Source organism: Giraffa tippelskirchi, chromosome 4 (assembly GCF_054371585.1).
Source record: "Giraffa tippelskirchi isolate mGirTip1 chromosome 4, T2T-mGirTip1v1.2.pri, whole genome shotgun sequence".
In the NCBI taxonomy this organism is placed as follows: Eukaryota; Metazoa; Chordata; class Mammalia; order Artiodactyla; family Giraffidae; genus Giraffa; species Giraffa tippelskirchi.
The window spans coordinates 87,327,428-87,601,510 of NC_137278.1; the positions used below are offsets into that span (position 1 = coordinate 87,327,428).

General features: G+C 43.5%; 3 protein-coding genes and 1 long non-coding RNA gene across 11 annotated transcripts; 2 read left to right on the forward strand and 2 right to left on the reverse strand.

Moving 5' to 3' along the window:
* The first annotated feature begins 23,090 nt into the window (after positions 1-23,090).
* Positions 23,091-93,367, forward strand: XDH (xanthine dehydrogenase). Of its 7 annotated transcripts, none has more exons than XM_081590337.1 (36): positions 23,091-23,525; positions 37,231-37,288; positions 40,174-40,270; positions 41,889-41,997; positions 45,043-45,169; positions 46,117-46,178; positions 49,889-49,957; positions 50,261-50,347; positions 51,432-51,573; positions 54,672-54,764; positions 55,359-55,510; positions 56,764-56,857; positions 58,220-58,329; positions 60,257-60,441; positions 62,059-62,233; positions 63,607-63,690; positions 65,502-65,671; positions 67,051-67,174; positions 68,913-69,032; positions 69,511-69,607; positions 70,511-70,635; positions 71,365-71,498; positions 71,870-71,957; positions 72,921-73,007; positions 76,308-76,499; positions 76,675-76,820; positions 77,952-78,033; positions 78,757-78,852; positions 79,486-79,614; positions 80,241-80,315; positions 83,237-83,289; positions 86,816-86,930; positions 87,571-87,636; positions 89,255-89,443; positions 90,973-91,149; positions 92,767-93,367. In XM_081590337.1, exons 1-36 carry the CDS (start codon positions 23,484-23,486, stop codon positions 92,815-92,817), a joined length of 4,002 nt encoding a protein of 1,333 aa, XP_081446463.1. In that variant the 5' UTR covers positions 23,091-23,483; the 3' UTR covers positions 92,818-93,367. The 7 variants fall into 7 exon arrangements, with proteins under 7 accessions (XP_081446463.1, XP_081446461.1, XP_081446465.1 ...); XM_081590335.1 differs by having other exon boundaries at positions 23,303-23,525; positions 50,258-50,347; XM_081590339.1 differs by having other exon boundaries at positions 23,303-23,525; positions 50,258-50,347; positions 63,610-63,690.
* A 9,550-nt stretch (positions 93,368-102,917) lies between these two features.
* TIMCC (TIM double twin CX3C motif chaperone) lies at positions 102,918-107,387 on the reverse strand. Of its 2 annotated transcripts, none has more exons than XM_081590359.1 (3): positions 107,242-107,387; positions 106,214-106,354; positions 102,918-104,427 (listed from the first exon to the last, which is right to left on the reverse strand). In XM_081590359.1, the coding sequence occupies exons 1-3, from the start codon at positions 107,365-107,367 to the stop codon at positions 104,239-104,241; spliced, it is 456 nt and encodes a 151-aa protein (XP_081446485.1). In that variant the 5' UTR covers positions 107,368-107,387; the 3' UTR covers positions 102,918-104,238. The 2 variants fall into 2 exon arrangements, with proteins under 2 accessions (XP_081446485.1, XP_081446484.1); XM_081590358.1 differs by having other exon boundaries at positions 107,053-107,387.
* On the forward strand, positions 106,687-207,910 carry LOC145545564 (uncharacterized). The gene is made up of 3 exons (XR_014082152.1): positions 106,687-108,973; positions 110,334-110,416; positions 207,744-207,910. It is a non-coding gene; the product is annotated as an uncharacterized LOC145545564 (long non-coding RNA).
* On the reverse strand, positions 191,450-191,689 carry LOC145544632 (large ribosomal subunit protein eL39-like). Its single transcript, XM_081587500.1, has one exon. It carries the CDS (start codon positions 191,673-191,675, stop codon positions 191,520-191,522), a length of 156 nt encoding a protein of 51 aa, XP_081443626.1. The 5' UTR covers positions 191,676-191,689; the 3' UTR covers positions 191,450-191,519.
* Positions 207,911-274,083: the final 66,173 nt, after the last annotated feature.

The window sequence follows — 274,083 nt, forward strand, 5'->3', positions numbered from 1 at the left end:
CCTAACTCTTCCTGATTTGTCTAACTCCATTGTTGATGAGATCTCTGCCCTGGCCAGTTACCAAGGTCTGCATGAGCTTCTCAGTCACGAGAACAGTGGGGGTGTTCAAGTCATAATCTCAAGGATCAAGTCTAGAGGAAAGAGCATTGAATCTGGGATTAAAACCTGGGGTTCAGGTTCACTCTGCTGCTCACTCACTCTCAGGCCTATGTCTATAGATGAAAATGGGATTATAATACCATGTATTACTTGTGAGGATACCATGAGTTGACTTATATAAAAGAACTGTTGTTGTTGTTGTTTAGTTGCTAAGTAACATATGAATCTTTTGCAATCTCATGGATTGTAGCCTGCCAGGCTCCTTTGTCCGTGGAATTTTCCAGGCAAGAGTACTGGAGTGGATTGCCATTTCCTTCTCCTGGGGTCTTCCTGACCCAGGAATTGAACCTGAGTTTCCTGCATTGCAGGCAGATTCTTTACCACTGAGCCACCAGGGAAGCCCATGAAAGAGCTGTAGTGCTATAGAAACCAAAGTGTGTGGTGACAATTAAGGGGAAGCATCATGATAAAAATAAACATGAGATTAAGATGACTTTCTCTTTGGGTGGGAGGGAAGCAGACTTAGGTAAGCTGTATAAGAAGAATTAGTGCCTTTTCCTCAGCTGTCTATAGCTGAGCAGAGGTCACTAAGCAGGTATTTATTGAGCTGGACCATAAGGAAGACAGAGCATCGAAGAATTGATTTCTTCCAACTGTGGCACTGGTGAAGACTCCTGAGAGTTCCGTGGACAGTAAGGAGATCAAACCAGTTAATCTTAAGGGAAACCAACCCTTGGAAGGACTGATGCTGATCATACCTGGTCTCTGTGTTCTGTAATAGAGGTAGATATAAAGTGCAATGGAAATAGATGAGAGATCAATGAATTTTCCTTCGTGTGGTTGTGTGCAGAAGTCTGAAGCTATGGGCTGATTGCATTTAAACTGAGCTTTTAAGGATTTCATTAGGGGGAGAAATGGGGAAAAGGAGTTCTAAGCTGAGGGAGTGTCCTGAGGAAACATCTTGAGACTTGGTGGTGAGTTCAGGGATTGGGGAATAGGCTTATTCCCCACATAGCCGAAAGATGGGTTGTATGAGTGAGCAAGCTGAAAATGAGACTAGAAGGTGGGTGGGGTCCAGATGGTCCTGATAGCACAGCCCTGTATGCAGAGGTAAAGTGATTTGTGCTGGACATAATACCCTAGAATGTCAGAGCTGGAAGAATACGTGGAGTTTCACAGATAGGAAAGGGTCTTGCCATAAGTGTCAAGGAGGAACAGATCCTTAGCTATCACCTGAGTCTCTTGTCCTCTAGACTGGGACTTTTTCCATGGCCTCATCTCATCTCAGTATTTGGTTGCCAAAATTCTCTAGATCAGTTGAATGAGGGCTCTGTTTCATAACAAGGAAATGAGAGGCTGGAAAATTTTGCGTTGGGAACAATATATATATATATATATATATATTTTTTTTTTTTTTTTGAAACAAGTTCACAAACTCTGCTCATAGACCCACCATTGAAGCACCCTGATTTAGCCTTCTGAAAGGTGCTTCACGCATTTCCTGGGAGCTGCTACTTTCCTGGCACCCAGACATGGCTACTGGGCTGTGTAATTCATTCAGAAGATCCTTGTCACCCTAGTTCCTACTTCCATATGATTTTCTCAGAATAATAGTGATAATTAGATAGAGGTGATGAATAGGGGGCGTTTAATGTAGAAAAAACACTGATAGTGATCAAGACTGAAAAATTGTAGCTACTGGGTCACTGAGGACTATTAAATATTCTGGGCTGGCTACTCACCTGGTTCTGGAAGACACCCAAGAATCACAGGGGTAGGAAATTTGACTAAGAGGCCATGCAGTGGTCCCAGAGGTAACTTCAGGTGCCATTCAATGTTCATCATCCTTGGGAACCACTCTTTTATTGCTCCCTTTGGATATTCTGTCTTCTTTCTTGCATGCTTATGTCCTAAATCTATCAATACTCTGCTCAGGCCCAAAGGTGTCCTCTCTGGGGGGTTAAAACTTTTCCCTTCCAGGTTCATGTTCCCTTCATGTGCCAGGAAGCTACCAATCCACTCACAGACACTGCTTTCCAGAAGATTCTTATTTCTCCCAGGAAAAAAAGGGACTGAGTCCAAATGTTGAGTAGACCCTGTAAGAATATTCCCTCCTTTGTCCTTCTCTGCACATCCTGGACTGGAATTCTAGAGGAGTGGTGGTAGTCATCACACATTCTGCTTCATTTATTTCTCCTGGTAGAGTGAGCCTGGGACCTGGCACCTTTATTCTTGGTCCCTGGGAGTCAGTTGTCAGATAGGTAACCGCTAAGATGGCACTGACTACCCACTGTCTGTTTTTTCTCTCTTTCTGGAACTTTTTAACACTTTACATTTCTTTTGGGAATATAGAATTTCTTAAGATTCTTGGAGTCTGACACCCAGTTTCCGTTCTCTGGGTGATCCCTGTCTATGAAGCATGTTATGGGGACTAAACTATCTCTGTGTGTTTTTTTCAGAAGACAGGCCTGCAGGGCTTCAAGCCTGCTTCTGCCACACTGCACAACATTCTCCCTACTGTTTCATGCTCTGCTCTGCTCCTCTGGTTCTCTCAAAATCACAGTTTTTCACTGCTGACACCTCTTCAGTGTTAAGTGAGACCTTTATCAATGAAGCAGTTTCTCCTCTGTCTCTAGCCCTTATAATTGGTAGTGTTACACTAGGAAAGCCTAGTCTTTGCTCCCTATTGCTTTCAGAAGAGTCTAGAATCAGAGCAACTTGGATTCAAATCCTAGTTCTCCCTTACCAGCCGTGTGAATTACTAAACCTCTCTGAATGCAGACAGCTTTTTCATATTGAAAATAAGAAATAGTATCTATCTTATAGGGATATTGTAGAAAGTAAATGAGATCTACATAAAATGCCTAACTTAGGACTTGGCACATAATAGCAGCTTCATAAATCTGTGTCCTGTTCATATAGTCTCCCACTTGGGAGGTTATTTAACTTTGGCCAGTAGACTAACCTTGGGACTGGAGGCCTTCCATTGGGGCATTTATAGCAAGAACTATAAGATGCTCCTAAAAGAGCTTAAGGTTACTTGCTAGATCAGTGGGGAGATATGGATGTCTTAATTTCTCCAGTCATCACAAAATGCACTAAAACAAAGCTGACAGTATAAGAAATCTCCTTAAATTCCTCAGTGAGAATAGCTCACCATTCTGTGACGTGGATGCAGCATTATAGCTCATGAGTTTAAAATTTATGCTTCAGAAAAATAGTAAATATGTCATGAACTCTGGGATTACTCACAAATGGCTAAAATCTCAAATGTGCATGTGTGTGCACTCCTCCAAGGACTGTAGCTTGCCAGACTTCTCTGTCCATTGGTTTTTCCAGGCAAGAATACTGGAGTGGGTTGCCATGCCCTCCTCCAGGGGATCTTCCCTATTCAGAGATCAAACCCTCATCTCCTGCATTGGCAGGCAGATTCTTTACCACTGAACCAACCAGGAAGCTCCCAAATCTCCAATGTTATCCCACAAATTCCAAGAATCAACTATCCTTCAAGACACTGGAGAGAAGCGTAAATTGTTTCCAAAAGTACAACAGAGGATGGAAGGAAAGATCCAATCAGTAGAAGATAGTATCAGCCAGGCATGAATAAGACCACCAGGAGGGACTCATGCAGAAGGGCAGACTATGTAGAAAGTCCTTTCAGCTTCCTTTTCTCTCTCCTTGAGCATCAGGAAAACTAACTTAGTCTACAGAGAAGTCTGAGGTGGCCAGCTTGCCTTCTGTCCCTGATTGCTTTGAGGACTCTGTCCCCTTTTTTGGGCTGTATGCTCTGGGATGTAAACAGTAGTTTAATGGATTTTTTTTAAAGCAGGAGAGACAGTGTTCCTTCCTTTTTAGAAGAAAGACAAAGCAAATAACATAATTAACAACACTATGTTCCTGTAGACAGTTCTGGTTCAAGGACAAGTTTAGAATGGGAACAGCAGGTGATCTTCCTATACACTCTTGCACCCTGAATTGACTTCCCAGAGGTCACTGTAATAAAACTAAGGAGGCAGCCCTGGGAGGTCTGAAGGAAACTCTTAAGTTCTCCGATGATAACATAGATAAGCCTGAAATCTGCAGCTTTGCTTTGGGTAGTGGTGATATTTAAGAGGGACGATAGTGTTATATGTTCAATTTCTGCAACGCTGGCCCAGAAATCAGAGATTGTCTATAAAATACAATGAGGGTGTTCTTCAAGCCTCTTTGACCCTACCAATGCCCATCATGTCTGAGACAGGGCTGAGTCCTAGTAAAGTTGATAAATGAATGGGTGTGTGAATGTTGACTTATGTAGAAGTTGCTCTGAAGCCCACTCTCAAAACAGTGTGAGGAGGGGAACACTAAAGGCCAAGGATGTCGGAAGTAAACAAAATTGTCTTTGGCTCAGAAGCCCACAATCCTTGGTGGCCATGATTTATACCTGCAGCTTTGCACATGGGTCAAGCCAGACCTCTGAGACATGCATGCTCCTTGCCTTTAACTAAAACCAGGTCCTCGTATTGTGTCATTCACTCATTCATTCATTCAGTATTCTAAGAAGTTTCTTTCTAATTGATTATTCCATTTATGTGAGAGAGGCAGATATGAGCTTATTTATAGAGAATTTGATCATTCTTAAGACTAATGAAAGACTCTATAGAGAAAATTTTACAGTATTTCTTGACTAAATATTGCTTACCCTGCCCAGGAAGTGTTTTGCATGAGCATCTCTGTCTTTGGGGAACTTAATGTATGGGATTGGCCAAAAGTTTTGTTCAAGTTTTCCTGTAAAATAGCGTGGAAAAACCCAAATGAACTTTCTGGCCAACCCAGTATTAGTGAATGTGATCCTAGGTGCTAAAACAGACAACTCAGAAATCTCAGTGAGTAAACACAAGCTGATTTCCTGCTCCTTGGAGAAGGCAATGGTACCCCACTCCAGTACTCTTGCCTGGAAAATCCCATGGACAGAGGAGCCTGGTAGGCTACAGTCCATGGGGTCGCTAAGAGTCGGACACGACTGAGCGACTTCACTTTCACTTTTCCCTTTCATGCACTGGAGAAGGAAATGGTGACCCACTCCAGTATTCTTGCCTGGAGAATCCCAGGGACTTCGGAGCCTGGTGGGCTGCCGTCTACGGGGTCGCACAGAGTCGGACACGACTGAAGCGACTTAGCAGCAGCAGCAGCAGCAGCAGCAGAAAGTCAAATAAGCAATAAGGTAGAGGAGAGGAATGCTCAGGTCATTGTATTTATTTAAGAACTTTGGCTTGAAGCTCTGTTATGTTCATGGTGAGGTTTCCATGATTACCCTGGGCATTGACATTAGTGATCAGACAATGGAAGAAAAGATGGCAATCAGGACATTGTGAACATCACTTCCATCCATATTACATTAATCAGAACTCAATAATAAAGCTTTATCCACATGTAAGGGGGCTGGGAAGTGTTATTTCTGGCTGGCAACAGTTTCACAGCAGAAACTCTCTATCAGAGAAGGAGGGCATGAATATTTAGTGGGGAGGTAGAATGCCTGCCACACTTACCTTCTATTAGGTGTAGGGAGATAGACAATAACATGTAATTGAGCATATTATGTAGTATTTCAGGTGATAAAAAGAAAATAAGTTAGGAGGGAAGAAAAGGGCTGCAAACAATTGTGAAAATAACTTTCCCCAGTGGTACACATTTGGCCATATTTTCTACAGAGCATATGTGAGTTGGCCCTTTAAAAGTAAGAACTTTCCTTTCTAAATTGTTCTGGAGCAGCTCAGACTGGAAAGAGAGACCCTACTTGGTATCCAGACAAACCCACGTTGTCATCATCACAATGGTGATGAGGTTAAAGAGTTTATTGATAGGCACTATCAAAAAAACATAGTAGATAAAGTAAGTTTAAATTTACTTCTGGATCTTTTCTATTCTTTGAGCTTTTTGTTGGCAATATTGACCCAGGCTAAAGTTTAGAGGCCTTTAGTTTTGACTATGTATCCACTTGTAGATAATACCACTTTGTTGATTCTAAAAGGTATCTACTTCCCAGATGTACATTGAAAATCAAGGGTTGACCAATTCTGTGAATCTCTGAGGGTGTTCTGGGTACCGGAGAACACTTCAGGAACAGGATACTGCCCAGATCTCTCTCTCCCCTCTTGATTCCTCCCTTTCTACTCATGCTCACCTCTGTTACCTTCCTCCCCCCTCTCTATGTATCTCTGTGAATCACTCTGAGGGTTCCAAACTGTGGAAAGCACAGAGGGAAGTGCTTACTGGCTAGATTGCTCTCTCCACATTTGAATTCCCCTCTTCCCCTCCTGGTCACCTCAACCCACCCCCCCCACCTCATCTCTCCATGTAACTCAGTGAACCTTTCTGGGTATCCCTCACTGTGGAGAATCTTTTCACCATTAACCTAAAAGTTTTATTATTGAGGCTGTATGGAAGGAGAAGTCTTGAGGCTACTGCAAGAATAAGACTGAAAGCCAGGGGAAACATTAATTAATAAGAGACCATCCAATAGCCTCCATAAATTCACTGAAACCAAGCTCCACCCAAGAGACAATAAGTTCCAGAGCAAGACATACCACGCAAATTCTCCAGCAACGCAGGAACATAGACCTGAGCATCAATATACAGGCTGCCCAGAGGCACACCAAATCCATAGACATCTCAAAAATTAATACTGGTCACTCCATTACACTCTAGAGAGCAGAAATCCAGCTCCACCCACCAGAACACCGACACAAGCTCCCCCAACCAGGAAGCCTTGACAAGCCACCTGTCCAACCCCAACCGCAGTGAGGAACCTCCACAACAAAGAGGAACTTCATACTACCAGAATACAGAAGGGCCACGCCTAACACAGCAATCTAAACAAGATGAAAAGACAGAAATACTCAGCAAGTAAAGGACAATGAGAAATGCCCACAAAGCCAAACAAAAGAGGAGGAGATAGGGAATCTATCTGAAAAAGAATTTAGAATAAGGATAATAAAAATGATCCAAAATCTTGAAAGCAAAATGGAGTTACAGATAAATAGCCTGGAGACAAAGATTGAGAAGATGCAAGAAATGTTTATCAAGGACTTAGAAGAAATAAAAAGGAATCAATATAGAATGAATAATGAAATAAAGGAGATAAAAGACACTCTGGAGGGAACCAACAGTAGAATAACGGAGGCAGAAGATAGGATAAGTGAGGTAGAAGATAGAATGATGGAAATAAACGAAGCAGAGAGGAAAAAAGAAAAAAGAATCAAAAGAAATGAGGAAAACCTCCGGGACCTCTGGGACAATATGAAACGCCCCAACATTCGAATCATAGGAGTCCCAGAAGAAGAAGATAAAAGGAAAGGCCATGAAAAAATACTCGAGGAGATAATAGTTGAGAATTTCCCTAAATTGAGGAAAGAAATAGTCACAGAAGTCCAAGAAACCCAGAGAGTTCCAAACAGGATAAACCCAAGGCGAAACACCCCAAGACACATATTAATCAAATTAACAAAGATCAAACACAAAGAACAAATATTAAAAGCAGCAAGGGAAAAACAACAAATAACACACAAGGGGATCCCCATAAGGATAACAGCTGATCTTTCAATAGAAACCCGTCAGGCTAGAAGGGAATGGCAGGACATACTTAAAGTAATGAAAGAGAATAATCTACAACCCAGATTACTGTACCCAGCAAGGATTTCATTCAGATATGAAGGAGAATTCAAAAGCTTTACAGACAAGCAAGAGCTGAGGGAATTCAGCACCACCAAACCAGCTCTCCAGCAAATGCTAAAGGATCTTCTCTAAACAGGAAACACAGAAAGGATGTTTCAACACGAAGTCAAAACAACAAAGTAAATGGCAACGGGATCATACTTATCAATAATTACCTTAAATGTAAATGGGTTGAATGCCCCAACGAAAAGACAAAGGGTTGCTGAATGGATACAAAAACAAGACCCCTATATATGCTGTCTACAAGAGACCCACCTCAAAACTAGAGACACACACAGGCTGAAAGTGAAAGGATGGAAAAACATATTCCATGCAAACGGAGACCAAAAGAAAGCAGGAGTCGCAATACTCATTTCAGATAAAATAGACTTTAAAATAAAGGATGTGAAAAGGGACAAAGAAGGACACTACATAAAGATCAAAGGATCAATTCAAGAAGAAGACGTAACAATCATAAATATATATGCACCCAACATAGGAGCACCACAATATATAAGGCAAATACTAACAAGTATGAAAGGGGAAATTAACAATAACACAATAATAGTGGGAGACTTTAATACTCAACTCACGCATATGGATAGATCAACTAAACAGAAAATTAACAAGGAAACACAAACTTTAAATGATACAATAGACAAATTAGATATAATTGATATTTACAGGAGTTTCCACCCCAAAATAATCAATTTTACCTTTTTCTCAAGTGCACATGGAACTTTCTCCAGGATAGATCACATCCTGGGCCATAAATCTAGCCTTGGTAAATTCAAAAAAATTGAAATCATCCCAGCCATCTTCTCTGACCACAATGCAGTAAGATTAGACCTCAATTACAGGAAAAAAACTATTAAAAGTTCCAACATATGGAGGCTAAACAACACGCTTCTGAATAACCAACAAATCACAGAAGAAATCAAAAAAGAAATAAAATTATGCATGGAAACGAATGAAAATGAAAACACAACAACCCAAAACCTATGGGACACTGTAAAAGCAATACTAAGGGGAAGGTTCATAGCAATACAGGCGTACCTCAAGAAACAAGAAAAAAATCAAATAAATCAACTAACTCTACACCTAAAGCAACTAGAGAAGGAAGAAATGAAAAACCCCAGGGTCAGTAGAAGGAAAGAAATCTTAAAAATTAGGGCAGAAATAAATGCAAAAGAAACAAAAGAGACCATAGCAAAAATCAACAAAACTAAAAGCTGGTTTTTCGAGAAGATAAACAAAATTGATAAGCCATTAGCCAGACTCATCAAGAAACAAAGGGAGAAGAATCAGATCAACAAAATTAGAAATGAAAATGGAGAGATCACAACAGACTCCACAGAAATACAAAGGATCATAAGAGACTACTACCAACAGCTATATGCCAATAAAATGGACAACTTGGAAGAAATGGACAAATTCTTAGAAAAGTATAACTTTCCAAAACTGAACCATGAAGAAATAGAAGATCTTAACAGACCCATCACAAGCACGGAAATCGAAACTGTAATCAGAAATCTTCCAGCAAACACAAGCCCAGGACCAGACGGCTTCACAGCGGAATTCTACCAAAAATTTAGAGAAGAGCTAACACCTATCCTACTCAAACTCTTCCAGAAAATTGCAGAAGATGGTAAACTTCCAAACTCATTCTATGAGGCCACCATCACCCTAATTCCAAAACCAGACAAAGATGTCACAAAAAAGGAAAACTACAGGCCAATATCACTGATGAACATAGATGCAAAAATCCTTAATAAAATTCTAGCAAACAGAATCCAACATCATATTAAAAAGATCATACATCATGACCAAGTGGGCTTTATCCCAGGAATGCAAGGTTTTTTTAACATCCGCAAGTCAATCAATGTAATACACCACATTAACAAATTGAAAGAAAAAAACCATATGGTTATCTCAATAGATGCAGAAAAAGCCTTTGACAAAATTCAGCATCCATTTATGATAAAAACCCTCCAGAAAGCAGGAATAGAAGGAACATATCTCAACATAATAAAAGCTATATATGACAAACCCACAGCAAACATTATCCTCAATGGTGAAAAATTGAAAGCATTTCCCCTAAAGTCAGGAACAAGGCAAGGATGCCCACTTTCACCACTACTATTCAACATAGTTTTGGAAGTTTTGGCCACAGCAATCAGAGCTGAAAAAGAAATAAAAGGAATACAGATAGGAAAAGAAGAAGTAAAACTCTCACTGTTTGCAGACGACATGATTCTCTACGTAGAAAACCCTAAAGACTCTACTAGAAAATTACTAGAGTTGATCAATGAATATAGTAAAGTTGCAGGATATAAAATTAACACACAGAAATCCCTTGCATTCCTATACTCCAATAATGAGAAAACAGAAAGAGAAATTAAGGAAACAATACCATTCACCACTGCATCAAAAAGAATAAAATACTTAGGAATATATCTACCTAAAGAAACAAAAGACTTACATATAGAAAACTATAAAACACTGATGAAAGAAATCAAAGAGGACACAAACAGATGGAGAAATATACCGTGTTCATGGATTGGAAGAATTAATATAGTGAAAATGAGTATACTACCCAAAGCAATCTATAGATTCAATGCAATCCCTATCAAGCTACCAATGGTATTTTTCACAGAACTAGAACAAATCATCTCACAATTTGTATGGAAATATAAGAAACCTCGAATAGCCAAAGCAATCTTGAGGAAGAAGAATGGAACTGGAGGAATCAACCTGCCTGACTTCAGGCTCTACTACAAAGCCACAGTCATCAAGACAGTATGGTACTGGCACAAAGATAGAAATATAGATCAATGGAACAAAATAGCCCAGAGATAAACCCACGCACCTATGGACACCTTATCTTCGACAAAGGAGGCAAGAATATTCAATGGAGAAAAGACAATCTCTTTAACAAGTGGTGCTGGGAAAACTGGTCAACCACTTGTAAAAGAATGAAACTAGAACATTTCCTAACACCGTACACAAAAATAAACTCAAAATGGATTAAAGATCTAAATGTAAGACCAGAAACAACAAAACTCCTAGAGGAAAACATAGGCAAAACACTCTCCGACATAAATCACAGCAGGATCCTCCATGACCCACCTCCTAGAATATTGGAAATAAAAGCAAAAATAAACAAATGGGACCTAATTAAAATTAAAAGCTTTTGCACAACAAAGGAAACTATAAGCAAGGTGAAAAGACAGCCTTCAGAATGGGAGAAAATAATAGCAAATGAAGCAACAGACAAACAATTAATATCAAAAATATACAAGCAACTTCTGCAGCTGAATTCCCGAAAAATAAACGACCCAATCAAAAAATGGGCCAAAGAACTAAACAGACATTTCTCCAAAGAAGACATACAGATGGCTAACAAACACATGAAAAGATGCTCAACATCACTCATTATTAGAGAAATGCAAATCAAAACCACAATGAGGTATCATTTCACACCAGTCAGAATGGCTGCTATCCAAAAGTCTACAAGCAATAAATGCTAGAGAGGGTGTGGAGAAAAGGGAACCCTCTTACACTGTTGGTGGGAATGCAAACTAGTCCAGCCACTATGGAGAACAGTGTGGAGATTCCTTAAAAAACTGGGAATAGAACTGCCATATGACCCAGCAATCCCACTGCTGGGCATATACACTGAGGAAACCAGAATTGAAAGAGACGCGTGTACCCCAATGTTCATCGCAGCACTGTTTACAATAGCCAGGACATGGAAGCAACCTAGATGTCCATCAGCAGACGAATGGATAAGGAAGCTGTGGTACATATACACAATGGAATATTACTCAGCCATTAAAAAAAATACATTTGAATCGGTTCTACTGAGATGGATGAAACTGGAGCCCATTATACAGAGTGAAGTAAGCCAGAAAGAAAAACAACAATACAGTATACTAATGCGTATATATGGAATTTGAAAGATGGTAACGATAACCCTATATGCGAGACAGAATAAGAGACACAGATGCATGGAACAATTTTATGGACTCTGAGGGAGAAGGTGAGGGTGGGACGTTCTGGGAGAATAGCATTGAAACATGTATATTATCATATGTGAAACAGAACACCATTCCATGTTCGATGCATGAGACAAGGGCTCAGGGCCGGGGCAATGGGATGATCCAGAAGGATGGGATGGGGAGGGAGGTGGGTGGGGGGTCCAGGAGGGGGAACACATGTAAACCCATGGCTGATTCATGTCAATGTATGGCAAAAACTATTGCAATGTTGTGAAGTGATTGGCCCCCAACTAAAATAAATAAATTTATAAAAAATAAATAAATAAAATAAAAAATAAAAAAAAAAAAGAAAATCAAGGGTTGATTCTCTGGATAGTAAGAGAGAAATGCGACCCTATGCTGAGGAATACTAGCTGGTTACCTAATATCAACAACAGAATGTTAGTTGGAAAGAAGCTGGTGAGGGACTTTAAATGGTTCTAACAATGTTTAGAGTGATGGGGGAAAGTTCCATGTTTGGCAAAAGATAGAGCCTTATACATTTCTGAAACCTCAGTTCATTCCTTGCATTGTGGGCTTAATTCAATGAGCATTTATTGGTCCTTTTTATATTCCTGACCCTATGCTCGGCACCAACAATGTAGTAGTAAATGGTTCTGCTTCTGATCTCAGGAGCTCACCATTTAGGCATGAGAAACTTCACCAATCAGGAGGCTGGATTTCAGCTGGACAGAGAGGACCCATGAGTGTTGTGCTAAGTTTTGAGCTTTATGTTTCCTAGTTAGTGAAGAACCATCAGAGAGGATTTCTCTGCTGGGTCATGGGTGATAGGTGCTGAAACCAGTACTTGCTTACTATGAGACAGCTGGCAACTCAACTTCTGTTTTCTTTGTCTGGAAAGGGAAGATAATAACTTCCTTGTTCTTCTTGGAGGACTTTTATAAGGATCTAAAGAAATCACATTATGGGAAAGAAATGCTATTCTGGTGAAATATTATTAGGACTGATTAATAATCTAGACATCTGGGAGAACAAGGGAGGACTTGAGTGTTGGGCGATGATGCTGTGAGAATATAGCAAAATCTTTCATCTAGAATGGACATATGTAGGAGGGAAATCAGTCTTAGTAAAAACACGCACACACACATAATGCACAACAACTTAGTAAAAAATAATATAAACAATGGAACCGATTTTTTTTCAAGTAAAATTTGTTGTAAGTGAAGAAAGTGAACAGGGATCTTGGTTGGATTCAAAGAGAGGGAGTGAGCAGACCAGAGGCCCTGCTGCAGAGACAGGTTAAGGGCTGGAAGTGAGACATCTCCAGGGATCTGAGGATCTGACAGCGCACAAGCTACCAGAGAATCAACTCAAAAACAACAAAACTCTACAGCTGTTGACCCAACCAAGACCAAGCCTTCAGAGAACATGGGAACACCTGGCCCCAAGGGAGCTCATGCTTCCCAAAATAATGATTTAGCTCTTGGCAGTATTTTCTCTCTTATGATTTCCTGGAATTGTTCCAAGAGGAAGAGGCTTGTGTCCAGGAGGCCTCAGAGTTTATGTGCCTTTTCTGTGGGCTTTGGGACCTCACATGCCAATGCAATGCATATTATAAATCAAGAAGTTCTTAGAAGGGTCTTCCTCAATGGCTCAGTGATAAAGAATCTGCCTGCAGTGCAGAAGACGCAGGAGACATGGGTTCAATCTCTGGGTCGGAAAGATCCTCTGGAGGAGAAAATGGCAACTCATTCCAGTATTCTTGCCTGGAGAATCCCATGGACAGGAGGGCTATAGTCCATAGGGTCACAAAGAATCAGACATGACTGAGTGCCTGAACACACAGCCAGGAAAATGGAGGGAATTAATATAAGTTATAGTTGGCCTATTTCAAGACCATGAAATCCCATAATTCAGCCCAAATGTGAGAATTCATCCCCAAGTTGAAAGCATAAACAGAAGGTCTTTGGCTTGTGGAACAAATGCTTATTTTAGACTGTTTCCCCCTTATTTATAGCATCTTGAAAAGCTGCAGAGAAAGATATGGTCACAAATGTATTTTTTTAATTAAAAGTAATCACCCTAAGTCAAAGTATGTGAAAGTTTTGTTAAATCTTAGTCTTATAGAAGCTAGTTATTATAGAAATAAAATCTGAATGACAATCTGGTAAGCCTTTTTTGAAAATCATATTCAGAGTTTCATAACAGTGGAATTTTATCTCTAGATAAGAAAAGGAGGCTAACAATTGGCTGAGTGGGAAGTGACCAAGACCTATATAAAACTGTGCTGAAAACATGCTTCTTTCAATCAGTTCCTCACACAATCTTAGAAGCTGCCTTCCAGACTATAGTCCTCAGTTTGGCTTGAATAGAACTTTTCTATTCATATTGTAGGTTGACTATTGATGACTTCCTTTGACATCACTTTGTGTAATCAGCACAATATCAGAAAAACCCACCTGAGGTTATCTGGAGCCTACTTGGACTAGCACTCCGTATCAAGCACAGACCCCTTGAGCCCCCACCACCCCAGCTTCACCCTAGCATTTTTCTGATACTTTGGTGAGTTCTTCCTGATATATGGACCTCCTTATCTTAAGTTTGATGTTTCTGTGACTTTTATTCAAGTTGTCATCTTAAATATTGGACTTTTATTGTGGTATCAGTACATTTCCTAAGTAAGAAAGACCAGGGAGGAACTGTTAGGCAGGAAAAGACTAGAAGAAATTTTTGTTATATTTCCTAGGTGAAAAGAACTTGAGGGGAATTTTCAAGCAATAAAAGCCTAAGGACATCCCTGGTGATCTAGTGTTTGAGACGCCACACTTCTAATGTCAGGAGGCATGGGTTTGATCCCCGGTCGGGGAACTAGGATCTCACATGCCATATGTGGGATTTAATTAACTAATTATCAATTAATTTATTAAAAATAAATAAATATAATAAAATTACTTAAAGCTTCCCTGGTGGCTCAGATGGTAAAGAATCTGCCTATAATGCAGGAGATCCTTGTTTGATCCCTGGGTCGGGAAGTTCCCCTGGAGAAGGAAATGGCAACCCACTCTGATATTCTTGCCTGAAGAATTTCATGGACATAGGAGCCTGGTGGGCTACAGTCCACGGGATTTCAAAGAGTTGGATATGACTGAGTGACTAACAAACAAGAAGAAACTTTGGAGTGCTTTCCTAGGTGGGGAATTAGAGGTGATTTCTTACTCAGTGACCTAGTCCTAGACAGGAAAACTTTAGAGTGAAATGTGTTGACTGACCTCTTTTTCCAATTTGGCTTAAATTGGCAAGATTGGTATGCATATATTTTTAAGAAGCTATTTGAGATTGAGTTCATTTGGGCTCTGAAAAGAAAGCATACTAGTTCCTTTAAGCCCAGAGGCATACTTAGGCCACTGATAACCTAGAGAAAGTGTCTGAGAATTGATCATCATAAGGGGTAGTGGTACCATAGGGAACTCCATCATGACACTTCATTTGATTTATGGTTCTCCTGGGAACACGTACATAAGAATTTGTCAGTAAGTGCTTTGAGCCCCCATAGAGGTTTTAGACAGCTGGCAGAAGGAACTGAAATACAAAAGAGCTGAACTGACTCGAGGGTAACACCTTGATGAGCTAAGCTCACACGCAGCACACTTCCGGTCCACTACACTGTCTTTAAAAATTGTTCAAACCTTTGAAATAAAATGAAAGTAAAAGGGAAACAGTACTTCCAAAGTCTACCATCTGCCAGATGGGCACCCACTAGAACTCTGTCTAAGCTCATGTACAGTTGGTCCTGAACCATTACTATCAAGTACTTATCTGGCCCTAAAATGACAAGGATGGGAATTCTTCTGACATTCTGAAACTAGTTTTTACATACGTAGCTAGAAAATAAAGCTGGTTTGATAAAACATCTTTGCAAGATTCTGACCTGGAGGGAACAAAATTATTTCTAGGAGAAAGCTTGAAGTTACTTTTTACCATGCCCTTGAAATGTAAGCATAGCCTACATCTCCTGAGACTATGGCCTAGGTTTAATCAGTAGAACCTAAAACTTTAAACAAAAAAATAGAAAAGAGGCCCTTTCAAACTCCAGCAGAAAAGCTATGAGATCTCTCTGTATCTGGATGTAGGTATGTCTGTGTGTATGTTATAGACATGATATGTCCCTACCTTCAGATGGTATTATCAAAGTTAAATTATAAAAGTTCTGTATTTAAATAGCTTAAACAAGTAAGTTTTTATATAAATTCTCAGAAATAAAACAGAAATTTACTAAAAGGAATTTTGGGTTCATGTGATGTGGGAAATATTCAGTATTAAATTAATATTCAGTATTAAAGCTAGCTTCAGTTATTGGTATAATTAATATAGACATGTCTTTATAATAGAATAATACTTTAATAATAATACTCAACAATAGAATAATACTTTAATTGTACCTGGGTTTATGAAAGTCAATAAATTCATGTTATCTCTGTTAGAAAAATTTTCAACAAGAAAATTAACTTGGAAGATGATACTTTCATAAGTAATAAAACAGATAGAGATAAATGGATTTTAGGTAGATTCTTTAAGACTAATTATGTTTTATGGTAAGTTTGCTTAAAAATAGTTTATCCAAAAAAAATAGTTTCTCCAGATTTTTGTTGAAATCTTTACTTGAAACTAGGGTTTTGCTAAATTAAGGATGGGAATTCATTTAATGTCTATATTGTTTTTAATAAATGCTGAAACATTAATTGCTAAGCAAGGCTATGTTTACCTACTTTTGTCTTTTATTAGAGAAAAACTAAAAATGTTTGGTTTGTTAAAAAGACATCTTATACCACATTGAGAGAAATTATGTTGTGAAAATATGTATGTTTCTAGAAGTTATGGAATATGTATGTAAGCACGCCAACCAGGAAATGCTAATAAAACAGACAGGTTGCAATGATTGGTTCTTGGTTTTTGCTAGAGATTAAGGTTCTTAAGGGTTAAAAATAGTAATATATATATGTATATATATATATATATATATATATATATATATACACATATATATAATTAAACCTACTGGAAACAATAAGAAAAATATTTCACTATTCAAGGAAAATAGGATGTGATTCCAATAAAAGAAGATATGAGGAATGGAAATGCATTTTGTTAAGGTAAAAAGAAAATGATTTTGTCCTGAATCTGGATATTTCTAAATGAGAAAGAAGATAGACAAATTTGGATATGGTAAGTTGTGGAAGGTTTGTGGAAGAGGTGACCTGAGAAAAGGTAGTGGTCAGGACTAGAATTTGGTTTGGTTTTCTCTGTTAGGAGGACAAAGTTTTCTCAGAATATAGATTGGTGTTGGTAATGGATTGTAAAAGGTCTTTTTTTTTTTTTTAATACATTTTAAGCAATCTGTTGTCTTTCTGTATTTGCCTTTGAAATATTTTATTGTCACTTTGGTTAAGTTCATGATTAATATTTTTTCACAGTGACTTATTTGACTAAATGTTTTAAAAAACCTTTTTGATATTTTGAAAAAATTTCCCATGTTTAAATTCTAAATGAAGTCTTTTGTTTTAGAACTAACTTTGAGATATTTTTCTCTCCTTATGGAAAGAGACTTATGAAACTAATCTGGCGTGTTGTCATGGGAAGCATTGTCAAATAAAAAGTAACATTCAGCCTTCTTTATGTAGTTACTATGGGAAACAGTGGAAACAGTGTCAGACTTTATTTTTTTGGACTCCAAAATCACTGCTGATGGTGATTGCAACCATGAAATTAAAAGACGCTTACTCCTTGGAAGGAAGGTTATGGCCAACCTAGATAGCATATTTAAAAGCAGAGACATTACTTTGCCAACAAAAGTCCATCTAGTCAAGACTATGGTTTTTCCAGTGGTGATGTGTGGATGTGAGAGTTGGACGGTGAAGCACCACAGAATTGATGCTTTTGAACTGTAGTGTTGGAGAAGACTCTTGAGAGTCCCTTGGACTGCAAGAAGATCCAATCAATCCATCCTAAAGGAGATCAATCCTGGGTATTCATTGGAAGGACTGATGTTGAAGCTGAAACTCCAATACTTTGGCCACGTCATGCGAAGAGTTGACTCATTGGAAAAGACCCTAATGCTGGGTAGGATTGGAGGCAGGAGGAGAAGGGGACGACAGAGGATGAGATGGTTGGATGGCATCACTGACTCGATGGACATGGGTTTGGGTAGACTCCGGGAGTTGGTGATGGACAGAGAGGCCTAGCGTGCTGCAATTCATGGGGTCGCAAAGAGTCGGACACGACTAAGCGACTGAACTGAGCTGAACTGATCCATATAAATATGCAAAATAAGTGTCCCAGAAATTTTTATGTGAAATTCCTGGAAGTCTTATATGTCCTGACATAAAATGTTATCTGTCATCAAAATTGAGTCTGCACTAAATAAGGAAATGGAAACCCACTCCAGTGTTCTTTCCTGGAGAACCCCATGGACAGAGGAGCCTGACCGAAGTCATGACTGAAGCGACTTTCATTTTCACAAAGAGACTGAACTGAAGCATCAGGGAAATGCCCAGTTTGCTCACATGTGAAGGCAACAGCAAAAGAATCTGTAAAGATTATGTTATATATAGATAAAGTCCGTGCTACTGCTGCAAAAATTAACCCCTCATTGTCAGACTTTTGCCATCCTGATATCCTTGTAACATGGCAACAGTCTGCTCCTAAATCAGAGGAATTAAGATGAGTCAGGAAGAGCTGGAAATTAAATAGTTGGGCCTTGGGAAACTCAAGTTGACTGCCTGGCCCTTCCTGGATTCCTGGCAAACTCCACTTTTCTTTTGATGGGTTAGAGCTTTCCCTTACAGCAAGGCTGATGCCCTCACAATGACAAAGGAACTGCTGGAAAATAAATGTGTTTTTTACTTGGGGTATATCTTCCACACTCTCCCTGGGCAAATTATATGAGCCTTAACAAAAACCTTGCAAACTTCTTGAGAAGATCACTGACATTATCACCTTCCAATATCAGGCAAGAGTAATAAAACTAAAGGAAAAATTGGGTTTAAGCAAAACAAGAATTAGTTACATGGGTTGAATGAACTGATAAATATAATAATAATTTTCGTGATTTTTTGATCTGAAATATTAGTGGCTTTTTACCTTTCTTTTTCAGATATGAGGAAACATTTCCCCTAAGCTAATTATGAAAGTGAAAGTTGCTCAGTCATGTCCGACTCTTTGTGACCCCATGGACTATACAATCCATGGAATTCTCCAGGCCAGAATACTGGAGTGGGTAGCGTTTCCCTTCTCCAGGGGATCATCCCAACCCAGGGATCGAACCCCAGTCTCCCACATTGCAAGTGCATTCTTTACCAGCTGAACCACAAGGGAAGCCCAAGGATAATGGAGTGGGTAGCCTATCCCTTCTCCGGCGGATCTTCCTGACTCAGGAATGGAACTGGGGTCTCCTACATTGCAGGCGGATTCTTTACCAACTGAACTATCAGGGAAGCCCAAGCTAATTATGACTTACACCAGTTTGGTAAATTAAACCTTCGTGATCAGAATGAAAACTTTTGTCTTTCCTCTCTGCCTGTTTCCACCAGAATTTGGAGTATTCTTAAGTTCATGGTAATAGTTATTGGCATGAGTTTAATAAGAATTTTTTCTCCTTATATTGATTGTTGTTCTTTAGTCTCCACGTCTGACTCTCTGCGAACCCATGGACGGCAGCATGCCAGCCTTCCCTGTCCTTCACTATCTCATGGAGTTTGCTTGAAATCATGTCCATTGAGTCAGTGATGCCATCCAACCATCTCATTCTCTGTCACCCTCTTCTCCTCTTGCCTTCAGTCTTTCCCAGCATCAGGCTCTTTCCCAATGAATTGGCTGTTTGCATCAGGTGGCCAAAGTATTGGAGTTACAGCTTCAGCACCAGTCCTTCCAATGAATATTCAGGGTTGATTTCCTTTAGGATTGACTGGTTTGATCTCCTTGCTGTCCAAGGGACTCTCAAGCATCTTCTCCAGCACCATAGTTCAAAAGCATCAGTGCTTCCGCACTCAAGCCTTCTTTATGGTCCAGCTCTCACATTTGTACATGACTACTGGAAAAACCATAGCTTTGACTATATGGATCTTTGTTGGTAAAGTGATGTCTCTGCTTTCTAATACTCTGTCTAGATTTGTCATAGCTTTCCTTCCAAGGAGTAAGTGTCTTTTAATTTCATGGCTGCAGTCACCATCCACAGTGATTTTGGAGTCCAAGAAAATAAAATTTGTCACTGTTTACACTTTTCCCCCATCTATTTTCTATGAAGTTATGGGAGTGGATGCCATGATCTTTGTTTTTTGAATGTTAAGTTTTAACCCAGCTTTTTCATTCTCCCCTTTCATTTTCATCAAGAGGCTCTTTAGCTCCTCTTTGCTTTCTGCTATTAAAGTGGTATCATCTGCATATCTGAAGTTGTTGATATTATATTAATAGCAAGACACAATTGGAAACATTGGTGATATTACCATGGTTTTGACAGAAATGTCATATTTGGGAATATACGTGAAATAAAGTATGCCTTAATTAACAAACATCTTAAAGAGAATAGCGTGTGTATATTATGCCAGCTACTCTCAAATATTAAAGGCCATACAGATAACTTTTGGAAAACCTGCAAAAAAAAAAAAATCCATGCTTTAATACTGTGTTAAGAAAACTTCCTGTTAACAAAGATGTCAGTGAGATTGCTTGAGCTCCCTGAAGTTTTATCTTTGCATGTGGCATTAGAAGTGACCCACCTTCTCAGAGATGGGCACATAAATGTCTTTATGGTAAATAAAATAATTATGTTGACTGGTACATAATGCTACCCCATCGTCTCTGTAGAAGGCAATAGATGAACCTTCTTTCTCTTTTCATTGTGGAGTCAAGAGATCCATTTTAGCAGAATACCAAGATACCTGGTGGCAAAGTCTTTGGGGAATCTTGATTCTTAGTGCAGGAGTATAGATAAACAGAGAGATGATTAGAAATCTATCAGTCACTCTTGGTCAAATGGCAGAAGACAGTGCAAACAGCATTAGAGCACAACAGACATCCGTCTACCGCTTAGTCCAAGTGGTATTGGGTAACAGGGCTGCCTTAGATTTTTTTGCTGGCTGAACAAAGAGATATTTGTGCCATTGCTCACATTTCTTGTTGCACTCATATCAACACCTGAGGAAAAGTGGGTTATACACTTAGAAAAAAATTGCAAAACAGCTAAAAGATGTAAGGGAAACAGACCCTTTAAATAATCTGGTTAGAGTCCATCAGTAATAGGCACTTTTTTTCAGCTTGCTTTACAGAAGGTTATCATCATCATAGTATGCGTTATTATTCTTTTCCTAGATGTCAAGGTACACATGATATGTATTGCTCTTTGCTCTAAGCTGGCTGCTAAAAGCACACGTACAATGTTGGAGCAACAATTTGAAATAATTCATAATATAGCTTATAAAATGTTTACCCATCATCATATACCTCCGTGTTTACTTTGTTCCATTAGTTAATTACCTCCCCCATAATGAGAATAACTGGGTTTCCCTGGTGTCTCAGACGGTAAAGAATCCACCTGCAATGCGGGAGACCTAGGTTCGATCCCTGGGTTGGGAAGATCCCCTGGAGAAGGAAATGTCTACCTACTCCAGTATTCTGGCCTGGAGAATTCCCTGGACAGAGGAGCCTGGCAGGCTGCATGGAGTTGCAGACATGACTGAGAGACTTTCACTTTCACTTTCAATGAGAATAATTAGGCAACTCTTTTCCTACAAAAAATAAAAAGAGAGGGAGCCCTAGCACTGAGAGACTTGTGGGTGGGGAGCAACCACTCTGGCATCAAGGGACAAAGATTTTGGTCATCACTGCTTTCTTTTCAAAGACTTTGTTTGATCAGAAAAGGGAAACGATGGTGGAAATAGTCACATATTGAGGCATAAGGAAGTCATTCTGGCTTATCCATGAATTAACTTAAACTTTATCCTAACTAGGAAAGCCTGTTTGTGACCTATTAAACATATGTTGTACATCTGCTTTAACAATAAAGAAAAAACTGGTCTGCATTGACCGGAGTGAAACTGTTCATTTTAAAGATAAATGCCTCCCTTCCTAGGACACCAGCGCTGGTGCTCCTTGGATGATAAGCCTCCTTTTGCAGGTACCAGGGCTTTCCTGACTCCCTGTGGATGTGCTGACCTGTCTTTTTTGAAACTATGAAGAGATGTAGTCTTGTCATGTTAGAGGTTTTTTTTTTTTTTTTTTTCTGACAAGATATAAAACTTCCCAAAACCATGCTTTTCTGGAACGGTTTTTCAGAACTATAAGAGAGACTGCCTCCTGAACTGTAGTCCTCAGTTTGGCTCAAATAAAACTCTCTTTTATTATTATTATTGTTGTCATTATTATTATAGATTGATTATTGATGATATCTGTCACCAAGACATAGCCCCAGGCATTGCCATAATGCTCCTGGGACGGGCATCATCTCTTCCCGCGTAAGAACTACTGTTTTATGTTGACCAATCATCCTAGTTTGCCCTGGACTGAGATATGTCAAGGCTTTAGGGCTAAAATCAAGACATCTGGAGGCAAACTGGGATGATCAGCCACCCAACAGGTGGAATTTCATCTCCTGCTTGAATGGAGGCTGTTGTGAGAGGGGCGTTGCTTGTCCTGCCAGTCTTCGGTTTCTCTAAGTCATTTCTGTACCAAGCGCATCTGCTTTTCTCCCTCCTTGTATCCTTCAAGGGGTATAGGGAAAGTGACCTACTTCAGAGAGGCTAGCTGAGTAGAAGACTAGAGAGAATGCTGGTGTGTGTGTGTGTTTGTGTGTCAGAGAGACAGGGAAACAGAGAGCTGGGAGGGGCACTGGGCTGCTGGACTTTAGAACCCGTTGGTGATATCAGGTAGGTGATATGCATGTGTGTTTATACCAGGAGTTAATGGAGACTGGCTGGGGAAGGTTTTCAGCTCTGTATTAACTAGGCCTATGACTATGAGATAGGCACATTTAATTTCATGCAGTATTTTAAAATATGTGTATGAGTTATTCTGACAGTTTAATGAATGGTGTTTCACTGAGAGAAAAAAAAGGAAAACCTCAAAAATGGTTTGCTATGAGGATTATTTTTATTGTGCCATTGAGAATACATTTGCAACAGAAAATAAATTAGGCTGTTTACCAATTTACAAAGCACTTCCCAAATACATCATCTACCCTCAGCCTTTTGCTCTTGAGTTTCATTTGCCCATTTACAGATGAAAATCAATGAGTTCTGAAAGTGAGATGAGACCTGCTGGAGTCAAATGCCAGAGTTTGCATCTGAAGCACTGGACTCTGCCTCTTGTGACTCCAAACTCCTCCAGGCTTTGGGAGAATGAGTCCTGCATGTTAAGTGCTGAGTCTGGGTCTCTATATCTAAATGGTGAGATGACCTGTGTGGACTTGGAGCATGTGACTCATTTCTATTGCTATTTCCTTGATTATGTAAACTGGTGGCTTGTGCCAACAACTCTGTACTCGGAAGCTCTAAGCTTGGTCCCCCCATTGGCTGGCTTCGTTTCTTTTTGGGAGAGGAGTTTTTATCAACTTGCAGAGCAGTGCCTCTCTAGCAGTGCCTCTCTGGCAGTGCCTCTCGGGTGTGAAGTAGCTGGAGTTCGAGTTCCCCCAACCCATTGACAATGACAGCAGATGAATTGGTTTTCTTTGTGAATGGCAAAAAGGTAAGCAGAAGCTGATTTTTCTTCTGGTTTCCCTGCTCCCTGGAAGGGATGTTTGTCCTCTTTATTTTGGGTTCTCACTCACTCGTTTGCCTTCTCTCTCTTCAAAGCTATTCCTGAATTTGGGGTATCATTGGGGAGAGAAAACCTTCTCAGGTCTAGAACCCAGTCAAGATCTTCATGGGGCAGAGGAGCAATGGGGAGGGAAGAGAGAAGGGTATAAGTGAGCACTCCCCTCGCCCGTGCTCCCAGCCTGTAGAGATGCTGGCACCAAACCGAGAAAGGTGGACAGAGTTCTCGGTGAGATTGGAGGTCACCCACCCCACCTCTGTTTCGGTGTTTAATCAAATGTATCCTAAGGCTTTTGTTGCTCTCCTTACTGAGAAAGGGAACAGGAATGTGTTTTCTTGCTAATCTTAGTGTATAACGTGTACACAGCTTTGATTCTGAAATTTCATCCATATCAATGTAACAGCTAACTTGCGTGAGGACATATATTGACATATTGTGGCAAGTCACAATTCTTGTTTCCTAAAGGGCATGGGTCCCCCCACCCCACTCTTGGTTATATGTATAAATATTGCAAACCTCTTACTTTGATAAAAATTGCCCACTTGGATCAACTTCACTGGTGTGCATAGGAACCTAGGAAAAGTGGGGATGGAATGGGGCAGAGGAGAGTCTTATGACATGGGTACCAGTCCTTGCAACACCAGAAGGGTAAGAATCTTTGCAGACTTTAATGCAGATGAGGGAGAGAGCTGTAAGCACATCACATTGTCTCCATTGTCGTCCACTTGCCCTCCCTCCCTCCACTGGTGCTGAGGTGCTCGCTTCAGCTCCTTGATTGTGAATGAAATGGACAGTAAAAGGGTAGCTGTGGTTGCACACTGTGAATGGCCATGTGGATTTTATGAGAGAGGATCAAGCCCAGGAGTCAGAGCAATTTTGTTTTGCAATATTGGCAATTCTAAGTTGAGAAGCTAGGTGACTTTGAAGGCAGTTTTCAAGAATTAAAATGCAACTAGTGCTTAAATTGTCAGGGTGTGTTTGGGTGACTAGCAGGGGAACGCTGTGAGCTGTTGCAATGTAAGGGGCTTCCAAGGCGGTTGGATTCAGTTTCAGTGGTTTCAGCGGGTGGCCCTGGGGAAGGAGGCCACCCGTGCTCTTCCTGGTGCAGAGTGGTTTCTCTGTGTTGACTTCCTTTCAGGGTTGGCTTCTGAGAGCAAACTAAGAGGTCGGGCAAAGCTTCCACATTGATGGTTGTAAGATTCCTGCAGCCAAGAATTCCAATAATACTGTCACAGGCAGCAGTTACATTGGAGAGATTTAAGAAACAGTTGCCGAATAGGTTTTCTTCACATATTACTTACACAGAGGCATCTTCCGTGGCATTTTTCTAAGTGATTTTTTTAATAGGTGAGCAGCTGGGTTCAGTGACTTAACTCAAAGGTTTGATTGTTTATGAATCCATCAATTCATGTGGGACAGTGCAAGGTTCTTTCTTTGCGGACGGTAGTGTATACATGTCAGTGTTACTGTCTCAATTTGTCCCACCCTCTCCTTCCTCCGCTGTGTCCACAAGTCCATTCTCTGTGTCTGCATCTCTGCTCCTGGCGGTCAGGGTTGGGTGAGGTGGGGTGGGGTGCGCTGGATTCTTGTCATTCAAACAGTCCCTCTCTGGTTAGTGGAGATGTTGACCCCTGGAGAAGTCTAGAAAGCTCTGCATGGAGGGTACAGCTGAAAGTGTCCAGGAGTGATCCCCATGAGAAGCAGCAGTCAGTGATAAGTCAACACCCAGTCACTTACCCACCTATCCCCATGTTATCAACATTTACAAGCTCCTCCCAGGCCTGAGCCTATGGAACACACATGCATGAGAGGAACACAATCTCCAAGACCAGGCATTTACCATTTGGGAGCTAATGAACGGGTTGGCAAAGTGGATTGTGATCAGGTAAATTATCATATTCCAAAACGTATTTCACAGACAAGTATCCCCACAAGATGCTCTTCTTAGATATTCTTAGACCATTTTGTTGGCACATAGTAGGTGCTCAATTAATGTGGAAAGGATGAATAGATGGATATCAAAACCCTGAGAAATCCTGTGCTAAAAAAATTTATTTTTCAAACTTTGAACTTTAAAAGTTAAACTTAAAAAAAAGTTAAACTTATAAGGAAGTTGCAAGAAGAATACAAAGAAATGCTTGCTAAATGAATGCTGACAAAATGATATATAGGTACATAGATATATAGATCTATAAGTACATAATGTTATATGTTTAAATATGTAATTAATTGAAATGAACATAAAAAGTATAAAATTTTCTTTTTGTACCATTGAGGATAAATTTCAGATATCATACTCCTTTCTCCCTTAAACTAAGAATAAGGGTATTCTTACATAACCACAATCTATTTATCAGTTCCGTTCAGTTGCTCAGTCGTGTCCGACTCTTTGCGAACTCATGAATTGCAGCACACCAGGCCTCTCTGTCCATCACCAACTCCCGGAGTCTACCCAAACCCATGTCCATCGAGTCGGTGATGCCATCCAACCATCTCATCCTCTGTCGTCCCCTTCTCCTCCTGCCCCCAATCCTACCCAGCATTAGGGTCTTTTTCAATGAGTGAACCCTTCGCATGAGGTGGAGTTTCAGCTTCAACATCAGACCTTCCAATGAACACCCAGGATTGATCTCTTTTAGGATGGATTGATTGGATCTCCTTGCAGTCCAAGGGACTCTCAAGAGTCTTCTCCAACACCACAGTTCAAAAGCATCAATTCTGCGGCGCTCAGCTTTCTTCACCGTCAAACTCTCACATCCATACATGACCACTGGAAAAACCATAGCCTTGACTAGACGGACTTTTGTTGGCAAAGTAATGTCTCTGCTTTTAAATATGCTATCTAGGTTGGCCATAACCTTCCTTCCAAGGAGGAAGCGTCTTTTAATTTCATGGCTGCAGTCACCATCAGCAGTGATTCTGGAGCCCAAAAAAATAAAATCTGACACTGTTTCCACTGTTTCCCCATCTATTTCCCATGGAGTGATGGGACCAGATGCCATGATCTTAGTTTTCTGAACGTTGAGCTTTAAGCCAACTTTTTCACTCTCCTTTTTCACTTTCATCAAGAGGCTCTTTAGTTCTTCTTCACTTTCTGCCATAAGGGGGGTGTCATCCGCATATCTGAGGTTATTGATATTTCTCCTGGCAATCTTGATTCCAGCTTGTGTTTCTTCCAGCCCAGCATTTCTCATGATGTACTCTGCATATAAGTTAAATAAGCAGGGTGACAATATACAGCCTTGACGTACTCCTTTTCCTATTTGGAACCAGTCTGTTGTTCCATGTCCAGTTCTAACTGTTGCTTCCTGACCTGCATACAGGTTTCTCAAGAGACAGGTCAGATGGTCTGGTATTCCCATCTCTTTCAGAATTTTCCACAGTTTATTGTGATCCACACAGTCAAAGGCTTTGGCATAGTCAATAAAGCAGAAACAGATGTTTTTTCTGGAACTCTCTTGCTTTTTCGATGATCCAGCGGATATTGGGAATTTGATCTATGGTTCCTCTGCCTTTTCTAAAACCAGCTTGAACATCTGGAAGTTCACGGTTCACATATTGCTGAAGCCTGGCTTGGAGAATTTTGAGCATTACTTTACTAGCGTGTGAGATGAGTGCAATTGTGCGGTAGTTTGAGCATTGTTTGGCATTGCCTTTCTTTGGGATTGGAACAAAAACTGACCTTTTCCAGTCCTGCGGCCACTGCTGAGTTTTCCAAATTTGCTGGCATATCGAGTGCAGCACTTTCACAGCATCACCTTTGAGGATTTGAAATAGCTCAATTGGAATTCGGAGGCCTTACAGATAGCTGGGAAGAGAAGAGAAGCGAAAAGCAAAGGAGAAAAGGAAAGATACTCCCATCTGAATGCAGAGTTCCAAAGAATAGCAAGGAGAGATAAGAAAGCCTTCCTCAGCGATCAGTGCAAAGAAATAGAGGAAAACAACAGATTGGGAAAGACTAGAGATCTCTTCAAGAAAATTAGAGATACCAAAGGAACATTTCATGCAAAGATAGGCTCAATAAAGGACAGAAATGGTATGGACCTAACAGAAGCAGAAGAGATTAAGAAGAGGTGGCAAGAATACACAGAAGAACTGTACAAAAAAGATCTTCATGACCCAGATAATCACAATGATGTGATCACTCACCTAGAGCCAGACATCCTGGAATGTGAAGTCAAGTGGGCCTTAGAAAGCATCGCTACAATCTATTTATAAAAATCAGGAAATCTAGTGTTACTATATCATTATTATCAAATCTACAGACTTTACGCAGCATTATTCCAATTTTCCTAAAAATGTAATTTATAGCTTTCTCTCCACAACCCCAGGACCCAGGATCATGCCTTGCACTTAGTTCTCAAGTCTGTTTTTGTTGTTGTTGTTGTTCAGTCACTAACTCACCTCCGACTCTTTGTAACCTTATGGACTGCAGCATGCCAGGTTCCTCTGTTCACCACTATGTCCCAGAGTTTGCTCAGGTTCATGTCCATTGAGTTGATGATGCCATCCAACGACTGTCTCCTCTTCTGTTGCCCCCTTCTCCTCATGCCCGCAATCTTTCCCAGCATCAGGGTCTTTTCCAATGAGTTGGCTCTTTGCATCAGGTGGCCAAAGTATTGGAGTTCCAGCTTCAGCACCAGTCCTTCCAATGAATATTCAGGGTTGATTTCCTTTAGGATTGACTGGTTTGATCTCCTTGCTGTCCAAGGGACTCTCAAGAGTCTTCTCCAGCACCATAGTTCAAAAGCGTCAGTTCTTCCACACTCAAGTCTTCTTTATGGTCCAGCTCTCACATTTGTACATGACTACTGGAAAAACCATAGCTTTGACTATATGGATCTTTGTTGGTAAAGTGATGTCTCTGCTTTCTAATACTCTGTCTAGATTTGTCATAGCTTTCCTTCCAAGGAGTAAGTGTCTTTTAATTTCATGGCTGCAGTCACCATCCACAGTGATTTTGGAGTCCAAGAAAATAAAATTTGTCACTGTTTACACTTTTCCCCCATCTATTTTCTGTGAAGTTATGGGAGTAGATGCCATGATCTTTGTTTTTTGAATGTTAAGTTTTAACCCAGCTTTTTCATTCTCCTCTTTCATTTTCATCAAGAGGCTCTTTAGCTCCTCTTTGCTTTCTGCTATTAAAGTGGTATCATCTGCATATCTGAAGTTGTTGATATTATATTAATAGCAAGACACAATTGGAAACATTGGCGATATTACCATGGTTTTGACAGAAATGTCATATTTGGGAATATACGTGAAATAAAGTAAGCCTTAATTAACAAATATCTTAAAGAGAATAACATGTGTATTTTATGCCAGCTACTCTCAAATATTAAAGGCCATACAGATAACTTTTGGAAAACCTGCAAAAAAAAAAAAATCCATGCTTTAATACTGTGTTAAGAAAACTTCCTGTTAACAAAGCTGTCAGTGAGATTGCTTGAGCTCCCTGAAGTTTTATCTTTGCATGTGGCATTAGAAGTGACCCACCTTCTCAGAGATGGGCACATAAATGTCTTTATGGTAAATAAAATAATTATGTTGACTGGTACATAATGCTACCCCATCGTCTCTGTAAAAGACAATAGATGAACCTTCTTTCTCTTTTCATTGTGGAGTCAAGAGATCCATTTTAGCAGAATACCAAGATACCTGGTGGCAAAGTCTTTGGGGAATCTTGATTCTTAGTGCAGGAGTATAGATAAACAGAGAGATGATTAGAAATCTATCAGTCACTCTTGGTCAAATGGCAGAAGACAGTGCAAACAGCGTTAGAGCACAACAGACATCCGTCTACCGCTTAGTCCAAGTGGTATTGGGTAACAGGGCTGCCTTAGATTTTTTTGCTGGCTGAACAAAGAGATATTTGTGCCATTGCTCACATTTCTTGTTGCACTCATATCAACACCTGAGGAAAAGTGGGTTATACACTTAGAAAAAAATTGCAAAACAGCTAAAAGATGTAAGGGAAACAGACCCTTTAAATAATCTGGTTAGAGTCCATCAGTAATAGGCACTTTTTTTCAGCTTGCTATACAGAGGGTTATCATCATCATAGTATGCATTATTATTCTTTTCCTAGATGTCAAGGTACATGTGATATGTATTGCTCTTTGCTCTAAGCTGACTGCTAAAAGCACATGTACAATGTTGGAGCAACCATTTGATATAATTCATAATATAGCTTATAAAATGTTTACCCATCATCATATACTTCTGTGTTTACTTTGTTCCATTAGTTAATTACCTCCCCCATAATGAGAATAACTGGGTTTTCCTGGTGGCTCAGACGGTAAAGAATCCACCTGCAATGCGGGAGACCTAGGTTCAAACCCTGGGTTGGGAAGGTCCCCTGGAGAAGGAAATGACTACCTACTCCAGTATTCTGGCCTGGAGAATTCCCTGGACAGAGGAGCCTGGCAGGCTGCATGGAGTTGCAGACATGACTGAGAGACTTTCACTTTCACTTTCAATGAGAATAATTAGGCAACTCTTTTCCTACAAAAAATAAAAAGAGAGGGAGCCCTAGCACTGAGAGACTTGTGGGTGGGGAGCAACCACTCTGGCATCAAGGGACAAAGATTTTGGTCATCACTGCTTTCTTTTCAAAGACTTTGTTTGATCAGAAAAGGGAAACGATGGTGGAAATAGTCACATATTGAGGCATAAGGAAGTCATTCTGGCTTATCCATGAATTAACTTAAACTTTATCCTAACTAGGAAAGCCTGTTTGTGACCTATTAAACATATGTTGTACATCTGCTTTAACAATAAAGAAAAAACTGGTCTGCATTGACCGGAGTGAAACTGTCCATTTTAAAGATAAAATGCCTCCCTTCCAAGAACACCAGCGCTGGTGCTCCTTGGATGATAAGCCTCCTTTTGCAGGTACCAAGGCTTTCCTGACTCCCTGTGGATGTGCTGACCTGTCTTTTTTGAAACTATGAAGAGATGTAGTCTTGTCATGTTAGAGGTTTTTTTTTTTTTTTTTTTTCTGACAAGATATAAAGCTTCCCAAAACCATGCTTTTCTGGAACGGTTTTTCAGAACTATAAGAGAGACTGCCTCCTGAACTGTAGTCCTCAGTTTGGCTCAAATAAAACTCTCTTTTATTATTATTATTGTTGTCATTATTATTATAGATTGATTATTGATGATATCTGTCACCAAGACATATCCTCAGGCATTGGCAAAAGGCTCCTGGGACAGGCATCATCTCTTCCCGCGTAAGAACTACTGTTTTATGTTGACCAATCATCCTAGTTTGCCCTGGACTGAGATATGTCAAGGCTTTAGGGCTAAAATCAAGACATCTGGAGGCAAACTGGGATGATCAGCCACCCAACAGGTGGAATTTCATCTCCTGCTTGAATGGAGGCTGTTGTGAGAGGGGCGTTGCTTGTCCTGCCAGTCTTCGGTTTCTCTAAGTCATTTCTGTACCAAGCGCATCTGCTTTTCTCCCTCCTTGTATCCTTCAAGGGGTATAGGGAAAGTGACCTACTTCAGAGAGGCTAGCTGAGTAGAAGACTAGAGAGAATGCTGGTGTGTGTGTGTGTTTGTGTGTCAGAGAGACAGGGAAACAGAGAGCTGGGAGGGGCACTGGGCTGCTGGACTTTAGAACCCGTTGGTGATATCAGGTAGGTGATATGCATGTGTGTTTATACCAGGAGTTAATGGAGACTGGCTGGGGAAGTTTTCAGCTCTGTATTAACTAGGCCTATGACTATGAGATAGGCACATTTAATTTCATGCAGTATTTTAAAATATGTGTATGAGTTATTCTGACAGTTTAATGAATGGTGTTTCACTGAGAGAAAAAAAAGGAAAACCTCAAAAATGGTTTGCTATGAGGATTATTTTTATTGTGCCATTGAGAATACATTTGCAACAGAAAAAAAAAATTAGGCTGTTTACCAATTTGCAAAGCACTTCCCAAATACATCATCTACCCTCAGCCTTTTCTCTTGATGTTTCATTTGCCCATTTACAGATGAAAATCAATGAGTTCTGAAAGTGAGATGAGACCTGCTGGAGTCAAATGCCAGAGTTTGCATCTGAAGCACTGGACTCTGCCTCTTGTGACTCCAAACTCCTCCAGGCTTTGGGAGAATGAGTCCTGCATGTTAAGTGCTGAGTCTGGGTCTCTATATCTAAATGGTGAGATGACCTGTGTGGACTTGGAGAATGTGACTCATTTCTATTGCTATTTCCTTGATTATGTAAACTGGTGGCTTGTGCCAAGAACTCTCTGTACTTGGAAGCTCTAAGCTTGGCCCCTCCCACTGGCTGACTTCATTTCTTTTTGGGAGAGTTGTTTTTGTCAACTTGCAGGGCAGTGCCTCTCTGGCAGTGCCTCTCGGGTGTGAGGTACCCGGAGTTCGAGGACCCCCAACCCGTTCACAATGACAGCAGATGAATTGGTTTTCTTTGTGAATGGCAAAAAGGTAAGCAAAAGCGATTTTTCCTCTGGTTTCCCTGCTCCCTGGAAGGGGTGTTTGTCCTCTTTATTTTGGGTTCTCACTCACTTGTTTGCCTTCTCTCTTTCTTCAAAGCGATTCCTGAATTTGGGGTATCATTGGGGAGAGTAAACCTTCTCAGGTCTAGAACCCAGTCAAGATCTTCATGGGGCAGAGGAGCAATGGACTCCTCTGGGAAGTCTGGGAGGGAAGAGAGAAGGGTATAAGTGAGCACTCCCCTCGCCCGTGCTCCCAGCCTGTAGAGATGCTGGCACCAAACCGAGAAAGGTGGACAGAGTTCTCGGTGAGATTGGAGGTCACCCACCCCACCTCTGTTTCGGTGTTTAATCAAATGTATCCTAAGGCTTTTGTTGCTCTCCTTACTGAGAAAGGGAACAGGAATGTGTTTTCTTGCTAATCTTAGTGTATAACGTGTACACAGCTTTGATTCTGAAATTTCATCCATATCAATGTAACAGCTAACTTGCGTGAGGACATATATTGACATATTGTGGCAAGTCACAATTCTTGTTTCCTAAAGGGCATGGGTCCCCCCACCCCACTCTTGGTTATATGTATAAATATTGCAAACCTCTTACTTTGATAAAAATTGCCCACTTGGATCAACTTCACTGGTGTGCATAGGAACCTAGGAAAAGTGGGGATGGAATGGGGCAGAGGAGAGTCTTATGACATGGGTACCAGTCCTTGCAACACCAGAAGGGTAAGAATCTTTGCAGACTTTAATGCAGATGAGGGAGAGAGCTGTAAGCACATCACATTGTCTCCATTGTCGTCCACTTGCCCTCCCTCCCTCCACTGGTGCTGAGGTGCTCGCTTCAGCTCCTTGATTGTGAATGAAATGGACAGTAAAAGGGTAGCTGTGGTTGCACACTGTGAATGGCCATGTGGATTTTATGAGAGAGGATCAAGCCCAGGAGTCAGAGCAATTTTGTTTTGCAATATTGGCAATTCTAAGTTGAGAAGCTAGGTGACTTTGAAGGCAGTTTTCAAGAATTAAAATGCAACTAGTGCTTAAATTGTCAGGGTGTGTTTGGGTGACTAGCAGGGGAACGCTGTGAGCTGTTGCAATGTAAGGGGCTTCCAAGGCGGTTGGATTCAGTTTCAGTGGTTTCAGCGGGTGGCCCTGGGGAAGGAGGCCACCCGTGCTCTTCCTGGTGCAGAGTGGTTTCTCTGTGTTGACTTCCTTTCAGGGTTGGCTTCTGAGAGCAAACTAAGAGGTCGGGCAAAGCTTCCACATTGATGGTTGTAAGATTCCTGCAGCCAAGAATTCCAATAATACTGTCACAGGCAGCAGTTACATTGGAGAGATTTAAGAAACAGTTGCCGAATAGGTTTTCTTCACATATTACTTACACAGAGACATCTTCCGTGGCATTTTTCTAAGTGATTTTTTTAATAGGTGAGCAGCTGGGTTCAGTGACTTAACTCAAAGGTTTGATTGTTTATGAATCCATCAATTCATGTGGGACAGTGCAAGGTTCTTTCTTTGCGGACGGTAGTGTATACATGTCAGTGTTACTGTCTCAATTTGTCCCACCCTCTCCTTCCTCCGCTGTGTCCACAAGTCCATTCTCTGTGTCTGCATCTCTGCTCCTGGCGGTCAGGGTTGGGTGAGGTGGGGTGGGGTGCGCTGGATTCTTGTCATTCAAACAGTCCCTCTCTGGTTAGTGGAGATGTTGACCCCTGGAGAAGTCTAGAAAGCTCTGCATGGAGGGTACAGCTGAAAGTGTCCAGGAGTGATCCCCATGAGAAGCAGCAGTCAGTGATAAGTCAACACCCAGTCACTTACCCACCTATCCCCATGTTATCAACATTTACAAGCTCCTCCCAGGCCTGAGCCTATGGAACACACATGCATGAGAGGAACACAATCTCCAAGACCAGGCATTTACCATTTGGGAGCTAATGAACGGGTTGGCAAAGTGGATTGTGATCAGGTAAATTATCATATTCCAAAACGTATTTCACAGACAAGTATCCCCACAAGATGCTCTTCTTAGATATTCTTAGACCATTTTGTTGGCACATAGTAGGTGCTCAATTAATGTGGAAAGGATGAATGGATGGATATCAAAACCCTGAGAAATCCTGTGCTAAAAAAATTTATTTTTCAAACTTTGAACTTTAAAAGTTAAACTTAAAAAAAAGTTAAACTTCTAAGGAAGTTGCAAGAAGAATACAAAGAAATGCTTGCTAAATGAATGCTGACAAAATGATATATAGGTACATAGATATATAGATCTATAAGTACATAATGTTATATGTTTAAATATGTAATTAATTGAAATGAACATATAAAGTATAAAATTTTCTTTTTGTACCATTGAGGATAAATTTCAGATATCATACTCCTTTCCCCCCTTAAACTAAAAATAAGGGTATTCTTACATAACCACAATCTATTTATAAAAATCAGGAAATCTAGTGTTCAGTTCAGTTCAGTCGCTCAGTCATGTCCGACTCTTTGCGACCCCAGGAATTGCAGCACCCCAGGCCTCTCTGTCCATCACCAACTCCCGGAGTCTACCCAAACCCATGTCCATCGAGTCGGTGATGCCATCCAACCATCTCATCCTCTGTCGTCCCCTTCTCCTCCTGCCCCCAATCCTACCCAGCATTAGGGTCTTTTCCAATGAGTCAACTCTTCACATGAGATGGCCAAAGTATTGGAGCAGCTTCAACATCAGACCTTCCAATGAACACCCAGGATTGATCTCCTTTAGGACGGATTGATTGGATCTTCTTGCAGTCCAAGGGACTCTCAAGGGTCTTCTCCAACACCACAGTTCAAATCATCAATTTTGCGGCGCTCAGCTTTCTTCACCGTCAAACTCTCACATCCATACATGACCACTGGAAAAACCATAGCCTTGACTAGACGGACTTTTTTGGCAAAGTAATGTCTCTGCTTTTAAATATGCTATCCAGGTTGGCCATAACCATCCTTCCAAGGAGTAAGCGTCTTTTAATTTCATGGCTGCAGTCACCATCAGCAGTGATTCTGGAGCCCAAAAAAATAAAGTCTGACACTGTTTCCACTGTTTCCCCATCTATTTCCCATGAAGTGATGGGACCAGATGCCATGATCTTAGTTTTCTGAACATTGAGCTTTAAGCCAACTTTTTCACTCTCCTCTTTCACTTTCATCAAGAAGCTCTTTAGTTCTTCTTCACTTTCTGCCATAAAGGTGGTGTCATCTGCATATCTGAGGTTATTGATATTTCTCCTGGCAATCTTGATTCCAGCTTGTGTTTCTTCCAGCCCAGCATTTCTCATGATGTACTCTGCATATAAGTTAAATAAGCAGGGTGACAATATACAGCCTTGACGTACTCCTTTTCCTATTTGGAACCAGTCTGTTGTTCCATGTCCAGTTCTAACTGTTGCTTCCTGACCTGCATACAGGTTTCTCAAGAGACAGGTCAGATGGTCTGGTATTCCCATCTCTTTCAGAATTTTCCACAGTTTATTGTGATCCACACAGTCAAAGTTTACTATATCATTATTATCAAATCTACAGACTTTATGCAGCATTATTCCAATTTTCCTAAAAATGTAATTTATAGCTTTCTCTCCACAACCCCAGGACCCAGGATCATGCCTTGCACTTAGTTCTCAAGTCTGTTTTTGTTGTTGTTATTGTTCGGTCACTAACTCACCTCCGACTCTTTGTGACCTTATGGACTGCAGCATGCCAGGTTCCTCTGTTCACCACTATGTCCCAGAGTTTGCTCAGGTTCATGTCCATTGAGTTGATGATGCCATCCAACGACTGTCTCCTCTTCTGTTGCCCCCTTCTCCTCATGCCCGCAATCTTTCCCAGCATCAGGGTCTTTTCCAGTGAGTTGGCTCTTTGTATCAGGTGGCCAAAGTATTGCAGCTTCAGCTTCAGCATCAGTCCTGCCAATGATTATTCAGGGTTGGTTTCCTTTAGACTTGACTGGTTGGATCTTCTTGCAGTCCAAGGAACTCTCAAGAGTCTGCTCCAACACCACAGTTCAAAAGCATCAATTCTTTGGCACTCAGCCTCCTTTATGGTCCCACTCTCACATTTATACATGACTACTGGAAAAACTATAGCTTTGACTGTATGGACCTTTGTCGGCAAAGTGATGTCTCTGTTTTTTTAATGCTCAGTCTAGGTTTATCATAGCTTTTCTTCCCAGGAGCAAGCGTTGTTTAACTTCAGATACCTTCTCCTCCTAATCAAGGAATATGTGGGACTCCTAGTACTGGTTTCTCTAAAGAAACTCTCATCACACGTCTGTGTGTGTCCGTATGTATGCCAAGTTGCTTCAGTCGTGTCTGACTCTTTGTGACCCTATCAACTGTAGCATGCCAAGCTCCTCTGTCCATGGGATTTTCCAAGCAAGAATACTAGAGTGGGTTGCCATGCCCTCCTCCAGGGGATCTTCCTGACCCAGGGATCGAACCCTCATCTCTTATGTCTCCTGCATTGGCAGGCAGGTTCTTTACCACTAGCGCCACCTGGGAAGCCCCTTATGACACATGCTCTCCCCTTAATCACCCCAATCATCCAAACCCTATTGTGCTTGATGATTCAAGAGGAGAAGTGAAACAGATTTTTACAGATTTCCTTCGATGATTTCCATCAGGACCTGGCACTGCACTTTATAAGACAAGCTTTCCATCTTATTGAACATTCTGTTCATGGGCCTTTGATTTGAGACTCTTCGTCCATTTCTAACCTGTGTTAGTGTTGTTGATTGTGATAACCCAACTTAGACAATACTTTGCTATGATCACAGACCGACTGACTGGCCATCTACTGCCTAAGAGTCTACTCTCCAGGAGGCAAAGCCAGAGGTCTGTCCCTGGTGTACACAGATGTTATCCAGCAGCTGAAAATGAAATGACATGCTTAATTTAAAGGGGACTTTGCCTTGATCAGCCCAGCACAGCAGGTGCCACACTCTGTCATGGGTCTGAATGCAGAATTTTAGAATTGCAGGGTGTCAGCTTGCACACAATTTGGCATGCAGCTAATACATTCATCTTATGGAATGGTCAAGAAAAGTACCTTCATTATCATGATATGTTTAACACACCTCCATTAACTGTGCAAATTCTTGGATGAGACAATGGCCAAGTTTGTTTGATATAGTTTTCTTTTATGTTTGTTTTTATAGGTGGTGGAGAAAAATGCAGATCCAGAAACGACCCTTTTGGCCTACCTGAGAAGAAAGTGTATCCTGACTTTAGAGTGCGGATGAGGGAGAGGGGCCACGGGGGACTCATTCTCTGGGCCTTCTGCCATTTGCTAGTAACTGGTCTGGAGTCCATGGAGTACACAGAAAAGAGCACTGGATAGGGCTCTGGATCTCTGCATTTTACCTGCAACTCTGTCACTTGGCAGCTGTCTGACCCCAGGAAGTCATTTGAACTCTGTGGGTCTGAAATTCTCAGCTGCCAAGTAAGAATGTTGTCCTTGATACTTTTCAAGGTCTCTTGCATTTAAGACTCCAGTAACACTGGGGTTTAATACTGGGCGTATAAAACAAACAGCTCCAAAAGGCCCTCCTTAGCCCTGACCAGCTTCATGGCCTTCCCCCTCCCCACCAGGAAGAATGGGTGTGGGGTGGGGGCCTGCCTCAGCAGACCTTGGTTATTACAGGAATGGGCTTCCCATGAAGTCTTTCAAGCTCCGCAAAGGGAAAGGGAAAGTCAGAGGAGGGGGTGTTCTGGGGGAAAGGGATGCCTGAGGTGGGCATCATGCAGAGGCACCATCTACTGAGGGAATGGCAGGTGCTGGGAAGCATGGGGTGGGGGACTCCTGGGGGGTGGGGTGTTGCTCTGCCCCCAGTGTGGGGAGGGCTTCTGTAAGATCCCACATCCCTTTTGTTCTTTCATAGTAGGAAAGGATTCTGAGACCCTGGCACAAAAACAACAGTAAAGACAATAGGAGCTAACATCTAATGGACACTGACCATGTATAAGCAGAGTTCAGATTTGTGTAAGCTATCTCGCTGACTCCACAGCGATCCCTTTGACAGAGGAGGAAGTGAGGCTGGATGTGTTCAGGCACCTGCCTCTCCCACGTCAGGTATTCTGCACACATGCTGGGAGACCTGGACTGAAGCCCAGAGCCATGCTCTGAACCTCCCACCCACCACTGGAAACTTTCTAGGGGTCTGCTGTAGAGTGATGCCCATCCCGACCTCTGTCAACAAACCCCTGTGGCTCCCAGAGGTGGGGATATCTCATGGCTCTTTCCAGTGACATATTTTGAAACAGCAAAAAGGTGTCTCTGCACCCACGGAAGCAAGCCCGATATCCATGACTTTCCTTCTTGCTCTTTCACCTCCTATCAGAGAGTAGCTGGCTCTAGTGTACTTTGTCCTGGATTTTTGACCTGGAGCAGGCAGGTCTGGAGGTTCACAGCACATGGACCTGATAGTGTTTTTGTAGAGGTAGAGTCACTCAGTAGGATCAGGGAACTGCATGAAACTCCATTTCCAGCCCATCTACCTGGGTAGCCTGGGAAGAGAGGCTCATTCTTAGATTGCTGGAGTCAATTTTAGTTTTCTAATAAGGTTGTGAAGACACAGCAGGCTCAGAAGTTCCTGATCACAGCATTGGTTGGTTTAAATGCCAAATCTCAAATAAAATCCAAACCTGAAAGATGACTTCATGTAAATATGAAATCCTTGTGGCTTGTTGCTGCTTGTGTTGAGAGTTTATTTGTCAGAGTTCCAGGCAAGAGAGAAGACTCTAACCTTGACTTCTACCTTGGCTTCCAGAAAGATCCCCAGGCTAGCAGAAGACCTCTAGACTACTTTGGGCTGCTTCCTTTCATCCTCATGAGCCCCTAGAGTGATCTCAACTGCTGATCTCATAGATCCAGACTAGAGAAAGGAAAAACTCTAGATCTAGAGAGCCCTCTTCAGCTGTACCTTAAAAGAGGCAGCAGCGCGGTGAAGGAGGAGGCCCCAAATCTGGAATCAAAGGACTGTGTTTGGGCCTGTTCTAACATTCAAAGTAATTGATTGTTACCTTGCAGGGCGCACATTACGTCTTGGCTTTCAGTCTCTCCTCCTTCTTTCCTTCCTTCCCTCCCTCCCTCCTTTCTTTCTTTCTCTCTCCCTCCTTTTTTTCTTTCTTTCTTTCACTTCACTGTTTCTTGTAGCAGTTCCTGCCCTACCTGCTAACCAAATTATTGTGAACATTAAACATGGGTATGGGTGTTTTCTAAGTAGAAGATGCTCTATCATTGTTAGTTATTAACTTTACCTTAAAATTAGGGAAATAACCAGGAGATAAGAGACTCAGCTCTCTCCATCTTCAACAGGAAGCTGAAAGGCTTAGAGGCCTGGGGCCCTGGGGGAGAAGCAGCAGTGGAGCTTGTGTGTCCCATGGGAAAGAGGCCACCATAATTGCTGTTCTCCAAAGCAGCCTATTAGTTAGGCACTTTTCAAACTTCAAAAAGTATCAGAGTCTTAATTTCTCCCAGAATGTAAGAGATGTCTCCAATATTGGCTTTTGACCTCAAAAATATCCTCATTTTAATTTCCTTTCACATATCCTATGGGATGGATATTCAGAAGCCCTTAATCCAGCTCTAATTTTGGTGCCCGGACTTTATCAGTCCAAGAGGTTTGGAGAGGAAATGAGGGAAGCTGAACTCAGCAAGTCCCATGCTGGTCTGAGTGGCTTCATTGCATGCCCAGCTTGGGTGATGTGAGGATTGCCCCACATGCTCCATCTTTGAGGCACCTGATTCACCTGCCCAGTGAGTTCCCCAGTTTGGGGGCCTGTTAAGACCACACCTAGAAGACTGTGATCCCAAGAAGATCTCCAGGTCTAGAGAGCAGTGGAGCTCCAGTCCCAGGGGATGACACATGGGTGCCAGGGCCTTTCCTCCTCTGCAAGTGGAGCTGGCCCCATCCCTGCTGCCCCGGGTTGCAGGGCAGCCTCTCTGAGTGGGAGGCCGTTTGGGCCTGCTGCCTCCCGGGCTGAGGGGCCTGAGCCTGTGTGTGGATGGATGGCTCTTGCAGCTCAGCCCAGGCATTTCCCAGCAACCCAACAATGACTTTTTCCTTTGATTTCATATTCCTTAACCCTTGACCTTCCAGTGGGGCTGAAAGGAACCAAGCTGGGCTGTGGAGAAGGGGGCTGTGGGGCTTGTACAGTGATGCTCTCCAAGTATGATCGTCTCCAAGACAAGATCATGTATCCTTTGCATGCTGGCTGATTGCCTTTGGGGACTAGGATGCAGGGGTCAGCTTTTGAGTGACGGTGTGTCTGTGTGTATCTGTGTGCATGTGTGTGTCTGTATGTGTGTGTATACACACATGTGGGTAAACCCCTGTGTTCCTGAATAGGCTTTGATCATGACCAGGGATATAATAGAATGATGTCTTAGGGAGCATCTTCCTGGCTTTTAAATATGGATAAGATTCTCCACTGCTGATAAAATGAGCTTTCTAAACTTCAGACTCATTTCATATCCCATCAAATCCTTCAATACGCCTCCATTGCCCCCAGTCTAAGTCTAATTTTTTTGCTCAACATGTGAGGTCTTTCAATTTGCCCCACCTTTCCTCTCCATTTTTCTTTCTCTCCATGGGTCCAGCACTCCGCTCATGCAGAAACAGTTATGAACTACCAGTGCTCCATGTCCACTCATTTCTTGGTCTCTGCACAAGCTGCTTCTCATCTTGAATGTCTTTTTTCAAGGACTTCTCTACCTGACTAACTCTTATTAACACCTTAGGACTGGGCAAAATATCACCTCCTCCAGGAAGGCTTCCTTGACCTCCTAAGATTGAGTTAGGAGCCCTTTGTGCTGGTTCTTTGGTGCCACATGCATAGCCCTCCTGCAACTCTTATCATAAGATATTTAAACTGTATCTTCACACTGGTTTCTGCTTTCCTGAGTTGAAGGCAAGCTATTAAAGGACAGAAATTTTGTCTGATTCACCTGTATTTCCTCAGCCCTCAGCAGGGTGTCTGGTATAAGGTTGGCCTTCAGTAACTTATGTTGGTTGCATGAGTGAGTGAGAGATGAGTAAAAGGATGGAGGTGGGGAAGCTCTAAGGGCTGTTCACCTGGGGGTTTTGCCTCCCTCTCCACACAGATGAATGGGAGAAATGGAGGTGAGTGAAAGCAGAGAAGCAAAAGTGACAGGAGGTTCTGAAATTGAAGTGGCTAAGGGCTTCCCTGGTAGCTCAGCTGGTAAAGAATCTTCCTGCAATGCAGTTTGATTCCTGGATTGGGAAGATCCCCTGGAGAAGGGATAGGCTACCCATTGTAGTATTCTTAGGCTTCCCTGGTGGCTCAGACAGTAAAGAATCTGCCTGCGTGCAGGAGACTTGGGTTCGATCCCTGGGTTGGGAAGATTCCCTAGAGGAGGGTATGGCAGCCCACTCCAGTATTCTTGCCTGGAGAATCCCCATGGACAGCGGAGCCTGGTGGGCTACAGTCCATGGGATCACATGACTGAGCGACTAAACACATAGAGAAAAGGGGATGCTTTAGACTTGGGACCTCCCAGAGGCTTCCTCTGAACTCAGCCTCCAGGATCTACCTGAGTAAGAGGCAGCTGAAAGGGCCCCTGACTTCCATGCTCCAGCCCAGAAGCCTAGGGTGCACCAGTGTATGACCCCACAGGACACTGGAGGGGCTCGGGCCCTGGCCTGGGTGGAGAGATGAGGATACCTGTGGAAAAGAGAACATAATGTAGAGTGAGGAGAAGTGACACAAGCATCACGAATCTCCCAGACCCTGCACACAGGTCCACTCCGATGGCCTAAATGGTCAATGGGATGACCTTAATCTGGGCTTCCAGCCACTTTTCTGCCATTGCCTGCCTGGCCCCCATCTGCTCCTTGCACCATGTTGCTGTGACGACTGTGGAAGGAATTGGAAGCACCAAAACGAGGCTGCATCCTGTACAGGTAACCAGAGGCTCTAACCAAGGCTGCAGACTCGTTCTGGATTGTTGGGATGAGGGTTACAGTCTGAGCCAAGGAGGTATTCTGGCTGGCCACCCCCCTCAATTCCTTGTGCAGGCCAGGGGCTAGCTGTGAGGTGGAGGAGGAGACACCCGTGCCTGAAGCTCCCTCCTGTGTTTGAGTGGTTGGTGACATTGCATGGCCCCGTGGGAACAAAGTGATCAACTGGATCCAGTGGCTGGAGGACTAGCTGTACCAGAGCTGGGGGGAGGAGGGGCAGAGGACCTTCCTCTCTGTGCCCAAGTGTGCTTGGGAAGCCCCCTGCCTTCTCGGATTGAAGATTCCAAATGCTGTGTGCCTTGGATCAAAAGTCCACCTACTCCCCACTCCCTCCCGCAGTAATTCCATTGCACCTCTCACCTCCCACCGACAGATCACCCAGACACAGGCTTGTTAAAATGGTGGTTAGCAAGTGCTGAGTCAGAGACACGTGGGTGTCTGACCAAGGCTTTCTCCCTGATGGTATCAGGCACCTGATGATGGGTTGAGACTGGGAACTCTTTGGGCAAGAGTGGGCAGTAGTCAGGGTTCTGTGGAGTGAGAAACGATGTTTGAAGACTAGGTGGAAGAGGGTCCATGTGGGAGCAGAGAACAGTGGAAGGAAAGGCCGCTGTTCCCAGTACTCACGTTAAACTGAGGCAGGACGTCTTTGGGAGGGTGTAATCACAGAAGGTGTCTGAGCCAGACCCTTTTCTTAATATTCCTTGTACCATATCACTTGAATCTTGCCTTCCTCGGGTCCCTGACATGAATCCTGGAGCCAGGGCTGCCAGTTGAGCAAGCTAATTATACCCCCAGAGGGAGCATCTTGGACCAGTCATGTGGGGTCCGAGTTGGGTGAAGTGGTATTACGTTATCTGTGTGGCTTCGCTTCCTAGGCAGGAAAGTGGCAGGTTACTAAACTTGTCCAACCTGCAGCAGGTGTGAGAAGGTTAATGAGGGCTTGTAGTTTACTTTGAAACAGACAAAAGAAAGAATGAACTGTTTAAACACAGGGATCACATCCGTAGAATCAGGGGAAAGCCCTCCCTTTCCAATGGTACAGAGCCTTATTCCCGATGCACTTCTTTTGTCTCCAGATAAGCTTAGATTCCACTTTCCCTTGTCTGTTTACGTTTTCCTCTGGAATTCTATGACACCACATTCCGCCCCCACCCTCCATGCTGGAACCATGTGCAGCTCCTCCTCAGCTCAGTCCCTAATTGCTGCAACGCCTTGGGCTCTGGCCTGGGCCCAGTCCCTTCTCCACCTTCACACTTTCCTGACATGAGTTTAAGGCCATCTCCATATCTTCAGCTTTGACCTCTCCTCAGAGATCAGACTCCGATTTCCAGCTGCCTACTTGAATCACTAGATGGATGTCTGATCTCAAACTTAACAAAAACTCTATTTCCCCCTAACTTCATTCTCCCCTGGCCTTCCTCCATCTGAGTCAATGGCAAAGCATCTACCCAATTACTCACGACAAAAATCTAGGAGTCCCCTGTGATATTTTCATTCCCCACACCCAGTCCATCCAGAAGTAATAGCTACTCCACCTCCAGACTTTACAATGAAATCTTCACTTGTTTCTCTGTCTCCCCTACTACTGTTTCGTCCAAATCACATCCCCTCCCGCCTAGGCCACATCAGTGTCATGATCCCCTGTGTCTTGTCTTGCCCCCACAACCATTCTCTATTCAACAGCTAGAATGATTCTTTAAAAACACAAATTTGATCGTATCAAGCCCTGCTGAAATTCCCCTAAAGGCTTCCCATCATCACACCCAGAATCACAATCAGAATCCCTAATCCTGGCTGTGAAGAGCTGCAGGCTCTGGCTGCTTCCTGTTCCCCCGGCTGACATCTCTCGTCCCAGGGTTCCACTTGTCCCGGCCTTTCAGCAGATTTTCACACTGTCTGTGCTCAGAGCCTTTTTACTCACTGTTCCTTCTGCCTGGGTTACTCTCTATCTTGTTCCAAATCATGTCATCAAGTTCACCTTAAAGGTCGCTTTATCAGAATGGCCTTTCTGACCACTCCAAATAACCACTAGTCACTCTGGGTCATGTCATCTTCCACCTCGAATTTTCTCCTCTGTTTTTGTCAGTATTTCCCCCAGTAGGATGTGAGCTTCGTGAGACCAGGGACCTCATCTCTCTTCTACATGTTCCATCCCCAGGGCCTATACTATACCTGGCACATAATAGATTCTCAGTAAATATTTCTCAAATGAATGACTATCCGTGCTAAGTGCTGGTGATACAACATTCTAGCAATTTTACTTGACGTAAGTTCCAAGAGAAATTCCCAAGAGATTAAAAAATAATGTAGATGAGAATTTCTTTGTAATAAAGATCTGGCAGGTCTGAATGAAAATTCTGTGACGTTCAATGCTTTTGGTGAATTCTATAGCACACATTCCCCAATTCTTAAGTCTCCATCCATTGGACTTCAAGAACTGCCTTCACTTAAGAATACAGTGGCATTCTAATTTGGAATAAAATGCATTCATTTGGTTGATTTTGGATTGTGGGGTAGTGTAGTTAAAAGAACCTGACACAGTTCTTGCATTCACCACATGTGATCTTACACACGTCCCTTGAATCTCTTAAATCTTCCTCCTCTGTCTTTAGTGAATGATTCTAACTGTTGCTGTTCTTTGAGGGGGGTGTCCTATTAATAACTGCCATCGGTTGACTCCCTACTCTATGCCAGGTGTGATGGCTAAGAGTTTTACATAAATGATCTCACTGAATTCTCAGCGCAGCTCTGGAGATAAGTGTTAGGGTAGTGCTAAACAAACAGGCAAGGTTTAGGGAGGCTTGGTGACCTGGCTGAGGTCACAGCTGGTAAGTGGGGACACTAGGATTTGACTTTGTACAGTGACTTTGTGCAGTGCAGACTGTCATTGTGGGCTGTCTTCAGTTGAGTCACGTAGGGAGCCTGGCAAGGGTTCTGCCTACACAGAACTGTTGCGTGTGTGTCTATGTCATCTGCCCCTGTTAGGAGAGAATCGCCAAAAGTCACGGCTCTCAGTGCGGGTTCTGCACCCCCGGCATCGTCATGAGCATGTACACGCTGCTTCGGAATCAGCCCGAGCCCACTGTTGAAGAAATTGAGGATGCTTTCCAAGGTATGGGCCTTGTGCAGGGCCCAGGAGGCAAAGGGGCAAGTGGGTTTCTGAGGAGGGCAGGGCAGGGGCAGAGTGGAAGCCAGGAGTGAACTAGGAGTTCCAGGCACTTTTGAGGGAAAGGCTCAGGCTATCCCATCATGGTAGCTAAGATTTACTGGGAGATTGGCCCTTTCTTAATTTGAAGAACACTTGGTTGGTTTGAAGACCTTCTGGGTTCTCCTGCCTTAGTGTCCATCTTCCTGCCCTGTCTTCCTGACCCCACTCCGTGCTGGGAAGGGTGACCTTGAGTGGGTGGCATGGGAGGAGATCATCTGGGAAATTGCACAAAAGCCAATGACATGGCATCTGCCCTACAGCTTCCCCAGAGCAGGGTTCCATGGGGCAAAGGACATGTCTGAGGAAGGTGGCCCTGATTCTGAGTCTTGGGCAGGGACTGGCTCCCCACTTTGCCTTCTGTGAATGGGCCCAGGTGGTTGGACCTGATATCTCTTCCTCTGAATTAAGTAGAGAAGGCTTCCCATCCATTAAACTTCTTTCAGTGCATCATTTATTCCAGTCGGTTATATGATGTCCAGTCATATGTCAGGCACTAGACAGGGTACAAGGACACAGGAATGGAAGATAGTCCCTCTTCTCATGGAGTCCATGTTCTGAAGGGGAAGAAAGATTGTAATGTAGTTTGATAAGCTCACTGATAAAGCTTTGACTAGGAGTCACCATGGGAGGACTTAGGGGAGCACTTAATTCAGTCTAAGCATTCTAGGAAGGCTTCCTGGAAGAAGTGGTAGATGTTTGGAAGTCAGGGGTACAAGTAAGAGGAGGATCATTCCAAGTAAAGAAAATAGAATATGTAAAGAGAGCATTTAACTGAGCTGGAAGCAAAGCCACAAATCCCTTAGCTGCCCTGGGGCCAGTGCTGACATTGCAGGTTTTTCCTTGGCCCACAGGAAACTTATGCCGCTGTACAGGCTACAGACCCATCCTCCAGGGCTACCGGACCTTTGCCAAGGTAAGTGGGGGCTCTGGGACAGCAGTGGCCCAGTTCCTGAAGCAGCAACACTCAGGAATCACAGTTGGGAGGGATGCCAAGGGCCTCTGGGTTACAGAGAAAAAAGATAAGATGGCCAACTGGCAGGAACTTCTGCTGTAGGTACCTGGCAAGGGCGCTGGGCTCTGCCATTCTTATTTGGAGTGTGGGGGGAAAGTGGTGGTTCTCGTCAATAGCACTGAGACTTCCTTCTAGGAAAGGCCTGGAGAGCTCATTCCTGAAAGAGACATGCCACCTAAGAGCTAACTTCTTCCAGGGCATTCAGGCTTGACATCCTGCCTTGGTGTCTGGCATGCTCAGCCCATGGTGCAGTTGCTGAATGTGACAGTTAGTAATAATCAGCATGACTCAGCACTCACGTCCCTCCTCCCTTGCCATCCAGGCTGCTTTCTGCAGCTGGCACTCTGCCGGGTTTATGAAACTGCTAATTAGATCTCTAGACAGTGTGTGAAGTCCTGCAGTATTCATATAACTCTGAGTGAGAAACCACAGCTGGGATGAACAGGCACGGATTACATAAATACAGACACACACCTGCCATATGGCAAGGAGGACAGAGAGCTGGCTTCCCCTTTCTTTGCTAAATCTTCCCAAATTTTACCTGATTCCCCAAATGGGTCAAGTTGATCTTAACTCCTATCAAACTGTCTCATCTCAATTTGATTCTGGGTTGAGGGGAGAGTCACAGACTCCTGTGTCTTTCACTAACCTTAGAGTTGGTATAGTGCAAAAAAAGGAGTATTGTGTCCAAATAGTCCAAAAGGGTGGAGGTAGGACCTCTGAGGATGGGAAACAGGACACCCTGGTGAATGCTGTTGATATTGAGGAACCAGGAAGTATGAATTTAAATGAAAGTGATTGAAAGCTTAGATTCAGTCTGCAGACCTGGGTTCAAATCCCATTCCATCACTTAATTGATACATATATTGGACAAATTTCCTGATTTCTAAAATGGGGATTAAAATAATACCTACCTTAAAGTGCTTGTGGAAAGAACTCCTTGTAAAGCTCTTAGAACAGTGCCTGGCACATCCTACATTTTCAGTAAATGGCAACATAAATTATGATGCTGGTACATTTTTTCCCATTACCCAATATTTAATCTTCATGTGCTGCTTAAGCTTCCCTGAGAACCATGGATTGTTAATCTTGTCCGTGTATTTATTTCATAGGAGGCTTTTCAAAGAAAGATAATCTGACCAGCCCTCCTAGTTTCTCAAAAGAGAAGGACTTTTGAGTGTAGCTGGAAAGTATTCTCCTTCTGAGAGTCAGAGTTTTATCATTGTTGAAATGGTTCCTAAGCCCACTCTATAGCCATACCTCCCTCAATCCTGCTGCCTGGCAGCGTAGAACAGAGTCAAGTAGAGCTGGTTGCTATAAGTAGCCCAAGTGACTGGCACACAGAGTATGCTCAGAAGCTCATGCATGTTACTCACTGGAGCCCCCAAGGCCCTCTTCAGAGCCTTTTAACTCTTATTTTACACACAGTTCTAACAAACTCAGTTATCTAGTTTACATGGCCACACTGGAAAAGAGTGAGGAGGGTATGCCATAGGAAGGCAGCCTGTTCACAGCAAGAAATGATAACATCCATCCAGCAGCAAAGAAGGAAATGAGGAATCATAAAAACAATCTTGAGCCTAATCATTTTAGCCTGGGCTTCCCAGGTGGCGCAGTTGTAAAGAATCTGCCTGCCAATGCAGGAGATGCAAGAGATGCAGGTTTGATCTCTGGGTTGGCAAGATCCCCTGGAGGAAGAAATGGCAACATATTCCAGTATTCTTGTCTGGAAAAGTCCGTGGATAGAGGAATCTGATGGGTTACAGTCCATAGGGTTGCAAAGAGTCAGACATGACTGAGCGACAGAGCATACACACACCCAGAAAGAGAAAATCTCTCTGGGGAAAAACTCTTATTTTATTCAACCTCAGCAGACCTTGAGGGCAGTGACACATCATCATACATCACAACAATTTATGTCATAAACACATCAGTGAGTTATTAAGAAAAAAGATCTAAGTAAGAATGTGCTGGTACTTTAATTATTTGTGAAACATACTTTTGTGAAATACATCCTTCCCCACACGGACCAGGTAAGCGAGGCTGTTGTCTTACTATATGCAGGGCCTAGTATTCTCCTACATTACTTCTTCTCCAAAAAGAGAGATGAGAAGAGACCCTCTTCTTTCTGTCCAAATAGAGGGGAAAGGCAAAGTGTTGTTGTTTAGTCACTAAGTCATGTCCGACTCTTTGTGACCCCATGGACTGCAGCACACCAGGCTTCCCTGTCCTTCACTATCTCCTGGAGTTTGCTCAGACTCATGTCCATTGAGTCACTGATGCCATCCAACCATCTCATTCTCTGTCACTCCCTTTTCCTCTTGCCCTCAATCTTTCCCAGCATCAGGTCTTTTCCAGTGAGTCGGCTCTTCATGTCAAATGTCCAAAGTAATGGAGCTTCAGCATCAGTCCTTTTAATAAATGTTCAGGGTTGATTTCCTTTAGGATTGACTGGTTTGATCTCCTTGCAGTCCAAGGGACTGTCAAGAGTAATGGGGAGGTAGAAAATAGACAGCCCTGAGATCCAGTGGTAAAGTAGTGACTACAGGAGGGGTCTGCAAGCAGGGTGGCTGAGGCAAGTCTGAGAATGCTTGCAGTTTCTCAAAGGACCTTTAGCCTCCTTGGCCCTCTGAGAACTTCTTCGGGGACACTGATGAGCTGTGACTCATCCTTTAGTAAATGTTGGCATGAACGCTGTCTTCCACGATTCATGTAGAGAAGGGCTCCTCCCAGGTACTCCCGTAGGAGCTGGCTGCTCTGGAAATGTGTCTAGGACTGAGCCTGGGAGTTTTCCCCACTCTCGTAGAACTCCACAATTCTGTAGTGTCTTCTGGGGCCCTGAGCTGAGACTTCTGCCTTCTTAGGGCAGATCAGTCAGGTAAACACTCCCTTTCCCATCTTTAGTGTGTTGGTTTTGAGATGTAGCAATCTGGGCTCTAGTCTGTGCTCCGTCATTGACACCTTAAGAGGTCTTGAGCAAGTCCTCTGTCCATAGGTGTTGGGTCAGCAGACCTGTACATAACCTCCCGAACAGGTCCATGGTGAGGAACAAAGAGTGTGAACTTTCTGGCAAGAAGTGCCTGATAAGGAGTGGGAGACTGTCAGGCACATCTCTGGCCCAGTTCTGGTCCTAGACATCTTTGGCAGGAGCCCCACAAAGACTCCAGCCTGGGAGGTGCCAAGGACTTGATGGTTTAGAAATAAAGGCGTGAGTGCTCTGTGAACCAGTGGGAATTTCTCTCAGGGAGGCTTCCTCAGGAAGCAGTACTGAAGTGGGAAAGTGAGCACAAAAAGAAGTTTTGATAAAATAGGACCTAGTTTTTATAGAGAAATTTTCTTAAAATTAAATTTCTCTGTTACTTCCAGGAGAGATCCTGTTTATATATCCTCAAGTTATTTAATCTATATTTATCAAGAGAGAGAAAATAGCTAAAGCTATGGGCAGAGGCAAGTGGGAAAGGGGGGGGGCAGGTACAGTATCTGCTGCTCCTCTAGATGCTGGGGTGGATTTCAAACCCAGGTTTCATTTGACAGTAATAATCTAGGTTCTTTAGCTTCTGTGAAAACTCTTTGCAAATATCTTTGTGTGTTATTTGTGGTCATCTCTCTAGAATGGTGGATGCTGTGGAGGAAATGGGAACAATCCAAACTGCTGCATGAACCAGCAGAAAGACCACGGGGTAAGTGAGTCAGGTCAAAGGAGCCAGTGGGCTATCTCCACACCCTGGGCTGCGGCAGTTGGAAGAGGAAACCATTATGTTCAAACTGTGAAGTCGGTGAATGTACACCTTAGCCCTGGTTCCTCTGGCAAAACCTCTTTGTCCCTGCTTCCTGGGAGTTACCTCTCCCCCAACCCAACCCCCACCCCAACCAGCCTGCTGGGGGCTGTGGATGAGCTCGCTTGGACAGGGGGCTGGGCCAGCCCTATGGGGCATTTTAATGCAGGAGACAGTGTATCCCTTATCTTCTCCCCTTTCCAGCAGGTTACTCTCTCACCATCTTTATTCAACCCAGAGGAGTTCATGCCCCTGGATCCCACCCAGGAACCCATCTTCCCCCCAGAGTTGCTGGTAGGTGATGCCCCATGAGCCCCTGGAGACCTGCTAAGTCCCACTAGTACCCACTGGGGTCTTTGTGTCCTCTTTTTCCTGTGGGTTTCAGCCTGAATTTCCCTTTGTTTCTCTTACTCCAAGTCCCCGTGCCGCATATTCCCACAGGGACCCACACTTCTCCTTTTCACACATGTTGCTCACATGTGAGGAGTGGATCTGTCTGGCATGCTGTGCGCAGTAATAGGAGCTCCAGAAGTGTTTGCTGACATCCTGGCTAAATCTCTTGTCTAAGCCCCGAAGCAATGCATTCTCCTTTCTGTAAGCAGTCCATTTATTTACAAAACAAACAAACAAAAAAAGCTGTGTTCGAAGGACACAATCCATGATCTGCAGCCCTGTCTTAAGGACACCTCTCATGCCCATTTCCTCACCTTGATGACCTTGCTCCCCATACCAACATTTATGGCAAACAGGCAAAAATCAAGCCACTCTGAAAGTTTGTCAAGTGCAGACTTCTCTAAGGGTGGTAAGCATATGAAGATGACTTTAAGAGTTCATTGAGCCAGAAAGAATGGCTTTGCAGCAGACCACCAGAATATCTTTCTCTGGATTATGAAATCTTTAAAAAACCATCAGTTTGATTTGGGGATTTTCCCTCCTAGCTCTGCATTGCCCCTCATGCACTAGAACCGGCTCTCCATTACATTCCCTTCTGATACCCCTGCTTCTGCCACCCTGTCCCCTCTCTCACCTCCTGAAGGCAGTGTGGGACAGTGTGGGTCACCTTGTGGCGGCGACCTTCAGCAGGTCCCATAACCTTGATCCTCAAGTTTCTCCTTTACCTGCAAAAGAAGAGACTAACAGTGCCTTCTTCCCCGAGCTCTTCTAAAGACTAAATGAAATAACGTATGTAAAAGAGCCGCAATCCAAGTCCTGCCTCAGTACCAAGTGTTTTCCCTGGCTTCTTCCCTGACATGCACTTTCCCTCTGAATTCACTGCTAAGCAAATCCATACTGGATCCTCTTGCAAACTGAAAGCAATGGCCCTGGGAATCACAATGGGGAAGAGGAGGCCACATGGTAAGAAAATGGCATTTTCCAGAGGCTGAAAGACATTCCACTGAAGCAGCTGCGTTTTGAAGGGGAGCGTGTGACCTGGATCCAATGCTCCACCTTGAAGGAGTTGCTGGACCTCAAAGCTCAGCATCCCGAGGCCAAGCTGGTGGTGGGGAACACAGAAATCGGTAAGGGTGTGGGACAGCTCTGGGTCAGCCTGTCCAGTTCAGCCCCTTGTGGCCACGTGTCCTCTGTGTGTCCTACTCTGCCTTCATTTCCCCATTTCATATGTGGAGGTAATAATGCCTCCTCTAATGGGCTTTCCTGGTGGCTCAGACAGTAAAGAATCTGCCTGCAGTGTGGGAGACCTGGGTTTGATCTCTGGGTCAGGAAGATCCCCTGGAGAAGGGAATGGTTTCCCACTCCAGTATTCTTGCTTTTAGAATTCCATGGACAGAGGTGCCTTGTGGGCCACAGTCCATGGGGTCACAAAGAGGTGGACATGCCTGAGTGACTAACACTCACTTTTCAAGGGTTGTTCTGAGTATTAACTGAGATCTTTGCTGATTATTCTCCATAAACATTGACAGAGACCTGGCCCTATGCCAGGTATTCTGGGGGAATCAGGGGTACCCAGATCACCTAGACCAGACTCCTTCCCTTGAGGGTCTCCCAGTCTGAGGAGGAGGAAGCAACATGGGTCAAGTGTCTGGGCCAGTACCTGACAGACACTAGGGGTTCCATAAATGTCACTCTCCTGCCCGCTTTTTCTGGGGGTGATGTGGTAAGGCAAGGAAGAGGAAATGTCCAAGTGTGGCTGTGCTGTGTTGCCCATGACTATGGCCACCTGCCCTGTGGTGCCAACCCCCAGACGTGAGCCCTACAATATGTAAACAGGCCAAGGAGGCCCCAGAGGTGCCGCTCTCAGCCCCAGTGCTTGAAGACTCAGCTGCAGAGATGCCCCGGCCCCTGCTAGGCTCCATCCATTCCTACACCCAGCGTGGCCTGTTTCCCCTTGGCTGGGCCCCAAGCCCAGTGAGGATCCGGGGAGAGGATGGAGGCACAGGCCAGGGCGGTCTCAGAGCAGCCCATTCTATCCTGTCGGGTCTCCTATCTCTGGCTCTGGAAGAACCCCCCAAGCCCTGCGTTCTGGTTGGTTCTGCAGCTGCAGAGAGGAGGGCCCGGCTCAGGTGTGTGCTGGCGAAGTGCAGAACTGAGCCACCCTTGTGAGCACACATGCCATATGGAGTGCCCTGCTGCAGTAATGGGACCCACTGGATGGCAGGGTGAGACGTGCTCCCAGTGATATGATCATGACGGCCTGTGTGGCCATGACTCGAGGGCCCAGGGTCACATGAGCTAAGGTGGAGAATGACCGGCTGGAAGAATCTTTGGGGCCCTTGGATATATGGCATATTCCTTACCAAGAGTCACACAATGTCTTGGACTCAGTTAGATTCTAAGAGAAAAGGAATTCACAAAGGTATTACAAGCTCCAAATTAGAAATAATTGCCCAAGATCACTCCACAGCTCCACCCCTCCGCCCTCACACACTCTACCCCCCTCAGTGTAACCATCACACACTCTAACCTCCCTTAGTGTAACCATCACACACCCTAACCCCCTCAGTGTAACCATCACACACCCTACCCCCCTCAGTGTAACCATCACACACCCTACCCCCCTCAGTGTAACCATCACACACCCTACCCCCCTCAATGTAACCATCACACACTCTACCCCCCCTCAGTGTAACCATCACACACCCTACCCCCCTCAGTGTAACCATCACACACCCTACCCCCCTCAGTGTAACCATCACACACTCTACCCCCCCTCAGTGTAACCATCACACACACTCTACCCCCTCTCAGTGTAACCATTACACACCCTACCCCCCTCAGTGTAACCATCACACACTCTACCCTCCTCAGTGTAACCATCACACACACTCTACCCCCTCAGTGTAACCATCTCACACCCTACCCCCGCACCCCCCCAGTGTAACCATCTACTGCCATGATGTTGGGGGAAGCTTGGCATAGAGAAAACCTTATCAAGATGACCCACGTACCGCCTCCCTCTCCCTTCTTTATTCTATGAGCTGATTTTCAAACAGACCAGGCTTCTCAAAGCCTGCTCCACCCTTCAGAGGCCCTCTGCAGCAAGTGAGAAGATAGGGGACGTTGCACAGATGTTTCCTTTTTAACCTTTTCTGTTTACAACCCTGTGGGCGGGGCTGGGAGGGGTGCTGCGCTGACTGGGTCTGAGGAACAGAGGCAGGTCTGTTCAGAGTAGTTTCTTACTTGGTTCACTGGAAGGATAGAAATCAGACACAGACATTCGGTCCCGCCAAGCCCTGCACGGTAAGAACTCAGACAGATATTGGCAATTAGGAGTTGATTTGAATTTTTCTCTCAGTCATTTTTCCTTTTTGTCTGGATGTTAGACTTACATATTATATTACTGCTGCTGCTGCTAAGTCACGTCAGTCGTGTCCGACTCTGTGCGACCCCATAGACTGCAGCCCACCAGGCTCCTCCGTCCCTGGGATTCTCCAGGCAAGAGTACTGGAGCGGGGTGCCATTGCCTTCTCCGATTATATTACTATTTTATCCCAACTCTAATAATTGCCCTGGTACTGAAATGTACCCATTCTTAGCTGTACAATTTAAGAGAAAAACTTAACCTCCCTGTGCTCCAGTTTCCCGTCTATTGTTGTTGTTTAGTGGCTCAGTCGTGTCTGACTCTTGACGACCCCATGGACAGTAGCCCACCAGGCTGCTCTGTCCATGGGGTTTTCCAGACAAGAATACTAGAGTGAGTTGACATTTCCTTCTCCAAGGGATCTTCCCACCCCAGGGACCAAACCCGTTCTCCTGAACTGCAGGCAGATTCTTTACCATTGAGCCACCAGGAAAATCCTTCTTATCTATGAACAGAGAAAATCACAGTATTTCATAGGGTTATTGTGAGGATTAAATGAGTTAAAATATGTAAGGTGTTTAGAAGGGTTTCCAATTTATTTTCATGCCCTTTTTCTAATATTGTGAATAAACACACATGCACATACACACATACATGAAGTCAAGTTCATCTTATTTGAGTTCCAATGGGTTGAGAGAGAGAAAGCCATAGGTTCCTGGCTTTTCATGTGGAAACTGCGCTTTATCCCATGTCTTGTCCATTGCCCCTCCAAGTCCCGAGACACCCACAGAGCATGTGAAATCCATGCTGTCTGCAAGGTGGGAGCCCTGCAACTTGAGGCTTTTCATTTCTTTCGAGGCATTGAGATGAAGTTTAAGAATCAGCTGTTCCCTGTGATCATCTGCCCAGCCTGGATCCCCGAGCTGAATTCAGTGGAACATGGACCTGAGGGTAAGGGGCGCCTGCTTGAGCCCACAGAAGGGCTGGGATCCTGGAAGCAGGTTGTGCAGAGGATGGTGGCGATCAGGAAAGCCTCTCCTTTGGCTCCTGCTGCACCTGCTTTTTCAAGAGCCACCCTGTACGGGGGAAGCGGACACCCTCACTGCTCTCCTCCACTGAGCATCCGTGGTCGGGTACCAATGGGCTCGGGGCTTGATATTTTCAATAATCATTCTCAATCCTGGCTGCACACAGACTCATTCATGGGAATAGCGGGTAGGTGGGGAGGGGGGTTGGGGTGCTTTTTAAAAAAAGAAATGCCAAGAGTTCATCCTCAGAGATCTGATTTTATTGAGTTGAGAATCACTGGTTTAGAGAAAAAAGCACTCTGGTTTTAGGCCTAGGGTTGAGTCCTGGCTCTTTTATTAACTGTGTGGCATTGGGCAGGTCACCAGACCTCTCTGGCCCTTAATTTCTTCATCCATATAAGGACATGCATCCTGGTTCATCCTTACTCAGTTGCTGTGAAGCTTCCTAGGAGCTGTGTATGGAAGTGCTTCTTGAGCTATGAGGTGGATGGCTGTCATTCCAAGCATGTGTTCCCAGGGATCTGCTTTGGAGCTGCTTGTACCCTGAGCTCTGTGGAAAAGACCCTGCTCGAGGCAGTTGCAAAGCTTCCAACCCAGAAAACGGAGGTGTTCAGAGGAGTCCTGGAGCAGCTGCGCTGGTTCGGCGGGAAGCAGGTCAAGGCTGTGGCGGTGAGTTCCTATTTAGGGGCCCAGGATGGGCACTTTCCCCACAAGGTGAGGGGGCCAGTCTGGGTTCTATTACAGCCCGAATAGGCCTAAAACTTGTGTTTAGAATTTCCTGGGGACTTCTTGAAAATGCAGATTGCTGGACCCTGCTCTCAGAGAACCTGACAGCAGATCTGGGTTGCAGCCCAGGGGTCAGGCTTTAATAAGCCCCACAGGTGCTTCTGATGTGACCTGAGGGCCACCCTGGGGAGCGCTCATGCTGTGACTCCATCTTCACCCCTGAGGTTGGAGAGATGGAGCCGCCTGCCCATCTCTTTCTGAACTTAGCCGAGGCTGCCAGCGGGTGGATGAGAGATAAGTTAGAGAGAAGCCAAAACAGGAAGGCGGACTGCCTTTCAGATCAGGGGGAGAACCAGGTGTAGAGCCCCTTGAGAGGAGAGAGAGGCCCATGTGTTGACTGCAATCAGCCTTCAGACGAACTCCCAAATCCAGGGTTTGCAGATGGCTTTCTCACACTCGGCGCCATTTGAGCCTCACAATTGTTAATGGGGCTGAGAGGAAAGCTGACCCTTCCATTCTACTGTTGTAGCAGTTGTTTTAAATTAGGACAAAAAACAAAGCAAAACAACAACAACCTACTCCCATTCCCCTCACCCTACCTCAAGTACCTCTTCCAATTATAGATAAGGAGACGCAAACCCAGAAAACTCTACTAAGTTCCCCAATTCAGGTGAAATCTACTTGTGGGAAGGATTTTTTTTTTTCCTGGAGCAACTGGTTTTCTTCCCCTTTTCTAATAATGGGAACTCTGTGTCTGATTCTCCTTATATTCTTTGCCAAAGAAGCTCAGTTAGAACACATTGTTCATCCTCAAGGCTTCCCATTCTTTTTCCTTGATCTTTTGTCTTTTATTTCTCTTTCACTAACTCTCTACAGCCTCAGTGATAAACCGTCTCTGCTGTTTCAGAAAAAGGTTGGGTGAAATCAATCACACAAACAAATTTAAAGGAGCTGATCCTGGTTTACATATAGGTAAACTTCAGAGCTGGGACCCAACCCCAGGCGTTGGAATCTCAAGTTTTGCATGTTGCCTGAACGTCCGGGTTCTTACTGTGCTGGTCTGGTGTCTACAGTGGGTGGAGGACCTCAGAGCTCTCCCTTCAGCAGACGTCCCCCGCCTTTCACATTCGGGAGCCAGATGTGTGAGCTGGACTTTCCTGGGGTGGGCTCTCACACGTTTTCCCTGCTTGTCCTAGTCCATTGGAGGGAACATCATCACAGCCAGCCCCATCTCCGACCTCAACCCTGTGTTCATGGCCAGCGGGACCAAGCTGACCATCGTGTCCAGAGGTGAGCCGCCTCATGCAGAGGTCAGAAAACAAGGCCAAGGCTGGAGTGGAGTCTCACAGGATAAGTCACTTTCTGCAGAAGCAGAACCCAAAGTTCAATAATGCAGCTTTCCTAAAGCTTGGATCCCTGGAAACTACAAAAGGAGATGCACCCAGGTTGGGGGCCAGGAGGGCTGGACCATCACTTTATTTGGAATTCACAATAGGACCTGTCACCCAGATGCAATGCTCAAGAGGTGTGTGCTGGGGCCAGAGTATGCCACTCAGCATAGCTGATGGCTGGGTTTTCAGGGAGTCTGAGCATTTGTTAAACATGGCCATTATTAAACATTTAACTATATACCCTCACAATGAAATAAATTATATTAAAAACAAAGGTAATAAATACTCAAAATTCACCATTTCCTCATTATTTTCCTTCATTTTATAGCTGTCTATATCTTTGAGGTAATTTCCATTTATTCCATTTGTAGACTGGAAATGCTGTGTAAAAGTTCACTCCTGTGCCTCTTTCCTTGCTCAAGGGTTTCTGCAAGACCACCTCTAGGTTTAATGACTTTCAGGAGGACAAGGAAGACTCACAGGACTCAGTGTTGAGTCCACTCACGGCTATGCCTTATTACAGCAGGAGAATAGAGAGCAAAATCAGCAAAGGGAAAAGAGGCATGGGACAGAGGAAACCAGGCACAAGCTTCCAGGGCCTCCTCCAAGGGAAGTCACACAGGACACGCTCATTCTCCCCAGGAATAAGTTGAGCCATGACAACACACGTGAAGGATTGTTTCCTGGGGACGCTCGTTAGAGCCTCAGCACCCAGGGCTTTTAGTGGGGCTGGTCACGTAGCTCTGCCTGGCACGTACCAGAAGTCCAGACTCCCAGAAGGAAAGTCAGGTGTTGAGCATAAACCATATGATTTATACAAACATTTTAGGCATTGTGAGCTGTTCTTATGAGGGAATGGTGGGAACTCTCCTGAAACCGAAGGTCCCAGAGGACAGCCAGTGGCCAGCCTTGTAAGCAGACCTCTCAGAGGATGGCAGGCCAACTGTGTCAACTCTTCGCTACCCTCTTTTCAACCTCACACTGAGCTATGCTGCTCTGATAGCTTGACATTGGCCATTGTAGAAGTATTTATACCACAGAAGCTTGTGAAGGCTATGAGTCAGGGCTTTTTCTTAAAGAACTGATTGTTGAACAGTCACCAGCACACCAATGCTTAAGGGTTTCAGATGGAGCACCTGGGTCCCTGTCGTGCCAGCCACTCCCTCTGACTGTGGGTATCGGGGGCCAGGAAGGAGAATTCCCCTGGTGATCTGTCCTATGCTTTCTCACATTGGTCCCTCTCTGTCTTGCTTCTGTACAGGCACCAGAAGAACAGTTTCAATGGACCACACCTTCTTCCCCAGCTACAGAAAGACCCTGCTGGGTCCAGAGGAGATACTGCTCTCCATTGAGATCCCCTACAGCAGGGAGGTGAGATGCTGTCAGAAACAACCGAAATCACCCCTGCTCCTGCCATGCTCCAGACGAAGAGACCAAAGTCTGCCTCAGGGACCACGCTTAGCATCTCTCCACTTTAACACTGATGTTCTTGTCTCTGAGCCTGGCCTTTATTAAAAAACCGTATTCCTTTCTGGACAATGAGGAGTTTCAGGGGATTGGGCACAGGGCATAGACAAGGAAATAGGACAGGTAGATGTGTGGTTCTGAACAAGTCATTCATCTTTCTGAGCCCCAAATCCTCATCTGTAAAATGGGCCCATGTTTACTGACTGTGCAGATTATTGCAAGGACCAGAAAGAAAGAATTCATAAGGTTTCTGGCAGGTGTCTGGGAGCTGGTGGGGATCAGCAGCTGGTGCTAGCGACACAATGCCAAGAATATACCCAGCTGTGGTATATCTCTGCCCCAGTTTTCATATGATGAGGCATGCAATGTGCATGCCAGGTGGAGAAGCTACCTGTGAGTCAGGTCCTCATCTGCTGAACTTGGGCTCGACCAGGTGCTTTTTCACCGATCATGCCCTGGGTTTGCTTGGATGGGTTTCTGCTTCATGGGAGGGTTTTCTGGCCTGGTAGGGCAGGTCTGGGCTCCTCTGGCCGCCTTGCTTATGTTCCTTGGGGCCTGTGGTGTCCTGACCTGGCGTGGTCTTGTCCTATACATTCCATGGGCCTTTAGAAGAGTGATCTGGGAGAGGCCAGGCACCAGCAGTAAAGGAGAGTATTAAGGGTTTACAGAGCTGGTGCTCTAGTTTGCTGATTTTGACCTCCTTAATGAGAATGCTGATTAAATTAAAGCAGTTATGTCCCCTGGGGTGGTTTCTTAATGATTTTCCAGCTTGTCTTTATAGGCTCTTTTGAACAGTGATTCCCAGAGTTTTTGTATTTCACAGATCAATAGATTTTTTAAAAAATTTATGAGATGGGGAAAGAAGAAGGAAACGGTCCAGTTTGTATTCTCCCAGGTAGAGACGTAAACAAAAACCATTTCATAAATGAAAGATTTTCATACCCAGAATTTGGAAGTCTTTCTTAAGAAAGAACAGCTGATGGCCTGACCCTGACCCTGCATGAACCCTGGGGAAAATGTTGCTGCGGGCCGGCACAGTCCTGGAAGTGGTTGGAACCTCAGTTCCAGAACCAAGTTCAAGCTCTGGGCTCATAGCCCCAGTGCTATGTTAGACGTCAGAAATCTCATCAGGAGAGCCCTCCTTGGCTTCTTCAACAAAAGCCTGGGGTCATTTTGAACCTCAACAGTGTGTTTCTCCAATACACCTTCCCTTAAATCTCCCACCACTGACGTTCATCAGAACTTGGTGCCAGGGACAGTTCAAACCTTGTGCAGAACCTGACACAGATGGGTCTTTACCTGGAAACTGACTCACGCTTTCCTCCCATCTCCAAAGACAGAGCCTGGCTTGGACCCCGGGGAAATGTATGCTCAAAGCACAAAGAAAGCTACTGTTTCATAGTGTGAGTCTTCCTTTCAGGAAAAGAGAATTCTAACTGAAGCCAGTAGACTGGTGAGAGAGACAAGTCAGGGAGAGCATATGGAGGCCCCAAGCTGACACTGGGTTTCAACACCCTTTGGCATCTCATTGTATCTGCTTGAGAGGCTGTCATGTTGATAGAGGCTTTGGCATGGCCCCTGGCTGTGTCCCTGGACTGCCTGTTTTACTGACTGATAGGCAGAAATCCTGACCCTTTCCCAGTTTCTGGGAATGTTACCGGAAATCCTCCTGAAAAGGCGGTAGTTATGTCCTCATCTTTGACCCCTACCACCAGCTCCTGGCTGCTCTGTGATGGTCTTCTGTGTTCACCCCACCCTTCCTGCTTCAGACTCATTGTTTGCAGTCTTTGCAAAGCAAGGTGGGAAAGAGGTATTTTTCTGTTATTTTTAGGATGAGTTTTTCTCAGCATTCAAGCAGGCCTCCCGGAGAGAAGATGACATAGCCAAGGTGACCTGTGGCATGAGAGTCCTGTTCCAGCCAGGAAGCACGCAGGTAAAGGAGCTAGCCCTCTGCTATGGTGGAATGGCAGACAGAACCATCTCAGCCCTCAAGACCACGCGGAGTCAGCTGTCGAAGTAAGAGCTGGGAATGGAATAAAGTTACTGCTGCTCCTGCTACTATGATTACCGGTAGTGCTACCATTGCTGCAACAACTGCTGTTACTACTGCTCCTACTGCTATGATTACAGCTGCCTCTACTGGTATTACTATTAGTAGTGTTGCTGCTGCTGTACTACTATTAGCATTACTACTACTGCTGCTACTGTTGGTACTATTACGACTTATTTCTACAGCTACAACTACTATTACTACTGTCGCTGCTGCTTTTATTACTCCAATTACCACTGTTAGTGCTACTCATCTCATTTCTTCTACTACTGTTACTGTTGTTCTACTGTTACCATTACTGCCATTCCTACTGCTATCACTACTATGACTAATACTACTATTGTGGCTACTGCTACTATTACAGTTGCTACTACTATGCTGTCTCTTCTACTGCTAATACTATTATTGTTGCTACTCCTAGTGTTACTGCTACTGATGTTTCTGTTACAGAAGCTATTATTAATGCTATGACTACTACTTTACTGCTACAATGACTATTACTATTGCAACTAGCACTGCTGCTGCCACTATTACTGCTAATAGAAGTATCACTATTGCTGTTGCTGTTGCTTCTCCTACTAGTAGTATTGCTTGTACTGTTGCTATTACTACTGGTGCTTCTCTTATTTCTACTATTACTTCTGCTTCTACTGCTATTACTATTGCTTCCACTCCTACTATTAATGCTTCTGTCACTGCTAGCATTACTATTACTAGTATTGCTGCTACTACTATTGCTGTTGCTACTACTACTGTTACTGCTGCTACACTATTAGTACAGCAACTACTATTACTAAGGCTACCACATGGCAGCAGTTGTACCAAGCACTTTGCTGGCACTGTTCTATGTAATCTTTACAATAACCATATGGCTAGATAAATCTTGACTTTGGAGTTAGGCTCCTTGGTTCCAATTCCTGGCTTGAACACTTAATAGATGAGTAATATAAATCAAGTTACTTAATTCTCCCATATCTCAGTTTTCTCATGGTAAATTGAGTATAAAAATTTTCCCTATTATACCTTTTAATTTACATTAAAAGTAATGTTTCATATGAAGCACTTAGGACATTGCTTAGTGTGTTGTAGGAACTCAATAGATTTAACTATTATTTTTTTGTGTGGTCTTCTAAAAATTGTATTTATTCTTAAAGAAGAGGAAATTGAGCCTTAAGGAGGTTAAGTAACTTGTGTGAAGTGAAAGTGAAAGTTGCTCAGTCATGTCTGACTCTTTGCGACTCCGTGGACTGTAGCCCTCCAGGCTCCCCTGTCCATGGAATTTTCCAGACAAGAATACTGGAGTGGGTTGCCATTTCCTACTCCAGGGGATCTTCCTGGATCAGATCAGATCCAGGGATCCAGGGATCAGATCCAGGTCTCTGCACTGCAGACAGATTCTTTACTATCTGAAGCACTAGGTAAAGTCACATAACTATAAGTATATGAGTCACATTTTTGAGCTTTTAAGTCACATAACTATAAGTATATGAGTCACATTTTTGAGCTGAGGTTCATGACTCCACTCACACAAGTGATTCTGAGAGCTGGTTGGGAACACTCTCCCATGATCTGCTCTCTGACAGGTTCTGGGATGAGAAGCTGCTACAGGATGTGTGTGCAGGTCTGGCGGAAGAACTGTCCTTATCCCCAGACGCCCCTGGAGGCATGATTGAGTTCCGACGCACCCTCACCCTCAGCTTCTTCTTCAAGTTCTACCTGACAGTACTGAAGAAACTGGGCAAAGAGGACTCGGAAGATGTGAGTGTGGAGCCTGGCAAGGCAGAGCACTTGTGTGCTCCTGTAACACTTGTGTTTCGGGATCTGGGAAGCTGGGTGAGGTAGGAGAGGGCTATGGACCAGGTGGTAAACGCCCCTCTCCTCTGGATGTCTAAGGACAGAGGAGTAGGGACCAGGGACACAGCCTAGAGAGTCACATGGGGATGGGAGCCAACTTGGTGGTTGAGAGACAGGGCACTGGGCTGGGAGTCAGGGATGTGGGTTCTTGTCCTGGCTGTTTCATTACCTCAGATGAGAACTTGAATAGGTCACCACTCTTTCTAAGCATTAGCTGTAAAATCTGGGGGTGGGTAGAACTGATGATCCTTCTGCAGTGTAACTGATACAACTGTGATTATGGACTTTGAATGGGAATGTAGTGTGATAAGAATGTGAGGTGGGGCTGCTGCAGCCAGGGTGGGTGGGGGTGTGCATTCAGGAGAGGGTGCTAGTTGAAGTGGAGCCCAGCTCCTGAGGTGGGCTTGCCAGCAAGCATTTATTTTATACTTTTTATGTCATAAGATTGTACTGCACATGGTGGGCGGCCTAGCATGGGAGAGAATAGGATCAATAAAGGCCAGCCTGGTGTGACTACTGAGGAGATGGAGCTGGGAGTGGGGAGCACAAAGGAGAAAAGGCTTCACATCTGTGGGGACAGCAGAGTGAGATACCTCTTTTATAAACGTTTATAATAATTTTTCTGATTACAGAAGTAAAAAACTTGTGGAAAACTTTAGAAATACAAAAATGTATAAAGAAAAAATTAAAATTACTCTCAGATCTTAGATAAAACCACTGCTAGTATTTTTGCTTATTCTTCTGATCTTTTTCCCATGTTTATCTGTCCAATCTGTGTGTGATCCTTTTGGTCTGCCCCATCTCTCTCTTTCTGTCTCCCTTCCATCTGTCTACCTATAAACCTATCATCTTCCTGTCTTTTGATCTGGATATATTATTTTCTAAAAAGATTTGGTATCATGCTGCACACAGAGCTTCACATGCCACTTAATTTTGTTGAGATTATATTAATATTATGCATAATTCCCACAAAATTGAGGGGAGAAATAATGACTTTTCCAGGAAGACTGGGGGAGAAGGATACTCCCAGCAGAGAAGCACACATCAACACAGGAGGGAGGGAAACCTTGGCTGGGTTAGTCAGAGGAAGTAGGGTGCAGGGATGGGAGAAGAGAAGCTGACAGAGCCCATGTTAAAATGTCGAGAAAGATCCAGCCAGTATCAGACGGAGTGCGGTTGAGGAGGTGAGAAAGTTGTTACTTTTACCACTTGGGGACAACCAAGGTTGGGACCAGTGATAGAAATAGTCATGATCACCTGTTATCTTGTCTCCACAGAAGTGTGGTAAACTGGACCCCACCTATACCAGCGCCACTTTACTCTTTCAGAAAGACCCTCCAGCCAACATCCAGCTCTTCCAAGTGAGTACATACCTTATGTGGCTATTATCAGGGGCCTTTGCAGGCCACCTCAGATGATGCTGACCATTGGTGAATGACTGATTCACATTGTATGTCAGTGCTTAAAGCTCCTTACCACTGCGCATAAATGTCTAGTGAAGGAAACAGGAATTATATTAATGTGAATGAAGCTATTTCCCCTCATGCTCACCTCATTTTTCTCTTGGGCTTACTCTCACCTTCACCTGCTCCTTAAATTCTTTTTTTTTTCCATTTTGTTTTTTTCTGGTTCCTCTATGGGCTAATGTGCAAAGCCAGGCATCCTCTTGAGCATGCCAAGTAAACAAAACTTTAAAAAATTTTTCTATTAACATTAATTTTTTGAGAGGCACTAGATAAAGGATCAACTTTTCGGGTTTTGTGGGCCACGTAGTTTCTGCTACGATTCCTCAACTTCGTCATTGTAGCTCAAAAGGTGCCAGAGGCAATACATAAATGAATGTGTGTGACTGTGCACCACTGAAGCTTTATTTATAAAAGCAGAGAGTGGGCCAGATTTGGCCGTTGTCCACAATTTGTAGACCTCTGCTCTCAAGTGTAACAATCCAAAGCATGAACTCTGGGCCTGACTGCCAGGACTTGAATCCAAACTCTGCCATCACGTAACTGTGTACACTTGGACAAGTGACTTTCTCTCTGTGCCTCTTGGGCAAGATGATTATACCCAGCTGCAGATGTGGGTAAGGTGGGTCCCTGTTTCACAGCACAGTTTTGAGGATTCGATTTGTTAATAAAAGTAAATAACTTAGATAATTCCAGTATATAGTAAACTCTAAATAAATACTAGCCATCATTATCATTACTTTGAAAAAACACATAAAACAGAATTTTATTTTAAACTGAATACACTTTAGAACATTTTGAAAAATATAGAAAAACATAAAGAAGAGAATAGAAATCACACCACACCTTACCTGCAAGAGAAAATTATTATTATGTTTGTGTGAGACAGTGAGAGAGTTAGTTGCTCAGTTGTGTCCAGCTCTTTGCGACCCCGTGGACTGTAGTCCAGCAGGCTCCTCTGTCCATGGGATTCTCTGGGCAAGAATACTGGAGTGGGTTGCCATTTTCTTCTCTAGAGGATCTTCCTGACCCAGGGATCAAATACGAGTCTCCTATATCGCAGGCAGATTCTTTACCACCTGAACTATCAAGGAAGCCCATATGTCTGTGTACTTCTCTCCATTTTTTTCCTATGCATATATGGACATATTTGCATTTTATAGTGTTTTTCCCACAGAATTTGAATCATTACATGTACACATACAATAGTGTATGTCCTGTTTTTACACTTAACATGAGCATTTCCTTCTAATTCAAATGCTTGAAAAATATCTCTTAGCAATTGTATATTATTCCGTCCTGTGAGCATAGCATTGTTTATTAACCCAACCTTCAACAAATGAACCTGTAGGCTCCTTATTTTGTTTGTTCCTGTATACAGTTAGCCCTCATCTGTGTATGTGGAATCCATGGATACAGAGGGGCAACTGTTCTGCACCACTTTATAGAAGGGACTTGAGCACCTGTAGATTTGTTCTCCAGGGGGTGTCCTGGACCCAGTGCCCCATAGATACTGATGATGACTTTACAGTGATACTGTGACCACTCTTCTCAGTGACTTCTTACCTGCCTACTGTTTCCTTCCCCCTGTGCCCTTCTGCCTCCTCCATTCTCATTCCTCACATTTGCTTTGGCCGGAAGCTCTCCACGGTTCCCCAGGGCCTATAAAGGAACAGTGTCCTCTGAAACTGGTGACCATGTTGTTCCAGGAGGTGCCCAAGGGTCAGTCCGAGGAGGACACAGTGGGCCGGCCCCTGCCCCACCTGGCCGCGGCCATGCAAGCCTCTGGGGAGGCCGTATACTGTGACGACATCCCTTGCTACGAGAGTGAGCTGTTCCTCCGGCTGGTCACCAGCACCCGGGCCCACGCCAAGATCATGTGCGTGCAGTGAAAACACTTGGGGAGGAGGGCGCCGGGAGCACCCGCCAGGCACTGGAGATGCCACGACAATGAGCCTTCTCCAGGGCCTCCTGGTCCAGAGAGGAACATAGTGACTTGTGTTAAACCCAGACAGGAGAGGAGCAAGAGGGGCTCAGTGGTGCCTGGGAGGATGGAGTGATGATAACGGAGACATCAGGGCCGAGATCAGGAAAGCCTTAGGGCTGCTGACCAGGGATGTTACACTTGGCCCAAAAAGTGATGAGGAGCTGCTGAAAGACCTTTCTTAGATCTGCACTGTGGATACTGGGCCAAACTTCAGTACAAATCTTCAGGAAAACTTGCATCAGCACTAAAGCGAAGAAGAAGGCCTTAGCATGGCTGGCATTGACTTTTTGTTCCAGTGCCTAGCAAATTGACCTTGGCCTTGTGCTTAAGCTCTCATTTTCCCCATGTATAATAGCATATTTGAAACGATAGTGGCCACAAAGGACCCAGTAGAGAGCAGTCACTTGTACTTGTTTATTAAACTTTGAAAGCCCAAACGGCAAGAATTGCCACCTCTAAGATGATGATGATAATAATAAGAATACTCATATCACACTTAATGTTTGCTGCAGCCTGGTTTAAGCATTTTATACATAATGCTTTATCTATTCCTTTCCACAGCCCTATAAGCAGGTCCTATTATTATCCCCATGTTCCAAGTAAGGAAACTGAGTGGTATAGCAAGAGCCCTGATGTGCTGATTCTGGATGGTTATTAACTATGATGTGGGTGTTAGTTGGAGCTCTCCAGAGTAAATGCTGTTTGGTTCCCTTGTACATGGAGACCAGAATAGGGCCTGTACAGGGCATGAAGACAGACTTGTCCTATTCATCTTATATGCCCCCTAGTGTTCAGCTCATGGCCCCAACATGGTAAGTATTTAAACAGCATTTGCCGAATAGGATAGGATAGGAGGGAGAAAGGGGAAGAATTAGGGTGAAGGAAAGCCTGTCGAAAAGAAGATAAGGTTATCTGATTGGTTAATGGGTCATCCTTTTTTTTAAGAGGAAAATGTTTTCCCATTTAAGTTCGTGGATCCTTGAATTCTATCAATGGACCCTTCGAGGATATAGATCTCTCTTCTAGATGATAGTATCTGTTCTTCCTGCAAAGGGATGGATGGTATTGGATGGGGAACTACAAGGAGCAAGATTTATAAGGTATCAAAATACAGTTGAAGGTATTTCAGAGATTTTCTCTACTATACAACCTTTTGGGAAAAAATGACTGATACACAAGGTTGAGGTGAGGCACAGTTCGGCATTTTCTCAGGTGACAGTTCTTCCACTTCAGTTTTCCTTCCTGACTCCTCACACTTCTCCTTCTTGCAGGTCCATTGATGTTTCAGAAGCTCAGAAAGTGCCAGGGTTTGTTTGCTTTCTCTCTGCTGATGATATTCCTGGGAGTAATGAAACTGGACTTTTTAATGATGAGACAGTCTTTGCAAAGGATGAGGTATATCTTGGATTTTTTAAAAAAAATATGAAGTCAGTGGAATGAGTATTTAAGCTTTAATTTGTGTTCATTTCTTCAGATCCCTAATCTTGAAAAATTATGCATTTGCACATATTGTGGCCATCATCCAGTTGGGCAGTATTTGGGACAATCAGAAAAGGGAGAAATATGCCTAGTAGTACTTTTAACTTAAGGTGTACTTACTTATTTAATTGATGGCTGCTGCTTTTAGTATCAGACATGGTAGGATGACTCCATGCCAGAGTGGCATTTAAAAAAAAGGCTGGTGACTGTATTTTAACTAAAAATCAGGTTCTTAGGGTACAATATTAAGTTCCCTTATTAAAAGGAAATAAAAATACATTAAGCAGAATGTATTGTATACATTAATGTATACATTAAGCAAAAGTAAACAGAATAAAAATTACAACTATACTACCACTACTATGTGAACTGATAATTCACTTACATGAGAGTTTATCTATTGATTTCAAACATATATGGAGTTCTGCCAAAAAAAAAAACTTTAAGCTTTCAAGGCAGGTGCTACAAAAACCTATATACTTATAGGATAGTTCTCAGATAATCATTTTATAATTCCAGTACAGATCAAATATTGCAAGTTGATGGTGAGTAGGTGTTGCTTAAGGACAAATTCAACTTATTACTGAGGTAAATATGAAGGAAAGAATTCAAAACTACAACCCTGAGTCATTAGGACTAAAGGAGAGCATTTGATAGAAGATAAATTGCTTTACAAACTTCAAGAGCCTCTAAGACCATAATTATGGTTAGTGAGAGTCATCCAGGTTCAATATCCTCTATGCTAACCAGCTAAGTCAAGAGTTTAATTGAGTCTTAAAGAGGTAATTATGAGAAACAGACATGTTAAATATTGGTTCCTATCGTCAAGAAATATTATATTCCAAAGTGATGAGCTGGACAATTTTTTGTTGTTAATTTTTGGGACAATGTTGGAAAACATCCCTGAAGGAGATACATCAAGTTTTTTAAATAGAAACTGAGTTCATTCAATGAAAATAAAACAATAATTATTAATTAGTTTACAAATCTAACAACCAAAAAAACTGGTTTATAGACTATCATGAGTAAGAACCAGTATTTGAGAACTACTGCTTTGGGGCATCTAGATGAACTATGGGACATGACTGCTGCCTTTGAGAAACTTTTGGTATAAATCTGAGAAAGAGAAGATTACAAAAGAGTGGAGTGGTAGAAAGAAAATAATACTACAAGTCAGAGACTAAGATTTAGTTATGGTCCAGTAATGAGCCAATTTAGATCTTGCTGTCTTGGTTTCCACCTCTTCATACGAAGAACAAGGGTGTTGTGTGGATCTGAGTGGACAGATACACTTCATGGTGCCATGCTTTCCTTTCTGCCGCTCATGGCAAACATCACTAATCAATCACCACGCTTTATTCTGAGCAGCTTCTCAACAGGTTGCACTCAGAATTGGCCCTGGAGATGAATCAAGTTTGCCATCCTGAAACTAGTTATCTCCAAGTCCTATTCCAATTCTACTGATTCTAAACACTTAGGAAGAAGCACATAGCCCCCAGTAGTAGGATAAGAACATGAAACGGTCCCAGAACATTCCTTAAATGTACCTTAGAAAACTATGGGGTGGGACTTCCTTTGCTGTTTTGAACAATCCAAAATAATTTGCTTCATGAGGAATGTGTTATGTTCTTTAACGGTCTGACTCTGCTCCTAGGTGACTTGTGTTGGGCACATCATTGGTGCTGTAGTCGCTGACACCCCAGAACATGCACAGAGAGCTGCCTGTGGGGTGAAAGTCACCTACGAGGATCTTCCTGCCATTATCACGATTGCGGTAACTGGGGGATGGGCTGGCTGGAGAGAGGAACGCTTCCTGTTCCTGGAGGCACCTTTATTAAGATCCTCTAGAGGAGATGTGAGGTGCAGGTGGGATTTTCCCAGATAGGCTTTGAAATCTCCTCCAGTCTGTGACTATGTGATCCTGTGAATCGTCCCCCATCGTGATCCTAGACTCAGTCCACTAATGGCCAAATTGAGTTCTTTCTTTCCAATTTCAATTTCAACTGGTTTCTTGAGAGGTCCTTTGCTTTTCCCCAAGAACCAGGGTTGTGTGTCTATATCTGAGGAGACAGAGAAACAGGACACCCTGGGCTACAACTGAGCTTACTTTTAGTCTGCATAAAATACTCATAGAGATGCCTGCGTGATTTACGTAAGGAGAAAGAAGTAATCATTCAAGAGCTTCTTTGTCCCAGCCCCTTAAACTCACCTTCCATCCTTTAAAGTAATTGAAACTTCTTTTTAATCCTCAGGATGCTATAAAAAATAATTCCTTTTATGGATCTATGCTGAAGATTGAGAAAGGAGACCTCACGAAGGGGTTTTCAGAAGCAGATAATGTGGTTTCAGGTACAGCTGCACCGTGCAACGGAGGGAATGGGGCGGCTCTGGTTTCTGAGTCAAATTTAAGAGATGTACCTGAGCCCTGCAGCCAGGAAGTGATTTCCTGACATTTCTTAACAGAAGAGTCTCTCTGATGTTTATAAAAATATACCAGACAGGTGGCTGGGAAAGAAGGAACGTCAGCATCTTAGTCTCCACTCCCCTGTCTCTAGACCGGACATACCTAAGTGATTCTGGAGAGATTATGGCATGCTGGATTTGGAAGACTGTCTAGAGAAGATAAGGGTCACAGACGTCTGGCCAGCCTTGGGTCCGCCAGGCTTCCAGCTACACAGAATCCTCGTCCTCTCCATCTGCATGAAGGCAGTCCTCACCCATTGACAGCTAGTGCTCTCTCCTCTTCCCACCTCCCTCCTCCCTCACCGTGTAATTAGGTCCAGAGCTCACATCCTAGGGCAAGGCTACTGATCAGACCTCTTTGGGGTTTGTTTTTTACATCGGTTTCTGTGCATTGCTGTAACTAGTAAGCCAACTCTCCAATTGGCCTGACAGCCTCAGCTCTGGAAGATGCAGTTTATTTTCAGCTTCTCAATCACATTCATTAACTCTTTTTCTATTTTTTTAAAAGGTTTACAATGATAGTTTAAAAATCTTTGATTTCCACTGGCTGCAGTGAGATGAAAGCTTCACACCTGATGTATTTCAGTGTTGTCCTGGTTTCTTTGTTGGGGTTTGGCTGCCAGACAGCTAAGACTTTGAGACTCTTGCCCATCCTAGTTAGGGAACTGAAAGGTTACCTGTGGACCATTGGTACTGCCCAGGGCCCTGGACAAGTACATTCTTTCCTTAAGCAAATTCACTACCTCTGCAGCACTGGGTTCACGGTGGGGAGTGTTGTTGCTTCCCCAGGTGAGCTGTACGTTGGTGGCCAAGAGCACTTCTACCTGGAGACTCACTGCACCATCGCTGTCCCGAAAGGAGAGGCAGGGGAGATGGAGATCTTTGCATCCACACAGAATGCCATGAAAACCCAGGTAGGAGTCCAGCAGATCAACAAGAGGCCAGGAGAGAGGGAGACGTGGGCTGGTCCAGGAAGGGACATGAGGGTGGTAGTCTGTAGCCAGGCCCTGTCTCCAACAAGCTACTATGGCTGAACTTGTTGTATAACCTTTCTCATCTATAAAATAGGGCCTGGCATGGATGTTGTAATGGTTGGATGAGTTTTAAAACTTGGATAGAGCCTAGAAAGTGTTAGCTTTTGTCATTCCAGTGCTGTATTGCTCTGGTCAGATCATATCTGACCTCAGTTTCCTCATCTGTTAAATGAAGGAGTTGAGCTTAATGAGAGCCACGGGGACCACGAGATGATCTGCGAGGGCTCAGCTAGTCCTCATTTCTCTATTGTGTGTAACATGACAGTGGTTGCCAGTGTTTTTGGCAACTGGTCTTACCCTCATGATCCACCTGTTCTTGGCTAAATGGAATGAGTTTTGACTCTGAAAGTATGCTGTGAACAACTGCTCACCCCTCTGATTAAAACAAGTAAACAAGTATGTGAACTCAGCGTGCAGTAACTGATGTGTGCTGGACCCTGGCACCACTACCCAAGGGGTGTCCTGGGACAGGAAGGGGATTCTTGAATCAAGGAATTTCAGAATTCACAGCAATAATTAGACTTCTGTGTGTCAGGTAGGCTCTGGGTCAAGCATGAAGAAAGTCCTGGTGATGCATTCACTGGGCGTATTTTGTTCTTTTGCCCACAGTCCTTTGTTGCAAAAATGTTGGGGGTTCCAGTAAACCGGATTTTGGTCCGAGTGAAGAGAATGGGAGGAGGCTTTGGAGGGAAGGAGACCCGGAGCACCGTGGTGACTGTGGCTGTGGCCCTGGCTGCATACAAGTGAGTTCTGATGGGCTCTGGGGAGAAAAATAAGGCTGCCTCTGCTGGGAAGACTTCCTAGGTTTCCTTTGTTGGGAAGTAGATACCTTTTGCTTAGAATATGCACAGCCCTCTGTTTATAGAACTCTTGAGTACAGGGGTGAAGGCAATATCACCTGGCTCATTGTGTCCATGTCTTATCTCCTCTATCTGGCTGTGAGGACCCTGATGGCAAGGACATACCCCACACCCCATAACCCACACCCGTATACCTCTACCTTGTCCAGCACAGTGTCCTGGTGGAGAAAGAAGGCTTCCTTGCAGTTTTTACCCCTGAGTCTCACTGGGCTCGGTGGTTGTAGAGATTTCTCACCCTCTGGTGTCTCCCCCAGGACCGGACACCCTGTGCGCTGCATGCTGGATCGTGATGAGGACATGCTGATAACTGGCGGCAGACACCCCTTCTTGGCCAGATACAAGGTTCTAGATGTCAGGGGTTGTGCCGGGTGGGCAGTGTCATCTGCTTAGGAAACAGCGGATGAAGAGTCAGGGATCCTGGGATATACTCTGACTTCTGTCATGATAATCTATAGAAGTTCAAAGAAGAGATAGCAAGGAGAGAAATTCAAATCAGCCAACAGCAACATAGGAGGGTAATGCAGGCCAGCTCCCAGGAGATGCCCCAGGTTGCTATGCATGACTTCTGTGAAATTGCTGTGGTCCAAATCTTGTCTTTTTCCACTCAGGCTCAAACACGATTTATCAGCAGATGTCGGGTAAATCCATTCTGCAAAGTGGTCTAATGTTACTGTGCTATAATCCTGGGAGCCCTCTGTCTGCACAAGCTGGCTTTGAAGAGCTCCTCTTTGGCCCCTTCTGACTTCATTCCATGACTTAACTCACCAAAAGAAACTGTTTTTCTCATTCTCAAATTCTCATGGGCTCCAAGCAAGTAACTTGGTCTTTGGAGGTTTCGGGTTCCTTGCTCATGAAATGGCCTGTCTGGATTTGTTTGGCTAGTTCACACGAGGTTGGGGATGTGAAAGCATGTTCATGCTTGTGCAAAGTGTAATTTTGCTGTCTGCTGCCCAAAAACTATGAGGGGGGTCTCTGGTAGTTTCTCTCCTAGTTTCTCTTCCCAACATTCCCCTCCCTGACCTGTCATGACCAATGGTCTCTGTTCTACCTCCTCACTTCTGCTGGTAGAACAGAAGCCAGGAGTAGAGAGGAAGAAGGAAGAGTGCAGGGAGAAGGGTCCATCAGTGGAAGATGTTAGTTCCTTTCTTCTTTACCTGTGAAGTCTGCGGATCTCTTAAGTTCTCCTTTATTTCATGGTGTGATGTCTTATTCTTACTTTTATTTCCAGGTAGCTAAAGTGGGAGGAGATGGTTAGAGACAGACAAAGGGAGGGAACTATTGAGAGCTCACTCTCCTTTTTACCAGGTTGGCTTCATGAAGACAGGGAAGATTGTGGCTCTGGAGGTGGATCACTACAGCAATGCCGGGAACACCATGGACCTCTCTCACAGTGTATGTCAGTCCTGCCCCTGCATCCTGGGGTGACTGGGAGGTCCAAGTTATAGCATGGATCATTCCTTCATTCCTTTTTATTGATGAGGACTATTCCATTGTATGAAAGGACCATATTTTGTTTCCCATTCACCACTAGGTGGACAATTGGGCTGTTTCCACTCTTTAGTTTTTATGGACAATGCTGCTTTGAATTCTTCTCATATGACACAGATTTTTGTCATTTTGAAAATTAACAAAGTAACCTTGATGGTGCTATCTTTAAGATTTTTAAATCTTAACTTTATGACTATATTAGTTATATATGTATAGATTCCTGTAAAAAAGAAATTTCAGAAAAACAGAAGTTCTCTATTGTTCTCACTTTGGACATGCTAAGGGCTTCTCTAATTGGCTCAATTTGGAAGCTTTATACTTCAGATCTAGGGTAAGAAACTGTTCAGAAAATAAAACATTTCTAGTAGTCTTACTAACTATAAAACTTGCTTCTTGATGTTATAGGAGAATCAGGTTGAGAAAGATATAGGACTTATCCCCAAAGATTTTACAAGTGTTAAAATTCAATCCAGCAAATATTTATTGAACCCCTAGGGTGGTGACATAAAGAACATTACATTGTTTCCACCCTCAAGAAGGTCACAATATGGTGGAGACAGATAATAAAAGACAAAATGAAATAGAAGTACAATTGACAAAGTACTAAAGGAAAGCAAAAAATGGCATTGAGACACATAAAAATCATCTAGGATGACTAAGACTGAAAAGCAACCTGTGGGAAAGAGACTATAAATGGGGAAGTAAACTAAAGCCAAAATGAAACAAACAAATAAAAACTATCATTTAGCTCATCAAAGAGATGAGTCATTACACTTTAAAGAAAGAATAGGATGCTATAAAAATGGAGCAGTCCAAGAATAAAAGTGAAGTCTTGTGAATTAAAACTGTGAAAGCAGCAGGGTTGCAAGAAACTAAAGACACTCTCTTAAAAAGGAGGAAACAATGGGGAAAATAGTAGAGAAAATACAAGAAAATCTGAGGACCCATCCAGGAGATCCAAATAATAGAAGCTTCAGAAAGAAAGAATAGAAAAAAGAGCAAAGAGGAAAACTGTTAAGAGGGACTTCAAGAAATTTCCCCAAACTGGTGGGCATACATTTTGAGATTAAGAGAGCCCATCCAGGGACCAGCACAATAAAGGAAAATAGACTTATGGTAGTTCTATTCCTAGTTTTTTAAGGAATCTTCATACTGTTCTCCATATTGGTTGCATCAGTTTGGCCAATTCATGTTGATGTATGGCAAAAACCATCACAATATTATAAAGTAATTATCCTCCAATAAAGTAAATAAATTTTTAAAATATTTTTTAAAAGAAAAAAAGAAAATAGACTTATGCTAATTTACATTATTGTGAAATTTTAAAATGCTGGGGACAAAGGAGATTTCACAATTTTCAGGGAGGACAAAACCAGGACTTATTCCAAGAATTGGAAAGGTATTGATTAGATTTCTCAATACTGGCAAGCTAGAAAGCATTGGTAAATGCTTTCAAAATGCTGAGGGTAAATGAGAAATTTATTTCCAACCTGGAATTCTATATACAGCCAAATCATGAATTAAAGGTGAGAGCAGAATAAAGACATTTCAGACACGCAAGTTCTCAAAAATGCACCTCTCTATATACTCATTTTCGGAGAAGGCAATGGCACCCCACTCCAGTACTCTTGCCTGGAAAATCCCATGGACAGAGGAGCCTGGTAGGCTGCAGTCCATGGGGTCGCACAGAGTCAGACATGACTGAAGCGACTTAGCAGCAGCAGCAGCAGCATATACTCATTTTGGAAAGATATTGAAGGGTATACTCCAATAATATGAAGGTGTAAAACTAAGAAAGGGGAAGACATGGAATCTAGAAAGAGGAAATGCGATGTGGAGAGAGGCAGAGGGAATCATTGGGATGAATGTGAGGGGAAAACCCGTGAGTGACAGCTGAACAGGCGCGTCAGACTGTAGCTCGCCAAGCTCTTCTGTCCATGGAGTTCTCAAGGCAAGAATACTGGAGTGGGTTGCCATTTCCTTCTCCAGGGGATTTGCCCAACCCAGGGATCGAACCCTGGCCTCCTGCATTGCAGGCAGACCCTTTACCATCTGAGCCACCAGGGAAGCACCACCACAGACGCCTGGGGCAGCCAGTCTAAATGAAAGTTGGTCAGAAGGCTCCAGAAACAATATCTTCAAAAAGATGAGACTGATAGAAAATCAAATATGTTTGAACACATTGAAAACAGTTTTTTAGAAATACGTGCATAGAAAACAAAGCCAATGTAAAAAGTAAAGATAATTATTAGCTCCAAGGGGGAAATATTGTCAATAAAGAGAGAAGTAATTCTAGCATAACTCCAGGGTTCAACTGTAAGTGATGTTTACAGAATTATTAAATGGATTGTTAATCAGATCAATATATAACTATATAGAGATGGTGGGAGACAGGAGGCCGGTGTGTACAATGAGAAAGAGGGCTGGGGCGGGGGTGGGGGATGGAGGACTAAATCCTCCTATTCCATGATGGGAAAACAGTGTAAAAGTCTAAAACTGAACAAGTCAAGAAATGGAAATGTAAACACATTATTTAGAGACGTGGAAGACAATGTAAACAATTGACAGAGTAAGTGGTTGCTTCTGGGGAGTGGAAGGAGGAGGGTGGAGGGGCTGCTGGTTTGCATTGTATGACTTATGGAAGTATTAGATTCTTAGAACTATTTGTAGCACAAGTTTAAAGGGAATAAAATCACCAACTTTTTAAAAGAGGCAAATGATCAATTCCAACTAGAGAATCTGGGAAGGGCTTCCTCATGTGGGAGCCGAATGGGGATTTTAGCAGGTGGATGTGGTGGGGAGGGGCGTAAGGTGAGAGTAACAGGCTATCAGAAAAGAGGATAAAAGATATACTGGGGAAAGGTCAGAAAGAGTCCTGAATTCCACACTTAAAGATATACAGACCTTACTCTGCTGGTAACAAGTAGCACTTTGAAGCAAGTGCTTGACTTGCTATGATCTTACATTTTAGTATGAAGCATAGATTAGAGGGAAGAGGTGCAGGCCAGGAGTACACTAAGGAGTGATATCACTGTTGCGATATCACACGAAAAAAATAGTGGGGGCCCAAAGAAGAGCAGTTGACTGTGGGGCTGGCAAAGGCAGGGATGGGTGCAGCCCTTGAAAGCCCGCCTCCTTTTTTTGAGGAGCCAATGAGATCCATGCACTGTTCTCTCCCAATTTGGTTTCTTGTGTGTGCTTCAGATAATGGAACGAGCTCTATTCCACATGGACAACTGCTATAAAATCCCCAACATCCGGGGCACTGGGCGGCTGTGCAAGACCAATCTGCCCTCCAACACGGCCTTCCGGGGCTTTGGGGGGCCCCAGGCCCTGTTCATTGCCGAGAACTGGATGAGCGAAGTCATAGTGACCTGCGGGCTGCCTGCAGAGGAAGTAAGCTGGGAATTTGCAGGAACAAGTCAGGGGGCTTGCATACTTTGGATTTTGGACATCTCTGTCGGGGTAGAGGATGGGCAGGCGCTGGGGCGGGGCAGGAAGCTCCACTTCCGGTTACGCCCCCCTGGTCTCTTGCCACGGCCGCGGCCTCAGCGTTTCTCTGCTTGGGAAGGTGCGGCGGCAGAACCTGTACAAAGAAGGGGACCTGACCCACTTCAACCAGCGGCTTGAGGGGTTCACCGTGCCCAGGTGCTGGGATGAGTGCCTGAAGAGCTCTCAGTATCACGCTCGGAAGAGTGAGGTCGACAAGTTCAACAAGTAAGCGCCGCGGGGGAGGAGCCTGACGTTCTGGGGTTCTCTAGGGTTTCAGATTTTATAGCCTTTTCGCTGAACTCAAAATAAGAATAATAACTTACTAGATAACGGAGAAGGCAATGGCACCCCACTCCAGTACTCTTGCCTGGAAAATCCCATGGACGGAGGAACCTGGTAGGCTACAGTCCATGGGGTCACTAAGAGTCGGACACGACTGAGTGACTTCACTTTCACTTTTCCCTTTCATGCACTGGAGAAGGAAATGGCAACCCACTCCAGTATTCTTGCCTGGAGAACCCCAGGGACGGCGGAGCCTGGTGGGCTGCCGTCTATGAGGTCGCACAGAGTCGGACACGACTGAAGCGACTTAGCAGCAGCAGCAGCAGGGTTTCAGATTTTATAGCCTTTTCGCTGAACTCAAAATAAGAATAATAACTTACTAGATAACTGAGAAGGCTGCTGCGTTTGCTGACTCATCCATAGCCATCTCTTTGAGATCCTGAAAAGTTCTGCAGCCCAGGGGCCCCCGGGTCACAGCACTCAGGATCATAGCAGTGTGGTCCATCTTCGCACTTTTGTATGCCTTCTGGGCGGACGATGCTTTGGCTCAGGACTAAGAACACCATAGTTATGTGCCTGCCTCTGACACCAATCTATAAATGTGACCTTGGTAGTCACTCCATCTCCTTGGGTCTCAGCTTCATCATCTGCAGAGTGGGGATAATTTTGCTGGCCTCCTCTCTCACAGAGTTATTTGGATAAGCAAATATACAGCACAGAGGAAGTATTATCAGCAACAAGCCACAGTTCTCCCCTGGCGCCGTCACAGTCCAAGACCACCAGAGCGCTCTGACCCAATCCTGATCCCTCTCAGGGAAGCAGAGTGATGACTCTTTAAGGTTGAGACTTTCAAGGGTAGGCCCTGTTCCAACTCCACTGGAGGATCCAGAACCCAGATGCCCACTGTTCTCACTTTGTCTGCCCAATCGAAGCACAACTCAGTTAAGACCAAGACTGAGTGGGCACTTCCAAGGACGCCTTGTTCCAATTTTATAAAGATATTGCATAAAACATGTCCAATCTGACATGAATATGGTGGAGAAGTTACTATGAGATTTTTTTTCTTTCCTCTAGGGAGAATTGTTGGAAAAAGAGAGGATTGTGCATAATTCCTACCAAATTTGGAATAAGCTTCACAGTTCCTTTTCTAAATCAGGTAATTGCTTTGTATAATTTTGTCCATCTTCACTGCCCTGGGGTCCCATTCCCCTCTGTTTGCACTGTTGCAAGACTTCCCAAGTGGCACAGTGGTAATGAATCTGCCTACCAATACAGGAGACACAAGCAATGTGGATTAGATCCCTGGATCGGGGAAGATCCCCTGTAATAGGAAATGGCAACCCACTCCAGTGTTCTTGTCTGGAAGATTCCATGGACAGAGGAGCCTGGCAGGCTACAGTCCATGGGGTTGCAAAGAGTCGGATGTGACTGAACACAACACAATAAGAACACATTGTCATGGGAGCAGGGCCGACCAGAGGAACTCTCTGCTGTTTAAATGAAATTGAATTTGTACATCCCTATTTGACCTGGGGTCAATGCCTAGTTATTATCTTCCTGAGTATTGGACTATGGACAGCTGCTCTGCCTTTCTGATCCCATCTCTTTGTCTAGAGAAGTGGGACAAACATATATGACTGCCCTCCCTCTGAGGACGGGTGACAGAGAGATATATTTTTTAAAAGTTTTACAAACTATTGAAGGTCTATATTATTAAATCATGAGATGTATACTACTTTGATTTTTTTTTGTCTGAGGTTTCTATTCAAAATGCTACTGCTGGTTTTGTTTTTCCTGGGCTCCAGAACTTTTGGTCCCAGGCCTTAAACTGAGTTAGGATTTGCTGAATTTTGTGTTTGGCATTCTTCTCTTCCCTTAGGCAGGAGCCCTGATCCACGTATACACAGATGGCTCCGTGCTGGTGAGCCACGGGGGCACAGAGATGGGCCAAGGCCTTCACACCAAGATGGTCCAGGTGAGCAGTCTGGAGACAATGTGCATCCTCCCCAGCACTGTGATGTCTGGGTGAGGTTAGATGCTGTGAAAAAGTGAGCAGTGCCAAATACCAGCAGCAGAGGCAGGCCCAGGTTCTGGCCCTTGCCCAACTGCTTGTTTACATGTGACCTTGGGCAAGCCTGCTCCTCCTCTTGGCCTCAGTTTCCCCATCTATGCAAAGGTGTTGGTGATAATTCAGGCCACTTCCATCACCAGCACTCAAGGGCTCTGTGCCTGTGTGTAAGGTGTGTGTTAAAGGTAACAGGCTTCTCTCACACATGTGAGACTCCTCTCAGTAGAGCTGGATTAGAGTTGTCACACCTGCTTGGCTTGTGGGCACTGGCCAAACTGAATCTTTTTTAAAGCCAGGGTTAGTTTTAAAAAGGCATTGTTCATCACCATCAGGTTTATGAATATTTTGAATCCAACCAAACCACTCCATAAAGTGTACTTCAGATTCAGATTGATGTCAGAACATCCCTGTCTCAGTAGAATTGTGGTTTATGAAATATTTTCTTAACTGTCAAGAGTGAATCTGAATCCCACCTTGGGGATAAGGCAGCCAAGCCCTGCCAGGCCCTTCCTGGGAAGGTAGTGTCTTCTCTGTTTGCAGGTGGCCAGCAGAGCTCTGAAGATCCCCACCTCTAAGATCTTTATCAGCGAGACAAGCACTAACACGGTGCCCAACTCCTCTCCCACGGCCGCCTCCGTCAGTACCGACATCTATGGACAGGCCGTCTATGTAAGGAGCCTCGGGAGCCGCCGAGCTGAGGGCCAGCCCAAGGCAGGGAGCTGGGAGAGTCCCCGGGTAGGAGCTGCAATGGCTCCCTTGTGGGCTTTTGGCAGTGGCCGTGCCTCTGCTTCTGTTCACCAGGAGGACACCAAGCTAAAAGAGGGGCCCAGGAACCATTACCGCTTCCATCAAGGCCTGGAAGAATGAGCGTGGAGGGGGAGGGGAGTTGGAGGAATGCAGGGGATTTTGAGAGGACACACACCCTGGTGGTAGAACTGAACAGGAGACAGTGGATTGAAATTGAACTTTGATTGGGGGTCAGCCAGGTCAGACCCCGTGCTTCCCCCCACCCCAAAGTGGATAATGTCATCAAACAAAGGAGTTTGAAGGGAGAAGGCACCTCCTTAAGGGTTCTTCAGCATTTACTCCTCTTGTCAACTTCAGGACTGAGTCATGAAGTGCTCTCCACGCAAGGGCCAGTGGCTCCTACCCTGGGCCTGGGACATTTCTGAGAGGGTGGTATGGCTGTCTGAGCGGCACTCTGGTCCCAGCACTGCTTAGAGAACCTTAGGGTTTTGCTTGAGTTGGGGAATGCAGAGGACTGATGTGTCTGCCACGTGGACTGTCTTCTTTAGGAAGCTTGCCAGACCATCCTGAAAAGGTTGGAACCCTTCAAGAAAAAGAATCCTGATGGCCGCTGGGAAGACTGGGTAAGTTTGCAGACAAAAGAGAAATTAAGACCAGGGCTGTGTCCCCGACCCTGGGCAGGAAGAGGAGGTCAGGATCTAGTCACACAGGCAAAGAGAAGTTGAGGTGTCTGTATGCTTTCACAGGAGAAACAAATGTTCAGTCTTGCTGGCCCCCTTCTCTACAAGATTCATAGTTGCGGGAAGTCACTTGAGAATTTTTGATCCAAGATCTTGACAGCCCTGAGGGAATTGGGGGTTCACTTGCCCTGAGCATCAGAAGATGGGGGTGACTGCTACTCTTGCCTCACTGAGAGTTCTTCCCTCAGAGCTCATCCCACATCCCATTCGTCTGCAGTCTTGAAGAGTCTCATTTTCTTCAAACCTCCATTTCTGAGAGGGCTGCCCCAGGAGCCTCCCCCATTACCCAGCTCTGGAGTCTGGATCCACAGAGAGTCTTGTCTGTGAGGGAACAGGAAAAAAGACATTGTGTCCATGCTCAGCCACTTCAGTTGTGTCTGACTCTTTGCAACCCCATGGACTGTAGCCCACCAGGCTCCTCTGTCCACGGTATTTCCCAGGCGAGACTACTGGAGTGCATTGCCACGCCCTCCTCCAAGGGATCTTCCTGACCCAGGGATCGAACTCATGCCTCCTGCTTGGCAGGAAGATTCTTTACCACTGAGCTACCTGGGAAACTCCAAAAGACATTACCCACAAATTTATATCATCCCTGTGATTTTAGGAGTGATACAAGCACTCATGAGAGGAATGAGCCCGGTTCTCTGACTTCTGGTTTAGAAGCCTACAGGTCAGAAACCCTCAGAGGGAAGCTGTAAGGAAGTGTCTCTCAGGTGGGAGACTCAGCTCTGCCCACAAGCAAACATGCAATGGTGGCTCCACTTGACCTTCCCCTCATGTTGCAATGAAAGGACTGGATGTAATAATAACCCATAAAATGTGACCACACATGAACCAACTCAGATTGTACAAGTCTCCCTCAAAAGAGTCAAAGAAAATAAGTTGTTTCTCCTAGACCTACTCATCTTATTGTGCCTCACACAACCTGTCCTTCCCTGTCCACATTCACAGACACCACATGAATGTGGGTTGATTTTGGTAGTGTGGATTTTAGCATGGATTTGTTAGGCAATGTAAATGTTTTCAATGACAGTCTCTACAATCTGTTGACCTGGGCAGTCTTCATCTACTGGCCATGTAGTCCAGTGTTTCTTATAAGCAGGTAACCCTCCAAAATGGTTTTATCAGAAGAGTGTGATTGGGACATGACAGACATCAAAGCTCTTTAGTGTCTGTACTGTATTGAAAAAGGCAAGCTATTATTGCCACCACTACTATCTATTTATATATTTGATGTCATATAGTAAAGAGCCTAGAGAAATTATTTCTGTAAACTTTAGTTTTCTCATCTGTAAAATGAATATAATAATAGTACTGATCTTATAGGGTTGTACTGAACATTAAGTAAGGCAGTGTCTGCAAAGGACTCAGTAGCATCTTTTATATAGTAAAGTGCTTGGTAGTTGACAGTGATCATGATGCAAGCTACATCAACAACAAATTAAATTTAGAGCTGTGAATATTGAAAGAGAGAGAAGGAAGAAACAAAGAAAGGAAGGAAGAAAAAAATAAAAATTTATTATGTAGTTGTTGTTCAGTCGCTAAGTCATGTCTGACTCTTTGCAACCCCATGAACTGCAGCACACCAGGCTTCCCTGTCCTTCACCATCTCCTGAAGTTTGCTCAAACTCATGTCCATTGAGTCAGTGATGCCATCCAACTATCTCATCCTCTATTATCCCCTTCTCCTCCTGCCTTCAATCTCTCCCAGCATCAGGGTCTTTTCCAATGAGTCAGCTCTTTACATCAAGTGGCCAAAGTATTGGAGTTTCAGCTTCAACATCAGTCCTTCCAATGAATATTCAGGATTGAATTCCTTTAGGACTGACTGGTTTGAGCTCCTTGCAGTCCAAGGAACTCTTGGTGATAGTCTTCTCCAGCACACAGTTCAAAAGCATCAATTCTTCAATGCTCAGCCTTCTTTATGGTCTAACTCTCACATCCGTACACGACTACTAGAAAAACCATAGCTTTGAATATACAGACCTTTGTCAGCAGAGTGATGTCTCTGCTTTTTAATACACTGTCTAGGTTTGTCATAGCTTTCTTCCAAGGAGCGAGCATCTTTTAATTTCATGGCTGAAGTCACTGTCTGCAGTGACTAAAGAGATATAATGGATGGAGAGGTGGACAACTTTATTAATAGAACACAAGGCTAATATGTTAAGTAAGGAATGAGCATTGTACAGAGTTGCTGTTGTAATGGCCAGAGTAGGGAGTCTTCACAGGAGAGGTGGATGAAGAGGCAAGCTTGAGCTGATTGTTGAGGGAAGAAAGGGATTTGGACAGATACAGCAGAGGAAGCACATAAATGAAGGTGCAGAAGTGTAGGGATGAGAAGGATTGGGAGAGAGTTAACCCTGGAGTTTTGATTGAAGTAGCAACGATGTGTGTGTTACTGAAAGCCAGAGAGGACTGGAATCCTTACTGTCAGGGGTTTGCTCAGTGGCTGTGTACACAATGTGGAATCATGGAAAGCTCTAGAGTAGGTGAGTGACAAGGACTGTGTGGTATTTTAAGATGATCCCTCTGACTGGACTGGGCTACATGGCAGGGAGGGAGGTGTCTTGAGCCTGGAAGACCAGTTAAGAGACTACTGTGGTGATCCAGGCTTCAGATGACCAGGGCCTAGTGCAGGGGGTGGTGGTGAAGAGCAGGAGGTGCCATGTGGAAGCGAGAGTCACTATTGAAAAAAAGCCAATCAGCTTCCAGGTGAGGAAGAGGAGCTCATGAAAGCTTAGTGCCGGGCCGGGGTTTCTGGAAGCCATGCTTCCCCCTTCCTGATGGCCGTTCCCTCTCCTCAGGTCATGGCTGCCTACCAGAATAGTGTGAGCTTGTCTACCACTGGGTTTTACAGGTAAGTAAGGTGCTGACCTTGCCCTCTCACAATGTGTTGTCATCCTAACTTCTGCAGGCCCCTCCAGCACTGCGCTCTGTCAGCCTTTGGTCAGGAGAGAGCAGATCCACCAAAATGCTTCTCTCTCCAATGGACTTCTACTAACTTCAGTGTATTGAAGATGCCCTGATGAAATACATGAGCTTACCAAACTATGTGCCAAAAGCATGAGCTGTCATATCAAAAGACCTCTGTTCTAGTTCTGGTTTTAAAGTGTACTATTCCACTTGAGAAGTCACTGGTCCCTCTCTGAACCTGACTCCTCTTTTATGACATAATGAGTCCATCACCAGCCATGCCCCTCAACATTCTCCTGTAAGAACCAGGGGCGTCTGGTTTTCTAAGGGTTACCCATGTGTGTTACTTTGTGCTATGCGTCAGATTGCTTTAAGCAGGCTCTCCTGCAAAAGAATGAGAGGAGGATCTAGAGCACGTACGTGGTCTTGTTACAAAATGTAGCGTGGAAATTAAAATGAGATTTAGAAAAAAGCACGTGTCTTCTACAACTTGAAAATTCAGTGAGACCTTGTTTCAACAAAGACTCTGCCTGTCTGATCTAGAAGCTGTGAAAAGAAATGATCATATTTACTGTTAGCCATAATGTTTTAGCTTTCTCTGGGAAATCTAACTAGGATCTTTTCTTTCACGGATCAGTGGACATGGAAAGTAGTTCAATGTTTGCTTTAAAAGGTCTTTTGTGAAAATTTATAAATATATAGAATATATATGTAATGTAAATACATACATGTATTTTTTAGGGCAAAGCAATGTTTTGCCAGTGCCCCCTGGTTATGTAATATTTGACCTACACAAACAGAAGCTAATGAAGATTTTCTCATAAGTTCCTATTTCATTGTTAGAGTTTATAGAACTGGAGTTTTATCAGGGAACACTCAGATGAACTTGATGAGGTTAGAGGTCAAAGAACGTGGCCATCTCTTGGGAGAAGCCTTTTCCCTCATCCCTGTATTGGTTTTGTTTTCATGCAAATTCTTATCACATCAGCTCACATTATTATTTCTGTGTAAGGTATAGAATAGCTGAAGTACAGAGTGCTGTAAACAGAGAATGCACACACACAACCAATGTAACTCATGCAAAATTGGAATCATAGTATAAGGTATTCAGGATTGAAGAAAAATGTCATGTTGATATTTGGCAGAAAACAACAAAATTCTGTAAAGCAATTATCCTTCAATTAAAATAAACAAATTAAAAAAAAGAAATGAACCAAGTCTAAAATCTAACACCAAATGTTAGGATAAACTTACTAATAAACTTTTAAAAAGGAACAGAAAAAAAAGAAAAAGAATGTAAAAAAGAACATCTGCTTTTTTTAACAACTGTTTGCTCAAATCATCTGTTGAAACTTAGGAGGGGTCCATAGACAAAAAAGATCTTCAGGACCCAGATAATCACAATGGTGTGATCACTCACCTAGAGCCAGACATCCTGGAATGTGAAGTCAAGTGGGCCTTAGAAAGCATCACTACGAACAAAGCTAGTGGAGGTGATGGAATTCCAGTTGAGCTATTTCAAATCCTTAAAGGTGTTGCTGTGAAAGTGCTGCACTCGATATGCCAGCAAATTTGGAAAACTCAGCAGTGGCCACAGGACTGGAAAAGGTCAGTTTTCGTTCCAATCCCAAAGAAAGGCAATGCCAAACAATGCTCAAACTACCGCACAATTGCACTCATCTCACATGCTAGTAAAGTAATGCTCAAAATTCTCCAAGCCAGGCTTCAGCAATACGTGAACCGTGAACTTCCAGATGTTCAAGCTGGTTTTAGAAAAGGCAGAGGAACCAGAGATCAAATTGCCAATATCCGCTGGATCATCAAAAAAGCAAGAGAGTTCCAGAAAAACATCTATTCTGCTTTATTGACTATGCCAAAGCCTTTGACTGTGTGGATCACAATACACTGTGGAAAATTCTTCAAGAGATGGGAATACCAGACCATCTGACCTGTCTCTTGAGAAACCTGTATGCAGGTCAGGAAGCAACAGTTAGAACTGGACATGGAACAACAGACTGGTTCCAAATAGGAAAAGGAGTACGTCAAGGCTGTATATTGTCCCCCTGCTTATTTAACTTCTATGCAGAGTACATCATGAGAAACGCTGGGCTGGAAGAAACACAAGCTGGAATCAAGATTGCCGGGAGAAATATCAATAACCTCAGATATGCGGATGACACCACCCTTATGGCAGAAAGTGAAGAAGAACTAAAGAGCCTCTTGATGAAGGTGAAGGAGGAGAGTGAAAAAGTTGGCTTAAAGCTCAACGTTCAGAAAACTAAGATCATGGCATCTGGTCCCATCACTCCATGGGAAATAGATGGGGAAACAGTGGAAACAGTGTCAGACTTTATTTTTTTGGGCTCCAGAATCACTGCTGATGGTGACTGCAGCCATGAAATTAAAAGACGCTTACTCCTTGGAAGGAAGGTTATGGCCAACCTAGATAGCATACTTAAAAGCAGAGACATTACTTTGCCAACAAAAGTCCGTCTAGTCAAGGCTATGGTTTTTCCAGTGGTCATGTATGGATGTGAGAGCTGGACGGTGAAGAAAGCTGAGCGCCGCAGAATTGATGCTTTTGAACTGTGGTGTTGGAGAAGACTCTTGAGAGTCCCTTGGACTGCAAGGAGATCCAATCAATCCATCCTAAAAGAGATCATCCTGGGTATTCATTGGAAGGTCTGATGTTGAAGCTGAAGCTCCAATACTTTGGCCACCTCATGCGAAGAGTTGACTCATTGGAAAAGACCCTAATGCTGGGTAGGATTGGGGGCGGGAGGAGAAGGGGACGACAGAGGATGAGATGGTTGGATGGCATCACCGACTCGATGGACATGGGTTTGGGTAGACTCCGGGAGTTGGTGATGGACAGGGAGGCCTGGCGTGCTGCAATTCATGGGGTCGCAGAGAGTCGGACACGACTGAACTGAACTGAACTGATAGATGAAGAGTAATACCAGGTGGCTGCACCCATGTTGGCACGGGTTACTGATCTTGTTACCTTTCACCTTGAGAAAGGTGAGCAGCCCCAGATGAGCTTGTATGAACAGCCCAGGAGCCAACCTAGAAGGAACCTTTGGTTCTGAGATCTTGAATTCTAATTCAGTAGATCCTTTGGAGTGTGACTTGCACGTCCTTCATGAGCTCAGGCAAACCTGTCACCTCTGTTTCTGTCACATAAAGGCTGGCATGCTGGGACCCTGCACCACTCGGCTCTGCAGAATGATTCATATGAAGGCCATTGGCAAAATGGAGCAGAGACACGGGGCAAGATGCTCGGGCATGCAGGGGTTTCACGGACAGGTTCAAAGTGTTCAGAACTCATGGACTTTTTAAAGAACAGCTGAATAAAAAGATAAAGCCTTTAGGGTCTTAAGATTTTATGGGACAAGCTGTTTGTATGTGTATGAGTTGGCAGGGGGGACATGTCCATCTTATTCATATGTGACATTTTCTCTTCTCCCCAGCACACCCAACCTTGGCTACAGCTTTGAGACCAACTCAGGGAATGCCTTCCACTACTTCACCTATGGGGTGGCTTGCTCAGAAGTGGAAATTGACTGTTTGACAGGGGATCATAAGGTGAGAAATTTGCAAAACTTTAGTATGAAAGGGTAAAAGAGAAACATCTAAAACTGTAATACAAAGAGCAGAGGAGTGAACTTTCTGGTTGTGAAAATAATGTGCTAAATCATGGCTTGGCAAACTTCCTGTAAAAAACCAGAAAGTAAATATTTTAGATTTTCTGGGCCACAGAGACTCTTCTTCAGTTATTCCACTCTATCTTGTAGTGTGAAAACAGATATGAATGTATGCAAAGAAATGAGCGTGAATGTGTTCCCACAATATGTAATTTATGCACCTGGAATGTGAATTTCATATTGTTTTCATGTCACAACATATTCTTCTTATTTTTGTCAGTCATTTAAAAACATGAAAACCATTATTAGCTCACAAGTTCCACAAAAGCAGAGGATGGGCTTGGTTCAGCCCATGGAATGTAAGCCTTCCTTACATGATCGATCTGGACTCAGATTCAAAGCCCCAGGAACCTGGGGGCCTGCGCTTCCTACTCACACTGCTGCCTGAGGGTGCCTGGAGCCCTCTGCTTGGGAAAGAACTATTCAGGTTGCTCTTAATGACCTAAGGGTTGCCACGACCCATCTATCATTCCATACATCCCTTTCTTCTCAAACTGCTTTTGTTTTGCTATCCATTCTAGAACCTCCGCACAGACATTGTCATGGATGTTGGCTCCAGTCTGAACCCTGCCATCGATATTGGACAGGTAAGACTCCTGGGGGATCAGGGTGGTGAGGGACTTGGCCACTAATGTGCCCCACTGCTCCTAGGATCCCTGGCCACAGTGTCTCACCCGCTGTTATTTTTAAGGAAGTCTGAGCATGGTGCCAGGTGAGTCCCCTGAGAGTGGGATTTAGTGGATGAGAGTCCACCCAATTCCTGAGGCAGAAGACAAATCCACATGGATAAACTTGAAAAAGGCATTCACACGGCAGAAAGCAAAATGATGGGCAGTGGGAATACTGAATGTTCGAACACACATATGTGCATGCACACACATATGCACACATGCATAGTTTGAGAGGGAGCATGGAGGGGGAGTGAAGATTGAGTTTGGGTTCAATGTGCAGGCAGTGGGGTCTCAGGCCAGAGTCATTTTCTCCCTCTTTATTCCTCTTCCACTGAGGATGGTTGTTATACTCTAGAAAGTAAATGCTACCAAGCCTGGGGTGGTGGAGGGTCTTGGGAGCAAAAGACACAGATTCTAGCAAGAGGAATAAAGTGATGGCTGGAAGAAAATCACTTTGGGAAAATATGTGAGTATTGAGCAGAGCAGGTAGAACAGAGTCAGAGGGAGGAATCAAGAACCGATGTATTGAACATGTGGTAGAAAAGGTTCGTTGTATTTCCCAAAACTGGATAATCACTGAGTATATAGAAACTTAGTCATAAATCTGTTTATTAAGTCATTGAACAACGGTGTGGGGACCCCCTCCTATGGGCAGGCACTGAGCTTGGCATAGCAGACACAGAGATGCTCAGCGTCTGGTCTCCCTCTGAACACACTTGTTTAACTGTGATGGTGCCATATACCATGATTCTGAGCAGTGAGTCTGGGAGAGCAGACACGTGGGCCAGCAGAGCGTGGCATGTGCCCTTCAAGAGATCTGTGAGCTACAGCAGGGGCCATCTTCTCCCAGAGGGCAGGCAGGACTGGGAGTTCAAAAAGCCTGGAATCTACTAACCAAGAAAGTCCTGTCTTGTGCCGTGTACTTAGTTGCTCAGTCATGTCCCACTCTTTGCAATCCCGTGGACTGTGGCCTTCCAGGCTCCTCTGTCCATGGGGATTCTCCAGACAAGAATACTGGAGTGAATTGACATGCCCTCCTCCAGGGGATCTTCGCAATCCAGGGGTTGAACCTGTCTTGTGGGGCTGCCACAAAGTGCATGGTCCCTCTCAGTACACAGCGGGTAGTGGTCCCCTGAGGAACACCCTCAGCCACCATTACCCCACAAGCTCACTTCTCAGCTCGGGGGTGCCGTTTCTCCTGTGGCATCACGGAAGGAACATCTGCATCGGCCCCAAAGTAGGTTTCATAGGAAATTATGCCTACCACCGCATATCCCCTCCTGGAGCCACTGACAAGTTCTGAAACTGATTTCAGTGTCCGTGCGTTTGCTCTGCCTACACCAATGCTGGCAAAGGCCCAGATCAGTTATCCCAGGCTGGGGCAGGAGCCAGGGAAGGAAGCAGTAGGGGGCTGTTTTCAGCTTCTCTCCAGTTCCCTGGGCAGGTGGGGCTTGGAGCCTGCTGTAGGAAGAAGCACCTGTCTTTGGGTCGGCGGCGGGAGGCAAGGTAGCCATAGTTTCTGTCTGTCCTGCAGGTGGAAGGGGCATTTGTCCAGGGCATGGGCCTCTTCACCATGGAGGAGCTACACTACTCCCCTGAGGGGAGCCTGCACACCCGTGGCCCCAGCACCTACAAGATCCCCACATTTGGGAGCATCCCCACGGAGTTCAGGGTGTCCCTGCTTCGCGACTGCCCCAACAAGAAGGCCATCTATGCCTCCAAGGTACCGTTGCCCTGGGTCTGTGCTGCCTTCCAGTCTGCACTGTGGGAAACCACCTGCCATGTGGGTCTGCAGGGAGCTTGCATGGAAGAGAGAGGGAGGGGCCTGACAGGAGCCTAGGGGCGACGATGAGCAGGGGGCCAGGGGTGGGGTGGTAGGGTGGAGCAGACCTGCCTGGGAGCATAGGGCACTGGGTTGAGGATGACACCACCTGCTTGTCATTTAAGCCAGATTTTGAGGTGCACTCACAGGGATTCCTTAGTTCAGTCTTATAGGTCAAGTCCTGACCTACACCCACATCTCAGGTGTGCATCCCTGAGGCTTGGTCCCAGAGATGCTCTCGCTGGTCCTGCACCCCTGTCGTCTCATGAGAATCAGCCCATTCCCCGGTGCACACATTTTCACCTCCCTCAGTGACCGCCACTAGACCTTAAGGCTTGATCAGCATGCCTGGATGGTTATAACTACCCTCTGTTTCCTCCATGTCCCCAATAAGTATGAAAAACAGTTAATTAAAATTCATTAAACTGATTGATACAGTTGTTGGTCGAAGAAGGAAGACAGATAATTACTTGTAATCAATAAGACACATCTCAGCTTACTTTCCTGTGGGAGGGCCTGGGACACTCGTGGTCCTTGCCATCTGCTCTCACACTTTAGCATGCGTCAGGTCACTGGGGGCCCAGGATAAAAAGGTAGCTCCATGGGACTCACCCTTAGAAATTTTGATTTGGTAGGTCTAGGGTAGGGTCCTGAAACCTGCATTTAAAAATATATATATTTATTTATATTTGGCTGCCTTGTGTCTTTGTTTCTGAGGCCCCGAACTCAAGCTTTCTCTCATTGCAGAGAGTGGGGGCTGCTCTGCCTGCAGTGCCTGGGCTCTAGAGGGCAGGCTCAGTGACTGTGTTGCATGGGCTTAGTTGCCCCACAGCATATGTGATCTTCCCAGACCAGGGATGGAACCCGTGTTCCCTGCACTGGTGGGGGATTCTTAACCACTGGACCACCAGGGAAGCCCAGGCCTGCATTTTTAACAAGTTTCCCTGCTGACTCTGATATGGGCAGTAGAGACTGTGCTTTGGGGGATGAAACCACCTTTGCTAGAAAATAGTTTCCATCCTGTTGGTCATGATGCCTCTTTTTCAGCAACTTGTAAGCATAATTATGGTGACTGTAGATATTGGTGACAGAGTTGCAGGTAGATTATACCCTGAGGTTTATTGCTCTGAAGAAAGGGTCAGATTTTTTTTTTTGGTCTGTAAAATATAATGCTCTATATAACTTTTAATGGTCCATTATATTTGCATGATGTCATCAGAGAAAATCACACAGTGAAATTTAAAAGACATGTGCTCACAAGGAGGAATCATTTATTAGACTGCTTGTTCTCAGCCCCTGTTTAATTTTGAGCCCTTGCCTTGCTCTGTGTGGCCTAGTGCGGGTTGGGGTCACCAGGGCCTCCAGCCCTGCAGTTGTGGAGGCTGGGCCCCCCCCGATCCCCTGCCTGTGCTCTGCTCTTGTCCACTCAGGCGATCGGGGAGCCACCCCTCTTCCTGGGCGCCTCCACCTACTTTGCCATCAAGGATGCCATCCGTGCGGCTCGAGCTCAGCACACAGATAATAACACGAAGGAGCTCTTCCGGCTAGATAGCCCTGCCACCCCGGAGAAGATCCGCAATGCCTGCGTGGACAAGTTCACCACCCTGGTACGAGGGCCCCGCAGTCCAGGGAGGTGGGGCCACAGGCCGGGGAAAGTTCTGCTGCAGAGGGAGGGCTGAGATGTTAGGCTGTCTCTCAGCCTTCCTGTATGTTAGGCTGGGAAGCCATGGGTTCATACTGCCTTCTGCCATGAGGCACCTCCTCCAACTTACAGGAAGATAACAAGAATCTCCTTAAAGCTACAGCTTGGGCTGGGCCTCCTGAGAGGAAGGAGGGCTGTGTGATGCAGTTATCACCCACTGATTTCATTATTTCCATAAAGATGAGGGTAATGGATAAAACTTCAGAAGAGCCTGATCTTTAGTGTCCACCGCTGGCGTTTTTGAGACCCTTCTTTGTTAAAGACAGTGTGTGAGGTACTAAGGAGACAGAGAGGGAAAAAAATGAATTTGTGAGATGGAGCACATTTGTTCTGTGATGCCCCTGTGCCATGCTGATACCGGGGATGCCTAGGTGCCCTGGAAGACATTGCAGCGTTTTAGGACACCAGCTGATTGCCCTGTGTGGTGACTGGTTACTGCCTTGGAGGTATGTGTAGCAGGGAACTCCATGGTCACTGAAATCATTTGGGGAAGTCCCTGTGTGATACTTGTGGGGGACAATGCCTGGTGAAAGGAGACTGTGCCAGGACAGATTTGCCCACTGTCAGAGCCTCAGAAGCAGCCCAGTCTCTGAGTTGGGCTGAGTGGGCTTTGCACTCACTCTCCAATGGCTTTTGCAGCCTCTGTTGAGTTAGCAGAACTAGATTCTTCCTGATACCCAAGTTGGATCTCCTCCTGGGTATTTGATAGGAAATTTGATAGACATTTTGGGTTTCAGAGGGGGAAGGTACAGGAGAGTCCCTGGGGACAGGCAGATCTACAGTCAGCACAGAGGGTGAGGGAGGCGGATGGGTCTCCAGTCAGGCAGCCCTTCAGGTTTTGCAATAGCTTTAGCTTCAGGGTGAGACACACACATACCATGTGCAGGGCTCCCAGGCAGTAAGGATGCCTACAACTGTGCAGCAACCTCACTGTAGCCCAGAACCTTCCCACCATGGCCTCGGGGCTGACAGTAACCCAAACCCACCTTCTCTGAGAGCAGAGCTGCTGCATGACTCCCAGTAAGCTCACAGAGATTGCAAAGTTAGCTCCTTGCAAACCATCTGATGCAGAAGTCAGTGATCTGATGCAGAAGTCCGTGATCTGATGAGCCCCTCCCTCTGAGGCCCTGGACTCAAGCAAAGATTCTAACCCAAGTACCTTGGCTATGCTGCAACACAGCAGTGATTTAAAATCCCTGCTATGGATTTTCATGAGCAGCTGATCCATGAGCCAATTGGGCTTTTGAAGGACTGTTGAGTGCCATGTGAGAAAGGACCACTTCTGTATCTGGTCATCCCTGTATCTCCAGAGTCTGCCACAGTGCTTGACACATGAAACACGTACAGTGAAAATTAGTGAATGATCAGGATATTATGGGGTCCTGCCCTGGAGGCATTCCCCACAGCCAGGACTGCAGAGCGGTGTTTGGTCTTGGCGTGGTGGTTGGCAGTGATGGGATGTGGCACAGTGTCCTGAGCTGTAGGAAGACCCTTCAATCAGTTCTCCATTGTTCCTTCCTAGTGTGTCACTTCTGTACCAGAAAACTGTAAACCCTGGTCTCTGAGGGTCTGAAGAAGAAGCCCCATAGGAGTCTTCTTATGCTACCCTGGGGATTCCATGGAAGATGGAACCTGCCCTGCAGAAAATGAATCTGTGAAAGTTTCAGGATGACAGAGGTGTTATTCCTCAGGATGGTGGTTGGAAGAACACTGAATGGATCAGAAGATTTTGATAAAAATATGATTTATAATCATGATGATAAGCAAATTCAAAACTACTAGGCATAAATGGCTAATAGGCAATTTAGCATCACTTCATGTCTGTTTTAATCACGTATTTGAAATAAGTGTAGGAAGGATTTGTGCTGTGTCCCAACTCCATGGATAGCTTGTATACGCTTAAGTGTTAACAGCATCTTTCCTTCAAAGAATATTCTCACATGCCTGCAGAAGCCTAAAACAAAAACTCTAAGTCTGTGTGTCTTCCTCAAAAAGCCTTTCCTTTGATTCAATAAACATCATATTATAACCTCAGATCCATACTCAGATTTGCAGTGGGACAGTGGGCTGCAATTCAAACCTCTGACCACTTCATTGGAAAGAATAAAGAGAGAAATTCATTATTTGAATTGTCTTCTTTAAAAACATTTTTTTAATTTACTTATTTGGTGCTCCGAGCCTTGGTTGTGATACACAGGATCTTTTAGTTGCTGCATGTGGGACCTAGTCCCCTGATCAGGGATCGAACCCAGGTTCCCTGCATTGAGAGTGCAGTCTTAGCCACTGGACCACCAGGAAAGTCCCATGAATTTAATCTTCTTAAGTTGCATAAAGTAAGATTAATCTATAAAAGCAAAAGCCAACCAACCCAATTATTCAGCACCTGCAATGTGCCAGTTTCTTTCTCTTCCTCTGCATTAAGAAAAGATCGGGCTTAAAAATCTTCAATTGAAGCCAGTAGTTCCCATCTAGAAATGAGGCTGCTCAAATTAAGGTCAGCTGGAGAAAAAACAGCCAAGGAACCTGAGTTCTCATGCCAGCTGTTTCTCTGTCTTTGTGACCTTAAGGCTGTCACTTCCCTTTTCTGTGCTTCATTTTACTGCAAAATGAAAGGACTGGACTGGAATACTCTCTTCAAGTCTTCAGATCTAAAAGTCTATAAATATATGACCTGAAAACTCCAGTTATTTAAGAGATCTGCAGGGGCTCAGAGACATGACTCCTTTACTATGATGTGCTGCCTGGGTTTAGATTCCCCCAAGTTCCTAAGGTTGAAAAGAGAACAGGAGAAAGGCAGGTATTCCTGCTGCTGGCTCTGACGGGTGATTTCATCACTATCTCGTGCTGATGGACAGTGTCGCCAGGTCATGTGCCTTCACTGTGTAAATATCCAATGTTCTACTGGATGGGGTCCACGGTTCTGGCCTGGAAGGACTGTGGAAACCATGCAGTTGAGCCCAGTTCTTGATGTTACTAATAAATGAAACTGTCAGCTAGTTGGCACGTGAGAAATGCTTATTAATCATCATAATAAGAACAAATGCTGACATCTGCCATATATTAACCAGTCTGCATTGCTAGGGAATGCACACACCAAACTCACACGTGCACACACATACACACATGCACTTCCCTACAAAATTCCTTTCCTCAGAATATTCTGGATTGTTCACAGCATGGTTAAAACTGAAGCGCTTTAGAATAACACCAGTATTTGCATTGAGATCTGCACAGATCTGTTTCATTGATTTTCTGGAATATTCTATTAGGGTATGGTTAGGATATAGGACATGGCCTGAAACTGAGACAGGTCAGCTGTTAATCGTGAGGCTCTCAGGGCTGAACAACGACGGTGAATTCCCTTCTGAGCTTAGGAACAGAGGCAAGGCAGGGTGGTCGTGAAAAGCAAACAGGCAAGTGCTCTGTGAGCTCTACTAAGTCACTGTGCAGTTCCAAGCTGTTGCCCTCCTCAGACACCTGGCCTTGCCTTGCTGTCTTCCTCTGTAAACTGCTTCAACTTGAGGGTCCTTGAGCTTGGGATGCCAGCATTGCCTGCAGTATCACACTGCAGCCGGCAGAGGGCGGTGGAAGACCAGACGTGAGACCATCCTCTCCAGCGGGCCCAGCAGCATGGCCATCTGCTATGGGTTAGATTCTAGGCAGCTTATTTAGTGTCTCAGAGTAGACCTGACACCTCCAAAGTTCTCTTCAAGAGCCGGATTTGAAGCTGACTTAGGGTTTCAGACTGACAAAAATCTCAAAGGAGCTCAGAAGATGGGGCTCAGCTATGGGAGTCTGAGCTTCAGGTAAACAGCTGGCGGGGGAAGGCAGGTCTTACTTTCTTAGTATCTGCAACTTGTCAGGTGCCAGTTTTCACATTTTACTTGTACGTGTGTGCTCAGTCGTGTCTGATTCTTTGCGACCCCATGGACTGTAACCCACCAGGCTCCTCTGTGCGTGGGATTTTCCAGGCAAGAATACGGGAGTGGGTTGCCATTTCCTCTTCCAGGGGATCATCTGAACCCAGGGATTGAACCTGAGTCTCCTGCATCTCCTAAATTGGTAGGTGGATTCTTTACCTCTGAACCACCTGGGAAGCCCTTTTACTTATGAAATCTCATTTAATCATCCCAGCGGCCTTAGGAGGTAGCACTTTAATCTCTATAACAACATGAAAAAGAAATTCTACACACAGCTGTGCAGAGGGATTACTCATGGGCATTGACTCCTGGAAAACAGGCTGCGACTGGGCCATGCGACTGGGGAAACCTGGCATATACTGGGCGTCGATCTGCCTGTCAGAGTGGACCCATGCTACCCTGGCTCCCAGAGGTTGGTGGAGGCCCCTGAGTGCCTATCTATTCGCCTGTGCTTTGGGCAGTTTAGGACTCTTGTGATGACTTGGCCAAGTTGTGGACTGTTGTCAGAGGCAGCTGATAACTTCCTTCTACTCCAGTTAAGATGGCTGGGAAGCCAGGACAAGAGGACAGGATGGATGGAGGTTGAGGAGGAACTCCGGGCAAGGGATAAGGGCAGAAATCGTCCTAGCTGATTGATTTACAACTGGGAACATCCCTGAGCCCATGATATTTTTATCTTTAGCGAAGGGGGAGCCTGGACCATTCCTGCCGCTGCCTGTTTTAGGTCCTGGGACAAAACTCTTTGGAACACACAGCTTCCTTGATCTGCTGAGGCTTGAAGTCACTCTGGGGCCCCCAGGCTCAGTGACTTGTCCTTGTCTCTGTTCTGGACTGGGGGAGAGCATGATTCCAAGACAGGAGACAGATCCTGGGACATTCTTGTCACCTGATACAAAGCAGCCCACCAGAGGGAATGGAAATGTCAGGAACTACCCAGAGGGTTTGGGCATCGTCTCTGTCCTAGAACGGGCCTGGGCCTGACCTTGCACAATCCTCTAGACTGATTCACATCCTAGAACTGGAAAGGCCCTGGGAACCATCAGACTCAAGCTTTTTGTTTAAGAGCCGAGAATCATAAACCCTGAGAGGATAACTAACTTGTCTAGGGTCCCACAGCCCTTTAGTGGGAGAGACAGGCTAATATGACAAGACTGCCTGAATCCTGGTCCAGGTGCTTTAAACTAAATCGTACACCCACTAGTGGAGTGAGCCCTCTCTTAGGCAACCTCAGATTGTGGGAGACATGCTAGAAATCTAGTCATGTGGGTGGGAAGAAGATATGGAGAGCTTGGAGCCCAGGAATACCTCGCTCATCTGTGCTCTAGGATAGGATGCTGCAATGGGAATCCTTCTGAAGCTCTCCAAGTGGGACCAAACAGTAAGTGTGAAACATCCCCTTGTTCCAAATGAGGGGCTAAGTCACGTATGCGAGACTTGCAGAAGGGATGGCTGAAACTGACTTTGCCGCTTTTAGCTCATGACCTACTTCAGGGAATAAAGAAATGAAATACAGAGTTTGAGAGACTGGAGGGAGAGGATGTCTGAAGCTCTTTGAAGAGGGCAAGATGTATGTCCTGTCTGTTAAAGAGAAGGGAAGGAGCGGGGGAAGAGGGTAGGGAGAGAAAGAGAGAGGAAGATTGTGTATGAGGCAGGGTTTCCCCTCATTAGGCCAGGAGAGGGGGAGCTTCACGGGGGTGCACTCAGAGACCCAATCCTGAGAGCTGCTTGAGTGGCTGTGATTGGATCAGCCCGAGGCACAGAGCTGCAAGAAGAAGGGGGTGAGAGCGAGTTACACATCCTCCAGTGTTCGGGCAAGGATACCAGTTGTGGCCACACTGGAGGGAGCCACCCACGAGGACTGCCTGGAGGGGGAGATGGAATCCCAACAGAGGGAGGGGCCGTTTTATGCCCAGGATCAACTTGCTCCAGTGGCTATGAGAAATGCCACATATCCCTGCCTGCCTTCTCTGTTCCAACCTGATCTCCACTACCACACTCCTTACTCCCAACGCAGATCTTTCACCAGGGAGGAAGGTAGCAGGGCTCTCCACTGTGCCTCTGTGATGGCTGGTGCCTGATACCTGGAATCTCTCACTCAGAAATCTTCCCTGAGAGACAGCCCTGGGAGGAGGCTTAGGGGCAGCAGTGCCCAGGCTTCTCCGCTTACTCTGATGTGCTCAGAACATCAGTCTAGGAGCACAGAGTGTGTTTCTGAGAATCCGGGCAGCTTGTGGCTTGCTGCCCTCTCCCCCTGCCTCCCCATCTCCATCAGAGCCTAGCTGGAGTGGAGCCCAGGGCCCTTCCTCTGTGCAGCCAGTTGTCCTAATCATCAAGTGTTGAACTGACCCATGCGTGTGCCCTGTGTTCTTCCCATGAGATGGGTATTCCCTGGGGTCCTCCTGGCCGTGTGCCGTGCTGGGGGGGAGGCTGGACTGAGCACCTGTCCTGGGCAGTGGCACCAACATGCCTCAGGCAGCACTTGGCTGTTTAGGAACTGAGGGTGGGCGGGCCAGTTAGCTCCTCTGAACCTTCATCTTTTCATCTGTAAAATAAACTTGGATAATCATACCACTCCTGCAAGAAATTATTGTTTCCAAATGGACACCCATGAGGAATCTATCTCAGCATGGGAAATTGCCCTTCCTGCAATAAAATTATAAAGGTACTCAACTTTAATACCTGCTTCCAGTTCTTTATCAAACCAATATAATTATTTCATGCTATAGTTTCTTAAAGCATCTGTATGTATTGAGACAATTACACAAAAGTGTATCTGATTATAAACACAACCCTTGAAACATGACTAATAGACCAGACCAAGGTATCATCCTATGATTCTGTGAGAAAAACACAGATATGTCCAAAACACTTTTCATGAAATAGCTCTTCCTTTCCATGACTGCAACCAGAACTAAATACTGTGTATAGAAATTACTTGTGGTGATTAAAGCATCTGAGAATCTAGACTGATCATTACCATCGTACCGAGACAAACTCTATATGTAAACTCTGTGAAAATAAGTTCCTATGATGGGCTGATGGAAACCTCTAGGAGGGCTTTGTCTGTTACTCATCCACCCCGTTTCATCCACTCATTTAGCCATTCATTTGTTCCTTTATTCAAGAAGAATAAGATGATTTCTATTTAAAATAAGTATTTGGTTATCTATCTGCCTGTGACATTCTTTTCCTATAACAGATATTTGAAATTTAAGATGGTTCTCTTATTTTATTTAAATATAGATATTTCCGTTACTTTATATTTGTTCCAGTTATTAAGCAACTCCTTCAGCTCCACAATAACTCTTCTATCTGCTCAATAGAGCTGGGGCGAAACTGTGTAAACCACATTCTTGCTCTGTCTGCGCCTTCTGCTACAGTCTGCCAGCAGAGGGCAGTAGAGGGCGACTGTGGGGCTGGAGGAGGCGATGGAAGTGTGCTCCATTCTATTAATATTTGCTTCTTTTTAAAAAATTAAATTTATTTCTAAATGAAACAAAGATGAATATTTTTAATGATAAAAGGTACAAGTCACAAAGAAGACAGACATCATAAAACCATTTGACACCTAACAAAGAAACAGAGATACATAAAGCAATAATCAGAAGAAATATAGGGAAGAGAAAAAAATACAATCATAATGAGACATATTAACATTTCTCTGAGGATATTTTATCAAGTGTATAAAAAATAAATGAATAGGAGCATCTTGAATGATGCATTAATAATTTAAATTAATAGATTTCTACTTATATTAATTTATATTAATCTTACATCTTACATAAATATATTTAAAGTTTTGTATCTCATACGTTGTTATCAGATGTCCATAGGACATTTAGAAAAACTGGAAATAATATAAACATTACTAAATTTCAAAAAATAGAATTGTTTTGTGTGATTCAGTTATACATATACCATCTATCATTTTTGAAATTAAATTTCATATGTCACTACAAGACATTGACTATGGCTCCCTGTGCTACACAGTAAACCTTTGTTACTTGTTCCATATCTTTCTTTTTAAATTAGAAATCTAGCATCCTATTCACACTAAGTCAAACAACTGGAATCAAAATGTCATAAATTATTTAGTTAAGCAAAAAGTTATGTTTTCTAAAATATATATATTATACATATCATTTACATATATGTATACAAGAGCTTTTCTACTATGCTTGGTAAAGACATGAGAAAGAACATCAAAAAAAAAAAGAAGAGATGTAGAAATTGGAAAACATAAACTAAGTGAAATGGGAGCACTGAATATGAGATAGAAGAAGTGACGCAAACTAGATAAAGGTAAAAGATCCTCATGTAGTGCAGTTGTTTTTAAACATGGCTGCTCATTAGAAACATATCTGGAGCCCGGTGAAAAAAGCAATACCTGGGCATCTAATTTCAAGATAATTCTGATATGCATTTGGTTTTTAAAAAGTGATTACAGGTTTTTCTATTAAATGGTAGTTTTGGCGATATAGAATTCTATTATTTTTCTGTTGACCAATCATGATACAATGGTTTTAAGTGAGTAATAGTTATATAATCACAATAGTAAAAGATGTTTATCAGTTTTCACAATCAATAGCCAGACAAAAAATAAAAGATAATTATAGTTGCAAGCCATAGTAGGAACATGATTATCCTAACAATATAAAATAATTACACACAATTTGGGGGGTCAAGCAGACTGATGTGGTAAGTACAAGTGCATACATGCACACGTTTTCATCTGCTCAGCCAGTCTATGTCTTTCGGTTGGTGCATTTAATCCATTTACATTTAAGGTAATTATCGATATATATGATCCTATTACTGTTTTCTAAATTGTTCTGGATTTATTTTCTGTAGGTAGCTCTTTTCCTTCTCGTTTCCTGCCTAGAGAAGTTCCTATAGCATTTGTTGTAAAGCTGGTTTGGTGGTGCTGAATTCTCTTAACTTTAGCTTGTCTGGAAAGCTTTTGATTTCTCCATCAAATCTGAAGGAGAGTCTTGCTGGGTAGAGAATTCTTGGTTGTAGATTCTTCCCTTTCATCACTTTAAATATATCATGCCATTCCCTTCTGGCTTGTAGAGTTTTTGTTGAGAAATCAGCTGATAGCCTGATGGGAATTCCCTTGTATAGTGTCATTTTTCCCTTGTTGCTTTTAATATTTTATTTCTGTCTTTAATTTTTGTCAGTTTAATTACTATGTGTCTCCGTGTGTTCCTCCTTGGGTTTATTCTGCCTGGGACTCTCTCTGCTTCCTGGACTTGGTTGACTATTTCCTTTTCCAGTTAGCGAAGTTTACAGCTATTATCTCTTCAAATATTTTCTCAGGTCCTTTCTCTCCTCTCCTTCTGGGACCCCTATAATGCAAATGTTGATGCATTTAATGATGTCCCAGAGGTCTCTTAGGTTGTCTTCATTTCTTTTCCTTTTTTTTTTTTGTCTATATTCTGTTCTGTGGCAGTGATTTCCACCATTCTATTCTCCAGGTCATTTATCCGTTCTTCTGCCTCAGTTATTCTGCTATTGATTCCTGCTAGTGTATCTCTGTTTGTTCTTTAGTTCTTCGAGGACTTTGGTGAACATTTCTTGCATCTTCTCAATCTTTGCCTCCATTCTTTTTCCAAGATCCTGAATCATCTTTACTATCAGTATTCTGAATTCCTTTTCTAGAAGGTTGCCTATCTCCACTTCATTTAGTTGTTTTTCTGGGGCTTTGTCTTGTCCCTTCATCAGTGACATAACTTTCTGCTTGTTCATGCTGATTCAGTTCAGTTCAGTCACTCAGTCGTGTCTGACTCTTTGCGACCCCGTGGAATGCAGCATGCCAGGCCTCCCTGTCCATCACCAACTCCCAGAGTTTACTGAAAGTCATGTCCATTGAGTCGGTGATGCCATCCAACCATCTCCTCCTCTGTTGTCCCCATCTCCAGATTCGTCTACCTGACTATCATCCCTTCTCATTTTCTTATGCTGTCAGTATCCATCATCAATCAGCTCTCCCTTTCCATAGTCACAAATATTTCTAGGTCCATTTTTCAATTCTTCATTGTCACAGCAATTCATCTTATTAAACAATAACCAGCCATACAAGCTGTGAAACATCCTTCCAAGACTATTTTAGCAGTCTACATATATGTGCTACACCCAGGAAGGAAAATAAAAGATGAAAAAGCCTCAGATGCTGCCCTGAGTGGGCTTCCTAGGTGGCACACTGGTGGTAAAGAACCCACTTGCCAATGCAGGAGACGTAAGAGATATGGGTTTGATCCCTGGGTTGGGAAGATCCCCTGGAGGAAGGCATGGCAACCCACTCCAGTATTCTTGCCTGGAGAATCCCATGGGCAGAACCTGGTGGGGTAGTCCATAGAGTCACGAGTCAGACAGGACTGAAGTGACTGCCCTGAATATCATATCATCTAGTAGGAGAAATATGATATATGTCAATAACCGTAATTATATAACCCTGGTGGACCATGGCAATGGCTGAAGAGGCTCCGGGGCAGAATGCTTTGACACTTAACAGGGGACACACACTTATAGATGGAGGAACCAGAGAAGGCTTCATGGAAGTGGTATTTGTACTGAATGATAGTGCTAAAGGATGGTATGTTAGTTTCCTGTTGCTTCCATAACAAATTACCACAGATTTAGTGCATTAAAACTACACTTGGTAATGTACAGCACAGTGACAATCGTTAATCATACTGTACTACACACTGGAAAGTTGCCGAGAGTTATTATCACACAGTTCTGTAGGTCAGATATGTGTGGCGCTGCAGTGTCCTTTGCTTAGTTGCACAGGGTCACAATGAAGGTGTTGGCAGGGCTGTGTTCCTTTCTGGAGGCTCTTTAGATGCATCTGCTTCCAAGTTCGTTCAAGTTGTCAGCTGGATTCAGCTCCTTGTTGTGGCAGGACTGAGGTCCTGATTCCTTGCCGGCTGTCAGCTGGGGGTCTGTCTGCTCCTAGCAGCCACTCCCATCCCTCCTCCCACTTTCCATGTGCCCCATATCCACCCCCCAGCAGTGAGGGTTGAATCCTCTCATGCTTTGAAACTAACTTCTACCTCATCTCTCCTGATCTCAGCTAGGGAAATGGATTAGATCAGGCCCAGGCTAATCAACCCATTTTCAGGTCTGTAACCTAATTAACATCTGCGAAGTCCCTTGTGCCTTGCAAGGCAGTATATTTACAGGATCCAGGATTAGGGTGAGCACATCTTTGGAGAGCCCTTATCCTGCTTGCCTCTGATGGGTAGAAGTTACATATCCTAGGCCTTGCCAGAGGGCTCTTCAGGCAGAGGAAATGGAAAGGATGAACCTTGGAGGCCAGAGACCTCCTGCAAGGAGCAGTGAGAACAGCCAGACTTTCTCCTGGGGTGTAACCTTGTCTTCTGAACGGCAGGATATGTGTGTGAGCTCTTGGGTAGAGTAACAGCCTCTGAATGAGAAAAAGGCAAACACAGACAACTGACCAAGGGGTGTGGGAAGTGCAGGGCCACCTGCCTAGTTCCATGGTGGAAGCTAGAGACCTGATGTGGATATTAATTCTTCAGCGTTCCAGTTTGTCTTTTTACATTAACCGACTTACATTTGCAGTGTTCTGGTATGTCCTCAAAGTTCTCATTGATAAGCACCCGGACTATAACACGTAACTACTTTTCATTCCCTGGGACATCTTAAATTTATTTCACACATTACAAAGAGAAGTATCCTGACAAAGTTATGTATTCATTGTGCAGATATAAGGGAAAAAACACAATAGTGGAAGAAAATTAAGTCTTATTTATTTTGAAAACCAAACCACTAGGAAAATATATCACAGTCTTGAAACAGCATAGAGACAATATTATCATTTCAAGTAGTAAGTTGGTAAAAAGACAAGGTCTTTATCAAAATGATAAGGGGCCAGAACTGGAACAAGAACAACGCATGTAACAAAGGCCCTGGCAAAAGTGGTATTTGGTAACGGAGGGCAGTCCCTTTATCGCTCTGAAGGAGCCACAGTTCATCCCTGAGTTGCTTACTTTTCCTCTCGAGTTTTTTTGTTGTCAGCGGATTGTCTCAACAAAGCTCTGTTATTTCAGGGGGCAAAGTAAGCAACACTGGGTTTAGGCTTTCATTCTGTCTCATGAAAAACAGATTTTTCCAAAGCCCGTACTTCATAACCCTCTTATTTAAGTAGCTAACAGTTTCTCTTTCACTGTTCATTCCTGAATATGAGCACATAATACTGCCAAAATCCCATTTCCCTTCAAGGCTGAGTGTCACTGTTAAGATTGTCTTGTCGCTTGGCTGACTCTGCTGCAGGCGGCCTCAAGGCCCACCATGGCTGCCAGTGAGAGGGATCACTTGCTTCCCTTACCAGTGTGATAGCACTTCTTACATTTTTGCAGGGTCTCCAGGCTGAATGATGTAATGTGTGAGAATTTTAAGAAACACACATCCACATCTTGATGGTCAGAAATGAGTACCACCTGCAGGTGGTACTTTTCAAAGATTTTATTCAAACTGCCTCCCCCAACTTTACATCTTAACGTCATGCCCTTGTCTTAAAGAAAAACAAGCAAAACAAACCCCCTAGAAGCCCCCTGCCCCTTTCTACATTAGTGACTGCATGGATTTTATTAGTTTGTGGAAAATGTTGTAGTGATCCTTCTGGTAAACAGCAGGTGGGCAACAAATAGAAACACCTCTTTTCATACTCCACTAGACCATTAGCAGGTTACATGAACCTGCCAGCCTCTTGGTATCTGTGCAGTAAGAAAATCTGGTACCTCGGAGGGCCCTGGTTTGGTACAAGGGAGACTCCCTATTGGCAGGAGACGTACTTGCCACATGAAGTTCAGGCTCATAACAAACCTCCTGTGCTATCTGTGACCCAAATTTTAGCACCGTTTTTCTTCCATTTCACGTTCTAGGATTGAAACACAAAGGAACCAGCGTCCAGAGGAAAGAAACACAGGCCTTAGACTTGCTGCCATCCTTAATTTCCTCATTCATCAACTTTCCTTAAAAGACCCAAATCCCCATTCCTCTTTTTAAATCGCTTCCTGCCCTCAGCCCTGATGGTCATGAGTAGACAGCTATTTCCCCATGGAAGAGAGAGACTCCTTCATCTTCCTGGCCATGGTTGGGATGAGGTTCATGTGGTCATCCACACACTTGGTCACGCAGGCCTCCAGCTGCCGCTTCACGTGAAGCTCCTTACTCCCTGCATCTATTGAATCTTTGGCCTTGTCACTGCAGTACATAGTGCACCGGGCCAGGCGGTCCTGTGGCAAGAAGGAAAAGGGCAGAAAAACTGAAAGGGTGACCTTCATCTACCAAGTGCTTATCGTATGCCACGTTCTATACTACATGTTTTGGCTTGAAGTGTTATTATCTTGATCAATTAAAGGGACGCTATAGTGGAACTGACCAAGACTGTCCTGATTAAAACAGAGGGTGGCACCATGAGGGCCCAGACAAAGCATTTCTAGAAAGCAGCTGAATGACCGAATAAAATGTAAGAAGTCCCTTCTAGGAAGTAAGAAGGAACTAGAGGCTACTGTTACTCAACTACAGACTTTCAAACACCTTGATTTTATAAGGTCTGTCACTGCTACAGAAAAATACTCAATTCAACAAATATTTATTGGGCTTCTACTATGTGCTAGGGACTCTGCTGTTGGGGAATACAGCAATGAGTAAAACAGATAAAGCTCTTTCTTTCACTGAACTGATACTCCAGTGGAGGGAGATGGACAAATAAGTGAAGATGTTGGGGAAACAGCTGGATATACGAATCTGGATAAGGAGTGAAGCTGGTCTAAAGATATGAATGCAGTATTTGTCAGCATACAGATATTTGCTATGAGACTACAGAACTAGACTGAGATCCAAGCATAACCCTGGGTACTCCAGGGCTCTTCAGAGGTTGGAGAGAGTAAAAAAGACAGTAAATGAGAACAAGAAAGGAGCGGGGGGCGGTGGGGTGGGGGGGACGACCAGGAGAGTGAGCTATCCTATCCTGGTGGCCAAATGAATAAAGATTTTTAATGTGTCAATGATGCAGGTAGACTCAGTAAGATGAGGAATGAGAAATGACCTTTGGATTCAGCCCCATGGAGGGGAGTGGCAAGAGTGGTTCTGGTGCAATGGAAAAGTAAGTCTGATTGCAGGACTGAACAGTGAATGGAAGAGAAAGTTGTACAGTAATTCAAGAAGCAAGCTATGAAAGACTTGTAAAATAAAGTGTCAAACACAAAGAAACCCTTTGGAGTTTCATGATCTTGGAGAAGTTATCCTTTTACAGTGCCAGTCATTTTGAAGAATTTTATATAGAATATAAAAATGTTTCACATTGGATATAAATTTGTCCACATGAACAGAATCCCAGGCTATGAAATACTGATTCAGAAGTGGGCCCTCTTCCACCCAAGTTTCAGGAAAGTTTACCCAGAGGAAGGGAGTAAAAGGAAGCTGGGGACACCCTTTGCTGCTCCAGAGAGAAATATGGGGCAGGGTGGGGTGAGAGGAGGCTCTTAGTGACCTCAGAGAGGCTTGCGAGTCAGGCATCAAGGAGTCAACAAAAATAATGCTTCATGTAAATGACTGCTCTTTAGTGACATAGGAGCGTCCCTCTGGGTACAGCAAGTAGGAGCATCCTGGGTGGGAAAACCCACAAAATGATGGTAGGATGTTGCTCTAATCTGTACCTTTTAAAGACTGGCTTATTCCACTTTCCTGGGGATTCTGCTATTGTAAGAATGAACTAACATCTTTTACAAAGCTTTATACTGTACAGTATACATATATTTGATGTCTATGAAAAAAAAAAGCATAAGGCTCTTGGTCATGAACTCCCTTTTGCATTGTTTCTATGGGAAATTCTTACAGCACTCAACCTCTAGGACTTTTTCCAAAATTTTACACCCTGCAAAGACCAGCCGGACATAGGACTGTCACAGATATTAACACAGAAACAAGACACTAAAGCCAAGAATTCTGAACCAGCGCTTGTCATCTGCAAAAGAGCAACACCTAGGGCTAGAGTGGTCTGGCTGGGGTATTCCTCACCTGGAACTTCTCCAACTCGCTGGTCACCAGGGCCTGGGCTTGAGCCAGAGGTGCATGGCAGCGCTCAATGCACTGGTGCACTTGCTGCATGGACGCCTGGCTGTCCTCACAACAGCCGGCGCTGCACCGGAACATGAGGCCCTGTGGGGGGAGGGCAGAGACGGGTGAGGCAGGAAAGCCTTCGGGCAGAGATGACCACCACCGAGTCCAGCAGAGGCTGGGGGGTGCGTCACATCTGCACCTCTCCTTAGAATAGACACCAAGAGCTTCAAACCACGAATGGAAACACTATCCTCGGTGCCTAGCAGAGTGTTTCATTGTCGCTAGCTCACTGACAGTTGTTGAACCGAAGCTGGGTGGACGGGGAGGGTGGTGGAGGATGAGATGGAGCCAAGTTCTGAAAACCAGGTGCCCAAACCACAGGGTTCAGAGGCCAGCGATCTAGTAACCATCCACCAGGGGGGAACTGGTCCACTGACTCCAGGGGCACCTTTACAAGCGAAACCCACAATCGGGTTAGGGAAGTGGGATCAACAGCCGCACAACATTCAGGGGATCAGGCGGAACAGCATATAAGGCAGCGTGTGAGCCGAGCACGGCCAGGCCATTGAGGAGGCCGAGCACTGTCGCCTTTCCGGTCTTTCACCTTGGCGGTGCTCTTAGGGCGGGCTCCGGCTGCTCACTGCGAAGCGGCCGCGCAAGACGGGAAGCTGGGAGAGGCTGAACACCTTACTCCAGGGGGCTTCTCAACCCTGGCGAGGGGACACCCCCTCCCCAGCCTGGCCTGGAGGGCAAATGGCCTTGCGCGTGGCGAGGACGCACAGATTTCATCCGCTCACCCGAAGCTCCAGTTCCAAGAGTGAGCAGTGCTTCCAAAGACGCAGCCACGACCCCAGGGACACCCCGGCCCGGGTCTGCAGGCTGGGAGGCAGTGGTGCGTAAGGATCCTGAGGCGGCTGCGGGAAGGGGCAGGAAACCCCGGACTGTACTCGCTCCCCACAACCCCGGGTCGGCTCCTGCCCCGCTACCTGCATCTTCCGGATATTCTCCCTCTCCAGACTCTTCACCATGGAGTCCACCGCCTCCTGCACCCGGAGCTGCTGCGGCTCCGCCATGGCGACCCGCACGGTTCCCGGCTGCGCCGGCGCCCACATGGATTCCCGCGCATGGGCCCGCCCCCTCGCCGCCACTTCCCGGGTCACCGCGGCGCGCCCTCCCCCGGCCACGCCGCCCCTAGCGTCCGAGAGGAGTAACTGCACTCCCGGCGGCCCGCTCCCGCCGCGCTCCGGGGTCCCGCCCCCGGCGGCCCCGCCCACCCCGCGGGATTCTTTACCAGGTCTGCGCACCTCTGCTAGTGGCAAATGGTTGTTTCTCTCCTTACCTGTCTGGGTCCCTGGTCCCCTCTCTTACTTAAAGTTCATTAAATTCATTTTTGTTTATTTTAAAAAAACTGAAGTAAAGTAATGCTCAAAATTCTCCAAGCCAGGCTTCAACAGTAGTGAACCGTGAACTTCCAGATGTTCAAGCTGGATTTAGAAAAGGCAGAGGAACCAGAGATCAAATTGCCAACATCCGCTGGATCATAGAAAAAGCCAAAAAATTCCAGAAAAACATCTACTTCTGCTTTATTGACTTCGCCAAAGTCTTTGACTATGTGGACCACAACAGACTGAAAAATTCTTAAAGAGAAGGGAATACCAGACTACCTGACCTGCCTCCTGAGAAATCTGTATGCAGGTCAAGAAGCAACAGTTATAACTGTACATAGAACAACAGACTGGTTCCAAATCAGGAAAGGTGTACTGTATATTGGAGTATAAAGGAGTATTGTCGAGGCTGTATATTGTCACCCCGCTTATTTAACTTATATGCACAGTACATCATGAGAAATGCTGGGCTGGATGAAGCACAAGCTGGAATCAAAATTGCTGGGAAAAATATCAATAACCTCAGATATGCAGATGACACCACCCTTATGACAGAAAGCAAAGAAGAACTAAAGAGCCTCTTGATGAAAGTTAAAGAGGAGGGTGAAAAACTTGGCTTAAAACTCAACATTCAGAAAACTAAGATCATGGCATCTGGTCCTATCCCTTCATGGCAAATAGTTGGGAAACAATGGAAACAGTGACAATATTTTCTTGGGCTCCAAAATCACTGCAGATGGTGGGTGGCTGCAGCCTTGAAACTTAAAAGAGGCTTGCTCCTTGGAAGAAAAGCTATGACCACCCTAGACAGCATATTAAAAAGCAGAGACATTACTTTGCCAACAAAGGTCCATCTAGTCAAAGCTATGGTTTTTCCAGTGGTTATTTATGGATGTGAGATTTGGACTGTAAAGAAAGCTGAGCGCAGAAGAATTGATGCTTTTGAACTGTGTTGTTGGAGAAGACTCTTGAGAGTCCCTTGGACTGCAAGGAGACCCAACAGTCCATCCTGAGGGAAATCAGTCCTGAATATTCATTGGAAGGACTGATGTTGAAGCTGAAACTCCAATACTTTGGCCACTTGATGTGAAGAACTGACTCATTGGAAAAGACCCTGATGCTGGGAAAGATTGAGGGCAGGAGGAGAAGGGGATGACAGAGGATGAGATGGTTGGATGGCATCACCAACTCAATGGACAGTTTGAGTAAGCTCTGGGAGTTGGTGATGGACAGGCAGGCATGGCGTGCTGCAGTCCATGGGGTCGCAAAGGGTCGGACATGACTGAACTGATAATCGATTTACAGTTTGTACCAATCTCTGCTGTACAGCAAGGTGAAAAAAAATATTTAATATGATTCATTTAACAGATAGGTGCGCAGATCTTAGATGTAAACAGCTTGTTGAGTTTTAACAGGCCTTGACCTTTCCCTGTCCACCTCTGCCCTTTTCCCCTATTGCTCCTGACCTCTAGCAACCACTGATCTGCTCTTTCACTACAGATGATCCTTTTCTTTTCTAGAATATAATATATGTATTTATATATAAATAATTCATTCCTATGTACTTTTCGGGGGGTCTGGTCCCTTCACCTAACATAACACTTTTGAGGCTGAGCCTTATCTTCTTTTTTTCTGTATTATTTTGTAGTATTCTATTAAATGGAGGTACAGCAATTTATTTTTCCATTCCCCTGTTGATGGGCATTTGGGCCCTTCCCAGTTATTCTGAATAAAGTGATGACTGTGAACATCACTGAGCAAATCTTTTGTAGACATAAATTTCCATTTCTCTTGGGCAAATAAATATCTAGAAGTGGAATCATTGGATTGTTGGTAGATATATTTATGCATTCATTTCTAATAAGAAATTGTTAGCTTCAAAGGCGCAATGTGGTAGCTACAGATATTCAATTGACAAGGAAGCATTTATGTGTCAGCAGCAGTGAGCTGTTTCGGAGCTTCTGGAACAGTTCTGTCTGGAAAACTCCTTCCCCCACCTCCTATGCATTCGTTTATTAGGACTTCCCTAGTGGCTCAGCAGTAAAGAATCCATCTGCCAATGCAGGAGACTCGGGAGATACGGTTCAATCCTTGGATTGGGAAGATCCTCTGGCAGAGGAAATGGCAACGCACTCCAGTATTCTTGCCTGGGAAATCCCATGGCTAGAGGAGCCTGGACGGCTACAGTCCATGGGGTTGCACAGAGTGGGACAGGACTGAGTGTGGGACAGGACTGAGTGACTACGCATGCAGGCATGCACACTTCCAGCCCTTCCTGTTACAGGCTACTTCCAAACTTCAGTGAGTTTTGTATTTTATTAATCTGGAATTCTAGTTCTCCCAATCCAGTGTCTGCTCAAGGCCTGCAGGTCTACAGAGGAAAGTTCTAAAGCCTTAGAGATGGACTACCAGGCCCATCAGAATCTTCTGGAACCTACCTTTCCAACACCAGTCTCTCTACTTACTACCATATGTTAGCCATGCCCAACCACTGACAGTCCCTCAAACATGTCAGCACCCCTTCCCAGGTCCCCGGACCACCCACTGTGCCCCTCGTCCGAGGTGCCCTTCTCTGCCTCTCTTCTTCACCTTGTGGGCTCCTACTGAAGACTTAGTTTAGATGCTACACAATTGGTGTCTTATCCTGAATGCTCCTGTAATGCTTTATGTTTTCTGCCTTTGTCCTATCACAGGGTCTTTTTTACAAAGCAGGGGTCTCAAACTCACCAGCATTTTGGGTCCTAGAAGCAGCACCAGTAAGTGAAGCTGGTCTGGGGTAAGTACCTGTTTGGGCCGAGTGATGGGGACTCTGGTAGACCAAAGAACGTTTTCAGTGTTTCCCCTTAAACAACATGGCCATACAACACAAGGTAAACCTGATTCTTCGGGTGCTTTCGTCAAGTGATTAAACTGCTTCCTTTCCTTTGTGTTACCCCTTGCTAGCTGGTGAGCCTTTTGAGAATGTCGTGTCGTTCTTTCCATTTTCCTTAGCACTAATAACAGTACAACACACACACATAATCAGGGAAATTTTGCTGAAGACAGTAACGAGTGGGAAGGCGAGAGTTATCTTTCTGTAAATTTTCTCCACTTTCAAGTTTGCCTGACGGGTGGTGTGGCTTCTGGCCCACTCTGTGTACTTGGGAAGATTCTGGGTAACTTGGTGAGGGGCTTTTGGATAAGATGGAGCAAAACTAAGCCCCTTTGGAAGAAATAACTCTAACTTAAACCCTAGGGGGTGTGGACACCGGGCAAGGGATGGAAGAAATCTGGCTGGGAACTGGCTAGAGGTTGTTCCTAGTCCTATCGACCCCCTAGTCCCTCAGCCTTCATCTCTCTGAGCCTCAGTTTCCTAATCCGATGAAAAGAAAAAAAAAAAGGAAGCAAATCTGTACTCATTGGCTGGTTTCAGGAAAGTACATAGAATAGAGTACTGTTAGGTTCTCAGAGGAAAAGCTCTTTTTAATACAAAGAATTATTATTGAGAAATTTTAAGAATATTACTAAGAATTATTATTAGTAATCAGATCATTGAACAGTGAGCTTACTGGTTACTGGAGAGAACAAGATGAGGTGTGGGATGTTTTATGGTGAGTTTATAACAAGACTGAGAAGACTTGAGGTGTTTTCACCTAAAGCAGCTGCTTCTCTCACCCTTACCTGCCTGCAACCCTGGTGGGTCAGAGGGCTCACCTTCCTTGGAGACGTTTAAAGCCCACTTCCAGGGAGATAATGCAGATTGTCAAGCACGTGGCTCTGGAAGCGTCCCTCTTATATATTTTCTCTGTTAAACAATACACCCATGAGTGCTGCAGTCAGTAGGAGGTCAGCCCAGTGGTTGACAACTTGACAGATCTGGATTTGAGTTCTACTTTGCCCCTTACCAGTGATATTATCTTAGACAATTTATTTATTTATTTTGAGCTGTGCTGGGTCTTTGTTGCTGTGAGGGCTTTTCTCTAATTCCTGTGAGCAAGGGCTACTCTCTAGTTGCAGTGTGCAGGCTGCTCACTGCAGTGGCTTCTCTTGTTGAGGAGCATGGGCTCTAAGGCATTCAGGCTTCTGTGGTCATGGCTTCTGGGCTCTAGAGCACAGGCCCAATAGTTGTGGTGCATGGGCTTAGTTCTGCCAAGACATGTATGATCTTCCTAGACCAGGGATCGAACTCGTGTCTCCTGCATTGGCAGGCAGATTCTTCACCACTGAGGCACCAGGAAAGCCCTAGACAAGTTATTTAATACGTGACTACCTCATCATGTGGTTGTTCTGTGACTTTTGCCCCTGGATAATGTCTGCCTCCACTCAGGCCAGGCAAAACTGCTGCTGCTGCTGCTAAGTCGCTTCAGACGTGTCCGACTCTGTGCCACCCCATAGACGGCAGCCCACCAGGCCCCCCTGTCCCTGGGATTCTCCAGGCAAGAACACTGGAGTGGGTTGCCATTTCCTTCTCCAATGCAGGAAAGTGAAAAGTGAAAGTGAATTCGTTCAGTCGTGTCCGACTCTTAGCGACCCCATGGACTACAGCCTACCAGGCTCCTCCATCCATGGGATTGTCCAGGCAAGAGTGCTGGAGTGGGGTGCCATTGCCTTCTCCGCCAGGCAAAATTAGTCTAGTCCTTTCTTCATGTAATCATAGATATCTTGATACTTACAGAGCAAAGTATCCCAGGAGGAGTCTCTTCTATGGGTGAAATGTCATCTTGAGACAGCTGGACCTGCTGAAGTGCTTGCACCTGGACAAATGTCTCCTTGAGCCAAAGAATACAAAGAAACTGTAGGCGATTGAAAATAACTGCATGCGTGTGCAGTTGGGGCAATTATGAACAATAGGATACAAAAAGGCCATAAACCAATGGCTATTTCTGAGGTGCCTGGGGCAAAAGTGAGGTACTGCGCAAGGTCCTGCACTCAGTATTACCAAGGGGGCTGGCAGACCACCTAGCTATGCCCCCTGCCCAACCCATGGATCCTCACTGCCCCCACCCACCCCACTATTACCCTATTTAAGGACCCAAGCAGCTCTCCTCGGGGACCTACTTCTTGTCTTCTGTCCCTCTTGCTGCAGCACAAGCTGCAATCAAGTCTTGCCTGAAATTCTTGTCTGGTTTCTTATCAATTTCTATTGATTAAAGAGTCCTAGGGCCCAGGTTGGTAACAATCTGTGTCTCTGGTCAAGAATTATAGAATTTAAAGGGTTCCTAGAGATCTGTTTGCTTTTGCAAAATTTTTAGAAGAATCATTTGTTTTCAAATGTGACATCTGGGGAAAACTCCAATATGAAGAACAGATGAAGGTGTTATTTTAATAGTCTAAATTAACTTTCCAAGTTCAAATTTCAAAGAATTGTTTATTTTAAAGACTATCCAGATAGCCACTGGCCAAGTTATTAGTTATTTGAAATTAAATTAAATGTAAATAAAAACAAGTTAGCTCCTTAGTCTCATGAGCCACAGTTCAAGTGTTCACTAGGCACACTTGACTACAGTATACAGAGTATTTCCTCCATCGCAGAAAGTTCTATTGGACAGCACAGCTTTAGAACAATGAGGCTGTTTTGCTCAGGGTTGTGAATGATGTTCCTAAATCCCTATAGCTGTCTCAGATTCAGCATACATCTTGGTTTGACTTTATCTGCACAGACTCAAGACAACCTTGATATCACTGGATGAGTAGTTACACACTGTAGTCCTTTCCAACAGCTCTTTTTTTTTAGTCTCAGATGGCCTTCCACTAAGCAAAGGTCGCAGAGGAAGCTTTAGTTAGAGCCCAGACCAGTTAGTTAACCCTGTGGCAAAATAACTAATGATGTCTTGTGGGTTAAAATAGGGCAAAGAATATATTTGAGCAGGTGTTTTTTGAAGAATAGCTCAGAAAGTATTTAAACATATTTAAAAAATTAGAATTTTGAGATGTGTGAAATACTAGGGCCTCTCTTGTGGAGCCCTAGGATGCTGTGGGGCACAGTTTGAAAACTCTTGATCCAAATCAAAGTTCTCATGAAACTGGGTCCTAAAAAGACAAAAGGATTTCATATGGTCACACAGTAGGTGACTATCAAAGGGAGAGTAGAAATAGATTTTTCTGACTCAGTCCAGTGTTTTTCATACACTGTTGAAACAACAGGGTCCAAACATGACTTCCCCCATCATCTGGGCCCGGTCTTCAGGGCCTTGGTGATAGGAAGGGTAGGCTCTAGAGCTGGACCTGAGCTGGGAGCTGAGCTTGGCCTCACCTTTCTGATTTGGGATGCTATCTTTGGAGATAACAATAGCAGCTTCCATTTATTGAGCACATATTGTGTGCCAGATATACTATTATCCTCATTCAACAAAGGAGTGTCAAATAAAAAATGAATCCAGACTTGTTGCAGGAAGGGGGACCCCTTCTAGGGCCTGAAAATGGCTCTTGTCTAACACTCGGAAATGAATTGTCCAAGGAGACGCATGTGCTGACAATGTAGGGTATAGTTCAGGCGAGGCAGAAAAGGAAAGATGACCTCAAAGGAAGTAGGTTACCTTTATTCAGGCAAGGAGGGGCGACAGTCAGCCTAACAACCAGGCTGAGCGCTGAGAGGGATCAGGGAGGCTCCATATTTATAGGGGGTTTGTGGAAGGTTTCTGGACAGGGGGTGATAAGTCTTCTGGGCAGGTGTAGGGGGTGGAAGGTTTTCGGATAGGGGGTGATAAGTCTCAGATAGGTGCAACGGCCTGGAGCATCAGGACGGGACCTAAAGTTCTATTTTGTTTTCTCCGAAGTTAGATGATTCAGCAAGGGCCTTTGAGACTGTTGTTTTCTTTTCTAGGCCCAAAAGACTCCTTCAGGCAAAGCAAAAGATTTTATTGGGTAAGGGCACCCAAGTGGAAAGCAGTCGGGTAAGGTAACCCAGGAGAACAGCTCTGCCATGTGGCTCACAGTCTCGGGTTTTATGGTGATGGGATTAGTTTTCGGGTTGTCTTTAGCCAATCATTCTGACTCAGAGTCCTTCCTGGTGGTGCCTTGTTCAGCCAAGATGGATGCCAGAGACGATTCTGGGAGGTGGTCAGACATGTGGTGTCTCCTTTTGACCTTTCCTGAACTCTTCCGGTTGGTGGAAGCTTATTAGTTCCCTGTTCCTTACCAGGACCTTCTGTCCTAAAACTAATGCAAATGGTTACTATGGTGCCTGGCCAGGGTGGGCAGCTTCAATCAGTGTGCTTCCCCTAACACACTTAGTAAAGAGGAATTTTAGTTCAAAACGCTTATTGTAATGGGGGAGGAAGACTACTTTAAAGAGGAAAAAAAAAAAAGTAAAAACAAAAAAAAAAAAAAAAAAGAGGCAGGTAACTGTTGCAATAGGTAGCACGTGTTGACCGAAAGACCTGCAAATTTCTTCAGAGTTAGGCAAAAAGGGTTTTCCTTTCACAGAGCAGTAAACAAAGCTAGAGAGAAGAAAGCTAGAGTGTAAGGGAGTGGGATGAAAGGATGGTGAGATTAGATAGTAGATCAGAGATTGTTTTACCCTGAGGCTAGCTTATTTTCTGGGAAGGATCCTTTAGGGGGCTATATGCTGGTTCAGGCTGAGGGTGGACAGAAGTTCAGGACACTGGCAGGGGGAAAAAGCTTAACAGAAAGTTTGGTTAACAATAACAAATCTTATTCTGATTGATCAGTAAGGACAAGCAATTCAGCTACTCATTTGTAAAACAACAAATAAGAATTTGGAGACTGTGTGACCTCCAAGTAAGTAAACAAGGAAGGCATCTGCACTCTTACAAAGTCTTATGGGGAGGGGTGGGTCGTTGCAGTGAGGTATTTTTGGAACACAAAGGCTGTGAGGATTTCTTAATCTTCACTGGGCTCAGGTTAAATTCCACATTGTCCAGGAAGCAGTTTTAGAAGTCAAGCCAATTGCCTAAGGTCACACATCTAAAACACAGTTGAAATGAGACTCAGATAAGATCTGATAGATTCCAAAACCACATTGTACTCTGTCAACTAAGGGCTTCCCTCCTAGTTCAGTCGGTAAAGAATCTACCTGCAGTGCAGGAGACAGGGGTTCGATTCCTGGGTCGGGAAGATTCCCCTGGAGAAGAAAATGGCAATCCACTCCAGTATTCTTGCCTGAAAAATCCCATGGACAGAGGAGCCTGGCGGGCTACAGGCAATGGGGTCCAAGAGTCGGATATGACTTAGCTACTAAACCACCACCACTGTCAACTAAAAAAGGATGCACAACGTGAGAATGGTGAGTTAAGGTTTATCTGCAGCAAAATGAGGACTGCAGGCTGGGAGACAGCACCTCAGAGTTCTGAGAAACTGCCCCAAAAAAGTAGTGGAAGAAGGTCAATATATATGATTTTGGTGAAGGGGGAGTTCAATGCAATCAAGCATTTATTAACAAAAGGTTTTCTGCTAGTCACGAGGAGCTGATGTCATCATGAAGGGATTTAGTACTCTTCTAGATATGAGGAGATGCAAGGATTGGGATCCTGAAATCAGTTCCTGAAAATATCTAACTATCTAAAGACCTGTTCCACCAATTTCCCTGGGGCACAAGGTGCCTCACTCTCCAACTGAACTCCCTTCAGGGTGTGTCGAAGGTCAACAACTCAACAGCACAGGATTCAGACACCAGATGGCAAACGCCCTTGTTGTTGTTGTTGATCAGTCACTGACAAGTGCCAATTTGTAATTGCCAACTCCTATGGGCCTCTCTAGTCTAAAATTGTATAAATGGGTTTGTCAATTGGAGCATTTCTCACATCGCTAGGTGGTGTCCTAGTCAGGTGTACCTGGTAGGTTCTTATTGCACAGAACTGTCCCATTTTGCCGGTGACGGTGAAACTGTGCAACTCAAATTGGGACTTGAACCCAAGGTCTTTTAATTGGGGTCACATAGCTGATCTCAGGACTTAATGAAACTCAAGTTCTTGATGTATCATCACAGAGAGAATTCAGGAGAGACAAAATGTGAGGTAAGAAGTGGATTTCTGTAGAGTGAAACACTCCACAGTGTGTGGGCCATTTGAGAAGGCAAGAGGCACTTGGGTATGGAGGTTGTCAGTTTTTATAGGAGTGGGTAATTTCATAGGCTAATGAGTGGCCACTCTGGTCACATGAACCACAGCCTTGTCTAACTCAATGAAACTATGAGCCATGCCATGTAGGGCCACCCGAGATGGACGGGTCATGGTGAAGAATTCTGACAAAACGTGGTTCACTGGAGAAGGGAATGGCAAACCACTGCAGTATTCTTGCCTTAAGAACCCCACGAGCAGTATGAAAAGGCAAAAAGACAGGACACTGAAAGATGAACTCCCCAGGTCGGTAGGTGCCTAATATGCTACTGGAGATCAGTGGAGAAATAACTTCAGAGAGAATGAAGAAACGGAGCCAAAGCAAAAACAACACCCAGTTGTGGATGTGACTGGTGATGGAAGTTAAGTCCGATGCTATAAAGAGCAATATTGCATAGGAACCTGGAATGTTAGGTCCATGAATGAAGGCAAATAGGAAGTAATCAAACAGGAGATGGCAAGAGTGAACATCAACATTTTAGGAATCGGTGAACTAAAATGGACTGGAATGGGTGAATTTAACTCAGATGACCATTATATCTACTACTGTGGGCAAGAATCCCTTAGAAGAAATGGAGTAGCCATCATAGAGAACAAAAGAGTCTGAAATGCAGTACTTGGATGCAATCTCAAAAACGACAGAATGATCTCTGCTCATTCCCAAGGCAAACCATTCAATACCACAGTAATCCAAGTCTACACCCCGGCCAGTAATGCTGAAGAAGCAGATGTTGAATGGTTCTATGAAGACCTACAAGACCTTCTAGAACTAACACCCAAAAAGATGTCCATTTCATTATAGAGGACTGGAATGCAAAAGTAGCAAATCAAGAAACACCTGGAGTAACAGGCAAATTTGGCCTTGGAGTGCAAAATGAAACAGGACAAAGGCTAACAGAGTTTTGCCAAAAGAATGCACTGGTCATAGCAAATACCCTCTTCTAATAACACAAGAGAAGACTCTATGCATGGACATCACCAGATGGAGAACACCAAAATCAGATTGATTATATTCTTTGCAGCCAAAGATGGAGAAGCTCTATACATTCAGCAAAAACAAGATCGGGAGCAGACTGTGGCTCAAATCATGAACTCCTAATTGCCAAATTTAAACTTAATTGAAGAAAGTAGGGAAAGCCACTAGACCACTCAGGTATGACCTAAATCAAATCCCCTACATTTATACAGTGGAAGTGAAAACTAGATTCAAGGGCTTAGATCTGATAGACAGAGTACCTGATGAACTATGGACGGAGGTTAATGACATTGTACAGGAGGCAGTGATCGAGATCATTCCCAAGAAAAAGAAACGCAAAAAGGCAAAATGGTTGTCTGAGGAGGCCTTACAAATAGCTGTGAAAAGAAGAGTAGTGAAAGGCAAAGGAGAAAAGTGAAGATATATCCATTTGAATGCAAAGTTCCAAAGAATAGCAAGGAGAGATAAGAAAGACTTCTTCAGTGATCAATGCAAAGAAATAGAGGAAAACAATAGAATGGGAAAGACTAGAGATCTCTTCAAGAAAATTAGAGATACCAAGAGAACATTTCATGCAAAGATGGGCACAATGGCATGGACCTAACAGAAGCAGAAGATATTAAGAAGAGGTGGCAAGAATACACAGAAGAACTATACAAAAAAGATTTTCATGACCCAGATAATCAGGATGGTGTGATCACTCACCTAGAGCCAGACATCCTGGAATTTGAAGTCAAGTGGGCCTTAGGAAGCATCACTATGAACAAAGCTAGTGGAGGTGATGGAATTCCAGTTGAGATATTTCAAACTCTAAAAGACGATGCTGTGAAAGTGCTGCATTCAATATGCCAGCAAATTTGGAAAACTCAGCAGTGGCCACAGGACCGGAAAAGGTCAGTTTTCTTTCCAATCCCAAAGAAAGGCAATGCCAAAGAATGCTCAAACTACTGCACAATTGCACTCATCTCACACGCTAGTAAAGTAATGCTCAAAATTTTCCAAGCCAGGCTTCAACAATATGTGAACTGTGAACTTCCAGACATTCAAGTTGGATTTAGAAAAGGCAGAGGAACCAGAAATCAAATTGCCAACATCCACTGGATCATTGAAAAAGTGAGAGAGTTTCAGAAAAACATGTACTTCTGCTTTATTGAGTATTCTAAAGCCTTTGACTGTGTAGGTCACAACAAACTGTGGAAAATTCTGAAAGAGATGGGAATACCAGACCACCTTACCTGCCTCCTGAGAAATCTGTATGCAGGTCAAGAAGCAACAGTTAGAACTGACATGGAACAACAGACTGGTTCCAAATTGAGAAAGGAGCATGTCAAGGCTGTATATTGTCACCCTGCTTATTTAACTTATATGCAGAGTTCAGTTCAGTTCAGTTCAGTCGCTCAGTCGTGTCCGACTCTTTGCGACCCCATGAAGCCCAGCACGCCAGGCGTCCCTGTCCATCACCAACTCCCGGAATCTACCCAAACCCATGTCCATCGAGTCGGTGATGCCATCCAGCCATCTCGTCCTCTGTCATCCCCTTCTCCTCCTGCCCCCAATCCTTCCCAGCATCAGGGTCTTTTCCAATGAGTCAACTCTTCACATGAGGTGGCCAAAGTATTGGAGTTTCAGCTTCAACATCAGACCTTCCAATGAACACCCAGGACTGATCTCCTTTAGGATGGACTGGTTGGATCTCCTTGCAGTCGAAGGGACTCTCAAGAGTCTTCTCCAAAACCACAGTTCAAAAGCATCAATTCTGCGGCGCTCAGCTTTCTTCACAGTCCAACTCTCACATCCATACATGACTACTGGATAAACCATAGCCTTGACTAGACGGACCTTCGTTAGCAAAGTAATGTCTCTGCTTTTAAATTTGCTCTCTAGGTTGGTCATAACCTTCCTTCCAAGGAATAAGCATCTTTTAATTTCATGGCTGCAATCACCATCAGCAGTGATTTTGGAGTCCCAAAAAATAAAGTCTGACACTGTTTCCACTGTTTCCCCATCTATTTCCCATGAAGTGATGGGACCAGATGCCATGATCTCAGTTTTCTGAACGTTGAGCTTTAAGCCAACTTTTTCACTCTCCTCTTTCACTTTCATCAAGAGGCTCTTTAGCTCTTCTTCACTTTCTGCCATAAGGGTGGTGTCATCTGCATATCTGAGGTTATTGATATTTCTCCCGGCAATCTTGATTCCAGCTTGTGCTTCCTCCAGCCCAGCATTTCTCATGATATACTCTGCATATAAGTTAAATAAGCAGGGTGACAATATACAGCCTTGACGTACTCCTTTTCCTATTTGGAACCAGTCTGTTGTTTCATGTCCAGTTCGAACTGTTGCTCCCCGACCTGTATACAGGTTCTCAAGAGACAGGTCAGATGGTCTGGTGTTCGCATCTCTTTAAGAATTTTCCACAGTTTATTGTGATCCAAACAGTCAAAGGCTTTGGCATAGTCAATAAAGTAGAAATAGATGTTTTTTTGGAAATTTCTTGCTTTTTCGATGATCCATTGAATGTTGGCAATTTGATCTCTGGTTCCTCTGCCTTTTCTAAAGCCAGCTTGAACATCCGGAAGTTCACGGTGCACATATTGCTGAAGCCTGGCTTGGAGAATTTTTAGCATTACTTTACTAGCGTATGCTGCTAAGTCACTTCAGTCATGTCCGACTCTGTGCGACCCCATTAGATGGCAGCCCACCAGGATCCCCCATCCCTCGGATTCTCCAGGCAAGAACACTGGAGTGGGCTGCCATTTCCTTCTCCAACGCATGAAAGTGAAAAGTGAAAGTGAAGTCGCTCAGTCGTGTCCGACCCTTAGCGACCCCATGGACTGCAGCCTACCAGGCTCCTCTGTCCATAGGCTTTTCCAGGCAAGAGTACTGGAGTGGGTTGCCATAGATGAGTGCAATTGTGTGGTAGTTCGAGCATTCTTTGGCATTGCCTTTCTTTGGGATTGGAAAGAAAACTGACCTTTTCCAGTCCTGTGGCCACTGCTGAGTTTTCCAGATTTGCTGGCATATTGAGTGCAGCACTTTCACAGCATCATTTTTCAGGATTTGAAATAGCTCAACTGGAATTCCATCACCTCCACTAGCTTTGTTCATAGTGATGCTTTCTAAGGCCCACTTGGCTTCATATTCCAGGATGTCTGGCTCTAGGTGATGATCACATCATCATGATTATCTGGGTCATGAAGATCTTTTTTGTATAGTTCTTCTGTGCGTTCTTGCCACCTCTTCTTAATATCTTCTGCTTCTGTTAGGTCCATACCATTTCTGTCCTTTATTGAGCCAATCTTTGCATGAAATGTCCCCTTGGTATCTCTAATTTTCTTGAAGAGATCTCTAGTCTTTCCCATTCTGTTGTTTTCCTCTATTTCTTTGCATTGATCGCTGAGGAAGGCTTTCTTATCTCTCCTTGCAGTTCTTTGGTACTCTGCATTCAGATGGGAATATCTCTCCTTTTCGCCTTTGCTTTTCGCTTTTCTTTTCACAGCTATTTATAAGGCCTCCTCAGACAGCCATTTTGCTTTTTTGCATTTCTTTTCCATGGGGATGGTCTTCATCCCTGTCTCCTCTACAATGTCAGGAATCTCTGTCCATAGTTCATCAGGTGCTCTATCAGATCTAGTCCCTTAAATCTATTTGTCACTTCCACTGTATAATCATAGGGATTTGATTTAGGTCATACCTGAATGGTCTAGTGGTTTTCCCTACTTTTCTTCAATTTAAGTCTGAATTTGGCAATAAGGAGTGCATGACCTGAGCCACAGTCTGCTCCCAGTCTTATTTTTGCTGAGTGTATAGAGCTTCCCCATCTTTGGCTGCAAAGAATATAATTAATCTGATTTCGGTGTTGACCATCTGGTGATGTCCATGTGTAGAGTCTTCTCTTGTGTTGTTGGAAGAGGGTGTTTGCTATGACCATATGCAGAGTACATCATGAGAAATGCTGGACTGGATGAAGTATAAGCTGGAATCAAGATTGGTTGGAGAAATAGCAATAATCTGGTATGCAGATGACACCATCCTCATGGCAAAAAGCAAAGAAGAACTAAAGAGCCTCTTGATGAAAATGAAAGAGGAGGATGAAAAAGTTGACTTAAAACTCAACATTCAGAAAACTAAGATCATGGCATCTGGTCCCATCACTTCATGGCAAATAGAAGGGGAAACAATGGAAACAGTGAAAGACTTTATTTTTTTAGGCTCCAAAATCACTGCAGATGGTGATTGCAGCCATGAAATTAAAAGAGACTTGCTCCTTGGAAGAAAAGTTATGACCAACCTAGACAGCATATTAAAAAGTAGAGACATTACTTTGCCAGCAAAGGTTCATCTACTCAAAGCTATGGTTTTTCCAGTAGTCATGTGTGGATGTGAGAGTTGGACTATAAAGAAAGCTGAGCACTGAAGAATTGATGCTTTTGAGCTGTGGTGTTGGAGAAGACTCCTGAGAGTCCCTTGGACAGCAAGGTGATCCAACCAGTCCATCCTGAAGGAAATCAGTCCCGAATATTCATTAGAAGGACTGATGTTGAAGCTGAAACTCCAATAATCTGGCCACCTGATGTGAAGAACTGACTCCTTTGAAAAGACCCTGATGCTGGGAAAGGTTGAAGGTGGGAGGAGAAGGGGACAACAGAGGATGAGATGGTTGAATGGCATCATTGACTCAGTTTAAAACTGTTTACCACAGATAGGGACTCAAACCCACATCACTGGGAGTTGAACCAAGCCAAAACCCAGTTTGAGATTTGAACCCACGTGGCTGGGACTTGAACCCAGCCAAAACCCACAGTACCTGGTTTCAGGACCTAATGAAGCTCAGATTCTTCATGTCTCATCACAGAAAGAATTCAGTGAGACAAAGTGATAGGTAAGAAGTATATTTATTCAGATACAAAGAGAAGCACACTCCACAGACAGAATGTGGGCCATTGCAGATGGTGAATGCGGTGGCCATGAAATGTGGCATGGTTAGTTTTTATAGGCTGGGCGATTCCATATGCTAATGAGTGGGAGGACTATTCCAACTATTTTGGGGAAGGGGCGGAGATTTCCTGGATTTGGGCCACCACCCACTCCTTGGTCTTTTAACAGTGCCTTGGAACTGTCAAGGCACCTCTGGGTGTGTCAGTTCCTTTGCTGATTCAGGATCAAGGTCTAGTCTTGTCTGCCATCTTGGTCCCATTTGATTCTAATCAGTTTGTGTTGTCTTTGGGCTATGTCATTCTTTTGAAAGTTATGCCCTGCCCCTTTCCCTCCTGTTAGAAATGGATATGAGTTTGAGTAAACTCCTGGAGTTGGTGATGGATAGGGAGGCCTGGCGTGCTGTAGTCCACGGGGTCACAAAGAGTCAGACAGGACTGAACGACTGAACTGAACTGAACTGAACTGAATTCCTCTCACTCATTCAGTTCATTCCATTGAGTTGGTGATGCCATCCAACCATCTCATCTTCTGTCGTCCCCTTCTCCCACCTTCAATCTTTCCCAGCATCAGGGTCTTTTCCAGTGAGCCAGTTCTTCGCATCAGGTGGTCAAAGTATTGGAGTTTCAACTTCAGCATCAGTCCTTCTAATGAATATTCGGGACTGATTTCCTTCAGGATGGACTGGTTGGATCGCCTTGCTGTCCAAGGGACTCTCAGGAGTCTTCTCCAACACCACAGCTCAAAAGCATCAATTCTTCAGTGCTCAGCTTCCTTTATAGTGCAACTCTCACATCTATACATGACTACTGGAAAAACCATAGCTTTGACTTGATGGACCTTTGTTCACAAAGTAATGTCTCTGCTTTTTTTGGGAAAGAGGTGCAGATTTCCAAGTATTAGGCTACTGCCCACTTTTTGACCTTTTCTGGTTGTCCTTGGAACTGTCATTGTGCCTGTGGGTGTGTCATTTAGCATCCTGAAGTGTTACAATGAGCATATACTGAGGCTCAAGGTCTACTGAAAGTTGAATCTCCCACTATCTTGGCTATAGTTAGTTCTAACCAGTTTTTGTCATGTCCTGTGGCTGTTATTTTTTAAAAGGTTGCACCCTGCCCACTGCTCTCCTGTTTCAGTGTGGTTTGGAGAAAGTGGTGGATTCACTGCTATCACATCTTTTAAAATATGTTTACTCCGAATATTGTAAGACATTAATGAAAGAAATTGTAAGACCGCAGAAACAGATGGAGAGACATTCTGTTTTCTTGTATTTAAAGAATCAATATTGTTAATACTGAAACAAGAGGGAAGGGGCCAGGGTATAACCTTTAAAAGAATGATATAGCTCCAGGACACAAGATTAACTGATTAGAGCCAAATAGGTCCAAGATAGTGGATGACTCAGCTTCCACTAGACCTTGAGCTTCCATATATGCTCACTGTAACACATCAGCAAGCTAAATGCCACATCCACAGGCATCATGACAGTTCTAGGGTCAACCATCAAAGACCAAAAATTGGGGTAGTGAACGAATTCCTGGAAATCTCTGCCCTTTCCCTCAAACAGTTGGAATAATCCTCTCTCATTAGCCTATGAAATTACCCCGCCCATAAAAGCTCACCACACCACATTTTGAGTCTGCTCTTTCTTTCTGAGATGGTCCACACTCTGCCTATGGAGTGTATTTCACTCTAAATAAATCCGCTTCTTATATATCATGTTGTCTCTCATTGAATTCTTTCTGTGGTGAGACATCAAGAACCTGAGCTTCACTGGGCCCTGAAATCAGTGTGGGATCTCAGTTGGAAGACTGTGGGTTTTGGCCGTGTTTGAGTCCCAGCACATGGTTTCAAGTCCCAATTTGAAGTGAATGGTTTCAATACCACCCAAGGCAACCTACGAATTCAGTGCAATTTCTATCAAATTACCAATGGCATTTTATATACAACTGGAACAAAAAAATTTGTATGGAAACACAAGAGACCCAGAATAGCCAAAATAATCTTCAAAAAGAATGGGGCTAGAGGAATCATGCTTCCTGACTTCATACTATATTACAAAGCCATAGTAATGAAAGTGCTATGGTACTGGCACAAAAAATAGAAATATAGATCAATGGAACAGGAAAGCCCAGAAATAAACCCACATACCTATACTCAAGCTATGACAAAGGAGGCAAGAATATACAATGGAGAAAAAATAATCTCTTTAACAAGTGATGCTGGGAAAACTGGACATAGCCAGAACCCTCTTTGATATGACATAAATTGCAGCAATATTTTTTTTGGCTCCATCTTCCAGAGTAATGGAAACAAAAGCAAAAATAAACAAATGGGACCTAATTAAACTTAAAATCTTTTGCACAGCAAAGGAAACCATACAAAAGGAAACAAAAGGAAATAAAACAAAAAGATACCTTAAAGAATGGGAGAAAACATTTACAAATGATGTGACCAACAAGGGCATAATTTCTAAAATATATGAGCAGTTTATACAGCTCAATATCAAAAAACAAACAACCCAATTAAAAAATGGGCAGAAGATCTAAATAGACATTTCTCCAAAGAAGACATACAGATGGCCAACAGGCACGTGAAAAGATGTTTAACATCACTAATTATTAGAGAAATGCAAATCAAAGCTACAATGAAGTACCACCATTCACAGGTCAGAATGGCTAGCATAAGAAAGTTTACAAACAATAAATGCTGGAGAGGATGTGGAGAAAAGGGAATCTTCCTACACTGTTGGGGATGTAAACTGGTGCAGCCACTATGGGGAGCAGTATGAAGGCTCCTTAAAAAACTAAAAATAGTGTTACCATATGATCCAGCAATTCCATTCCTCTGTATGTATCTGGAAAAGGCAGAAACTCTAATTCAAAAAGACACATGCCCCCAGTGTTCATTGCAGCACTATTTCCAATAACCAAGATATGGAAGCAACCTTAATGTCCAGTGACAGATGAATGGATAAAGAAGATATGGTTCATATATGCAATTGAAACCTGTGCGTGCATGCTAAGTCACTTCACCCCTGTCTGACTCTTTGCAACCCCATGAACTGTGGTGACCAGGCTCCTCTGTCCACGGGATTCTTCAGGCAAGAATACTGGAGTGGGTTGTCATGCCCTCCTCCAGGGGATCTACCTGACCCAAGGATTGAACCTGCATCTCTTACGTCTCCTGCATTGGTAGACAGGTTCTTTACTACTAGCACCACCTGGGAAGCCTATGAAGTAGTACTTGGCCATAAACAAGAATGAAATAATGCCATTTGCAGCAACATGGATGGAGCTAGAGATTATCATACTGTTGCAGAAAGGAGAACTCCTTCCAGGGCCCAAGAATGGGCTCTTGTTTAACACTCAGAAATGAATTATCCAAGGAGACACATATGCTGACAAAACAAGATACTTTATTGGGTAGAGGCACTCGGGCAGAGAACAGCAGGGTAAGGGAAACCAGGAGAACTGCTCTGCCACGTGGCTTGCAGTATCGAGTGTTATGGTGATGGGATTAGTTTCTGGGTTGTCTTTGGCCAATCATTATGACTCAAGGTCCTTCCTGATGGTGCATGCGTTGCTCAGCCAAGATGGATGCCAGCAAGAAGGATTCTGGGAGGTGAAAGAACACGTGGTATCTCCTTTTGACCTTGCCTGAATTATGCTGGTTGGTGGTGGCTTATTAGTTTTGTGTTCCTTACCAGGACCTCCTGTCATAAAGTAACTCATACAAATGGTTAGTATGGTTCCTGGCCAGGGTGGGTGGTTTCAATCAGTGTGCTTCTGCTAACAATACTAAGTGAAGTAAGTCAGACAAAGACAAATATAATATGATATTACTTACATGTAGAATCTAAAAAAGATGATACAAAAGAACTGATTTAGAAAACAGAAATAGACTCGCAGACGTAGAAAACAAACAAGGTTATTAAAAGGGAAAGCGGGGAGCGATAAATTGGGAATTTGGGATTAACACATATACAGTACTATATATAAAATAGATAAACAACAATGACCTCCTGAATAGCACAGGGAACTTTTTTCAATATCTTATTAGGAAAACCTATAATGGAAAAGAATCTGAAAAAGAATACATATATATATATATGTATATGTATATGTATACAGGTGACTTCCCTCGTAGCTCAGTTGGTAAAGAAATCTGCCTACAATGCAGGAGACCTGGGTTCAATTCCTGGGTAGGGAAGATCCTATGGAGAAGGAAATGGCAACCCACTCCAGTATTCTTGTCTGGCAAATCCCATGGACAGAGGAGCCTGTGGGCTACATTCCATGGGTTTGAAAGAGTCAGACATGACTTAGCAACTAAACCACCACATATGTATACATATATATGTGTTGTTGTTTAGTTGCTCAGTTATGTCCAACTCTTTTTTCCATTCCATGGACTGTAGCCATCCAGGCTCCTCTGTTCATTAGATTTCCCAGACAAGAATACTGTAGTAGGTTGCCATTTCCTCCTCCATGGGATATTCTTGACTCAGGGATGGAACTGGCATATCCTGCATTGGCAGGTAGATTCTTTACCATGAGCCACCTGGTAAGCCTACCTGCATGATTAGATTTAGGTTAAACATTTTGGGCAAAAATTCTAAATAAGTGATGCTGTGTACTTCTACCATTATTCCTTAATCTCACAACTGTGACTCTATGTTCATTTTCTTCTACTTTTATCCCTAAGGCCATTTCTTTCTTGCTTTCTTGGAGAAGAATCTCATCTAGCCCTTCTCCTTTAGGAGTACTCTTTTATCTTCCCTCTGACGATACATTTTTCAAACTGCTGGTGTTAAGTCACTAGTGCGTAGTGAAGTACACTTAGGAGACTGTAACTAGCAGTTTAAAGAACAAAATAGAATAGATTTACAATGAAAGAAAAAATATCCGAATGCATGGCACAAGGTAAGGGTTAACAGCACTTTTATGAAAATTTTTATTTCTGTTATATATATAAATGTAAAATAACAATTTTTACTGGGGTTAATGGTCAAAAGAGTTTGGAAAGTCCTGCACTGGAATGTCATGTTGGGCAGAGATCTGGGTTCTGTTGAAAACACAGGTTTACAGATCCAATCTATAGCTGAACATCAAAGTCTTCAGTATTTTTCACTTACCTCTGACAACCTATCTTTGGATTAATCCACTGACACACTTCCCTTTTCTTTTCTTTCCTTCTCCTCTCTAAAAATTGTGGACAATCTTACTATCACTCAGGGGTGCCATGGCAGGTCATGATTTAGTGTCTTTGAAGTGTGAGGTAAATAATTATTATTGTTGTTGGGAATCTTGTATTTCTCTCTCTCCCACTGTTATTACTATGGTAGTCATAGTGGAAACAACAATAATAATGCTAATGTAATTATTAGCATTGATATCATTTAGCATGATTAGCAATGATAATGATAATAATAATAATTTGTGGAGCCTGCTGTGGGTCAGGCTTTGGGGGCAGAAGGACTGATGAGCCCCCATAAGAAGACTTCTTATGCGGCAGTGTTCAGTGCGTTCTGCAGGAGGAGACCTGAGGCTGGTCACACATGTTCTTAACACAAGGGGCTCTGGTTCTCATGACATTGAAGGAACTTTGGTTGAAGTCTTTGAGTATGTGACGGCCTTAAGCCTTCCTTTCTCTTGGACTCAAGTTCTTTATCTGTAACACGAGTGGGATTGGATTAGACCATCTCTATGGTTCTCATCAACTTTACTCCCTGTGACACCCTTTACCAAAAGATGAAGAGTCTCTTGCTAATTGGGAAACATATCTGGCAGCCAAGTTTTGAAGAATAAGAGTGGAGGAGAGATCTGTTCTGAGGCCTTGTCAAGACTTGGGGGAGGTGGTAGGGATGGAGGGGATAAGTGGTGAAAACAGTGGCAGTTAAAGGGCATTAAGATGACAATTGGCTTCCCTGATAGCTCAGTTGGTAAAGAGTCTGCCTGCAATTCAGGAGACCCCGATTCAATTCCTGGGTCAGGTAGATCCCCTGCAGAAGGGATAGGCTACCCACTCCATTATTCTTGGGCTTCCCTTGTGGCTCAGCTGGTAAAGAATCCACCTGCAATGCAGGAGACCTGGGTTCAATCCCTGGGTTGGGAAAAGCTACCCACTCTAGTATTCTGGCCTAGAGAATTCCATGGATGTATGGGGTCGCAAAGAGTCGGACATAACTGAGCAACTTTCACTTTCACTTTTTCATGATGACAATAGTCTCCCAAGAAGACCAGGGATAGGAGAAAAGCTTTAAGAGAGAATTCAGGGAGTTACCAAAGACTGACTTCATCTACTATAAACACAGACTACTTTAGCTGCTGTAAACACCATGCAGTGCACGTTTTAAAGATATACTTGAGTTCAACAAGAAGAGTATGCAATAGATTTGACTGACCCTAGGTAAGAATGTGTGTGTGTGTTGGGTGGTTCAAGTACTGGCCACATGTAAATGTCCACGAATGACTGTAAATACAACAGCAGTTTTCCTCTTGGGCTGCAAATAAATTTTACTGAGTCGGTAAAAAAAAAAAAAAAAGAAGAGGAGTGTGTAAATAGCCTAGATTAAGTTTCTCCTGGGGATATAAGAATGTCAGTGAACCTCACAAGAAGTCTAGACATCTCAGGTCTAAGTTCACGGCAAGCACAAGCAGCTTATTCTTCTTCTGACCTTAGATGACTGTGAGTCATTGAATCCTGAAGAAATGGAAAGGTTGCCTTCAACATTTAAAAATAAGGTCTGCATGCTTACTTGTGTCGTTACATCACCATGACTTAGACACTGCTGGGGAATGATTGTGGACTGGAAAGGGAGGTTGCCATTCAGGAAGTCAGTATGGAGGTGGGTGAGAGGGGCTGTCATCCATTGGGCTTTGGGGCCTCCAGTTGCTGCCTGTGACTCCTGGCCAAGAACACAAAGTGGAGAGGCAGGACCCTCAGGTTCCAGCTAAACTCTTAGCAGACTTGCAGGGTGGCCCCCATCTGAGTACCTGAGAGGGAGGGATACATTTATGCTCCCAACATGAGTTGATGTTGGTAATAAGGAGACAGATAATCAGTGGGACTCTCTCTTCCCTGGTAGAGGCATGGTGAGTTGCTTAGCAAGGGGCCAGGTGAGCACATTCTTACTAGAAGGACAACAGATGGGAAGAATGCCCTTGGCTCACCTAGGCTAGCCCAAGATGACCTCAAGCTACCCAGAGGGGAATGGTACAAGCCTCTCAGGAAGGAGGCATAGGGTGCAGTCCAAACTGTGCACAGGGATGAAAACACTAAGATGTATTTGATAGGGAGATGTGAAGAAGATATTACACCTCCTGGACAAACACACAGGGGTGGGATGTCTGAGTGTGGTGGGGGAGGGTGGTGGGAAAGGGAAAGGAACTAGCTAGCAGGTATCCAAGGAGCTGCCTGGAATACAGACAGGTTGTCTGCACAAGGAACTGTGGTATTAGAGAAGACTCTTGAGAGTCCCTTGGACTGTAAGGAGATCCAACCAGTCCATCCTAAAGGAAATCAGTCCTGAATATTCATTGGAAGGACTGATGCTGAAGCTGAAACTCCAATACTTTGGCAACCTGAGGTGAAGAACTGATTTATTTGAGAAGACCCTGATGCTGGGAAAGATTGAAGGTGGGAGGAGAACGGGACAACAGAGGATGAGATAGTTGGATGGCATCACTGACTCAATGGATACGAGTTTGAGTAAACTCCAGGAGTTGGTAATGGACAGAGAGGCCTGGCGTGTTGCAGTCCATGGGGTCACAGAGAGTAGGACACGACTGAGCTGAAATGAACTGAACTGAAGGGTTATATCTTTCCAGACATGACCAGAAAGGAAAAGGAGGGCCTGCTAATCAGAGAAGGCAATGGCACCCCACTCCAGTACTCTAGCCTGGAAAATCCCATGGACAGAGGAGCCTGGTAGGCTACAGTCCATGGGGTCGCTAAGAGTCGGACATGACTGAGCGAATTCACTTTCACTTTTCACTTTCATGCATTGGAGAAGGAAATGGCAATCCACTCCAGTATTCTTGTCTGGAGAATCCGAGGGACGGGGGAGCCTGGTGGGCTGCCGTCTATGAGGTCGCACAGAGTCGGACACGACTGAAGTGACTTAGCAGCAGCAGCAGCAGCTAGTTCTAATAGGAAAAATCCTGCAAGGGACTTCCCTGGCGATCCAGTGCTAAGACCCTGAGCCTCCACTGCAGAAGGCATGGGTTTAATCCTTGGTCTGGGAACCAAGATCCTGCATGATGCATAGTGTGGCCAAAAAAAAAAAAAAGAATCCTGGGAAAGACCTCTGATTGTCCTGGTTTGGGTACCAAGTAAACCTTGGTCCAGTTGCTGTCATGAGGTGTCTTAGGCACTAAGATGAACTCAGCCTCATACATGTGTACCCGATGGTCAAGACTGCAGAGTCTCTCATCAGATAAGGTGTGGGAGAGGAGTTGATGGATAGAATTTTTAAAAATAGCCATTATCATAAATAAACAAATTCAACACATTGTTATGAAAAACAAGACAACAACAATATACGTACTATGGCTAGTTCAATAAAGATAAAGTAAGTTATCAAAAAATGGACCTAAACTTAGATAATCATGGAGAACTATAATTATTAAAATATTTGCAAAATGCTATGCTAATTAATATGTTTTAAAACCTTGATGAAATTCTTTTTTAAAATAATATAAATTATCAATATATGTTCAAGAAACTTCATGCATAGATGAGTTCTTTCGAGTCTTCTAAGAAAAGAGTTCTCATGATATATAAACTGTTGGATAGCAGAGAACAGTTTTTACAAAACTGGCTAGTCCTGAGACAAGAAGAGAATGAAAGATCCCCCACCAAGCAAACAAACAAACAAAAAGGTCTATAGACTAGTGAATGAACATGAATGCAAAAATACTAAGGGGACTACTTCTGAATAAAATCTCGGAGTATATTAATTTTATTATTTCAAGTTTTAAAGTTTTTATTTGCATATTAGAAATTGTGCATTACAGTAATTAAAATCATTTGGAAGTGAAAGTCACTCAGCCGTGTCTGACTCTTGGGACCCTATGGACTGTAGCCCACCAGTCTCCTCTGTCCATGGAATTCTCCAGGCCAGAATACTGGAGTGGATAGCCATTCCCTTCTCCAGGGCATCTTCCCAACCCAGGGATTGAACCCAGGTCTCCCGCATTGCAGGCGGACTCTTTACTTTCTGAGCCTCTAGGGAAGCCCCCAAATTTGAACAACAACAAAATGGCACTCTAATAAAACAGCATTTTACAGCCTGCAGGACACCCTGGGCCAACTTGCTTTTTTTTTTTTTCACCAGCTTGCTGTTTATTCTAGATTTCTGTCTTCCCACCTAGCTTCTTCCTTTACCAACAACCAAGTTCTTTTCCTTCCTTGCTAGGCAGACTGGCAGATGGGAGAGGCAGGCCCAGGCTTTTGTCAGTAGTTCTGCATTCTTTGATGTGAAAAGGGGCAGCACAGTCATTTAAATTTGTACCAACCTCTTTGCATCTACACAGTTGAACCATTAAAAGAAGTAAAATAAAAAAGCGACGCTTGTGGCTTGTACAGTGTACTTTGGTTACGGCTCACCTGCTTGCTTCTCTTGTTCAATTGTTTCTTTTGAAGGCAGTGGATTTTCCTGTTGTGTTTCTTTTTTCCTCCATTTCTACTTGTCGAATTTCTCAATCTCAGTCATACCGGGTTTGTCAGACACGGTCGCTTGAGGAAGAGGAGTGAGGCCAGGGGAGTCCAGTCTGCAGTGGCTGCAGCCTAGTGTAAGAGTATATTTAAAGAATAAACACTGTGTTCAAGTAAGGTTTGCTTGAGGAATGCTGGTATAGTTCAATATAAAAGATCTGTTAGCGTATATTGTTCATTTCATCACACCCACAGGTTAAAGGCAGCAAAAGTGATAAAATGATTATTTCACTTAGTTCAAATATAATCAAGTTGTGCTCATGCTTAAAACACAATCATGGCTTCCTAACACATTTAATGTTCATCCAGTATATAAGGCCTGCATATCAGTACACAATCAGGCCTCTCTCTATAGTCTTGTTCCACCCCATCCCACCCCTATCCCACCTCTCCTTGGTGTGCTGTGATCCAGCCCTATGGGCCTGTTTCCATTTTCATTTGCACCAGCTTCCATCACATCACGTTTGCACGTGCTGTTTCCTCCACCCACGACACTCTTCCCTCTCTTTCAGGCTTAGTTAATGCCTTCTATTTTTTCAGGTCTACTTATAGTCTTTGCTTCCTCAAGAAATCTTTTCTGGGCTTCTCTGGTGACTGGTGGTAAAGAATTCACCTGCCAGTGAATTCTTTACCATGGGTTCCATCCCTCATCAGGGAAAATCCCACTTGCTGTGGAGCCACTTAGCCCCTGCGCCACAACTATTGAGCCGGTGCTATAGAGCCCGGGAGCCACAACTATTGAAGCCCGCATGCCCTAGAGCCTGTGATCTGCAACAAGAGAGAACAGTACAATGAGAAGACCGTGCACCGCAACTAGGGAAAGAGGGAAAGGCCTGCACAGAAACAAAGACCAAGCACAGCCAAATATATATCTATGGGTGTGTGTGCATGTATATGTATGTGTGATATATGTGTGTGTGTGCATGTATATGTATGTGTGATATATGTGTGTGTGTGCATGTATATGTATGTGTGATATATGGGTGTGTGTGCATGTATATGTATGTGTGATATATGTGTGTGTGTGCATGTATATGTATGTGTGATATATGGGTGTGTGTGCATGTATATGTATGTGTGATATATGGGTGTGTGTGCATGTATATGTATGTGTGATATATGGGTGTGTGTGCATGTATATGTATGTGTGATATATGGGTGTGTGTGCATGTATATGTATGTGTGATATATGGGTGTGTGTGCATGTATATGTATGTGTGATATATGGGTGTGTGTGCATGTATATGTATGTGTGATATATGGGTGTGTGTGCATGTATATGTATGTGTGATATATGGGTGTGTGTGCATGTATATGTGTATATAGATATAACTCTTTCCTTACCTCTCCAAGCAGTGAAATCTTTCCTACTCTTGTGCTCTTCAAGCTGTAATGTCTGAGATTCTGTTAAGATATATGTTAAGATATAGATCCTGACTGGGGAGGCCTGGAGGAACTGGAGTTTCTGTTTTCCTAATAAGCTTCTAGTAAAGCCTTTACTGCCAGTACATGGACATACACTGAGTATTGTGACCTTTTTCTTTCTCACACCTATTGTGGTTGTACTTTTACATTCATGGTGTGATTTTTTTTTTTAATATATTTTTTATTTATTAATTTTTGGCTGTGTTGGCTCTTTTGTGTTGGACTTCCCAGATGGCTCAGTGGTAAAGAATCCACCTGTGACGCAGGAGATGTGAGTTCAGTCCCTGAGTCAGAAAGCTCTCCTGGGGGAGGGCATGACAATCCACTCCAGTGTTACTGCCCGGAAAATCGCATGGACAGAGGAGTCTGGTGGGCTACAGTCCATGGGGTCACAAAGAGTCCCACATGACTGAAGCAACTGTGTATGCACACAAGGGAAACATTAGGAGCATATGTAATAGATAAAGCGTTTATATAAAGGGCCCTTACCAATCAAAGAAAAAGACAACTCAATAGAAAAGTGACCAGTTCACCACAAGAAAAAGAAAGTCGCATGGTCAGTACACATGTTGTTCTGATTTGAATTGTAACAAAAAAGATACATTGAAGTCCCCACCCCTAGAACCTTGGATTCACTTTATCTGGAAATAGGGCCTTTCCAGAAGTAACCAGTTAACGCAAGGTCATTAGGGTGGATCCTAATTCAACAGGACTGTGCTAAGTCGCTGCAGATGGTGATTGCAGCAATGAAATTAAAAGACGCTTACTCCTTGGAAGGAAAGTTATGACCAACCTAGACAGCCTATTAAAAAGCAGAGACATTACTTTGCCAACAAAGGTCCGTATAGTCAAGGCTATAGTTTTTCCAGTGGTCATGTATGGATGTGAGAGTTGGACTATAAAGAAAGCTGAGCACCAAAGAATTGACGCTTTTGAACTGTGGTGTTGGAGAAGACTCTTGAGAGTCCTTGGACTGCAAGGAGATCCAACCAGTCCATCCTAAAGGAAATCAGTTCTGGGTGTTCATTGGAAGGGCTGATGGTGAAGCTGAAACTCCAATACTTTGGTCACCTGATGCGAAGAGCTGACTCATTGGAAAAGACCCTGATGCTGGGAAAGATTGAAGGCGGGAGGAGAAGGGGATGACAGAGGATGAGATGGCTGGATGGCATCATTGACTCGATGGCCATGGGTCTGGGTGGACTCCGGGAGTTGGTGATGGACAGGGAGGCATGGCATGCTGCGGTTCATGGGGTTGCAAAGAGGCAGACACGACTGAGTAACTGAACTGAACTGAAGTCACTTCAGCTGTGTCCGACTCTTTGTGACCCTATGGACTGTAGCCCACCAGGATCTTCTGTCCATGGGATTCTCCAGGCAAGAATACTGGTGTGGGTTGCTGTGACCTCCTCCGGGTTATCTTTCAGATCCAGGGATCGAACCTGTGTCTCTTATGTCTCCTGCATTGGCAGGTGCATTCTTTACCACTAATGCCAGCTGGGAAGCCCCAAATATGACTGGTATCCTTATAAAAAGGAGAAATTTAGACACAGAGACAGACATGCACAGTGAGAGGATCATGTGAAGAGGCACAGGGAGAAGTCTCCCAAGGAAGGCTCCCAGAAGCTGGAAGAGAGGCCTGGAGCAGATCTTCCCCTAGAACCTTCAGAGGGAGTGGGCCCATGGTCACCAACACCTTGACTCTGGGCTTCCAGCCTCCATAACCCTGAAACAGTACATTTCTGTGGTTTTAACCCACCCAGTTCATCATAGTTTGTTACAATAGCCCTAGGAAACCAATGTACTGTGAAATAATATTCAGTTTCACTAGAAATTTAAGAAATCAAAAAGAAAACAAAGCATTGTTTTTTATACCACTGTTCAACTTTTGAGGTGGCAAGATAAAATCAACTATCAGTGTATCCCACCCTCTCCTTCCGCCACTGTGTCCAAAATTCTGTTCTTTTTGTCTGTGTCTCCTTTGCTGCCCTGTTAGCAAGATCATCAGTACTGTCTTTCTAGGTTCATATCTATGTGTTAATATAAGATATTTGTCTTTCTCTTTCTGATTTACTTCACTCTTTATAATATGCACTAGGTTCATCCACCCCATTAGAACCAACTCAAATGCATTCCTTTTTATAGCTGAATAATATTCCATATCAGCAATACTTTAAAATTATTATTTTTTCTATCAGGCGCCTTCCCCACAAAACCTCAAGGTCACATCACTGCTCAGATGTACTAGGCGGACAAAAAGGCAGCCTGAGAAAGCTCTGGCCCCCAGCAGGGAACTGGTGCTGTGGATTGGGTTTCCATCTCGATTTCATCTGTAGTCACAGCTCTGCCCAGATTGCCTTAATGACGGGCTCTGCTCACTTGGTTTTCTGAGCGATGTGTGTCTTAGAAGTGGGAAGATACACAGAATGCTGTTCTAGTTCTAGAGGACAAGGCCCAGCCTTGCTCAGTGCCTCCTTGCTGGGTACCTGCCTTAAGTCACTCTATCTTTGTACCAACAATCTGATTACTGTAACGAGATTTTTTTTTTCTTCATACTGCCTTCAACTCAAAGAAAACACCCTCCTACTCAATGTCTCCTCCTATTCTGCTCGTATGAATCACTTTAAGGGTTAACAGAATTATCTCTCCTCTGTCTGTAGCCTTGGGAAAGCAGATATGTGCACATGAGCTGGAGAACAGAGGACAGGTGGGGCACACTGGAGCTTTGATTTCTGTTCTAATGGGTTGCTGGAGAATGCAAAGTGCTTCTGTTAGAACAGGCATCCCGGTAGTAGTTAATCATGAGGATCTGCAGTTAATCTCTCCATATATATGTATGTACCCACACATAGAATATACAAGATGTTCTGTAATTATTAGTTATTATCAAGGATGATTTTGGCTGACTTTTTGCTTTGATTCTTCTGAACACAGTGAAGTGGAACAGAAAAGATTAAGGACAGACATTGCTCTTCAAGAGAGATTTGGGACCAGAGCTTAAGCCTCCCAATCAATGGAGCAGGTCCTGCCTTGTATTCTTTGTTGCTGACAGACCACTGGAGGGAGAAGTGACTCCTGGTGTGTGCCAGGCACATTAATAATCACTTTGGTTCCTAAGTGCAATATTGCCTGACCTCACCGTGTGCCTTTTAGGACCACAAAACACATTTGATGAAGTTTGTTGTTGTTGTTCAGTCGGAAGGCTGTGTCTGACTCTTTGTGACCTCATGGACTGCAGCACGCCAGGCTTCCCTGTCCTTCTCTATCTCCTGGAGTTTGCTTAAACTCATGTCCACCGAGTCGGCGGTGCTATCTAACCATCTCATCCTCTGTCGTCCCCTCCTCCTCTTGCCCTCAGTCCTTCCTAGCATCAAGGCCTTTTCCATTGAGTCGGCTCTTTGCAGCAGGCGGCTGAAGGGTTGGAGCTTCAGCTTCAACATCAGTCCTTCCTCATCAATATTCAGAGCTGATTTCCTTTAAGATTGACTGGTTTGATCTCCTTGCAGATTTGATGAAATTATTATTAGATGAAATAACTATGTTAATAAAGAAATTTCCCTCAAATTTACAAGTTTTATAACAGTTTGAGGTATACTGACACATTTGCAGAGTTTTTTTGAAGGCAGAAACAGGTAAATTGTGTTTTTCTTTCTACTTTTCAGTATTTTGCCAAATTTTCTTTAAGAACAATGCATAACTTTTATAAATGTGAACATCATGAGAAAAATGAGAGCCCTGAACCCAAAAGCTCCTGGGGCTGACGGCTGAGGTCCTCACGTCTGAGCTTCTGCCCCATTTGGAGACCTTTACCACGAGCCGGTGGCCCTACCCTGGGTCAGGTCACAGCCTAAGAGGTGGCAGGTCACTGACCTCCCCGCCCCCACATCCTTCATTCAAGGATGGGCAGCTGCTCTTCTGCCCCTTGGCCCCCTCCTGTTTTTCCAATACAAGCAGGTGTGTGGGCCTTTACGCACCTTCCCTTTAGCTCTACCCACCCCCACCCCCCACCCCGCAGTGGCAGATGAAGCAAGTGGGGCAGTCAGTCAAATTCATAAGGCCTAGTCATCCGGAGTTGAGGTCCAGGGGTCTCATTGTTTTTCAAGCCAAACCTGCTCGTATTTGGGGATGAGGGGCAATTTTTTCACTCCAGAAACAAATTGCTCTCTGAGCCTTGCACACCCACCTTGAAACTCTGGATCATACCCATCTATCCAAGTGCAAACAGTCCACCCAGTGTTTCTCCAACTGGGGAACTGCTGGGGGCCTCAGTGTATTCTCAGAGTTTGTGCATCCTGTACAAGTTTTTAACATTTTCATTTTATTGATATTCTCACAGAAAATAATATAAACATATTTATATAGAATATAAAGTAATGTTTTATACTATCCAGCTGACCAAATTTTGAATAGATTCTTCAATATAACTTCAGGGTTCATGTTTTCATGTTCGCATCTTTGATTACCGTCACATTGGCTCTAAAGTGATTCCCCAAAGTGATAAGTTTTTAAATTTATAAGTTGAAGTATTGAGACTTACCTGGTGGGCCAGTGGTTAAGACTCCACACTCCCAATGCAGGGGGTCTGGGTTCGATCCTTGGTCAGGGAACTAGATCCCACATGCTGCAACTAAGGCTCGGTATATCCAAATAAATACTTAAAAAGAAGAAATGGAAGTATCTTCTCTGATCATAGCCTTGAATAGGCCAGTGGGAAAATCTTCAAAATCAGTCTCAGGCCTGGAACTTCCCTCAAAAGAAGTCTATGCATTTCTCAAATTTGAACATAACTGCCCTATGTTGTTCTGTGCAAGTCCATTCCCTCTGCTCCCCTTTCCTGTGCTCACCTTGATGCCTCTCAGCCATCCCCTGCTTCCCAGGCTTCTCTCATTGTGCCCCCCTAATTAATTCACAGCTGAAATCCTCATGAACACCTGACTCAGTTGTGGGCTTTGCTGTGGGTGAGTGAGGGCCTTGGGCCCGATCTGTGGGTTCAGGGCGAATAGAGGGGCCAGAGCCTCTCCCAAGCAGGCATTATGATTTTCATGTGTATCTCAGGTCTCAGCAACAGGGGTCACTGCACGAAACGTTATAACCGTGTGGCAGCTTTTCAACCAGCCTCCTGGTGTGAGTAACAAGGGAAATAGGCAGCTTAGCACCAGTTGTTTATCCCATGGAGTCTGTTTAACTATGAGCACAGGAGAGCTGAATGGATTTGACTTTATTGTGGCTTCTACTAGCATCATCACCCACTCTCCAAGTTTTGCTGATACTAAGGACACAGATTAGACCCACCCAATTAGACTGCAACTTATTTATAAACTCACTCGATTGTTATACATAGTAAAAAAATAATAAAATCTCAAAATAAGGCCCAAAGATAAGATCTCTGTTTTCAATACTTAACATGTTGCAAGTTTCAGCAATAGCTCCAGATCTTCTCAGCCTCCCCATGACTCCAAGTAGCACGCCAGTCCGTGTGGGCCCCAGAGTCCCCTCAAGATCAGAGAGGTGATCGTATACTTAGTATGCCTATGAATCTTCTCCAACTCTCTTTTCCTCCCGAGATTGTGAAACAAAACCTTTACCATCCTGGTCAGTTCATTTACTCTTCTGGGACTCAGTCTATCCAGCTGAAAATGGGGTTGGATCCATTTTTCTAAATTTTTCTTCTATGAGGTGATTCTGAAATCCTAAAACCAACCAAGCTCTCAAAATAATACAGATGGTATTTTTTTCTTAAACATATTTAAAAACATGTAATAAAATAGAAACACACAAATAAGGTAATGATTATTATGTAATAAACTGTCTTTAAGGGATGATGATGGCACCCCACTCCAGTACTCTTGCCTGGAAAATCCCGTGGACGGAGGAGTCTGGTAGGCTGCAGTCCATGGGGTCGCTAAGAGTCGGACACGACTGAGCGACTTCACTTTCACTTTTCCCTTTCATGCACTGGAGAAGGAAATGGCAACCCACTCCAGTATTCTTGCCTGGAGAATCCTGTGGACGGAGGAGCCCGGTGGGCTGCTGTCCATAGGGTCGCACAGAGTCGAACACGACTGAAGTGACTTAGCAAGGGATGGTGAGCCCAGCCTAGGCACACAAGGTGGAGACGTGCTGTACAGATGAGCAGTGATTATGATGGTGGTGGTGGGGTCCAGACCCATTTTCCATGGGATGATCACTGCTCCATGTGAGGCTTTTTGTCTTATTGTACACTTTTATCATGGTTTGTGCTTTTTGTTCTTCATGCAATAAAATAGTTGCATTTTTCTTAGTATTTTCACTCCAACATATGAATATACTTGGGATCATTTTGTGTAGCATTTAACCCCTGTTAGACTGTTTTGGCTGATTAATTGAATCCAAGTGATTCCACTCGCATTTTGTCAACAGATGATTTAAAAAAGATTTCTTGTCAAATTTCTTAAGAAAGCACACTGGTTATAAGATCTGTTTATTTCCTTTTAGATCAAGGAATCTATATTCATGTGGATATAATTCAGGGAATGAAAGAAGAAAAAAGGTTCAGAGGCCCCATTCAGTAGGAACTTAGTGATCTACCAATCAAAGTGTGTGCATGTGTGTGTACACCTGGGTACACAGTGTGTGCGAAGGAAAAACACTCAGAAACAGGAAGACCTGGAGTAACCAGAATGGATAGGGACTACTCCCAGAGCTTGCCAGGAAACACTTTACCTAAGGGACTGCTTCCAAGGCCACCTGGACACAGACAGAGACACACACACACACACACACACACAAACAGAAACATACTCAGAGACACACACACTCAGACAGAGACAGGAGTAAAGAAACACACGCAGACATGCTTTTATAAAAGGTTTTAGTCAGGGGCAGGCATGAAAGGAGACGGAGGAGGGGCTCAGGAAAACAAAGTTTATTGTGCTCCTGAGTCCCAGAGACTCAGGGTGGCGTGCAGGGCCACAGGGAGAGAGACACCAGGACTGTGAGGAGGCAGGAGTGAGGGGAGCCCTTAATCCATGGGTTTTCTTGGGGCTTCCATGGAAACAGCAAGGCAAGGCAGGGTGAGCATTTTAGGACTGGTCAGTTTGAATAGTTTCAGTGGGCTGTAAGGTTGGTTCCAAGTCACTGGAGCAGGCTGGGCACCCCTATCAAACTCATAAGACCTGGTCATCCAGAAGTGAGCTTCAGGGAACCCTTTGCTGTTTATCAATCCAAATCTGCACTTACTCAGTATGGGGAGGTGGCCGATTTTGGGGGTACCTGGCTCAGATGAGTAAGGCATAAGAATATTGCCTCCAGGTCAGATAAAGGAGATGTGACCTGGCTCTGGAATGTTTAGTTTGCATCCTGGCTGGATCCTTTGCTATCCTCAGATATGCAGATGACACTACCCTTATGGCAGAAAATGAAGAGGAACTAAAGAGCCTCTTGATGAAGGTGAAAGAGGAGAGTGAAAAAGCTGGCTTGAAACTCAACATTCAAAAAACTAAGATCATGGTATCCAGTCCCATCACTTTATGGCAAATAGATGGAGAAACAATGGAAACAGTGACAGACTATTTTTCTTGGGCTCCAAAATCACTGTGAACAGTGACTGCAACCATGAAATGAAAAGACTCTTGCTTCTTGGAAGAAAAGCTATGGCAAGCCTAGACAGTGTATTGCAAAGCAGAGACATTACTTTGCCAACAAAGGTCCATCTAGTTAAAGCTATGGTTTTTCCAACAGTATGTACGGATGTGAAAGCTGGACCTGAAAAAAGCTGAGCGTCACAGAATTGATGCTTTTGAAATGTGGTGCTGGATAAAGACTCTTGAGAGTCCCTTGGACTGCAAGAAGATCAAACCAGTCAATCTTAAAGGAAATCAGTCCTGAATATTCATTGGAAGGACTGATGCTGAAGCTAAAGATCCAGTACTTTGGCCACCTGATGTAAAAAGCCAACTCATTAGAAAAGAACCTGATGCTGGGAAGGATTGAAGGCAGGAGGAAAAGGGGGCAACAGAGGATGAGATGGTTGGATGGCATCATTGACTCAATGGACATGAGTTTGAGCAAACTCAGGGATATGGTGAAGGACGGGGAAGCCTGGCATGCTGCAGTCAATGGGGTCACAGAGTCAGACACAACTTAGCAACTGAACAACAACAAGGAGGGGCTGTCTCTCCTCAGCAAGAAAGGTTTTTTAAGATGTCAAAATATAATAATACAGAAAATGATGTAATATAATTTAATATATACATGTAAAACAGACATGCACTCAGACAGACACAGACATACACAAAGATACACAGTACTCCTCATCAATGCAATCTCTTTTCAGAAATGTGGAGGTGCTCCAGCCATGCCCTTTCTTTAAAGGAGTCCTGGATGAAGTTTCTTGATGATCAGGGCTATTTCCAGTTATATCCATGGTGCAATGAAACCACTCAGTGTTCTGACCAGCTAAAGGCCTTTGCATGATAGAGTTAGCCTTCAGTTTCTAGGGAAGTTTGAATTCCAAATTTGAAGTCCTTTCTGAGACTCAGTAGATCTCAAACTTCAGTCTTCTGATGGTTCTCTGGGAAGCTGGGCCTTGGGCTCCATGCCTCTGATACTGAAGGGTTGAAGAGAGATCCAGGGATCTTACATTTTTATGAACCGTCAAGTAATTCTGCTGAGAAGGCAATGGCACCCCACTCCAGTACTCTTGCCTGGAAAATCCCATGGATGGAGGAGCCTGGTAGGCTGCAGTCCATGGGGTCACTAAGAGTCAGACACGACTGAGCGACTTCACTTTCACTTTTCCCTTTCATGCACTGGAGAAGGAAATGGCAACCCACTCCAGTGTTCTTGCCTGGAGAATCCCAGGGACGGCGGAGCCTGCTGGGCTGCCATCTATGAGGTCGCACAGAGTCGGACATGACTGAGGTGACTTAGCAGTTAGCAAGTAATTCTGATGCAGGAGTTTCATGGAAAAACATGCCATCAAACTGTCTCAGAAGTTTCATTAATACAACAGAGTATTTACTAAGCAAATCAAGGTACTGAGTGTTATAGTAAAAATACACAAGAACCATCTACAACGCCTCTTTCCTAGGAATCACCTTCTTTATTGTTCTTATAAGCAGAAGGCACTTCTAATCCTCTTTCTAGTCTAGATGATAAAGCCAAATGGGCCCATCTATGACATATTGGCAAGGTACTAGATTTCCCAGTTTCTTGGACTCATAGCAATGATATTGGCCTCAGAGGGCTTTGGTAACTTCTGTAATTGCAATAATAGTCTAGCTTCTCAAAACTTAAAAAGTTATATTATTCAAGGAGCAAATACATTTAATTTCTTGATCTAGTATAACATACACAAACACACACATTTTATTGAAAAAGTTTCTCAACAGTTCTTATATCCTTATTTATATTCCATTCCATTCTGTTCTGTTCTACGTAGTTTTAAAAAAAAATACTGGCCATGCTATACTAGATTGAATTCATGACCCACTGTTCTAGTTATCTGTTACTAAATAACACATTACCCTAAACACCGTGTCTAAAAATAGCAAAAATCATTTTATGATCTCCCAAGTGTTCTGTGGGGCAGGAATTTGGGAAGGGCTCAGTATGGCTGCTGTTAGATCTGTGAGTGGTTGTTAGTGGCTGGGGCTGGCATGGTGTGGGCCTGAATCACCGTCTCTCCTGTAGTCTCTCCATGTGGTCTCTCTACATGGGCTGGTTTGTGCTTCCTCACAGCATGGCAACCTGCGGGTACTTGAATTGGTTACACGTGGCTAAGGGCTCTAAAGCCCAAAACAAGAAAAACGGTAGCCTAGCCTTGAAAGTCATCTAGCATGACTTCCTCCATAATCGCAAGCTCACTCCAATAGAAGACTATATAACATAAACGCCACCTCTTTTTAAAAAATATTTATGCATTGGGTCTTAGTTGCAGTGCAAGGGCTCAGTAATTGCAGTGTGCTTAGTTACCACACCACATGTGGGGTTTTAGTTCCCTGACCAGGGATAGAACCTGCATCCCTTGAATCGGAAGGCAGATTCTTAACTACTGGACCACCAGGGAAGTCCCTAAATCCATCAAGATGAAGTTTAGTGTTGGGTGGAGTGCCACATCGTAGGCAGAACAGTTGAGATGGGAGACGCTGCCATCTGTGGAAAATGCAATCTACCACACCCTCTTAGAGGACACCATTGCAGTTCGGACAATCGTCCTCTAGAGGGCACTCTTGTGACGTGACATTGGCTCCATTTCACTGTGAGAAATTGGGTGGGGTGATGGGTGGGGTGATGGAAAGAGAGAAAAAGGAATGTGGGTGTTGGCTAAGGTGGAGCAGCTCATCTTTTCTGAATTGGTCATTCTTTCTGTTGCATAGAGCATGCTGGCAAGGATATGTGTTTGTGTGTGTGTGTGGTCATGAATATATCGTAGGACAAGGAGGGCTGGTGACAAACTTTAGGGCTTTAAGCCTTTGTGCACTCCCCAATCCCCACCCCTTTGCCTAGCAGAAGGCCTTGTACAGGGATCTGCTGTGACAGCTAGGCATAAAGTGCCTGTGGGTCACCCGGCAGAAGTAAGTCCAAGCTTTGGGAAAGGATAGTGCCACCTGTAGCGCCTTCATGGAACCTACAGTTCCCAATAAACTGTGGCTGGCCCCATGCCTGCGGTGCTCAGAGACTGGAATGGTGGTTATTTGCAAGAATACTGAAGATGAGTTTGTAAATGAGCCTGTCCAGGAAGTGTGTATACAGTGAGAAAAGACTAAGAAGGTGATCTATAGCCCGATGTAGAGGAAAACCTGGTGAGAATGGTGGCAGGGGCTGGGATAGAGTTTTCGGGAAGAGGGAGTGGGCCTGAGGGTCAAGTATGGCAGCAAAATCAAGACTGAAGACACCATCAGATTTGGCAACATGGAGGTTGTTGGTGACTTTTATGATGACATTTGGGGGAAGCCACCTGGGCAGGGTATTACAGGAGCTTAGTAGTGATGGGAGGAAGGAGTAAAAGGGTGGGAACTGGAGAGGGGGACAGGTCCAAGAACTGTTTTTAAAAAATCTTGGTCACGACTAAACACGTGTATAGGGGAGGAAAGGAGACAGGGGAAGGGAAACCAGACTAAAGAGGAGTAACTGATACATCCTGGCCCGGAGAGGAGTGGAGTCTAATGCCCAGCCCGAGCGATGAGGCTTGGAAGGTGGCCATTTGTTCTAAGAGAAAGGAACTTGAAACAAGAGGTTGAGGTTTAGGGAGAAGGGGTGATGAGCTGAGCTAGCTCAAGTTGCCTCTGCTTCCAGTGTGAGAAATGAGAAGGGGTAAATGGCTTGAGAAGAATTCATCAGCCCGTTGGGGAGGAGTGAAAAGTCTGTTTAGTTTCAGCTCACGCATATTTAGGACCTATTCTGTACAAAGTGTTTTCAATGAAATTACTTTATCCTTTTCCAACAGTGTGTGAAATAGGAAGTATCCCTATTTGCAAGCTCTCACCTCTTCCTTGGTGAGTTTCTTGCTTCATCTAAGCATGAGAGGAGTATGGCCGTGAGGAAAAGAGGGGTGTGTTTGTTCTAGGTCAGTCCTGGAGCTCAGAGAATGAACCATAGTCTTAAGTCATTTTAGTGTCCTCTTTCCTTGATTTTCTTCCTTTTTTCTTCCTCCTCTCTCCTCCTCAGGTTGCTTTCAGGAACTTCAAGGTCTTCTCTCTGTGTCTGAAGACTAGCTTACCTGCTAAGAGCATTCTTTTTAATAAAATAACCAACAACTGTGGAGTACTCTGTAACTTTTACTATATATTTACATGTGGGGTGTGTGTATATGTGTGTGTCTGTGGTGGGGGTGGATTTTGGTAGCCTCTCTTATCTGACCCAGGAGTACCAAGCTTAGACCCAGCTCAGCTCTTCCTTGCCTTCCTCAGGACAAGCAGCTGAAATAGCTCTATGAACCGAAAAATACCAGCCTGCAGATATCCCTGCCTGTAAGGAATACCCAACCAACCCTAGGGCCAAAGGATAGGGACAAGAAGTAGAGGACTACTTAGTGATTTCTGCTTTGCTCACCTCAATCAATGGGGCTCTACTTTAGGAGCAGAGAGCTAAATGCTTAATGGAACTGTCTGGGCCATAGGCTGGCAGTGGCTGCCTCTCTCTATTGAAGGCCATGCTCTTGGACAGTTTTTTTTTCATATCTGTGGGTCTCTTTGGGTTACAGTGACCATTCCTCCCATTCTCCTCCAGTTCTAGAGATAGCAAGAGCTCCCCATGATTGCTTCACAGGATATATTGCAGAATTGTTGCTTTCCCGTAAGCCTGTCCATGTTGCTATAACTCAACACTTTATCTCAGTCAGTTCAGTTCAGTCACTCAGTACTGTCTGACTCTTTGAGACCCTATGGACTGAAGCACACCAGGGTTCCCTGTCCATCACCAACTCCTGGAGCTTGCTAAAACTCATGTCCATCGAGTTGATGATGCCATCCAACCATCTCATCCTTTGTTGTCCCCTTCTCCTCCTGCCCTCAATCTTTCCCAGCATCAGGGTCTTTTCCAATGAGTCAGTACTTTGCATCAGGTGGCCAAAGTATTGGAGTTTCAGCTTTAGCATCAGTCCATTCAATGAATGTTCAGGGCTGATTTCCTTTAGGATTGACTGGTCGGATCTCCTTGCAGTCCAAGGGACTCTCAAGAGTCTTCTCCAACACCACAGTTCAGAAACATCAGTTCTTTGATGCTCAGCTTTCTTTACGGTCCAACTCTCATATACATACATGACTACTGGAAAAACCATAGCTTTGACTAGACAGACCTTTGTTAGCAAAGTAATGTCTCTGCTTTTTAATATTCTGTCTAGGTTTGTCATAGCTTTTCTTCCAAGGAGCAAGCGTCTTTTAATTTCATGGTTTCAGTCACCAACTGCAGTGATCTTGGAGCCCAAGAAAATAAAGCCTCTTGATCTCATTCTCCTCAACTAACTCACTGCTGGGTGTGCCCTTTCTTTTCAACTCGCTCTTTCTTGAGTCCTTTGTGCTCTGGTCGTAGTTTTATGAAGGTCTTGCCCAGCTTTAGGAGTCCCATTGGGCCTTTCAGATGTTGCTTCCCTGAGGCCCTCCCCCAGGGAACTTGGGGTTGTGAGAGTAGAAGAATGAGGCTTTGTAAGCAATCATGCAGCCCCCTCATTCTTCCTCCCTGTCCTCCATTTCCCCCATAGGCCCTAAAACCCTCAAGAAGCCCAAGGTATGCGCTGGAATGAACGATGATGACTTGGTCTTCTAGGCTGTTCAGAGGGTTCAAGCCCCTTTAGAACAGGAATCAGAATAGGATAATGCCTGGGACCTGGCCTTTTGTTACCAAGACTGTCTCCCCAGAACCAAACCCCAGCCCCTCTCTTGAAGAGAAAACAATTACTCTTACCTAAGTTTCAAGAGGAAGCTGCAAATAGAAAAAGAACAAAAACTGCTTAGAACCAGCTAGGCCCAAGATAGCAGAAGACTTGACTTCCAGCAGACCTTGAACTTCACTACACACTCATTGTAATATTTTAGCATGCTAAATGACAGACCCACCACTGCCACGACAGTTAATAATTGCCATGACAACAACCAGAAAAGCCTGTACCAAGACTGAAAAGAAGAGTTGCATCAGTTCTAGATTCAAACCACACCCTTGTTATCGGGTCAGTCATGAATATTCATTCCCCCCACCCTTTCCAATTCTGTCTCCTTTACCTCAATCCTTCTATGTATTTGGTGTCTCTACCCAAACTGGGTTAAGAAGTTGATTTGTGAACTAGGTGTCTGCTTCTCCATGCTTTGGCCATTGAATAAAGCTTGTATTGTTCCCGTCTCAGCACTGGTTTTGTTATTGGCTATGAATTTGACTAGGAAAAGAACTTCCTGGGCTGGGACAGGAGGTCTTGGCCCAGGCCAGGACCCAAGCATGGGTCTGGTTGACCAATTCAGAAACAACTTTATCCACTGCCTCCATTCCCTTGCTCTTTCCTCTTAGTGGAGGTTCCAGACTTCTTATACCACAGAGTGTGTAGGGGCAGTGAGGTCTGGTTGGAAGAAGGTTGAGAAGACTTAGGTTCAACTTTCCTTGTAACTGCCACTGCAGGGTTTTGCTGGAGATGGCATTTTATGATGAGGCTTTGGAGCAGTAGTGAGAATGGGGTGTTGATGAGATTTTAGAGGGAAATTTTGAGCCTTTGCTCACTCACTCCTTAGCCCTGCCACTGGCTCCCCTTTTGCAAGAAACTGGTGATGCCAGTTCCCAAATAAAAAACTCTAAGTTTAATGTAATTTAAGTTATAGGGAATCAAATCTCGCCACTCCAAAATGTCTCTTTTGCATGCAGATTATTTCGAGCTGGAAACAATCAAGGCCCAAAAGACTCACGAAAAAGCTTTGACCTTCTCTCTAACTGTCTAAAAGAATGCAGACAGAGAATATATTCCAAGAGAGAAGTTATCACCATAGATAACTACAGTATGAATTAGGTGTATAGATAGAGAAATGCAGGAGACGCAAGAGTTGTGGATTTGATCCATGGGTTGGGAAGATTCCCTGCAGAAGGAAATGGCAACCCACTCCAGTATGCTTGCCTGGGAAATGCCATGTACAGAGGAGCCTGGTGGTCTACAGCCCATGGAGGGGCAAAGAATTGGACACAACTAAGCACATATGTACGCATGCACAGGGAGGAACCTAGCAAAGTCTTTTTGTGAAAATTCCTCTCTGTGTTCCACTGTCTCTGCATGGCCCAGCAAACATTTATTTACTAAACATTTGCTTTTCCGTCTCTATGTCAATGGCCTTCCTCCCCTTTGAAGTCCCAAATCACCACCCTCAATATTCTCTTTTGTCTTTAGCTGAAGGGAGTATTTAAACTAAGTTTTCAGGCATTTTGGCTTGTTACTCAGTTTTTCTGGGTCTCTTCCATGTGTACATGTTATTAAACTTTTGTGTGATTTCCTCCTACTAATCTGCCTCTTGTCAATTTAATTCTTAGACCATCCAGAATAACCTAGAGGGTAAAGGAAAATGTCTTCCTTCCTGACAAGGTAAAACGTTGAGAAGGATTTTCATGGAATTTAACAAAACTAATATTAGAGGTGTCAACTACAAACTGACACTTACCATAGGCACTTGCAATCTACCTCTACAAGGATTAAATCATGTGCTTCTGCAGCTGCTGATTTTTAATGCCCCTTGAAAGGAGTTCAGGGTGAAGAGCAGAAATGAGACACTCTGTGCTTGAGGCCGGAGAAGGCAATGGCACCCCACTCCAGTACTCTTGCCTGGAAAATCCCATGGACGGAGGAGCCTGGTAGGCTATAGTCCATGGGGTCGCTAAGAGTCGGACACAACTGAGCGACTTCACTTTAACTTTTCCCTTTCATGCACTGGAGAAGGAAATGGCAACCCACTCCAGTATTCTTGCCTGGAGAATCCTAGGGACGGTGGAGCCTGGTGGGCTGCCGTCTATGGGGTCGCACAGAGTCGGACACGACTGAAGCGACTTAGCAGCAGCAGCAGCAGTGCTTGAGGCCAGAGGTGGGGTGGGGGGATGGGAGTGGGGTGGAGGAGGTGGAAGTGGGTGGGGGTCAGGGAGGAGAAGGGAACTGACAAAACAGGTCTTCTGATAGTCAGATATTTTCAGGGGCTGATTTTTTTTTTAACTTTTCATTTCAGAAATGATAAGATTATGGTACACAGAATTGTTCATAAGCATCTTGGTTAGTCCTCTTGTGATTGGAAATTAGGATTATTCCATAACAGAACAGTTGCCGGATAGTCCACTCCAAGAGCCCTGTTTTGGTTTTGTTGGATGTATTTGTTTATTTTTTGACCGTTGTGGGTCTCCATCACTATGCGCGGGCTTTCTCTAGCTGTGGCTTCTCATTGTGGTGGCTTCTCCTGTTGCTCTTCTAGGCAACTGGGCTTCAGTAGTTGTGACACATGGTGCATGGGCTTGGGCTTAGTTGCCCCAAAGCATGTAGGATCCTCAGACCAGAGATTGAAATGGTGTCCGCTGCATTGCAAGGTGAATTTTTAATCATTGGACCACCAGGGAAGCCCCTAGGAGCTGATTTTTTAAAAAATCGTATTTATTTTTTTATGGCTGTGCTAGGTCATGGTTGCTTTGTGAGGACTTTCTCTGGTTGCAGAGAGCAGGGACTTACTCTTTGTTGCCGTGCACGAGCTTCTCATTGTGGTGGCTTCTCTTGTTGTGGACCACAAACTCTAGGCTCAGGGGCTTCAGTAGTTGTGATACACAGGGTCAGTATTTGCAGCTCTAGAACCTGATATGGGCTTAGGTGCTCTGCAGCATGTGGAATCTTCGCAGACCAGGGATTGAATACGTGTCTCCTGCTTTGGTAGGCAGATTCTTATCCTCTGCGTCACCAGGGAAATCCCAGGAGCTGATTTTATGAGTCCAATTCTTGTTTGTATCTCCTCAAAGCACTAAAATCCTTCATAGTGATGACTGCTCCTCATGACTAGCAGAAACCTGCGTAAAAAAATATATGCTTGATTGCCTGTATCTCCCCTTCACCAAAATCTCATATATACTGACCTCTCTACAACTGCTCCCTGCCTCTTTGGAGCAGTTTCTCAGAGTTATCTGAAATGCAGTCCTCATTTTGCCCCAAATAAATTTAACTTGCAATTCTCATGTTGTGCACCTTTTTTTTTTTGTCAACACAAAAAACGTAAAGGGTCAAGAAGAGCTAAGACAATTTTGAAGAATGTGGTGAGAGTATTTTCCTTTAAGTTATTAAGACATCATAAAACCATAGACATTACAACTGAATTTTGCAGAGGGATGAATTTCTGAGGTCTCCATTTGTATATGGGAACTTGAATTTAATGGTAAAGGCACTACGGATTATAGGGAAAGGTAAACTATTCAATAAATGTGCTGGGACCAGTGGCTCTCTGTGGAGAAAAATAAAATCTCTACCTCACATCACACACAAAATAAGTCTTATTTAGTTTAAAGACCAACTGTGGAAGAAACCCATTAAAACAAAGATTATTTTTTATGGAGTAGAGATAGATTTCTAAAACAAACCAAAAAGTTCCTATGAACTATTGAGGAAAATTGTATTGTTGCTGTGTCCAGCTCTTTTCGACCCCGTGGACTGTGGCCTGCCAGGGTCCTCCATCCATGGGATTTCCCAGGCAAGAACACTGGAGTGAGTTGCCATTTCCTTCTCCAAGGGATCTTCCTGACCCAGGGATCAAACTTGCAACTCCTGCATTGGCTGGTGGATTCTTTACCACTGAGCCACCAGGGAAGCCCATAGAGGAAAATTAGACAACATCAAAATTCAGTCAGTTCAGTTCATTTGCTCAGTTGTGTCTGACTCTTTGTGACCCCAGCACCCCAGTTTTCCCTGTCCATCACCAACTCCCAGAGCTTGCTCAAACTCATGTCCATCAAGCCAGCAATGTCATCCAACCATCTCATCCTCTGTTGCCATAAAAATTAAAACCTTTCAAATACTAAAACACATCATAACCAAAGTGAAAAGACAAGTTAATAGACTGAGTGAAGATATCTGCCATGTATATAATAATTAGTACCCAGAATACACACTAAGAAATAAAAAACAGATAACCCAGTAGAAAATTGCTGTTTGGATAAAAATCAGTGACTCACAGAGAAAGAACTGAGTATTCATAAACGAATGGATAGATGCTCAACTGGTAATCAGAGAAATGCCCACTAGAACAAGACAAGATTCTATAATGGTCATGCTGAAAAAGAAAAAAATAATCAACTCTGATAGGACGAGAGCTGGAGAGCAGCTGGTAAATGGGAACTCTCCCACATTGCTGGTAGGAATGTAAAGTATTTCAACTGTTTCAAGGAATAATTGGTCAAAGTCTTGGGGGAGATGAATATATGACTTATGACCCAGCAATTTCACTCTAGTGTATCCTCTAGAAAAACTCACAGTAGTGCACAAGTCAATGTGAGTAAAAATGGCCACTGCAGTTCCTTTGCTAAGGGAAAAAGTGGAAACAACCTAAATGACCTTCAGTAGCTACATACTACTCTTTTGTTTTTGCTTTGTTTTTAGTCTCTCTTTCTCTCTGGATCTGGTGGGGTGAATGTGGTAGAGGGCCCCAGGACTGGGATCAACATGGGCAAGAAGCACGAGTAGGGCCAGTGCCTCTATGAGGAACATGTACAGGAGCCTCCGAAGCCAGTTCTGAAAGTGGGAGGAAACAAGGCCACCGGCAGGTCAGCACACAAAAGCATATTAGCTTTATTAAGTGAGATATAATTCACATACCACAGAACTCACCTGTCTAAAGTGTGCACAAGCTGGAAACAAGATTGCTGGGAGAAATATCAAAAACCTCAGATATGCAGATGACACCACCCTTATGGCAGAAAGTGAAGAGGAACTGAAGAGCCTCTGAATGAAAGTGAAAGAAGAGGTGAAAAAGCTGGCTTAAAACAACATTCAGAAAACTAAGATCATGGCATCCAGTCCCATCACTTCATGGCAAATAGGTGGGGAAACAGTGGAAATAGTGGCAGACTTGGGCTCCAAGTCTTGGGCTCCAAAACCACTGCAGATGGTGACTGCAGCCATCAAATTAAAAAATGCTTGCTCCTTGGAAGAAAAGCTATGAACAACCTAGACAGCATATTATAAAGCAGAGACATTGCTTTGCCAACAAAGGTCTATCTAGTCAAGGCTATGGTTTTTCCAGTAATCATGTATGGATGTGAGAGCTGAGCACCGAAGAATTGATGCTTTTGAACTGTGGTGTTGGAGAAGACTCTTGAGAGTCCCTTGGGCTGCAAGGAGTTCAAACCAGTCAATCCTAAAGGAAATCTAGAAAATCACCACCACCCCATACAAGCACTATAGGATAATTTAGAACTAATGTGTAATATGCTTCACAATAACAGATACCATTTATTATAAAGACGTGAAGATACTGTTGCACTCAGGTGAGCAAACTCTAAGCCTAAACCAAACTCAGATTCTGAATCAGTGCATAATCTTTATGGCAGACTCACAAAACACTAGAGAGTGAAAAGGTGAATCAGATACCTTGCAGAGAGGGAAGGACCACGGCTGCCGGCTAAGGGAGGAAGAAAATCTTTGAAGACTGATGTGGAAGTCTTCAAAATTTCCATGGAGGGAATTAAAAAGAAAGAAATGTGTTTAAAGATAAATATAAAGCAGCAGTTCTGAGGGAGAACAAGGGCCCCTATGAGGTCTATGAGGCAGACTGGCCCCATAGTTAGAAGATGTAGAGGAAAGTTGACTGGAAGATCGGTTGAGTTGGAAAGACCACATGGCTAACTACACAGAGACTTCTCCATTCTGAGGAGCCAGAGGTAGGAGAACCAGGCCATTGTCCTGTAAGTCTGGGGATGACAACTCAATGGCTTTGGTCTGGTGTGAATATGGATGAGGAGGCAAACTGAATCCCAAGGCATCGCTGTTTTGAGGCTGTGAGTCATGCCCAAGGGCACATTGTCCTAGAATCACAATGGGAAAAGATAGGAATTAGTATTTCCAGTTTGCAGACTGAGAAACTGAAACTAAGAGAAGTTAAGTGACTTGCTCCTGATAAAATTGTCCCAAGTGTTCAAGCTGGGAGTGGCTCCCAAACATGTGTGACTTCAGTCACAGGAGGCCTGAAGGAAAAGGTGTGTAGAAATCAAAGGGTTCCGGTGGATGGCGTGAAGGATGTGTTTCACTGAAAGATGTCTGTCTTCATTTAATTAGTTAACTCATTCTAGGGAGGAGGCTTCAGTGTAATTCTCCTTTTTATAGAAAGGTCAGCCGGGTGGGTCAGGCAGCTGAGGAATGCGTACTTTTTCATGAGTTCAGGCTTCCTGATTCATGGGGTGAGATTTAGCTTTCTTATGACCTCTCTGAGAAGGATGAGCTCATTGGTGGTGACAAGAGCAGTTCTCTGTCCTTCTTTCTTTTTTCCAAATGCTGGGAGAAGTGGGATGTGAGCTCTCAAATGTCACAGAAGCTTACAAAATGCTGACTCCCGAATGCCAGGCATAACTGGGGTTGGCTCAGAACGTGGAGACAGGGCAATACCATCATCTGCTAAGAATTCATTGTTAGGCAGCTTGCCTGGGACACAATGGCAAGCCTGAAACAGGAGGCATAGATGAGGGGTGGGGTGGGGGCAGGCAACCTGGGGCGTGTCTTTGAAAACACAGCCTTCTGGGGGGTAGGGTGGGGGTGGGGAGAGGAGCAGTGCAGGATTGGTCAACAGGCAGATTGTATGTGGGTTTAGGGCACCAAGAAGCAGGGACACAAAAAACCCTGATGGAATAAAGCAAAACAAAACATACACCCAGACAAAGAAAGGGAGGGGAGAGCACTTATTTGAAAAGATTTGATATTCATTGCTTTAAAAAAGCACTGAAGTAGTCATGGGAAAATTCAGAACTTTGTTTAGAATCACAAATGGTGGGTGGGCACCATGACCTTTGCAGAGTTTAGGGTGCTATTTAGATTAGGAGATCTTCTGGGTTGAATGGTGCCAGACTCCCTTGTGGGCAGAAGGGCAGCAATAGCCTGATGGACATGCCTGAGCCCCTGAATAGAACCCAACTCTTTCCCAAAGGGCTCTAGAGGGTGAGCAGTTGAGGTGGGATTATAGGTTATTTTATTTGCGTCTTGATTCTTTGTGTATTCTCCAAATTTTCTCCTGTGTATACATATATTTGAAAACAATTTTGTTAAAGTAAGATCACACAATATGTTACTGAGTTCTTCCTGAGCATAATTATGATTTATAGTAAGAATAAGTACCTTTGACCATCACTAATTTTGGAGTGTTTTTTTCTCTGCATTCACACACAAATATATAGAAACACACAGATGACAATCAGATTATTTTGTGTGGCTTTTAAAAAACTGAAATGACATTGGACTGTACCTTTCTTTCTTCAACTTGCATTTTTCACTCAACAACATGTCTTGTTGGGTATTATGACACATTGATCTTTTTCACTCTTCTAACTGCAGCATGCTAGTTTGTAGTATGGCTTTAATAGATTGATTTAGCTGTTCCTTTTTTCATAGACATTTAGGTTGTTTTTGATTTTGCACTACTGCAAGCAATGCTTTAGTCAACATCGCTGATCCCAGTTAGCTGGACATGTGTACAAAGGTCTCCTCAAGGCAGATAGAGAGGAACAGTGGGTCCTAAGATTTTAAATTTTAATAGATACTGGCAACTTGCCCTCAATAGGAGCTGTAATAATTGACATGCCCATGGCAGTATGAAAGAATTCATTTCCCACAACTTTGTTAACACTTGATCATAAGGAAAAATATTGCCAGTCTAATGAATGCGGTGTCTCATTGGTTTTCTTTGGCATATCCCTGATTTCAAGGGAGGCTATTTTTATTTATGTATTCATCCTTTCCTGTATTTAAATTTTTCCTCAGGAAACACATGCTACATTCATAATATTGAAAGGAGTTCTGTTTTTCTTATTCTCCTCCTCCTCCTCCTTGTTGTTGTTGTTAGAATAGCCATAAGCCATATAGATGACTCTTTGCTCTGACGGCTTAAGTCAGATGCCCATTTCTGGCACCATCACTGTTAGGAGGCAGGAGAGCCCATTGCTGTGGGGAGGTGAGTGGGTTCCCCTGATTGGCTTGCACTGCACTCCCGCAGCTGGGGAGGGGCTCAACTTCAAGTCCTTGTGGCCATGGCTGAGCAGAGGAGGGGTCTGTTTGTGCAAGGACACTTTCAGTTCTGATAGTCCCTGACTCTAAGAGGTACTGAAATTCTGTTCATTTAATCCATGATCCTTTTGTTGAAAAGAACAGAGATCTGCTCAAGCCAGATCAAGTGATAAATTGGATTTATTTGGGGGTTGGGGAGGAAGTAGGTGGTATCTCCCAGAACACAGGGCAGGAAATAGAGCTAGGCTACCGTTTTGTTTCCAGGCAAATTATTTTTAGAGACTGAGATTGCCTTGGCCAATATTTTATTTTATTTATTTATTTTTGGCTGCATCCAGTCTTAGTTGCAGCATGCAGGGTTGGCAGCAGGATTGTCCATTGCAGCACACAGGCTCTCTAGTTGTGGCTCACAGGCTTAGTTGCCCTGCTACATGTGGGATCTTAGTTTGCCAATCAGGGCTCAAACCCGCATCTCCTGCACTGAAAAGTGGACTCTACTCCTGGACCACCAGGGAAGTCCCCCAATATTTTATTTAACATAGATTTACTGTAGGAATTATAATAATTTTATAAGCCAATAGCATACAGGATAAGTTGCTTAATAAGCCAATAAAGAAACATCCTTCAAACCAATGATAGATCAACTACACTGTTGTTCCTGGCAAGGGGAAATAAAAGGAATAAAGTCCAAATTTAGTTCAAGGTGTACCTTCCTATCATTTGGTTTTCACGAGAGATGGCTCAGCCTAGGGGTCCCCAGCCCCCTGTTAGGAACCGGCCTGCACAGCAGGAGGTGAGCGGCAGGCAAGTTACTGAGGTTTCATCTGTATTTAGAGCCACTCTCTAACACTCGCATTACCTCCTGAGCTCCACCTCTGGTCAGATCAACAGTGGCATAATATGTAATTTGCTTCAGTCATCCTGTAACTCCACCTGCACCCCCGCTCCAACATCTGTGGAAAAATTGTCTACCAATAGTGAAGGACAGGAAAGCCTATTGTGCTGCAGTCCATGGGGTCACAAAGGCCTGGACACAACTTAGCGACGGAACAACAGTGTCAGGAAGAACACACATTTCCTTGCCCTTCCTCCTACACTGGGCCCCAAACCCCAATTCTGGAAATCTAAACTAAGTTGTTTTTTTTTTTGCACAAAGATGTTTTGTAAGTCCTACGTATGATACTGATAACTTGAAATGGGCAAAATGCCTTGTACTCAAAGGATGGCAAAATAAAATATGTACATTCTATAGTCAAAGCTATGGTTTTTCCAGTAGTCATGTATGGATGTGAGAGTTGGACCATAAAGAAGGCTGGGTGCCAAAAAATGGATGCTTTCTAATTGTGGTGCTGGAGAAGACCCTTGAGAGTCCCTTGGAGAGAAAGGAGATCAAACAAGTCAATCCTAAAGGAAATCAACCCTGAATATTCATTGGAAAGATTGATGATGAAGTCGAAGCCCCAGTAATTTGGCCACCTGATATGAAGAGCCGACTCATTGGAAAAGACCCTAATGCTGGAAAGATTGAGGGCAGGATGAGAAAGGGGTGACAGAATATGAGATGGTTGGATGGCATCATTGACTCAATGGACATGAGTCTGAGCAAACTCTTGGAGATAGTATAAGATAGGGAAGCTTGATGTGCTGCAGTCCATGGGGTTGGAAACAACTGAGCAACTGAACAACAACAAATTCTATGGCATATTATGTTGAGGTTCATTAAAATTTAGAAAAAACAAAGGACATGTACAGTATGATATAATAATAGTAAGTGAAAAATAGACTCTATTTGTGCATATAGTATGATCACAGCTATATATATAAACCAAAATGTCATATGTATATATAGATATGGTAGTCTGCTTGTCATTTGACAATAGGTGCTTCTCTCTCTCCTCTTTTTCTGTATTTTAAAATTAAAAAAACACACATAGATTTTATAAAGGGAAAACCCTAAAACTTTATTTGAAAGGAGACAGCTTGGACCTCTTAAGCCCTGAGCCATGTGATTTATGGTTTTTCTCAGTAATGTCTAAAAGCCATCACTGATAGACTCTGAGTCCTGGGAAGAAGTTAACTACGTGATGGCCAGAGTGCTGTGACAATTCCAAGAACTGGCCTCAAGGAGATGGAAACAAACCGACCCTGGAACTGAAGACTAGATGGACTCAAAACAATCAAGATGTTGCTGGTCAGACCACTACATGACCAACTTCAAGATGACTGTCAGAGCTGACTGTGCTGATTCTGAATATAGCCCCCTCTCCCTGTCTATAAAAGCTCTTGCCCACTGATTGCCAGTGAGGGCGAGTAGGTCTTTGGACCCCCTTCATTTCCACCCTGGTTGCCGGCATCGAAAATAAAGCAAACTTTCCTTTACACCAATCTTGTCTCTCTACTGGCTTTTGAGCAGTGAGCAGCTGGAGCCCACTTTTGGTTATACTGTGGCTCAGTTCCTGCACCCACCACTTTGCCAGCATCCAAGGAGCAGGGGCCTCTGGGCTGAGGAGCTCCGTCCTCTGTCTAGATTGAGAGCAGCAGCATGCCCCATCCAGTTCTTCACTATAGAGAAGTGTCTTCTCTGACTCATGGTTGTGTGTTTCTGCAGTTGGACTGAGGATTTGCTAAAACTGGAACATTTTCTTTGGAGAGAGTTGAGGAGCCAGTGAGGGATAACGTGTATGTGTGTGTGCGAGAGAGAGAGACAGAGACAGAGAGGGGAAAAAAGAGAGAATAAAATTCTGAGCTTAATAAATCTACTGAGAAGGAGAATCCAACCCGCCTAACATTCCCTGGTACCTGTCTGTGCTACATCCTCATTTGATCATTGAACACCCTGAACTTTCCAGATTTCATCTCTTTTCTCCTCTACCCAATTCTATCCTGCCAGAGGAGGTTGCCCTCATCCAAGTGGCACAGTGTATCCCTTACAGCACTCATGTTCTTCAGACTCTGGCCCAACCTGCTTATCACCGAGATCTTCAATCTCCAGGGGTTGCCAAGTGGCTTCTCACGTCCCTAGAGCTCTTCTACACAGCAAGTGAGCTTCCCCTATTACCTCTTCACTTTGCTCGGAGATTCAGACATCAGCAGAGTCAATACATAATGACTGAAACTCGGTGGTGATCAAAGCCAGGAAGAGGTACAGGGTACCATGGAAGCACTCTGGGACTTGATGAATCAGTGTGGGACTGTTAGGGAAGGCTTCAGTGAAAAAGTAAGAGTGAAGGGATGAGTATGAGTTAGGCAGCTGATGTGAGGTGGGTGCGGCAGTCAGGACTTTAATTTGAGTCCCAATCTCTTGGACATCTTGCTTTGGAGTGGGGCCCAAGTTTCTGCATTTCTAACAGGCTTCCGCATGTTACCTGAGTTGCCGGTATCAGGACCTCATTTCGAGTAGCGAGGTTCTGTGCCAGTGATTCTCAACCTCGGCTGCCTGCTGAAATTATCTGGGAGGTTTGAAAAACACTGATGCCTGGTGCTACCTCCAGAGATTTGGATTTGCTTGGTCTTGGATGCGGCCTAGGCATTCAGGTTAAATGAAATGAAACAAAACAAAAACCATCCCCCCTGGGGAATTCTGATCTACCTTCAGAGTTGAAAATCCTTGATCTAGGAAGAGCTAATAGTATGAGTATTGCTATTATGTCCTCAGACTCTCAGTCCTGTCCAACTCTTTATGATCCCGTGGACTGAAGCCTGCTAGTCTCCTCTGTCCACAGAATTTTCCTGGCAAGAATACTGGAGTGGGTTGCCATTTCTTCCTCCAGGGGATCTTCCCAACCCAGGGATTGAACCTGCATCTTTTATGCTCCTGCATTGATAGGTGGATTCTTTACCACTAGTACCATCTGGAAGCCGATGAGTATTGCTACTACCACCCAGGAATGGCTCAAATTGACTTATAAGAGCCAGTTCCTCAATTCTCAGGAATTTTGTAAACTGGTTATTAAACATAGACATTATTAAACATCAATTTATATAAATTTACAATTAATAAATTATATAAATATAATAAGCACAAACACATCACTTACTTATTTTCCTATATTTTTGCTATACCATGTTTTTGAGGGTATTTACTTTTGTTTTTCTGTATGGTGGAAATACTACATAAAAGTATGCTACTGAAAATCTTTCCAACTCATTGTGTAGTGACTTAATGTTAGTAACTTGAAAACTGGCTAAGGTGTTGGTATTTATTTGGTGTTAATATTTATCTCACAGAAACTAGCAAAGGCTACAGATCAGGGCTTGCTTTATATTATTTTTTTATTTTTTAAAATTAAAAAAATTTGTTGACTAGGCTAAAGTGATGGAGGAAATATTAATAATTGAGATGAAACTTACATGTGTATCGTATCTGTGGCTGTTACATTGTGAATGGAACAAAAATAAAAAAATATTCTTCTAGTATTATAATGAGAAAGTCAACTATAAATGAAATATCATCCAACACTCAGAACTATACTCATCTGATAATTGCAACCTTAGGCTGGCTATCCGTACAAGAGGTTGCTAAAACTCAGTGAAAGCCTTCTTGACTTACTGATTAATTGGCTACACAGAGTTTACAATAAAGACTATTGTATATTTTATTACTATTTGTAAATTGTGTATTACCCATCCTTTCTACCAGTAAAATGTATATGCAAGCAGGCCACCTCATTCAAGCTGGTTATTGAACGTTTACCAGTGCCACACTGAGTTGGAGAAAGATAGGGAAGACAGCTAGGTCTTGGAGGTGCGCTTTTGGATTCCTGGCCACAGTTAACATGAGGCCTCCACACCCAGTAAGGCAAAGCTGCAGCTTTCCTTTTGGGTTCTTGCATTTCCTTAATCTCCTCCCACTTTCTACTTGGAACATTTTAAGTTCATCTGGTCCCCATGGTATCCCTCTGACTGCCTCAAACTCAGAATCTCCCCATCTCTGCCTCATTCCTTTGGGTTGCCAACTCTCCCTAAGTGGCTGCCTGGGATTTCCTGGGAGAACTCAAAGCGGCAACGTGTTCAGCACCCCAGCTCCTAGTTTGTCTGGGTGAAAGGATTCAGTTCAGTTCAGTTCAGTCGCTCAGTCATGTCTGACACTTTGTGACCCCATGGACTGCAACACACCATGCCTCCCTGTCCATCACCAACTCCCAGAGCTTACTCAAACTCATGTCCATCAAGTTGGATGACATCCAAACATCTCTGTCATCCCCTTCTCCTCCCACCTTCAATCTTTCCTAGCATCAGGGTCTTTTCAAATGAGTCAGTTCTTCACATCATGTGGCCAAAGTATTGGAGTTTCAGCTTCAACATCAGTCCTTCCAATGAATATTCAGGACTGATCTTCTTTAGGATGGACTGGTTGGATCTCCTTGCAGTCCAAGGGACTCTTAAGAGTCTTCTCCAACACCACAGTTCAAAAGCATCAATTCTTTGGCGCTCAACTTTCTTTATAGTCCAACCCTCATATCCACACATGACTACTGGAAAAACTATAGCCTTGACTAGATGGACCTTTGTTGGCAAAGTAATGTCTCTGCTTTTTAATATGCTGTCTAGGTTGGTCATAACTTTCCTTCCAAGAAGTAAGTGTCTTTTAATTTCATGGCTGCAGTCACCATCTGCAGTGATTTTGGAGTCCAAAAAATAAAATCTGTCACTGTTTCCACTGTTTTCCCATCTATTTGCCATGAAGTGATGGGATCAGATGCCATGATCTTAGTTTTCTGAATATTGAGATTTAGGCCAACTTTTTCACTCTCCTCTTTCACTTTCATCAACTAAAGAGGCTCTTTAGTTCTTCACTTTCTGCCATAAGGGTGGTGTCATCTGCATATCTGAGGTTTTTGCTATTTCTCCCAGCAATCTTGATTCCAGCTTGTGCTTCAACCAGCCCAGGGTTTCTCATGATGCACTCTGCATATAAGTTAAATAAGCAGGGTGACAATATACAGCCTTGAAATACTCCTTTCCCGGTTTGGAACCAGTCTGTTGTTCCGTGTCCAGTTCTAACTGTTGCTTCCTGACCTGCACACAGATTTCTCAAGAGGCGGTCAGGTGGTCTGGTATTCCCATCTCTTGAAGAATTTTCCACAGTTTGTTGTGATCCACACAGTCAAAGACTTTGGCATAGTCAATAAAGCAGAAATGGGTGAAAGGATTAAGCATCTTATTTTCCTCAAGAGAGTTTAACTTCCTTGTATGTAACAGATTGTGATTACAATAGTAGTAGCTAATATTTGCTATGTTTTTATTACCAATGGTAGCTGATGTTTTTGAGCAGTTATTCTGGGCAAGGTGCTCTGTTAGGAACTTGATATGTGTTGCCTCTGATGCTCACCACCATCTGTGAAATCATTTTACAGATGAGGAGATTAAAGCTCATAGAAATTCAGTAGCTGAGGGTCCTATTGACTAGGACTTGAATTCGAATCCAAGGTCTGTGTGACTTCAAAGACGGTTACTGAAAACTACTATTTTATGCTAGGCATACTCTCTAGTCTTCTCTACAATGTAAGAGAAAAATTCATTAGCTAACATTTTTATAGAGCATTACTTCTCTTCCCCAAGAAAGAAGGCAAACTGGGCTGCTTGAACAGGTCTTAGAAGGTTCACTGAAAATGTAATTAGACTATTTTCTGGGAAATAGTCTCTTTTGACCAAACAGGTTATTTGATGAAACAAAACTAACCTCCCTGATCTTTTCCTGTCAGACTGATTCCCAGGAGCAAACTAATAGCAATGGGGACTGATGGCTCTGAGGTCTCCCTCTGAATCTCTTCCTCTCAGTTCAGCTCTAGCCATGCCTCACCTTGTACTATTTCCAAATATTCTATTCTTTAGCCAAGTTACTTTGCACCCAACTTTGCATGTATGTCCCAGGGCATTGTGAAACCAGGAATAGATAGAGGATGCCTAAACTCTTAACCTATTGTATGAATTATAAAAAATTACTTGAAGAAGTGGATGGTGGTGAAGTTGTGTGTGTGTGTGCTAAGTTGCTTCAGTCGTGTCTGACTCTTTGTGACCCTACAGAGTGTAGACTACCAGGCTCCTCTGTCCATGATATTCTCCAAGCAAGAATACTGGAGTGGGTTGCCATGTCCTCCTCCAGGGCCTCTTCCCAACCCAGGGATCAAACTTGCTTCTCTTATGGTGGGTTCTTTACCACTAGCACCACCTGGGAAGCCCAGGGGTGAAGATAATGGAAGATAATGCCCTACTGAGCCCTTCCTTTCTTCCTTCCTTCCACCCATCCATCTTGCCTTCCTGCTTTCATAGCAGGAAATCTGGGATATGTGGTCTTGCCACTCTTGGTGATTAATGAGTGGGAGTGGGCTTGTCAAGGGATAGTTTAGTGAGTCTGACTTCAGTACTCAAGGAAAGGTCCATGAAACCAAGGCAGGATCAGTAGAATGGGACTGGCAGGCCAGGCTTGGGGAATGGTGCACACTGGGGCAAGGGAGAAAACTCAGGATGGGCATTTGGGCTTAGCATCTTGGCTCTAGGTGACAGCAGAGGCTTGGGGTGATAAACAACCCCAAGACTGAGTATCTTAAGATAACAATTTATTATTTATGATGATTTGTGAGTTGCCAGGCAGTTCTTCCTTGATCTTGCCTGGGATCACTAATGCAGTAAACAGTCAGGGGGCATCTTTACAGCAGCTGGAAGGGCCAAGTTGGTCTCATTCACAGTGACAGTGGGTGCTGGCTGTCAGCTGGGGTGCCTCCGTTCTCTATGTAGCCTCTCATCCAGGAGTAAACTCTACTGACTGGAGGACATCATTTCATGAGAGCGAAGTAGGAAGCTGCAAGATCATTTAAGGCCTAGGCTCTGAAATTTACACAGCATCACTTCTTCCACATTCTGTTGACCAAACCTTTTTGCAAGGACTGCCCAGGTTCAAGTGGACGGAGACATAGAGTCCATCTCTTAATGGGAGGAGAGGTAACATCCTGTTGCAAAGAGGGCTTGGGTCTTTACTGAAAAGACTGGCCACAAAGATCAAAGCAAGTATGTGGGAGCCCTGGGGTCAGAAGACAGAGTGTCTGCGCTGGTGATGTCATCTTTGTTTAATTCCCATTGACATGAACCTATAGTGATCTCAGACTGCCTGCTTGAAATCCAAATTCCCTGCTTCAGCTTTGTGCCTGGTGAGAAGGTGAGATGGAGTAGACCAGATGAAAGGACAGGTTTTCCTCAAGTGAGTGGAGCTTCCTGCCTGTCTGTCCCCAGGGTGGCAGGCTGAACCTCACTGCACTCCAGCCTCAGGCCCTTCCCACACAGAGCTGCTCTCTGGCCAAGCTTACAAACCAGGAGCAGTGGGAGCTTCACAGACAAGATGAACTCCCCTTAGCAATAGGCAGCTGTTGTCCTGGAAAAAAAAAAGGGGAGGCCTTCCTGTGCCCCGGTGCCCACTGGAAAGCCTACCATTGTTTGGGGGTGTTTGAGCTTTACATGCTTCAGGGGAATTCAAGTCTGGTGTAGTCAGAGGAAGGGAGCGTAGAATTGGGAACATGGTGACCACAGGCCAGCCTGGAATTTCACAAAGTGCCCTTGGCCTGCCTTCACACCACATGGAGGGGTAACTCGGCAGAGCTTTCTCCAACCAGGACTGTACTTTTGGCAACTGAGCAGTGACAGGGACAAGGGAAGAGTCTCAACCAGCTGCTGCTGATATGGGTCTGTAAACTCCAGCTGTCATTAAGGCAAAGAAAGATAGGGCCCTCCTGCCCCTCGCCACTCCAAGCTTACTCCTCCCAGTCCAGCAGCACTCACAATGAGCCCATGGCCACTTCTCCAGTTTGCTTTGCAAAGGACATTTAATCTATTTTAGACTAGAGGTGACAGAGCCCAGGACCCTGGTTCTTCCCCAGCTAACATGACCCAGCTCTGTCGGTTCTGGCTCCAGAGAAGTTTTAAGCAAATGTTACTCTCCTGGTCCCACCCCCTGTTTCCTTGGGGGACTGCCAGATCCCACCCTGTAGCCCCTTCAGCACCAGAGCCAATCTCAGGTGGCTCTCCTCCAGGGGACTAGAAGGATTACTCCTTTCAGGCTGGGCCAAATGGCGTTTCCTGTTTCAAAGAAGAGAGGCTTATTGTGGAGAGGTCTGTGGCAGCTTTGGCACATGTCAGGGGAAGAGGTAAATATAAAGTAAGTCAGGGAATGCAACTTGACTTTCTCTTGAAATGCAAACAAGGCTTAAAAATCCTAGGGATGTGCTTCTAGGCACAGCTAGCATCTTGAGATGGGCTGAACCAGAAGATGCTGGGGGGTGAAAAGGGTGTGGGTTTGGTATGGATGGGTCCACATATGCGCAGGGGCGCAGGCATCCACGGAGAGTGGATGCATATGAAGAAAGGTTTTCAGAATCTTTGATGGTGACTGACAGCCCTTTCCTTTGTTCCTGGACTTTTCATCTCCCAAACTTGCCAGTAGAAGCTCACTGGGCTGCCCCGACCTTTTAGGAGCAGAATGATCAACACTCAGTTCACTAAGCTCTTGCTCCCCAGGCTTTGGCTGGTGCAACCCAGGATCCAGGTGTTAACCCTTGCCTGAGAAGACTGGTCCCCCTAGTTCAAGGTTTATGTGGATTCCTTCTAGGGTATCTGCTCATGCAGTTTCCCTCTTTCAACATTATTCATTTAAATCAGTCCCTTTAACACAGGCTGTTGCAGTGCCCAGAGCCTAGATTTCCCCTTACTAGGGGATGAGGGGTGACTGGGTGAAAGAGAGAGGCTGACAGTGCCAATGAGGGCTGGGAAGTGAGATGGTTGATGGATCAGGGTCTGCTCAGGGTCAGAACAACTTGGCATCTAGAAGGGTCTTTGAGGGAGAGGGTGGGAAATGGAGTAGGAGTAGGAGATGGAGAAGAGAACCCAGGACTGTCTGCCTCAAATCTGTCTGACAGGAGAAGGAGATGTCCATGGGGGAGGAAGGTAGTATGAGGTAGGGGAAGTGGGGAGGTGGGAATGATTGAGATGCAGGATGGTGCCAAGCCCACAGCTGGGAGGGAGCCCCTGAATTTTGGGGGCTGTGACCTGGTGATCTGGCTCCTGCCTTTCTTTCCAGCCACACATCTGGTTATTTGGCCATTTGCCTCTTATACTTCAGCCATACAGATCTGCAGGGTCTACAAGTTTGGTCTTTTTCTTCCAGGCAAGTGCTCAAGCTGTATCTTTGTCTTAGAAAGTTCGTGTCTTTTTCTGGGAGTGGAAGAACCATTTGTCTTGATTCAGCTTAAATGTCTGCAACTCCAAAAAGCCTCTGCCAGGTAGTCATGAGTATCTTCCTCTGCACTCCTAGCCCCCTTCAGTACCTCTCAGTTATGGCAATTATCATTTTGTTGTGTAATTCTGTGCCTGTGCAGATTGCTCACTGGGCTCCCTGAGTAGATGAATTCATCTGATTACTTGTTTGAGCATTAAACTTCATCTTTTATGTGTCTTGTCTTTTTGGGTCAGTGACTGACATCTGTTAAGCCCAAAGTTTTGGAATGTTGTTCTGGTTTGTGTAATTCTGGAAAGTTCTGGAATGGAGTTCTGGTAGGGCTCTCGATTTAAACAAGGTCCTGGTACTATCTCTGACGGGACAGGTAATAAGCATTCACTAAACCAACTAATGAGCATCTTGGTGGAGATTAAAGGCTGGATAGGTGTTTTTCTAGCCTATACATGTAATTTAAATTTAAATCTTTATTTATTTTACACTGATTTGTCTAGAAGCTGTTTTCTTAGGTGAAAACACTGAGCCATGCACATTTTCATTGTAAAAAGGAAATATAAAATATCCATGAAATGCAAGAGGCCCTTCAGCTCCTGGCAAGCTGTCAGTTCCATATCCTCTGGGGAGGCCTCTGGTCACTTATTGTCCTGCAGGTGCTGTCTGTTTCCTAATCCCTGCTCTACCTGTTTCTCCATGTCTTAGGTCTTGTTTTGAGTATAGAACATCTTTTATTCTTTCCTCTTCAAAGATTTTCTCTGGACTATGAACGCAATTCGCGTTAACTGTAAAAATGTGCCAAGTACAGAATGATATAAAGATCCAGAAACCAAAAAGCCTTACTCATACTCAGTACCTACTGGCAATCACTATTTTGTCTTGTTTCTTTCCATTTGATTTCCTTTATATTTTTGACATATATGTTGTATATGTCATTTTTCAGTATTTTTCAACATTCAATTTTCAATATTGTGTCTTTTTTTCTTCATCTGACACTACTTCTTAAGCAATTTTATTGTCATTTAAGCAAAAAACTTTGTAAACAGAATTATTTTTATTTCTTTATTTCTTTTTTACTTTATTGAGGTATAATATATAGTTTATATATATTACATAATATATAGTTGATGTATATATATGTCACAGGTATACAATATAATGATTCATATTTTTTAATGGTTTTATTCCATTTATAGATATTATAAAATATTGACTGTATTTCCTTGTAGCTTGCTAATTTTACACTAATAGTCACAGCTCTTAACCCCCTCCCACATCTTGCCCCTCCTCTCTTCCCTCTCTCTATTGGTAACCACTGGTTTGTTCTTTATGAGTTTTTGTTATATTTTTTATTATATTCTTCTTTTTTGTTATATTCACTAGTTTGTTTTATTTTTTAGATTCCACATGTAAGTGATATCATACAGTATTTTTCTTTCTCTGTCTGATTTATTTCATTTAGAAAAATACCATACAAGTCCATCTTTATTGTTGCAAATGGAAAAATTTCATTTTTCTTTATGGCTCAGTGGTATTCCATTGTATGTGTATGTGTGTGTATTTGTGTGTGTATCACATCTTCTCTATCCATTCATCTGTTGATGGACACTTAGTTTGCTTCCATATCTTGGCAATTGTAAACAATGCTATTATGAACATTGGGGTGCATATATCTTTCAAATTAGTGTTTTTGTTTGTCTTGAATATATACTCAGGAGTGGAATTGCTGGGTCATATGGTAGTTCTGTTTTTAGAACTTTGAGAATAAATCTGATTTTTAATGGCTGACTGACATTCTGTTTTGCATGTTACTGTTGTTCAGTTGTTCAGTCATGTCTGACTCTTTGTGACCTCATGGACTACAGCATACCAGGCTACCCTGTCCTTCACCATCTCCTGGAGCTTGCTCAAACTCATGTCCATTGAGTCAGTGATGCCATGGTTGCATCTCATCCTCTGTCATCCCCTTCTCTTCCTGCCTTCAATCTTTCCCAGCATCAGGGTCTTTTCTAATAAGTTGGCTCTTCGCATCATGTAGCTAAAGTATTGGAGCTTCAGGTTCAGCATCAGTCCTTCCAGTGGATATTCAGAGTTGATTTCCTTTAGGAGTGACTGATTTGATCTCCTTGCAGTCCAAGGGACTCTTCAGAGTCTTGTCCAACACCACAGTTCAAAAGCATCCATTTTTCGACACTCAGCCATCTTTATGGTCCAACTCTCACATCCATACATGACTACTGGAAAACCCATAACTTTGACTATACAGACTTTTGTTAGCATAGTAATATCTCTGCTTTTTAATGTGCTGTCTAGGTTTGTCATAGCTTTTCTTCCAAGGAGCAAGCATCTTTTAATTTCATGGCAGCAGTTACCATCTGCAGTGATTTGGGCTTCCCTGGTAGCTCAGCTGGTAGAAATCCACCTGCAATGCAGGAGACCTCAGTTCGATTCCTGGGTCAGGAAGATACCCTAGAGAAGGCATAGGCCCACTCCAGTTTTCTTGGACTTCCCTGGTAGCTCAGACAGTGAAGAATCTGCCTGCAATATGGGAGACCTGGGTTCAATCCCTGAGTTGGGAAGATCCCCTGGAGGAGGGCATGGCAACCCACTCCAGTATTCTTGCCTGAAGATTCCCCATGGACAGAGGAGCCTGGTGGGCTACAGTTCATGGGGTCACAAAGAATCAGATATGACTGAGCAACTAAACACAACAACTAAGCACATATGTGTGTCTATTTTGCATATAGCTAATGAATAATTTTTCAGAGGTAAACTTAGGACTTTAATACAAATATAAAGTGAACATGTGTCAAAGATTTTATTTAAATCACTAGTGAATGAGGGAAGAAGTAAGATGCTACACTTGGTTCAAAGGGGAATTTAAAGAACTACACCATAGCAAATGCTGAAATAAATTTATGAATAGATATAAAACTGGCCTGTCTAGAGGGCAATAATCAGTTGCATTCCACTGGATTCAATTTGTTTGAATTTCTGTGGATACAGGGAATTTGCATTATTATCAGTCGCGCGTCTGTGCTGCGCGTCTGCTGGGATTTGCTGTTAGATGGTAACGATAACGAAGCGAGGCAGCTGCGACCGCTCGGCGCAGAAGCGTGGCCGAGAGGAGCTAGGCCGGGCGGGGGCCGGGAGATGGGGGCGGCGGCCGAGAGGGGCTAGGCCGGGCCGGGGGACGGGGGCGGCGGCCGAGAGGGGCTAGGCCGAGACGGGGGACAGGGGCGGCGGCCGAGAGGGGCTAGGCCGGCCCGGGAGCCGGGGGCCGGCGGCGGCGATAGGAATTACCCAAGGCCCAAGGTAAGAGAAACCCAAATAAGACGGTAAGTGTTGCGAGAGGGCATCAGAGGGCAGACACACTGAAACTAAAATTACAGAAAACTAAGCTAAACTGTGGAAAAGGAAATGGCAACCCACTCCAGCATTCTTGCCTGGAGAATCCCAGGGACAGGAGAGCCTGGTGGGCTGCCATCTATGGGGTAGCACAGAGTCGGACACGACTGAAGCGACTTAGCAGCAGCAGCAGCAGCAGCAGCAAGCTAATCTGATCACACGGACCACAGCCTTGTCTATCTCAATGAAACTAAGCCATGCTGTGTGGGGCCACCCAAGACGGATGGGTCATGGTGGAGAGGTCTGACAGAATGTGGTCCATTGGAGAAGGGCATGGCAAACCACTTCAGTATTCTTGCCTTGAGAACCCCATGAACAGTATGAAAAGGCAAAAAGATAGGACACTGAAAGATGAACTCCCCAGGTCAGTAGGTGCCCAATATGCTAATGGAGATCAGTGGAGAAATAACTCCAGAAAGAATGATGGGATGGAGCCAAAGCAAAAACGATACCCAACTGTGGATGTGACTGGTGATAGACGCAAAGTCCGATGCTGTAAAGAGCAATATTGCATAGGAACCTGGAATGTTAGGTCCATGAATCAAGGCAAATTGGAGGTGGTCAAACAGGAGATGGCAAGAGTGAACATCGACATTCTAGGAATCAGAGAACTAAGATGGACTGGAATGGGTGAATTTAACTCAGATGACCATTATATCTACTACTGTGGGCAAGAATCCCTTAGAAGAAATGGAGTAGCCATCATGGTCAACAAAAGAGTCCAAAATGCAGCACTTGGATGCAATCTCAAAAACGATAGAATGATGTCTGTTCGTTTCCAAGGCAAACCATTCAATATCATGGTAATCCAAGTCTATGCCCAACCAGTAACGCCGAAGAAGTTGAAGTTGAACGGTTCTATGAAGACCTACAAGACCTTTTAGAACTAACACCCAAAAAAGATGTCCTTTTCATTATAGGGGACTGGAATGCAAAAGTAGGAAGTCAAGAAACACCTGGCGTAACAGGCAATTTGGCCTTGGAGTACAGAATGAAGCAGGGCAAAGGCTAATAGAGATTTGCCATGAGAACGCACTGGTAATAGCAAACACCCTATTCCAACAACACAAGAGAAGACTGTACACGTGGACATCACCAGATGGTCAACACCAAAATCAGATTGATTATATTCTTTGCAGCCAAAGATGGAGAAGCTCAATACAGTCAGCAAAAACAAGACGAGGAGCAGACTGTGGCTCAGATCATGAATTGCTTATTGCCAAATTCAGACTTAAATTGAAGAAAGTAGGGAAAACCACTAGGCCATTCAGGTATGACCTAGATCAAATCCCTTATGAGTATACAGTGGAGGTGACAAATAGATTTAAGGGACTAGACCTGATAGACAGAGTGCCTGATGAACTATGGACAGAGGTTTGTGACATTGTACAGGAGACAGGGATCAAGAAAATCCCCAGGGAAAAGAAATGCAAAAAAGCAAAATGGCTGTCTGAGGAGGCCTTACAGATAGCTGGGAAGAGAAGAGAAGTGAAAAGCAAAGGAGAAAAGGAAAGATATTCCCATCTGATTGCAGAGTTCCAAAGAATAGCAAGGAGAGATAAGAAAGCCTTTCTCAGTGATCAGTGCAAAGAAATAGAGGAAAACAACAGATTGGGAAAGACTAGAGATCTCTTCAAGAAAATTAGAGATACCAAGGGAGTATTTCATGCAAAGATAGGCTCGATAAAGGACAGAAATGGTATGGACCTAACAGAAGCAGAAGATATTAAGAAGAGGTGGCAAGAATACACAGAAGAACTGTACAAAAAAGATTTTCATGACCCAGATAATCACGATGGTGTGATCACTCACCTAGAGCCAGACATCCTGGAATGTGAAGTCAAGTGGACCTTAGAAAGCATCACTACGAACAAAGCTAGTGGAGGTGATGGAATTCCAGTTGAGCTATTTCAAATCCTCAAAGGTGATGCTGTGAAAGTGCTGCACTCGATATGCCAGCAAATCTGGAAAACTCAGCAGTGGCCACACGACTGGAAAAGGTCATTTTCGTTCCAATACCAAAGAAAGGCAATGCCAAAGAATGCTCAAACTACCGCACAATTGCACTCATCTCACATGCTAGTAAAGTAATGCTCAAAATTCTCCAAGCCAGGCTTCAGCAATACGTGAACCGTGAACTTCCAGATGTTCAAGCTGGTTTTAGAAAAGGCAGACGAACCAGAGATCAAATTGCCAATATCCGCTGGATCATCAAAAAAGCAAGAGCATTCCAGAAAAACATCTATTTCTGCTTTATTGACTATGCCAAAGCCTTTGACTGTGTGGATCACAATAAACTGTGGAAAACTCTGAAAGAGATGGGAATACCAGACCATCTGACCTGTCTCTTGAGAAACCTGTATGCAGGTCAGGAAACAACAGTTAGAACTGGACATGGAACAACAGACTGGTTCCAAATAGGAAAAGGAGTACGTCAAGGCTGTATATTGTCCCCCTGCTTATTTAACTTCTATGCAGAGTACATCATGAGAAACGCTGGGCTGGAAGAAACACAAGCTGGAATCAAGATTGCTGGGAGAAATATCAATAACCTCAGATATGCGGATGACACCACCCTTATGGCAGAAAGTGAAGAAGAACTAAAGAGCCTCTTGATGAAGGTGAAAGAGGAGAGTGAAAAAGTTGGCTTAAAGCTCAACGTTCAGAAAACTAAGATCATGGCATCTGGTCCCATCACTTCATGGGAAATAGATGGGGAAACAGTGGAAACAGTGTCAGACTTTATTTTTTTGGGCTCCAGAATCACTGCTGATGGTGACTGCAGCCATGAAATTAAAAGAGGCTTACTCCTTGGAAGGAAGGTTATGGCCAACCTAGATAGCATATTTAAAAGCAGAGACATTACTTTGCCAACAAAAGTCCGTCTAGTCAAGGCTATGGTTTTTCCAGTGGTCATGTATGGATGTGAGAGCTGGACGGTGAAGAAAGCTGAGCACCGCAGAATTGATGCTTTTGAACTGTGGTGTTGGAGAAGACTCTTGAGAGTCCCTTGGACTGCAAGGAGATCCAATCAATCCATCCTAAAAGAGATCAATCCTGGGTGTTCATTGGAAGGTCTGATGTTGAAGCTGAAACTCCAATACTTTGGCCACCTCATGTGAAGGGTTGACTCATTGGAATAGACCCTAATGCTGGGTAGGATTGAGGGCGGGAGGAGAAGGGGACGACAGAGGATGAGATGGTTTGATGGCATCACCGACTCGATGGACTTGGGTTTGAGTAGACTCCGGGAGTTGGTGATGGACAGAGAGGCCTGGCGTGCTGCAATTCATGGGGTCGCAAAGAGTCAGACACGACTGAGTGACTGAACTGAACTGAACTGAACTGAACAATTTACATAGTTGGGTGCTCAATCACTGTCGTGTCTGATTCTTTTTGACCGTATGGACTGTAGCCCACCAATTGTAGAGTAGCTCAAAGACAGTGAAATGCAATTATAATCAAGTAGTCCTTTCTGGTCATTTGGAAGTCTTTTAAGATTTTCCCTGCGAGGTGTAATAGGATTTTACTTAGCCTTTAGGACTGTGTGTGTAGTGTACCTGTGTGAACATGTGTGCCATGCGATGCCTGGATATCTCCTTGGTTGAGAGAGCAAATTGCTCAAGATCTGGGACTCACAGGTCCTCATTTGAAAAGTAAGGATAGCTTAGATGGTTTCTTAAAACCTTTCGCGAAATTCTGATGTCCACAACTCCTCTAATTACTTAGAGGCGAAGGTCCACACATGACATTTAGCTATTTCTTTGCCTAGCTCTACTCAGCCTTCCTTTTAGCAAGATCATACAGGTAAAATATTTGATTCTAAGTTCTCATGTTAAAGTCATGTTTAACTGATTCTGAGATTAAAAAAATATTTTGAACTGAGGGGTAGCAAACATCCATTGGATCATTAAAAAAGCAAGAGAGTTTCAGAAAAACATCTACTTCTGCTTTACTGATATGCCAAAGCCTTTGACTGTGTAGATCACAACAAACTGTGGAAAATTCTTGAAGAGATTGGAATACCAGACCACCTGACCTGCCTCCTGAGAAATCTGTATGCAGGTCAAGAAGGAACAGTTAGAACTGGACACGAAACAACAGACTGGTTCCAAATAGGGAAAGGAGTACATCAAGGCTGCATATTGTCACCCTGCTTACTTAACTTACAAGCAGAGTACATCATGAGAAATGCTGGGTTGGATGAAGCACAAGGTGGAATCAAGATTGCCAGGAGAAATATCAGTAGCCTCAGATATGCAGATGACACCACCCTTATGGCAGAAAGTGAAGAAGAACTAAAGAGCCTCTTGATGAAAGTGAAAGAAGAGAGTGAAGAAGTTGGCTTAAAGCTCAACATTCAGAAAACTAAGATCATGGCATCTGATCCCATCACTTCATGGCAAATAGATGGGGAAACAATGGAAACAGTGAGAAACTTTATTTTCTGGGGCTCCAAAATCACTACAGATGGTGACTGTAACCATGAAATTAAAAGATGCTGCTCCTTGGAAGAGAAGTTATGACCAACCTAAATAGCATATTAAAAAGCAGAGACATTATTTCGCCAACAACAGTCCATCTAGTCAAAGCAATGGTTTTTCTAGCAGTCATGTATATGATATGAGAGTTGAACTATAAAGAAAGCTGAGCACCGAAGAATGGATGCTTTTGAACTGTGGTGTTGGAGAAGACTCTTTTTTTTTTTTTTTTTTTTTTTAATAAATTTATTTATTTTAGTTGGGGGCTAATTACGTTACAATATTGTAATAGTTTTTGCCATACATTGACATGAATCAGCCATGGGTTTACATGTGTTCCCCTTCCCGGACCCCCCACCCACCTCCCTCCCCATCCCATCCTTCTGGATCATCCCATTGCCCCGGCCCTGAGCCCTTGTCACATGCATCGAACATGGAATGGTGCTCTGTTTCACATATGACAATACACATGTCTCAATGCCATTCTCCCAGAACGTCCCACCCTCACCTTCTCCCTCAGAGTCCATAAAATTGTTCCATGCATCTGTGTCTCTTATTCTGTCTCGCATATAGGGTTATCGTTACCATCTTTCAAATTCCATATATATGCATTAGTATACTGTATTGTTGTTTTTCTTTCTGGCTTACTTCACTCTGTATAATGGGCTCCAGTTTCATCCATCTCAGTAGAACCGATTCAAATGTATTTTTTTTAATGGCTGAGTAATATTCCATTGTGTATATGTACCACAGCTTCCTTATCCATTCATCTGCTGATGGACATCTAGGTTGCTTCCATGTCCTGGCTATTGTAAACAGTGCTGCGATGAACATTGGGGTACACGCGTCTCTTTCAATTCTGGTTTCCTCGGTGTATATGCCCAGCAGTGGGATTGCTGGGTCATATGGCAGTTCTATTCCCAGTTTTTTAAGGAATCTCCACACTGTTCTCCATAGTGGCTGGACTAGTTTGCATTCCCACCAACAGTGTAAGAGGGTTCCCTTTTCTCCACACCCTCTCCAGCATTTATTGCTTGTAGACTTTTGGATAGCAGCCATTCTGACTGGTGTGAAATGATACCTCATTGTGGTTTTGATTTGCATTTCTCTAATAATGAGTGATGTTGAGCATCTTTTCATGTGTTTGTTAGCCATCTGTATGTCTTCTTTGGAGAAATGTCTGTTTAGTTCTTTGGCCCATTTTTTGATTGGGTCGTTTATTTTTCGGGAATTCAGCTGCAGAAGTTGCTTGTATATTTTTGAGATTAATTGTTTGTCTGTTGCTTCATTTGCTATTATTTTCTCCCATTCTGAAGGCTGTCTTTTCACCTTGTTTATAGTTTCCTTTGTTGTGCAAAAGCTTTTAATTTTAATTAGGTCCCATTTGTTTATTTTTGCTTTTATTTCCAATATTCTGGGAGGTGGGTCATGGAGGATCCTGCTGTGATTTATATCGGAGAGTGTTTTGCCTATGTTTTCCTCTAGGAGTTTTATTGTTTCTGGTCTTACGTTTAGATCTTTAATCCATTTTGAGTTTATTTTTGTGTACGGTGTTAGGAAGTGTTCTAGTTTCATTCTTTTACAAGTGGTTGACCAGTTTTCCCAGCACCACTTGTTAAAGAGATTGTCTTTTCTCCATTGTATATTCTTGCCTCCTTTGTCGAAGATAAGGTGTCCATATGTGCGTGGGTTTATCTCTGGGCTTTCTATTTTGTTCCATTGATCTATATTTCTATCTTTGTGCCAATACCATACTGTCTTGATGACTGTGGCTTTGTAGTAGAGCCTGAAGTCAGGCAGGTTGATTCCTCCAGTTCCATTCTTCTTCCTCAAGATTGCTTTGGCTATTCGAGGTTTCTTATATTTCCATACAAATTGTGAGATGATTTGTTCTAGTTCTGTGAAAAATACCATTGGTAGCTTGATAGGGATTGCATTGAATCTGTAGATTGCTTTGGGTAGAATATTCATTTTCACTATATTAATTCTTCCAATCCATGAACACGGTATATTTCTCCATCTGCTTGTGTCCTCTTTGATTTCTTTCATCAGTGTTTTATAGTTTTCTATATATAAGTCTTTTGTTTCTTTAGGTAGATATATTCCTAAGTATTTTATTCTTTTTGATGCAATGGTGAATGGTATTGTTTCCTTCATTTCTCTTTCTGTTTTCTCATTATTGGAGTATAGGAATGCAAGGGATTTCTGTGTGTTAATTTTATATCCTGCAACTTTACTATATTCATTGATCAACTCTAGTAATTTTCTAGTAGAGTCTTTAGGGTTTTCTATGTAGAGGATCATGTCATCTGCAAACAGTGAGAGTTTTACTTCTTCTTTTCCTATCTGTATTCCTTTTATTTCTTTTTCAGCTCTGATTGCTGTGGCCAAAACTTCCAAAACTATGTTGAATAGTAGTGGTGAAAGTGGGCATCCTTGCCTTGTTCCTGACTTTAGGGGAAATGCTTTCAATTTTTCACCATTGAGGATAATGTTTGCTGTGGGTTTGTCATATATAGCTTTTATTATGTTGAGATATGTTCCTTCTATTCCTGCTTTCTGGAGGGTTTTAATCATAAATGGATGCTGAATTTTGTCAAAGGCTTTTTCTGCATCTATTGAGATAACCATATGGTTTTTTTCTTTCAATTTGTTAATGTGGTGTATTACATTGATTGATTTGCGGATGTTAAAAAAACCTTGCATTCCTGGGATAAAGCCCACTTGGTCATGATGTATGATCTTTTTAATATGATGTTGGATTCTGTTTGCTAGAATTTTATTAAGGATTTTTGCATCTATGTTCATCAGTGATATTGGCCTGTAGTTTTCCTTTTTTGTGACATCTTTGTCTGGTTTTGGAATTAGGGTGATGGTGGCCTCATAGAATGAGTTTGGAAGTTTACCATCTTCTGCAATTTTCTGGAAGAGTTTGAGTAGGATAGGTGTTAGCTCTTCTCTAAATTTTTGGTAGAATTCCGCTGTGAAGCCGTCTGGTCCTGGGCTTTTGTTTGCTGGAAGATTTCTGATTACAGTTTCGATTTCCGTGCTTGTGATGGGTCTGTTAAGATCTTCTATTTCTTCCTGGTTCAGTTTTGGAAAGTTATACTTTTCTAAGAATTTGTCCATTTCTTCCAAGTTGTCCATTTTATTGGCATATAGCTGTTGGTAGTAGTCTCTTATGATCCTTTGTATTTCTGTGGAGTCTGTTGTGATCTCTCCATTTTCATTTCTAATTTTGTTGATCTGATTCTTCTCCCTTTGTTTCTTGATGAGTCTGGCTAATGGCTTATCAATTTTGTTTATCTTCTCGAAAAACCAGCTTTTAGTTTTGTTGATTTTTGCTATGGTCTCTTTTGTTTCTTTTGCATTTATTTCTGCCCTAATTTTTAAGATTTCTTTCCTTCTACTGACCCTGGGGTTTTTCATTTCTTCCTTCTCTAGTTGCTTTAGGTGTAGAGTTAGTTGATTTATTTGATTTTTTTCTTGTTTCTTGAGGTACGCCTGTATTGCTATGAACCTTCCCCTTAGTATTGCTTTTACAGTGTCCCATAGGTTTTGGGTTGTTGTGTTTTCATTTTCATTCGTTTCTATGCATAATTTTATTTCTTTTTTGATTTCTTCTGTGATTTGTTGGTTATTCAGAAGCGTGTTGTTTAGCCTCCATATGTTGGAACTTTTAATAGTTTTTTTCCTGTAATTGAGGTCTAATCTTACTGCATTGTGGTCAGAGAAGATGGCTGGGATGATTTCAATTTTTTTGAATTTACCAAGGCTAGATTTATGGCCCAGGATGTGATCTATCCTGGAGAAAGTTCCATGTGCACTTGAGAAAAAGGTAAAATTGATTGTTTTGGGGTGGAAACTCCTGTAAATATCAATTAAATCTAATTTGTCTATTGTATCATTTAAAGTTTGTGTTTCCTTGTTAATTTTCTGTTTAGTTGATCTATCCATATGCGTGAGTGGAGTATTAAAGTCTCCCACTATTATTGTGTTATTGTTAATTTCCCCTTTCATACTTGTTAGTATTTGCCTTATATATTGTGGTGCTCCTATGTTGGGTGCATATATATTTATGATTGTTACGTCTTCTTCTTGAATTGATCCTTTGATCTTTATGTAGTGTCCTTCTTTGTCCCTTTTCACATCCTTTATTTTAAAGTCTATTTTATCTGAAATGAGTATTGCGACTCCTGCTTTCTTTTGGTTTCCGTTTGCATGGAATATGTTTTTCCATCCTTTCACTTTCAGCCTGTGTGTGTCCCTAGTTTTGAGGTGGGTCTCTTGTAGACAGCATATATAGGGGTCTTGTTTTTGTATCCATTCAGCAACCCTTTGTCTTTTGGTTGGGGCATTCAATCCATTTACATTTAAGGTAATTATTGATAAGTATGATCCCGTTGCCATTTACTTTGTTGTTTTGAGTTCGTGTTGAAACATCCTTTCTGTGTTTCCTGTTTAGAGAAGATCCTTTAGCATTTGCTGGAGAGCTGGTTTGGTGGTGCTGAATTCCCTCAGCTCTTGCTTGTCTGTAAAGCTTTTGAATTCTCCTTCATATCTGAATGAGATCCTTGCTGGGTACAGTAATCTGGGTTGTAGATTATTCTCTTTCATTACTTTAAGTATGTCCTGCCATTCCCTTCTAGCCTGAAGGGTTTCTATTGAAAGATCAGCTGTTATCCTTATGGGGATCCCCTTGTGTGTTATTTGTTGTTTTTCCCTTGCTGCTTTTAATATTTGTTCTTTGTGTTTGATCTTTGTTAATTTGATTAATATGTGTCTTGGGGTGTTTCGCCTTGGGTTTATCCTGTTTGGAACTCTCTGGGTTTCTTGGACTTCTGTGACTATTTCTTTCCTCAATTTAGGGAAATTCTCAACTATTATCTCCTCGAGTATTTTTTCATGGCCTTTCCTTTTATCTTCTTCTTCTGGGACTCCTATGATTCGAATGTTGGGGCGTTTCATATTGTCCCAGAGGTCCCGGAGGTTTTCCTCATTTCTTTTGATTCTTTTTTCTTTTTTCCTCTCTGCTTCGTTTATTTCCATCATTCTATCTTCTACCTCACTTATCCTATCTTCTGCCTCCGTTATTCTACTGTTGGTTCCCTCCAGAGTGTCTTTTATCTCCTTTATTTCATTATTCATTCTATATTGATTCCTTTTTATTTCTTCTAAGTCCTTGATAAACATTTCTTGCATCTTCTCAATCTTTGTCTCCAGGCTATTTATCTGTAACTCCATTTTGCTTTCAAGATTTTGGATCATTTTTATTATCCTTATTCTAAATTCTTTTTCAGATAGATTCCCTATCTCCTCCTCTTTTGTTTGGCTTTGTGGGCATTTCTCATTTTCCTTTACTTGTTGAGTATTTCTCTGCCTTTTCATCTTGTTTAGATTGCTGTGTTAGGCGTGGCCCTTCTGTATTCTGGTAGTATGAAGTTCCTCTTTGTTGTGGAGGTTCCTCACTGCGGTTGGGGTTGGACAGGTGGCTTGTCAAGGTTTCCTGGTTGGGGGAGCTTGTGTCGGTGTTCTGGTGGGTGGAGCTGGATTTCTGCTCTCTAGAGTGTAATGGAGTGACCAGTATTAATTTTTGAGATGTCTATGGATTTGGTGTGCCTCTGGGCAGCCTGTATATTGATGCTCAGGTCTATGTTCCTGCGTTGCTGGAGAATTTGCGTGGTATGTCTTGCTCTGGAACTTATTGTCTCTTGGGTGGAGCTTGGTTTCAGTGAATTTATGGAGGCTATTGGATGGTCTCTTATTAATTAATGTTTCCCCTGGCTTTCAGTCTTATTCTTGCAGTAGCCTCAAGACTTCTCCTTCCATACAGCCTCAATAATAAAACTTTTAGGTTAATGGTGAAAAGATTCTCCACAGTGAGGGATACGCAGAAAGGTTCACTGAGTTACATGGAGAGATGAGGTGGGGGGGGGTGGGTTGAGGTGACCAGGAGGGGAAGAGGGGAATTCAAATGTGGAGAGAGCAATCTAGCCAGTAAGCACTTCCCTCTGTGCTTTCCACAGTTTGGAACCCTCAGAGTGATTCACAGAGATACATAGAGAGGGGGGAGGAAGGTAACAGAGGTGAGCATGAGTAGAAAGGGAGGAATTAAGAGGGGAGAGAGAGATCTGGGCAGTATCCTGTTCCTGAAGTGTTCTCCGGTACCCAGAACACCCTCAGAGATTCACAGAATTGGGTTGAGAAGAGAAGGAGGAGGGTGGGAGATAGAGGTTCCCTGGGGGAGAAGAAAGAGCATCAATAGGGGGAGAGAGTGATCAGGCCAGTGATCACACTCCTGAGTAAAAATGGGTCCTAAAGATTGGGTTCTTAAATGTACAAAGTTGATATCAAATATGTAAAACAAAGATTAAAAATCTAGAGTAGAGGTTAGACTCTTATAAAACTTACAATCTAAAAAAAAAAAAAAGAAAAAAGGAAACAGTGTAAAAAGAAAAAAAACAGTAAAACAGTAAAAAAAAAAAAGAAACAGTAAAAAAATGTAGAACAGGAAAAAAACATTAAAAAAAAAGAAAACACAAAAGGTATAAGATATATGTATGTAGTTTGCTTCAAAAATAGGGGATTTTTTTTTTTTGCAAGTTAATAGTGGGTTATGAAAATGAAAGTTAAAGGTGTAATAGAGGACTTGAAGAAAAAGGAAAGAAGAGAAAAAAAAATTTTTTTTAATTAAAAAAAAATTAAAAAAAAAAAAATTAAAAAAAAAAAAAATAATAATAATAGTAAAAAATATATATATCCCGGACTTTCTCTGGAGCTGTTGTGAGCAGTGTGGGATCTGCTCAGTTTTAGATAGATCCTTATTCCTGCTTATACTTTTCAAGATCTATAGGTCCTTTTTAATGCAGTCGGTATTAACTACAGGGATCTTAATCTGTTGGCCTGTCCCTTCCAAAGCGCTTCCCTCTGTTTATTTGGCTTCTGTTTGGAGATCTCTCCAGTATCTAATTTCCGCCCTGCAACAAAGCGGTGGAGGTGATCTCTTTAGGTTCGCTTGTTCAATCGTGCTGTGGGGAGGAAGGAACACTGCAATTCTGGCGTGTGTGTGGTAAGCTCGCAGTGTCTCGGCCGCACTGGGTTCGCCCCCGCTCACGGCGTGTGTGCTTTCCCCGTCTACCCTGCTCAGGCTTCAGGTTACTCGGCCGGGGAGCGGGCCCTGAGCTGCGTGCACTTCCCAGGTCTAAGCCGCTCAGGTTCAGGCTCCCGGTTACTCCACAAGGGCGCAGACTCGGTTTCGCCCGCGGCTTGTGCCGTTCCCGGTCGGAGCTGCCCAGGCGGCCAGGAGTTTGGCGAGGGCGCTGTCCCCTGTTGGGGCGGTGCGGCTTATCACCTCCCTGGTCCCCGCCTCGGTTTACGGGCGCGCCCGGCTCCGGTGTGCTTTGTGTCGGTTCTGGGGAGCTGGTCTCTGGCTGCGACCCTCCCGGCGGCTGTCGACCCTCCGGGATCTCAGGCAGTCTTTGCTTAGAAACTGGGAGCCTGTTTGCAGTTTGGTAGGGAGCGCCCTCTCTGGAGCCGAGTTTGCCCCTTTCCGGCTCTGGCGGGCCCCGCCTGCCCGCTGTGTCCCGCGGGGGATGGGGCGGTCCGCAGCCGGCTAGCTCTCCTCTGGTATCGCTCAGTCCTTTGTTCTGTGAGCGGGCCGGCAGTGCCTTAGAGTTGGGCTTTTCGCGGGATAGTTCTCTCTCTCTCGCTGTCCCACAGTTTAGGTTACTATCTCACATTAGCTCCCTCAGATTGCCCTCGGGGCACTCGGGCCCGGTCCTTACCCTAGGCAATGCCGCCCGCTCCTCTCCGTTCAGCCCCCACTTGCTGGTGGCGGATGATGCGAGCGTCTGGGGTTCTTTGCTGGGAGTTGCTTTAAGCACGTAATCTGTGGATTTTATTTATTTTTTCCTCCCAGTTACGTTGCCCTCCGAGATAAAAAATCCTCCCCCACACCCGCCGGTGAGAGGGTTTCCTGGTGCTTGGAAATTCCTCCTCTTTTACGACTCCCTCCCCGGGACGGGTCTCCGTCCCTAACTCTTTTGTCTCTCTTTTTTTATCTTTTATAATTTCTCCTACCTCTTTTGAAGATAATGCGCAGTTTTTGTGAAAGCCTGACGTCCTCAGCCAGCCTTCAGAAGTAGTTTTGTGAAGTTTGGTCAGCGTTCAGATGTTCTTTCGATAAATTTGTGGAGGAGAGAGTGGTCTCCCCGTCCTATTCCTCCGCCATCTTAGCCCCGCCCTCCTGTTTCAAGCCTTGGAGAAGACTCTTGAGAGTCACTTGGACAGCAAGAAGATCCAACTAGTCCATCCTAAGGGAAATCAGTCCTGAGTATTCATTGGAAGGACTGATGTTGGGGCTGAAACTCCAATACTTTGGCCACCTGATTTGAAGAACTGACTCATTTGAAAAGACCCTGATGCTGGGAAAGATTGAAGGTGGGAGGAGAAGGGGATGACAGTGGATGAGATGGTTGGATGGCATCACCATCACTCACCATGGACATGAGTTTGAGTAAACTCTAGGAGTTGGTGATGGATACAGAGGCTTGATATGCTGCGGTCCATGGGGTTGCAAAGAGTCAGACACAACTGAGCGACTGAACTGAACTGAACTGAAAGCATTGTCATAGGTGAATGGCTATTGTTTTATGTCTTGGTACATAAAATAATAGTGCATTGATGGTGCTTTCAAATTGATGAAATATAGTACCAGCTTTACATAAAGGAAAAAGAAGCACTATAAAAGTACACAGATCACTAGATGAATTCACATTTCAAAAACGTTAAAAAAAATCTAAACCAAGACAACAAACAAAATCTAGGAACCTTAGAATTGAGAAAATAGGACATTCACCTTTGGTTAGTGGATGAAGAAAGAACTAGAACATGAACTTCCATCAACCTATTGGGTAATCCAAATAAAACAAAACAAACAACTATCCAAAACTTTATTATTTTTTCCTGATTGCAATTATGGAATATTATTTGGTCATAAAAAGGATTAAGCTACAATGTGGATGAACCTACAAAACATGCTGAGTGAAAGAAGCCAGACACAAAAGGTCACATATTGTGTGATTCAATTCATATTTAATTTAAATCCAGAATAGGCAAAGTTATAGAGACAGAAAACAGATGAGTGATTGCCAAGGGCTGGGAGGAATGGTGAATGAGAAGTGCCTGCTTAATAGATGTGAGATTTCCTTTAGGGATAATGAAAATGTTTTGGAACTAGACAGTTGTGATGCCCAACACTGTGAATATATTAAATGCTACTAAGTTGTATGATTCAGTTCAGTTCAGTTCAGTTCATTTCAGTCGCTCAGTCATGTCCGACTCTTTGTGACCCCATGGACTGCAGCACACCATGCCTCCTTGTTCATCACCACCTCCTGGAGTTTATAAAATGGTTAAAATCATAAATTTCCTACTATGTGTATTTTGCTACAATAAAAATTAAAAAATTCACTGCCATCAAAGTCATACTTGTTGAAAAATTTTTTAAACCATCTGAGTTGTAAAATAGAGAAAATGGAAAGTATATTGGTAAATTTTTAAAAACAATTTAATTTAATTTTGGTTGTGCTGGGTCTTTATTGCTGCATGGGCTTTTCTTTAGTTGCAGCAAGCAGGGGGCTACCCTGTAGCTGCAGTGTGCAGGCTTCTCACTGCAGTGTCTTCACTTGTTGCAGAGCACGGGCTCTAGGGAGAGTGGGCTTCAGTACTTGTGTCTTGAGGGTTCAGTAGTTGTGGCTCCCAGGCTCTAGAGCACAGACTCCATAGTTGTGCTCTGTTGTGGCCCAGGGGCTTAGTGGCTCTGAGGCAGATGGGACCTTCCCAAATCAGGGATTGAATCCTTGTCTCCTGCATTGGCAGATGGGTTCTTTACCACTGAGCCACCAGGGAAACTCAGTAATTTTTTTTTCTTCTCAGTATTGAGTTTCTTGGTGATTGGAGCCTGCAACTTACCATCTGTTGCTTTTTGTCTCACTGAATCACAGGACTTAACAGTGAGGCCCACAGTGAACCAGACACCTGAAGTTCTTCCCCACTGCTGTTATGGAGCCACTCCCATCCTTGGAATGGCTTCTGTGGATCCATTCATTGAGATGAGCAATCAGTCTTGGGGCCTTTACCAGTGTTTTTAATATAGGCCCCAGAAGCCTCTGAGGTGGATAACTCCATCTTCCCGAGCCTGAGCCGTCACTCAAGTCCTTTTCCCATTTCCTTACATCTTCATACATGTACATTAGAGCACAGAGGTATTCACAATTCAGGGATAAAGATGAGAGCCCATACAACTCCCCCATAAGGGCCTCAGGTGCATGCAGTGAGAGGAGATCCTTTCCTTGCATGATGAGAAGTTGCCAGGAGATACCTCAGAGAAGGTGCTCTGAGGGGTGAGGGAGAGAAGACAAAGTTTCTCAGGGGCTGAGCCCCGAAAGGTGTTTAGAAATTATACATGCAAAGTTCTATTTTCTGAGAACTGTTGCTTAAACCTTCTCTGCATTTCTACCACAGGAACCATAGTTCTTGCTTCTGGACCATTTTGAACAAGTAGGAAGTGGGGATGGAGAGATAGTTCCAGAGACAGAGAAGAGTGGGCTGAAGACCAGAGGCACGAGAGAGATTGGTATGTGGGAAGAGCTGAAAGGATTTCAGCTGGGTTGGTGGTAGAGTTTGTGAGGGTCCTGGGGTGAGAGGTGTGTTGAAGGCTCCGATCATGGAAGAGCTTCAAGGTTTGACTACTTTATCCTAAGACAAAAGTGAGCTATTTTGATGCCTTATTTTCCTTCCTGGACACAAGAACATTTAAGAAGGTGTTTGTGGCTCAGCTGGTAAAGAATCCACCTGCAATGCGGGAGACCTGGGTTCGATCCCCTGGTTTGGGAATATCCCTTGGGGAAGGGAAAGGCTACCTACTCCAGTATTATGGCCTGGAGAATTCCATGGACTGTATAGTCCATGGGGTCATAAACAGTCAGACACGACTGAGCAACTTTCACTTTCACTTCACGTTCACTTTCTTCCCTAAAGGCCACCTGTGTCTATATTGACAGTTGTTCCAGCATAAAATCTCTTCTCTCGGTAAGTTAGTTGGAGGCTCCTCCCTTTCCCAGCAACCTCTTGTCAAGCAAGGAAAGGAGTTCACCCTACCATTCCTGAGTCTTCATGGGCAGAAGTTGTACCCGTGCCAGTCTTTCTCCTGAATTACTTTTCTATCAAAGAGCATGTCGCTCTTCCCACTTCAGTACCCCAAGTTAGACACTTTACCAAGGAGCCAGTCCCCTGCCTTGGGTTATAAGTCAGGCTGTAGCCCCCTGGCAGCTGGGCAAGGGCCAGGGGCTGAGATTCTCACTATGGTTCAATGCGCAGACTTTGGTTTAGCTGCTGGTTTGGGTCTATATTTCAACCACTCCTTCCTTGAGATTCCAGGGGTTTGGAGTTTATCTGGATCTCTTTCTCTAGAGACTACTCTTTCTGGAGGTAGGAAACGATAAAAACATTTATCGTTTTAATTCTACTAACAATTGTCATCTGTTTGCTTACTCAAGGAAGGGATCAGTGCAGGTTCAAAGGGTTCCATTTATGGACTTTTCATCATTCTCTCTGATTCAGCGCCATAGTTTATTCCTCATTCTGTGGTACAAGGTGCCTCCCATATCTGAGTATTTGGAGTTCTGCTTAGAAAAGATCTTGATTCTAACTGGTACTCTTTCTTCAGATACTCATGTTTCTTCTTGGCCTCGGCAGTTTTTTTCTTCTACTTACTCTGTTATTATCTAGGTTATAGGTGGCTCTTAATTTCATCAGAATTGGAGTTTGTCTTTCATTCTCATTGTTTTCAGGTGATTTCTAGAGGAAGGAATGCCTTTAGTCCACTCACTTAAATCTGAACGTCTTCTAAGCTTTACATTTTATGTAGTTAAAGATGTTCATTTTTTTCCTTATTGTAGTGGTTCTCAATCTGGCTGTATGTGAGAATCACTGGGAAGCTCTAAAAAAATACCATTTCCTTAGCCTTGTCACAGATTAATTCAGATTAATTTCACTCCTGGGAGTGAGCCAGGGCCCCAGATAATTCTGAGGCACAGATTGGGCTGAGGCTTAAGATTTCTACCATAAGGTTCTTCATACAATCTTTTTTTTTTGAGGCTGGAAAGACTTTTCTAAACCTAAGGTTTATAAATCTCCTCTGTCTTTTCTCCCTCAGGTGTATTCTTTTGTATCCAGGATTCTCCAGAGAAAAAGAGTGACTAGAATGAGTAGGATGGAATAACAGAAAGAGAGGGAGAGAGAAGGGGGTTTATTATAAGGAGTTGCTCACGTGATTATGGGGGCTGGCGAATCCAAAGTCTTTAGCACTGGTGTTCCAGTTTGAGTTTGAAGGCTGACAGACTTCTGTAGAGCCAGGAAGAGCTCATGTTCCAGTTCAAAGATCTGTTGGGCAAGAGAATTCCTTCTTATGTGGGAGAGGGTCAACCTTTCAGTTCTATTCAGGTCTTTACCTGATTGGATATGGCCTACGCACATTAGGGAGAGCAATCTGCTTTACTGAGTCTGCCAATTTAAATGTCAATCTTATTCCAAAACACCATCACAGTAACACCAACAATAATGTTTGTAGACTTCTCTGGTGGTCCAGTGGTTAAGAATCTGCCTGCTAATGCAGGGGACACAGGTTTGATCCCTGGCCTGGGAAGATCTCACATGCTCCAGAGCAACTAAGCCCATGTGCCACAACTGCTGAGCCCACACTTTAGAGCCCTTGGGCTGAAACTACTGCTCCTACGCACTGCAACTGCTGAAGCCTGCACACATAGAGGTCATGCTCCGTAACAAGAGAAGCCACTGCAATGAGAAACTTACCAACTGCATTAGAGTGTAGCCCTGACTCGCTGCCACTAGAGAAAGCCTGTGTGCAACAACAAAGACCTAGCACAGCAAAAAAGAAAAAAAAAAAGAATAATGTTGTCCAAATATCTGGGCACCTCATGGTCTAGTCAAGTTGACACATAAAATTAACCATGGTAGGTATGGTTTTTTTTGTTTTTTTTTTTTCCATTTAGTTCTTTAGTCTTTCTGGAATTGATTTTGATATATGGTGTAAGGTCCTTACCAAAATCTAAATTGATTTATTTTACATATAGCCAGCCAATTATCCGGGCACTTTATACTGATAATTCTTTTCCATTTCCATTGATTTGGGTTTCAATTTTGTTTAGTTTTACTTCAGCAGATGCTCTTCCTTTTAAACATCTTATGTTTCTTTTATATAAGATTTTTCTAGGCGGTTTCACCTGACATCATGCTCCATACCTTGAAGAAGAAGATAAATTCTCTCCCTACAGAAAAGAAAAACAAACAAAAAGAAACCTTACAAATTTCATCTCTGGCAGGGTGTCACTCTGCTTGGACACTCCATCCACATGATGTAATATCATTAGTTAGCTTGACTTCGTGTGTGCCAGCAAGTGTCCTATGGGTTGGGTTTTGGTAGTCACATCATGGAAGAAGGGTGTCTGAGTGGTGATAGGATTTGGCCTGGGAAAGCAAGTAGTGGGAGTCTAGGAGGAACAGTCCAAAAATGTGGGACGTAAATTTGATGGTGAAAAGAGTAGCTTAGTTAGGGATCAGGTAAATTACCTACTAGATTACTTGCTGCCTTCATTTCTGGATCTGGGAAATGGGTCCTACTTCTCTGACTCTCTCCTCATGGCACGTGGGAAATTGGGAAAATATTTGCAATGTGCTCAAAATTCTTTAAAGAGGAGCCAAAGAAAACTACAAGGCATTTATTCATTAAGTACAAAAGTCTTTCAACTCCCACTCTACCCCTCCCACCCCCCCAACCTGGAGACCTTGGTTATAAAGAAATAATGTAATGACTGTGTTGCAACATGTTTTTCCTCTGGTCTGTTTCTTACTCCACATGGACGTTTAGACTTCCAACTGAAGGCATTGATTAGGACGGGTTCTCCCAGAGTTGGCCCACTTGAAAACCAGGTAATCTGAGCTGGAGGAAAAAGGCACCCCCCTCCCCCAGCTGGTTAGCACACAAAACACAAAGCTTTTAACTCAGATCAGAGAGTTTTGTTGTTGGTCCTTCTGTGTGAGCCGAGGGGCTGGAGTCAGTTGAGTTCGGTTGAGAAGGGAATGGCAGGAATGTGCTGAATTTTCCTAGAGTGAAGAATCTGTTGGAGAAGGGTTCTGGGGGGAGGGAAGGAAATTGGCCAAAATGGGAAAGGAGGAGCTGGAGAAGAGTGAAATGTGCTAAGAATGTACTTGAAATTTATCAGAAGCAGAGGCCTCCTTTCATGAAATCCTGGCTGTTGGGTTGGTTGATGTGTTTTTTTCCAAACTCGAAGCTCCCATGATTCAGGACTGTGGCTTTAGTAATTATCCAAGTACTACTCTACCCTTGTGTGTAAATGGCCAATTACCTCCAACTGTCAAAAGGGCCCAGAAGGCTTGAACAAGGATCAGTTCACCACAGTCAGGGAAAGAACTGACCCAATTTAAAAATAAATAAATAAATAAATAAAAAGTTCCAGGCATAGAGCTGGAGAAAGCATGGCTTTCTGTGGGTATATGAAGTGTGGAGGAGTAATGAGTCTTTTATTTTATTTAAAAAAAAAAAGCAATATGGAGAAAAAGTTCACATACATATAATTTACCTGTTTACTGGTGTACATTCACTGGTCTTTATATACACACAGTTGTACAACCATCATCACAGTGAATTTTAGAACAGTTTATAACCTCAAAAAGAAATCCACTGCACCCCAGATCCTTTAGCACCCCAGACCACGAGGCTCCTCTGTCCATGGGATTTCCCAGACAACAATATTGGACTGGGATTCTATTTTCTTCTCTAGGGGATCTTCCTGACCCAGGGACTGAATCCACCTCTCCAGCGGATTCTTTATCGTTGAGTCACAGGGGAAGTTCTTCCTATTCTGGACTTTCATATTAATGGAATCTTGTAATACATGGTCTTTTGTGATGGTCTTCTCTCATTTAGCATAATGTTTTCAAGGTTCATCTATGTTGTAGCATGTATCACTATTTAATTTGTTTTTATGGTTGAATAATATTCTGTTGCATGTGGATGCTATCTTTTTGTTTACCCATTCATCAGTTTACAGACATATGGGTTGTTTTTACCTTTTGACTGTTATGAAAAAGACTGCCATAAACATCAGTGTAAAGTTCCTATGTGGACTTATGTTTTTAATTCTCTTGAGTATGTATCCAGAGGTAAAATTGATGAGTTATATGGTAAGTGGTAATCTTCTTGAGAAACTACCAAACTTTTTTCCGCAGAGGCTGCATCATTTTATATTCCCACCAATAATACACAAAAATTTCAATTTCCCCACATCCTAACAATGCTTGTGGTTTTCCATTTGTTTGATTATAGCCATCGTGTGAGTACGAAGTGTTATATCATTGTAATTGGATTTGCATTTTCTTAATGACCAATTGATTTAATTTTCTCATAGGGTGTGAGGTAACAGTTTCTCTTCGTTCTTTTGCTTATGGACATGCTAGTAAAGTAATGCTCAAAATTCTCCAAGCCAGGCTTCAGCAATACGTGAACCGTGAACTTCCAGATGTTCAAGCTGGTTTTAGAAAAGGCAGACGAACCAGAGATCAAATTGCCAATATCCGCTGGATCATCGAAAAAGCAAGAGAGTTCCAGAAAAACATCTATTTCTGCTTTATTGACTATGCCAAAGCCTTTGACTGTGTGGATCACAATAAACTGTGGAAAATTCTGAAAGAGATGGGAATACCAGACCATCTGACCTGTCTCTTGAGAAACCTGTATGCAAGTCAGGAAGCAACAGTTAGAACTGGACATGGAACAACAGACTGGTTCCAAATAGGAAAAGGAGTACGTCAAGGCTGTATATTGTCCCCCTGCTTATTTAACTTCTATGCAGAGTACATCATGAGAAACGCTGGGCTGGAAGAAACACAAGCTGGAATCAAGATTGCTGGGAGAAATATCAATAACCTCAGATATGCGGATGACACCACCCTTATGGCAGAAAGTGAAGAAGAACTAAAGAGCCTCTTGATGAAGGTGAAAGAGGAGAGTGAAAAAGTTGGCTTAAAGCTCAACGTTCAGAAAACTAAGATCATGGCATCTGGTCCCATCACTCCATGGGAAATAGATGGGGAAACAGTGGAAACAGTGTCAGACTTTACTTTTTTGGGCTCCAGAATCACTGCTGATGGTGACTGCAGCCATGAAATTAAAAGACGCTTACTCCTTGGAAGGAAGGTTATGGCCAACCTAGATAGCATGTTTAAAAGCAGAGACATTACTTTGCCAACAAAAGTCCGTCTAGTCAAGGCTATGGTTTTTCCAGTGGTCATGTATGGATGTGAGAGTTGGACGGTGAAGAAAGCTGAGCACCGCAGAATTGATGCTTTTGAACTGTGGTGTTGGAGAAGACTCTTGAGAGTCCCTTGGACTGCAAGGAGGTCCAATCAATCCATGCTAAAAGAGATCAATCCTGGGTGTTCATTGGAAGGTCTGATGTTGAAGCTGAAACTCCAATACTTTGGCCACCTCATGTGAAGGGTTGACTCATTGGAAAAGACCCTAATGCTGGGTAGGATTGGGGGCGGAAGGAGAAGGGGACGACAGAGGATGAGATGGTTGGATGGCATCACCGACTCGATGAACATGGGTTTGGGTAGACTCCGGGAGTTGGTGATGGACAGAGAGGCCTGGCGTGCTGCAATTCATGGGGTCGCAGAGAGTCGGACACGACTGAGCGACTGAACTGAACTGATCCAGCATCATTTGACGAAAAGACTGTTCTTTCCCCATTGAATGGTCTTGGTGCTCTTGTTGAAAATCAGTTGACCGTAATTGACCATATATGTATGGGCTCTTTTCTGGGACTCTTAATTTTATTCCATCAATCTGTAAGTCTGTCTTTGTGCTAGTATCACACTGTCTTGATTATGTTCAATTCAGTTCAGTCACTCAGTCGTGTCTGACTCTTTGTGATCCCATGGACTGCAGCATGCCAGGCTTCCCTGTCCATCACTAACTCCCTGAGCTTGCTCAAACTCATGTCCATTGATTCCGTGATGCCATCCAACCAGCTCATCCTCTGTCGTCCCCTTCTCCTCCCACCTTCAATTTTTCCCAGCATCAGGGTCTTTTCCATTGAGTCAGTTCTTTGCATCAGGAGGCCAAAGTATTGGAGTTTAGCTTCAGCATCAGTCCTTCCAACGAATATGTTGATTTGCAGTAAATTTTGAAATGAGGAAGTGTGAGTTCTCCTTTGTTCTTTTTCAGGATTGTTTTGGTTATTCTGATCCCATAAAACTCCATATGACTTTCACAATTATCTGGTCAGTTTCTTTAAAGAAGCTATCAGGGATTCTGATAGGTTTTTTGTTGAATCTGTAGATCAGTTTGGGGAGTTTTGCCATCTCACCAATGTTAAGTCTACCGATTCACAGACCAGGGACTGAACCTGTGTCCCCTGCATTGGCAGAAGGATTCTAGACCACTGGACCACCGCGGAAGTCCCAAGTTTTTCATTCTTTTAAAATTTATTCCTAAATTTTATTCTTTTTGCACTTGTAAATGGGATTATTTTCTTAATTTAATTTTCATATTATTCATTGCAAGTGTGAAGAAATACAATTGAATTTTGCACCTCTTATATCTTGCAACCTTGCTGCACTTGTTTATTGGTTTTATAGTTTTTAGTGAATTTCTTAGTATGTTCTATACAAGAGATCGTCTGTGAATAGAAAGTTTTATTTCTTCTTTTCCAATCTGGAGGACTTTTTTTTTTTCCCCAATGTTTCATATTTATTACTGAGTCTCAGACTGATAGTGAGGAAATAAGAAACATCAGGAGCCAAGCATTATAATAGTGATGTTCTCACTGTGATTTGGCTGCTTAAAAAAGTGATCTTAACATGTGTGCCACTTTTTATATGAAGCTTCTTATAGACCCAGCTTGGTTCTTCTCCAATGTCTTCTGTTGGAGTTGTACCTGATCTTATTGCCAGTTTTCATTAGAATCCATTGAGGAATGGGATGATTCTGCTTTTGTTTCTTGGCCAGGAATCGCTTGATCCTGAAAGTCTTGTGAGAAGACATGGTGAGGAGAGAACTCAACCGCACATAGGATGGCAGAGAAGAGAAAGAGGAATCTGGAGGACTTTTATGTCTTTCCTTACCCAATTTTCCTGAGGAATGATGCCTTAAAAGTCTCAGTTCAGTTCAGTCACTCAGTCATGTCCAACTCTTGCAACCCCATGGACTGCAGCACGCCAGTTCTCCCTTCCATCACCAACTCCTGGAGTTTACTCAAACTCATGTCCATTGATTCAGTGATGCCATCCAACCATCTCATCCTCTGTTGTCCCCTTCTCCTCCCACCTTCAATCTTTTCCACATCAGGGTTTTTTCCAGTGAGTCTGTTCTTCACATCAGGTGGCCAAAGTATTAGAGTTTCAGCTTCAGCATCAGTCCTTCCAATGAATATTCAGGACTGATTTCCTTCAATCAGGTGAATTGGCTGGATCTCCTAGTTGCCCAAGGGACTCTCAAGAGTCTTCTCCAACACCGCAGTTCAAAAGCATCCATTCTTCAGCTCTCAGCTTTCTTTACAGTCCAACTCTCACATCCATACCATGACTACTGGAAAAACCATAGTTTTGACTAGACGGACCTTTGTTGGCAAAGTAATGTCTCTGCTTTTTAATATGCTGTCTAGGTTGGTCATAATTTTTCTTCCAAGGAACAAGACTTAAAAGTCTAGAAAGATCAAAATGTACTGGAACAATCTCTGTAAAGAAACTCAGAAGTGTACCCACTGTATTGTCAGAGTCCTTCTGAGTGATCACATATGCATCCATTTATCTAAAATGAAGAAAGAAAGAAAAGAGAAAAAAATATTTAGAACATTCATTGTGTCCTAAAGTCTAATGAGAATGCCCTTCTCCTTCTCTTGAACTAATACATTTCTTTTTCAATGGACACTCATCCAGGACTTCTTTTTGACTTGCTGTTTCCACACAGGAAGCACATGGTGTTGAACAGGATTAGCCAGTACTGAGCAGAAGGCTTAGAGGCAGATAGACAAGCCAAATTGATAATTATATGCCCATGAAAACAACACAGTCTATGGAAGGGATGTAGAGAGAGTTATGGGAATAGAGAAGAGGGAAAATTGGGGGAGGAAAAAGGGGAACAACTTCCAGTCCAGAGAGCAGACTGGACTGGGACATCTTGAAAAGCAGATGGGGCCCCCAAACGTATTTCAAGCACATGTCAAAGCCCCAAGTGGCCCTTGACCACAGATCAATTCCCTAGTGATTTTTCTTTTCTTATTTGGCTACTGTGCAATTGGAGTGTGTTATCCACAAAAGACTGTGGATAACTGGTTCAAAATCTGGAAACTGAAACTGGCAGAGCTGAAAGTCTATCCTAGGTCTTAAAATTTTAATTCCAGTGTCTTATCTAGTCAACAATAGACCATAACATCTCCCACATATATTAAACCTTTGGTTTTAGAGGTTTAACAGAACCCCTTTGAAGACTGCTCCTGTTTAGAAGACTATATACTGAGAGGGTGATCAACCATTCCAGTTTGCTTGGGACTGAGAGGTTTTCCGGGACACAGAACTTTCCTTGCTAAAATTGGGATCATCTCAAACTGGGATGGCTGGTCACCCAACAATCTGACATTGTGATGGTACATTTGGGGCCTGTTCAACTGAATGAAGTAAAGCAGACACCTGTGACTTCCTAAGGCAGGATTTGAATTGAGGCCCTTTGTCCTGAGTGGGGTAGAGCTCTGGAGAACCAAGTCACATGGCAGATAGCCCTGGGGAAGAAGGTTGCTGGTAAGAGAAGGATAACAAGGATGAGTAATTTCTCTCAAGAGGCCAAGAGGAAGTTATCTTTCTGCTTCCTAGTTGGCCCCAGCTGCTCTTTCTCTGTTTCTCCTCTCTCCAGTCTGATAGGCATTAGCTCTGTGATCTTGGGCAGATCACTCAACTCCTCAGGATTTATGTCCTAAAACAAGCAGGTGATGTGATAAGGCCCATTCATACGGCCAACCTTCTGGAACTTACAGTTTGAAACTATGAGACACTTAGGGAAAGAAGTTCTGTGGAAGGTGGGTGAAGGGTACAGTGGATTCTGGCTTGATGCCTCATTCTCAAATTCCCCAGGGATGACGGGGCACTCCCTTCCTGAGCTGCACCCTTTACAGTAAGTCCCATGAGCCTCTAGGAGAGGGCGGGCTGAGTAAGCCCATCAAACCCACCTGAAAGTCTTGGTCAATGGCTCTGGGGAAGTCGGGGGCTGCATCCCATCTGACAGGGAGCCTGGTTTTGGTGTGAGGGAGGGTGAATCACCATCCTCTCCTACCTGATCTACCTGCCTACAAAGAGATGAGGAGAGTCTCCCTTATTGACTAATGATAAATTTTAAATGACTCCAAGCTACCTCAAAGATCTGTCTCTATTCTCCTGAAAGTGCTAATTGCAGAATGATGCCTTCTGGTTTCATAACTGGACAAAATCCACCTCAATGCATGCACATGTTTATGCTTGCATGAGCACTTGGGAGGGAGAGACAGGGAGGGAGGGAGAAAGTCATGGCCACAGGAGATTTCTTGAAGTAATAACCGATGGCATAGCAACTCCCTCCCACTCTTTAAAAGTGACTCCATTTTCTGAAAAATTTTTTTCTCTCCTTTTTTCTCCTTCCCTGATTCCATATGCTCTTCCTTGCTACAAGAAGTCCCTATCTGATCCCTTAAGAGACGAGCTTAAGTATTCCCCATCCTCAGGCTCACTTGGACATCCAATTTCTCCCTTTTCAGCATTTCTGGCATGGAATACATGGGCCTGTACTTCCTTTAACACAATCTGAATTGTTTTCTGATAGTTCCAGGGATATTAGTGTTCTCTTCCCAGGACTGTCACTTCCACAAGGGCAGGGCTGGAGCTGTGCTGGCTACATCTTCTGTATATTCTGGGCACCAGGGCTGGGTGCAGCAGGATGTGCCACCCTGCTAGAATGTTCTCCTCACCTGCCGCTGGCCAGTTCCAGTACAGGGCTGGGACTTCCCATCCTCATCTCATCTGTGGAGGTTATATTTAAACCTCTCCCACACACTGATCTCTTCTTCAATTTGTTATCCTGGCAGGTTGGGTAGATTCATCCTGCATGTTTATCCCTTAAGGCTATTGAGCATCCCTGGAGGAGAGCATGGCAACCCACTCCAGTGTTCTTGCCTGGAGAATCCCCATGGACAGAGGGGCCTGGTGGGCTATAGTCCATAGGGTCACAAGGAGTCAGACATGACTGAGCGAGTAAGCACAGCACAGCACAGCACATTGAGTATCAGGGTTGGAGCTTTTCCCTAATTAGGAAAATAAACCAGAGTTTGGCCAGTGGGTGGCCTTTCCTTAATGAATGAAAAATGAGCTGTAAGGTCACCCCCAAAGACTGCTTATCTGCCTTGTTCTCTTTTGCAGAACAATTAGCATTCTGTAGCTATGAGAAGGCAATGGCACCCCACTCCAGTACTCCAGTACTCTTGCCTGGAAAATCCCATGGACGGAGGAGCCTGGTAGGCTACAGTCCATGGGGACGCTAAGAATCGGACACGACTGAGAGACTTCACTTTCACTTTTCCCTTTCATGCACTGGAGAAGGAAATGGCAACCCACTCCAGTATTCTTGCCTGGAGAATCCTAGGGACGGCGGAGCCTGGTGAGCTGCCGTCTATGGGGTCGCGCAGAGTCGGACACGACTGAAGCGACTTAGCAGCAGCTATGAAAGCCACCAGTATCATGGGGATGTCTAATCGTGTTTATGTACAAGAGTGCCTTTTATTCTCTCTTCTGGCACCAAATTTCATTTTGATTGTATTTGGGGTGGGGGGTAGAAGCTAACTTTTAAAAAATTAAAGCAATGTGGATATTAAATATTATTATTGACATTCTAGCAGAAAAAAACCCTCACATTCAAGAAATAGGGAGTTCACTTCCAACGCTCACCTGGACAGCCTGTGGAGTGGCCTCTGGGAACCCAGCTGCAAGGAGAGGAAGTCCCCTTGGGCATCCCTCCCTCCCACTGAGGATGGGGACCAGTGTAGGACCAGTTACTCAGGACCATTCATTCACTCACGTTTTACTGTGCATCTGCTGAGTCTTTGCAAATGAGAGCACGATATTTCCTGCTTATATATTTATGCTTTGTTTCTCACACATGAACTCTGGTTTTTATTCTTTCTTTTTTTAAAAAAAAATTTTATATATTTTGGCTGCATTTGGTCTTGGTTGCGGTGCTTGGACTCTTCACGGCAGCATGCAGGGTCTTTTGTTATAGCTTGTAAGCTCTCCTTTAGTAAGCTCCCCTTTAGTTGTGGTTTGAGGGCTTAGTGGCTAGTGACTGGGGATCACACCCATATCTCCTGCACTGAAAAGTGGATTCTTTACCTCTGGACCACCAAGGAAGTCCCTGAACTCTGGCTTTTCTCCTTTATAAATTCCTACATACTGTGTACCTGGTTAATCAGCTCTCTTTGGAGTTCATTTGCAGTTGGACATTGAGGGAAAAAGCAAAACACTTTTTACGAAGCAAAAGACACTTGAGGTGCCAGGCATGGTGAACCATTTGAACATGTCACACTTTCCATGAAGGCAGTGCTTGGTGCCAGGCCCATAAAAAGTCCCAGGGACTGGCTAATGCTGACTCATCATCAGGAAGCAAGGGGGCATTAAGCTCTGCTGAGGCACCTGAACAAATGGGAGGGCATCTTGTGTGACCGGCCTGCCCCACCAACTTTGTTAAGGAAAGCCCTGTGACGGTGAGGTAGTGTGAATACAAAAGACATGGGTGGGGTTTGGCATTTTGCTTTGTGTCCAGCAGTATCTAGTCCCTCTGACAAATGTGGGCCAAGGTACAACAAGTAACCAACTTATTCATAGCAACTTGCACATTTGTAGGTCCACAGACCTTATTTGCAAAGGTCAAGTGTGTCCAGGCAAGGTTAGTGGAGCATTTTGATTTTACTTTGAACTTTGTTGTCCCAGTGCCCCAAATATGGGTATAATTAATAGCATAGCCCCCACTGCTGCTTTTTTTTTTTTTTTTTTTTTTATCACCACATACTTTGCCCTGAGTGCTACAGTTTCTGTGCTGTCTTTATGGCCAGTTTCTTATGGAATCAGAAGACCAACTATTTTCAAGACTTGAAACAGCATTTCTTACCAGTTTGGATTGCTGTTTTGATCTTTGCTTTGGTGGCTTTCCAAACATAGGCAGGCACCAACAGATTTGACTGCAGGAAGTGGCTGCAGATGTGGGAAGACTATGAAGAAAGTGTGAAGCCAGAGGAGGGAGGTGCGGCCCCACCCCGGCTTGCCTGCTCCGTGCAGGCTGGCAGTGTTGGCTGTGGCCTGAGTGATTGCAGAGCACTGCTCATTTGGACCCAGGCCAGGGCCACAGCAGAGTCTTCATCTCATTTGTATTTGCCTCTCACTCTGTAACTCCAAAGTTTTGTTTCATGTGAATGGACTAGAAGTAGGACCCCGTTTCTTTCAGAAAGTCTTCTGTTAATTCTGTATTTGAAGTGGAGATCTGTGGAGGTGGGTGAGGAGAGTCTGACAGGAGTGGGAGTGTCTGACAGGAGTGATTGGAGTGATTCAGAGGAGGAGCTCCTAAAAGGTTGATGTGTGCCTCTTCAGAGAGTCCCCCTGTCTTTCCCTGGTGACTGAACTGAGGGTCCCCAGCCTCAGCATAGCTTCTAGGTACAGGTTCTACCAGACTCGCTCAAATCTGGTCTGCAAGAGAAGGAAAATTTGAACAATGCTCCACTTGTATCTTCAGAATAAAATGTTAGTGGGTGGGTGTTATGGATTTTTGTTCATATTATGGAATCATGTCCTCCTTAAATTCAAATGTTGAAGTCATAACTCCCAATACCTCACAATGAGACTATATTTGGAGACAGGAACTTAAAAGAAGGAATGAAATTTAAGTAAGGTCATTGGGGTGGGTTCTAATCTGATATGACTGGTGTCCTTATAAGAAGAGATTATGATAAAGGCACACAGAGGGAGGACCACGGGAAGACATGGGCAGAAGGCGGCCATCCACAAGTCAAGGGGAGAGGCCTCAGAAGAAGCCAACCTTCTAACACCTTGATCTCAGACTTCTAGCCTCTGGAACTGTGAGGAAATACATTGCCATTGTTTAAGCCACCCAGTCGGTGGTATTTGTTATGGTATCCTAGTAAACCAATTCTTTCCAGGTAAAGAATCTGCCTGCCAATGCTGGTGACATGGGTTCAATCCTTGGCTTGGGGAGATACCATGGAGAAGGAAATGGCAACCCACTCCAGTATTGTTACCTGGGAAATCCCATGGACAGAGACGCCTGGCAGGCTACAGTCCGTGGAGCCTCAAAAGAGTTGGACATAGCGACTGAACAACAACAAAGTAATCAATATACTGGGTCTTGTGCTCCTTATTCTTCTGGCAACTGTGAGCTGCTTGACTAACTCTAGGTGTTCTACGGACATTTTGTGTGTGTGTGTGTGTGTGTGTGTGTGTGTGTGTGTGTGTGTGTGCAGTGTTCAGTGAGCATTCGAAGGATATTCTCCTTCTCCCCCATCAATTCTTACCATAGACTTTGTATTTCACTTTTTTATTCCTTGCAATCTTTTCTTCTTGGTTTACTGGGAAAATCTGGGACTGGGAGTTAGGAGACTGAAGCGCCAGCTCCTGGAAAATGGTGATCAAGTTGTGTGACCTTGTTGGTTTTATGCCGTCTCCTAGGGCCTTGCACTCCTGGCCCATAAAACTGAAGTTGCTCCCAGCTCTGCCAGGCACTACAAAGAGTGCACCATTTACCTCACACTGGTCATGGGAGTGAGCTCTATCTCTTTTCAGGTTGCCCATTTCTTTCATTCATAAAGTGGCTAGAAAATGCGTTCCTGCTAATATCTGCTGTGGAGGCCATCGGAATTAGAGTCCACATGTGCTCATGAGTGAACAAGGAAGAATAGTTTCAATTCCAGAGATTAGATCTGAAATTCTAGAGCTGTAAGTTAAATTCTCAGGGCTACCTCTGACTTGCTTTCTTCAATGAAGCAAGTTGATGAATTCCTCTTTGCTTCAACATAGGCAATGGTTGAGGTAAAATCAGATGTTGTTTGAAAATGGGATGACCATGGGGATGAAAACTGTGCAAAACTGGACTAATGAGCTACAAGTCCTGTGACCTTGGCACCTATTCTAGGGTAGCCTTTACCATTTTGGTAGCCTGACTTAGCCTATGGTTTGGTGTTGAGTCTTGGTCCAAAGGAAGTATGGACCTTCCTCCCTTTCCCTGCTCCATGTGTGGGCTGCTCAGTTCAACCTCAGAGTGCTTTGTCAGCTTGCCTGTTGTAACATGTACGGACCCTGTGTGTGTCATTGTGGCACGCACCTTGGGCCCATCCTAGGCATTACTCACCTGAAATTGGAAGCCACTAACCATTTTCCTCATGAGTGCCTAGTGGCTTCCTGTTTTCCTGTGTGCCTTCCTTTAATTCTCTTTAGTTCATGGAGCTTCATACATGTAAAGACTTTCTATGTATTCAGAACCATGAGGGTACACAGTGCCACATACAAAAGGATTACATGACCCAGTCCAAGACTCCAGGGAGCTTACAGTTTTCCTGGGAGGATAAGATACTTACATGAAACAATCAGAACAGTCAAGATGTAAGAGCTATAGTCTTTTGGGGGTCTGAATAGAGGCTCCAGTTCTTATGTAGGTGATCAATCGCTAAGTTCCAAGATTGGTGAGGATGGAGAGAAATCTGAGCTGGCTGCAATATTCAGGAAGGACTTCAGAGAGAAGATGTGGGCCTTGATCTGTCCTTGGTATTTTTAGGTGTGACAGGTGATACAAAGTTTATCTGGGTATATTTCAAGCCCTGGAGGATCAGGAAGAATCCCCTAGACTCTGATAGAACTGAGACATTGGGTTGAGGGAGAAAGCTCTTAGAAGAGGTAAGAATTAATAGAGAGATGGGGCAGAGATGGAAAGTGGACTTGAAAGAACAGCTTGTTTGCTTTGGACTGTGTGCGATGGTTTCCAAACAAACATCCCTCCCCCCGTTTCTCCTTCGCATGCCTTTTTCAGTTTCCAGACTCTGACGTCATGCCTCAGTGCAGCTGCAGTTATGTATCTTTTCCTTTCCGCTTGACCTCCCTCTGCTAAAGTACCACTTTCTTGGCACCCAGAATGGAGTGCACTGCCAGTGGAGCAGATGAGAGATTGATTTTGGACTGTCAGCCCTGATGGAAAGCGGAGGGCTATTGCATGCCTCGGGGAACTGAGGCGGCCACTAGAAAATGGTGTGAGGAGGCTCTTCTGAGAGGGTGGAATTTGGATGCCTAGAAAACCCTTCTGTAGAAAATGGACACTGGTAGACCTCATTCCTTCGTGACTCAATCAGGATCATGACCCCTTTAGATGGAATCCCAGGATCATTCCCTCCACTGTTCTGGGAGTGAGTTAGTGTGATGGTTGACCTGGTGAGGTCTAAGAACTGAAGGGAAGAGTCTCTTTACCCTGACAGGAGAACCATTTTTTTGAAAGATGGCAAGAGCTATGGTACCACTGTCGTTTAAAATGTCATCAGGAAGAAATCTGAGTGGGCCTTGAGCCTTCCTGAGTGGAGTAATGGACACATGACCTAAGAAGAGTTTCATTAAGATGATTAATGATTATCTCAGGGGCCTTAGAAATGGTACCTTCCCAGAGCTCTGGAACACTCTTGAAAAAAATTATTTCACCTATGCTCATGTCTTCCCAAGATAGATGAGAGAAGGGGAGGGCAGGCCCATAGAGGGATGAGCACAAGTTGATCAAAAACATGATTTCCTTCCATTATGCTGCTTCTACCTGCATTATTCTTGGGTGGTTAAGGTTTGCTAAGGCTGGTCATCACTTTAGTTGTTCTGATCTGACTCTGATTGTACACCAGGAAGAGAGGACCTCCGTGAACCAGTCAACTCAAAAAGTCAGTTTTGTTGCTTATTAGCAAATCACTGAACAATGCAGTAGTGACAGGAGAATTTGGGCTGGATGTCTTTCCTGGTAGAGTTTTGACATAGGGAAAAAAAGCAGTTCACTTATTTTGTGATCTTGTGGAGGCAGGATGACTTGGGAGTCAAGAACAGGGGCTTTCAATACACCCGATTCACATCTGTGCCCCTTGCTTAACAGCTGTACGCTCTAGGCCACACAGCTTCTTCAAACCTCAGTTCCTTCAAGAAACAGTTTCCTTCAAGAAAATAAGAATAATACTCCAAATCTAACACATACTTTAAAAACTTGATGATGCAATATATGCATGACATATGCATGGTGGTCAATCAGTAAATGATGTAGCCAATAGTAACTGTAATTGCTTATAGCTAAGATTTGGATAAAAAAGATATTTGGTAGATTTAATGAGATGGGCCATTTGGCAAAGAAATTCATTATAATACTTGTTGGGGGCTTCCCTGACAGCTCAGTTGGTAAAGAATCCACCTGCAGTGAGGGAGACCTGGGTTTGATCCCTGGGTTGGGAAGATCCCCTGAAGAAGGGAAAGTCTACCCACTCTAGTATTCTGGCCTGGAGAATTCCATGGACTGTATAGTCCATGGGGTTGCAGAGTCAGACATGAATGAGCGACTTTCACTTTCACTTTCTTAATACTTGTTACTCAGTTCAGTTCAGTCGCTCAGTCGTGCCTGACTCTTTGAGACCCCATGAATTGCAGCACGCCAGGCCTCTCTGTCCATCACCAACTCCCGGAGTCTACCCAAACCCATGTCCATCGAGTCGGTGATGCCATCCAACCATCTCATCCTCTGTTGCCCCCTTTTCCTCCTGCCCCCAATCCTTCCCAGCATTAGGGTCTTTTCCAATGAGTCAACTCTTCACATGAGGTGGCCAAAGTATTGGAGTTTCAGCTTCAACATCAGTCCTTCCAATGAACACCCAGGACCACTAGGGGAGTCCCTAACAAATAGGGACTCCCCTAGTGGTCCAGTGGTTAATAATCTGCCTTGAAATACAGGGGATGAGGGTTTGATCCCTGGTCAGGGAACTCAGATCCCAGTGTGTGTGTGTGCACTTTTGCTCAGTCGTGTCCAACTCTTTGTGACCCCATGAACTGTAGACTGCCAGGCTTCTCTGTCCATGGAATTTTCTAGGCAAGAATACTGGAGTGGGTTGCCATTTCTTCCTCCAGGGGATTGTCCAGACTTAGGGATCAAACCTGCTTCTTCTGCATCTACTGCATTGGCAGGCAGATTCTCTATCACTGTGCCACCTGAGAAGTCCATAAGATCCCATAGGTCCCAGGACAACTAAGCCCACACACCACAACAACTGAGCCGCCACACTCTAGAACCTGTGTGCCACAACTAGAGAGTCCTGCGTGCTGCAATGGGAGATCTTGCATGCCACAACTAAGACCTGAGGTCCCCCCCACACAGAAAAAAAAATTAGCAAATAAAAATCAAAAACACTTCTAGATATATGAGCAGCGGAGATGCCCTTGAACTCCCCGCCCCCGGCCCACCTCCATGCTGGCCACACCTGGCAATAACCTCTGACCATTGGGCAGCTGACTGATTCTAGCTAGCCGGCTTTCCCCACCCCGTGACCAATAAGAGTACAGTGCCCTTTGCCTTGCTGGTAGCTAACTCGAAGGTCCAAACTGGAGATTATAATATATGCAAAGAATATTTACTGATCAACTGCCATATGCCAGACACTACTGTAGGAGCTGAGAATCTAGCCATGATTAATCAATTCCTTGTGAACATACCTGGAAGTACCTGCAACAATTCAATGAACAAGGTCATTTCTAGTGATGATGAGGGCTGTGAAGACATAGCAAAAACTACTGATAATGCTGAAAGTGGCTTTTAAGGCCACTGGAGCTAATTCCATTGTGTCTACTTATGCACACATGGGACTCTGGGGCAAAACTTCTGACCTCTGAGCCCCAAAGGCCCCCGGATCCTCTGAAACACAGAGCACCACTGAGTGTGGGAGAGCCTTGGAAAATCCTTTCCCCTCCTCTTGGGATCATATTAACAGCACTTATATCCTAAAGGGCCCCTTTGCAATAAAATTTATATGTTTCCACCCAACTCAGTACTTTCCTGTCTCTCCCAGTTGCTCGGATCTCTGTGCTATTTGAAGGCTTAAAAATGTGTGGAGTCCTTGGGATTACATGTTTCTTAGTCAAACAGAAATATGTTCCCTCTTTTTCTCCTCCGGGCAGAAAAATATCTCTGGAAACATACACCAACTGATGCCAAATGCCTGGGAGTCAGGAAGAGTGATACCTGCCAAGACTTTAAAGTTGGGTTTTCATCCAAAGTGAAAATTAGGGAGCTGGCTTTCCTCAGCTTTGGATCTGTGACACAGGAAACTGAGCGGGCCCTGAACTAGAGGTCAGGGGAGCTCAAGTTCTTTGGAAGTTATTAGTCACCTGACACCGGGCAAATTTCTGAGCATCTCTGGGGCTACTTATCTTTGAAATAAGTCAGTCCAAGAGTTGTGGGGGTAAAACGAGGTAATGGCTAACCCTCAGTGCCTCAGCTGTGAAGCCAGCAGGCTAGTGGCAGACAAGGGATCAGTTGGAGGCATGGGCTAGGGCTGGAGGAATGGAGAGGTGGGTGGTATCTGGGATGTCTGTATCTTAGAGAGCACAGTGACCTTCAATATGAGCCAGCCTCTGCCAGTATCCACCAGGGTGGTGGAGGTGAGGCCATGGGGGATTTCTGAGCAGAACCCCAGTTCTAGGGCTTAGTTCTGGAGTGCAGAAGACAAAAGCAGGGCATTAATCAGCAGCTGAGGGTAAAGGTAGAATGTGCCAGGCTCCTGAAGGCGGGGAGTGGTGCATGATAGGCAAGGAGTCAGGGCCCAGGTGATATGTATTGGGGCTCTGTTTTATCCTCCTCAAGGGGATACTCAGAAACCCAAAGCAGAAAGTGGGTCGTTGGCCTGAGGGCTCCTGTTCGGACTTACAGGGAAGATTGCAGTGACCCCGTGGACTATAGCCCGCCAGGCTCCTCTGACTATGGGATTTCCCAGGCAAGAATGCTGGAGTGGGTTGCCATCTCCTCCTCCAGTGGATCTTACTGACCCAGGGATCGAAACTGCATCTCCTGCAGTTCCTGCATTGGCAGACAGATTCTTTACCACTGAGCCACCTGGGAAGCCCAATATACCCCAGATCTGGTTAATCAGCTCAGGACCTGAGACTATGCTCGCAGGCCTTGAGGAAGTGTGGCCAACGAGGAACCAATGCATGTTGAATAATGAGATGTGGGGGACATGACATGCATATGGTAATAGTAGTTTACATTACTGAGTTCATTCAATGTGCTGAGCACTATGTTCAGTGCCTTATATGCATCAGCTGATTAAAACTATTTAATTTTAATCTTCCTACTAATCCTGTCAGATGTCCCCCTGAGGCACAAAAAAGTTAAATAACTTGCTTCAGGGTTGTAGTGGTGGAGCTGGGATTTGAAACCAACTTTCTCTTATTCCAGAGCCTGTGCTCTTATTTTGATTTTACTAAGTGATAATAACAAATAATAACAAAATCATCACAATAATAATAGCAGCAGTGGTTGTAGTGCTCCGCTATGTTCTGTATAAGCATTGATTCCATCTGGTCCTCACATGACTGGTGACATCTGTGGAGTCGCTATTCTATAGATGCGAAAAATGGGACCCAGGGAGTTAACTTGCCAAAGGTCACACAGCTGTAAGAGGTACAGCCCAAACTAAAACCCAGGCCTGTCCTAAACCTCAGGCTGTCTCCTCAGCCCCTAGGGCCTGGGCTGTGATTTCTTCGTTCCTTGACAAATGTGTTCTTGATTTGACAAGCTCGTTCACACCAAACTAATGGCACACAGGAAATGAAAGGCCTGCGTGTCTAGTCCTAAGACAAGGATTCTTTTCCTTTTACCGTTCCCTTGAGGACCACTGCCTTTGTGACCCTCCTTGCCCCCTATCCAATTTGGGCACTAGAAAACTTTTGGAAAACACACATTCTCTCTCTTAGGCTGAAAGTTGAAATTAAAGCAGGAGAGACTTCTGCTGAGAACAAGGAAACACTTGTCTGTAAGGAGTATAAAATTCTTTGAGTGAGAACGAGGTAGGGGCGTGAGGGAATCTTTGAACTTTCATTGCAATTCTTCTGTAAGCCTAAAACTATTCTAAGAAATAAGGTTTATTTAAGGAAAAAGGAATGTGAAAGCACAGTATCTGAAGACATGCACAGCTATTGCACAGAAGAGGAAATATACATACAACTAATAAATACAAGGTAAGGCTCAGCATCACCAGTATTGGGGGATGTGTAAAGCCACTCTGCCATGGATTTGAACCTCCACTAGATGGCCAAGGGGGCTTCCCAGGTGGCTCCAGTGGTGAAGAATCTGCTTGCCAATGCAGGAGACATAAGAGACACAGTTTCCTTGCCTGGGTCAGGAAGGTCCCCTGGAGAAGGGTATGGCAACCCACCCCAGTATTCTTGCCTGGAAAATCCCATGGACAGAGGAACCTGGTGTTCTACAGTCCACGGAGTTGCACAGAGTCTGACACTACTGAAGTGACTTAGCACGCAGATGGGCAAAAATTAAGAAATCTGACAATGCCTAGTATTGGAAAACAATTATTTGGCATTCTTTTGTAAAGCTGAATATTTGCATGTCCCATCAGTTCTACTCCCAGACGTACATCTGAGAGAAACTCTTGGTACATGGTCACCGGGAGGCACAAGGTAGTTTACAGCAGCACTAGGTATGATAGCAAAGAACTGGAGACAACCTGGGCGACCATCATGGAGAAAATGGGCAGATAAATAGTGCTGTGTTCACATGATGGGCTGTCACTCAGCAGTGAAAATGGGTGGACTGCAATCACCGTGTATATATATTAGTAAAATATCTTGCGATAAAAAGAAAGTCACGAAGACTTTATATACAATATGATAGTTTTTTCTAAAGGTCTTGCTGTTGTGTCGCTAAGTCGTGTCCAACTCTGCAGCCTCATGGACTGCAGCATGCCAGGCTTCCCTGTCCTTCACCATCTCCTGGAGTTTGCGCAAATTCAGGTCCATTGAATCGGTGATGCCATCCAACCATTTCGTTCTCTGCTGCCTTTTGCCGCCCTCCTGAGTTTTCCAGGTGGCACTAGTGGTAAAGAATCCACCTACCAATGCAGGAGACACAGGAGATGTGGGTTCAATCTCTGGGTCAATAAGATCCCCTGGAGTAGGAAATGGCAATTCACTTCAGTTTTCTTGCCTGGAAAATCCCATGGCCAGAGGAACCTGGCAGGCTGCAGTCCATGGGGCTGCATAGAGTTGGACTTGACTGAGCGACTAAGCACTCCTCACAATTCTAAAGGTGAAGAGTAGGCAAAATTAGACAATATATTGTTTTGGTCTAAATAGCTTTAAGATGGGCTTCCCTGGTAGCTCAGCTGTTAAAGAATCCGCCTGTAATGCAGGAGACCTCAGTTCGATTCCTGAGTCTGGAAGATCTCCTGGAGAATGGATAGGTTACCCACGCCAGTATTCTTGGGCTTCCCTGGTGGCTCAGATGGTAAAGAATCTGCCTGCAATGCAGGAGACCTGGGTTTGATCTCCGGGTTGGGAGGATCCCCTGGAGGAGGGCACGGCAATCCAACCCAGTATTCTTGCCTGGAGAATCCCCAGAGGGGATTCTGGCGGGGACCCTGGAAGCCCTGATGTGTGGAGGCAGAGGAGCCTGGCGGGCTACAGTTCATGGGGTCACAAGAGTTGGACACGACGGAGTGACTGAGCACAGCACGGCTCTATGATAAATTATATGCATGTCAATAAAAGGATGATAAACACAAACTGAAACTAGCGCTTGCTCTTGGGAGCAGGGTAGGGAGGCAGGGTTTTGGAATGAGAAAGAGCATGTAGGTATACACAAGTTATTGGTAACGTTTTAGATTTTAGAGTTGGATGGTGTTTTCTGGGTATTCATTATATAACGCAGTAAATAAAACAGGGACATCCATGAAAAAATGGTAAAAATTATAAACCAATGCTGGGCACCAAGATAGTTTCCCTCTATAAAAAAAAAAGATAAATTCTTAATTTTTTTATATAATAAAAACTTATAAAAAGAGGTAAATATAAATTAAATGTTGCAAAGTGATAAAAAATGAAGCAAATGGAAATACCAGTAAATCAGTAAATGAAGTAGAAAGCCCTCAAACCTTCAATTGTATTTTTGCTTTTCATGTATGACAAACATGGGAAGTCAAATCAGTGGGGAACAGTTGTGCCACTAATGATGCTAGTGTGGCTGTGGGCCCCCGCACTGTGAGAGGGAAAGGTGCTCGTCTCTCGGGCTTAGTGTCACCTGTGAGCACTGCCTCCACACATCAGGGCTTTCAGGGTTCCTGCTCTCTAGTGGTACAGACACTCAGTCCATAAACACCCACCCAGACGCAAAGCTCTCTTCTCAAAGCAAGTCTGAAGCACCAAGCTCACTGGGAAAGGATGCTAACATCAGCCTGGGTTATTCTCAGCATGAGCCATCTTCTCAGATGACTTGGCTCTGGTCTTGTGCCCAGGGAACCAGTGCACACACCTTTCTCCCTCATGGGGCAGGTGATCACGTTGGACTCTCTTAGCAGCTGGGACCCTCCAATAAATTAAACAGTTGTCATAACTTTGAATGTTAAAGGAAAATGGTCAAGGTATTGATATCCTTCTTTCCAGAAAGCTCCTTGACCTTTTGTCAAGTTTGCCCACTTAATCTCTCATAACTTTTAAGTTCCTTTTTTAATGAGTATGGGCAGGAGGAGAAGGGTATGACAGAGAATGAGATGGTTGGATGGCATCACCAACTAGATGGACATGAGTTTGAGCAAGCTCTGGGAGCTGGTGATGGACAGGGAAGCCAGGCGTGCTGCAGTCCATGGGGTTGCAAAGAGTCAGACATGACTGAGTGACTGATCTGAACTGGGGGATGGTCAACCTAATTCTAGCTGCTTATAGAATTGAATCCAGGACTTTGCTAAGCAAAAGATAAAAGTAATCAGATGTACAAACAGATTAAAATCTTTGTCCTTTGTCTCTCCAGAACCACGTGTGCCTTCTTGATTTATAGCTACTGAACAGAGAAGCCATTCAAGACTTCTGCAAATGAATGTCTGCTTGAAGATTTCTTGGGGTTTTCATTGTTGCAAACAGAGAAGACTTAATAGCTTTTAAATGATCAAGTTTCTGATTAAAAACAGATACATTAAAGTTTGAATTCACTGTGCACCATTCTACTACAAGGTGAAAGTATAAAAAAAAATAGAAGTCACTATGATAGATCATGTTTTCCAAAGGGAGCACTACGCTATTCCACTTCACTTTTTAAGCACCTATTATAACGTGAACTTGACACTTTTCCATTGAGGGGTGGGGTCTCTGCTTCATCCCCTTGAGTCTGTGTGGGCCTGTGACTAGGGTGGTTGGTGGTGTGTTTTAGTCACTAAGTCCGACTCTTTGCTACCCTATGGACTGTAGCCCACCAGGCTCCTCTGTCCATGGGATTTTCCCAGCAATAAGGTTGAAGTGGGTTGCCCTTTCCTTCTTCAGGGCATCTTCCCAACTCAGGGATCAAACCTGTGTCTCCTGCATTGCAGGCGAATTCTTTACCACGAGCCACCTAGTGAGACTATATGATTCCCAAGGCTAAGTCAGTCATAAGATCGGATATAGATTTTCCTGTCTTTCTTGGGATACTCTTGCTGGGAACCCAGGCACCAAGTTGTGAGGAAGCCAAACTGCCACAGAAGAGGCCGTGTCACAGGTGCTCTGGTAACAGTCACAGCAAAAGACCCAGCTGCAACAACAGCCAGACATGTGCGTGAACACGCCTTCAGATTATCCCAGCCTCCAGGCTTTGAACCATTGCAGCTGATACTGAGTAGAGTAGAGAATGCTCTTTGCTGAACTCTGCCCATGTTGCAGACTTGTGAGCAAAATAAATAATATATATATATATATATTTTATGAAAAAAAATTTAATTGAAGTATAGTTGATTTATAGTGTAGTGTTAGCTTCTGGTGTGCAGCAAAGTGATTCAGTTATACACACATATATATGTATTCTTTCTTTTAAACTTTTTATTTTGTATTGGGGTATAGTTGATTAGGGCTTCCTAGGTGGTGCAAGTGGTAAAGAACCGACCTTCCAGTGCAGAAGACATAAGAGATGAGATGCGGGTTTGATCTCTGGGTCAAGATGATCTCCTGGAGGACAGCATGGCAACCCACTCCAGTATTCTTGCCTGGAGAATCCAATGGACAGAGGAGCCTGGCAGGCTACAGGGTCGTGAAGAGTCGGACACAACTAAAGCAACTTCACACACACACATAGACATAGCTGATTAACAATGTGTGTCCAGGGTTCAAACTCAGACCTTTCTGACTCCTGGGCTCCCAAGCACTGCCTGTCAGCAGCACTCCTGAGATTCATACTCTAATCATGGCTGGTAGGGGACACACATGGGGCCAATTTCAGAAAATCTTTGAACGGTAGCAGGGGAACTTTTGGGGGAACTCAACAACAGTGAAAATGTGAAAGTGAAAATGTTAGTTGTTCAGTCATGCCCAACTCTTTGAGACCCCATGGACCGCAGTCTGCCAGGCTCCTCTGTCCATGGGATTTCCCAGGCAAGAATACTGGAGTGGGTAGCCAGTCCCTTCTCGGGGATCTTCCCAACCTAGGAATCAAACCCAGGTCTCCTGCATTGCAGGCAGATTCTTTACTGTCTGAAGCACCAGGGAAGCCCACAATAACAGGTATTAAAAAGAACACAGATAAACAAAAACAAACCCCCTCCCCAACAGCCATTTTTATTCCCTTTCTGGTGTTCTCTCTGGCTGGTCTGGCTGGGGATAGGAGCAGAGTGGCAGAGGAGGGCAGGAGAGGTGGAAGCTTTGGGGAGTTGGTGAGGGATATGGGTGGTTGTGGCAGGGATTATCTGGCCCCACCATGACATTGATCTCTAAATTCTACAGCTGCATTTCTGAAGTTTTCTTGAATCTGGCTTTTCCTCTGTGAAGAACCCATATATATAACAACACATATATCACATCTCATTCTGAACAATGCTCCTTGTTCCTGCCTCCTTCTAGAATTCAGCGTCACACCCAGCCAGGGCTTTCTTCTGAAGTGCTCCTGAAAAGCCCTGATGGTTTCCTCTGGTCCTGGTGACCCACCATTCCCAAGAGGCTCCAGTTCGCTTCTTAAGCCTCCACTCCTGCCTGCCCTGGGCATCCCTCTTCCCTGATTCATTACATCCATCTTATTCTCTTTTCAGTCACTGTACCTTTATAAATGCTCCATCCTCTGCACAAAATGCCTTCTATCAGCTGAGAACGAATTCTCTAAGATCAGTACTCAGAGTCCTGGAGACCTCCCGCAGAGCAGCCCTTGAGTGTTGTAGGGCCCTGGCTTAATTAGGCTGCCTCTTCCCCAGTCTATGGGCTTCCCTTGTGGCTCAGCTGGTAAAGAATCTGCCTGGAATGTAGGAGACTTGGGTTTGATCCCTCGGTTGGGAAGATCCCCTGGAGAAGGGAAAGGCTATCCACTCCAGTATTCTGGCCTGGAGAATTCCGTGGACTTTACAGTCCATGGGGTTGCAAAGAGTCGGACATGACTGAGTGACTTTCACTTTCCCCAGTTTATGGGCTCCTTTGGGGTGCTAATTCATTATTGTATTATTTTTTCTAAAATTTTTATTTTACATTGGAGTGTAGTTGATTTACAATGTTGTGTTAGTTTCAGGTGTACAGCCAAGTGATTCAGTTATATATGTACACATCCATTCTTTTTCAGATTCTCTTCTCATATAGGTTATTATAGAGTATTAAGTAGAGTTCCCTGTGCTATACAGTAGGTCCTTGTTGATTATCTATTTTATATATAGTAATATGTTATGGAGAAGGAAATGGCAACCTACTCCAGCATTTTTGCCTGGAAAATCCTAGGGACATAGGAGCCTGGTAGGCTACAGTCCATGGAGTTGCAAGAGTCAGACATGACTTAGTGACTAACCCCCCCCCCCCACCAAAGTGTTATGTTAATCCAAAACTCCTAATTTATCCCTCCCTTATCACTGTATTCTTAAAGTCTGTAGTTCGTGGTAGTGTTGGTGCTTAGTAAGTATATTCTGAGTGAGTGATTGAAGGAGAGAAAGCTTGTGCTTTGCCTTTTTCAACTACATGCCAAAGAGAAGGGATGACTCTGGTGCTGGGGAGGACGATGGGGTCTACACCAACCCTGAGTGAGGCAGACACCGGACTGTTGTTTGCAACCTCTCAGGTAAAGGAAAGCAAGCTGGTGCACGGCAGTTAGGGTGAGACACGGTGTTTTCTCTGTCAACAGTTGGCAGGAGATATGGGAGAGCTCTGGTGATGAGGAACTCAGCCTGGGAAACCTCAGGAACTCACTTGTACACAGGTGAGGTCATTTAACTGTACACCTGTGAAAATGAACGGTAGGGGTTAACCACAGCTGGCTCTCCACCTCTTCTTGCCCTGCTCCACCCCAGTATGGTGCTCATGTCCTGTACCCAAAACACCTGCCTGAGGGTGGGTGATGCTGTTTGCTTAGAGAAAGCTCCAGAAACCGGCCTGACTTTGGCAAACAAGCCTCTAGCAGGGCTTCTCAAACTTGACTGCACTGGGCAGTCACCTGGGAGCTTTTGAAAGACACAGATGCCTGGGCCCATCCCTGGAGATTTTCCTTTAATTGGTCTGGGTGGGGACCAAGACTGGTATTTTTAAAAACTCCTCAGGTGATTCTAATGTGCAACCAGCCTGAGAACCTTGTTGTAAATGGATTAGACAGAATGTTCCTTTCTTGCTCAGAGGGGAGGAAGAGCCTTGTCTGGAAGGGGCTGAGAGCTGGCTCCTCCTGAAGCTCCAGGCCCTATCCAATGCCTGAAGGGCCCGGCAGGGCTTTTACTCCAAGACAAGAGTCGGCACACTTAAACTGCAAAGGGCCAGGTAGTAAATATGTTAGGTTTCATGGACCATCTGGTGTGTGTCATAGCTACTTTAACTCTGCTGTTGAAGCGGAAAAGCAGCCACAGACAATGTGTAAATGAATGAGCACAGCTGTGTTCCAAAGAAACTTCATCTACGGAACTGAAATGTGAATTTCATACAATTTTCTTGTTTGATTCTTTTTTCCAGCCATTTAAAATGTGAAAAGCATTCTTAGCTCATGCACTAGATACAAAAATTGGTGGTATGGATTTGGGCTGCCAGCCCCCTGCTCTAAGAGATGAGTGGCAGCCACTCTTCACAGCTTGATGGATGGCAAATGCCTCCCCACCCCTGCCCGTCCCTGGGCCTTCCTATCTCTCCATTGACAATGATCAGCAGCCAGCTCTCATGACAAGGAGTGTCAATCAGATGGGAATGCTGCTTCCATTACTGCTGCACTTCATCCGGAACAAAAGGTAAAGATAAACCTTAGGTTTTTAGCTCTTTGAGTCATGAATATTCTCCAAGTTTCTGAGGGCTCTGTAGCATGACTGTGAACAAACACCATTCCTTATGGCATCCTCAGAATGAGGAAGGAGGAAGCAGCAAGAGAGAAACTTAAATACTCTATGAGGGAGTGACTAGAGTGTCGTCTCAATTAGTTAACCCTACTTCCCTCACGAATTTAGAGTTTGGAGCAGATACTATTGGATGCTGCCCATGTCCTATCCATACTTTCTGCTGGTTCACCTTCCATGTTCTCTGAGAGGCCCCATGTCCAGCTCCACAGGGTAATTCGTGAATAATCTAAGTCAAGAAATAGATACAGAAAAAATAGTTCCTCTTCTCCTTCTGGGCCACTGTCTTGTGTGTCTGTTGATGCCTGCATATTGATGCCTGGAACTGTGGCAGCTATACCGGGATCATGAGGAGAGTTAGTCTGGCCAGGATTCACCGAGGATGGTGAGCAGAAAGAGGGAAGCAAGTTGGATCCCTGATGACATTGTTGAGCCACTGGATGAACCAATTCTGGAGCTGCCCTCCTCCAGATTCCTAGTTATGCGCACTAAATATCTCTATTGTTGAAAGTCATTTCAAGTTTGAGTTTCTGTTTCTTACACTAAGCATTAAAATTGAAAACATTAAAACTCATACCGAGGTCTGGAAAGATATGTCCTCCACAACATCCAATACTGGATACATAATAGATTTCTAGTTGATTGACTAAGGGAATAATTTAAAATGCACACATCCAATTATTATCTAGCAAAGAGACTTATTATAAAGAAACTCCCTCGTAAAAAGTGTTGCCTCTTCCAGTGTCTCTGGCAAGGTAGCTTTCTCTATATTACTTAAAGACTCATTGACATGTAACAGTAATCAGGAGGCCCAAGGTCCCTTTCATCTGAAGAGCATACAGCCCAGGAACTGACTTCCCACCCAGGCTGGTAACCAAAACTTTGATGATGAACCCAGCATCTTCTGTGCATCTCATAATTCAGAGAGAAGGACTAATAAAATCAACATGTAATGAGTCAGTCAGATATTTGCAAAGTTGCCTTTGTAGCTCTGGGTTCTATCTCATAGTTTGTAATGCAAATAATATCCTCCTTTCCTGTTCTGATTACTTTGGCTACTTAACAGATTACTCTGAAACCTAGTGATGTAAAACAATCATTTATTATGCTCCCAAGTGCTGTGAATCAGGGGTTCAGATAGAGAACAGTGGGAAAGCCTTACCTCGGTGGGGCAGCTTGAAGCCTGGGACTAGAATCATTTGAAACATCAGTCACTCACAGGTCTGGCTGTTGATGCCAGGTAGACTGGAAGATCTGAGGGTTCTATAACTTCTCTCTATATATACTCTCTCAAGAAGGAAATGGCAACCCACTCCAGTATTCTTGCCTGGAGAATCCCAGGGACGGCGGAGCCTAGTGGGCTGCTGTCTATGGGGTCGCACAGAGTCGGACACGACTGAAGCGACTTAGCAGCTATATGGTCTTTTCAGGGCAGCTTCAGGGTATCTGGACTTCTTACATGTTGGCTTAGGACTCCTCAGGTGCAGGTCTAGAGAAAGACAGCTAGATGGAAATCACATTGACTTTTATGACCCAGCCTCAAAAGTTATGCAACATCACATCCCCTATTCTATTGCTTCAGGAGTGCAAAGTTCTGCCCAAGTCCAAGGGGAGGGAATACAGATTCTACTTCTTGATGAAGGAGTGGCCACAACACTTTACATTACATTACATTTCATTGTAAGAATATGTGGGATGGGGTATGAACTGGTTCATGCTCCAGCCTAAACCTTCACCATCTCTCTAGGGCCTATAGGGATTCAAGGATGTGAAGGCAAATAGATATGAAATTGGTCTGCCCTGAAGCTGAAACCCCTGCCAGGGTGCTGCCCTTAGGTTGGTTTGTTCCAAAGGAGCTCGGATGGGTCCTTGATAACTCCATTAGGGTTTCTGCCTCAGAGAAAAGGATGCAGATCTGTGTGACTCCAAGAGAGCTCAGCCTGGAGTCAGATCCAGAGGAAGCCTTGATGCTTGGTAACTGGAATCTTCTTACCTTTAAACTGTTGCCACAGATTTGAGCAGTTGTTAAGAGACCAAAAAATGAATCAACAGGCTGATGATGCCTGTGCCTGAATTTTTAGAGTCTGAGAAGCACTTCAAGCTACATGTTTTATTGACATTTTAAACAAGCATTTGAGGTTCATTTCAGCTCAGTAAGCAAACAATTAGCTACTAGATGTACACAGAGATGAGAGGAAGAGAGAACTGCCAAGTGGAGGATGCTGAGTGGTGGTGGGGATGCTGGGGTGAGGGTGGGACTGGAACAGGGATGTTAGGGATGGTGGAGAAGGCGGGAGCTGTCCCAGTGTGCTCTTAGGAGGTGGGTGTGTACCCTGACCCTGCTTCCCACAGGGAGCAGAGAGCAGAAATGCAAACAGATTACACCAAGTCAAGACTAGATCCTAGAGTGAAAGAGCTGTGTATCTTGAGTAAAGAGGAGGAGGAATGTTCCTTTCATCAGCATCCCTTAACCGCAAGGAATCCAAATCCTTTTCCGACAGCTTAAGCGTTGCTGCAGTGAAACCAGCATCACCCCAAATCAGGGACTGGTAACGAGAAAGTTTTCCATGTCACTGGGAATGACAATACTGGAAAAAAAGAAAAGAAGCAAGCAGTATGGATAGAGAGTGAATTCCTAAAGGTGAAAAAGGTAAATAAATCAACTTAATCTGGAAGTCTCAAGAAGGATTGGTGCTTGGTCTTAGCTAAATGGGAGAGTAAGTTTGTCTAGGAGGTTTTAGAAACCAATTTCTAGCCCAATGCCCAGAGGCATTGTTTAAGATGTGTTGAATAGGTAGTGTCCTTAAGTGAGGAGCTGAACTGAATTTGCTTAGAGAATTTGACAGACTATATCATTTCAAGACTCGCAGAACTAGTCTCCTGTGAGAGTCAAAGACTAGGCCTCTGGGACAAAAATCCTGAAACAGGAAGAGCCAGTGAGCCATAGGCTTGGGCCCATGGTCACCCAGAATATGACCCAGAGGACAGGAGGGTATTTCTCTGGATTTTGGTACCTTAGGTTGGGGTGCAGACCCTCATATACTTGCTGCTGCAGCTGCTGCTGAGTTGCTTCAGTCTTGTCTGACTCTTTGCAACCCCATGGACTGTAGCCCACCGGGCTCCTCTGTTCATGGAATTCTTCAGGCAAAAATACTGGAGTGGGTTGCTATTTCCTCCTCCTGGGGATCTTCCTGACCCAGGGATCTAACCTGTGTCTCCTACAGCTCCTGAACTGCAGATAGATTCTTTACCACTGAGCCACTAGGGAAGCCATGAACCTCCTCTTCAGTCAGGATGGCTGATCCCAAGGAACTCAGAAGAAGAAAAGTGATGCCACCTTGGGTACAGTGATGGTCCCTGGGAAATAAGTGACCACTGGGATCTCTATGGGAGAAAAAGGCTTGTCTTGAACCAGAAAGGAAGCTAAGGAGGGCTAAGTGATTGTCTGGTTAGGAGGGTGGTTTATCTCCATTATAGAATTGTGATCTCAAGCTGTAATGGCTTGAAAAATGTGGACCAAGTTATACATTTTTTTCATTGATTTGTGTAAATGCACATATAGTTATTGATATACATAATTCTAGGCAATTTCCTTCTGAGGGCAGGGAAAGTCTTAGGCAACAATGTGCTTTCAACACCCTGTGCTTTAGCTGCATGGATCGAGAAGGCAGTGAGGTATCTTGTGTGTGCCCTGACCTATATCATTGTGAACATCCTTCTAGGAAGTTTCAGGCTTTTAATCTTTAAGATCTTGTCTGATGAAACTCAGTGTCAGTGTGAGAAATCCAAAGTTTCCAAGTATCTCCCCACTCCCCATCTTTTAAGACCTCCACTATAAAAATTAAACACTGGTTAGTATTCGAGCTTGAGTCTGGTATGTTAGACCACTCGGCCATCATCACAGTTTCACTGGTTAATGTTGAGCAAATCTTCTCTCTAAAACGTTCTAATTTGGTTTTCTTCATTTGAGTGTTTCTAATTGCCTTTCTATTTAAATGATCCAAGGAAGTGGAAGTGAAAGTGTTAGTTGCTCAGTCGTGTCCAACTCTTTGCAACCCCATGGACTGTAGCCCATCAGGCTTCTCTGTCCAAGGAATTCTTCAGGCAAGAATACTGGAGTGGGAAGACATTCCCTTCTCCAGGGGATCTTTCTGACCTAGGGATCAAACCTAGGTCTTCTGCACTGCAGGCAGATTATTGTTTGAGCCACCAGGGAAGCTCTAAACCATCCATATTTGATTTTAAAATGTGAAGGAGATTTTTGGTGACTGAGAAACTTCTAAGATCCTGTTCCCACCAAGTACTTCAGAGAAGGCAGCAATGAGTGAAAAGAAACACCAGTGCGTCCTCAACTGTCCGTAGAAAGCAGTCCTGGCTCTATGTACAGGAGGAGAAGACGATCTGCCCACTGGAGTGGCCAGTACCTGGCTCTGGGCCCTCAAATATGAAACTATAAGGTTCTGTCCTGTGAAACATAAATGTCACCTTGATACTTGGGAGAGCTTAGAGAGAGGACACAGGGCTCAGGAATAAACAAAGGAGGTATTAGTAGGTTTCTCTGTTGTCAAGTGTAGCGATGATTTAAAAAAATTTTTTTAATAAATTTCCACAAAAAGGTAATACCCAATTACATCTTTATATATGTATTTTTTTTTTTTACAGAATTCCAATAATATAAAGTAATGGAGTGCTGCATATGTTCCAGCAGGTTTTCTCGATGCTTCATATATGTTAACTCTCATTGTGTACAAGCTGTGAGACCTTGAACAACTTACTTCATCCCCTTGTGCCTCTGCATCCACATCTGTATAATGGGAGTAGTAATAGTAGCTCCCTTATAGGGTGGATATGAGGATTAAAAAGTAGTGGCTACCATTTATTGACTTTTTTGACTTCTTACCACACGGCAGTTATTATTCCAAGTGCTTCATATGAATAAACTCATTTAAATATTTTGTTTGTGTGTGTAAAGAAATATTTATTTTTTGAAAGTAGAATTGTACAGTATGTACTATTTTGTTATTTAAAATTGCATTAAATAAAACTACTTCATTGAATAAAACAGCTGGGACATTTTGTCTGTGTCATTCAATGTTCTTATCACTTACAATATTAATAACTTCTTAGAATGCCATAACACTGATATCATAATTTAGTCAACCAGTTCCCTTTTCATGGACATATATGTAGTTTCCAGCTTTCATCTACTATAATCATTTTGAGGAACAACTTAATAGTTAAAATTTCTCTCATATTCATGATGGTTTCTTCAGAATAACTTTCTAGAAGTGGAATAGCTGTGTATGAATTTTAAACAATGTCTATGCCTTTGCCTGGAGAATCCCATGGACAGAGGAGCCTGGTAAGTTACAGTCCATAGGGTCGCAAAGAGTTGGACATGACTGAAGTGATATCACACACACACACACACACACACACACACGCACACACGCACCTGACTTTCAGGCAAGCCTGTTTGCATTTCTGTTTCTACCAGCAGTTTGGGTGTAGAGGATTCTCATGCTTCCCACCCTCCACTCTCACACCATGAGCAGCCTTCTGCCCCAAAACATGAATTTGATGGTGGAAAATGTGTCTGCCTGTCATATTAATGTATATTTCTTCAGTTTTTGGAGAAGCTCCTCTTCACTTGAGTTGATCTTCACTTGGCAGTTATATTTTCATGTGACTCTCATATGACTTCCCTAGGATATATTCTTAGAAGTGAGGTTACTGAGTCAAGGGAATACCAATTTTATGGTTTTTACTATGGTGGCATACTGCTCCTCCAAGAAGGTTGTGCCAAATTACTTTCTCTGGTAGAGCAGGGGACTACTCATTTGCCCACACTGTAACCAACATCCGGTATTATTGTTGTTGTTGTTACTTTTATGTGTTTACAGATTCAGTTATGCAGTATGTCATAACCAGAGGTGGGAATATCAGGGAACAGATGTCAGCCCTAACAGGGTGCGGGGTACTGGAGGACCTCAGTGTGTTATACACACCTTTAGTTGCTGGACATGGGGGTATGAAGCAGGTGCCATGGCAGCTGGTGGAGTGGAGAACCTAGGGGCTCTGGGTAGCCACTCTTTATTAGCCAGTCTGGAGGTATCATGCTGCTTGAACAGAGAGTATGACTTTATCACTTAAACCTGCTGCATCCCACTCCTGGTCCTGGCCCTACAGTGTATCTCATTAATTATTTATGAGGTTGAATATCATTTATTGCCTATTTGCATGTTTTTCCTTTTGTTAGTTGTGTGCCCGTTTTCTTTGCTCCTTTCTATTTTTTCTCATTGATTGGTACAGACATTTTATATATATATTGACTGCCATTTATGTTGAAAATATTTCCTCCAGTTTGTTATGCAATGTTCAACTTTGGTTAAGGTGCTTTTTCCCCTATGAAGAGATTTTAAATGTTCACTTCAGTTCACTCACTCATTTATGTCCGACTCTTTGCGACCCCATGCACTGCAGCATGCCAGGCTTCCCTGTACATCACCAACTCTCGGAGCTCACTCCAACTCATGTCCATCAAGTTGGTGATACCATCTAACCATCTCATCTTCTGTCGTCCCCTTCTCCTCGGGCCTTCAATCTTTCCCAGCATCAGGGTCTTTTTCACTGAGTCAGTTCTTCACATCAGGTGGCCAAAGTATTGGAGCTTCGGCTTCAACATCAGTCCTTCCAATGAATATTCAGGACTGATTCCCTTTAGGATTGACTGGGTTGATCTCCTTGCAGTCCAAGGGACTCTCAAGAGTCTTCTCCAACACCACAGTTCAAAAGCATCAATTCTTCAGCGCTCAGCTTTCTTTATAGTCCAACTCTCACATCCATACATTAAATACTAGTGTAGTTAAATTTATCACTCTTTTATCCTTTATGGTTTCTGCCTTTGGTATCATGGTAATAAAGCTTTTTTCTTCACCAAGATTACATAAATGTGTATCTACTTTTCATTTCATCAGTTCATGTTATACCTTTAAATGTTTATGTTGATGCATGGTATAAGGTATGGGGATAGATTTCCCCCCTCCCCTCAGTGGTTTCTCCAGGTGCCTCACATCATTGCCTTCAGATGACTTACTCTCACATATCTAATTTTTGTATGTACTTGGGTCTGTTTCTGCACTTTCCGTTTTGTTGATTTGTTTGTCTATTTCTCTACCATATCACATTGTTTTCAACCTTTCAGTGTTGTGGTCCATTCTAATACCCAATCAGTGGGTAGTTAATGAATCTCACTTTCAAATATTTCTTTTTTATTTATCTCTGTTATTTTCCAGCTGAACTTCCAAATCATGACGTCAAGTTTCAAGAAAATTCCATTTGCATTTCAGTTGGTGTCCAAACAAACTTACAAATTATTTTGAAGGGACTGACATCCTTCCAAAAATGCACCTTCTCATTCTGAGCAGCACTTCCAGTATGCTATATTTCCTTGATTCTAAGACATCACCAAATATAAGCCGCATCATTAATCTGATAACAGATTTTTGAAAGCCAAACATTACGTTCTATTCAGAATTTAATGATTCTTCTAAGTCACTCTTATCCATGGACAGTAATCACAGTGACAGGATCCCTCCCTCTGTACTCCCCAGCTTAAGCAATCAGGAAATTTATTATCTTACATATTTGGAAGTTCTGAGGTCAAACAAGCTTCAACGCTGGGTGATTCAGCTGGTCAACAGTGTCATCAAAGTTGCAGCGTGGGTCCCTTTTTCTGCTCTGTCTTTCTGATTGGACTGGCGCCCCCTTCAGGCTGCTGGATGAAGCGTTTCCAGCACTGCATCTCCAAAAAGAAGGGGGCTACCGCTTTTTTTTCAGGAATGAGGACTCTTAATAGAAGCCCCCAAGGCTTTTTTCCCCTCAGTGCAAGAACAGGATCGCCAGCCCAGTCTGAAACCAATCTCTGATTGGAGATGGTGGTGGTTGGTGGTCTCTGATTGGCACCATAATTGTTTAAGGCCAAATAGAATGTACCCTAGAGGTGATGGTGGTGGCTGTTCATAACTGGCGATATTGAACCTTGATGACTAAGAAAATAAATGTGAGTGACAACAAAGAATACCTCCCTGTGAGTTAACTTGCTTAATTTAGTTAAACTTTGTTTTGTTGAGTTAATATTGGGTTGGCCAGAGAGTTCCTTCAGGTTTTTCTGTACCATCTAAACAGAAAACCCAAACAAACATTTTGGCCAAATCAATACTATTGAAAGTTAAAAATGTGTTCTGAAAATCAGCTGGGAAGTTTTTTCGTTTTTTCCTACCCTGGGCAGATTTTGGGATCTTAATTCCCAGACACTCTGGTGTAAGAACTTAGAGTCCTAACAACCAGGAAATTCCCTGGGAACTTTTGACAGATAGAAGCTCAGTACCTCATGGATAATTCTTCACATCGAGGTGACTTGATCCCTCCAGTCTCTCCTGGCCTTGAAAATTTTGAGTCAGTTCTGAGGGACTATTTAACTGAGCTGCTTTGTATGTGACAGGAAAAGTTCTGTGTAACACAACTTTCTGCTTCAGAGTTTCATCATAATGTAATCTTTTTTCAAAGTTACATTAATTGGTATTTAGGGATACAGATTCAAGTTAAAAGAGTAAATTGGACTAAAAAACTGTAAATACACAACTGAAACAAGAGTCAGATGAACAAATTTTATGCATGGAGTATTTCCCACATGCATGGCTAATAACCACAGCATTTTAATTTATTTCTGTGCCTGGTGGCTGGTTAAGTTTCTTTTGACATCGATAGTAAGATATACCTTGATTTCCACAACATTAAAATGTGAAAAATTTTTCATTTTAGAATTGAGGTAGTAAAACAGAATGGTGATTTATATAATACTATGTTGGGACATAGAATTAAGTTTAAAGTCCATCTTAATAGTAAATGACTGAAAGTAATAGGATGCTAAGTTAAGATGTTACTAAGGTACTAAGATAAGGTAAATTTACTAAGGTAAAATGATAAGGTAATTTTTTTTAAGTTACAAAGGTACTTAAAGGTAAAGTAAAAATGTTTACTAAGGTAAAATGTTAAGTTATGCACTTCATTAAAAAAATCAGTATGATGTGGAGGATAACTCAGCAATAGTGCACTTGAAAAAAGTCTGAGGGATTTTGACAACATCAAGTTCAAGGTAAGTTATCTAATGTAATGGATAGTAGCAGGCTAATATTTTCATATGTTAATTTTTGTTTCACTCTGTGCATTTCCTTTTCTCTTATTTACATTTAGGCAAGCAGTTTTCCAGAAAACCCTAATCCTTTAGGAGAACTCAGTCTAAGGAGCTCAAAGGGAGAAGGGGAATTCAGTGCAGTCACAGGTTGGTAATCTTTCCCAAGCTAGAAATTTTTTCCAAACTGATGGGGGCAGAAGAGGGAGAGAGAGGTTGGAGGTGGACTCTCTCTTCATGGTATTCAACTGGAAATGTCCATATCCCAGAGAATGACTTGTGGGGACTCCAGGCACACAGGCCTTTAGATGGCCTCAGAAAAAAGATCTCTTGCCTCTCATGGGACACAGTCCAAGCAGGAGTCCCTGTATCCAATGGACCCTGGGAACAGAGGTCCATGAGCCTTTCAGGGGAAACCTGTGAGGACAGATGGCTGATGACCAACAGGACCCTCCCAGAGATAACAAGGCATGGATCGCATAGAATCCTGAAACACTGACGTAATCCTGGGGAAGAATGCACCAGGGATAACCAAGTTATCCAATTTCCTGCCATCCTGTTGGGAAGGAGACATGGAATCCGAAACTGAGTTATAAAAAATAAAGAAAGGGATATTTCTTGCACATTAGAATTTGGCCACTGAGGTACCTACAGCTCCTAATGTTGGACTGAACTGACAGCAGCAGCTCTGAGGTAATCCGGGGTCCTATGCAACAGACAGTGTATTTTGTTCCAGGGGCCTGGGGTTTAAGTATGCAAGAAAATGGGAATGCGTTTGTCCCTCTAGGGCATGCTCAAGATTCCCTCTCCCACCTTAGACATTCCCCCGGGATGTGGCTCAGAGGCAAAGAAGTCACAGGGCCTTCCTGCTAGGACCATGGACACTCTGAATGAGTCTTGTTCTTCTTTTGTGAGGTCTGTGAGAAAAGATGCTCCAGCAGCTGCTGCCAGTCTAGGAAGCTGGGAAGCCTGAGGTGGGTCAGTTCTGCTTTGATCTTACAAGAGAGGCTTCACTTTTTCTTTCTGGAATGGACTGAGTTTAAGATGTGGGTTTTGGGAAGCAGATCCAGAGTCTTAGGCTCATAGCTGGAGCCTCATAGTTGTACACAATCCTGTCCAGCTCGCAAGGGGCAAAAGTCTTATTAAATAAGGTAATTTGAGGGAGGCTGACGGAATGACGCGCTCCTGGTAATTTGGAAGACCACTGTTCTCCACCTGACAAGCCTAGCAAGCCTGCTTCACTACTACAAAGTCTGTGGGAGACCAGCCCCGAACTGGAGGCTTATCTTCCCTCAAGCATACCAGGATCAGTCCAGTCAGCCTGCCTTCCAATTTATGGCAGCCCCTACATAAGTCTAAGACTCCTAGCATGGAGTGGGTTGCCATGCCTTACTCCAGGGGATCTTCCTGACCCAGGGATCAAACCCAAATCTCTTATGTCTCCTGCACTGGTGAGCAGGTTCTTTACCGCTAGTGCCACCTAGGAAGCCCCTGAGTACACATGCACCACCAGAAACCCAAGACTCCCAGGGTGTCCCCACCCAGAACACCTGCTTCCACAAAGCAGTGGGTTGATTCCAATCTGACTGTCCTCTCATCTTTTTCTTCCCCTAGTCCTCCTACTGTGCCTTCTGGAACTTAGTCTGTCACCAGGAAAATTGCCTGAGTCTTCAACCTCTGCTTTGAGGGAGCTTGTTTAATGGAAACCTGGCTCTGTTTTCACAGTGCTCTTTTTATATCTTTCTCAAGGTCCAACACTTTGGCCATCTGATGTGAAGAGCCAACTTGTTGGAAAAGACCCTGATTCTGGGAAAGATTGAGGGCAAGAGGAGAAGGGGGGCGACAGAGGATGAGATGGTTGGATGGCATCACAGACTTAGTGAACATGAGTTTGAGCAAACTCCGGGAGATAGTGAAGTACGGGGAAGCCTGGTGTGCTGCAGTCACTGGGGTCTCAGAGTCGGACACAATTTAGTGACTGAACAACAACAAGATAAAAGAGGCTGGGTACTGTGGTCTTTGCTCCTTGTGTCACTCCAGGAAGTTTCTCCCTCTTTCTTCCTCAAAACCCCCAGTTTCTGTGAAATGTGTGCCATCAGACTCTACTCACAAGCTATTCTTCCCTGTTAAAGTCATTGTCACATCTTCTCTAGTAGGATTTTAGCAGCTTTTTAACTGTCTTCCTTTCCAGCACTGCTTCCATCAGCATTCTGGGTGACTTCAAAGTCTACGTAGATGATTCATCTCACCCCTGTTCTTTCAGTTTCTTTCCATGGCCCTACCTGAAACTTTGTCACTAGTAACTGGACCATCTCCAAAGTCTAGACTTCAGCACCCTAATCTCTGGTTACTGTGGCCACCTCTTTGCAGATCCTTTAGCCTGATTACTCCAGTGATTCTTCAATTCCATAGAAACCTCCAATCCATTGACTGCCACTCTTCTTCCTCATAGTCTCATTTATTTCCTCATCCAACATACATTCCAAGGTCAATACTCTTGCAAACACAATTCCTTTGTTCTTCAGTTGCTCCCTATTCTCCAAGCAAAACAGATAAACACGACCCTGGATAAACTCATCTCTCTATCTGCTGCACTCCCAACCAACAAACATGGCTGAAGAAAAGTCTCATCACCACGCTGAATGTTCTTGCTTTTCATCTATGACCATAAATCTCAAGAGGTGTCTTGGTGCTTGTTACCCAGATGTACTGCCACAGTTTGCTTTTCCATTCATTTGTTTTTGCTCTCCAAGAGGACTTTTGTACACCTCACTGTCTCCATAAAGTACAACATTCCCTCCCTCTTCTTATTCTCAGCTGGCAACCTCATCTTTATTTCAGTGATGAAAAGGAATAATATCTCATCTTACCATCGTCCAATTAACCAGCCTACTTACATGTGTCCCCATATACTCTGCTTTTGCTTTTGGTGCAGCAGAGGCATTATCTGGTTTTCCTGTCTAAGGCTAATTTCACTCATGCCCTGGAGCCCACCCTCCTGGCCTCCCATAATTGTCCCTTATCACTCCTCCATCATTAAAATGTTACCTTCTCTACTGGATTATTATTTCTTTATTTTATTTTTTGACCTCACCCTGCAGCTTGTGGGATTTTATTTCCCTGAGTAAGGATTGAACCCAGGCCCTAGCAGTGAAAGCTCTGAGACCTAACCACTGGACTGCCAGGGAATTCCCTGGATTACTTTTTAAAATTTTTTAAATTTTATTATTCTTCTCAAAAAATAAACATACCAGGATATCTCTCAATTTAAACAAAACCTTTCATCATCTTCAAATCCCTTCTTGCTATTGCCCCCTCTCCACCCTTCTTTTTGACCCGGTGTCGAAAAGCTGTTTATACTGTCTCTACTTTCTCACCTCCCTTTTTCACCCTGCTGCTGCTGCTGCTGCGTTTGCTTCTGTTGTGTCCGACTCTGTGCGACCCCATAGACCTAACCCACTTTAATCCAGCTTTTATCTGCACAACTCCACTGAAAGGACTCTTCTCAACATTACCAGCGCCTTCCATTCTTTCAAATCCTAAGTTTAGTTTTTCAGTCCACATTCGGCTGGCTTCTTGGCATCTTTGGACATAGTTAATCATTCTCTTCTTCTTGAAGCAGTTTCTGTACTACCCTCTCCTGGCTTTCCTCCTTCCTTGCCGGAAGGTTTTTCTTAGTCTCCTTGGCTGGTTCACTCTCTTTTAGGCCTCTAGATGTTGGAGATTTTGGAATTCTGTTCTTGACTTATTTATTTGCTCTCAGGTGGCCTTCCCAGGTGGTGCTAGTGGTAAAGAATCTGCCTGCCAATGCAGGAGACACAAGAGATATGGGTTTGATCCCTGGGTTGGGAAGATCCCCTGGAGCAGGAAATGGCAAGCCACTCCAGTATTCTTGCCTGGAAAGTCCCATGGACAGAGGAGCCTGACAGGATACAGTCCATGAGGTTGCAAAGAGTCAGGCACGACTGAGTGACTGAGCACAGGGTGACCTTGTTAGTCCCGTGGTGTTAAATACCATCTTTGTGGTGATGACTCCCAAATTTATGTTTTCAGTCTGATCTCTATCCTGAACAATAGACTCATATATACAATTATTTACTTAACAACTAAAAACATCTCAAACTTAACATGTCTAAAACTGTTCCCTCAGCCCATTCCTTCCCTAGTCATCCCTATCTCAGGAAATGACTCTGCTAGTCATTATTCACTATTCTCCTATTCACTGGCTTGGGTGAATTAACCATCTCTGATTCCTCTGTTTTCCTCATACCATACAATCCAAACTACTGACAAGCTCTGCTGACTCTAAAAATATTCATCCCCAACCTGACCACTTCCCACTTCTTCCACCAATCCCATCTTGATTCAAGGCACCACATTCTTGCTTAGACAACTGCAATAGCCTCTTGACTTCTCTCTTCTTCCATTCCTGCTCCTCTACGATCAATTTTCCATGTGTTAACTAAGAATTATCTTTTAAAATGCAAGTGAAGTGAAGTGAAGTCGCTCAGTTGTGTCCGACTCTTTGCGACCCCATGGATTGCAGCCTACTAGGCTCCTCTGTCCATGGGATTTTCCAGGCAAGAGTACTGGAGTGGGTTGCCATTTCCTTCTCCAGGGGATCTTCCTGACCCAGGGATCGAACCCAGGTCTCCCACATTGTAGGCAGACGCTTTACCGTCTGAGCCACCAGGGAAGTCCTTTAAAAAAAATGTGTGCTTTAAAATGTAAAGCATACTTTAAAATATGCAATATTCCTCTGCTCAAGATTCTCCAGTGCCTTTCCATCACACTTGAAATAAAATCCAAACTGCTTACCTCATTTCACCAACCCTACCTAATCCAGCTCCCAACTCTCTCTGATCTTATCTCCTTCTCCTCTCTGCCCTCCAATCCACTGGCCTCATTGCTTCCTTTAAACCTAAGCTTTCCTTCTGTGGGGTCTTTGCATGGGCTGTATTTTCTGTCTGCAATACACTGCCCTGTACATGTCTGATGACCTCACTTCAATCAGGTCTTAAGAATTAACTTATCATGACACAGACAGATGGAGAGATACATCATTCTCTTGGGTTGGAAGAATCAATATTGTGAAAAGGACTATACTACCCAATGTGATCTACAAATTCAATGCAATCCCTATCAAACTACCAGTGGTACTTTTCACAGAACTGGAACAAAAAATTTCACAATTTGTAGGGAGACACAGAGGACCCCGAATAGCCAAGGCAATCTTGAGAAAGAAGAATGGAACTGGAGGAATCAACTTTCCTAACTTCAGACTCTATGACAAAGCTATAGTCATTAATACAGAGTGAAGTAAGTCAGAAAGAGAAAGACAAATATTGTATATTAATGCATGTTTATAGAATCTAGAAAGATGGTACTGATGAGCCTATCTGCAGGGCAGCAGTGGAGACGCAGACATAGAGAACAGACTTGTGGACACAGTGGCAGGAGGAGAGGGTGGGATGAGTTGAGTGAGTAGCATGGATACATATACATTACCATATGTAAAATAGATGGCTGATGGGAATTTGCTGTGTGACACAGGGAACTTCAACCCAGGGCTCTGTGACAACCTAGAGGGGTGGGATGGGGTGGGAAATGGGAGGGAGCTTTAAGAGGGAGGGGACTTTTGTATACTTATGGATGATTCATGCTGATGTACAGCAGAAACCAACACAATACTGTAAAGCAATTACCCTCCAATTTTTTTTTAAATTATCAGTGGAAACTTCCCTGACCTTCCTATCTAAGGTGATCACTCATTTCCATGGTTCTTTGTCCCCGATCCTGCTTTATTTTTCTCTCTAGAACTTACGTTGTATCAACATTGTATTGTATATTTATTTCTTATTGCCTGTTCCCTGTATTGGAATGTAAACTCATGAGAGCAAAGACTTTTTCTGTCTCCTCTCAATCATTATATCTCCAGTGCTGAAACAATGACTCTGATGTGAAATTTGATTCCAAAATCTTAGCACTCTGTGCACTGATGCCAAACAGAAATATGGAGACAGAGTTATGGAGAAGAAGGAAAGAGTGGCTTTATTTCTTTGCCAGGAAAAGAGAGAACACAGCAGGCTAATGCTTTAGAAACTACAAACTCTCCCTGAGGAACAGGAAGAGATCTTGTAGACAGGGTTCCTGGTCAGGGGGATAGGTGATAAGGGTCAAGGCAGTGACAGACTTGAATTCTTCTGATGGGTTGGTGGTGAGGGAAGTAGGAGCCAGCATCATCAGTCTTTAGGTTTCAACTGACCTGGGGTCTATGTGTTTGTGGGTGGCATATCATCATTAATTGTTAACTTCTCCCACCTGAACAGTCTTACAGAGACTGAAAGATCTTTTTTGTATCCATTAATGGGGAACCAGGACCTGGTCCCAAGACTGATCCCTGGACCAGGAAGATCCCCCATAGGAGGAAACGGCAACCCACTTCAGTATTCTTGCCTGGACATCCCATGAGCAGAGGAGCCTGGCAGGCTACGGTCTATGGGGTCACAAAGAGTCAGATATAACTGAGCACACACACAGCTGGACATCCCCCAGACCTCCTGCATCAGCATCTCTCGGGGAAGGAGCCAGGAGTCAGCAAACTGACCTTGAAATCCAGCTGGATGAAACAGCCTAGGAGGTCCTTCCTCACTCTAAGGGCCTATGATTCAAATTCTAATGCTGTTCATTAACTGGGATTAGCTGAAGGCCCTTGGGCACGTTATTAAACCTTTTTGGCCTCCATTTTGTCATCTTTAAAACAGAAGTTAAGCTACAGTCTCTTCTGGCTCTGGAGTCCGACGCTTTTCTTAATTTTTGCAAATTTAAAAACTTTGAAACATGAGATATAATTGTCATATAACATTGTATTAGTTTAGGTGAACAACATAATGATTTGATATATGTGTCTGTTGTGAGATGATTACCGCGACACAGCAGTAACCCTCATCTGTGGTCTTGCTTTCTGTGGTCTCTGTCATCCTTGGCCAACCATGGTCTGAAAATATTAAATGGAAAATTCCAGAGGTAAATAGTTCATAACTCTTAAATCGTGTGCCATTCTGAGCAGTGTGATGAAATCTTGCATCGTCCGGGGACATGGATCATCCCTTTGTCCAGCATATCCTGCCCACTTGTCACTCAGTAGCCATCTTGGTCACCACATCAGACTGACTGTCACAGTATTGCAATGCTTGTGTTAAAGTGACCCTTATTTTATTTAATAATGGCCCCAAAGCGGAGTGATGCTGGCAATTCAGATATGCCGAAGACAGAGTATAAAGTGCTTCGTTTCAGTGAAAAAGTGAGAGCTCTTAGCTTAATCAGAAAAGAAAACAAAATTGTCTGTTGAGATTGCTAAGACCGACAGAAAGAAAGATTTTTCTATCTAAAAAATTGTAAGGAAGGAAAAAGAAATTCATGCTAGTTTTGTTGCTGCACCTCAAACTGCAGCAGTTGCAGCCACAGAGTACAATCAGTGTTTAGTTAAGATGGAAAAGGCATTGAATTTGTACAAGATACTTGAGAGGGAGAGAGACCATATTCACATAATCTCTATTACAGTATATTGTTGCAATTATACTTTATTATTATAATAGTTATTGTTAATCTCTTACTGTACCTACTTTATAAATTAGCTTTACCACAGGTATAGGGAAAAATATAAATAGGGTTCAGTACTAGCCAAGATTTCAGGCATCCACTGGGGTCTTGGATTGTATCTCCTGTGGATAAGAGGATACTGCATAAGTTTAGTTAACATCCAATACCACACACAGTTACAATTATTTTCTCTTGTGAAAAGAACTTTTAAGGCTCTTAGCAACTTTCAAATATAAAATACAGTATTATTAGCCATAGTCACCACGCTGTACATTACATCCCCAGGACCATGCATCTATTTTCTACCTTGTCTCTCTTTATTTGTAGCTTTGATTGTAGCTGGTTACACGAGAATGTGTTTTAAAAAAATGTTTGTTGAAATGAAATAAAAAGTAGTAAATGCTCAATAAATTTTTGTTGATTGATAGCTAGGTTTAGGGTTAGTCAAAGGAGACCATTCAAAACAGGAGGAAAAGCCACATCTTAAAAGCCAGGAGCTTCACAAACCTTGGCTCACTTCAGAGCTTAACAGGAAAGCTATTATTTAAGTTGTGCTTCTGAAGAGGGTTGGAGCAGGGAGGCAACAACCTACCATCACAGGACTGCTGTGGGCCAGTACATGCTCTGCCAACTATGCCTGCTGTCTGAAAGAGGCTTCCCCTGTGTGGCTTTATCAAAGGCCATGGGCTGGCCGCTGGGCACACAGAGCTGCTCCTGTGTGGGCACAGAGACTCCTTGTCGGGCTGCCCCTCAGAGGAGCCACAGGGCTGGTTTCCATCTCCTCTGTAGGGAGGAGGATAAAGTTTGAGAGGGAGGCCTATGGGGTTTGTCCAGATCCCAGAAGCAGCAGGCAAGACGAGCCGCATTCATGGGCACATCTATGGATGCTGGCGCCTCAGGCTGCTGACTTTGGCTGCAGTTTCCATCTACTTTGTTTTAAGAGAATACCTAGGAAAGAGAAGAGCTGCATTTTAAAGTCAGGGACGTTATCTCTTGCTGGGAATCAGATGAAGTCTCCTTGTCTGCAGGAACTTCTGTGGCTCCTGTCAGCTCAAGGCAGCAGTTCAGCGGGTCAGATGGCCTGGCTGGGGCTTGGGCTCTCCCAGTGGAGTCTCCCCTCCATTTCTGAAGAGTCCGCCTTCAAGAGCATCTGGCTGAGCTCTTTCTGCCGAGGGTCTTCCCAAAGGGCCTTGGTGAGGACCCCCAGGTGGTGACTCAGTGACTCTCACCCCTTCACCCCACTCAGGCCCTGGTCTCACCAAGCCCTGCTCAGGAGTCCTCAAGTGCCCTCACTACTTGATCTCCTTCCTTGTTCTTCCCTGGGTCCTGTCTACAGAGATAAACCTCCAGGATTCACCAGAGAGCTAAGGACAGGACGCCATCCCAAGTGTCTTTTTCCAAACACATTTCCCCCAGGGAAGAGAATTTGCATTAACTAGGCATCCACTATGTGTGAGGCACCCACTATGTGTTTTACACTGATTCTTTCCAGGGTGCGGGGTGAGATCCTCAAGGATGACCCACTGGGGATTAAGAAGAGTGCACTAAGACTTCTATTTACATTTATATTCTAATCCAATAAGTAAGAAAGAAATTAATATGTGCTGTGCTGTGGTTAGTCATGTCCAACTCTTTGGGACCCCACAGACTGTAGCCCACCAGGCTCCTTTGTCCATGGGGATTCTCCAGGCAAGAATATTGGAATGGGTTGCCATTTCCTTCTCCAGGGGATCTTCCCAACCCAGGGATCAAACCCAAGTCTCCTGCATTACAAGTGGATTCTTTACCTTCTGAGCCACCAGGGAAGCCCAAGAATACTGGAGAGGGTAGCCTATCCCTTCTCCAGGGGATCTTTCTGACCCAGGAATTGAACCAGGGTTTCCTGCATTGCAGGCAGATTCTTTACCACTGAGCTACCAGGGAAGCCCCAAAATTAAGTAAACTTGTATTTAATGGAAATTAGCACCTTCATGCCCAGCTCATGAGGTATCTTGGGGGTGGGGTGGGGGTTACAGTCATGTAGAAGCTGAAGTGGCATCCCCAGGCATTTGTTTGCTCATTTTTAGTGTATTGAGACAAACTGTGGTGAACATGAATGGATTTATGGATTTTAAAATAATCCTCACAAAGTGAACAAATGACTTAAACAGAGGCCACAGGTTGAGTTCACTTCAGTTCAGTCGCTCAGTCGTGTCTGACTCTTTGTGACTCAATGGACTGCAGCACACCAGGCCTCCCTGTCCACCACCAACTCCTAGAGTTTACTCAAACTCATGTCCATTGAGTCGGTGATGCCATCCAACCATCTCATCCTCTGTCATCCCCTTCTCCTCCCACCTTCAATCTTTCCCAGCATCAGGGTCTTTTCAAATGAGTCAGTTCTTTGCATCAGGTGGCCAAAGTATTGGAGTTTCAGCTTCAGGATCAGTCCCTCCAATGAATATTCAGGACTGATTTCTTTTAGGATGGACTGGTTGGATCTCCTTGCTGTCCAAGAGACTCTCAAGAGTCTTCTCCAACACCACAGTTCAAAAGCATCAATTCTTCAGCACTCAGCTTTCTTTGTAGTCCAACTCTCACATTCATACATGACTACTGGAAAAACCATGGCTTTGACTAGATGGACCTTTGCTGGCAAAGTAATGTATCTGCTTTTTAATATGCTGTCTAGGTTGGTCATAACTTTTTTTTCAAGGAGCAAGCATCTTTTAATTTCATGGCTGCAGTCACCATGTGCAGTGATTTTGGAGCCCCTCAAAATAAAGTCTGTCACTTTTTCCACAGGTTGAAAATAATACTAAAATTTGAATATAAACAAACAAAAATAGTAGAGAAACATTTCCACTTCCAGAATGAACTGTATCATGCTACAAAATAAAAACAATGGCAATCCAATCAGATCTGACAAGATGCTGGTAACATAGGAAAAAACTGGTAAAAAACAGTATTTGAACTCTGAATTTGCATCCACTATCTTTATGGGGACCCTCCCTCTAAGTTTACAGCCTGTTTTGAGATAATAGCTAAGGATGATAAAAAGCCCTTACGTTTAGTCATGTATTCAAAAACTAGGCACGAAAAACATGAAGGCAGGTCTCTACAGCTTTTCAGAAATGTCTAAAGTCATGAAAAATCGGCCCTATTTGTAAGGAAATTTTATTAAACTTAATAATACAAGTTTAAAGTCTCTTTTGAAGTTTCTAATGCAATAGAGTGTTACTCACTCAGTCGTGTCCAACTCTTTGCGACCCCACGGGCTGTAGCCCACCAGGCTCCTCTGTCCATGGAGTTCTCCAGGCAAGAGGAAAAGACAAAGTGACATACTATTGGGGGAACACATCCTAACTTCCCGGCTGAGACACACAAAAAACAACATGGAAAAAAACTGTGATGTATTCGTCTTTCAGAAAAAGAATATAAAAAACTGTTGAATGATGTTTAAAAAAACATTGCTTAAGATTTGAAGCAACAAGTATTAGCATAAAGTACTAAATTTCTCAGGCTTCCCTGGTGGCTCAGACAGTAAAGAATCTGCCTGAAATGCAGGAGACCTGGGTTTGATCTCTAGGTTGAGAAGATCCCGAGGAGAAGGGCATAGCTATCCACTCTAGTATTTTTGCCTGGAGAATTCCATGGACAGGGGAGCTTGGTGCGCTACAAACCCATAGGGTCACCAAAAGTTGGGCGTGACTGACACTTTCACTTTCACTAGATTTCTCAGTGAGAGAAGTGGAACATTTGGACAGAAGTGGTGCTATGTCTAACATGTTTCATCTTATGGTAATTCCTAAATTCTATTTCAAAGAAGAAATTACATGAACATTTTGCTCCTTTTTAGAATATAAAAAGCCATAAGAGCTTGTAGTAAACACACTAGTAATGAGAAAACGCTGGATAAAGATTTTACAAAGTCATTAAATGTTTTTGCATCCATTAGAGAACTGAGGTCTCAAATCAAATTCCAAAGGGCTGAGAAGCTCTTCTGAGTAGAGCTTCCATACTCATCTTTGCTGGAGTATGGAGGAAAGAAGTTGCCAAAAGAGCAGACAGGTAAGAAGAAAACAGCTGAAATTTTAATGAATTCTTAGGAGTCAACTTTGGTCCAAGGAGGACAATTTAGAATACTCAGAAGGCCCAGACCAAAGGGGAACCCACAATTCCTTGCCAGCTGTTTTGTCTGAGCTTCTTCCAAGTTCTCATGGAGAAGACTGGGGATGGAGACCTGAAAAAGCCCTCTTCTCTCTTTTGCAGAGGCATGGGAACCTCATTTGCTCCCCAGATTCTTCTTTCATATAATGCAAAAGCCACATGCTTCTGGAGTAAGGATGGGAAGGAAAATCTGTAGTCCCTTGGCTATAGGCAAAAAGCTGCTACTATTGGACTAGAGGTAGAGGTAACCATCTGCTAGGGGAGGAAAAGGAAATATGCTTGGGGGTTTGGAACATACGTAGAATCTAAATATTAGTCAAAATAGCATGAAGGATGAGCAGGAGGGATGGAAGTATACTGCTGTAACATTCGATGACTATACTTATATTTGACAGCAAACTACACGTTGTAAACTGCAGAGTAATCACCAAAAAGTAAAATAAAGAGGTATAACTATTAACCCATTGTGTTTGTGTGGATGTGTTCAGTCATGTCCAACTCTTTGTGACCCTATGGACTGTAGCCCACCAGGCTCCTCTGTCCATGGGATTCTCTAGGCAAGAATACTGGAATGGGTTGCCATTTCCTCCTCCAGGGGATCTTCCCAACACAGAGATCAAACCCACCTCTGCTACATCTTCGGCATTGGTAGGTAGATTCTTTACCACTGTGCCTCCTGGGAAGCCCATTAAACTAGTATTAGAGCTTAAATGGAATTATATAAAAACTTCTCATTAATCAAAAAGAACACAGGAAAAGAGAAAAAAAACAAAAATGGGACAAATGATCAAATGGTAGATTTAAATCCAATCATACTTATAGTTACATTAAATGTCAATGTCTAAATAGTCCAAATAAAAGGCAGCGAGTTTCAGACTGGAAAAAAAAAAAGCAGGCCTGATTATATTTTCTACAAAAAAAACCCCTATTTTAAATAAAAAGACATAGATAGGTTAAAAGTAAAAAAATTGAAAGAGATACGTCATGTAAGCAGTAATTTTTAAAAAGGTAGAATGGCTATATGAATACTAGACAAAGTAGACTTCAGAACAAGGACTATTATCAGTTAAAAAGAGGGATATTACATAGCGATAAAGGAGTCAGTTCATTAAGAAGACATAAAAACTCTAAGAGGCTTCTCTGGTGGCTCAGACAGTAAAGAATCCCCCTGCTTTGCAGGAGATCCAGGTTTGATCCCTGGGTTGGGAAGATCCCCTGGAGAAGAAAATGGCTACCCACTCAATTATTCTTGCCTGGAGAATCCCATGGACATAGGAGCCTGGGGGGCTACAGTCCATGGGGTTGCAAGGAGTTGGATATGACTGAGCAACTAATATTTTCACACTTTCACTTTCAACAGTTCTAAGGGTTTTCCATATGTCACTAGTGGTAAAGAACACACTGTAAGAGATGCAGGTTTGATCCCTGGATCAGGAAGATCCCCTGAAGGAGGGAGGGCATGGCAACCCACTCCAATATTCTTGCCTTGGAGAGGCAATATGCTCTTCCATGGAGAATCCCATGGACAGAGGAACCTGCTGGGCTATAGTCCATCGAGTTGCAGAGTCGCAGCTGACTGAAGCAACTTAGTAACAGCAGTAACAACTCTAAATGTATATGCACTTAATGAAAGAGCTTCAAAACACATAAAGCAAATGCTGATGGAATGGAAAGAAGGAATAGACAAATCCACTCTATTAGTTGGAAACATCAAACAAGTTCACCCTTAGCTCACCCAAGATTGGGGGTTATGATCCTGAAATTTCTTCAAGCTATATCCCCTCTTTCTAAAAATCACCTACAGGGAAGATGCAGATACCTTAGCATGTCCTCATTTCTGTCCTGAATCAGTAGGCATGGTCAAGTCTTACTTAGACTTTTAGAACAAAGTCTATTATAGATGTCCATAATGGAGAAGAGACAGATCAGAGGTTAGAGGAAATACAGACCAATGCTATCTGGACCTCTTCATTTTACTATTGGGAACAATGAGGGCCAGAATCCTGAAATAAAAGACCTGAGGTCACACCATTGGTTAACTGTAGAGCCAGGACTAGAACAAGGGCACCTGCCCTCAGTCCAGTGCTTTTTCTGGCAAAGGAGGGGAAAGGTGTGGGGATCAGAGTGGAGGGAAGAAGAGAAGACGTGAATTATGTGAAGTTCGCGAACTTCAGGCCCTGCAGTACTGTGGTGGAAGGAAGTTGGGAATGGTACATACATTGGACATAGGGACACTTTTCAATATTGTTGAAGGGCTTTTAGAGCCACCATGAAGAGCCTCAGGGACTTGGGGGGGGGGGCGGGCATTGCGTGGGAAAATTCAGTGATGGATCAAGACGAGCAAGCCAAGGGAAAAGATTTCCTTTTGGAAATCGAGTGAAGAAGTCTTCAGTTCAGTTCAGTTCAGTCACTCAGTCGTGTCCGACTCTTTGCGACCCCATGAACTGCAGCATGCCAGGCCTCCCTGTCCATCACCAACTCCTGGAGTTTACACAAACTCATGTCCATCGAGTCGGTGATGCCATCCAGCCATCTCATCCTCTGTCGTCCCCTTCTCCTCCTGCCCCTAAACCTTCCCAGCATCAGGGTCTTTTCCAATGAGTCAACTCTGCCCATGAGGTGATCAAAGTATTGGAGTTTCAGCTTCAACATCAGTCCTTCTAATGAACACCCAGGGCTGATCTCCTTTAGGATGGACTGGTTGGATCTCCTTGCAGTCCAAGGGACTCTCAAGAAGTCTTCTCCTGCTGTTATCATTTTCCTTATGTTCCCAATAATAAATAGAGTTTCTGGAACATAGGGACCAATCCTTCCATATATATCACCCCTACACTCATCCCTGCCTGGCTTTATATATTGCAGTGTAGGTATGTTTTTCTCTGAAGGAACTCTTGGGCTGAAGACACTGCTCAAAGCAGAGTTCCTCAGTCCAAGCAGGGTACAGATACACCCAAGGTCCTGCCTGCTGGGTCTCATCACCCCTCTCCCCTCCACCACAGGAGAATGGTTAGATATCAACTAAAGATGCTGCTCATTGTGGAGTGTCTAAAAGGCCAGGAGCCTGTTTGAGGACCACCAGCTGGGAAGAGAGCTCTGAACCAAGGCCTATGAACAACGATGTTAGCTTTAGCTGATGCCTTAGAAGTAAGTGCCCATTGCTTTCCCATTTGTTGCTATTCAGTTGCTCAGTCATGTCTGACTCTGTAATCCCATGGACTGAACCATGCTGGGCTTCCCTGTCCTTCACCATCTCCCAGAGTTTGCTCAAACTCATGTTCTTTGAGTCGGTGATGCCATCCAACCATCTCATCCTCTGTCATCCTCTTTCTCCTCCTGTCTTCAATCTTTCCCAGTATAAGATCTTTTCCAATGAGTTAAGTCTTTGCATCAGGTGGCCAAAGTATTGAAGCTTCAGCGTCAGTCCTTTCAATGAATATTCAGGACTTATTTTCTTTAGGATTGACTGGTTTGATCTCCTTGCAATACAAGGGACTCTCAAGAGTCTTCTCCACCACCACAGTTTGAAGGCATCAATTCTTCGGTGCTCAGCCTTTTTTATTGTCCAGCTCTCACATTTGTACATGACTACTGGAAAAACCATAGCTTTGACTCTACCTGATCCCTTTCAACCCAGCTACTCTTTGCAGTATTTATGATTTTCATTTTATAGCTGAGGAAACATGTTCAAATGCTTAAGTCAGTTCCCCAGGGACATGCGCTGGTAAGAGGAAAAGCTTGGAGTGGGACCCAAGCAGATCTCTACTCACCTTAGGAGGATAAGAGAGACATATCAAGGGAGTAATTGATCTCATACTGGCGTGGTCTCCCTTAGGCAGTCTGTGTGAAAAATGAGAGAAGGCCAAGGTGGGTCGAGAGTCCAGTTCTGCCTGGGAGAGTCAGTGTTTCACAGACAGGGAAACATTTGAGATGACTCTAAAACAGCTTCCTAAATTTGGCTGCTCATCATAAACAACTGAAGAAGTTAAAAAACAAAACAAAACACTGATTCCTGGACTCTTCCTCAGACCAATCAATTTAGTACCTCAGTGGGGAAAACTGAGAATATGCCTATATTTGTCCCAATAGTTGTCCCTGTGGCCAGATGGAGATCCTTGAAGGGCTGGGAATTGGGGCCAGCCCCAGGGGCCTTCAATCTCATGCAGAGGAGGGCAGCCCCCTCCACTCCTCTTCCCTGAGTGAAGAGAGGGGCTTCTGAATGGAAGATCGGGATCCTGTCTGCTGCTCTGGCACCTACTGGGTCCAGAGACCAGGATCTCATGGACAGGACAGGAGCCTCTCCATTATATGATATGTGCCACAGGCTAGTTTACCACCATCTGCCCCGGGACTGTGCTTACAGAAATTATTTCTTTGTCAAGACACACAACAGTGAGACTGCCTTGGCCCCAGGCTTCTGTTTCATAACTTTTTATTGGAGCAGAAAGAAGGAGCACATTATTACTCTTCTGCTCTGTGTTTTCTCATGGCTCAAGAGAGCAACAACCACTTTGTGCAAACAGAAAAGCCGGCTTTGTTGTCTGCGGACAGGGAGGTGAGAGAGACAAGATGAAGGCCTTTCACAGGCTGTAAAAGAGACATACCACACAAAGCAGGCTTGGGGCGAATGGGCAGGAGGCCTTGGGAATGGCGGAAAGAAATCATTTGCACACATTCACTGGCTCGTCCAAGTTTTACAGGTTTCAGTAGGAAAAGTGATCTGGGCAGGTATGTGTCCAGTCTCTCTGGCAGAATCCTCTCTACTAAGAGGACCATTTTCGGATGATTTTATGCAATAATGATGTTTTTATAAAACCAAGGGAGTCGATCAAGTTGTTGAGGGCATTTTGATGTTTAAGAAATCATGGTACTAATATTTGACAATGAGTAGTGGGCTTTACACGTGTCACCTGCTTCTCCCTGTGACCTGAGGAGACAGGGTGGCTATTATCATCATCAGCTACAGAGGTGGAACCAAGGCCCAGAGACTGAGTCCCTCAGCTCACATAGCAAAGCCAAGTTCAATTCTTAATGTGTACATACATTTTAGTTTACTCTGGTGATGTTGGAAACCATTCAGTAATTTCCCAGTGTTATTGGTGTCATGAATCTGAATTTTTAAAAAAGTTTTTTTGAAGTGTAGTTGATGTAAAATATTGTGATGATTTCTGCTGTACAGAGGAATCTGAATTTTTTCATGTTGGATTTTCTTCAAGTAGAGCACAGAAGTTGATTCAACTGATAAGTTAGCACAGCATAGTAAGATGTGTACATGACTTTGAGGAGCATTCTTTATTAACATAATTACATTTCTCAACAGTACAGAAGTGAATAAACAAGTAGAAATTTCCCCCTAAGCTAGGTCTCTTCTGTCTCCACCCCTGGATAAATGCTCTTTCTAGAACAGTGACTCTCAAATTTCAGTGAGCATCAGAATCACCTGGAGGGCTTGTAAACCAGATTACTGGGCCTCACCCCTGAAGACTCTGACTCAGCTTGTCTGGGAAGGGGCCCGAGAGTTAGCATTTCTAATAAATTCCCTAGTGATGCTGAGGCTGCTGGTACTTGGAATTCATTTAAAAAAAAACACTTTTATAGTGTTTTTTTCTACAAGTACACAAGTACATATCTCTATAGCTCTGCTTATGCACAGATGATTAAAAATGGACCCATGCTTTACTTATAATTTTAAAATTTGTTTGTTTTCATTTAACAGACAGCATTCCAACTCTGTAGATTAGAATCTGCATCGTTCTTTTTTTAAAAAATTATTTTGTTGAAGTATAGGTGATTTACAGTGTTGTGTTAATTTCTGCTATACACCAAAGTGATTCAATTATGCATATATATATGCTTTTACATATTCTTTTCCATTATGGTTTAATCACAAGATATAAAATATAGTTCCTTGTGCTATACAGCAGGACCTTGTTGTTCATGCATTCTATATGTAATAGTTTGCATCTGCTAGTCCCAGACTCCAAATCCATCCTGGGATCATTCTTTTAAATGGCTGCATAGGAATCCATTGTATGTCTTATCATGACTTATTTAACCAGTTTCTATTACAAAGAAAGCTGAGCGCCAAAGAATTGATGCTTTTGAACTGTGGTGTTGGAGAAGACTCTTGAGAGTCCCTTGGACTACAGGAGTTCAAATCAGTCAATCCTAAAGGAAATTAGTCCTGAATATTCATTGGAAGGACTGATGCTGAAGCTGAAACTCCAATACTTTGGTGACCTGATGCGAAGAACTGATTCATTTGAAAAGACCCTGATGCTGGGAAAGATTGAAGGTGGGAGGAGAAGGGTACAACAGAGAATGAGATGGGTCAATGGCATCACCGACTCAATGAACATGAGTTTGAGTAAACTCCGGGAGTTGGTGATGGACAGGGAGACATGGAGTGCTTCAGTCCATGGTGTCGCAGAGAGTCGGATGCCACTGAGTGACTGAACCGAACTGATTACTGAATGTTCAGATTGTTTCCATTTTTTTTCTTACTATGAACAATACTGTTGACTTTTCATGGATCTTTACACATTAATGCTAACATTTCTGAAGGATAAATTCACAAAAGTGGGATTCATATGGGTGATAGCGATTACTCTTAAAATTACATACAAGGGCTTCCCTGGTGGTCCAATAGTTAGGAATTTGCCTTTTGATACAGAAAATACTAGTTTGATCCCTGGTCCAGGAAGATACCACATGCTGCCGAGCAACTAAGCCTGAGTGCCACAGCTACCAGGCTCTCGAGTCTGCAAGCTGCAAGTACTGAACCCACATGCCTAAAGCCTGTGCATCACAATAAGAAAAGCCACCACAATGAAAAGTCCAAGTGCCGCAGTTAGAGAGTAGCACCGCTCTCTGCAACTGGAGAAAGCTGTCATGCAGCAACAGAGACCCAGCACAGCCAAAAATAAAATAAATAAAAAAATTTAAAACTAGCAAGTTATGCCCTACCCTCATAAAGTTTGTTCCCAATTATATTCCTATCAGTAGAATTTGAAAAATTTCTCAATACTGAATGTTAAGAATAATTTTTATTCATATATCTGTCTTTTCTAGCAGCACCACACAGTATGCAGTGTTCTCTGACAAGGGGTGGAACCTGTGCCTCCTTGCAGTGGAAGCGCAGAGTCTTAATCATTGGATGGCCAAGGAAGTTCCAGCAATCATTTTTATCTTTGCTTATCTGATAGGTGAAACCTGCTCTATTGTTATTTTGATTTGTATGTCTTTATTAATGAAATTGGGCCTATGTTATTGACAACTTATATTTCGTCTCCAGCGGTGCACCTGCTTATATCCTTTGCCTATTTTTCAGGGAAAAGAAATTCAGAATGGCAGAAAAATTCATGGCAGCTTCCTCATTGTACTGTGCATGGCTTGGGCTCCTGACTCCCTGCTGAAGTGATTTGGAGGTGCTACAGAGGAGGAACAGGAAACAAGCCACAGAAATGAGCAAAAATGATTAAAGGAATGAGTTTTAAAAAGCAAATAGAGATTGTTTGGGCCAGAGAATAGAAACGGGAAGGGACAGTTGGAAGGACTCACCATTTCTTTTTTAAAAAAATAATTTAATTAATTATTTTTGGCTGCACTGGGTCTTTGTTGCTGCATGGGTTTTTCTCTAGTTGCGGTGAGCAGGGTCTACTCTCTATTAATAGTTGCGGTGCATGAGCTTCTCATTGCAGTGGCTTCTCTTGTTGTGGAGCACAGCTCTAGGGCACAGTCTCAGTAGCTGTGGCACTTGGGCTCAGCAGTTGTGGGCAGTGGGCTTAGCTATTCCACAGCATGTGGGATCTTCCTGCACCAGGGATCGAACCCATGTCCCCTGTATCGGCAGTCAAGATTCTTTACCACTGAACCACCAGGGAAGCCCGGATTACCATTTCTGAATGGTAGGTCTTTTGGTGGCTGATATGTACTCCTTCTGCTGGGAACCAACTTCAGTTCCCAGAGGCAGGCTTTATTCAGTGTGAGGAAGGTCTTTCTGAATATTCTATTCTTAGAGACATTTCAACTCAATTGGAGATAATTTTGGTGCAGTCCCTCCTACACTTCAAATCACAGAGCATGATCTTCCAGATAGCTCTGTGTTCCTTTCTTTTAAGTTAGAGAAATTTAAGATACAGTGGTTAGGTCAATCTGATCTCATTTAATTAAAAGTTTGGGGCTCTTTCCAACCCACAGTCTGCCATGGTATTTGAAAGTGTCCCTCCCTCCTCCCCAGCAGCATGTGCTTTCAGCACCAAGATGGCTCATTTACGAGTTATGTCCTCTGCCAGGATGCTGACTCTGGCACCAGAGTTAACATGGCAACAGCCCAGCTCAGCAGCTGAGGGGTCCCTTCTTCCCACGGGACCTGAGCCAGTGTTATGCATTCAGGGAGTTTTCTGTGATCGAATACAACCCAGAGGTCAGCCCTCCCCTGTACTCTCTCTCTGCTGCTGCCTCATTGCAGCAAGCTTGACTCCAATCTCATTACTGGGCTCTTTTCCCTGTTCCCCAGAAGGTATCTTCTTGAACCCAAAGCATTAGTGAGCAATGCAGTAAGAGGAAGGTACAGTCAAGGCCCTGGAAGCCCCTGACTTCTCTTTCCTATGTGTAGAATTACAGAGTCCAAGCTAGAAAACTGAGGCATCAGCTACTCTTCCCAAACCCTCCCCTCCCCTTTCCATTAGTGACTGGCACTTATCAAATATGTCTAAATTTTGATCTATTTTCTCATCCTTATCATCCCTGGTTCAGTCTAAGTCCTTTCTCCTTTTCCTGAATGAATGCATTGGCCTGCTGGTTTCCTCCTGTCACATCACCCTCCAGACCACTTAGCCATATAACCATTGATTCATTCATTCACTCATCTGCAATTCTGTGAGAACTGACTGGTCTTTGTACCATGCACATTCAATAAATGCCACAAAACTGAGTTATTAATTACAAAGAAGACCTGGAGGCAATCAACCCTCTTAGTTCAAAGGAGTTGGGGTGCATTTAGAGGTGGGGTTCGAGAGGTAGATGAACTTGAGGTGGGCCTTGAGGTATGAATCAGTAGAAAATACCATGAGTTGTTCATCCAGCAGTCACTCCTCATTCTTTCTTGCTGCAGTGTTGCACATATTGTCATGTGCTCCGGCAAGCTACTTCTGACTCCAGCCACAGATGGAAAATCTTGATTGGTTCATACAAGTCACGGTGATTCCCCTTTCAGCCGTTAGCTTAGGCCATTAGGCCCTTAGGGGAAGATGTCTGGGAAGGCTTCTGTAAAGGTTTCCTTCCCTTATGAGAACAAATGTATGGGAAGAAAAACTCCTCTTCCTCATAGTCGTTACCATACATGTATGTGATTCCTGAAACCACAGCAGCCAGCCTGCAACTGTGAGGAGAGATATTGTCAACATACTGAGGTTGGTGGAAAGGTGGAAAGCATTTGGGTTCTTTAAGTCTGTGAATTAACTAACTCTGGAAACTACCCACCCCAAACTCCCATGTTTATTTAAGTTTCCTTTAGTTGGATCTTCAGTTACTTGTAGCCCAAAGTATTATTCCGGTAAGACACAGTCCGATGGGATGACTGTTTCCTGGCTCGGGTCCTGGGGTTACTGTGGGCACTGTTCATTTTCCTAATTTTCCCAAGGTCAGGCTTGCAGACTGCAGGATGTATTATTGAATACTGACTCTGCAGCCTGACCTGATGGAGACGTGGGGGAGCAGGGGCTAGAGCAGGGGCTAGAACAGGAGTCAGAGAGACCCCCGTCTTTTTTTTATATTTAAGCATTGTTTATTTATTCAGCAAACATTCTTAAGCACCTAGTACTTGTCTGGCACTATTCTAGGTGCTGTGGTGACCAGAGAAAAAGACACAGTCTTTGTTTTCAAGGACATGAGTCCAGTACAGAGGTGACCATGTACTGATGTAATATAGGAACATCATGACATCCAGAAACATGAAGAAATGGCTACTGAGTGAGCTAGGCACAAATTAGAATTTATAAGTCTTTAGTTTCTTTTTTTCTTTTTTGGTGTGTGTTCCTCCATTCTTTTTTTTTTTTTTTTTTATTGTAACAAATTCAATAAAAGACTTTATTTATTTATTTTTTTATAAATTTATTTATTTTAGTTGGGGACTAATTACTTTACAATATTGTAATAGTTTTTGCCATACATTGACATGAATCAGCCATGGGTTTACATGTGTTCCCCTTCCTGGACCCCCCACCCACCTCCCTCCCCATCCCATCCCTCTGGGTCATCCCATTGCCACGGCCCTGAGCCCTTGTCTCATGCATCGAACATGGAATGGTGTTCTGTTTCACATATGATAATATACATGTTTCAATGCTATTCTCCCAGAACGTCCCACCCTCACCTTCTCCCTCAGAGTCCATAAAATTGTTCCATGCATCTGTGTCTCTTATTCTGTCTCGCATATAGGGTTATCGTTACCATCTTTCAAATTCCATATATATGCATTAGTATACTGTGTTGTTGTTTTTCTTTCTGGCTTACTTCACTCTGTATAATGGGCTCCAGTTTCATCCATCTCAGTAGAACCGATTCAAATGTATTTTTTTAATGGCTGAGTAATATTCCATTGTGTATATGTACCACAGCTTCCTTATCCATTCATCTGCTGATGGACATCTAGGTTGCTTCCATGTCCTGGCTATTGTAAACAGTGCTGCGATGAACATTGGGGTACACGCGTCTCTTTCAATTCTGGTTTCCTCGGTGTATATGCCCAGCAGTGGGATTGCTGGGTCATATGGCAGTTCTATTCCCAGTTTTTTAAGGAATCTCCACACTGTTCTCCATAGTGGCTGTACTAGTTTGCATTCCCACCAACAGTGTAAGAGGGAAATTGAAGTTTAGTTGGTTTACAATGTTGTGTTAATTTATGCTATACAGCAAACTGATTCAGTTATATATATATATTCTTTTTTAAAGTATTGCTTCCTGTTATGGCTTATCATAGAATATTGAATATAATTCTCTGTGCTATACAGTAGGACCTTGTTGTTTATCCAATCTGTGTTTAAAAGCTTCTGCTTCCCATGTGACGCAGTGGTAAAAAATCCACCTGCCAAGCAGGAGATGCAGGTTTGATCCCTGGGTCAGGAAGATTCCCCTGGAAGAGGAAATGGCAACACACTCCAGTATTCTTGCCAGGGAAATCCCATGGACAGAGGAGCCTGGCAGGCTACAGTCCATGGGGTAGCAAAGAGTCGGATATGACAGAGCATGCACTCATGCATATAAAAGCTCACGTCTGCTAACCCCAACCTTCTACTCCATTCCTCTCCCAACCGCCTCCCCGTTGGCACCACCAGTCTATTAGAGAGGCTCTCTTATACTCTTATCTTATGCCAGTGCCCAGCACATCCAGAAACCATATACATCCCAGGCTGGAAAGACATCTTGGCTATCATGTGGGTCAGAGGGCAGGCAGGTGATTTAAATGAATGCACAGGCTGGTGTTTGCTTATTAAACATGTAGAAATGGCCTTTATTTCATGAAGAAAGATGCTCTCTTTAATTTTTCTTAGTGCAGATAGATCTTTTGGTTTACCTTTCATTGTTTTTATGGGAATGGAAAAATGAAGACTTGTTCTATTGAAAAGTAAACTCAGCCTCCAGGTTGGTGGGGAGACATAGGCTGTTTGAGGAAACACAGTAGACTGGAAAAAGTGCCCATCTAAAGGTGAAATGTGTGGGTGGCATCAAGTGATTGTTGCCACGTGGAAATCCTGGAGCAATATGATAGGTCTGCTGATACCTCAAGAGAAACCTGAAATCTGATTTTAAAATTTGTGTGTGTGGGGGGGCATATATCCCGTTGTGTGGTGAGCATGTGCATTCTAGGCAGAAACATCTCAAAGCAGAACCTAGGGACAGACGCATTTGGGGTTAAGAGTGAAAAGTGGATGACAGAGATGGAGACAGGAACTTGGGGTTTTGAGGGAGAGATGCTGAATTCTTGTCTAGGTGGTAAACATGAAAATGAGCTTAAAAAGCACACTATAGGAAGGAAAAGCCTGAAGAAGAAAACCACTCACAACTCTGCTGTATAAAGAAACACTAATTTTTAATCTTTTCCTTTATAGTTTTTTTTTCTCTTGCAGTCATCCTTCCTGACTTTAGATTGTGAGCATCATTAAAGATTTCAGCTAACTTACTTTTGAATGGCAATAATTTAAATCTATTAAATCTATAATTTAAATCTACGAATGGCAATAACTTAAATCTATGAAAAGTTATGACCAACCTAGACAGCATATTAAAGAGCAGAGACATTACTTTGCCGATAAAGGTTCCTCTAGTCAAAGCTATAGTTTTTCCAGTAATCATGTATGAATGTGAGAGTGGGGCCATAAAGAAAGCTGAATGTAAAAAAAAAAAAAAAGAAAGAAAGAAAGCTGAATGTTAAAGAATTGATGCTTTTGAACTGTGGTGTTGGAGAAGACTCTTGTGAGTCCCTTGGACTGCAAGGAGATCCAACAAGTCCATCCTAAAGGAAATCAGTCCTGAATATTCATTGGAAGGACTGATGCTGAAACTGAAATTCCAATACTTTGGCCACCTGATGCGAAGAACTGACTCATTGGAAAAGACCCTGATGCTGGGAAAGATTGAAGGCAGAAGGAGAAAGGGACGACGGAGGATGAGATGGTTTGATGGTATCACCTACTCGATAGACATGGGTTTGAGCAAGCTCCGGGAGTTGGTGATGGACAGGGAAGCCTGGCATGCTTCAGTTCATAGGGTGGCAAAGAGTTGGACATGACTGAGCAACTGAACTGAACTGAATTTAAATCTAATACCAAGGCCATGTCTCATGTAACCCCAAATATTCTAATTCTGTCAGAAAAAGAAAGAAAAAAAGCTTCTTGATCTTGGCTGTTTGCTGTGTTCACCACACATGTCACTTGTCAGGCTACTGCTGTAGGATGCCTGCATCCCATGCTTGGGAGCAAAGTGGGGGATGATAGGAAAGAATAAAATCTGGCAGACAGAGAAATTTAAGGAGAGGACCAAGACTAAGCCAGTCACTGGAGATCTTTAAGAGGAATTTAAATGCCAAAGGGGGATTCCTTCTATGAAAGCTTAACTAAATAAACATCCTGGGTATAAATTGCATGGGCTCCTGGGCTCCTTAGGGGCTCTGGGAGTGGGTGGGAAGTGTCTACATATTAATTCGGCTAATGTTACTCTCAGATAGCCAGGTTAAGAGTGGAAGAAAGGGTACCAGCAAATCCATGCCTGGTCAATCAAAGTACTCACTGACAGATGTCCAATAGGCACATGAAAAGATGTTCAATGTCGCTAATTATTAGAGAAACACAAACCAAAACTACAATGAGATATCAACTCATACCAGTTAGAATGGCCAGCATTAAAAAGTCTGCAAATAAAGAATGCTGGAGAGGGTGTGTTCTCCACACCCTCTATACTATGGGTGGGAATGTAAATTGGTGCAGTCACTGTGGAGAAAAATATGGAGGTTTCTTAAAAAGATAAAAAGCAGAATTACCATATGATCCAGAAACCCCACTCCTGGGCATATATTCAGAGAAAACTCTAATTTGAAAAGATATATGTACCCCATAGTACATAGTAGCCCATAGTGTTCATAGTAGCACTATTTATAATAGCTAAGACATAGAAGCAACCTAAATGTCCATCAACAGATGAATGGACAAAGAAAATATGGTACATATATACTGGAGAAGGCAATGGCACCCCACTCCAGTCCTCTTGTATCCCATATATACAATGGGATATTAACTCAGTCATAAATAGAATGAAATAATGCTATTTGTAGCAATACGAATGGACCTAGAGATTATCATATTTAGTGAAATAAGTCAGAGAAAGACAAATATCACTTATAAGTGGAATCTAAAAAAGTACAGATAGATGTATTTACAAAACAGAAATAGACTCACAGACACAGAAAACAAACTTACGGATACTAAAGGGGATAGTGTGGGTAAGGACAGGGAGAGATAAATTAGAAGTTTTGGATTCACATATACACAGTACTATATAGAAAATAGATAAACAACAAGGACCTACTGTATAGCACAAGAAACTATGTTCAATATCTTGTAAAAACCTATAATGGAAAAGATTCTGGAAAAAAAAATATATCTGCAAATTAACTATACTACAATTTTAAAAAATGGTTTAAAAAGTACTTGCTGAGCAGCAATTTCCCACAGTTAGTCAGTGAGTGAGGTCCTCTAGCTGTCCCCTCCCGGGCAGGTACCCTGGGGCCGGCTGGAAGGGGTGTGAGCAAGGAGGGCCTACAGGAGTCCCTGAGGAATCAGGTGGTTACCCGGCCTCTGAGTCTCATCTTTGTGTCTGTCACCTCTCACTGCCCTCTGGTTCAGGGGTGGGGGGCCCTGGCAGACACACTATACCTGTTTTGTTATTATGTGAGTCTCCCCGAGGGTATGTTACTGTGCCTTGTGCAATGACGGCTGAGTGGCTGGGCACAGATCTGAATGCATTTCCCAGGCAGCTAGCATGATGAAACCTGGCTGGCCCAGTTCCCCAGTGAACACTTGGCTCCCCTCGTCTCTGCCATGTTCCCTTGACAGACACCTGACATGGTAGAGGGAACCAGCTTCAAAGATCCTTCACAACACACCTACACTGAGATCCTGCTTTGTGTGCATGTAACACGATTCCCAGGGATCAATGAGGGTGAAACCAACCAAACAAACTGACGTGCAGTGCAGATTGTTTGTACCGCTAATAATAATGAATACAATAGTTATTTATTGAGCATTTGCTATGTGCCAGTCTTTGGGCTAAGGGCTTTTATGCATTAACTCATTTAAGCTTCATGAAACCTCTCTGAGTTTTAATAATGAGGAAACAGAGGCCCATGAAAGCATATAACAAACAACCAAAACAAATCACCTCCAGTAGGCCGGGAGGGTTGAAGGAGAGCTTCCCAAGGAAAGGACACAAGCTGAGAGCTGAAATGTTACCCGTTTTTGTAAAGCTTATATTTGGTCAGCAAACTGAATTCTTTAAATTAATTGCAATAGAGTTTTTAGTTGCTTCGCTATGGTTTGCTAAGGGTACAGTTAAACCACTTGTAATACTTCTTTTAAAAATATTTATATTTCTAATTAAGGACAAGAAGCAACAGTTAGAACTGAACATGAAACAACTGACCAATTCAAAATTGGGAATGGAGTACATCAAAACTGTATATTGTCACCCTGCTTATTTAACTTATATTTCGTACATTATGAAAAATGCTGGGCTGGGTGACTCACAAGTCATGTCTGACTCTTTTGCGATCTCATGGACTGTAGCCTTCCAGGCTCCTCTGTCCATGGGATTTCCAGGCAAGAATAGTGGAATGGGTTGTCATTTCCTTCCCCAGGAGATTTTCCCACCCCAGGGATCGAACCTGTGCCTCCTGCATTGGCAGGTGTATTCTTTACCAGAGTCACCAGAGAAGCCCCATAGTGTGTTTTTAGCTGTCCCGTATGCTTGTAGTACTGAGATACGCTCCTTCAGGGAGGAAGACATTTTCCTCTACTCTTCTAGGTTCTTCTGGCTGGTCTAAGACTTAGATTGACATGAGACAGGAGAAGAAGAGAAAATCACACAAAATTTAATAGCATGTATACATGGGTGTGCTCAGTCATGTTCAACTCTTTGTGACCCCATGGACTATAGCCCACCAGGCTCCTCTGTCCATGGAATTTTCCAGACAAAGAATACTGGAGTGGGCTGCCATTTCCTTGTCCAAGGGATCTTCTTAACCCAGGGTTCACACCCACATCTCTTACGTCTTCTGCATTGACTGGTGGGTTATACATGGGAGAGATCTGGAAAACTGAGCAACTCACTGAAATGGCTGAAGCTCTCACCATACATAGCATTTTCAGCTAAAGACAAAAGGGGTAGTGGTTTGGGGCTTCAAAAGCGAAGACCATTCACATGGAGATGAGAAAGCAAGTGTTTGGTAAATAATTGGTTGATGGGCCACGCAGAGATGATGGGACACAGAATTTTAATTAATAGACTTTGCTAGGTTCTTCCCTGCCTACACACCTGGTTCAAACTATAGTTTTCTATGGTGATGGCTTCCTTTCTGGAAAGCTCCTCTATCTACATTTTTTCAGGCAGTTAGAGAGAAGATCAAAGTTTCTTCTTGAGTTTTTTGGCCTTGATTGTCTTCAGCTTGAAATAATCTGCATGACAAAGAGATATTTTGGGGTGGCAAATTTTGTTGCCCTACAACCCTGTTGGTTGTGGTATTTTTTTCTTTAAATGGACTTCAAGTTCAAAAATCTAAAATTTTATTCAGAATTTTTCGGTGTTCATCTATAAATGCTGCTGCTGCTGCTGCTGCTAAGTCGCTTCAGTCGTGTCCGACTCTGTGCGACCCCATAGACAGCAGCCCACCAGGCTCCCCCATCCCTGGGATTCTCCAGGCAAGAATACTGGAGTGGGTTGCCATTTCCTTCTCCAATGCATGAAAGGAAAAGTGAAAGTGAAGTCGCTCAGTCGTGTCCAACTCTTAGCAACCCCATGGACTGCAGCCTACCAGGCTCCTCCGTCCATGGGATTTTCCAGGCAAGAGTACTAGAGTGGGTTGCCATTGCCTTCTTCGCATCAATAAATGAGACTGAGCTATAGTTCTCTGTCTGCTTCTCTTTCCCTAAGTTGTGTGAACATCTTGTTATTTTTGCTTTGAATTTGAAACGAACAGCTCTCTATGCTCTGGAATGATTCTAATTCATTGAAGGAGAAAAGGAAGACTTTCTTAAGCAAGACAAGAAACACAGAAGCAATTAAGGAAAAAATAGACAAAATTGACTACATACATAATATTTTTAATGCAGCATACGTGTGTGTTCATTTGCTTTGTGTCTGGCTCTTTGCAACACATAGCCCACCGGGTTCCTCTGTCCATGGGATTCTCTAGGCAAAAATATTGGAGTGGGTTGACATGCCCTTCTCCAGGGGATCTTCTCGACCCAGTGATCAGACCTGCATCTCCTGCATCTCCTGTATTGCAGGTGGATTCTTTACCCACTGAAACACCTGGGAAGCCCTAACACAGCACAATACACCATAAGGTCAAGAGATAAACACTTTGGGAAAACATTTATAATACAAATGACAGAAAAATAGTTACTATGACACAAAAAGATTCAAATTATAAGGAAAAGAAAAACAGCTGATTAAAAGTGAATCAAGAATTTGAATAATAATTCAAAGAAGAGAAAATCTAAATGGCCAATTATCATTATGACAAGATGTTCAATGTCATTAATTGTAAGAAAATGTAAGTTAAAACATGACTGATACACTTTTTCACATATTATGAGGCAGGAGAGAGATAGGCCCCAGGGTGAGCAGCTGGAATTTGTTCCCAGTAGACAGAACTCCAAAATAGCAGGAGCAAGAGAGGAGGCTGGACCCTCCCCAGAAAAAAGAGAAGAGATCACATATTTCTCATTCTCGAATTCTAGGAAACCTTCCCTATGATAAAGCTCCTTGGAGGTCCAAAGTGGAGTGATGCCAAGCTACCCAGAGGTCTCTTGACTGGAATCCAGCTTGGCTAAGAGATGGAAGCGCACACATGGGAGGTTCCTGAGATATACCAACTACAGACTCAGAACCAGGCAAAGCAAGATGATTGGCCAAAGGAACTCAAAAGCTCCATAGAAGTTATTCAAATTACCACAAGGGTGTGGCTCTCTCTCTGAGCCTGCCTGTCTCTATCCACACATACTCTTTTCCCTCCTAATAAACACTTGTTTCACTACTTTCCATTTCTTTGTGGATATTCATTTTCTGCAAAACTGTACAGGCCAAGGCCTTGTCACTGGCCACTGGTCTAGTGTCTAGAATTCAGCACTCTCTTGGCTGCAGCCTGACTTCAGTCACTGGCCAGGAATCGAAATCCCGCTTCAAGGCAATGCAGGCCAAGGCCAACTTAGATTAATCAGATCAGTAAAAATGAGAAAGGTTTTTTTTTTTTTACAATATATAGAGGTGATAAGGATGCAAAAAATAGGCACTCAATCTAAAGATAGATATGTGAATTATTATAATTTTTTAGAACCAATCCTAGCATGTGTGCTGTGTGCTAAGTCACTTCAGTTGTGTCCGACTCTGTGTGACTCTGTGGACTGTAGTCCACCAAGTTCCTTTGGCCACCTGATGCGAAGAACTGACTCATTGGAAAAGACCCTGATGCTAGGAAAGATTGAAGGCAGGAGGAGAAGGGAACGACAGAGGATGAGATGGTGTGATGGCATCACCAACTCGATGGACATGAGCTTGAGCAAGCTCTGGGAGTTGGTGATGGACTGGCGTGCTGCAGTTCATGGGATCACAAAGAGTTGGACATGACTGAGCAACTGAACTGAACTGATGGCAGACACTGTTAGTTGCCTATCCAGCGTCCACAGCTTTTTTCACGGAATGCTTTATCCTGTTTCCTCCATCTGGAATGTCCCTGAAGGCTCACTCTAGGTGGGTGACTACAGTGGGTTGCAACTTAACCCTTTGTATAACTGGATAATGTGCAACACTCTGTTCTTTTTGTTCACACTAAAGATATCAGAGCAGAAAAACATATAAGAGCTTGGGTTTCTCAAGCAATACCTACTGTTACTTACTTCCAGACCCTTGTTATCAGAGAAAAACAAATCATTATTTGTTTAAGCCTTTGTTAGTAGGATTTCTGTTACCGGTAGCTAAATATACCTCTAAGCAGACTCATGCAAAATTTTGACCTAGCCATTCCCATGTGAGATTCCATCCTCAAGAAATTAAAGTACCAGTATATAGAAATTTATGCATAATATTGATTTTTGGAAGCAAAGTACTGAGAACAAATGGAATGTCTATCAAAAGCCATACAGCTCAATAAAATGTATTTAGTATATTCATACAATAAAATGTTGTATAACTATTAGAATGATTTGAACTGATGTCTGTTCACCTTGAGGGATGTTCTTAATGTATTATTCTGTGAAAAAGAGCAAATTGAATAGTTAATACTTATAGTATAACCTATTATTTGTGAAAACACTGTATAAGTGTATGAATGTTTGTATATGTCTAAACAGCACAGAAAAGAGGGATAAAAATGCCTACAGTGAGGGAAGTAACACAATTGAGTGAAACAAGCCCAGTAGAAAAAATAATCTGCCTTAAGTATTATCAAACTTTACTTGTATTGAACTATGAAGAGAAACATCTAATGTGATATAAATATACATGAACAAATGAACGAATTTCATATCATCACTTTCATGACTAGAAAGCTGATTTTTGTGTAGGAAAGCGAGCCAAGCTGTTTCTTTTTTTTCAAAGTTATTTCTTGTCGAATAAATTTCCCAAAGACACACTTGGTCTAGAATGAAAAAATCAAATCACACATTTGAGAAACTACAGTACTTGTGAATGCCCTTCAAAGTCGTTTTGGAAATATTATCTTGACAAAGAAAAATGCCAAGACTTAATCCAATTTTAATTAGTGAGCAGAGGTAGACACCTTCCTTCAGATGATGTGAACAGTGCAATTTTTCCCCCCTCGCAGTTAAAAAAATTCCATTCATATTAAGACACTAGTTAGTTACCTAACTTCTGTGTAGTGCTGCAGCCTGCCATATTGTGCTGCCAATTCGTTGTGTATTGAAATGTCTGGGTTAAGCCAGGGTGGGAATCTAGTATACAGAGTTAATTACTGTAGTCATCATGTGTTCTCTTTTTAATGTTTTAGCAACAAAGAGATTCCTGGTGAATGACACAACAAACTTAAATTCTGTTTCCATACTGAATGAGGCCTCCATCGAATTGTTTCATATGAAATGCCAGCTTAACAGCAACATCGCAACAGCACTGTTTGCAGTTATGCTGACTAATTTTGACATTTGCACATCAAACTTTTCAAGAATGTTCTCAATGCAAAATAATTTATTTCTCAATGTTGTGCTAATATGGTCATATGTCCAAAAACTCTTTACTCATGCTAACTGCCCCCGCTCCCACCTAAAGACCAAAGCAAAGAATACGTTTGGATTCCATGAATAAGTTCACTTAAATGTATGATATTAATTATATTTATGCTCTTATTAGTTACAAAAAAAATCACAAATTATCTAATTGTTTTCACCTACTTGTCCTGAATGTTTTAAACCCTATCTTCATCATACTGAGCAATAGTATTTTCAGTAAATGTGTATTTATGTATAGTTGAGACAAAAACAATGGAAATAGTGCATTTCTTCAGTTCGGTGATTTTTTTCATCTGTTTTTCCTTTTCTACAGAGTGGGGTTTTTAGTTATCTTTTTTGTTTAGTAATAGCTTTCTTTATTGAGATGTATTTGCTATACCATGAATTTCCCACCATTCTAGGTATACCATTAGCAGTTTTTAGTATACTCACAAAATTGTGCCAGTGTACCATCACCATTGCTTTAGTACATATCTACCTTCCTCCACAAAGAAGCCCTGTACCCATGAGCAGACACTTTCCTCTCTCCTCCTAAAACCCTGATAACCACTAATCTACAGATATATCTATTTTACATATTAGGCATTTCATGTATATAGAATCATACCAGTGTGTGTTTACTGTGACTGGCCTCTTAGTATTGTGTTTTTAGGATTCATTTATGTTGTAGAATGTATCAGTACTTTATTCCTTTTATGGTGGCTTAGATGGTAAAAAACTTGCCTGTAGTGTAGGAGGCCCTGGGGTTGATCCCTTGGTCAGGAAAATCCCCTGGAGAAGGAAATGGCAACCCATTCCAGCATTCTTGCCTGGAGAATTCCATGAGCAGAGCAGCCTGGTGGGCTATAGTCCACAGGGTTGCAAAGAGTCGGACACGACTGGGCAACTGACTAATACATTCACTTTCAGTATGAATATATTACTTTAAAAAATCTATTCATTGGTTGATTGACATTGGGTTTTTCTACTTTTTAGCTGTTGTGTATAATACTTCTATGAATATTCATGCACAAGTTTTTATGCTGACATATATTTTCAGTTCTCTTGTGTTTATACTTAGGAGCCAAATTTCTGAGCCATTTAGTAACTCCATGGTTAATCATTTCAGGAATTGCTAAACTGTTTCCAGAGTGGTTGTGTCATTGTACATTTCCACAAGTTATGTATGTAGGTTTTAATTCCTCCACATCTTCATCAACACTTGTTATTATCTGACTTCTTGATAATAAGGTTTTGATTTGCATTTCTTTTTTAATTTTTATTTTTTTAAGTTATGAAAGTAGGATAACACATTTAGAGGAGACTTGAAAAATAAAGAGCAAGGTTACATGTAGTTCCACTACATATTCAGTTCAGTTAGTTCAGTCCCTCAGTTGTGTCCAACTCTTTGCGACCCCATGAACTGCAGCATGCCAGGCCTCCCTGTCCATCACCAACTCCCGGAGTTTACCCAAACTCATGTTCATCGAATCGGTGATGCCATCCAACCATCTCATCCTCTGTCGTCCCCTTCTCCTCCTGCCCGCAATCCTTCCCAGCATTAGGGTCTTTTCCAATGAGTCAGCTCTTCGCATGAAGTGACCAAAGTATTGGAGTTTCAGCTTCAACATCAGTCCTTCCAATGAACACCCAGGACTGATCTCCTTTAGGATGGACTGGTTGGATCTCCTTACAATCCAAAGGAGTCTCAATAGTCTTCTCCAACACCACAGTTCAGAAGCATCAATTCTTTGGCACTCAGCTTTCTTTATACTCCAACTCTCACATCCACACATGACTACTGGAAAAACCATAGCCTTGACTAGACGGACATTTGTTAGCAAAGTAATGTCTCTGCTTTTTAATATGCTATCTAGGTTGGTCATAACTTTCCTTCCAAGGAGTAAGCGTCTTTTAATTTCATGGCTGCAATCACCATCTGCAGCCATTTTTTTGGAGCCCCCAAAATAAAGTCTGACACTGTTTCCACTGTTTCCCCATCTATTTCCCATGAAGTGATGGGACCTGATGCCATGATCTTAGTTTTCTGAATGTTGAGCTTTAAGCCAACTTTTCCACTCTCCTCTTTCACTTTCATCAAGAGGATTTTTAGTTCCTCTTCACTTTCTGCCATAAGATTGGTGTCATCTGCATATCTGAGGTTATTGATATTTCTCCCAGCAATCTTAATTCCAGCTTGTGCTTCCTTCAGCCCAGCGTTTCTCATGATGTACTCTGCATAGAAGTTAAATTAGCAGGGTGACAATATACAGCCTTGACATACTCCTTTTCCTATTTGGAACCAGTCTGTTGTTCCATGTCCAGTTTGAACTGTTGCTTCCTGACCTGCATACAGGTTTCTCAAGAGACAGGTCAGGTGGTCTGGTATTCCCATCTCTTTCAGAATTTTCCACAGTTTATTGTGATCCACACAGTCAAAGGCTTTGGCATAGTCAATAAAGCAGAAATAGATGTTTTTCTGGAACTCTCTTGCTTTTTCGATGATCCAGCGGATATTGGCAATTTGATCTCTGGTTCGTCTGCCTTTTCTAAAACCAGCTTGAACATCTGGAAGTTCACGGTTCACGTATTGCTGAAGCCTGGCTTGGAGAATTTTGAGCATTACTTTACTAGCATGTGAGATGAGTGCAATTGTGCGGTAGTTTGAGCATTCTTTGGCATTGCCTTTCTTTGGGATTGGAACGAAAACTGACCTTTTCCAGTCCTTTGGCCACTGCTGAGTTTTCCAAATTTTTTTCCAGTGCAAACCATACAATATCACGGTAATCCAAGCCTCTGCCCCAACCAGTAACACTGAAGAAGCTGAAGTTGAATGGTTCTATGAAGACCTACAAGATCACTATATATTACATTTTTTTAAAGTAGATAAAATAAGATTTTAGTTGGAATTTCAATATCAAACTCTTGAAAATTAATAGAATGAATATACAGAGAAGTAAAGGATATAATAGACCTGAAAAGCTCTGTGAACCAATTCAACATAATTAAGATTTATACAATTTTCACACAACAGTAGGATATAAATTCCAGTGATTAATGATGTCAAGCATAGTTTCATGTGTGTTGGCCATTTGTACATCTTTGGAGCGATGTCTATGCAAATCCTTTGCCTATTTTAAAATTGGTCTATTTTTATTGTTGAGTTGTAAGTTCTTCATATATTACAGATAATTGACTCCTACTGGATATGATTTGAAAATACTTTCTTTCATTCTGTGGACTGTCCTTTCACTCTCTGGATGGGGTGTCCTTTTAAACACAAAACATCTTAATTATGATAAAATCCAATTTATGTAATTTTTCCTTTATTGCTTGTGCTTTTGCTGTCTTATCTAAGAACTTTGCCTAGCCCAAGGTCAAAGATTTACTCCTATGTTTTCTTCTAAGAGTTTTATAGTTTTAGTTCTTACCTTAGGGTCAAGAAGCAACAGTTAGAACCAGACATGGAACAACAGACTGGTTCCAAATTGGGAAAGGAGTACATTAATGCTGTGTATTGTCACCCTGCTTATTTAACTTCTATACAGAGTATATGATGTAAAATGCTCGGCTGGATGAATCACAGACTGGAATCAAGATTGCCAGGAGAAATATCAACAACCTCAGATATGTAGATAATATCACTCTAATGGCAGAAAGTGAAGAGGAACAAAAGAGCCTCTTTGTGAGGGTGAAAGAGGAGGGTGAAAAAGTTGGCTTACAATTCAAAATTTAAGAAAAACTAAGATCAAGACATCCACTCCCATCACTTCATGGGAAAAAGAAGGGGGAAAAAATAGAAAGAGTAACAAATTTTATTTTCTTGGGCCCCAAATCACTGTGGCTGGTGACTGCAGCTATGAAATAAAAAGATGCTTGCTCCTTTGACCAACCTAGACAACAGATTAAAAAGCAGAGACATCATTTTGCTAACAAAGTCTGTATAGCCAAAGCTGTAGTTTTTCCAGTAGTCATGTATGGATGTGAGAGTTGGACTATAAAGAAGGCTGAGTGCTGAAGAATTGATACTTTTGAACTGTTGTCCTGGAGAAGACTCTTGAGAGTCCCTTGGACTGCAAGGAGATCAAACCAGTCGATCCTAAAGGAAATCAATCATGAATATTCATTGGGAGGACTGATGCTGAAGCTGAAGCTTCAATACTTTGACCACCTGATGTGAAGAGTCAACTTATTGGATAAGACCCTGATGCATGGAAAGACTGAAGGCAAAAGAATAAGGGGGTGGCAGAGGATGAGATGGTTGGATAGCACCATCAACTCAATGGATATGGATTTGAGAAAACTCTGGGAGATAGCGAAGGACAGGGAAGCCTAGCATGTTGCAGTCCATGGGGTCACAAAGAGTCAGACATGACTTAGCGCCTGAACAACAACAACAAGGCACTGTTTTGAGTTAGTTGTCATACATGGTGTGAGATAGGGGTCTAATTTCATTTTCTTGCTGGTGGACATACATTTGTCCTAGCACCATTTGTCAAAAAGACTGTTCTTTCTTCATTGAATTGTCTTGACACGTTTGTCAAAAGTCAGTTAGGCATAGATGCATGTTTTTATTTATGGACTTTCAATTATATTCCATTAATCTATTCTTAGGTCAGTTTTGTTCACCCTTGTGCCTATGCCATACTGCCTTGATTACCATTGCTTTGCTGTAAGTTTTGAAATCAGGAACAATGAGTTCTTTTTGTTCTCCTTTATTTTAGCTATTCTAGATCACTTGCAATTTCATATGAATTTTATTTTTTAAATTTTGGCTGTGATGGGGGTTATATTAAATACAATTCTCAGACATTTCCCTAAATAGAGTGATCTGCCTATTTAAATTTGCTGCTGGTGACTTATATTTTTAGCAAGAAATTGATCAATTCATGGAGGTTTAAAAGTCATTAGCATAATGATTAGCTTTCTTTGAAAATAAAATTATTCACTGTCTATTATTATAATGCTTTATCACTTTGAATTTTGGAGTTCTCTACCATTTTTTTTTTCTTGTTTGAACTTGCTTGAGGTTTGTTCCAAGATAACAGTCTTGAATTTATTCATTGAACTGAATGCTTTTTTCATTGTTGATTTATATATTCCTGGTTTTATCTTTATTGTTTTCTTCCATTATCTTCAGGCATTTAAACAATTCTTTTGTAAATTATTGAGTTGAGCATTTATTTTGTTTGTTCTTTGGTTAACTTACTAGAGATTATTTTACTTCTGAATCAATTGACTACAGCTCATGGCAAACCGCAATGGCACCCCACTCCAGTACTCTTGCCTGGAAAATCCCATGGATGGAGGAGTCTGGTAGGCTACAGTCCATGGGGTCGCTAAGAGTCTGACACGACTGAGCGACTTCACTTTCACTTTTCCCTTTCATGCACTGGAGAAGGAAATGGCAACCCACTCCAGTATTCTTGCCTGGAGAATCCCAGGGATGGTGGAGCCTGGTGGGCTGCCGTCTATGGGGTCGCACAGAGTCGCACACGACTGAAACGACTTAGCAGTAGCAGCATGGCAAACCACTTCAGTATTCTTGCCTTGAGAACCCCATGAACAGTATGAAAAGGCAAAAAGATAGGACACTGAAAGATGAACTCCCCAGGTCAGTAGGTGCCCAATATACTAATGGAGATCAGTGGAGAAATAACTCCAGAAAGAATGATGGGATGGAGCCAAAGCAAAAACGATACCCAACTGTGGCTGTGACTGGTGACAGACGCAAAGTCCGATGCTGTAAAGAGCAATATTGCATAGGAACCTGGAATGTTAGGTCCATGAATCAAGGCAAACTGGAAGTGGTCAAACAGGAGATGGCAAGAGTGAATGTCGACATTCTAGGAATCAGCGAACTAAGATGGACTGGAATGAGTGAATTTAACTCAGATGACCATTATATCTACTACTGTGGGCAAGAATCCCTTAGAAGAAATGGAGTAGCCATCATGGTCAACAAAAGAGTCCAAAATGCAGCACTTGGATGCACTCTCAAAAACGATAGAATGATCTCTGTTTGTTTCCAAGGCAAACCATTCAATATCACGGTAATCCAAGTCTATGCCCCAACCAGTAATGCCGAAGAAGCTGAAGTTGAACGATTCTATGAAGACCTACAAGACCTTTTAGAACTAACACCCAAAAAAGATGTCCTTTTCATTATAGGGGACTGGAATGCAAAAGTAGGAAGTCAAGAAACACCTGACGTAACAGGCAAGTTTGGCCTTGTAGTACAGAATGAAGCAGGGCAAAGGCTAATAGAGATTTGCCGCGAGAACACACTGGTAATAGCAAACACCCTATTCCAACAACACAAGAGAAGACTCTACACATGGACATCACCAGATGGTCAACACCAAAATCAGATTGATTATATTCTTTGCAGCCAAAGATGGAGAAGCTCTATACAGTCAGCAAAAACAAGACCAGGAGCAGACTGTGGCTCAGATCATGAACTGCTTATTGCCAAATTCAGACTTAAATTGAAGAAAGTAGGGAAAACCACTAGATCATTCAGGTATGACCTAGATCAAATCCCTTATGAGTATACCATGGAAGTGACAAATAGATTTAAGGGTCTAGACCTGATAGACAGAGTGCCTGATGAACTATGGACAGAGGTTCATGACATTGTACAGGAGACAGGGATCAAGAAAACCCCATGGAAAAGAAATGCAAAAAAGCAAAATGGCTGTCTGAGGAGGCCTTACAGATAGCTTGGAAGAGAAGAGAAGCGTAAAGCAAAGGAGAAAAGGAAAGATATTGCCATCTCAATGCAGAGTTCCAGAGAATAGCAAGGAGAGATAAGAAAGCCTTCCTCAGTGATCAGTGCAAAGAAATAGAGGAAAACAACAGAATGGGAAAGACTAGAGATCTCTTCAAGAAAATTAGAGATACCAAAGGAACATTTCATGCAAAGATGGGCTCGATAAAGGACAGAAATGGTATGGACCTAACAGAAGCAGAAGATATTAAGAAGAGGTGGCAAGAATACACAGAAGAACTGTACAAAAAAGATCTTCATGACCCAGATAATCACGATGGTGTGATCACTCACCTAGAGCCAGACATCCTGGAATGTGAAGTCAAGTGGACCTTAGAAAGCATCACTACGAACAAAGCTAGTGGAGGTGATGGAATTCCAGTTGAGCTATTTCAAATCCTCAAAGGTGATGCTGTGAAAGTGCTGCACTCGATATGCCAGCAAATTTGGAAAACTCAGCAGTGGCCAAAGGACTGGAAAAGGTCGTTTTCGTTCCAATACCAAAGAAAGGCAATGCCAAAGAATGCTCAAACTACCGTACAATTGCACTCATCTCACATGCTAGTAAAGTAATGCTCAAAATTCTCCAAGCCAGGCTTCAGCAATACGTGAACCGTGAACTTCCAGATGTTCAAGCTGGTTTTAGAAAAGGCAGAAGAACCAGAGATCAAATTGCCAACATCCGCTGGATCATCGAAAAAGCAAGAGAGTTCCAGAAAAACATCTATTTCTGCTTTATTGACTATGCCAAAGCCTTTGACTGTGTGGATCACAATAAACTGTGGAAAATTCTGAAAGAGATGGGAATACCAGACCATCTGACCTGTCTCTTGAGAAACCTGTATGCAAGTCAGGAAGCAACAGTTAGAACTGGACATGGAACAACAGACTGGTTCCAAATAGGAAAAGGAGTACGTCAAGGCTGTATATTGTCCCCCTGCTTATTTAACTTCTATGCAGAGTACATCATGAGAAACGCTGGGCTGGAAGAAACACAAGCTGGAATCAAGTTTGCCGGGAGAAATATCAATAACCTCAGATATGCAGATGACACCACCCTTATGGCAGAAAGTGAAGAAGAACTAAAGAGCCTTTTGATGAAAGTGAAAGAGGAGAGTGGAAAAGTTGGCTTAAATCTCAACGTTCAGAAAACTAAGATCATGGCATCTGGTCCCATCACTTCATGGGAAATAGATGGGGAAACAGTGGAAACAGTGTCAGACTTTATTTTTTTGGGCTCCAGAATCACTGCTGATGGTGATTGCAGCCATGAAATTAAAAGACGCTTACTCCTTGGAAGGAAGGTTACGGCCAACCTAGATAGCGTATTTAAAAGCAGAGACGTTACTTTGCCAACAAAAGTCCGTCTAGTCAAGGCTATGGTTTTTCCAGTGGTCATGTATGGATGTGAGAGTTGGACGGTGAAGAAAGCTGAGCGCCGAAGAATTGATGCTTTTGAACTGTGGTGTTGGAGAAGACTCTTGAGAGTCCCTTGGACTGCAAGGAGGTCCAATCAATCCATCCTAAAAGAGATCAATCCTGGGTGTTCATTGGAAGGTCTGATGTTGAAGCTGAAACTCCAATACTTTGGGCACCTCATGCGAAGGGTTCACTCATTGGAAAAGACCCTAATGCTGGGTAGGATTGGGGGCGGGAGAAGAATGGGACGACAGAGGATGAGATGGTTGGATGGCATCACCGACTCGATGGACATGGGTTTGGGTAGACTCCAGGAGTTGGTGATGGACAGAGAGGCCTGGCGTGCTGCAATTCATGGGGTCGCAAAGAGTCGGACACAACTGAGCGACTGAACTGAAGTATAGATTTTGATATGTAATGTTTTTCTGTTATTTTGTAGTTGGTTTTCAATTTTATATTTATCCATCTGTCTCCTGACGAAAATTATTTGAGTCTTTTTTCCTTTTTCTTTTTTTATCTTTTGACTGCACTGCACATCTTTGATCTTAGTTTTGACCAGGGATCAAACCTGTGCTCCCTGCATTGAACGTGTGGAGTCTAACCACTGGACTGCTGGGGAAGACCTTATTTGAGTCTTTTCTTAATGAAAAGAGTAAGTTGTTATTATTCTTGTAGATGCTCAAATCATATGATTAATTTATAATTTTAGTATATTGTCTTTAAAGAATGTGAATCATACACTTTCTGCTGCTGCTGCTGCTGCTGCTAAGTCGCTTCAGTCGTGTCCGACTCTGTGCGACCCCATAGACGGCAGCCCACCAGGCTCCCCCGTCCTGGGATTCTCCTGGCAAGAACACTGGAGTGGGTTGCCATTTACTTCTCCAATGCATGAAGGTGAAAAGTGAAAGTGAAGTTGCTCAGTCGTGTCTGACTCTTCGCGACCCCATGGTCTGCAGCCTACCAGGCTCCTCCATCCATGGGATTTCCCAGGCAAGAATATTGGAGTGGGTTGCCATTGCCTTCTCCAATACACTTTCTGGGTCAACCTTAAAGTTTGCTTTAATTTAAAGTGCATGGCTTTATGAAAAAAAAGATTGTTTCCAAATTGCTTTATATATGCCCTTTATCCTATGTCAGTTTTCAAATACTCAAGTAAACATCCCAGAAACAGACTGAATGCTTTTGAGAGTGTTTATGACGTCTCAAAGTTCAACTCAAAAACCATACCATTGGTACTGGGTTCTCAGTATGCTTTTACTAGAGTTACATCATCTGTACTTTCTTTTCCAGAATGAAAATAACATAGTGTTTACCTGTATAGAGTACTCATTAGTATGACTTACAGTGTGAAGCTGTTGCTACTGAATTATCTCACCTTTTGTTTGACTGCAAAACTATTTTGTCCTAATGGAAGATATTTTTAGTGGATATAGGATTTAGGTGCAAATGTCCTTAAGATCAGTGAACAGACTTCTGCAATATAACAAAATAATAATTCACTATCTAGTTAATTTATCCATTCAATTTATCTAGGAATTTAGCCATCATCCAGCCATTCATTCATCCTTTCAATTAATTTAGATAACTGCTATATGCCATATTCGGAGAAGGCAATGGCAACCCACTCAAGTACTCTTGCCTGGAAAATCCCATGGACAGAGGAGCCTGATAGGCTGCAGTCCATGGGGTCGCTAAGAGTCAGACACAACTGAGCAGCTTCACTTTCACTTTTCACTTTCATGCATTGGAGAAGGAAATGGCAACCCACTCCAGTATTCTTGCCTGGAGAATCCCAGGGACAGGGGTGCCTGGTGGGCTGCTGTCTATGGGGTTGCACAGAGTCGGACATGACTGAAGCGACTTAGCAGCGTATGCCATATTAGTAAGTCTGATGTTAAATATTTAGTGGTGAGGAAAACAGACATAATTCCTGGAGCTATTATCTAGTGGGGGAGACAGACATTAATCTAGTCAAAAAATACATATATAATTAAAAACTGTGATGAGTACAACTATTTTCTTAGTGAACATAATTCAATGATGGAGAATAATTGCAGTGGGAGGGCTAGTCAAGATAGATTGAGTGGAAAGTAAGGGCCTCTTTGTTGGGATGGCATTTAACTGAGAATAAGGGATGAGAAGGAGCTGGTTACAGAAGGGTTAGAATGAGAAAGCTTTCCAGGAAAGCAAGGATGGTTCAATTTTGAGAGCTATTAATATAACTTATTATCTTACAAATAAAAGGAGAAAAACCGAGATAAACAACCTCAAGAGATGCTAAAGAGGCATTTGATCTAGTCCAGGGTCTTTTGATTCTAGGAGACGAAAGTATATTCAAACTGGCTTAAGTGAAAAGAGAATTATTGTAAAAGTTCAGAGGCTCAATATAGCAGAAACTGCTGTATAGCCAGGTACCATTGGAGACTAAGTTAGACAGTGCTTAGGAATGGCAGTGACTTTATCTCCTTCCATTAGATGTGGCATGCTTTTTTTTTCTTCTATGAATTATTTTTGCAAACTTTTCCTCAGTTTGGTTATCAGTTTGCTCAAAATCCATCATAGTTGGCCCCATTTCCCCAACCCCATTTTACCCACTATGGTCTTTCTCCTTCCTGGTAATTCATGGACTAACCAGAGACCTATCATAATTACTTGGCTTCTCAGGGTACTCAGGGCTGTCACAGTCTGGGGCAATAAGATGAGCTATCTTGTAAGAAGGGATGCTCTCTGACAGGCATCTTGAAATGTGTTAGAGGCATAATAGAGTACACATTTGGCTGAATGCTAAATGGCTGTTTTTAGACTCAGTAGTGTACTAAACTGGAATATCTTCAAAAGGCAAAATGGGAACTTCTAGTTACAAGAAAAAAATCCAAATTTCATGAAAAAACTTGATTTTTATTACCTCTACTAATTAAAAATATTTAATTAATTATAGCACATGCTTTTTTTTTCACATCATATGCTGTTGGACCATGCAATTTCAGCTGTAGCTTTGGAAGCCTGTTCCACTGGTAACATCACACAGGTCCCTAAGATTTGTGTGTGTGTGTCTGTGTCTGTGTTTGGGTGGTGGTGGAGGGTAGAAATTAATGATTCTATGGCAACTTCCAACCAGGAGATGATGGGAGTTGATAGATAAGTGTCCCAGATCTTCAGAGGCTCAGTTTGGAGGTGACATTATATGGTTCCTCAGTGGTGATATTATGTGGTTCTTCAGTGGGCGCCCACTAAGACTGAACCCCAATTTCACACAGTGGTAACTAGCTCAAGGTACCTATCACTGGCTTTTTCTCATTCTTTTCCTCACTCTTTTTGGTCCTTCACTCCTGCTTTCTGGGATTACCTCCAAAATAAATTATTTACCTTCAAGTTTTCATCTCAGACCTTGCTTTTGGGGGAATCCACATTTTAAAGTGGACAAATTTTAAAGTTTGGCATTATGGAAGGGAGATATAATTTTTTAGTGGTCAGTTGCTAGATTGCTCCTGTACTTGCTCTACTGCCTATTTCCAACATATAAAAAATGTTTCAATTGAAATGAGAGTATAATTCACATCATTGCCTGTTTTGACTTGAGGTCTCCCTAGAGAACATATAGGAATCCATAGAAATTATTACTGAATGCAAGTCTACATGCTCTACGCACAGTGAAGCAAACAGTACCATAACGTCAGAGTTTGGAGCAGAGAAAGGTTTATTGCAGGAACTCCCTCGAAAACTTTCAGCAAAGCACTTTTATAGGAAATGTTGGGGGGATGGGGGGCATAGTTAGTCGTTGCAAACTTCTTTGCGTCAGATCCTTTGTTCTTAAGTTCAGGTCATAGTGAGGTTACAATGGTCCTGTAAACCTCACCAAAACAAATGTTATTCTGTGTTCTGACAAAAACGGGCAAGGTTCCAAGACTCGACTTTCACCCTCTGAGGTCCATGTCCTGGCTAGGAGGAGGGGTCCCTGCACAGGCCGGTTACCTTGCCCAAGAGCGTTCACCCAGCACCCTCCTGCCAGTGCTGAGGCCTGGCTGAGGAGGCAGATCTCAGCTGGTGGTGCCCTCAAGGCCAGGTTCCCCAGATCCCACCCAGCCATCTTCACAGAGGGAGCCAGGCGCCTAGGACTCAGCTGGCCCTCAGGCTCCTCAGGCAACCCAAACAGGGGCTGGGTCCTGCAAACTGCCACTCCTGGATACTGTCACCACCATCAGGTCAAAGTGGTGGGGGTGAGGGAGAGATTCAGCTGCTTCGAAGTCTGGGCCCGGCTAATGGACAGCTATGGCCAGGGCTCGGGAGCTCTGCAGGATACAGCCCTCAGCCTGTCCCCGAGGTCCCCAGCTCATTCACTGGCCCAAGGCCGTGAGGCCTGGAGGTCCCTGGGGAGAAGGCTGAGACCCAACTCTCACTGAACCTTCTGGCAGGACCACGGTGAGGCTGACAGTTGGCTGAGTGGCTAAGTGTCTCATACCATTCATTACATGCTGCAAGCCTACTCCATCCCTATTACAAACTCAAGAATGACTAAAGGCTTAGGATAAAACCTCTCCCATCTTTCTCCTCTCATCTATACATATCTTCTCATTTCCAGTCAGAAGCTGCTCACAGGGCTCAGGGCCTAGTAGTTAATTTACTAGACTAAAGGAAGTTTACTAGGTACAGACTATCTGTGAGAAAATAAATGGAGCCATGGAGAGAGTGAACATTCTCCAAAGGCTCTACTCTTTTGTATGGGACTAACTTAGAGAGTAGAATGGTAAAGGATTAAAAAATTCCTGTCACACTGAAGTAGACACATAGACCAATGGAACAGAATTTAGAGCTCAGAACTAAAGTCTTGCCTATAGAGTCAACTAATATTTCACAGTTTAGTTCAGTTCAGTCACTCAGTCATGTCCGACTCTTTGCGACCCCATGAACCGCAGCACGCCAGGCCTCCCTGTCCATCACCAACTCCCTGAATCCACCCAAACCCATGTCCATCAAGTTGGTGATGCCATACAGCCATCTCATCCTCTGTCGTCCCCTCTCCTCCTGCCCTCAATCTTTCCCAGCATCAGGGTCTTTTCCAATGAGTCAGCTCTTCTCATCAGGTGGCCAAAGTATTGGAGTTTCAGATTCAACATCTGTCTTTCCAATGAACATCTAGGACTGATCTCCTTTAGGATGGAGTGGTTGGATCTCCTTGCAGTCCAAGGGACCCTCAAGAGTCTTCTCCAACACCACAGTTCAAAAGCATCAATTCTTCAGTGCTCAGCTTTCTTTTTAGTCCAACTCTCACATCCATACATGACCACTGTAAAAACCATAGCCTTGACTAGATGGACCTTTGTTGGCAAAGTAATCTCTCTGCTTTTTAATATGCTATCTAGGTTGGTCATAACTTTCCTTCCAAAGAGTAAGCATCTTTTAATTTCATGGCTGCAGTCACCATCTGCAGTGATTTTGGAGCCCAGAAAAATAAAGTCAGCCACTGTTTCCACTTTTTCCCCATCTATCTGCCATGAAGTGATGGGACCAAATGCCATGATCTTAGTTTTCTGAACGTTGAGCTGTAAGCCAACTTTTTCATTCTCCACTTTCACTTTCATCAAGAGGCTCTTTAGTTCTTCTTCACTTTCTGCCGTAAGGGTGGTGTCATCTGCATATCTGAGGTTATTGATATTTCTCCCAGCAATCTTGATTCCAACTTGTGCTTCCTCCAGCTCAGCGTTTCTCATGATGTACTCTGCATATAAGTTAAATAAGCAGGGTGACAATATACAGCCTTGACGTACTTCTTTTCCTGTTTGGAACCAGTCTGTTGTTCCATGTCCAGTTCTAACTGTTGCTTCCTGACCTGCATACAGGTTTCTCAAGAGGCAGGTCAGGTGGTCTGGTATTCCCATCTCTTTCAGAATTTTCTACAGTTTATTGTGATCCACACAGTGAATAAGAACTAAAGAGCCTCTTGATGAAATTGAAAGTGGAGAGTGAAAAAATTGGCTGAAAGCTCAACATTCAGAAAACTAAGATCATGGCATCCGGTCCCATCACTTCATGGCAGATAGATGGGGGAACAGTGGAAACAGTGGCTGACTTTATTTTTCTGGGCTCCAGGAAATTGGACTCCTATCTTATTATACTTACAAAAATTAACTTGAAATGGATTAACTGCTTAAATGTAAGATCTGAGACTGTAAAATTTTCAGAAGAAACCATAGGGAGAAAGCGCTTTGAATTGCTTTTGGTGATAATTTTTTTGGATATGATCTGAAAGTAAAGCAACAAAAACAAAAATAAATAAGTGGGACTACATTAAACTAAAAAGCTTTGGCACAGTAAAAGAAGCATAAAATGAAAAGGCAACCCATGGAATAGGAGAAAATATCTGCAGACCATCTATCTGATAAGGGGTAGATACCCAAAACACATAAGGAACTCATGCCACTCAATGAGATCAGATTCAAAAATGGGCAGGGGATTTGAATAGATATTTTTTCCAAAGAAGACATGCAAACAGCCAACAGGTACACTAAAAAACGCTCAACATCACTAATCATCAGGGAAATGCAAATCAAAAAAATTTTTTTCTAAAAAAATTAAAAGCAGAACACCCATTTATTTTAGCAATCCCACTTCTTGGTATATAACTAAAGAAAATGAAATCTGGTTCTCCTTCTTGGGCATTGCAGCATTATTCACAATAACCAAGCTATGGAGACAACCCAAGTGTCCACCAATGAATGAATGAATAAAGATATACCCTGTACACACAATGGAATATTGTTCAGCCATGAGAAAGTAGGGAATCCTGCCATTTGTGACAACATGGATGAGTCTTGAAAGCATTATGCTAAGTGAAATAAGTCAAAGAAAGACAAATACTATATGCCCTCACTTATATGTGGAATCTTAAAAAAGCTAAATTCAGAGAAACAGAGCCAAGTAGGGCTGCCCAGGGCTTGGGGTAGAGTTGGGGGAGAACGGGGAGAAGTTTGTCAAAGGATACAAACTCACAGTTGTAAGATGAATGAGTTCTGGAGATACAAGATACAGCATTGTGACTATAGTTAAAAATACTGTATTATATACTTGAAACTTGCTAAGAGATTAGATATTGAATGTCTTCACTGCACACACAAAAATGGTATCCATGTGAGGGAGTGGAAGTGTTAATTTCTCTACTGTGGTAATCATTTTGCAATAGATACGCGTGTATCAAATCATTGCATTGTGCACCTTAAACTTATACAATGTCATATGGCATTTCTATCTCTATAAACCTGGGGGGGAAATATTTCTGTCAAATTCACCTGGATTGTGACAAAGTTCATCGTAAGATACTGGTCAGAAAATGTATTTTTGCCTAGAATCAAAGCTCTTACGATAAATAGGAAACCAGGAAGAATCCCAAAGACCTATCTGACCTGTGAGATGTCTAATGGTAGCATAGCATCCAACACCAGGTCTGGATAACCTAGCCCCACAGGACCCAGTGAGCCCACATGACATTGGTCTCTTGCCTCCAGAGACAGACACTGGTCCAACTAAAGCCCTGTATATCTGAGGATCTTTCTTAACAAAAAGTTATTGCATCACCTTGCTTCAGCCATCAGGCTAAATGCTCAGGCTACAAAGATGTATAGGAAAGAGGTTGTTGACCTTGAGAAGCTCATGACCTGGGACGCAAGATGATCCTGGGCACAGGACAACTTGTGGAGAATTTGCTAACAAACAGTGGCAGCAAAGTGAGATGACTGTCTTAACATGAATATTAACATGTACAAAGTATTCTGGGTGCATAGGGAAGGCGCTGCATGGGGGCTTCAAGAAGGCTCCAGAGAGAAAGTGAGGTGTGAGCTTGTTCTTGAAGGACCACAAGTTTGCTCAGGCCAAGAAGCAGAAAAAGCCATTCCTAGCAAAGAGAACCGCGAATGAAGAGAGATGCGAAGGGGCCTGGCAGACAAGCGAACAGCTTGAGAGTGAAGGCTGCAAACGGATGGTGACCTGCAGACAGATTTTGCTGGGGCCCTAGGGTGGTTTATGAATTTAGAAATGGAAATATTTCATGAAAAAGTCCAGATTTTCTGCTTCTTTTGAAAAAAAATAGAAAATCCGACCACCTTGCTGGATACTCATCATGGGCTGGAACTGTGACATGATCGCCCCCTTCAGAAGAGGCCTGTGCACCCCAGTTTATCCCAATGTCCACCTCCCATGTCAGGTTCAATCTACTCATGGATATTTATACTCCCACCCAGCAGTTGCCCTAATTCAGATTAACAGCGTCACTCCTGGTAGCATTTGAAGTTTTAGCCTTTGGTCAAGCACTCCTAGAAATTACAGAGCAAGGTGGAGGTTGAGGGGACCAAGACTGGCAGAATTAAAACTAGCAACTGTGGGGAGCCATTACCATTCAAAGCAGAAGGGACAAGGGGAGGAAGTTGTGTAAATGAAGTGTGATGAGAGCTGGGAGGAGGAAGGGCCCTGGGAGCCCAGGGCTTGGGGTGTAATTATTGGAAACACAGCGCTGGAACTGGAAGGGTGGTGGTTTAGACACTCATGTCCGACTCTTTGTGACCCCTTGGACTGTAGTCCACCAGGCTCCTCTGTCCATAGGATTTCCCAGGCAAGAATACTGGAGTGGGTTGCCATTTCCTTCACCAGGGGATCTTCCCAACCCAGGGATTAAAACCGGGTCTCCTGGATTACAGGCAGATTCTTTACCAACTGAGCCTCCAGGGAAGCCCTCAGTCTCAGATAAGCAATAAGAATATATTGTACAGCACAAGGAAATATGGCCATTATTTTGTAGGAATTTTTTTATAAGTTGTTTTTTTTTTTAATGTGGACCTTTTAAAGGCTTTATTGAATTTGTTACAATATTGTTTCTGTTTTATGTTTTGGCTTTGGGGTTTTTTTTTCGCTGTGAGGCCTGTGGAATCTTAGCTTCCTGAGCAGGGAACCCACACCCCTCCGCGTTAGAAGGCGAAGTCTCAACCTCCAGACCACTGGGGAAGTCCCTGATAGTTCAGTCGCTCAGTCGTGTCCAGCTCTTTGCAACCCCATGGACTGAAGCATGCCAGGCCTCCCTGTCCATCACCAACTCCCGGAGCTTGCTCAAACTTATGTCCTTCGAGTCGGTGACGCCATCCAACCATCTCATCCTCTATCATCCCCTTCTCCTTCCTCCTTCAATCTTTTCCAGCATCAGAGTCTTTTTCAAGAGTCAGTTGTTCATATCAGGTGGCCAAAGTATTGGAGTTTCAGCTTCAGCATCAGTCCTTCCAATGAATATTCAGGACTGATTTCCTTTAGGATGGACTGGTTGCATCTCCTTGCAGTCCAAGGGACTCTCAAGAGTCTTCTCCAACGCCACAGTTCAAAAGCATCAATTCTTCAGCATTCAGCTTTCTTTATAGTCCAACTCTCATATTCGTACATGACTACTGGAAAAATCATAGCTTTGATTAGACGGACCTTTGTTGGCAAAGTAATGTCTCTGCTTTTTGATATGCTGTCTAGGTTAAATGCAATATGATCTATAAAAATATTAAATCACTATGCTGTACACCTAAAACTAGTGTAATATTGTAAATCAACTATAGGCAAAAATAACCTTGATCTCTCTTTCAGAGCCTCCCACAAGCTGAACCAGAAGCTAGAGGGCAGGAGAACCCTACAGAGGCTGTCCACAGCTGGTACGGGGAGAGAGGGGTGGAGAGTGGCTCTGGGAAGGCACCAGTATATCTAGGCACCTGGGGATGCAGAAGAGCCAGGAAAGGCCCTCTCCGGTGATCCCTGCATCGGGACCCTCCTGAATATGGTTAAGCCACAGACTCTGAAGCCAGCAGGTGGGAGGGAAGGGGGCTGGACAGGGCCTGAGATGCCCCTCCATCACCAAGAAGCTCCAGGAGGCCACAAGACCCACAGCAAAACAAGAGGAAGACAGAGGCTTAGGTCTGGGTTCTCAAAGACTATTCTAGAAGGGTGCTATGGTAGGTGAAGGTTTGGAGTGCTGGGATAACACAGGGACTCTTGGGCTGGAGATGGTGGTCAGGATGCTGGAGGAAGATGGCTCTCAGAGGTCTTCTGGCTCACGTTGTAGCTCACCAGGGCACCCCCTATGTTCCTGCTGGCCACCTAGTCTCTGCTTGACCACTTAGGTGTTAGGGAGCACAGTAGCCCAGGGGATGGCTTTGACCATGAGAAAGACCCGCTGCTGAACTGAAGTCAACCTCTTTGCCTCTGGCCTGGCAACTTGAAGGCACGTTGAACACCTTCCTACGTCCAAGGACAGTCTTCCTCACTCCTCTGGGTCCTTAACCACCTCTCAAGGTAGTGTCCTGGGACCATGACCCTCTGAATGTGGCCCCTTTCGCCATCAGCTCTCTGGAAATATTTCTCATACTCTCCCCCTACCCCATGCCTGCTTTTACCTTGAATTGAATGTCACTAGAGAATGGAGGTGTGAGGCCTCCCTTGAGCTGGACAGTTTATCAATGGCATTAGCTTTATTTCAAGAATCAGGCTGAGCAAGTGGGTGTTTGTAAGTTTTATCTCAACAGCCCCCTGAGCTAAACAGGCAGGGACTGGAGGCTCAGAAAGACTCAACACCTCCCCAGGTGACACAGCCCAGAAGTGGGGCTGCAACCATGCCCAGGTCTGCACCTCCAGGCCTCCTTCTGCCACAGGGACCCAGGGCCCCTGGGCTCTATCTGGGGAGCTTCTTGGACAAAGGCAGGGGGAGACCACGCTGCAGGGCTGGGGCACCACTGTTTGCTCTGATCTGATGGGACAAGGTTTAAATGACGCCGGCTTGTCACAGCACAGTCCTTCTGGGATGTTACATTTCTAGACCTGGGGAGAGTCCTTCTCTGGAATATGCAGGGCAGTTAAGCCCGAAAGTGGAGCTCTTCTCCTGCCCAGTTCTCAACCCCACTTCCCTGACCCTGAGAGGGGCTCCAATGGTGGGCTTGGACTTGCCCTAGAGGACTTCATGGCAGAGGGTGGGGGGGGTGGGGTGTCCCCCTGTCCTGGGGCACTTTGTGCAGCTGCACCTCAGGGCCTGAAGCTTCCATTGAGGTAAATGTGCCTGGAGAGAGGTTTTGTTTTTCTTCCTTTCTTCTCCCCAATCTCCTTTTTATTTTCAGGATAAATGTCAGCACATTTTAATCTCACTTGTGAAATCTGGCTCCTGAAAAGCCATTGTTCAGGCTTACACAAGCTCAAGCACCCCACGGTACTCCTCAGGGTACCTGTTCCCACAGGCGTTCTCTCCCTTCCTTGCTTTAGATTGTCTCACTTGAAAGGAGGGCCCAGCCTCCATGTTTCCCCAGGGCTAACATCTGCTGGGTATTAAGGGATTCTTAAGCATGGACTAGGGTGGCAAGCCCTGGGAGGATATCTCAGCTCTGGGCATCAACCCTCTCTTATGCCATGTGTGCCCTGGGGCTTGGTGTATTCCAGAGGTCAGTAGGGATAGGATTAGAATCATGGGGAGAGATTTTAAAAGATGCTCAAGCTCCACCCCTACAGACTGTAGGATTCAATTGATCTGGGGAGAGAGATGCTAGCCTAGTGGAACAGGCATTGCTAGACCCAAGGTTGTGTGACCATGGGCATGTCATTTCCTATTTCTGAGGATAAAAGGCAGAGGCATAAGGCTCAAGACCTAGGAAGTGAGTCCTGGGGAAAGCAAATTGGAAGATGGAGTTTCAGGAGACAGGGAAAGAGACTTGGGGTTAGAATTCCAGGCCGCTGCTGGGCAGGGCGCTCCAAGCTAGAGTGGAGGCAAGGCTAGGCTACACTTCGGCACCCAAAACTGGCCAGGCAGGAGTCAGGGCACAGAGCAACCAGGCAAAGCAGTGGTCTGAAGTGTGGGCCAACGGTATCCACAAAGACTAGGCCCCAACTATCCAGAGCATGGATTCAAGTGGACATCCATACATCACCTGGATGAATGAGGGAAGGTCTGGCTGACTCCAAGTTCAAGGGGGCTTTCTCCTGGGACAGGTCCTTCCCCACCACCCTAGATAGTCCAGTGCACCAGAAATGGAAGAGGGAGCCTTGGCAGGAAGGCTTGGAAATTAGGAAGAAGAAAGGGGTCAACTAGAAAATCCAGTGGTTTAGAAATCGGGCCTGGAGATGTCCTTGAAGACTGACTAGGGTCATGAGGGGGACACCGAGTACAGGTAGAGGTCTGTCCCTCCCTCTCCTCAGAGGTGGGTAAGGGCTCTCCTGAGGGACAGATACCAGACAGGACACTCAGAACAAGGAGTCGCCTGGGTGGCTGTCTTCCTGTGAGGCCAGTGCCAAGACCTTTGAGGCCTGGACAATGGGCTCCACATGCAGCTCCTTCACTACAAACAGCTGGATTTGCCTTGGGACCTAGCTCTTGCTTCTCACAGTGATGGTTTCACTCTCCCCTGCTTCTCCACCTTGCACACCAGAGGTCCACACGTGGGTTAGAAGGGCAGAGGCTTGTATGGGAATTTAAGTGCAGTGAGGCTTGTAAGAACTGGGTTGACGGTTTTAGAACAAGTCCTTACACAGTTAGAAACGGAGCAGAGGGGAGTGGGGGTGGGTGTGGAAGGAGATGGAAGACCTGTTTTTTTCTTCAATTAGGCTGAGAAGATCCAAATAAATTCAAGCCTCGCCTCAAGGCTGTACTACCTGATGGCCATTAACCTTGAATGCTAAGGGGTAAATTGTGTTAAGTTTCACTTCTGAATATCCTCTAGAAAACCTTTTCTAAAAACTCT

What these genes read in the sequence shown, in the direction of transcription:
- LOC145544632 (XM_081587500.1), bottom strand. Translation starts at nt 191,675, where the DNA reads ATGTCTTCTCACAAGACTTTCAGGATCAAGCGATTCCTGGCCAAGAAA.
- XDH (XM_081590335.1), top strand. Translation starts at nt 23,484, where the DNA reads ATGACAGCAGATGAATTGGTTTTCTTTGTGAATGGCAAAAAG. An exon ending in GGTGGGGAACACAGAAATCG is followed by an intron (nt 51,574 to 54,671) that starts GTAAGGGTGTGG and finishes ATTTCTTTCGAG; the next exon opens with GCATTGAGATGAAGTTTAAG. An exon ending in ATGGCCGCTGGGAAGACTGG is followed by an intron (nt 80,316 to 83,236) that starts GTAAGTTTGCAG and finishes CCCTCTCCTCAG; the next exon opens with GTCATGGCTGCCTACCAGAA.
- TIMCC (XM_081590358.1), bottom strand. Translation starts at nt 107,367, where the DNA reads ATGTGGGCGCCGGCGCAGCCGGGAACCGTGCGGGTCGCCATGGCGGAG. An exon ending in TCTTGGAACTGGAGCTTCGG is followed by an intron (nt 106,355 to 107,052) that starts GTGAGCGGATGA and finishes CTCCCCCCACAG; the next exon opens with GGCCTCATGTTCCGGTGCAG. An exon ending in GCGAGTTGGAGAAGTTCCAG is followed by an intron (nt 104,428 to 106,213) that starts GTGAGGAATACC and finishes TTCTTGCCACAG; the next exon opens with GACCGCCTGGCCCGGTGCAC.